Source organism: Athene noctua, chromosome 19 (assembly GCF_965140245.1).
Source record: "Athene noctua chromosome 19, bAthNoc1.hap1.1, whole genome shotgun sequence".
NCBI classification, from domain to species: domain Eukaryota; kingdom Metazoa; phylum Chordata; class Aves; order Strigiformes; family Strigidae; genus Athene; species Athene noctua.
In genome coordinates, this window is record NC_134055.1 from 12,920,262 (window position 1) to 13,197,332 (window position 277,071).

The window sequence follows — 277,071 nt, forward strand, 5'->3', positions numbered from 1 at the left end:
ATTGCCCTCTCCAGCAGGGTCCTCTTTCCGGGCAGGCAGGCTAGCACCACTCACCATCAGGAAATGCACTTAAAATGCAAAGGCAATGTGAAAAGCAGTGATTTGAGAAATGCTCAAATTGCTCCTGGTCCCCAGAGGGTGCTCTCGCCCCAGGGTTTGCCAGGCAGCCTCCAGCATGAAGGAAGCATTGCAGGCAAGGAGAGCCCAGAAATACTGTCTAAGGAGTCCAGCTGCAGGCTGCAATTTTCTCTTGCATGTTGGTTGCTCTGTCCTACTGCTGCAAGGAGTGCTGAGAGCTGTCAGCAGAGGCTGGACACACAGGAGAGTGGGAGCAAGGCCATCTGAGGAAGAAAGCACCAAGAATCTCATTGCATGGATATACAGCAGAAAATGTCTTTCCAGGCAGGGGGAATACAATCAGATCTCTTTGAACTAGGGTTTCCCAACTTTTTCCAAAGGATTTAATTTTTTGGGATGCCACCATCTCTTTTGGAGAAGGAACTGGTATTCTACCTTCCCTGAAAAACTTTTGCCACTTTCCCTTAGGGTTGCCTTGTGATCTGACCCTCTTGCACTTGGCACGTCCCCTCCCTTCAAGCGCACCCCTGGCCCTGGTTCCTCCCAAGGCTGCATCAGGTGATGTCTGTACAAAAACCAGCTCTTGGCACCTTGCTGAGCAGACGGAAGCACAGCACGGTGAGATTCAGATGTCTCCGGCTGTGCACCCGCCTGCATCTGCCACAAGAGCTCTTACACACAGGGACTCCATCCCCAGGGTCTCCTCATCATGGGCTGGTGGGAATACTCGGCCTCCTGCCATGGTTAAACAGGTTGCTTTGTTTTCTTTGTGCCTGTCTGCCTGCTGGGGAACAGAGGTTGTTTCCAGTTCCTAAATTTGCCTTTGGGGGTTGTCTCTCTCCTTCATTTTGCAGCAACCTGGTCAAATCCTGCCCAGATCAATACCTCCAGCTCCATGGGCACCCACACATTCCAGGCAAGCGAAGTCTGGCCCCATCTTACAGGCAGAGAAAGCAGAGAAGAGACACACTGTAGGCATGATATGGCAGCACCACCACAATTGGGACTGTCACAGGCTGTGACATCCTCCCCAGCTGGCCTTGCTTGCAGAGGAGAGAGCGCTTCCAGCAGCAGTTGGAGACAGAAACAGGGCCAGATCCCTGTGGTGAGTCACACATCTTCCCATTTTAAGAGCAAAAGCCACCAGTAATCCTGACAAAGCTGTTCTCCTTTGCCTGTTAGTTCTCATTAAGGCTGTATTTCACTTTCACTGCTTGTAATTACAAGCTCCATGTTTCTAGCAGGAATGCTGTGCTTTATTTGACCCTATAGCCACGTGTTTCCCAAGCTGTCCCTGAAGCCCTTTCTGGTGATGTGCAAAGATCATGTGAGGTGACCTTCTCACGTACCTGGCACTTGGCCACACCAAAGGAGAGCTTGCCTTGGCACCTAGACTCTTCAGTGACTTTGGAGTGTCTTACAAGATTAAAGCCTTAAATCCTACCCCTGTAACAGCACTGAGCCAACAGGTTGCAAAACTGCACCAGTACCTTCCACTTCAACCTCTTCCAACATCTATTAATGGATCTCTGGGACAATAATGGCTTCTGGGACAGCTGTTGACATTTTCTTGATTGCAGAAAATCCTAAGAAACAGGCAGCAACAAGCATGCTGTATCTGGTTCTGAGCCATTTGGAGAGTGTGTAGTTTCCCATGAGTGAGCTTTCTTTGTACACAGAGAGTACGTGAACTGTCACTTTTAATAGTTCCAGTCCTCCATCAGTTTATCTAACTCCTTGTTGTGTCCAGACTTCTGGTTTCACAACATCCTGAGATGCCAGGTGCCCGCAGCTCTTGTGTTGTGAAAAGTGCTGAATAACCATTCCTCATTCAGCTCTTTCCTGACACGGGCAGTCCTGATCTATTCAGCCTGTTGTTGCAGGGATGACATTCCCTCTTCCGATCACCCAGTTTCCTCATCTCTGTGACCTTTTCCAGGTCTTCTACATCTTTTCTGATCCAGGCACCAAAACTGCCCATGGCTGTGAGCACCCTCTGGTTTATACAGTAGCAAGTGATGTTTTCTGTTGAAAGCTCTTTCCTTGCCTTGCCATTTCTAAAGCCTTTTTATTTTTTAATTTCTCCTGAACCTTTAGCTGATATTTTCAGGGAACTGCCTACAATGGCCCTCAGATTGGCCACTTGAACAGTAATGGCTCATTTAGAGCCCACCACTGTTAGGATGTACTTCACCTTAGCCTTATCAACAGTGAACTTCATTTGCCATTTTATCACCCACTCACTCTGTAGCCTGAAATCCTCCTGCAGCTTTCTCCAGTCACGTTTATATATGACTGTTCTGAAATGTTTTCTCCACCAGCAAATGTTGTCACCATGCTATTTACTGCCTTTTCAACATCACTTATGAATATGATGACAAATCCAGCCCCAGTACAGATACGTGTAACATCCAACAGGCAATCTCTCTGCACTGAGAAAATTTACCAATTAGCCTTATCTTTGCTTCCCAGCTTTGCAGGCTATTGATCTGTTGTAGCTCAGTGTCTCGAAAACTCTGTGATAAATCTTTTTAAAAGCTTTTGGATTACACTCTATTGATCTGATCACTGTTGTCCATATACACCACCTCTCCTTCCAACAACTGTAACAGATTTCTGAGCCACAACTTTCCTCTGAAAACCCATATTGACTCTTCCACAAGTTATTGTATTTATCCGTGAGTTCCCATTAATTCCATGTTTACTACAATTTCTACCGCTTCACTAGGTGCAGAAATAAGACTTCTTTCTCTGGAGACCCTTAGATGAGCAACCCAGCCTTTCAAAAACAGACACTATCTGTGCCACCTCCATTCCCTTGGTAGGCCAGTAACAGGTCACAGCCCACTATCGGCAGATCAGAAGTGTCCTGGTGGAGTTTGGCGAGGGCTCCCAGGCAACAGTCTCTGCTCCTGGAGGTCTGGAACTATTCATCTGATAGATGAGTTTTGCAATTTCTTTGCGCTTTCTCAATTTTAATTCCTGCCACCAACCGCACCAGGGCCGGGAGGTGTAAAGCCTCTGCACAGTTGCCCCGTGGCACGGCAGCCTGGGCCCGCAGGCTCCCCACCACCAGCACAGTGGGGCAGTCATGAGGTGCTCCCCCACCCGCCCTCCCAGCCCTTGGCATCCCTGGTGCATCTTCTGCAGAGACTGCAGATGCTCTGGCAGACTTTCCACTTCTGATAGCTGTGAACCAGGTTTTAATATTAGTTTTTGTCTTTCTCAGATTGCTCAGTAAAATTATTTTTGTCCTGCCTTTTGTGGTTTTATATTCCACTTGCTGAAATTCATAATGCTTTCTATTTTTCTTGTTCTTTGAAGGTGATTTCTACCTTCTGAATAGCATCCGGTAGTCTCCTCTCCTCTGTTTACCCCTGCTGGCTCTTTTGAACTTCTCGGTATCTGGCTGTGGTTAAGTTGATCATATTTATTCCAAACCTTCACCACAGTGTCTGTAAATGCCCTCTCTACATTTTACCCTTTCTCATGCTCATTTTAACCTCTTTGTAACAAGGTCTCTGTGGATGTTTCCCACTGTTTCTACCCATACGGTTTGTCTGGTCTCCCTGAATGTGACATATTCAGGCCACAGCTTTGCTGTTTTCACAATACGTTTCTTCTCTCTACCTTATTCCTGGTAGCAATGCTAGCAATTTCAGTCATGGTCCTTTTTTTCTAGGATTTTGAATTTTTGTGACTTCAAAGGATCCCCATCTTGAGGGACTAATCTGGGAGCTGTGTGCTCCTCTGCATCTGTTGAATACCCCTCAGGTTTGAGCCCAACCCATCCCCATCCATCACGGTTGTGACTGCACACACCAGCGTGCCGCTCTGGCTGGGTCAAATGGAGATCTCTGAGCTTGTGCAGGTCCCATCAACTCTCAGTTTCTTCATCTACTAATAAATCTGATGTCTGTGTCCCAACACTGTTCTCCTCCCAGACACAGAGGCTGTTTCTCCCTGTCTCTGTGCATGGTGTTGAGGTAATTTTGGAGAATTGCTCTGGACCGTGTGACATGTTTTAGGACACCTTTAGGACATCCATCCTGTGTTGTACTCAAGACCACAACTCCCTTGCCAACACTCTCTCCAAGACCAAGCATCCATATGGCTGTGCCTGACATCACACATTTTAGGATCCAAACAGCCAGTTATAAAAGCCCTCAGCACCGCAGCCTGCCTGTTCCTGTGCAGGACCTCTGCTCTGGTCCACTGTCTTCTGGGGAAGGTTCCTCTGCAGGATCCGTCACCCCCTTCCCCTGTCTGGGTGCTCTTTTCCCATGAGATTTCCCTCCTCTGGACCACAAGAGCTGCTGGACCAGGGATGAGGGAGTTATAATGTCCCTAAAAGCCTCACTGATGTATTTCGCTGCTTCCCTCAGACTACGTCATCCCAGAGGACCAAAGTCTCCTTGCAGCTGGTAAACAGATGACAAATGATCCTGGGGAAAAACCTGGAAAGTCCCTTTTGCACAGCAGGGCCCTGAACAGAGGAGTGCTCCCAGAAAGCCTGTGTGTCTCTGATATCTTTGTTTCTCTTGTAGCCTACCTAATTCTTAGTTTCCCAGGACACTCCCATGTCCATTATTGATATAAAACATCTGCAGACACTACTTTTAAAATTACTTCTCTCTTCAGCATCTTGACAGGCAGCTTGGGACAGGATGACATTTGTCATTCCCCCGTACTCTGCACTGGTGAGGCCACACCTTGAGTATTGTGTCCAGCTTTGGGCACCTCAATACGAGAGAGATCTCGAGGGGCTGGAGCGAGGGCAGAGGAGGGCAACGAGGCTGGGGAAGGGCTGGAGAATAAATCCTGTGAGGAGCCAGTGAAGGAGCTGGGAGTGTTCAGTGTGAGGAGGAGGAGGCTGAGGGGAGACCTCGTCACTCTCTACAGCTCCTGACAGGACATTGCAGAGAGGCTGGGGCTGGGCTCTGCTCACAGGGAACTGGTGATGAACAAGAGGGAACGGCTTGAAACTGCAACAGGGGAGGGTCAGACTGGACATCAGGAAAAAACTTTTCCCAGAAGGAGTGGTCAGAGAGTGGAATAGACTGCCCAGGGAGGGGGGAGTCCCCATCCCTGGGGGTGTTTAAGGGCCGTTTGGATGAGCTGTGGGGGATGTGGGGTAGGGGAGAACTTTGTAGAGTCGGGCTGAGGGTTGGACTTGGTGATCCCGAGGGGCTTTTCCAACCTGAGTGATTCTGTGATTCTATCTGTGGCATGGTTGTAATGAATCACAGAGGGGGAAAAGAGAGCTACAGAGCAACGCAAAGCTGGCTGAAAAACAAAGAAATGGTTCCTAAGTGAGGTTTGCACCAACCAGTGTGAAAACTGTCTAAAACAGCTGTTTGTGTTTATTCTGCCAGCCCAGAAAATACCCTGGACAGCTACTCACTCCTCCAGAGAACCAGCAGGACCCACCCGTGTGGTACAGAGGGTGCTCTGCTCCACCTGCAAGCTGGATTAAAGTTCAGATGCCTGCGGCCATCTACGTTCACTTTGTGCCATCATTTATCCCATGTTTTCATCATAGGTGGCTAAAAGCTGCGCTCGGGTGCTCTGCAGGCATGTATGCTTGTGCCAGGTTGTGGAGCTTGGGAAGAAGTTGCCAGAAACTAGAGTGAAAAAAAGTTATTTAAGTCTCAAATTATATCCCGTTTGTCCCGCTGCAGGTCTGGTCAGTGAGGAGATTGCTCATAACACGGGTCTGGCTGTCATGGCACATGCTAAACCCTGGCAAGACCTCTCATTATTTATCAACGATCAGCTGGCACGGAGCAGGGGAGGGGGCTGGCACATCAAACCCTGACTATTGCATCTCTCAGGACACCTCGGAGGTGAAGGTAATCCGCTTTAAAGACTGCTTGACTACAGGGTTTGTAAATCCCACCATACCTGAGCTCATCATTGTCCTCTATTGCATTCAGCATTTGCAGCCCCTCTCCTGCTGGGTCACACCTCGGAGCAGGCTTTTGCCTGGACTGTTTCTCAGCTTGGCACACGGCTCAGTGACTCAGCGTGCTCTGTGCTGAGCTGGGTGCCCGTTGCTATAATTTTACCTGTTTGTGTCCCTTAATCTGTATTTGTTCCCTTGGAAGTGCAGGGAGATACATTAGGGCAGAGGCACTAAGTAAATAGTGCCCGCTCCTCTCCCCACCAGCACGCTGGGAGCAGCGATTAACCCTGGGTAAACAGAGCTGACTGCCAGCGAACCCGTGGCCGCTGGTGAGGGGGGGACAGGGTTTGCAGGGGAAATAAAAGCCAGGGCTGTCAGGCAAGTTGCAAGAGCAGGACAGCGGCAGGGATCTGAAGCTCTCATGGCCGGTGGCAGGGTGCTGCGGCCTGGCTGACAGTGTGCCATGGGCGGGATCAGCCGACGCGACTATAAATAGGGCTAACGGCGAGCTGCCCCTGCAAACCGAAAGCTGAACCTGGGAGTGCGGAGAGACAGCGTGGTTTGGGGTGGGGCGAGCGGCGCCGAGGAAGAGGTGTGGTGTGGGTGTCCTGGGCTGGGGAGCCCAAGAGCATGTGCTCAGTGCCGACACAGCACCCATAGGGCACAACCGGGACGCGGATCAACAGCGCTGGGGCAGGCTGACAAGGGGCCCTGCAGGCGTCGAGCGATGGCAAGAGCTCAAGTGGGACTCCTGGGACCCTTCCCGGAGCCTCCGGTTGGGCCATGCCCCGTCTCTGACTCGGACTCGGACTCTGAGGACGCTGCTGTGGGTGGCACAGGACCTGGTACCGGGGCACAGAGCCCCTCCCAGGTCATCCACAGCGGCCACTTCATGGTGTCATCCCCGCACAGCGACTCGTTACCCCGTCGTCGCCACCACCGCACCGAGCCCGAACCAGCTGATCCCCGGAGCATCGACCCAACCCTCACCCGGCTCTTCGAGTGCATGAGCCTGGAGTACAGGTGAGTCCAGAGCCCTCTGGCTGGCTTCTCACACCCCCCCAGCTCTTTGAAGGCCTGAGGCTGTCTAAGCCCTACAGCTCTTTCAGGAACTTGTTGCCAGCTGACATCCTCCTCTTCTCCATTGGGCTGTGTTGCACAATACGCTCAAAAACTGCCATCCTGGGAGGTTTCAGAAAGAAAGAGCTGATGCTGGGTTGTTGGCCACGGAGCCAGATGAGAAATTCCTCCTCTTTTCATGTGCAGCTTAACTCTCCTCCACCTTCCCATGACATCTGGAGTCACTGCACCCAGCTGTGCACCCTCCTGACCAGACCCTGCACACTGCAGAGCAGCAATAACCCTGCGGGCAGCCAGCACTCCGTTGGAAATCTGGCCCAGAGCAGGAGTCCTGCCTTCCCGTCCTTGACTCTCCCCGCATGTCCCAAGGTTATTCCAGGACATGCAGCAGCACCCGGGGCTGGATGGCTGCACAGGGCTTTGTCCAGGGCCTCCTGAAAACTTCCCTTCTCTCTGCAAAATCAGATGGGTGACTGCATCGTTCCCCCAACCACACAAATCACCCAAGCCCAGGATGCTAGGGACCTCCTCATCCCAATTCAGACTTTCTTGGAGGCGGTGTTAAAGTCAACGGTACCTTCTCTGTTCTTGTGACACAACGGGTTTCTGTGATGTCTGGTTCTTCATGCCAGAGTCATCATATTTTTTAACTTGTTCTTCGGTGACAACAGGAGAGCCTGCACCAAGTCTCTTAGTGCCCTGGTCCACATTCTTGGAGGCAGCTCCTGTCTTTTGCCAAGGTCCCAAGGTTTTGAGTTCTCTCAAGCATAACATCAGGGTGACTTGCTCTACAGGCATCAATGCAAAGCTGCTTGCATAGCTTTCCCAAGGTGAAAACCTGGAATGACAATGTTCGACTGATGCCACATGAAAACAAAACCTCAGTAAAACAGCCTTGAAGAGTTGCTCATTGCCTTGTTCCATGCAGGGTCTCATTCAGGTGCTGATCTCTCCGGTATGCCTTCAAGTCCTTGAGTGCGCAACACGATGGAATGTGTGGTCACTGCCAGAGCAGCTTTGCTGATGCCAGGTACTGGGACCGCGCTCCAAGGGTACCAGTTGCCACACAGCTGTGTACATTTGGCCCATCACCACGTCCCAGGCTGCGTGGTCTGCTCACAGCTCGTTTGGCACAGCTCTCTTCTGAGGTGCTGGCGAAGCGGGCGCTCTGCAGGAGCACACTGATCTTCAGCATGCAGTGACCCAGCTGAGGGTCATGCTTCCTGCTCAGGAAAGTCAACACTTGCCACACACAAGGGACACTGAGGCACTGGTGGCCTCACTCTTCTCTGCTCTCCCAGCCCCATACTTGCTGTATCCTGATCCTTGCAGATTGGGGCTGGATGAGCAGACACTGCTCCACCCCAGGGTGCCCAGGCTCTTGACTCCTGAGATGCACCACAGCCTCCATGTGCCCCTGAGCTCTAGTGCACCCCAGGCAGAGGGGAAAGGGGCAGGGTGCAAGTATCTGGGCAGGTGGAGTGGACCACCACAGCTCTATGCCAGCCAGGGCTGGCCATTACGCTGCAGACAGGGCTCCGTCACTCCAGATCTCTATCCCTTGGACTCTGAGCATGACAATGCATGCACCAGCCCCAAGCCCAGCACCATGGCAACCCATAACTGTAGTTGGAGAGTAGCCCTCAGTGAGGAGGATCCACAAAGCATTAGTTCCACTACTGATGGCCACCCCGGATGTCTCCTGGTTGCCTTGATGCAAGACTAGGTCTTGCTGAGCACCCGTGGGAGTAGTTTTTGGTCTGCTGTGGGAGCAGTTCTTGGTCTGCTGTGGAACCAGGGTAGCTGCAGGCCATGGGACCCAACCAGGGAAATGGTGACATTGGATGGTGTCCAAACTTCATGCTTGGTTCTTTTCTCTTGGAGTTCCTTCCATCCTTAGATGCTCTCCCCCTCTACCTCTCAGCTGTCATGCTCTGCAGCTTGTAACCTAAAAACAGGATGACAGGCACTGACCAGAGATGAGGCTCAGGTGAACCTGGACCTGGATGGCGCAGTGTCAGTTGGAGTGGGCAGCCAAATATCCTTCAGTCTTTGGGAGTGCATCCAGTTATGTTGTAGACTAACTCCCTAACAAAGCAGAAACCACAGAAAGGTATCAGTTGGGAGGCACCTCTGGAGATCATAGTCCAACCCCTGAGCAGGGCAGGGTTGACTCCAAAGCCAGGTCAGGTTGATCAGGGCTGTCGCTCTGATGGATGAAGACCAAGGATGGTGAGCCCACCACCTGTCCACCCTGTCCCAGGGCTGCACCACTCTCACAGGGGAGAGTGCTGTCCATGCTCCAACTCGAGTTTCCCTTGTTCCAACTTGTGTCTGTTTCCTCTTGTCCTTTCTCAGTGCATGTCTGAGAAGTGTCTGGCCCCATCTCCATAGCATCCTTTGAGTAGTTGAAGGCACCTTCTCTTCTTCAGGCTGAACAAACCCATCACTCACACCTCCTCTTTCTGTCGTGTACATTAGTCCCCAACCATCTTAACATCCTCCTCCAAGATCACTCCAGTTTGTAAACCTCCCTCTTTTATTGGAACAACCAATCTGGACACAATATCCAGACCTGGCCTTAGCAGTGCTGAGGGGAACTATCACTTCTCCTGACCTGCTGCCTGAGCTGTGACTGTTGCAGCCACCCATCCCTTGCTGTCTGGGCTCACACCGTTACACTAAGCTCTCTCCAAACAGTATCATTTTTCAATGCCTGTAGCAGAACAGCCATTTGGGTAGCTGCAATTCCTTCCCTCTCCAGCACCCCTCCATGGCACTTCACAGACATTTATGGCAGTCCTGTCTCAGCCTGAGCAATTGTCCCAAGGATCTGATGTATTATCCCACCGTGGGCTGGATCGTGCATCAACCCCTCACTGGGAGAGAAACACTCCACATCAAGGCTTACTTCTAGCAGTAACTTGTTTCCTCAGATCCCTCAGAGAAATCCAACTCCCCCTGGCCAGGGTCTTCATCCTGGTGCTGGGGGCTGGGATGAAGCAGTTCCCAGGCCCTTTGTACCCATTTTTTAGGACACTTTCAGCAGCTCTCCTGCGAAAAACTTAAAGATTGTCTTCTACTCCTTCTTCTCCTGCAACATGCTGCATTTCTTTAATCCCTTCCTTAGACTGTTGTTTCTCCTGTGGGTGGACCTCCCTGCAGAACACTTGGCCCCACCACGTTCCCCTCAGAAGCTGAGTGTGTGGAGCTGAGCTTCTTCAGGAATTGTTCATTCTTTGGCCTTATCAGGATCTCCCCACCTGCACAAGCTCTTTCTCCCCATCACTGCAGTGCGACTCCCCAGTGTCCTGCCTCGCAGAGCGGATCTCCGGGGCTCACACACCTTCCTGTGACCCACAGCAGGGAATTGCTGGGTGACTGGCCTGGGGAACTGTCCTTCTGAAGGAGGAAAAAAATGGGTGTAGATGGGAACTGAAGCCACTTGTGGTCTTATCTTGCACACATCTATCTTGGGCTTCAGAAGAAGCCTCCTGTAGTCGTTCCCAGCGTGTGATGTAGATTAATCTCCTCTTCTCCCCTGCAAATACTGAGAGGGAAGATTTAGTAGGTAGAGACATCAAACTGGTAAGTGACGTGGAGTATTAACTCTGCCCCTCTTCTAACTGAAAGCAAAGCAGGCTTCAATTACACCCTTGCATGCCTATTCCCTACTAATTCATCCTCCTGGCAATATGATAGCATGCCCTGAGGCTTTCCTAGAAGAAATGGAATTGCTGATATAGCTTTGCCATACTCTCTAATTGATTCTATAATTCACAGTGCCTTATGTTTAAGGCAGAATGAACCCCCATTATGCACACACTGAGCTGACCTCTGCCCCTTTCCTTCTCTTAGGATTAGCCCGCACTTCCTTTGCTCTCCTGGCAAATCTCTCACCTCAGCTCACTACAGTTCATCCGCATTCACCCACAGACCTGTGCACTAGCTCAGACTGGCTGTTAGTGGCTCACACCGATGTGGCCACATCCTGCCATTGCTGGGTCCATCATTTGACAAGGGCTCGGTCTTATCCAGACCTAAGACCATCTGGGCACTACCTGTGCCCTGGCTGGAAGGGAGTGGGAGGTGAGGGAAGCAGAGCTCGGTGCAGATGGCAGCCCCGGCTTCTCAGATCCCTTCGGGGCTTTGCGGTGGGTCGGGCAGCTTCTGCTATGAATTAACTGCATGATGGGCAATAGCAGGTCTGGCAAGGGGGAAAGGCTTGTGATCCATGCTGCAGTGTGGTTGTGCTGCCATTAGTGGCAGGGGCTTACGACCCTTTTCTCTGTCATTTTCTGAGAATTTGGGCCTGATCCTATCCAAGCAGTGTGCAGAGCAGCTGGGCTGGTGTGCAAGCCTGTTCCCACACTGATGCATGGTGAGGTCATACCTCCAGAGATCACCAAAATATCTAGTTGGGGAGATGTACCTTGTCTGGCTATCCAGCTTCCCAGACAACTACTTGCAGGAGGATTTAGATCACCTCCCTTCTCATCTGGGGCACTTCATGCTTACTTTGCACAGAGAAAAATGAGTGCCCGAGAGACGGAGCTGTAAGGGCAGAGGCACTCCTATCTCGGGGTAAACACACAGAGTAGGTCCCTATCTGATCCCCAGCACAAGTATATTAACATCTTTGTGACAACACTGCCCTTGAATTACCCTGGAGGCATCCGCACCTGCTGGGACAGAGCTCGCTCCCTCCAGAGGCAGCAGGACAAGCAGCCGAGCTGGCACGGCAACCTTTTTGTCAGCCCAATGCGGTAAAGAAAAAAAACTCATTTAGACAGTAAAGATTTGAAGTCAGATTTGAACACAGTCATTTTTTGCTTGGAGGCACTTTTCAGGAAACTTGTGGTTAGATTTTTATCTTTCTTTGACAGACTTTGCATCTTAAAACATAAAAATTCAGGAAAAAACCATGACTTTGGTAGCAAAATTTGTGAGAAATCGAACATGAGCTTTTAGGACTTCCAGGAAAGGCTGTCCTCTTCCAGGCAGCCTGGGGCCAAGATGTGTCCTGGCAGCTCAGGGAGCAAGGGGGCTTGGGCAGCCCCGGGGGGTATCCTGCTCCTGCTGTGCTTGGGAAGGCCAAGCTGGCTTGTACCCATCAGGGGACCCTCAGCTCAGCTGCTCCACTTCTGCTGCCACCAACTTCTCTTCATGCAGCCCTGCATCTTGCCAGATCCTTCCTCCCCCTCCTCTTGCTGTTGATGGAGAGAAAAAGGCTCATTTAGCCATGAAAACAGGTGTTACAACACTTTAAACTTCTGGACGGGCTAAATGAATCATGGAGCAAACAAGCATGCAAATCGTGGACAAAACAGAGTCTGTGCTGACACAAGCTGGGTTTGGTCCCAGTCTGAGCCCTGTTTCCATCTCACCCTATCCCACAAAGCCAGTGGTGGGATCTGTGTCCCCATTCCTCTGGCAGTGTGGGGCAGCAGGACCCCCAGCCTGTCTGGAGCATCCCAAACCTTTCTTGTGGCTCAGCATGGGTTTTCAATCCATCTCCTTGGGGAGATAACTTCAGGGAGGGGTGGGGACATTTTCAAGGCAAACTCGGTGGTAAAAATCAGCCTGACAAACCCCAAAACTGAGAGGATCATTAATGGGGAAATAAGGCAGTTAGTGGCAAAGCCCAAAGGCATCTCTCCTCTGCCTCCAGGTCCCACGGCAGCTCTGTGGCCACAGCCCCACCATCTTCATGCGTGGCCCAGGTGCCATCTGCAGCTCTGGGGCTGCAGGCTGCAGGCTCGGGCTGCTCCCTGGGGCTGGCTGTCAGGGGGGTGGCGGTGGTGACAAGTGTGGCCAGGTAGCCTTGACCGGCAGGATCTGGCTACACTCCCAGGAAACCCATCCCTTCCATTGGCTCCTCTGCTTGTCACCCCCACGCTGTTTGCCTTGTGCCGCTGGAGAAGGTTCAAAATCCTGGTGATAGCAGGGTGGCCAGTGCGTAGTCAAGTCCTTAACTCTCTGCAGGCTGGAGCCACGGGGACATGGGTCAGGCTAGATCTCCCTGGGGAGACGGTCCCCATCCACCCCTGCAGGTGGGAGCATCCGCTCCCGGGCAGGTCCCTGCAGAGGCTCTGGAGCCGGAGGGGTCCCCGATCCTTCACGGCGAGATGGGACAGCAGCTCTCTCCTCTCCCCTCTGCCCCAGCACGCTCCCCCTGGCCACAGAGGGGTGCAGGGCCAGCACAGGGCTCTCCCTGCCTGCACTGCTGCCTGTTCATGCTGCCTGGCTCTAACATCGAGGACAGCACCCTGTCTGCACCCAGCCACCTGCCCCTGGGCTGCACAGAGCGGCCAGCCCAGCCCGTACAGCCACGGAGGGGGGAGCCCCTCGTGCCGTGCTGTGCCGTGCAGCGGGAGGCAGGTGAATGCAGAATCAGTCAGACTTTGTTCAAGGGTGCTCGAGGGTTTCACAAGCTTGAATGAACAAGCACTTCTTAGTGCACTTGGCTTCTTAGAGCATTACCGGGTGCTGCTCTCATCCCCAGCAGCTCCCCGGGGACATGGCCCCATGGCACCCTGGGGTGAGCCCAAAGAGATGCTGGCAATGGAGGGATACAGCACCCCTACACCCAGCCCAGACTCTACCTTTCCTCTTCCCTGCATGTGCTGAGGATAAGTGGGACCCAAAGCAGCACTGAGATCTTCAAGGGACAAAATCTTGCCTGGGGAGGGATGTGGGCTTCCCAGGGAGGATGTCATGCAGCCTCCAGCCCATTCTCAAAGGGCCCCTCTGTGCCCTGAGGCCATGACCTGGTGGGAGGGAGAGCTGGGGCAGCTACTGAGCTCACAGGGAGAGGTGAGAAGGACCACAAGGTAAGGCAGAGGGACATCAGCCTCCCCCACAGAGCTCCTGGGGCGGTGGGACCCTCAGCTGGAAGGAAACAAGGCAACTAGTGAGATGAGGCTGCCTGCACTGCAGGCCCCGTTAGGGACATCACCACCACCGCTATGAGCATGGCTGCCTCTGGGAGCTGGGAAATGGGAAGGGGGGAGCCCAGCTTGGGCTGGGGACTGGGGTGAGTGGTGGGGGTTTTCAGGGATGGGTGTGGAGAAGAGCCCAGGCCAGAGCTGGTCCTCCCCTCTGCCCATCTTGGGGCACAGGCAAGTGTCCCTTAATGTCCTTAACATCTGCAGCTTGCTGCCTGCTCTTCCCAGACCCACACAGATGGCTGCCCCTGCCTGCCCCGCTGCCTGTGCCTGCCCCCAGCTGAAGGTAGCGTTGCCAAGCCTTGTCTGGCATTAAAAGGAGGGTCAGAAATAGCTGCCCAAGTGCTGTGATGAGGCAAGAACCACAACAACACATGTCCCTGGGCGTCTTGCCTGGGCGGGAGACTTCCCGTCCCCTGGGGCCAGGATGCAGCTGTCCCACTCGGGGCCAGCGCAGTCCGTGTGCTGTGCTTTAAGCTCAGGGGCTCAAGAAGCCTCAAGTGGGTCTGTGAGGCTCACAGTTTCGGTCTGTGTTGCTCTCAGGGTGAACAGGAGCTCAGTGTGCTCCTGTGGGTGATCCTGTAGGTGCCTGGCAAGTAGCCTGCTGAGGAGCCAAATGGCTCTGCCTGCTCCAGACTTGCCACCACCAGGCTGATGGCCCCGGGCATCTCTCAAGGCATGGCCCCCTTGGGAGACCCCAGATAGAGAGGGCTCTGGGATGGTTCTCTTCAGTCTCTCCTTTGCTTGGTGTTTTAGTGGGAAGCTGGTGTCTCCAAAGTGGAAGAATTTCAAGGGGCTGCGGCTGCTTTGTCGGGATAAAATTCGTCTCAACAACGCTATATGGAGAGCGTGGTACATCCAGTGTAAGTATGGGGCCAGACCCTGCTCCATCTGCTGAGTGCCGGGCAATGCCAGGTGGGATGGGGCTGGCACTGGGGCAGTGATGTACAGATGCATGAGCACCCTCCCTTGCCCAGGGATGGAGCCATGGGTAAAGCCAGCTGTGTTTTCCCCTGTGCAGCTGTGGAGCGGAGGAAGAACCCTGTGTGTGGCTTCATCACCCCGCTGGAGGGGTCAGAGGCTGATGAGCACCGAAAACCAGAGGTAGGGCATGATCCCTCACAAGTCTCTGGGCCAGAAGGAGGTCTGGGTGGCACAAGTGGGAGCTGGGGAGATGCAGGGGGCAGAGCTCGTTGTATTTCATAGATTTGCTGGGAAAGGTGTTTCTGACATGGCACAAGAAAACCAGCCCTGGCTGCAGAGGGCTGGGGCTGGGGGCCTCAGCCGTGACCCTCTGTCCTGCTCCCCCAGGCTGTTGTGCTGGAGGGAAACTACTGGAAACGCCGTATCGAGGTGGTGATGAGGGAGTACCACAAGTGGAGGATCTACTACAAGAAGCGGGTGAGTGGTTCTGCCCATGATGTTCCCCATCCTGTGATGGTGCCAGCGGTGGGACAAAACATCATCATGCCAACGTGGAGCCATGGATGACCAGGACCAGGCAGGCTCTTGACAGCATGGGAGGGATACTGGCTGCCCCCATGGTGCCAGTGGGGGGGAGCTCAGCGGGGACCCCATCCCCAGCTGCCCGCAGTGCTGCAGTGTGCTCCAGCAGCTCGACCTGGGCTGACTGTGGCCTTGCCTGGTGCCTGATCTGGGGCTGAGTTTGCAGCACACCCACAGCACATATACTGGGGTGGGTCAAGGAGGGCCCCAGCTCACCCACAGCTCTGGCTGGGCTGAGATCTTCTGTCCACGTCTCAGCCCAGCACCACGTGCTGTCAGGCAGGCCGGGTGGCTCCGCATCACTCTGGGTGCCTGGTCTTGGGCTTGTTGGCACCACAACCTTGGCCGCTTGCTGCACGGGGTGGAGCATGGTCCAGCCGTCTAGTCAGCCACTTGTTTGGGACCAGCAAAGGCTGGGGGTGCCACAGACAGGCAGGGTGCTGGCAGCCTCACACCACCACACAGTGCCAGTCCCACCACAGCGGTGGCTCATCAGCCCAGACACTGTAGAGTAAAGGCAGGTGTGAACTTGTGGTGGTCACACTGAGCCCCACAGGAATGCCCCTGCCCTCCTCTGCCCTGCCCCTGGCTCTGCCCCACACTGTGCCCACCCTGGCTCGGGGGTGACATAGCCTGTCTTCTCCTTCCAGCTCCGAAAGTCCACCCGGGAGGGAGAGCTCTCCAGTCCAAAGCGGGTGAGTCTGCTGGGGAAGGGTGGGGAGGGTGGAAAAGGGTGATACAATGCAGACCCCTGCACTGGGCAGCTTGGGAGAAGGGCAGATGAAAGCCCCAGGGAGTGACGAGCCCAATGGGATGAGATGCCAAGTGCTTGGGATGCCAGATTCACCCTCTGAAAACACCAACGTGCCAGGTGTGAAGCTTTGATGTGTTAAATGCTGCAGGGAGAGCGGCTAGGGAGCCAAGCATGGACCCTACCCATCAGAGGTGCCCGTGTGGCTCCTTTGCTCCATCTCATGCAGGATGAGGATGTCTGGAGGCCAACGGAGAAATGGTGCAACCAGCTGTTCTGCAACGTGGTGCCCATGCTGCTTGGGGATGAGGAAGAGGAGCCAGGGGGTAGGCAGCACTTCGACTTGGATACCTTCCTCTCAGACATCTCTGACACCCTCTTCACCATGACACAGATGCCCAGCACCCACCAGGCACTTCCTGAAGATGGTAGGTGCCCCAGACCATGCTCTAGCAGGATGTGGAAGAGGAGGTCCAGGTGGGCAGCACACATCATAGCACCTTTCTGCCTCTTGGCTTAGCCCCTGGGAGCTGCCACCTGTGTCCCTTGGGCAGACAGGATCCCCTGCATCCCTCCTGCTGGGACAGGAGGAGGAGATGCTCCCACCCTTCTCAACAGTCTTCATTTGGGCAGGCTGGGAGCATCCCCTCCTCTGCTGGCTCCCTGTGGCCCAGCCTGGGCTGTCCCAGTTGGGATGGGTTGAGCTGCCCAGGGAGCACTAGACCCGTGAGGGACCTTGTACCAGAGCCCAGCACAGGGCTGCCATCCCTGGGTAACCAGTGGGTCGGTCCTGCCTTCCATGGCCACTGCTTGCTGTCCCTGACTGGCCAGGTCCCTGAAGCTCCTGCAGCACTAGGCAGGTCCTCTGCCTAGGATCAGCCTTTCCCTGGGGTTCTTGGGCACTGGATGAGGTCCCAGTGGTGCTGGTGGGTAGGAGGATGGGGACGGGACCGCCCTGGGTCTCCACAGGGTGGGCACCCACCTCCCTGCCCATGCACAGCTGGAAGGCAAGGTGCAGTGACACAGGGTGGCTGAAGAGCCATGGAGGGGTGGCAGCTGGGCAGGTGTGAGGGCAGTGGTGGGAGGAGCCCCAAAGTGGAGTCTTGGGGGTGCAGTGGCTGGGCCCCGATGTCACAGCTCTGCCCTCTTCCAGCGTATGTTGGGAATGCTGACATGATACAGCCGGACTTGGCATCCCTGCAGCCCAGCCTGGACGATATGGAGATCTCGGGTAAGAGCCAGCCTGGATGCAGTACCACATCCCACACAGCCCAGCGTGCTCTGTGCCCCATGGCAGCCCAAAATCGGGGGATCAGAGGGTTGGCCAGGCAGCAGCAGGAGCTGCTGGCGCAGCCAGAAAGCACCGGACACCCACTGGCACAGAAAAGACAGCATGAATGGGCCGGGGGCTGCAGTAGGCTGCGGGGCAGGGGCTTGGCATGCCTGCCTGCACCTGGGTCAGAGCCACGGCAGGTCAGGAGGGGCCTGGCCAGGAGGGGTTTTCTAGAAACAGAGGGTTTTTCCAGAAGTGCCAAACCACCTGATTTTACCTGCACACAGAGGAAGGAAAATTATCCCCCACAAGAAAGAGGAAACCTCTAGAGGTTCTGTGCTGCTGTATCCCCCTTCTCACCCCGCTCTCCAGACATCCCCAGGCTGAGCAGCTGGGGGGGCTGGTTCAGAGCTGGGAGCCTGTGTCGGGCTGTGCTACGTCCCCTGGGACAAGTCACTGTCCCTGCCAGGCTGGCCCAGAGATAAACCTGGCACTGGTGTCCAGATGGGTCAAGGGGGCTGCCAAGGGGGACGCAGGCAATGGCCGCCTCCTCCCCTGGGGCTGCCACCAGCACTGCCATGCAGGCTCCGAGCCAGGAGTGTCCGTGAGCCCCGTGGAGTCAGCCAGGACATGTCCTGGTCCCAGCTGTGCAGTGCGGGGTCCCCATATGCCAGGGCAAGGCACCGCTGGTGCACGCTGCTCTGGGGACCCGCTCTGCCCTCGAACGTGCCGGAGCTGGTGGCCTGGGCACACTTGGAAGGGTGTGGGCTGGTGGCTGCAGCCCTCCCAGGTAGCTGGTGGCTTTGGGCAGCGTCAGCATCTCTAGACCCCTTTGTGCCTCTGTGGGCACCCAGCAAGCTCCAGGACTGGTCTCCATTTCCTTCAGCGGGAGGAAATGAGGGTGCTTGCACCATACGGCTGCGGGATGATGCAAGAGCAGATGCTGGCAGGGAGGATGCTGGGGCACTGTGATGTGCCAGGGCAGGCGGTGGGATGCCCCGGGTAGGGATGGGGTGGGAATGCTTTTGCCAGCGCTCCTCAGCTCTTTCCTTCCAGTGTTCCCATTAGGATGAGTCATGCTGGGGAAGAGGGTCTGTCCTGTCCCCAGGTGCCCCATCGGTTGCTGGGACAGCTCCAAATGGGCCAAACTGACACTTGACCCTGAGAGGTCCTGCATGGTGCTGGAAAGCTGACCGACCCCTTTCAAGCAGCCTCTCGCTGCACCCCTGTCACAGCAGCAACCCCAGCACCAAGCTCTGTGGGCCCAGTGGCTGTTCGTGCTGCCGGGGTGGCATGGCCGCGTGCTCAGCAGGAGATAGCGAGGGGCACATCGGTGCCCATCTGAACCAATATATCTCTATGAGCAGCCAAGTTGCCTTTATTTTCCTGGGGAAAAGGCATTTTGCTCCGGGTTGCTGCCTGGGAATGGAATGGGCCTTACTGCAAGCCACTCCATTGCAGAAAATTATCCCCTCCTGTTCTGCACATGCCCAGCGGGAAGTGCTGAGGCTGGGGAGGGTCCCGAGCGCAGCTGGGGTGAGGGACAGCACCCCGGGTGGGGCTTGTCTGCCCAGGCACAGGCTGGAGAGAGGCTTCTATGCCCCGGGCAGGGCAGCACCCCTCGGGGAGCTCGGAGACTCATGGGTGGGAGTTTTGTCCCTGGCATTTCCAGGGATGTTGGGCAGAGCAGCTCGCCTCCATGACGAGAGGTTACAGTCCTGTAACAGCCGAGCGCTGCGTGTGAGCGATGTGCGCGCTGGCAGGACACGGGCGTGCGCTGGGCGGCAAGGGTGTGCGGGGCAGAGGTGTAGGAGCGGGGAGGTGTGCGCACGCTGTGCGGTGGACAGTACCGGGGTGTGTGACCATGGAGAGGGCTGGGGAGAGGAGGGGGGGGGTGAATGTTGGGTGCAGGGTGCCAACCAATCCAATTGTCCCCAAGGCCACTTTTCCAGCAGGGCAATCGACGGCTCTTTGTGGCTTGGGAGTGGGGATCCCCCAGCAGCCTTGTGCAGAGCATGGCAGTGCAAGCGTGCAGGGTGGCACCACGACGGTGGGTGCAGGGCTCCCGCAGGGTCACAGGGCTGTCAGCGTGTCTGGTGGCTGTGGCAGAGCTCAGAGCCTGTCAGTCAGCGCATGCAAACCAGTCTGGAAATGAGGAAGCACCTCGTCTCCGCAGTGGGTGCTGGAGCACGGTGTGGGGTGGATGGAGAAGTCCCGATGGCAGAGTCGAGGGAGCAGCCCAGCCCCGTGCCCTGCTGGCACCACACTCCAGGTAGGACCCGTGCTGGGCAGCGGGGCAGCGGGGGCTGGGCTGGCCATCCCATGGCGTGGCATTGCCCCGCCATGCTGCAGGGCTCTCCCAGAGCCTGGGGCCAGTGCTGGAGGGTCCTTGGTTTGGAAACAGGCTCTGTAGCCCCAGTCCTGCTGGAGAGCAGCCCCAGGTTTGGACAGGATGCCGGAGGTGTGGTGTGCTGACCGCATGGGCTCTTCTCCCACGAGCAGCGACGTGCCCTGGTCATGCTGCACTGCCTGGGAGCAGGTCAGGGTGATGAGACAGTGGAGAGGAGTGTGGGCAAGAGCTGGGGGTGGGGAAGGGGCCTGAGAAGGGGAGAACAGGGCTCTCAGGGGCTGCCAGCCACTGTCCATCCCTGCATCACAGCGAGAGGCACAAGAGGAATCGAATCTGCAGAGCTGGGCACCAGAAATGCCTATAAATACCCACAGAGCTTCAGCGCTGGTCACAGGGGCCAGCCTGGTGTGGGCACAGTGGGGACCTGGGGGCAGCGTGGAGCTGGGTTCTGCACCCTGGGGAGCTGAGACCCTGCCTGGCAGCACCGTGGCCCGCACTGAGTGCCGGCCTGTGGAGGGGCAGGGGTGGCTCCGCTGCACTCCCGGGCATTCACTGTGTCCTTCGCAGGGGGAAGGGGCAGTCCAAGGGCTCAGAGGGGCAGCGCAGTGCTGGCACTGCTCCATCTCACACCAGTGTTCCCGTCGCTGGCAGCACATGGCACTGCCAGAATTGTCACCATGCTCAGCCCCATGGCATCCTGCTCTGCCAGCGCGTTTGCTCCTCTGGTGCAGACTCAAGGGGTCTCAGGCCATTGCAGGTCCCAGACAGGGCACCCCAGGTGCTGGAGCCCGTGCCACAGCCTGGAGGGAAAGCAGAGTCCTCGCAGCCCTGCTAGTGCGGGGGCATGGCTGCCCACACTGGGTAGGCAGAGCCAGTACATGGGCTTGGCTGGGCTCTGCCAGTGGCAGCACGGGGCTGGAGGCAGCGACACTCATGCTAGCCAAGGGGTTGGGAGTGTGGCTGCTTGGGCACAGAGCCTGTGCTGGGGGCTGCAGGGCAGCTGTCTGCAAACCCAGTCAGCGCTCCTGCTCCATCCTACAGAACGTCATCCAGCAGCCCCGTCCCCACCCCACAGTCATCCTCTTGAGGGAAAACCCTCCCAGTGGTGATGTCCAAGCCAGCGCTGGCACAGGCAGCAGCAGCGGCAGCACCGAGCTGACACATGCATGGGGCTGATGTGCCCGGGGAGCTCATTTCAGCACAGAGGCAGCTGCCCAAGTGTCAGGCCAGCTCTTCACGCCGCGGCGTCTGGGCCTGCGGAAGGAGCTGGGTTGTGGGAAGGGGAGAGGAAGGGAGAGAGAGTCGTGGCAAGGTCACAGGGCTTGGCTTCGGGAAGGCCATGGGATGTGGTTAGCCGCAGGCTGCACGCACGGCTGCACCAGGGTGAGGAGGCGAGCACCCTCCACAACTCCAGGGAACCATCCCCCACAGCTTGGGGATGCTGTGACTCGCTCCTCCAAGCCCCCCTGCGCTGTGACTGCCCCACAGCCTGGGGCTGGCTCAGGAGCCACACACCTGCCTGGAAGCTGCCCTGGCATGGGAGCATGCAGCACCCAGCTGGGTTTCGTGGACAGAGACAGGGTCCCCACCCTTGGGTGGCATCCCGGGCGGGTTTTCCTGTCCCCATGCATGTGGCAAGGCTGGCCCCAGGCGCGTGGGCTGCGTCTTCCCTCCATACTCCAGCGTTTCACAACCCAAGTGCCAAATTTGCTGGCGCAGCTGAGCACTGCCCCGGTCCTGCAAGGTGAAGGTGGGACTGGCAAGTCCCCAGCAGTGCTGGTAACAGGGTACAGCTCCACCCAGCATGCCCCGGGGACTGTCACCCCTCTCTTGGAAGGTCCTCTCATGCCCATCACTCTGTCTCCACTTGACCCTGCAGATATCTTCACCAGCCACCGACCACCATCATCGCAGACACAACTGGGCTACCAGGAGCCACCCTGCTTTGTGCCCATGGCTGAGCCCCTGTTCGGTGGCGAGGGGTCCCTGATGGGTGCTCGGGGGCTGCCTGTAAGCCCCGAGCCCCCACTTGCACCCAGCACCCTCCTCCAGGTGAGCAGGATCCCGGTCTGTGGCCCACGGCTGCCGGTACTCGAGTGACCCCCCATGACCCTCCCGTGTCTCCCACAGCCCGGCGGTGCCTCCCAGCTTGGCCTCCATGGTGCCTTCCTGGGCCCTGAGCTTCCCCCGGCCCCCATGCCCCCCGAGGTCCCTGCCGCAGCACCCGGTGGCCTCAGCCCCCAGCTTCGACACAAGCCCCTGCTGCAGTATGGCCTCCCTGGCAAGTGCCTCAGCCTGGAGCCACCAGGACCCCACTTTTCCCCCGCCAGCCCATCCCCTGGGGCACCACTGCTAGGCCAGGACCCCCCATTCTCCCTCACCTTGGCCCCCCACTCCAAGTTCCCCTACGCCAGCTCGTCCGGCCCCCCACTTCTCACCCACTCCACCTCCCCGCTCCTGGCACCCTGCTTCGCCCCCCATGCCCCAGGGCCGGGCTATGCCCCAGACATGGTGCCCCCGGGGTACCCCGGCCCGGCTGCCCCCCAGCTCCTGCCGCCCGCCCTGCTGGGCAACCCCAGGTTTGCCCCCCGCAAGGGGCTGCCCCAGGGTGGGGGCGGGCGGCCGAAAGCGAAGTCTGGCAGCACCAAGGCGAAGAGGCTGCCGGGACCCCCCGCGCCACCCCACCTGGCTGTGCCCAGCCCCTGCCTGAGCCAGTTGCTGACCACAGGTAATGGGGCCTGGGGGCTGCAGGGGGACACAGGGGCGAGCTGGTGGGGGGGGATGCTATGGGGGAGGTCGGAGGGGGCACCTTGCTTTCTCCCCGGGTTTGGAATGCTGGGGGTGCTGGGCAGGGTGTGTGGCTGTCCCCACCATGGGGCACCCAGGGATGAAGCCATGCCCAGGGGAGCCCTCCCTGGTTCCAGCAGCCCTGGGAGGGAGACGGGACCCAGCTGGCCCCAGGGATTGGTCTCTGTGTCCCCAGTCTGGTGTCCGTGGCCTTGTTGGTGCGGTGAGCTGAGGGGTCACTGGTGTTCTGCCTGACCCACTGCCCGTGCATGCGATGGGACAGACCCCACAGAGCCTGAGCCCTGTGCTTTCCTGGGGAGGCACTGGGGGTCCCTGCCTGCACCAAGGCTCCCAAGAACATCATCGCTGTGGAGAGCAAAGGCACCTCTCTCCAGGGGCTGCTTCACCCTTCCCTGGGGCAGACAGGCAGGGAAGGGGATGCAGCCACAGCGGTGCTGGGGGCTGGTTGTCCTGTGGGGCAGGAAAGGTCACCCGAGCCCCAGCACCCTCACACAGCAGTGCCCTTCTGCTGCCCGCCCTCTTGCAGCCAAGCAGGAGCCGGCCTTGGATGTCCCACACCTGATGGATGCAGGACTCATGCCCGCATCCCCTGTCTCCCCGGTAAGCACTCGCGTACCCCCCAGGCTGGGAATTGCTCCCCCAGATCAGAAATTGCCCTCTCCTCATTGCTGGGGCAGGTGGGGGAGGGCAGGGGAGATGAGGCTCTATGGGGTCGCCCTTTGCAACATGGGGCTGGGCAGGCACAGGGCGAAGGAGGGGGCATGTGGCCAGGTTGCCGGGGAGCCAGGAGTCACCTGTGTGTTTTCTCCCAAGAGAACTTGCCGGGCCCCCACTTGCAGGGCCCCTTTCCTGGCGATACTGCCCTGGGGTGATGGGGCTGAGGCTCCCCCTGCCCATGGTGGGACAGGGCTGCACGTTCCCCTTCCCAGTCCCCTCATGGGTGTTTGGCTGTCAGCGTCCAGGTACCAGCCAACTAAGGGGGAAGGTCTGGTCCCCGATGTGCATGGGGTGCTGGCCCCCAACCTCTCGCTTCCCTCTGCCTTCTCCCAGCAGCAGAGTTCTGTCCCCAAAGTCCCTGCCACGTTCCTCTCCAGAATGGCCCAGCTGAGCTCAGCACTGTCTCCTGGCTCCAGCCCTTCCCAAGCAGTGCCGGTGCCACTGTCAGGCACCCAGCCAGGCTCACTGCTCGTCCCCAAGGCGGAGCGGCTGTCCCCCACGTCAGCTTGTGGTAAGTCTAGGGCATCCCAAGAAGCTCCACAGGACACCGCGTTTCCTTCAGGGAGCTGGGACCAAACACTGTGGGGTGTTTCATTCCAGCTTCAATCCCAGCTATTCACATTTACCAGAAGCATGGGTGATTTCTTTCTGTGGGGGAGGGCACAGCCCCTTCACCTGCCTCCTTCTATGGGGGCAAAAGCAGAAACAGGAAAAGACAAAAAGGAGCAAAATGTCGGACTGTGGTTTTGAAAACCCAGAGCTTGGTTTTTGAGCAGGAAGCACCCTGCTTTCACCCACAGAAACCAGAGCGGTGGCTGGAAGCCAGGCTCTGATGTTCCCAGTTTCAGTTTGGTGCTGAACACTGCAGCCTTGCTGCCTTCAGGATTCTCTCCTGGCAATTCACACCTCAAGATATGCTGGGAATTTAGAATGTCATGTCCCAGATGTTCCCATTGCTGAACAGTTGTAAAATGAGTGGGATCTGGGATAAGACCAAGCAATAAGATGTGGGCAGAGTCTGGAGCAGAACATCGCACAGAGCATCCCTGTCAGCTGAGCGGGGTGGCTGCCCTGGGGCCGAGGTAGTGCTGCGGGCTGCTCCTCTCTGCCCATCCCAGCATGGGACCCTGGTGTCAGCCCATCGTGAGGGGCTGCTGCTGCCCCTCTCCCCAGAACATCACCTTTCCTTTTTCAGGCAGCGAGTGGCCCAAGCCTGGCCAGGCTTCCCCAGGACCCACTGTAAGGCTGGGTGCTGGCATCTCTCTGCACCACCCCATGTCCCATCGGGGCAGGCCTGAGTCCAGCAAGGTACAGCAGGAGAAGTGCTGCTTTTACTATGGGGGCACCATCTCCATATGCATCCCCCTTCCCTGCTGCCCCCCAAACTTACCCCTCCCTGTCACTGCGAGCTTTGGGCAAGCCTGTTCCCGATGGGGCTGGTGGCCCAGGGCTGTCTCCGCTGCCAGGAGGTGCCTGATGGCACTTACCCGCAGATGGAGAGCCGCCGCATCACGCACATCTCCGCTGAGCAGAAGAGACGCTTCAACATCAAGCTGGGCTTCGACACGCTGCACAGCCTGGTGAGCACGCTGAGCGCCCAGCCCAGCATCAAGGTGAGCGCCCAGGGCTGTGAGGACAGGCCAGCCCTGGGCACGCAGGGACACAGCGTGTCACCTGGGGACACTGCGCCCCTGGTCTACCCCAGCCCGGGGGGCAGGAGGCTGCGGGTCCACGCCGGCACGTGGAGACCCACGCGGTGCCAGGGCAGTCTGGGCTCTGGAGCCTGTGGCAGAAGCTGCCAAGGCTCGGCAGCAGGGAACAGGGCACCTGGCACTGCTGCACAAAGCGCTGGGTGCCCTGTGCCCTGCCCACCCCAGGGGCTCCCTTCGCTGTCTCACCCTGTGGCCCTGCAGGTCAGCAAGGCCACCACCTTGCAAAAGACAGCCGAGTACATCTGCAAGCTGCAGCAGGAGCGGGCAGCCCTGCAGGATGAGGCGCAGAGGCTGCGGGAGCAGATCGAGGAGCTCAATGGCTCCATCAAGTAAGGGGGGGACATGGCTGGGGAAGGTGGGAGGGAGCCGCTGCCTGCGGCTGGGTAGCCCCACAGGGCAAGCAGCAGCGGCAGGACACAGCAGGTCCCTGAGCACCTCCCAGGACCTGCGTTTGACTCTGTCCCTCCTCCAACCCTGTTTGGGGGAGGGATGATGCTCCAAAGGCAGAGCTGTGTGGGACCAGAGCGCTGGGGCCATGCGCCACAGCTGCCAGGGAGGGGGACATTGCCTGCCCACCCTCGCTGAGAGCTGAGGTCCTGCCAGAGCCTCTGCCACAGGGCAGCCCCCATGTCTCCCAGTGTCCCGATCCCACAGCACTGCTTGTGCCCCACAGCCTGTGCCAGGAGCAGCTGCCAGCCACAGGGGTGCCCATCACGCGCCAGCGCTTTGACCAGATGCGTAGCATGTTTGACGAGTATGTCCGCTCCTCCACGCTGCAGAACTGGAAGTTCTGGATCGTATCCTTTGGGGCCGGTGCCTGCTGCTTGCTCTGACCTCTCCACCAAACTTCAGGTCCTCTGGTTCACCTCCTGGATCTGTGGGACCTCTGGGGACTACGGTGAGATGTTTCCCAGCCAAAGGCACATGGTGGGAACATGCCGAGAGACGGTGGTTAGGAGGAAGGTTCTGTTACAAGAGAGCAAATGGAGTAGGAGTAAATGATCGGTCCTTGGGGAGAAGGAAAGTCACTACGAAATTAAGCTTATGCATGGTGACATGGGCTCTCAGAGGCAGCAGCCATCAACTAGGGATTAGGAAAGGTCCAGACACAAAGCTGGGGACATGATGGTTTGGTCTCGGTGGCCCTGTGGCACATCCTGGAAACCCAGGTGTGCCCATGTCTGGGACACAAGTCTGGGGTCCACACAGTGGAGAGGATGGAGGGCACCAAGGGCCAGGGAACAGATGGCCAAAGAGCTGGACCTGCTTCTCTGTGAGCAGGGATTAGACACACTGGGGCCATTAAGCCTGCAGATACTGTGAAGTCTACAAAATCCCAAGTGGCAGCGGGATAGACAGGCATTGCTGCCCACAGTTTGCTCCAGTGCGGGCAGTCCGGGCAAGGCAGAAGTGGCTCCTGATGCAGAGCTGGTGAGCACTGGTGAGCTCCCTCCACAGGACACTGAGTATACTAAAGGTGACGCAGGCTGCAGGACTTGCTTGTGGTGGAGATATCTGCTGTGGATTCCTACACACACAGAATCACCAGTCCCCAGCAGTCCCTCTGCAGGCTGGGAGCACCAGGGGAGCGCACTGGACACACACTGGTGGTGCCTTGTTCCTGAGCACTTCAGAGGTGCTAGCTGGCTCCTTGATCTGCTCTGGAAGAGTTGTCTTGTGTCTAATTAACCATTTCTGGCAGCCCCAGTTTTGACAGGGGTTACACAGCTCTCCCACTGCCTGCCCTGGCTGACACTCAGGTATCCATTGCCCCAGCAGTGTGGGCTGGTGCCCAGCATGGTGCTGCGCTGAGGAAGGCACCCAGCAGACCTGCTCCACAGCCGGGCAGGGAGGTTTGTCCTGCTGCATGTAGAAGGGTGCTGCCCACACCTAGCGGGTGGGAGACCATGGTCTTGGCAAGGCTGGTCCTTAACTCCCCTGCTCCCATCAGTTCAGTATCATCATCCGGCCCCTCTTTGAGTCTTTCAACGGCATGGTCTCCACGGCCAGCATGGAAAGCCTCACCCAGACATCTCTTGCCTGGCTGGACCAGCACTGCTCCCTCCCAGCACTTCGGCCAAGTAGGTGGCCCTGCGCCCACACACAGCACCCTGGAGAAGCTGGGCCTGCTGGAAAAGCAGAGGGGAGAAGGACGGGGACATGCTGGAGGGTGGTGGGGCTGGTGCTGCACCACTTCTACCGCATGGGAGGGAAGCACCCGCAGGATGTCCTGGGCTGTGTGCTTGGTGCTTTTCCGAGTTCCTTTGACACCCGCGCTCCAGCTGAGCTGGCTGCTGCTGCCCTGTCCTGAGTCCCGTGTCCTGCCTGGGCAGGGCTCAGCCCTCCCAAGCCCCACAGGGTGGGTTTCCCTTCATCCTTTTTACTGAAGGCTGTGGCCAGGAGGTGTCACACTGTTCCAGGGGCTGGAGCCGGGATGGAAAGCACTGTGTCTCCCAGGAGGGGTAACCCCAAGGCATTGGGGTCACCTGACATGTCCCCCATCTCCCTGCAGCCGTCCTGAGCTCTCTCCGGCAGCTGAGCATTTCCACATCCATCTTGAGCGACCCAGCCTGCGTCCCTGAGCAGGCCACTCAGGCGGTGGCAGGGATGGGCCACGGTGGCAGCTCCTCTTAGCTGCCCCCCCAAGGGCTCTCCCAGCCTTGCCGAGACTCTGGGTGCTGCCAGAAGAGCGTCCGCCAAGGCCAGCGAGGAGCTGGCGGTGGGGCCGCCGCAGTCAGGCCAGCCGAGTGAGGGGCAGTGCTGCCGGGCCGTGGGGATCCCTCTCCCACAGGCACTGCCTCAGGGTGGGGGCCACTGCCTGCCCCTAGCCCTGCACCCCGGGGCCTGCCAGACCCCAGAGTGGCTGGCACAGCCCAGGGCCCTGTCGGCCCTCGACCAGGAGGCCTCGGCGTGGGGAGCTGCTGGACGATGAAGCCAGGCCCTGCCGCCTGATAAAGGACTCGCTCTGCCCACAGGCCCCTGTGTGGTTCTTCCTGCCTCGGGTCTGCTCCCAGACAGCGCCGAGGGAAGGTGCAGGGGCAGGGCTGGGCAGGAGCCATGCGGGTGAAGGCAGCGGCGGGCAGGGTGGGGGCACGGTGGGGACAGGAGAGGGAGGGCAGGGTGAGGGTGTGGGCAGGGGAGTGCGGGCAGGGGCGGGCAGAGGCGGGCAGGGTGCGGGCAGGGCCGGGCAGGGGAGTGAGGGCAGGGCCGGGCAGGGGCGGGCAGGGGAGTGAGGGCAGGGGCGGGCAGGGACGGGCAGGGGAGTGAGGGCAGGGGCGGGCAGGGACGGGTAGGGACGGGCAGAGGAGTGAGGGCAGGGGCGGGCAGGGTGCGGGCAGGGACGGGCAGGGGAGTGAGGGCAGGGGGCGGGCAGGGACGGGCAGAGTGCGGGCAGGCCCGGAGCGGGGCAGTACCACCCCCCGCCGCCAGGGGCCGCAGCGCTGAGGCCGTGTCGCGCATGCGCACATCGGGGGCGGGCCCCCCGCGCTCCCTGCACACGCCGCCGCGCCTCGGCGCATGCGCGCTGGGTCCGGCCGCGCGGCGCGGGGCGGGGGGGACGGGGCGGCCGGTGCCGCCCCGCTGAGGTGGCGGCGGCGGGAAGATGGAGGCGGCGGCGCTCGGCGGGTCGGTGCTGCCGGTTGCTCTCGCCTTCCTCCTCATCTTGCTGCTGCTGGCGGCCGTGCTGCGCCGCCCCGCCCCGCGGGGGCTGCCCGACGCCCCGCCGGCCGGTGAGTACCGCGGGGACGGCGGCGGGATCGGGGCTGGCCGGTCCGGGCGGCGCTGAGCTGACCCGACCCTCCGCTCCCCGCAGGCCCCGGGGCGAGCGGCGACGCCGCCGCCAAGCCGGAGGAGCACAGGAAGGCGAAGCAGCCGGCGCGGGCCCGGAGGGACAAACCGCAGCAACACAGCTTCGCCCACCGGCTGCTGGTCGCCGCCCTCAAGGTACCGTGTGCCCCCTGGTGCCTTCCCGGGCTCGGCGCCTCCCGCCTCGCCAGGCCCCCCCCGCTGTGAGTGCGCTCTCTCCGTAGGGCCACAGCGGCTCCGTCTCCTGCCTGGACTTCAGCAGCAGCGGGAAGTACCTGGCGTCCTGCGGCGATGACCGCACGGTCCGGCTGTGGAGCACCCGGGACTTCACGGCTCGCGAGCACCGCTGCCTGCGTGCCAACGTGGGGCTGGACCACGCCGAGCTTGTCCGCCTCAGCCCCGACTCGCGGTAGGGCCGGGCCTCGCCGCGCTCCATCCGTCCCCAGCCCGGGGATAACTCGGGGCGTGTCGGCAGCCGGACGACCTGTGGACAGAGCGGCTGGTCACCCAGCCCAGGCCTTGGTTGGGACCAGGGGTGTGTCCCCGGGCTGTGTGGGGGTGACATCCCTTATAGGGTCTTAGCGGTGCCACTGATTCGTGGCCTCTCATGAAAGTAGCTGGCATTTTAATGTGGTTCTCAGGGCAAATATCCCAGCACCCAGCTTGCTGCACCCATGGAAGGAGCTTGTTAAGGCCTTTTTCAGCCAGGCCCTGCAGTTGGGTTGAGCTGCTGAGCCTCTCCGGGGGGCTGGGGGGGACCTCTTGCTGGCTGGGAAGGTTGGTGGAAAAGCATGCCTTAGCACTTTGTGAACTGGCCTCTTTTAGAGAGAGGAGGGGATCTCATGTCCAGATGTGGAGTAATAAATTCTTTTCCATTCCGTGTTGCAGCTGAGCTAAGACAGGGAACTTGCTGTCCTTGTAAAGATGCAGCTTTTTATCTGCCAGTGTATCCCCTTCCCCAAGTGCTGCTGAGTGACCTGTTAGTGTACCTGTTGCAGCTAGGCTGGGCTGCAGTAGCCCGTTCCTTAACAGTTCAGACTGTCTGTCCTTCTGCAGGGCATTCATTGTTTGGCTGGCGAATGGTGAGACTATTCGTGTCTATAAAATGACTAAGAAGGATGATGGCAGCTTCACCTTCACTGCAACTTCTGGGGACTTCCCGAAGAAGCACAAGGCTCCTGTCATTAACATAGGAATTGCAGAGACAGGTATGGAAATCAGCTGCTCACTTGTTGAGACTCGAGATCAGTTTTGATTTTCTTGTAAAGCAAGAACTGCTGGGTTGAGAAGTGTTGGGAGGCTTTGGCATTCTCAAGGCCCATTTCTGCACCAGTACTTGATTCTCTGTAGTCTCTTAGGTGTTACTTTTTAGCCTTTGTTTACTACTGAGTGAACTGAAAGATGTCGGTTTCAGACAGGTTATATTCCTATAAGCACAGAACTGGCTCCCCAGTATGCACAGTCTCTTAATTTACATTTGCAGGGATGCTGTTGCAAAGAGGTCTGGTCTCGATATTGAGAGGATTGCTGTTCTCTGGCCCACCAGTCTCTCTTTAACCAGTCAAAAATCTCTCTAGTGAGTTCATTTGGTCTATCTTGAACTTCTGGGATCTTCTAGAACTGAGGCTGGGGCAGGGGGGTATGTGTTAGTGGTGAGGGCTTGATTGATTAATGCTCCAGGTGTGTGACAGCAGGCAGCTGGAAGTGGGTGGATGTGAATTCACCTCTGTAATAGGAGAGCAGAGAGAATGTTAACTGAGACCTTTGTTCAGCTGTGATAGTGAAAACTTAAACCTGCAACAAGTAGCTGAAAGGTAGACAGACAATTCCCTGTCCAGGCTGAGATGGAAAAGCAGAAAGCATTGCAAGTGGAAACAAGCAGGAGTCCAAAATGCTGACCCAGCTAGTCATGGATGACAGTAGTGTGACTTGTAGTCGGGTACCTGACCACAATCCATGACTTGAAAGCTACCTCAAGTTGTGTTTTAACCATCTGGGGAAGATAGTCTGCTGCTTTACTCTTGTGGCACCAGCTTAGGGCTGGGCTGACAGTGGGAGCTGGGGGGGTGCTGGGGTGAGAAGCATGTGTGGTTTCTGAGTGCCCACTGCCAGTTGATGGTTCCTGAGGGCAAGGGTGTACTAAAGCAGAATAGGAGCTGAGTTTTCTGATACTGCTCTTTGCCCTGTCTTGGGAAATTGACACCCCTTGAACTTTGATGCTGCTTTTGGTTTTCCTGCCTGTCCAGGTGCCAGGGGAGGTTGTCCTGCTCAGGGACTGTCCTAGGCCTTTGATAAGTCTGTGGCAGTGTTAGGCTTGGGTGCTCTTCTGATCTTTGCCTTTTTTCCCCAGGAAAGTTTATCATGACAGCTTCCAGTGACACTACTATCCTGATATGGAGCCCAAAGGGTGAGGTCCTGGCCAGCATTAACACTAACCAGATGAACAATGCCTATGCCACGGTGTCGCCGTGCGGGAGGTGAGGGACTGCTCCTGCTGCAGGGTGGGGGGCTGCGGGAGTGAACAGGAACTGCTTTTACTTTGGCTAAAGTGTTTCTCATTCCTAAGTTGTTCTGGTCTCTGGTGGCCTTCCGTAGTGCTCCCTTCAGCAGCCTGGTGTCAGTGAAAAGTGAGAACTTTTTCAGCTGACCAAAGATATGAATGTAGGAGTCTGGATAGGTTTGCCTTCACAGAGCCCGTGCAGGAGGAGGAGAGCTCTGCAGGGCTGGCCCTGCAGCCTGGCTGAAGCAGGTGCTCTGTAACAGATAGCCTGTGTCTCTGCTTGTCGTTCACCCAGGTTTGTGGCATCCTGTGGCTTTACCCCTGATGTGAAGGTGTGGGAGGTGTGTTTTGGCAAGAACGGAGACTTCCGGGAGGTGACCAGGGCTTTTGAGTTGAAAGGCCACACTGCTGGCATATATTCCTTCTCCTTCTCTAATGATTCAAGGAGGTAAGTGTGTGTTCTCTGCTGCCTGGAGCAGTACGCTCTGGCTCACCCTCGGGCACGTGAGCTCGCCCTTGCCAGCGCACGCCAGCAGCCTGCAAGGGGGCTGCCTCCCTATGCAGTGTCAGGGAACCTTCCCTGTGCTTTTCCACGGGAGCCCAAGGCAGCAAAACCCTGACTGGTTCATGCCACCTGCATATTCCCCATGGGTTTTCCTCCGGGGAGTGACTGTCTGTGTGCTGGAAAGAGGACAAGGGCTGTCTCTGTGTACAGATTCACACTTCCCAAAGGATTCCTGGTTTGCAGCCATGGCAGGGGAAGAGGTGCTGCCCGATTTCCTTACGCTCTCCTGTGCTGTGTCTCCTGGCTGCAGGATGGCGACTGTTTCAAAGGACGGGACGTGGAAATTCTGGGACACAGATGTAGAATATAAGAAACAACAGGATCCATACCTTCTTCTGACGGGGAAGTGTGAGGTGACGGAGCCTTGTCGCATCGCTCTGTCCCCCGATGCTCGTGTTGTGGCTATCTCTAGCGGCACAGACATTGTTGTGTACAACACGAGGAGAGGAGAGGAGGAGGAGCGCTTTCTCGCTGTGCACGGACAGTGCATAACAGACTTGGCTTTTGACACCAACAGCCGCTACCTGGTGTCGTGTGGGGACCGGGCCATCCGCGTCTTCCACAACACTGCTGGTCACCGGGCAGTAGTGGAGGAGATGGAGACCATGCTGAAAAAAACTGGGAACAAAGCCACCCGGGAGAGGCTGGAGCAGCAGATCTCCACTGCCCGCAAGGCGCTGGCTGCAATCTATGGCAAGAAGCACTAATCCTCCCCCCACAGTGGCACAGCACACCTACCTATTTGCAATCAGAGGAGGACGTGTTCTGCCTTTGGGGATTTTTGGTTTTTAATAACGCAACAATTTGTAATAAAAGAATGCACAGACTGTGTGTCCAGGGCCTTCCTGATGTGCTTTGTGACCGTAGGGCTGGGGGGCTGGATTGCGCATCTGCCAGGGCAGGGTGGGGGTAATCGAGGGGCCCTGGGTGACACGCGCAGGGTTTGTCCCCACCTGCTGTCTCCTCGCTATCCCCTGGTAGTGGTTGCTCGGACAGGGCTGGTGAGGTTTTCTGGGCTTAGAAAAGGGGGTTTTTGTGTTGGTGGTTTTTTAGGGTTTTTTCAGAGGAACTGCCCAACCTCAATCTCTATCCTAAGCAGTGCGCTAATGCTGCCCGCGCACAAGCAGGGCTCCTTCCCCGGGGCGCGGGGAGCTGAGGCGCTGCACCGCGGCCCCGAGCACAACCCGGCGGCAGCCGCCGCCTCCCCAAGCGCTGTGCGGGGACTAAGCGCCGCCGGGTCCTGCCCAGCGCTGGGCGGGACTTGCCCCGACGCAAGATGGCGGCGCGTCGCCGCCCTGCCCGAGGGAGGGGGAGGCGAGCGGCGCAGGCGCACTACGCACCGCCGCTCTTCCCCACCCCCCGCTCCCTATTTCCGGGCGTGGCGAGCGCGGTGACGCAACACGCGCTGGGCGGGGGTGGGGCGGGGCGCGCGCATGCGCGGAGAGAGGCGGCGGGTGCTGCGGAGCCGGGGCTGCCGGGGCTGCGGGCGCCATGTCGGGCCGCTCGGTGCGCGCCGAGACCCGCAGCCGCGCCAAGGATGACATCAAAAAAGTGATGGCGGCCATCGAGCGCGTCCGCAGATGGTGAGAGGCGGGGCCGCGGGGGGGTGGGGCCTGCCCGGCGTGCAGCCAATCACCGCACCACACGGGTGCCGGTGGAGGTGCTCCGGCGGCGACTATCCAATCAGCGTGCTGCGTGGGGTAGCGGGCGGGGATAGCGAGGCAGCAGCCAATTAACTCGCACCGTCTGCTCGGGGGTCTGGGGGGGACCGGAAGGGCCGGTGATCGGCGGTCGGCACGACCAATCACAACGAGGTGTGGGGGGGGGGTGAGAGGGCGGGGTGCGGCAGTGCGCTGGATTGGCGTTCCCCTGGGCCAATCGGAGCCTGGCGGGCGGGCGGGGCTTGTTGCCGGGGTACCCCGGGGGTCGGGGCCGTTAACGGCTGTATCCGCGCAGGGAGAAGAAGTGGGTGACGGTGGGGGACACCTCCCTGCGGATATTCAAGTGGGTGCCGGTGGCGGACAGCAAGGAGGTGGGTACCGCGCGGGCCGGGCCCTTCCCGCTCCGCGCAGGGGGCCGGGGCCGAGCCGCTGATGTCAGCCCGGGGCTCCCCGGCGCAGGCTCGGGCGGCTCTGGGCTGCCGCTTCCCCAGGCCTTTCCAGCGGGGCCGGGGCCTCAGTGCCGGCCCGCACGCCGCTGAGCCCGGGCTGCAGCGTCTGCCGATCGCCATCCGCCATCGCCCCGCGGCGCTGCGGCCGTGCCGAGGGATCTCTGCTGGTTTCCTCCCTTGCACCAGAGCTCACACGCTCCTGGTGATCCCACCGCGCTGCCGGTGATCTGTTTTGCCTTAATCCCCAGAGGACTTGTTTTTATTTGGTGGTACTCCTAGATAGGTGTCAGCTCCTTTTACTCTGATTCTGAGCCCTTTACAGCTGAAGTCTTTGCCTCTCAGTTAGGAAAGTGCCCGAAAAGGAAAGGGAAGAGGCCTACATGAGCCCTCTGGGCTGCTGGGAGAGAGAAGGGGGAGTAGCTTCTCGAAGTAGTTTGTGCACCTCTGCGTCCTCTTGCCGGTGGTGGGCTCCTCTGACCTTATGTTTCTGCTTTTCTTTCTCTCCTCAAGAAAGAGAAATCCAAATCAAGTAGCAGCACTGCCCGAGAACCTAATGGCTTCCCAGCTGACACCTCTGCCAACTCCTCTCTCCTCCTGGAGTTCCAAGGTGAGTCTGGCTGAGCCACTTTCAAGCTGGGGAAAGACTCTAAGGCTTTACAGAAGCTGGGATTTTGCTCTCTTGTGTATGCTACATGTGTTGGGAAGAGCAGCATGTCTTCAGTGCAGGGTAGTGCTGATCCACTTTTGGACTGTCCCTTCTGAAACTTCATTTTTGTTGTCAGAAAGAATCTTAATCGACTGTTTCTAGAATCTTCGGGTAGGAAGCTTCAGGGGGAGCTGGAGGAGTGGGGGTTCCTGTTCCCACTTTGCAGTCCCTGATGGGGAGAGGCCAGTAGCTGCCCTCAGCTACTGCTTCCAGCAGTGACTTGCCTGGACCTTAGGATGAAAGGGCAGAGCTTCTCCTTGACCTTGCTTGTGATCCTGGCACACAGCAGCCAGACAGGAGCAGGCCAGGCTCTGTGGCAGAGCCGGGCAAGGCTCAGGCAGCACATGGACTCACTGTAGAGCAGAGCATGTGCCTGTCCCCAGCCTCTCCACTTGGCTGTCAGTGTGGCCAAGGAAAATGAGGGAATGTGTTGGTGCTTCCAGTAGATTCAGTGAGGTTAGCGTTGCAGGTCTGCAGTTTAGGACTGCCTTACCTGGAAGAGATATGTGCCAGGATTGCCTGCCCCTCCGGAGGCAGGTGCTGAGTGTTGTTGCTGGCGTTAGATTGCTGCCTCGCAAGTAGAAGAGTTACAGAACCCTGCTACACAGGCAGGACACCTGCCTTCGAGCGCCTGGGGCTCTTGCAAGCTGCAGACAGGAGATTTGGCAGCACAGCGCTTTGTGTCGCCCCTGTGCCTTCCTTCTGACTAGCCCAGGGTTGCTTTCTGTCTGCCCAAGTCAGTCCCCGGACAGGAGGAGCCCCTCTCCTGCAGGCCAGCTGTGCCCCAGCAGGGAGCCCTGTGCTGAGCAGCCTGTGTGCTGATGGTGACAGCGAGTCCCTGTGCTCTCCCTACCTCTTACTCTGCTCTTCCTTCTCCCTAAGGCCCTGGCTCTTGGTGCTGCCCTCGGCTGCCTGTGCCCCTGGGTCAAAGTCCTCTTCTTCACTAGGTGCTGTTTCTGCAGATGAGAACAGCAACCAGAGCTCCCTGTCGGACGTCTACCAGCTCAAGGTGGACAGCAGCCCCAACTCCAGCCCCAGTCCCCAGCAGAGCGAGTCCATGAGTCCTGCCCACACATCCGACTTCCGCACGGACGACTCGCAGCCACCCACGCTGGGGCAGGAGACACTGGAAGGTGGGTGCTGGGCTGGGAAGGGAGGAGGGGGATGGTTGGGCCCAGGGAAGGCCCTGCTGGAGGTGCTGCTTGTCCAGGGGGTGACTGAGGCACTGCTGGAAGTGGACACGGCAGCAGAGACTTGTGTGTTCTGCTGGAGGCCTCTGGCTCAGCACTGAGCTGGGTCCTGCAGTACTCCTGGGTCAGCAGTTTCGTTAACCCTTCTGTTCTCCCCAGAGCCCTCCCTGCCTTCCTCGGAAGTTGCAGACGAGCCTCCCACTCTCACAAAGGAAGAGCCAGTCCCCCTTGAGACTCAGGTAAGGGAAGGGGGATTGAAACCATGTCTAAATGTGCACAGACCTGGCTTGGCTCTTTCACGCTTGTTGCTGCCCCGTGTAGCAGAAACATCTCACTGGATGGACTTGCTCTGCAGTCCCACAGTGCTCCCCAGGAGCTCCTCAAACCTCCTGGCTTTCCCGAGCTGTCCCCTGGTTCAGTTTGGGTGTTAAAGTGTGAAGAAAGGATGTGGAGGTGGGGTAAATCGGTGATTCCAGCTGACTCGGGCCAAAGCGGTTCCTGGAGCCCTGGGGCTTCCTCAGAGGTGACGGGGGCTGTCCCCGCAGCCTGGCCATGCTCTGCGTGGCTCCGTGGCCATCCTGTGCTCCCGTGACCTCGGCCTCTGGCTCTTGCAGGTAACTGAAGAGGAGGAGGACTCCAGCGCGCCGCCTCTGAAGAGATTTTGTGCCGATCAGAACTCAGTGTGCCACACGGCCTCGGAGAGCTAGCCTGCGCATCCCCGGGGAGAGCGCCTTCGCCAGCCCCTCGCAGAGCCGCCCGCCCTCCCCGGGGGGGGACGGGGTGCTTCCCTCCGGCCTGCCCCCTCCCCCGGGCCGCTCGCCATCCAGCCTGCCCTGCCCTGCCCCGCGCTGCCCTGCTCCGGCGGGCAGGAGCCTCCCGCCAGCCCTGGTGTGGGCAGCCTGCGCTCCCCCGGGCCGGGGGGCTGCCACCAGTACCCGCAAATTTGCCTCTATTTATTGGCTCCCCCTCTCCCTGCTGACCTGTCCTGTAGCGGGGGGGGTCTCCGGCGGGTGGTCTGCGTGCACAGCAGCGATGGCCTGCGGGGCTCCCGGGGCGCTGGCAGATGCTGTTTGCCCGCTCCTGGCTCCCCTGCCCGCCCTCCCCGGGGCGCCGGGAGGGCGAGAGCCGCCTCCCGCCCGCACGGAGCAATGTCCCTGCTCTCGGCGGGAGTGGGGGGCGCGGGGCCGGGTCCCGCCGTGCCGCAGTGGGGGCCGCTGGGACGCCGTGCAATAAGCTGCTCGTTGAAGCCATTAGTGTTGGGAGAGGCTGGGGCGCTCCCGGGGAGGGCGGCGGCCGGCGGCGGAGCCCCGGTCCCGGCAGGGTCTGCAGCCGCGCTCCCCTCGGGGCTGCCCCGCGCCCTCCTCCTCCCCGGGCCGCCGGAGCCCTGCCCGGCCTCGGTACCCCCCGTCGCGGAGACGGGGAAGGATGCGGCAGGGCGCCGGCCCCCCGCCCCGTCCCGCCCCAGGACCCCCCCCCCCTGCCCCGGGGCTCTGCCCCCAGCCCCCGCCGCCCCCCCGCCCGCCCCTTTCCCCCCGCCGCCACTGCATGTCCCGCCGAGTCTGTGATCGAGCCTGGCGAAGCCGAAGGCGCGGCCGCGCGTGGAAGTGGAAAGTTATTTTAGCACTGAATAGAATATTTTTAAAATTAAAGTATTTGACATACAGCGCCCGGTGTCTGCGGGGCGGGGCCGCCGGTGGGAAGTTCGTAGCGGGGGGGGGGGGGGGGGGGCGGGAATCGCCGGGTCTGGCCGCCGCGACAGCTCCCCGCGCCGGTCCCGAGCCCGCCGCCAGCCCGTCCACGCCCTCGGCCCCGTGCCCTCGGGCGGTGCCCAGCGCTGTCGGGGGGGCCGGGCCCGGCCCCGGACCGAGCCGGCGGCGAGCCTGGGGGAGCCCGGGACAGCCGCGCCGCCACCCGCAGCGGCCCCGCCGCCGGCTGCCCGCCAGGGCCCTGCCCGGGGAGGGCCGGGCCGGCGCTCCCCGCCCAGTACTGCGAGCCCGGTTATGCAAAAGGGCCCAAATAAATCAGGTTCATTCACGTGACGGCCGCCGGTGTCTTGGCAATAGCCGGCCTTTGATTTGCTTCTGTATTGCAGGTAACGATTTTTATTTCCCAGTTTATTAAATCTAGTGTGTAAGCCTGGGCCAAAGGCGTATGGTTTCCTTTGTCACGCTGCCATACCTAATCGTGAAGTGCTTCTAATCACTTATCATTTCAGGATCAGGATGGCCAGACAAGAAGGGCAGCTCCTGATTAATTTGAAAATGGTAGATATTGAGAAAAAAGTTTTAGGAGGAGAGATCCAGAAAGACCTGCAATCAGAAAAGGCAATGAAAGGACCTTTCCATAGCAGTGTGTGTGTTGCTGAATTCAGGAGGAGGAGGAGTGAGGATGGAGAGCGAAGACGAGGATTAGTGCTTTCAGGAGCATGACGTTGGTCTGGACGTAGAGCAGAGCCTCGGGGGTACACGGGCTGCACTGGGGCTGGTGAACACTTCCCATGGATGCCTTGCTGCTTTGGGTTAAAACATGGAGCTGTGGAGATCCAGAGTGGCAGAGTGCAGCCACAAAGCCGCGCATCCGTCGCTCAAGTGCTGGTTTGTCCTGTAGCCCCTTCGCTTCAGTCTTCCCTGTGACTTCGTGTGATGCTGCTGGATTTCCAAGGAGCGAGCGCAGCTGTGCCAAGCTCTGTGGTGGGAGTGGGCCAAGCGCTAAGAAAGCTCCACTGAATTTTGATGGGAGAGCAAAGGAGGCCCCTCTGAACACCGAGGAGCACAATGTCTAAGATGCCACTGCCAGGTTTGTCAAAGACAGACAAACTGGTGGGTGGGGAGGTCCTGGATTCCACAGAGACAACACATACTGAATTTAAGAACTTCTTTACAGAGGATATCTTGGAGTACATTAGAAAAACCCTCCCAAATTATGTCTCTGCCTTTGCAAACATTCAGGATGGTTATTTTTTGGAGTGGATCACAGCAGTAAAGTCATTGGAAGTCATAAGCTTTAGAAAAAACAGTAGCTGATACCATGGGCTCAGTGCTTGTCCATCACTTCTGTGGCTCTCAGGCTGGTGTGCAGTGTAAGTCTTAAATCCTGAGCATTTATAATGAAACAGAACGCTCGCAGGGCTACGGACGGACGGTGCGAGTCGAACCGCCTTGCTGCGCTGTTCTCCATGATAACACTGAATCCTGGTGGTGATGAGTGACAGGATCAAAAGATGGGAGATGGACAGAGCTCATGACAGCTGCAGGCCCAGGTGTAATCTGCGTTTACAGTAGTGCCAACTTCATTTCTGCCATGCTTATAAACTTCCAGGAGGAAAGACCAACAGCTTTGTTCCGTGTTCTCACCAAACCTCAAAGGGCCTTTGGCCCGTGGCACAGTCACAGGCACTGGGAGTTACAGTACAGTAACTGGCCTCTGACAGCAAACCATTCTGAGAAGCATTACTGGTTCAGCAGGACTTTTTGAAGCACTCCCAACTGGAATAAGCCTTCCTAGGGATCCCATATGCCCCTAAATGAAGTGGAAAGATTCAAAATTGCCCAGGAGCTTCTATTACTATTAATGAGACTTGCATCAAACTTTTGAAGCAGACTTTGTTAAGATGCTTAGGAGGGAGTGATGTCCTGGTGGAAATCTGGCCCCTTTAGGTGCCTAAAAGGGGTTTATTTTGACAAACAAAAACATCCTTACTGGTGCTGATCACCATGGAGTGAAATCCCCAGTGCTTGATGCAGGATTAATATCCTTGTCCTGGTTTGATCTGTGTAGATCCAGCATCTTGTCACAAATTGTGTGCCAGCACTAAAGTAAAGTAATCATTTTAGCTGTAATGGTGGTGTCACACTGACCTGCGACTTTTCTTCTCCTTCCCCTTATCAGGTACTAATAACATCTGTAATGAGGTCAGCAACACTGGGATAGCTGCTAAAACCTGGACAATCATCTCTTCAGAGATTAGCTGGAGGTTGAGAAAAGTCAAGTCTGCAGCTCAGCAAGCAATGCAGCAGGTTGCAAACCTCTCCCCCTTTCCGAGGCGCACACACATTTCACATGTCCACGTGGTTGTTAAAGGCTGTTTTGAAGAAGCAGGGTCGCAAAGCTTTGCCTGTTTTATGGCATGTTGTCCTGCTTTATTGTGAAATCCTTCCCCTTCAATAGCTATGTCCTGTGTTTTGTTCTGTTGTGCCGCTACAAGACCTGTATGGCAGATCCTAGAGAGTTTATTCCAACCATGGATTTGAATAGGAGTTTTTCAGTCTCAAGGTGAAACTAACCCTCCTTTCCTACAGGTTCACTGTGACACAAACTTCCCTGGGGCGTGTGCCCACGGCAGTGACCACAGGAGCCAGGAGTGTCCTAACCAAAGGGTCCTCCTGTCCCAGCAGAGCCCCGGCGTGCCGGGTGGCCGCGGCCTTTGTGAACCTTTCCTGTGGCTCTGCTCTGCACCCGGAGCTGGGATGTCTGGTTTCTTCAAAGCACACAGCTGCAGAACAGACAGAGAGGGTGATGTCAATGGGAGCAAGGGCTCTGGAGATGTGCCCCAGCCCCCTGGGACACACAGGTGGTTCCTGCAGGGTGCTGGGGTGCTGAACTGGTGGGTCAGGCATCTCTTACCTGGGCACTGGGGGCTCCACAGACTCGTCTCACACGGGGTCTGGATCTTGCCTTCAAACTGTGAAGCCATCCATGCTGTGAGTCGTCTCTTCTACAGCAAATCAAAATCCTGTTGGTTTGACAAAACACTGTCATTCTTAACTATGTAGGCAGCGTTTTCTTGAGCAGGATTGCAAAGGGAGGATTAAAAGTAGTCATTTTAGTTACTCTTTAGTGCTGGGTTTTGAAAGTTCATATGGAAGGATTTTGATGGGTATAACATACTTTTTTCTTCCCCAAGATCTTTCAGATGTGGCTGATGAATTTGAGAATGAGCTCAGCCTGGCAAATGGTCCTTCTCTTACCAAGCCAATTTATTCAAAAGCAGGTCTCCAGTGTGCGTCTGAGCTCCAAAAAGGCCTCTACCCAGGTAAGCCATTTATATTACTATTACTACTAATAATAGTTACCTGAACATTTTCTAGTATCCACCCCTGTTCCTGGCATTACACTCAGCCCTCCACTGCCACTCAGGGTCCTGCTGGTGATGGCTCCAATCTGCCAGGGGTTGTTAGGGCAAGTCGTCAGCATCCCCCGTTCTTTCATCGGGAGTATGTAGTTGCTGCTGCTGGTTTCTCTTTCCTGCTCCAGGATCTGCTGGGGGTCACTTGCTGTAGGTTTGTTAACACACTTTTACACCTTGTTCTTTCTTCCATGGTCTGCAGGTTCACTGCTCCACTGGAGTTCAGCAAACACGGCACGTTTCACACAGGTTAGATACTTGTCCTCTGTTACCTTAAAACCAGTTTTGTTCAGCTCTGGGGCTGCATTTCTTTATCAGACTGTCTGAGAGCTGTTTCTGCCCTGGGCATCTCCTGTGCTCTCTCACCATGACACACCTGAGCTCAGCCCCCTGTCCTGTATCCCACATCTCAGGACTCTGCTGTCCTACCAGACCTGTATTTCTGCACTCTGCATCACCATGTTATAGGCAGGAAGATCTTATTCTCTGCAGAAAAACTGCTTGTTGCTACTGTCTGTATAAATTGATGGTTGTTACCCACAGCCACCTGGTTATTAGATAAAATGCTATTAGAGGCAAACCAAGTAAAAACAAAGCTCCAAACAGGTCAACAAAAATTCAAACAAAGCCACCAGACAGGCATCTGAACAGAGGCCTTGGAAACTCAGTGCACTCCCCCTGGCTTGGTGCTGGCAGTGCTGGTCTGCGGGGCTAAGCACCAAGTGTTTGGGTGTCGGATGTCTGATCGTCAGAGACATTAACCTCACCCAGCAAGTTAATTCTGCCACCCTGCTCCCTGCCGCGGTGGAACTTCAGGCTGGGGCAGACAAGGGAATGAAAAGCTCAGCCCTCACCGTGCAGGGGTGGAGAACCTTGCCTTGTTTTTATTTTTTAGGTGACTTTGATTATTTCAGAAACACTTCAGCTATAAAAGCAGCGGTGGTTGCTGAGCAACAGAGATTCCCACATACCAAGCCCTGAAAGAGAAGGGAATAGAAGTAGCCAAGGGCAATGTAAATCCTGTAATGTTCCTGCAGAGCAGGGCTGTGGCTTTAGGTCAAGCTCAGGCATGTGGGAGAGACATGGTATTTCAGGTCCTGTGCAGTATCAGGACCACATCAATCAGTAGAAAAGAGATATTTTCTCATTAAACATAGTCCATGGATTATTTTTTTCCACATTTTGACCTACAGAGCTACGTATTAAATGCTATTTTTTTCTGATTATTTTTGTAATTTTGCTATCTTTTCACATGTTTTCAGGATCACTCTCAGGTGATCGATTTACTGATCAGTTAATAGTGTTTTGGTACAGGGTACACAATTGCTGTTTCTTGGTGAGAATGTATTTTTTAAATGGAAGGCTGTGCTGCAGCCAGTGAAAATGTGTGCTTGCATTTGAGGGTTCTTTGGGTGTTATGAATGTGGATAGCTGTAATTTTAACCTGTAAATTTAAGAGATGATTCCTGTTAATATTTTTTAAAATTACTGTTACTTTTTATTTTGGAGGAGCACCAAGTTTAGTGTTGGGCCGAGAGGTATCTTTATGCCTTCCCCTGTATTTAGTAGGAATGTGTATACATCGAGGGACTGGTGATGCTCTCAGGTGCCTTTTCCCTTGCTATACACATGGTGTTTTGCCAGTCAGGAGTGTAGGAGCCGCTGCAAGGAACTCCATCTGGTTCAGCCACCAGTCTCTCACTGTGCCAGCAACACACCTGTCAGAGGAATACCTAAATAATGAGAAGGCAGATGGAAAGGAGGCAGATCCTTCCAAAGAGACTTCTTATTCCGTTTAGAAGTCAGGCATGGCTAAAGCATGGAGTTTTTATCTCTTTTATTCATATGAAAAATCCTTACAGACTTACCACCGGGTATCATGAGAATGCTGAATTTTTTACTCACACTAAATCATTTACTTCGATGACCTCATGGTATAATATATTCTTCCAGTAAATGGTGTGCTGAGTAAATTATTTACTGTATTTTGTTTTTCTAATTTTGTATTTCTTTTTTCTAGTGGGTTCTAATGAAATCAAATGGAAGCCAGAAACCATCTGCACCGACCTGTTCTCAGAGTATCCTGGATTAGAGGATTTAACGAAAAAACAAATCCATCCACTTAACAAGGGGATACCAGTATTTTCAAGGAGTTGGGTTGTTGACACTGGATTGCCAAAAACCCAGGATGTTATGTGTGATGTTCTCTTAGTAACTGAAAATGTGTATCCAGTATTGTACACTGTAGTCAAGGACGCCTCTTCTGCTGAGTCTGAAAACTCGAGAGAAACTGCTTATGCATTAAAGCAGAAACTAGTCAGTGACAGGGGATATGCTTCAAAAATGTCTGTGATTCCCCAAATACTGCACCTGAATGACACAAAGAACCAGATGGAAGTTGCAGAGAACGATGTTCCCCAAGAAGAAAACCTGTGTGATTACACCAGCTTGTACCCAGAGAAATTACATCCTCACCTCCAGGGTCATCCCCATGTTCCTGCGTGCCCTTGTGCTGCACTTTAGGTCCTCCTTAAGTGACCATTTGGCTGTGAGATTTTCAGCCTTCTCACTCTCAAACAGCTGCTCTCCTAGAATCTGCACAAAGTCAAGGAGCAGTTTGTCCTTGGTCTTCCTGGAACAGGGAAAACAATTGTGGCTTTGAAGATCACTGAGAAAATAAGAAATGTTTTTCACTGTTCTGCAGGAGGAATACTCTACACTGGTGAAAATCAACCCTTGCAGAAATTTGTGGGGTAAGCAGTAATGTGTATTTCCTCTTTTTTCTTTCATTCCATCCTTTGTACATAGAGCACAAGCCCCGCTGATTTTATATCTGTTTGCCAAATACATAGCTTTGGCTGACACAAACACACAATAATCATCTCAAGAAAGGTGAGCTGAACTCTGGCCCAGATCCAGCGTTCACTGGCTGTAGTGAGAATCCCACCTTCAGGGATTGCGGATTGTGTTAGACCTTCAGCAGATGATGGCCTTCGTTTAGCAGTCGATTACGGCTGGTGTTGACACCAAAACTATCCACCTGCCTTTCTCTGTTGCTGCCTCAACACTGCCTGTGCTGAGCCTGCCTCTCATGCAGCTGTGCTGGAAATGGGACCTTGCACCTGGGCCATCTAGACAAGGAGAAAAAAACCCGATGCCGTTTTGGTAGAGGATTTCAGGCAGAGCAGTTCCCCAGTCCTGTTCTCGCTGCGTTTCCATTTGTGTCAGCGCTGAAGCAGGTGGGCAGCAGGGCCACCATGCGGGACGAGGCACCGGGGAACCGCAGCCTGGCTCGGGCGCAGCAGTGCCCAAGCAGCGGGTCCTGGCCGCAGCAGGCAGATGGCCTGGCAGAAGTGCTGCCCGTCCCCGCTCATCCCGGGGACAAAAGAGAACGTGTCCTTCCCGCGGGAGCTCAAGCACCGCACTGCTTCCGTGGGCCAGGGAAAGCAGGGCAGGGGGACCCCCTGGGGAGCTCTGCCACAGCATCCCCACGCAGGAAGGGTGGGCAGGAGCCTCCTCCTAGGAGAGACACAAGGCCTGTTGGTAGGGGCCGTGCAGCCTGTGCAGCTGTGCCTGTGCAGAGCCAATCCGTTGGAATAAATATTTTCATCAGGAAAATGACACAGCAAGCTGCAGCTGAGATAGGAAGTTCTGCATGTTTAGACAGTAAGCAGCAATAGCTCTCCAAGCAAGAACACACTGAGAAATGGAGGCAGTCAGTATGGATGTGTCTGGTGACATCTTTTTATTTACATACATTTTGGGGAGGGGGTGGTGGTGGTTTGGCTTTTTTTAGAAATAAGATCTGCCTGTCTGTGACATGTGTTGCCTCCTTAAATGGGAACTTCCCAGAAGTGAAACACATTGTGGTTGATGAAGCTCAGTATTTTCGTTAGGTGTTTACATGCCCAGGAGCTAGTCAAGGCAGAAAGTGGCATTTTCTGGGTCTTCCTGGATATCTTCCAATGCACTCGCCCACATGGTTGTGGTCTTTTCTGAACTGTATCCTCAGGAACAGCTGACCAAAGTGGTCTGTAATGCCAAGCAAATACACAATGTCATGTTTCATCTAATGAGGTTATCCTCCAAGTACTGAACACAGATACGCCCTATGGGGTGGTGGAAGAGTTGTTTAAACAGGCTGAATGTGCCCATTCTTTATCAGGCGACTACATAATAAAATAAAATAAAATATGGGAACACTGGAAATGGCCGATTATGTGATCAGTCAGTGCAACAGTGGCATCCAGCAAGGCTTTCTCATCAAAGATGTTGCAATCCTGTGCAGGACATGGTGTGCAGCCCCTGTGTTCAGATATTGAAGTATGAGCTAAAAACACAAATAAGGAAAGGTAGGGTGACGTTCTTGGGGCTAGCAGAGAGTGTTTTAGACAACATCATTGTTCTTGACAGCATCCAATGCTTCTCAGGCCTAGACAGGAGGACTGTGTTTGGCATCCACCTTGTCCCTGCAGAAAAGGAGGTATTTCTCAGTCTTTTACTCTGTGTGGCATCCAGAGCCAACACCAAACTCCATTTGCTCTTCCACAAAGAAAAGGTGTTCTAAAGAGGCGAGGCTTTAAAGGACAGTTTACTCTTACCTAGGGCTAGGGATACTAGAATGCCTCACTCATTTTTTGTTCTGTGATATTATAGGGCAGCTGTAAGATTTTTTTTTTACACCCTTTCTGTCGTCTATGCAAACAAAAAAAAAAAGCAGTTTCATATATATATTTCATTATGTGTAGGCCTGTAGGATGTCATAAAATTATTTTAATTAAAGGACATCACCACCTGGAGAGAACAGATTGCTGAAAATGGCAATTGCAGAAGGAAGTCAACAATTACAAACTACTTAGATAAATCACAGAACAGTTTGGAGACTTGTACTTTCAGTTCCCCTGCTCTTTCAGCTGATTGCATGTTCTGAGTTGTTTCAGCACGACCTGAGTGGAACCACTGGTTGGAAATGCAACAGAGACCATCCTTGTTTATGTCCCTGCTGGTGCAAATGGTCAAAACTCTGCTTTTTTGAGGGGTGGGGAGATTTTTGTGAATTTTCAGCCAAATCGTCTCTTTTCTCATCCAAAAAGATAGAGCCACATCTTGCTTTTGGGAGTGGTAGTGACTGTCTTCACCTCTGCTGGGACTGGGGCTGTGGTTTTGTGGTCACATTGAATCTTCTTAAATGCAGGTTTCTGCCCACGGAGGCAGTTCTGTCCTCAGCAGTACAGTCCCAAACTTCTCATAAGCACCCTCAGGTGTGCGACAGTGTAGTGAGTTGGGGACTTGGGGGGGAGGGGTTGGCAAATAAGTCTTTAGCTTAGGTAAGCTCCAGCTTGTCATGCAGCTGCTCAGGTGCTAGTGCTGGCACAAGGGGTAGCAGGAATGTGCTTCCTGGAGAAGGAGGCAGCGCAGGATCACAGAACGGTTGAGGTTGGAGGGACCTTTGGAGGTCATCTCATCCAACCCCGTGCTCAAGCAGGCACACTCAGGCTGCCCAGGGCCATGGCCAGATGGCTTTTGAATGTCTCTACAACCTCCCTGGGCAACCCGTGCCAGCACTCTGTCATCCGTACAACAAAAAAACACTTCCTGGTGCTCAGAGTGAACCTCCCATGTTTTGGTTTGTGCCCACGGCCTCTGGTCCTGTCATTGGGGACCACCGGGAAGCGCCTGGCTCCGTCCTCTCAACGCCTTCCCTGCAGGTATTGATACACACTGATGAGATCCCCCTGAGCCTTCTCTTCTCCCAGCAATCTCAGCCTTTCCTCCTAGGACAGAGGCTCCAGCCCCCTCATCATCTTCATGCCCCTCTGTTGGGCTCTCTCTAGTACATCCGTGTCTCACTTGTACTGCGGAGCCCAGAACTAGACACAGCGCTCTGGGTGTGACCTCAGCAGTGCTGAGGAGAGTGATCACTTCCCTCGACCTGCTGTCAGCACTCCAGGCTGCTGTCACAGCCCAGGACATCTCTAGTCTTGTTTGCTTCAAGGGCACTTTGCTAGCTTAGGTGCAACTTGGTGTCCACCAGGATCCTCAGCAGCCTTCTCTGCAGAGCTGCTTCCCAGTCTGTCAGACCCCTGCATATACTGGTGCCTGGGGTTGTTCTTCCCCAGTGGCAGGGCTTTGCAATTTTCCTTGTTGAACTTCATGATGTTCCTGGCAGGCCATTTCTCCAGCCCGTCAAGGTCCCTCACTTGATGCTTCTCCCTTTTGCTCCTTTCTTCTGGTAGCTGCTCACATTTGTACCCACTCCAGCTATTTGGAAACTGCAGTGGGTCACCAAGATTCCCTCATTGTGACTGGGACTATTGCAGTATTGAAGTCAACAAGCTGTTGCAGTATAGTGTGTATGTTGATGGCCTGATTCTTACTGTCATGTCAAATTTGACATAAGCAGTATGGCGCTTCAAACTCTGATTGTGCAAAAACCTGTTGAGAATCTACCACATAATTACATCTTTTCTTTCTGTCTCAGATGCCAACTGTTGCCAGGGCTTTGCCAATGTTTGTCTAGTAACATAGTTCGTATTCTTCCTTACTCTGGTATTAGATTTTAAAAAGCTGAATGAATAGTGACATGATAACATCATATTTTCCCAGAAAAAAATATGTATTTCACTGTGACTTCTACAACTGTCCTGTCTTTCTGCTTTTCTGTAATAAATGGCTTTCTCTGATTTTGGGATCTCTAGTATTTGTGGCAGCCAGTGTTCCAGACCTGAAAATGCAAGGGCCTTGCAATACCTGCAGGGACCACCAAGGAATTTACAGCACAGCTAATGGTCAGAGAAGGAGAAAGATATAAATCCTACCAGGTATTATACTTGAGGCCGTTAGTGCGGCGGTTTAACGTGGCACGTACCGTGTTAGCACTGCAGCGAATGTGGTAAAGTGAACGTGCCCTCCCGCAGTGTTTAAACTTGTCTTGACCAAAACATCCCCAGAGTAGCAGTGGGGAAGGAATTCCCAGCCCAGCATCCCCGGAGTGGTGCAGGAGGGGAGCACCCTGTGCAGGGGGACCCTTCAGAGGGGTGTCCCAGGTGGCAGGGCTGGGTTGCAGAGTCATCAGGTTCACCCACCTCGTGGGCAGTGACTCCAGAGAGTGGCACGGGGTGACCAGGTTGGTGGGAAGGATGGAGCCACCTCGGGGCTGGCTCCAGGGAAGGGCCCGGGGAAGCCAAGGTGCTGGCTGAGGAGATGGTGAACAGATTCCCAGGGACACCTCTTCGAGCAAAGAGGTTGCATCATACCGTGTATGTGGATCTTCAAAATGTTTTCATGACTCCTCTCCGAGGAGGCACAGCGGGGAAGGGCTGGGGAATGCAGCAGGACCAGTGGCACCAGGCAACTGGCAGCGAAATGGCCATTGAGGTTCGGTGTTGGGGACAGGGGCGGCCCCCCCGGCTGCCCGCGAAGGGACAGGCTCATCACCGCCCCTGGCGTGAGGGTGTCCGTGAAGGTGTCCGGTCCCTGGCAGCCCAACAGCCAGATGTCGGGACAGGTTCGGGGAGGGGGAGGCAGTGACCCAGGGAAAGGGCCGGCTTCGCAGTCGGCTCCTCACAGGTTTTGGCCCGGATCCCCGTGTGTGGGGTGTTGGGGGCACCGCAGCGCGTCCCCTCCCCACAGCATCGCGCTGGGCTGCGGGGATGGGGGGGCTCTGCTCTGGGGTGCCTCCCGCGGCGGGGGAAAGGACATTGCAGAGAGGCTGGGGCTGGGCTCTGCTCACAGGGAACTGGTGACAGAACAAGAGGGAACGGCTTGAAACTGCAACAGGGGAGGGTCAGACTGGACAGGAGGAAAAAACTTTTCCCAGAAGGAGTGGTCAGAGAGTGGAACAGGCTGCTCAGGGAGGGGGGAGTCCCCATCCCTGGGGGTGTTTAAGGGCCGTTTGGATGAGCTGTGGGGGATGTGGGGTAGGGGAGAACTTTGTAGAGTCGGGCTGAGGGTTGGACTCCGTGATCCCGAGGGGCTTTTCCAACCTGAGTGATTCTGTGACCCCCCCTCACACAGAGGCCGTGGGGACCTTCCCCCACCGGGGGACCCTCATATAGAGGGACGGGGGAGAACACCCCCCCCCCATCCCCGGAGGCCGTAGGCACCCTCACACGGAGGGATGGGAGAGGCATCCCCCTGGCGTGGAGGCTGCGGGACCCTGCGCTGCGCCCCCCGGTGCCGCTGCCGCGGGGGCCGGAGGCAAAGGGCCCCCCCGAGGGCCCGTCGTGACCCGCGGCCGCCGCCGCGGCCGGGAGGAGTTCGCGGCCACCCTCCGGCCGCCAGGGCGCGCCGTGCCCGCCGCGCCGCCCCGTCTCCACGGTGAGGCGGCGGCCATGGCGGAGCCGCTGTGCAGCGCGGGCGGCGCCGTTTACCGCTCCCGCGACCCCGTGCGCAACCTGCGCCTCCGGTGAGCGGCCGCCGCCGGGCCCGCGCCGCGGCCCGCCCGGCTTCCCGGCTCGCCCTGACGCTGCCTCCCTCTTTCCCCGCAGCGTTCGCATCCGGCGGGTCACGTCGGCCGGGCCCCTCCTGCCGCAGGTCCCGCTGCCGCTCGCCGGCCCCGAGCTCCCGGGCCTGGCCGGCCGGGCGGCGACACCGGAGGGGGCCGGGCCGTCTGCCGCAGGGGCCCGGAGGCCTCCGGAGGAGGAGGAGGAGGAGGAGGAGGAGGAGGAGGCGGCCGAGGTGGGGTGGCAGGAGAAGCTCTTCAGCCAGGTGGGCGCGCGGCGGCGGCGGGCCTGGGCGGGCCGGGAGGGGGCTGGGGGAGCTTCTCCGCGTTGTGCCGGCCCCGGCCGCGCTCCCCTGCGGGGTCTCCTGCTTCGGGGTGGGCCGCTGTGCCCGGGCCCCTCCAGGAGGGCGTCCGTCGGCGGGTGCCGGCGCCGCACACCTGAGCCGTGGCAGAGCCGCTCTGGAGCTGGGGCTGTTTGCGGGCATTCCCAGAGGCTCTTGTGACTCTGGTGGCTTTGGAAATCTCAGCCGAAAAGTGTTTGTGGCTCCGACAGTGCTGGTGAGAGGCAGCTTTTGTGCTTCACCTGTGGTGCTCTCAGTTTGAGGTGGATCTGTACCAAAATGAGTCAGCCTGCCAGACTCCCCTGGACCGGCAGTACCGTGAGGAGATCCTGAAACTGGAGAAGACCGGAGGTCGGAAGAACAATCGCATCTTCACCTACACTGATCATGACCGATTCACCAACCTAGAGGAGGTACCAGCTCGTAGTTACACATAATCTGTACAGCAGTGCTTGTCAGCACCCCCAGGCCGATCGCAGAGGGAACGTGTGTGGGTTCCGGGTCTCCTGTGTGCAGGCAATGTACTGTGTCTGCAGAGCAGCTGCACCTGGTGCCCCACACCAGAGATGAGATTTCCCTGTTTCAGAACGATGGTCGGGGGCAGCTTGGAGGTACTTGGCCTTGTAGCATTGCTCTGTAGGTAGCTCCTGGGTGGAGTTTAGCTGTGCTTTGCCACAAGAACAGCAAATGAAACCTACAGCCTTTTAGCAGTTTGTCCTTGCATGTGGGTACGTACATATCTGTTCTCTCCTCCAAGAGTGGAGCTGTGTTTGGGAAAGATGTCTGGCTAGAATTAAGCTGGTTCCGATCTGTTTCTCTCTTCCAGCACTGCCAGAAAGTAACTGACTCAGACCATGAGGTGCCATCGTATCTGGCAGAGAGGATGGCCAATGTGAGGAGGAGGAGACAAGACCGTAGGCCAGTGTGAGTGAAAACTGGGGCTCAGAGCTTGCTCATGCAGGTTTCCTGGGGCTGGTGCCCCAACTGCAGAGCAGCCTGGTCTGTGGAAGTTGGTGGCTTGAGCTGTGTCACACTTGGAATCCGGCAGTTTGACTTCTCATTGTGGGGTGTTCAGTGCTGCCTGTGCCAGGCTGCTGATGTGAGCTGTGGCTTGTGCTGTTCTGTTGTTGACAGAGAAGCAAGCTCTCTGAAGTCGAAAATCATCACCTGGGAACCCTCAGAAGAATTTAAAAAGAACAGTCATGTGATTAACACTCCTGTCCAGACCATGTACATCATGGCGGACTTGGGACCGTATGGGAAGTAAGTAAAATCCTGAAGTGATTTTTAATTTCCCTGAAGGAAACCCATCTTCCCTCCTTAGTCAAATCTTCTGTTTCTTTCATTAGTTAAGGGGAGAGAATTCCAAGAGCTCAGTAACTTGGGCTGCTAATTTTTTCTGCCTCTTCTCAATTGGGAGGTAACTAAGTGTATCCCTCCAAAAGGCTTCTCAAACTAATTTAGGAAAGTATGGGTGTGTTTGTTCCCTCTGTACCCCATGTGCCTTTACCAGCTCTGCTGTTCCAGAGCAAGAGAGTGTCCATGTTCTTAGTTAAACTGTGTTTCTTGACGTCTTCCATTAGGCTGGGTCACAGGGAGTATGAGCACGTTCTTTGCACAGTCAAGGTGGACAGCAATGGGGTGATCACAGTGAAGCCTGATTTCACGGGTGCCAGAGGAGCCTACCGGTGAGTGGGACAGGGCTGGCACCTCTCGTGGGACCGATACAGGGCTGGAATGGCTGTTTCCTGGTCCCTTCAGGACCCCTGATCCCTTCAGGCCGTGGATCAGCACTTAAACTGAGGGATATTTTTTAGCTTTATTCCAGAGATTTCTAAGACAAGATTATTGTGTACTGGTGCTTGGCGTCGCTGTGTGTGTGATGTGTGAAGCTTTGGTGCCAGTCTCCCTTTTTGAGGGGCTGGTGCTGGCAGACGCTTGGGAGTGAGGAGGGGCCGTAGTGCCCTCGTGTCGCTGCGCAGGCCTGGCGGGGGGGCCTCCTCTGTCAGGGTGGCACAGCTGATGCTGCCTGTGCCTCTTCTCCACATAATGGAGGAGTTTTGCCCGTGTGTTCTGGGGCTCTGCAGGATCGAGCAGGATGGAGAGAAGCGAGAGGTGTGGAAATACACCATTGAGAATGCGTCTGTCCGGGTGCAGCCAGAGGAGGAGGAACGCGAGCAGCGTGTGTTCACAGACGTAAGGACTGGCCTCACTGGTTGTATTGACTAGGTCTCATCTGACAGAGGGAGCTCAGACCCTCGTGTAGATGTAACTGTTAGTGCTGTAGACCCGTAAAGCTGACAAAATGAGTGTCACTGGCAGTGTCTTGTCATGCCCAGCAATTTGAGAACACCAAAAAATACGCCCTGACAGCTTCATTCCTCACTCTCGGCAGAGGCCCTGTCCAGTATTAGCTGTGCTGGCCTCCCACTGCAGCGGTCCACATAGTGAGAACTGATACAAGAAAACACCTAAATTTGTGCCTTTCTAGTATCACCTGCCAATGTCACCAAAACTTCCCTCCTGAGCAGCAGGCAAACCTTTCCCTTGGTCTTCCTCTTGCTGCCTGTATACTCACAGAATGATTTCTTGCTACCCTTAATGGCCCAGGGTATTTGGATCTCATTTTATGTCTCGATCTTTCTGAATTGCCTTTTTAGCTGTGGCAGTTTATAAAGGTACTTAATGTTTTAGTTTTTCATTTGTACGTTTCCTTACTGTTTTTGTGGTCAGTAAGGAAATGATTTCTCTACTCTGATCTCCGCTCTGTTGATTGCATTGGAATAGTTTATGTCTGTGTTTTTAACATGTGATTTAAGATATGCTGATTCTTGGGAGCTTCTTTTTCCCTTTGAGGTCTTCTCTGAAGCAGAAGTTCTATGCAGTGTTAGCAGTTACGCACCTTTGTTGTATTGGATTCTTATATTCCCTATAGCTGCTATAACAATTAAAACCCCCCTGTGTGCTAAGCCTGACAACAATTTAAATTGGTTTTCACTTATATCCATTACAATTTTTGCAGTAAGTAAAATCATATATAATCATAAAGACTCATCCACATGTTCTGTGTTCTCAGCTGTATGCTCGGCACAAGGAATACCTCAGTGGTCTTGTAGGCTCAGAATTTGAAATGGTGAGTACTGTGGCACTTGGCAGGGACCTGGAGCCCCACGGCCTGTGGAGGCTGTTGGCCTGATGAGTGTGGCTGCTGTTTGCACCACAGTTTCCAAAATGTTTCATTCTGGGGATGTGTTGGCAGCTTTTACCTTGTGGCTTCCAACAGAAAATTGGGTCAAAAGGGACCAGTTGCAGTGGGTATGGGGCCTGCAGAGATCCATCCTGCATCTGTGGGACCATCTGCAGAGTGTGCTGAACGCTGCAGTCTCACATGCATTGTCTGAGGCCTTTGGCTGTGATACTTTAAGAAGAAAGGAGGTTTTTATATCTTTTGGGGTAGTGGTTGCTGTTAACAGCTTGAATGTCAAACACATCTATGTGTCAATCATTCAAGTAAACAACCCCTCCCAACCCCAAACTCATGCACAGTTTCCCTTCTCACTGAATTACCCAGACTGCAATCTTTTTTTCTCAAATCTCCTTTGCCAAAGTGTGAAAGTTGTATTTTCTGTATTTCGACAGAGTGTCTCAGCTCATCCTATGCTTGCCCCCGTCCCCCCCTGCCTTGGACAAGGGCAGGAACACTACAGGAGAAGCAGGACTATGATTTCTGCAAGTGACTTCTTGCTACATTTTATAGCCGTCTTGAAGTCTGTAAGAGACTGATTTACAGAATAGTAAACTCCTGCAGTCTAGGAATTCGGTCTCTCTTGAGAGCCTCTCTCCAGAGGGACTGTTCACTTCTGGAAAGTGATAAGAGAAGTTGGGAGTTCTACCTGGCCAGCAGAGTGAATCGTTCATGTACGAGTGTCTGTGAAGTACTTGTGTGAGACCCTGTTGGGAGGGGATTGTATGAGGTTCCACCAGTGGTCATTGAGCTCCTTATCTTGTTTATCTGCTTGTTCCTACAGACTCTCCCTGGAACACTGCGGCTTTTTGTGAACGGAGAAATAGGTGAGTCCTTATTATAAAGAGTAACTGCAGGGACAAATTTAGGGTAGCTGAGGCTAAGAGGGGTCCAAGGATTCCTGGATCACAGGTCAGTTCAGAGGAGGTAGTTCTCTCCCTCAAATGGAATTTACATTGACCACTTGAGTGGAATTTACGGATTGGGGGTTACAAATACTGCAGCTGTTCTATGAAGACATACAGATCTGAAAAAAGAAGAGCAGATTGGGAAGTTAATAGAGATTATAGCAAAGAAAGCGATTAAATGTGTGACTTCCCCAATCTGGTTAGTGCTATGGGGACAGGGCCAGTCTAAAGGAATCTTCTCTGAGGGTGATACCCTGTTCCTTTGGAGACCCTGGCTTTTCCCGGCTTCCAGCAGGAACTGGTTGTCCCTGAGGTTATTGGTGCTGGCTCTCCCAAAAGTCTGCAGTGAGTACTGGAAGAGCTTGTGTGGAAGCGAGCAGCTGGAGTTCATTCTCTCTTCTCAGTTTCAGCTCAAGGCTATGAGTATGACAACCTCTACGTTCATTTCTTCGTGGAGCTGCCCAGCCGTAAGTATTCATGTTTCCAGCCATATCACAGCACTTTAAGGAGTGAAGCACGCTTTGGCTGCTCTGCCAGATCAGCTCTGCTGAAAGTCAGTAAATGTCAGGGCTGGGATCTAGTCAGGGGTCTTCAGGGCTGAAATTGCAGAACTCAGTTGTTTGAACTCATGTCTGGGAGAAAGTAGCATCTTCCCCTCTCAAATCTGACAAATCAGCCTGGGACACAGATATCCAATGGCTTCTCAGCCAGCGGCGTGGTGTCCAGCAGCCTACCCAAAGTTCATCCCCTGCACTGCAGAGAACAGCCTTCCTGTCTCCTCCCTCCCAGCAGTGACCTTGTTTGTTTTCAGTGCTTACCATCATGTTCTCCTGTTTTGTGCTGGCAGTAACGTGTTACATTTGGACTGATAAACAAGGTTCCCAGCACTAACATGCACATTGTCCTGCATGTTTAATTCCCCTGAAGCGATGGCTTTGCCTCCTCTCTCTGCTCATACCCTGATGTCTGGCTGAAGAGGTATCGCTTTTGCTACTCAGTACATTTAGATAAGGCTCTGCTTTTCTCTTAAGATGGAGTTGGTGCTTTTCATCGACAGTTCAGGGCATTCTGGGGAGCAGCTATTGCCTGGAACAAGATGGGGTGGGACACACAGAGGGGATTTCATTGTGGGTGATGCCACCTGTTATTCCAGTCACCCAGGACTGCTGTTCTCCTCGAAGCTGCTCTAGTTTGTGAGTCGTCCCTCTCATCAGCATGCTCACATTCTCCTCTTCTCCCAGAGTGGTCGAGCCCCGCGTTCCAGCAGCTATCGGGAGTGACACAGACCTGTGCCACCAAGACCATGGGCTGGGTGAGGACACTTCCAGACCTGCAGAGCAGTTTGAACGGGCATTCTCTGAAGTGGAATGTGTGTGACAAGCTACAGATGCATTCAGCAAAGCTCCTGGCTTGAGAGCTCCTCTCAAGGGCAGAGCATGTTTGGGATTCTCCTCATGCTAGTTTGCCATTTTTCAGGGTGACACTGTGTCCCAGATAAAACTGCTTCAAAGCAGTTTCTGGAACCTCACTTTTTTCTTCCTTCTGGCTGATTGATAGCCTTTGAAACTTTGATTTTTGTGTTCTCAAATGCTCAGAGTTAATGAAGCATTCTTCTGGCTTGCCCGGGGCAGGAATGCACAGTCTCTAAATGGGTTTCTCAAAATGAACCCCTCCTCCTATCTGGGAAGTTGGTTTCATTGCTGTCTCCAGCTCCTCTCTTACAAAAACTGAATTTTATCAACTTTTTAATGTCTTTTATTTGAGTTAGTTTACATATTACAAAAATCATTATACAACATTTCAGTAATACTACTGTTTGAGGTATTTTGCTTGGCCCCTGTAAAGGTTGCAGTGCTGTATTAGTTATGCATCTGGCTGAATTGACACTTGAGGTGTGTTACTCTTTCCCATTTCTCATTATTTTTAACAGCCTGTTCCATCAGCGTGGCACTTGGGAGTGTATGGCAGTCCATCATGCAGTTGGATGTTTGTTGGTGTGATGTGATTGATCTTCTTTGGGCATCATTACTTCTTTTCCACCATTAGTTCTTCTCTCCCTTCTCTCTGTGCCCCCTGCAATGCTAGTGATGAATTCTTTTGTCTGGGAATTTGATCTCTACCCTTTTCTTTTCTAGGATAAGGTGGCACACTTCTGCTACCCCTTCACTTTGGATATGTTTTTCACCCAAGGAGATGAATCAGAAGGTGTGTTTCCTTGTTGCTCTGAAATGTGAAGCTGAAATCCTCTGATTGCAGTGTAGGCATTGTGCTGTCTGGCATGCTGTTGGCCCCTCAACAAGGTGAAAGGACAGATTTAAACCGAGGGAAGTGTTGCTCATTCAGCAAATGTTCACGCTGTCACCACACAGCCTCTGGACACACACTGTGCTCACCCTGCCCAGCAGGACATTAGCGCTTGTATGGATGCGTTGGTGTTGCCCTGCTGCTGGGCTGTGGTCAGCCTCATCCAGTTGCAAAACTACTTGGATCTTAGCTTGTCTGTCTCCAAATGCCTGGCATGTTGGTCTGTGTGCCCATGCCTAGGACTCTGCAGCAGAGGAAACGGGCAGCTTTTCTGTGCGCACAGCTAAAACTGTGCTGAGTCTTACGTCTGTAGACACACTCAGTGACCTGTATAATCTTTGTATAGTTTATGTCACTCTAAAACTTTCTGCTCTATTTTAAACTGGGCTTCTCTGCTGCTTCCCTATGCTACTGCTGCTTCCTCACCAACCCCGTTGCTCTTTGGATTGCAGTTGCTAGGGACAGCTTTGTGGCATGCCTTGCCACTTGAATCCAGCGTAAACTTTGGATTTCAGTATTCAACCAACACTAATGAATTTTCAGCCTAGAATAAACATGATGAGTTTGTTTCAGTGTGGAAAAAATAAATCCTTGGAGACCTGTAGGAGAATCCAAGTTAATAATCCCCTAATAATGGTGGGAAAGGTCAGAGATAGAAAGGTTCCTCTGTTTGGCATCAGATCATTCACAAAAGATTGTCTTGTCTGTTCAGAGATGCTTGAGGAACCAGTTTGAACTTGCCCTCAAAACAAAGAATTTTCCCAGATTTTTGACGTCTTATCAGTAATTTTGTTATCATTCTCAAATCTGAAGTTTCAGCTTTTACAGGGGAAAATAGTCACCCATACATCTAGATTAGTCACTGTAGAAGATACAGAAAGGGCTTCCTACTGGTGGAGTTGGGCATTTAGCTTTTTTTTTTTCCTCTGTGATAGTCTCCTTCCCAAAGCTGTGATCTGCTCCCCTTCCTTGCAGACAGTCTCCCTCAGTGGCCTGTTCTCTACTTTGAGGTCCTATCCCTGGATTTCTGGCAGAGGTATCGCGTTGAAGGGTATGGTTCTTTGGTGCTGCCAGCATCTCCAGGTAAAACATACTTGGGGCACTGTGTTAACTGTCTGGGAGAATAATTTGAGTGATTCTATTGGGAATGGGTCCAGCTGGTCCTGGGGAGGCTTTGCTTTTGGGTTCTGAAGGGGATTGTCCGCTGTCTGGGGCAGCAAAGGAGGATTTGATGCATCCTGCAAGATCCTGCCTTGCTGCAGAGACACATCATGTGTTGCTGTCCTTGCTCCTTTGGTGGTTCTCTCAACAAAATCTTGTGTGATGAAGCTGTGGGGTCATGCTGCACATCCAACTTTGCTATGGCAGCGGCCCTCTCTGTCCCATCTGGCATCGGAGGGTCCCAACGGTTCTGAGAACCAGGTGTAGTGAGGAGGTGCTCCTCGTGGGCTCTGGGGTGTTTGGACACTGGCTCTGTGCCCGTATGGGGCCAACTCCTTGGGAAGGTGTTACAGAGAGAGCGTGCAGCGTTCCCGTTTCCAGCCTCCTGTGGTTTGGGTCAGCAGGGATCCATCTGCCACGCTGCCCTCTGTGACCCTGAGTAGATTGTTGGTTGTAGGTGCTAAGCTGTCCTGTTGTCCCGGGTCAGGTATCCACATGCTCACCACCCCTACCTGGCGTCCCGTGGAGCTGGGGACAGTCGCTGAGCTGAGGAGATTTTTCATTGGTGGATCTCCTGAGCTGGAGGACATAACCTATGCCAGGATACCGTCGACCTTCAAGGTGGGCTCAGCTGCAGGGCATTGCTCTTGCTGGGAGATTATGCTCCTAGCTTCAGGTGTCTGTGGACAGCCTGGACCAGATTTGAACAAAGACGAGCTGCTGGTCCTGTCCCTCTAACTAAAGACATGTCTCCTCTGTGAGACTTGTGGTCATGAACAGAGGAATGGGTGAGTGCTGAGGCAGATCTCTGTGCCTTCTAAGGTGCATGCAGCTTGGAGAAGTGGGGAGCATCAACCAAAGCCTTGACTTACCCCTGCCTGTGCTGGCCTGGTCCAGAAAGTGTCTGTCAGATCAGCATTTGTTATTGGCTGTAGACTTCTCCCTGTGTTTTCGTAAGGAATCTGGGCTGTACTGCACCTGGAACACTTTCCCAAAGCAGGAAGCCGATGGGTGTGAGGCAGGCAGAAATTTCCTGTTCTTACGAAAGCTACAGAGGTGCTTCTGGTGTAGTGAGCCCGTTGATCTTAGCAGCAGCCCTGATGCAGTTTTTGAAGCCTTCCTCCAGCGCTGCACTACCAGCTTGCCAGTGTTCAGGTCCTGCCCTCAGCGCAGTTCTGACCTCGCTGTCAGGGTGCAGCAGGGCAGGCAGAGCCTGAGCCCACAGGAGCACAGTGCCTGTTTTCACCGGGGTCAGTCTGCTGCAGCAGGTTGCAGCCTGCAGTTGCTCTGACTTGTGCCACCTTTTCAGGGAGAGCGTCTGAGCCGCTTCGGTTTCCGCACAGAGACGACCGGGAGCGTCACGTTCCGGCTTTACTGCCTGCAGCAGTCTAAGTGCGTGCAGCAGCGTGAGTACCAGCTCCGTCTCATGGGCTGAGTTTTGGCAGCCCTGACCTCCTGTACTTCTGTGCAGAGCCTTCCTGGAGACCAGCGCGCTGCGGCAGCGCATGCAGAGTGTGCTGGACCGGCTTGGAGGCTTCAGCCAGCAGAGCTCTGTCTACAGTGTCCTGGGTAGGGCTTTCAGTGTCATTCTCCCTGGCGAGTCTTTGGCTCACTTTGGCCCCCTTTTTTACAGAATGGGCAGGGTATTTCAGAAGAAATTCATTACTGTGGGGATAATTGCCACCTCCATGAGCTCTGAGTCCATTGCAGAGGTTAAATGTTGTGTTCTGAGCTGGAAACTTCATCAGCTTTGAGCAGGCAGGAGGGGTAACTGCCCTGTGAGGGCAAAGCCTAGGCTGGGCTGCCCAGTCTGGCCTGGCACTGAACACAGCTTGTGGTGCTGATGCACAAGCTGTGTTGCTGGTCCCGTTACCCGCAGAGCAAAGACAGTGTTGGAAAGGAGAGAAGAGAGAGCAGCACAGCCCAGGTGCTTTGTTGGTGGAACTTAGTAGTAGGAAGTGAGACTCCTGCTCTGGGAGAGACGATATTCTCTGGGCAGACTTGGGCAACGGAGCTGGGGCAGGGTCTGGAGCACAGGTCTGCTGGGGGAACTGGGGGGGTTCAGTCTGGAGAAGAGGAGGCTGAGGGGAGACCTCCTGGCCCTCTGCAACTCCCTGCCAGGAGGGGGCAGAGAGGGGGGATGAGTCTCTGGAGCCAAGGCCCCAGCGCCAGGCCCCGAGGGAATGGCCTCAAGCTGCCCAGGGCAGGGTCAGGCTGGCTCTGAGGAAGGATTTCTGTGCAGAAGGGGCTGTTGGGCGTTGGAATGGGCTGCCCAGGGCAGGGGGGAGTCCCCGGGATCCCTGGAGGGGTTGAAGAGTCGGGCTGACCCAGCGCTGAGGGATCTGGTGGAGTTGGGAACGGTCAGGGTGAGGTTCATGGTTGGGCTGGAGGAGCTTCAAGGGCTTTTCCAACCCAGATGATTCTGTGACTTTGTGATTCCGTGACTCGTCCCTCCCCTTGCTGGAGGCTGGCTGATGTGTTCTGACTTGCTGTCACCTGCTGTGTTGCAGAGGCTTTCCAGAGGGCACGGCGTCGGATGCAGGAAGCACGTCAGAGCCTTCCTCAAGACCTGATCAGCACTTCTGCCTCCTCCGTGCACCCGCCGCAGGAACCGTGACCTCTGCTGCTGGGGAGCAGTCAACATCTTCTCTCCACACAGTGTCCCTTGGTTCAGCAGGACGTGGAGCTGGTGCCTGGGAGACTTTGAAGCCCTTTCTTTGTTTTCCTGGGATGGGGGAAGGAGTCTGTAACACATCCAGACCCAGAATCTCTGCGTTTCCACAGGTGCCTGTGGAAGGAGCCCCATTTTTTCAAGGCATTTTGTTTCCAGGCCCTAACAATACAGCCAATTGTTCACATTTCTGCTGAGCAGCCTGAAATACTGACATGGACCTTGTAAACCCTTTAACACCTCTTCAGGAATTGAATAGTAAAAGATTAGAAAAATTTCAAGTCTATGTGACTTGGTAAATTTAGTTTTCTTTTTAAAGAAGAGGGTGGTATTGAAGGTCGAGGTATGAATGCTGATTGAGATTTAAGGAAAAGCATAGATAACTTCTTGAGAAGTTCTGGTAATTGTTAGCGTTTGTAGCTAAAGGTCAGTCAATAGTTAAAAGAATCTGTTCACCTGTGTCTTAAGATTGATTCATTCCTAGAGAGAGCTTTGCCACGTGTAATACATGAAATCAAAGCAAAGGAATGATGTTTGCCAGAATGAGAACTCAAAAAAAGGGTTACATTCTGTATTTTGTTGTGTGTGCCCCTAACATTCCGGGCTCTGCAGTGATGAGCAGGAGGATTCTTTGTTCAAGAACCCAACAGAAAACTCCGGTTTGTTCCCCATAGTTCATAGCAGAGCTCTGGCTGGGGCTGGATGGTTTGCAGACAGCAAGAGCAGATTATAACATTTGCACAGCAGCTGAACTTTGAGCTGTTCAAGATGTTTGTTTGAGATACTTGTTTGTTCATTGTTTCATCTCTGATTGCAGTAGATGAGAGCAAAATTTAAGAATAAGTTATTATAAGCAAAGAAACAATTCTTCCAAAGTAAAACACTGTTAGTTTTTCACCTTTGTACTTGCAGCCTTCTTGGCCTGACAGAGCAAAATGATGTTCGTAAAACATGTTTTGGAGAAAGCCTTCAGCAAATGTTCTTTGAATATGCCCTTTTATAAATTAAACTAGAAAATTTCCATATACATGTACATGTATGAAAATGTCACTGATCTTTTAATCAGAACTGGCACTGGGTGCAGGGCTTGTGCCCTGAGCTTGCCAAGGAGCCCGGCCAGCCGTGGTGGGGGTCCTGCCTTCCCCAGCTCCACGCAGGGGAAAGGGGGGATTGCCCGTGGGGATAGGCAGAAGGGGAGGGCAGGGCCCCCCCTGGAGCTGTGAGCGTTTCCCCTCTGCAGGAGCTTGTCTCGGAGGGGAAGTGTGGCAGGAGAAGGGAGAGGAAGGGGCAGTTGTGGGTGCACAAGAACTTGGGCCAGGAGGATGCTGGTTAATCAGATGGGGGACCTGGCAGACTGGGGGGTCTGAAGGGAAGATGGGGGGGGGCTGGAGGGCAGAAGAAGCCCGCAGCGGGCTCAGTGCTGCAGACTTGGGGGGCCCAGAGTGGTCTCTCAGTGAGACTGGGGGGTCTGTGCTGTCCTTGGTGCATGGCCAGCAGCCCCCCAGCTCTGGCTACGTCAGCTGCAGCAACATAGCTGGTTTCTCTTGAGCTTTCTCTGCTTCTTCCTTCAGGGCAGACGGGAGCTGCGGTTGTTTTTGGAGTGCCAGCTGAACTTCCAGCTGAACCCGCATCTGTCTGAGGCTGGATCCCGAGACCCTCCCGGGGATGTGATCTGCGTGGGGGCAGGAGCCCGCTGAAAGTCCCCAGGGGCCTCCTGGGCATCTCATTAAATAAACTATGCAAACAAAGGGTAATTGCAGAAATGTTGGCTTGGTGGACAAGAGGCTGTGGGCAGTTGGCAGGGCTTGTGTGATGCAAATCAGCAGCTCTTAGAAATTCCAGTGTGAATGTAACAGGAAACGAAAACCTAGAAATGAGTCACTGAGGGGGTTGAGGGGAACAGCTAAGAAGTCAGACCCCAGGAATGGGTTTCGCTGTCAACCGAGGAAGATTTGGGCTGTGATAACTTAGAACTAGAGCCTTGCCAGCAAACCTGAAATGCCTCTTTGGCTTGGTCCTGTCCTAGTGCATGCGCTGGGCTGCCGGGGCCCTGCTGCCTATCTTCGTGCCACTGAGCTGGCAGCCAGAGCCCCAGGAGCTGCGTTTGGGCAGGATTGGGGCTGCGGGTGCTGGGGGAGCAGGAGCTGCAGCAGGCCCGTGCCCTGCGGAGATTTAGCCACTGCCATGGTGTGTGTGGAGGGAGAGGTGTATTCTATGTGCACTTCAGGGCTCAAGTGGTCATTTTAATAATGTTTAATACAACTACCAGAGGCTCCTTGTTGGCTCAGTCTATTTTAATTTTGGCCACTGGGTTGGAGTATCAGAGGAAAGCTCCCTGCAGACCCTCTCCTGGCAGTGAAGTGAAGGAGTGAGCTGCTTTGCCTTTCACCCTCAGCTGCCTTTTTATTTTGCTTATTGTCTTCTCAAGGGGCAGCCTGCATTCTCTAAAGCTAATGTCAGTATTTGAATGCAAAGCAGAGTACAGCTGACCGGAGCAAAATCACACTTCATTGGATCAGTCAAAAAATAAGTGACCGTGTGCCCCTTTTCCTGCATTGAAATGATTGCTTTGGTTTGCTTGAATTACTCTCATTGCTTTGGTTCAAGCAGGTTTTTAAAGTGAATCCTAGTGCTGCATAGACTGGAGATACTTCCATTTCTCATCTGTCAAGATACTTTTCTAGAGTAACACCAAAAATCAGAAAGGACTGATAGAATCAGACCTCTATATTCACAAATTCTTACATTTAAAAAAAAAAAAATCTGACTTTCAAAACAGTTGGGAGGGTTTCTACAATTCGTGAAAGAGAAACTTGTCTTGGAGGTGTGTGATGAGAGAATTGGCCCCTTGGGCAGGTGGAAAAGGTGGATTTCCTGTGACTTAATCTGGCTTTAGGAAGCCAGAAAGTTCAAGCTGGATGTCAAGATCTAGTCCACTGCTTCATTCAGTCAACATCTCCTTGACTTTATCAAAGCCCGAGAGATGTTTCTTCAACCTATTCTTGACAGAAAGATCAGACTACAGATCATCCCTTCGAGGTGTTTGGGGTTTTTCTGCTGTAGCAAATTTTCTTGTACAGAGCAACTGATGGTGGCAGCTTGTGCATGAGCTGAGCAAAGTCTGTTGTCAGGCTGCTGGTGGAGGCATGAGGAGGAGGGAGCGTGTGATTCCTCCCAGGCGGTTATTGTTTCTCTGGGGGGTTCCCGTCTGTCGTGGTTGAAACCCAGCCAGCAGCACATCACAGCCGCTTGCTCACCCTCCCCCTCACAGTGGGTGGGGGATAGGTTTGGAGGGGTAGAGGTAGGGAGGCTTGTAAATTGAGATAAAAACTGTACAAGGAGCAGCTGGGGGAACTGGGGGGGTTCAGTCTGGAGAAGAGGAGGCTGAGGGGAGACCTCCTGGCCCTCTGCAACTCCCTGCCAGGAGGGGGCAGAGAGGGGGGATGAGTCTCTGGAGCCAAGGCCCCAGCGCCAGGCCCCGAGGGAATGGCCTCAAGCTGCCCAGGGCAGGGTCAGGCTGGCTCTGAGGAAGGATTTCTGTGCAGAAGGGGCTGTTGGGCGTTGGAATGGGCTGCCCAGGGCAGGGGGGGAGTCCCCGGGATCCCTGGGGGGGTTGAAGAGTCGGGCTGAGCCAGCGCTGAGGGATCTGGTGGAGTTGGGAACGGTCAGGGTGAGGTTCGTGGTTGGGCTGGAGGAGCTTCAAGGGCTTTTCCAACCCAGATGATTCTGTGAATAATGCTAATAATAATAGTAATAATAAAATACACGAGTGATGCGCAGTGTGGTTGCTCACCACCCACTGACCGTTCCTGGCTAGTGATTCCAGAGGACGGAAAATCCTGAAACCACAATACTGGAAGAGCTGGAACTTCCCAGCCAACCCTCCACTGAGCATGATGCTGTATGATATATGTATGGAATATTCCTTTGGCCAGTTTGGGTCTGGTGCTCTGTCTGTGCTCCCTCCCAGCTTTGTTGTGCACCTGCACACTGGCAGGATGTGGGAAGTTCGAAAGGCCTCAGTTTCTTAGTGACAATTAAAAACATCACTGTATTATCAACATTCTTCTTGTAGCAAATCCCATACACAGCATTACTCTAGCTACCAAGAAGGAAAACTAGCTCTATCCCAGCTGAAAGCAGGACATCATCCTGCACTAGCAGTGCCTGTGATACCTCGTCCTCTGCTGACGGTCTCCTTGTGAGCGCTCTGATGCTCTGGAGCTGGCAGTGGGAGTCAGAGATCAGACAAGCTGTAGACCCTAGTGAATGGCTTTTCCAGCTGCTGCTGGAAACACCCGTTTTGCTTCTCAACGCTTTGCTTGCAGTGCCCAACGTTTTCCACCGCAGCTGTGCTTGCCAGGTCTGGATCCCCTCCCTCTCCTCCTCGGTCACCTCTCCTTCTCCATTCCTTTCCCCTCTCCTGTCCCATTCTGACTTTTTCTTCTTCGTGTGCCTGTTACACACACAGACCTCTGTACGCATCTAGATCTGTGTGTTTATTCCCTCCTGTGGTTTGATCCTGAGGGTGGTTTGGGCCTCACTTCCTTTCTGCACCCATCCATGCCCCTTGCCCCTCACTAGCACACCAGCCGCTCTGCTCCCCTGCAGCCCCTCACCCCGCCAGAACAGATCTGAGCAGTGCCACCGCACCAGCCTGGGCCATCCCTACCTTTCTGGGGCTCCTGCCCCTCCCCAGGCACCCCAGGCTGAGCAGACGTCTGGAGACAGTGCGGGGTGAACAGAGAGCAGGGTGCTGTGGGTGCAGTGTGCTCTACCAGCCCGGGCTGGCCAAAACCGCTGCCTGGGAGAGGCCCCTCGTGCAGAGGGCACAGCTCTTCCCTTGCTCCCGAACAGCCGGATGCCTTCCTGGGTGCCCTACCTCAATTTCTGCCAAGTCGTGGCAGTTTCCCTTCCCTCCTGACATCATCTGTTCGCTGATGTCACCTGCTCCTCCTGCAGGGCTCAGCTGGACTCTTGCCCCCCAGGCAGTGTGGAGTCGTGTCCTCGGGAGAGCCACGGCAAGGCATCCTCCTGTCGCTTGGGCTCGGGAGATTGCAGACGATATTAGCTTTTCAGAAGCAACTTTCTAATGACTGTTGGCATGGAGACAAGCATTTGGAATGAACGCCGTTGGCATCATCTCTGCTCCCCTAGCACGGGGAGAGGGAACCTCTGGCTTGTCAGCTGGATCCGCTTGTGACTCTGGTGACACGTGCCTTTCCCCTCCCTGGCATCTCCCTGTTGGCAGTGGGGTGCTGGGGGGAGCTCCCCATGAAGAGAGATGGCGTGGAGCAGCCCATCTTAATTAGCTCATCCCTGCCTTGCCTCAGAGATCCCGTCTCTCCCATGCCACAAGACTTGGCCTGCGTTCTTGGCACTGAGCAAGACTCCCTGGCTCCCTGGGTACTGCTGTGCTCAGCAGCTCCAGTCTCGGCCCTCCCCAAACAGCTTTCCAGTCTGTTCCTCGACGTATTACTTCTGGCAGCTGCTCCAGGAGCTCTGTCCTGCTCTCCAAATGGAAAATAGCGTCCCTGAAGTGGCAGGAGTGGCTGCGAAATGAGTGAGCAGCCTCAGGTGGTTTCTGAGCCACAGCCAAGCTGCAGGTGTTGCAGCCCCCACTCCTGTGTCACGTGGAGCCCAGCTGATCTCGGGATTTTGGTCATGTCCACACTGTCAGCCTCACGCAGGGACAGGGGCTGCCTTTTCTCTGTGTTTCTGGTGAGGATTAATTCTGCACCCCCTTGCACACGTCTGAGCTCTTCCTTCCATCATTGGCAGTCATGGTCCAGCCTCCCCCAATGGAGGCAGCTCCACAGAAACAGCAGGATTGATCTTAGATCAGCCACAGGCTTCACCAGCCATCCGTCTGCAACCTCAGCTCAAAATACCTTTGTAATTTTTCATGTGTAAGTGGAGCGTGTGACTCTCGGGTCTCTGTGCTGCATTTTCAGTTGCTGTCAGCTGCCTGACTCACCTGAAAGCTCGTAAATACATCCAGCTCTGCAGACACAGGCGCTGTTAAAGTGAAGTGTGTCTCTGACTTCTTTTTTTTTGCAGTCCCTGTTGCTTGCAGCATGAATGAAGAGCTACCTGAGCCTCCTCCACCTAGTCCCAGCACCTCCAGGGCTCTCGGGGGGCCGGTTCCCCACAGCCACATCTCAATTTTGGGGGGTCGAAGCTGCTCTGTCCATTGTCTCAGCTCTCACCACGCAGCGAAGCTCCTGCAGCCTCCCTGGTGCCTTGTACGAGGCGGGTGGTGGCACCCAGAGCTGGAGGGAGGGCACGTGGACAGGGGCTGGCTGCAAGGGAGAGGGCACCTGCAGCCCTCACGGGAGGTGAGAGGCTGTTGGGGTTGGAAATGAGAAAGGCTGTTGTGTAGGCAAGGCAGGAATGTTTGCCAAGTGGGAATGCTGGCTTCCGTGGTACTCTGTGGAGCTTAGGAGAGGGGGAAAATGTTAATTTGGGAGCGTCTTGATGGAACCTAGCTAAGAAGGGCACTGCAGATGGGGCCGGGGTGGTCCGGTCAGTGTCTGGCTGGAGGAAGGTCCTGGCCTGTCCTGCTGGCGGGGTCCCAAGCGCTGGAGATCTGCCTGGCGTGTGCTGAGCAGCGGCAGCGGGAGGGCACCGAGCCACAGGGCCATGGCGGGGCCGTGAGGGCACAGGCGGGATGAGCTGGGCAGCTCTAGAGGGGAAAGGGCCCTCCAGTGCCACCGCAGCATGGTCAGACCCACCCCCAGTCTTGGCTGGGACAGCCGGAGCAGGGTGTCCTGGCCCTGTCGAGAGTCAAGGGGGGGAGCTGGGGGCTGGAAGGCTTCATCCTCCTCACCTGCCCTGAGGAGGGTGGGCACCAGAGCGCAGGGCACGTGCAGCTGTGCAAGGAGCAGCCTCTTCCCTTGGCAGGAGACAGAGGCGAAGCCTCGCGGTGGGCCCTGGAGAGCTGGGCTGCCGCGACAGGGACGACACCAGGCACGGGCTCTTCCTTGGGGCAGCTTTGTCAGTCCCTCTGTGGGTAAAACCATCCTTGGCGTTAGAGTGATTTGCAGCACAAGGTCTTCTGTGTCCCCACGTGGGGGTGGGGTGGAGTGAGCCCTGCCCTAACACCTGCACCCAGTAAGCGCAGCAGAAGCATGAGAAGCGCTGCCGCAGCGGCAGGGTGCGGGTGACCCCTACAGCTGCGCCCAGCACCTCACTCCACCAGCCAGACCCCGCTCCCGCGCTCCCAGCCGAGGTGCCCACAGCCACCCCTTCATGTCAGAGCTCTTGGAAGAAACCTGGATGGTGGCGGCCCACAGACAGACCCAGACGCCTGTTCTGCTTCTCCATGTGCAAGGAGCTGGTTTTTCAGCTAATGTGTATGTGATGGGAGCTTCAAATCCCCGGGGAAGAAGGCTGGTCCCTTCCCCTGCAGTAAGCCTGGACCCGGATGATCCCAGCTCTGCGCAGAAGGCCCTGAAGGTCCCGTCTCTGGGTGCCCTGGGCCATGTCTGCGTGAGGCCGATGAGCAGAGCTGCCAGGGGAGGGGAGGGGGTTGCTCCTGGAGGCGTCGGGCTTGGGGCGATGTGAGAAGCCGCCAGCAGCCTGTGGCAGGGGCCTGGCAGCGTGCGCTGTGCCCAGCGCTGTCCGTGGGGATCCTGGGGTGGCTGGAGAAGGTGCTGGGGCTTGAGCGCTGAGGTGCTGGCTCTAGGCCTGGGTTCAGCTGGTCTGCGCCCACTGCAGCTGATCCTTCTGGGCAGGAGGGTGCTTGTGTGTGCGAGTGTGGGCTTGGGTTAGGGTTGGGGTTAGGATTGAGGTTGGGGTTGTTTTTAGGGTTGAGGTTAGGGTTGGGGTTAGGGACACCTCCTCCATGTGCCTGCCCAGACTCCCCAGGAGGAGGAGACGGGGGAGAAGATGAGAGAGAACAGGGAGAAGGTGGGTACCAGCCTCCGGGCGGAGGGCTCGTGGAGGTGCCAGCAGAGGGGCCCCATCCCTCTGCCGTCGTCACTTCAGCAAATGAAGCCCCGTTCCCAGTGCCAGGGACTCTCCCCGCCGGTGGGATGTGCCGTGCAGCTCCTCTGCCCACTGTAAAGGAGCACGGGGGGTGGTGGGAGGGGGAGCCCCAGTAACGCCCCTGCGAGTCCCTCGAAGGAGCCAGCAGCCCCTGTGCGTCCCCCAGGGCAGGACGGTGGGTGGGGGCCCGGTCAAGGCTCAGAGGAGGGGACCCCACCCCCGGTCCGGCCCCACGGCCCTGCAGTGCAGGTACCCGCGGCGGGGAGGGGAGGGCAGGGGGTTGTTTCTGTCCGGGGGCGCGTTGGGATGCAGGGGCTTGCACAGCACTTATTATGGGATGTTTACGGAAGGAACTGCAGGTGGGGAAAGGGACGGATCTGGGGGGTTGGGGGAAGAACAAGCACGGGAACACACGGGGCTCCCCGGAGCCACAGGGTGACCCTGGCGGTAACGGGGGGGGGGCTGTCCCCGGGGGGTCTCCCGGAGGAGCGGGAGAGGTGTCCCCCTCCCCTCCCCCGCTCCGGCTGGTGCCGGGGTGTCCCCCGGGGGGGCCGGTCCCCGCCGCAGCCGCCAAGGGGCGCCGCGCCCCTGCGCGGGGGGGGGACGCGGGAGGGGGGGCGCGGGCTTCGCGCGGGGCCAGTCCCGCCGCTTTGAGCCTCGCTGGCCCCTCGCTGCCCGCTGCCAGCCCGAGGTCGGTGGACAACCCCCCCCCCTCCGCCCCGGGCTGGGGGTCAGTACGAGCCCCCCCGCCGGTACCCCCCCCCCCGCCGTGTCCGCCGGATCCCCGCGGTGCTGCCGCCGGGACCCCCGGGTGTGACCCCGCAGCCGGAGCTGCCCCCTGCCGTGTGCCCCCCCCGCGATGTCCCGCAGGTGTGACCCCCCCGGGGAGAGCGTGGGCTCGGGCGGGGTCTCCCCCGACGTTATTCCCAGGACTGTGCCCCCCCGGGGCTGCCCCCACTCTGACACGCCCGCAGCCGCGACCCCCCTCGGGTGTTCTCGCCCGCCGGCCCGCCCAGCGCGACCCCGCGGGGTGGCGTCCCCCGGCAGTGCCCTCCCCGCCGCGCCCCGCCCCGGGGCCGGGCCCCCCCCGCCGCCGCTCCCGCCCCGCCCGGCTCCGCCCCGCGCGCATGTGCCGCGCCCGCCCCTCCCCCGCGCGGCGGCCGGACCCATCGGCGGCGGCCGGGCAGGATGAAGGACCGGACCGGGGAGCTGCGCGCCGTGAGTGGGGGGCGCCGGCCGCGGGGGGGGGGCGGGCGGCGCCTCTGCCCGTCACCGGGGACCGCCCGGTGCCGCCTCGGCCACCCTGCTCCCGCCGTGCCCGGGCCGGGGGCCGCCGTGCCCCGAGCGGCGGCGCCCGGGGAGGCTGGTCGGGGGGAGGGGGGACGGGGCCGAGCTCCGCGGCCCCCGCGGGGTGTTCGGGGCGGGAGCGGGGTCCTCCGGGTCGCGCCTCCCCTCCCCGCGGGCCGCTCCGGCTCCCCCCGGCTCCGGGCGGGCGGTGCCCCGGGGGACCCCACCTCCGCCAGCACCGAGTTACCGGCTGCCGGGGGGGGGCCGAGCCGGCTGAAAGCGATCGCAGCCGAAAAAAAAAAAAAAAAAAAAAAAAAGAAAAATGTTTGTTTTGATCCGGCGGAGGGAGGGCAGCGCCCGCGGGGGATGCGCTGCGGGCCGCAGGGCCCGGGCCGGGGCACACCGGGGCCGCCCCGCGCTGCGCCCATTTTGCTTTTTCATCCTCCGGGCTCCGCTGATGTCATCTGGCCGGGAAGGGCCCGGGGCCGCGCCGCCCCCCGGTGCTGCCCCGCCGCCCCGGGCCCGGCCGCTCCGCCGCCGCTGCAAAGGGCCACTTGGCGCCCGGTGCCGTGACCGGGGGGTCCCGCCGCGGTGGGCGGTGAGCGGGGCGGAGGGCACCGGCTGCGGCCGGTTCCAGGACGGCGCCCGGGCCCCGTGGCACCGGCACCTTGTCCCGCCGGTGGGGCCCTGGGAGCCCCCCGCGGGTCACGGGGGTGTGTGTGGGGGCGACAGGCTGCCCTCGCTGCCCGCGCCCCTGCCCGCGCTCCCGCCTGCCGGGGCTGCGGCGGCAGCGCCCACCGTGCCCCGGGCCCCCCCGCTGCCGTGGGGCGGGGGGTGCAGCCGCCCACGGCGCGAGGCCGAGCGCTGCGGCGTGCGGGAGCCGCGGGGGGTCCCGGGGGGCGACAGCCTGAAATCCGCGGCCGCTGCTCCAGCATCCCCCCTCCTGCCGTCACCCCAGCGCTTGCTTTGCTGCTTTTTCTTGGGGTTTGGGGTTTTTTTTTGTCAATCATTTCACGATGGGGTCTGCCGAGCTGCCCGGGAGGCGGGGGGGGTGTGCGTGGAGCCGGGGGGTCCGTGGAGCGGGGGTCTGGCCGCGCCATCTGTGCTGCGCCCCGGGTGGGTGACCCACGGGAGAGGAGGGGTAACGGGGGCGCCTATCGATGTGGGGGTGCCCGGGCCCCACAGACACCCCACCGGGACCGCCCGGGGCCTGGCTCTGCCTGGACGGAGCTGGGGGGACGCCAGCGAGGGGCTGCGGGGGTGTCTGTGGGTGCTGGGGGAGGTGGGGGCTCTATCAAGATCAACCGCCCCCCCCCCCCCCAGCCGGAGTGCCTGGAAAGCACCCAAACAGGGGGCTCTTTTCTCCACCAACAGCGCAGGCTGTGAAATAGGGTTGGAAAATAGGCTTTTCAATAATAATAGTAAAAACCAGCCCTGTGAATGTCCTCTTGGCAGCCTGTGCTGGCTGAGAAGTGATGCCGTAGAGTATTTTAAAATCTCTCTGTTCTTTTCAATATGTCTTGAGAAAAATAAAACGCGTTTTCGCCGTGCGCCTGGTTCATCAGGCTAAGGCTGAAGCGTGCTGCCCTCCCCGGGGCTCCCTGGTGCCCGCGGGGGCTCCCGGGGCCTTGGGGCAGCCCGGAGCTGAGCAGGTGCCCGCGCTGGGCAGAGGCTGGCAGGGCTGCGGGAGCGGGGCAGCGCGCCGGGGAGACCGGGAGTTACGGGATTTACAGCCTTGGTGGTGGCAGTCAGCTGGGAGGGGCGAGCTGCTGCAGTGGATGAGGATGGGGAATGGTTGGGCTCGTTTTTTTCCGTGCTGAGAGTAGCCAGCCTCGTTTATAGCCTGGGCTAGTTTTTTTCCCATTTTAATACAATGTCTAAATTCTGCCAGGGATGATAAAAAAGAAGAATTGAAAAACCAAAAAGAGCTGGTGTTATTGGAGCTGAGGAGGGGATGCAGGGCTTACGCTGCTGTGCAGAACAAGAGCTTCACGCCTCAATGGGGTCTTTAAAACGGTACTTGAAACTCAAAATCTAATCCTGTGTCTTTTCTGAACCTTGGTGCTCCAGTTGTGTTCAAACTCACTTGAGCTTATTGAGTGCCTTGGGGGTGGTGGTGCCCCCAGGCCTCCTCTGAACCAAGGGCAGGAATTTAGCTCAGAGCTGAAAAATGTCCTCTTGTTGTGGAGGAAGAGCAGGAGGACTGGCCGTGAAGGATGTCTGGAACGAGACCAGCAGAGCTTTGCTCTCAGCTGCTCGTGGGTAGGTGCTGCAGCTCTGGCCGTGGATGGTGTTTCCTGCACATCTGGAGCTGGGCTGGAGCTGGTCCCCTTCCCCGACACCCCCAAAAGCTGCCCTTCCCACTGCGGTTCTCCCTCTGCAGCGTTGGTGACAGAGCAGGGATGAGACAAAAATGATCAGAAAAATAATTTATTTTGCTTTTGGGACAGTCTCTGAGCTGCTTCTCCCTGTGCTCCAGGCGCTTACTAAAATGTCTTTATTTAGGCTCTGCTTGTGTTGTGTCCTCCAAAGCTTGAGGAGAGCTGGTGCGGAGGGTGCTGCGTTATAAAAAGCCATCAGCTGCTGCAGGTGGAGGAAGAGCCGGAGGCTCTGCTTGACACGTTGGGGCTGAGCTGTCCTGTCTCAGGGCAAGGTGGTGTGTGTGCAGGACTGTGAGGGTCCCGTGCTGCTCCATCCTGTCTGGAAGGGGACAGCTCAGATTAGGTGAGGTGTCAGGATTTCCAGAGTGTGAGACAGGTCCAAATGGTAAAATAATTATGACTGATATTTTGAGAGAGCAGGAAGAGGTGAGGGACTTGTGCAAGGGTTGTAGGATCACAAAGTGGTTTGCGTTGGAAGGGACATTCAAGGTCCATCTAGTTCCAACCCCCCTGCCCCGGGCAGGGCCACCTTCCACTAGCCCAGGTTGCCCAAAGCCCCGTCCAACCTGGCCTTGAGCCTTTGCAGGGAGGGGGCAGCCACAGCTTCTCTGGGCAGCCTGTGCCAGGGCCTCCCCACCCTCAGGGTACAACATTTCTTCTGTATGTCCAGCCTAACCCCACCCTCGGTCAGTTTAGAACCGCTGCCCTGTGCTGGGGACCCCGAGCTGGCCGCAGTGCTCCAGGGGTCTGAGGAGAGCGGGGCAGAGGGGAGCATCCCCTCCCTCGGCCTGCTGGCCCCGCTGCTGGGGACGCAGCCCAGGAGACACTTGCCTTGTTGCCGAGGGTGCGCTTGATCCCACTCTGTGTCAATGCAGATGTTGAGCAGGCTGTGGAAGTGGGATTTGGCAGTTCCTGGTCCTGGGGTGCCCAGTTTCCAGCACAGCTCAATTCCCTGCACTTTCTCCCTGTTGCTGAAGCAGTGGGACGATGCCAGGGTGCTCAGGGCTGCTGTGAGATGCCTTCCCTGGGCTGGGAGAAGGGGTTTTGAGGGGACATGGCAGCTGGAGGGGTGCCGAGGGTTGGTGGCTGGCTGGACCCAGGTGGTTCGGGTCAGGATTGCTGTCACTCCGTGTGCTTGCTGTTACCATGCGTTATAGAAACATGTGGCTGGATGATTTCAGGAGGGTGAGACTCTACTGTCAAAATTTCATACAGCCAATTAGCAGAATTTTCAATAGTAATCGATTTTTGGTGACTGTAGCAGTTGCTGGGTTCTAATTGGGCTGGGAAAGACCTTTTGTTAGTTGACAGATCCTCTCCCCATTCCCTACAGACAGTGCTTGCCTGATGCTTTATCTTGCAGTTACGTGATGGAAGTGTTCCTTGAGATGCTGGGGTGGACACTGCCCAAGTCGTGGGTTCAGGCACTGTGGGGAGAGGTTTGGCAAGGCCTCCGTGCCTGCAGGATGGCATCCAGGCCTGGCAGGCTGCAGTGCTGCCAGAAGCTCCCCCAGCATGAGAAGGATCTTCTCCAGAGTGGTGACGGGAGGAGAAGGACAGTTTGGAGCTGGAGGTCCCCCTTTGCCCCCAGCACAGACCTTGTGTGGTGGGACTAGTTTATCTAAGGCTGGGTGGCCACAGAGGTGTTTGTAGGGCTGAAGCCTCAGTGGTTGCTGGCAACAAAGCGACTGTACAGGGTGATGGTCACATTCCTGGTGACCTTCCCCTTGGGTCTGAAGGCTTGCCTTGCTCCAATGAGTGTTAATTGAGAATAATGCTTCTGGGGTTTGAAGAGTTGCTCTTTATTTCATGTCTAGCCTTTCTTTCTCATCATACCTTGTTTTCTGAGTACGGAGCTGTTTCCCAACCCACGGCAATGGGAGAGGCACAGGTGCCGAACCAGACCCGCTTTTGCATGTCTCCAGCTTGCAGAAATGGTCAGAATGGTTTTGCAGGGCCCTTTCCTCCTGCGCCCGGCACTCCTCCAGCAGCTGTTTTCAAGTGCCTTTTTCTGGCAATGTCTGAGTTTGTGCTGTGCCGCTGTCCTCCCCAGCCGACTGAAAGCCCCTGCTCCTGCTTGCCTGCCAGCCACGTCCCTGTTTCGAGTGCTGCCTCCTGCCTGTGGGAGTTGCGGGGAGGTGCGCGTTAAAAATAAAAGGAGAGAGAAAGCGAGGTCGACTCCAGGTCCGGCTCCCCGGATCCACCCTCTTCCCTCCTGTGGCAGCTGAAATCTGCAGTGTGGCCCCCCAGGACTTGCAGCCAGACCTTGCTCCATCCCTTCTCATTAATAATTCTGTGCTGCTCCCACTGATGATTTGTCTCTTGGGGGCACCAGTGTGAAGTCGACCAGAGTTGCCGTTTGCAGCAGGACTCGGGTCTCCTCGATCTCCATCTGGGCAGTGGGGCTTTTCCGGAGCCATCCCCCAATGCAAAAGTCCCTGTGGACCCCGGAAATATATATATCTGCTTATTTAAATGCCACCTTCCTTTCCTTTTTTAACCCTCTTGGTTGCCTGGTGTGCTTTTGAGCTCTTCTATTCAACCAAAAGGGTCATATAAATAATTCAGCTTCGCTTCTTCCCTTGTGGGTCGGGGACTGGGGACTGTCACATGGCGCGTGGCAGCTGGTGGCTCTCCAGCCCACACAGCCGCCCGCTCTGGCTGCGGTCAGTGGGGTGGGCAGCGATGCCGAAAAGCTAATTTTTCTGCGTGCTGGAAGGAGCAGAGCTGCTGGGGAAGGCTGTGCACCACGGATGCCATCGGACCATGCCTGGCCCCACCGTCTCCCCACCTCAAGAATGTGTCTCTGGGGCGGGGAAGCTGCTTCGCCTGTGCCCTTGGTGACCTGGGCAGTGGGAGGGGGTGAGACATGGGCCAGTCCTTGCTCCCCGGGATCTGTGGGGCCGCTCAGCTGGGCAGAGGTGATGTAGCGTGAGCCCGCGGTGCTGGCCTTGCACGCTCTGTCTGAGATAGTTGTGGGGGCCCGGGCAGCCCTGTGCTGCGGGGGCGCTGTTGGCAGCGGCAGGCACGCACCCACACAGGGCGAGCTGAAGAAAACTTAAAATTGGGAAGAGGCTTTGATGTGCTTTAAACACAGCAGCGTGCAAAGCCCAGCCTCCAGGCCAGCTCTGGATCGTGTTCCCTGTCCCCACCCCACGAGGAGACCAGGGTCCGCGGCGGGGGTCTGCACCCCGCGGGGGGATGGATGGGGGTTTGGGGGGCAGGTGGGCCCAGCCACCACCAGCACTGGCCTCAGAGGGGGACGCTGAGCCCCAGGGTCCCTTGATGTCTGCTGGGGCACTCAGGGTGTGGTGGGGGCTTGGCCCCATCAGCCTGGATGCAGGAATATTCTCTGCCTCCCGAAACTGGTGCTGCACTGTGGCTGCTGAACGGCCATGAGATGTTGTGTTCACAAGCCACGTATGTTGGCTGCCCGCTGGATGTCTAAAAGGGCTCGAGCCAAAGGGGTTTAGACTAGTTCCTGTTGTTTTAATTGCAAGTGTCTTTGTGTGAGCTGCTCGGAAGCTATACAAATGTTTGTTTTGCTATGTATCTCCCCGTTAACAAGATTTCTCAGGAAATATGCAAAATTATCACTACAGGCAGAACATGTACAGTAAGGCTCATTAAGCTAAGTACTGTGATAAATTGCTACTTCCAGAAAATTACGTATATTAGCAAAAAGGAGGAGAGTGAGCCCAAGTGGAAGACCCAGGAAGACGGAGTGTGCAGAAATATCCTGGCTCCAGGCGGCTGGAGGGTGACCTGAGCAAACCCGAGGCAGAGGACGGCTGGATGTCCTTGGACCGCAGCGTCTGCGGGATTATCCTTAGAGGAGATGCATGGGGAGGGGAAGGCAAGCAGAGAAAAATGGTGTGGGAAACAGAAACAGAGTCATGCTGTGTCAGGGCCAGACCAGGCATAAAGCCAGTGGGACCATCTTGGAAAAAATATAAAATGAGGCAACTCTGGAAGCACAAGGAGTAGAAAGTTTTGCTAAGATGGAAGGCAGTGGGAGAGGGCAGGGGTGATGTGCCACGGGCTGCCTGTATCTCTGCCTTTGGCAGCCAGAAGCAGGGCTGGTGTCTGACATGTGGGCACTGCCTCACCCCCAGACAGGCAAACTGATGGCTGTGAGCAGAGGACGGCTGTGGCATGTGGTGTGTCATGGGCTCACAGAATGGTGTGGGTTGGAAGGGACCTTAAAGATTGTCTAGTCCCACCCCATGCCACGGGTAGGGCCACCTTCCACTGGCCCAGGTTGCCCAAAGCCCTGTCCAACCTGGCCTTGAACCCTTCCAGGGAGGGGGCAGCCACAGCTTCTCTGGGCAGCCTGTGCCAGGGCCTCCCCACCCTCAGGGTACAACATTTCTTCTGTATGTCCAGCCTAACCCCACCCTCGGTCAATTTAGAACCGCTGCCCTGTGCTGGGGACCCCGAGCTGGCCACAGTGCTCCAGGGGTCTGAGGAGAGCGGGGTAGAGGGGAGCATCCCCTCCATCGGCCTGCTGGCCACGGTGCTGGGGACGCAGCTTGTGTGTCTTTGTGTGATGCTGGGGTGGGGTGCGACGGTGTTAGGGAGGTGACGTGTGAACCCAGAGGCACCCTGCTGCCATTCCTGCAGGAGGCCATAGACACGGCCCTTCTCTACTGCACTTCTCCGTGACCTGCTCCACAGTACCGTGTCTGAAAGCTGACAGGTCACATTGGGAAGAATGTTTCTTCAGTACGTCAAATCTGCCAGACTGATACTGGTCCTGTGCAGGCAGCTCCGGGTGACTGGCTCAACTAGGCGTCCTTGAATGTCGGCTGGGATAAGGGACCTGCTGTGGATCCACTTTAATTTTGGTGCTCACCTTTTCTTGAGCTACATATCTGTGTTGTCTAGTTTGAGTTTTGTAAATGGATGTTTTATTTGCTTTTCTTTAACCTGCCTTGAACGCAGGCATATCTTAACTGCTCAGGTCCCACATGAGAGATGTCCTGAAGCCTTCTTCAGTGTGGTACTCTGAGTATTTCCAGGGGAGGTGCAGGAGATACCCCTGTACAGCCACTCTTCTCTGGCAGGAGGGTCTCTTCCTCCATCACCTTTTGCAGGAGCACTGGAAGTAGTAAGCGGAGCCCAAGGACGTCTGCTGACTGCTGGCCAAAACCTGTCTTTGGGGACATCCAGAGGAGAATGGGGAGTCCTTGCGCTGTAGCAGGTGCGGAGAGGTCAGGCTGAGGGAAAGCTTCCCCAAGGGTGCCAGTGGGGAGAGGTTTTCCAGGTCCTTTTGAGCCAGTGCTGTGTTGGACACCTTGCTGTGGGACACAGCCGCCTCGGCCCGTTTCACAACCATGTCGAGACCTGTTGTAAGAGAATTTTTTTATTTTTTTGTCCCTGCTGCCATTGGACAGCCATTGCAGGACCACAGTCATCGAATAGGTGAATGGTTTGCACTGGAAACGACCTTCAGAGGTCATTTAGTCCAACCCCATTGCCATGGGCAGAGTCATCTTCACTAGATGGTCCTGACTGGATTGAAAAATTCCAAATCTCCTGCCCAAAATTATTTGCATTCATTTGGTCTTAGGCCAGTGTTGTCCTTCCTCTGGAGAAGGTCCCTCCTCCCTGCTGCCTGCTTCTCTAGCTTTCACCGCCAGGTGCAGGGGACAAACCTGGGCTGTGTAGTGTTAAAATCTGCTGCAAGATGGGACTGAGCTTTCTGTTAGCAGTGCAGTATTTCAGTTTCTAGTGGATACTTACAGACCTGGGTTTCTTTTCATGGGAGCTCACTGAAAAATAATTAAAAATGTAATCTGCTCACGATGTCTTGTGAGTTTTTAGAAGCTCAGTGCCAGCCACGGCCGCTTGCTGTCACGTAGTGCTTCTGCTGTGATGTCTGCTGGGGATTTTCTAGTATTAAGTCTTCCATTTTATATGCCATTGCTTTCAGATCTTCCATCAAGTCGTGTCAGACTTAGGGTTTGTGGTGTATGAAATGACTGTTTGTTTTGGTTTTCTAAAGGACATTTGCTTTCTGGGAGGGTTGGTGTCTCACCTGGATGCTGAGATTCCTTTATATGGTTTAGGCGAGAGCACCAAAGAAATGTCATTCCCATGTTTGAGCATTCTTGACCACTTGAGCAACCTGGTCTAGTGCAAGATTGCCTGCCCGTGATGGGGGGAGTTGGACTGGAGGATCTTTGAAGGTCCCTTCCAAACCAACATGTTCCATGAGTGTCTGTAGGCAGTGCAGTCTGATTTGAAGAATAACCATTTTATGGACTGCCTTGATTTTCACATGTTGATCCTCTCATGGTGTCACGGGCCGTGGGAGCTGTGGTGCCACTGCCGTCGCCTCCTCTCCCTGAGGCTTTCCTTCTCTTTTATCTGGCAGCTTTCCAGTACAGACTTCGTGCTCACTGGTGGGTATCTCCAGGCCTTGGTGTCCATTGTGGAGCACTTGGTAGATACCAAAGCACGGTGGTGATCCTGGCAGAAACCTCTCGCAGTGCTGACCCTGGTGAATAGCTACGAGGTGGAGAGGAGAGACGAGTGCTGTGGCTGCACGTGCTTCTACTGCCAGTGTGAAGCTCTGGTCTACACAGAAGCCATAACAAGGATGGTGCCACCATTAGAAGGATGTTAAGAAATTAATTTCAGATTAATTAAGTCTGTCTGCTGGGTTTTGCCCAAATTTTTCTTTAGCCATGATTGCAAATTTGTAATAATCACTAAAATATCGATGCCTTTCCAGTAGATCACAATGCTGTCCATGTTCTAGAGCTAGAGGAGAGCTTGGTGAGCTCAGTGCCTTGCCCCCTGCAGCACTGTTGGCACCTCTGTCACCTCTGATGCTTGTTCTTAATAGTTAAGTGGAATTTTAAATGCCCGCTTCTAAAACTGAGTTTAGGAGTTAACCACGTCTCTCATAAAACGGTTGGGCTTCATGCCAAAGGCCAGTAATGTAATTCTGCAGCCATGAAAGCCAACACCTAAGGACAAAACTCTTGGAAATCTTGTTCTCCCTTGCACTGCTAGTGTTGGAAATTGGAAACTCCTACTGACTCATGCAGATGTTGCTGAATGCTGAAGTCATTTTGCCTTGAACTTTTATTCATCCAGAAATTGTTCATGAGAAATATGGGCTCGTTTTGGTGAATACTGGAATTAGACAGAGCTGAGCTGAGGCCTGTGTGCTATAAAACACCCAGTTATGCTGCATAGCTGTACTATGTGTGTAGTCTGCAAAAAATGCTAATGCTGAGGCTGTAGGTAAATTAAGCCATACTCTCAGGTGGTTCAACTCTTCAGGGTGCGTTCTTGGGAGCAGACCCTCCGGCTGTCCTTGTCCTTGATACCACCTCCCTGAAAACCCTCTGGAGCAGGACTTCTGCCTCTGGACTCCTGAGGGGAGAGTTGGTTTGGCCATGGCAAAATGCTAAAGTGAACCCTGAGGTGTGAAGGGTCAGCGCAGCCCCCAGGGTACGAGGGTGCGGTGGTTTGACGTGTGGGGGACCCATGGGTGCTGTGGGTCTTGTTCATGTGAAGCTTCAGCAGCAGAGATACAGTGAGCTGCTCTTCTGCTGAGCATTGCAGAACTGGGCTGGGATGTTTCCAGGGATCTGGGCATCCGTATGCTTTAATATGTGTCCTGTAGGTTTTTTAAGATGGCTGAGAAGAGCTCTTGGTGCAGCTTGCTGCTGAGTTATTCTGACCTCGTGCTTCTCCTCAGCAACATGCGCAGCTGCGCGCCGGGGCTGTGGGGAGCGAGGGGCCGTGGGCTGACAGCGATGCCCTGGGCTTGTGGGCGTGGGACACGGGAAACAAGGTGATGGTGTTGGACTCCCGTGTGCCGCCCTGTGCGGGGACACAGCCCCAGCCATGGCCCTCTGCTGCTCAGAGAGCATCCCCCCACTGAGCAGCCTTCTGTTGTGCATCCTCCAGGGTGCTTTGGTTTTATACAGAAAGGGCGGTTGTTTTGCAAAGAAGGTCAAACCCAAGTGGCTGATATTTCTCAGGCTGGGCAGATCAGTGTGGAAGTGTCCAGTAAATAAAAATACCCCAGATTCAGCCTGAAAGCAAAGCCGGCGAGCAGCATCCTGCATCTCTTAGGGATGAGGCCATTTTTTTGCTTGACTTACTGGTCCCTGAAAGGAGAGTAGCAGCTGTTGCGGCTTTTTCCTTTTGTTGTGCTTTTGTGAAGCTTGCCCTATGCCTGGTGGGGATGGGAGGCAGCGTGTGGCGTTGGACCCTGCAGCCCCGCGCCACAGCTGGAGGCAGAGCAGGGGCTGCCTGCCTGCTGCCTGTTTGTGTGCACGGGTGTCCCCTAGGAAGGGCTGGGCTCATGTGGTTGTGAGTGCTGCTGGCACAGCTTGGCAGAGGGATGGAGCTGGGGGGCAGCACGATCTCCTGGGGTGCAGAGGTGCCCAGTGCTGGCCAAGCCCATTGCTTCTCTGCCCTGGTGCAGCTCTGCTGCTTGTACCGGCTCCATAGACGCATCTGAACATGGTCACATTAATCTGCAGCACTAACAGAAGGGGGCAGGAGCTAAAGCCTGCGCATAGCCACTGCTGAGATAGATAATAGAGACCTCATTATGCCCTGCCACAGCTCGCTCTGCCTGCCACCTCTTGCTTTTCGGAGGAGAGCAGGCTTCAAGTCAAGGTTGGTTTGTGCTCCTCTGCCATCTTCCAGAAAGCGCCTGTGGAGGGAATGGGGCTTTTCTGAACCAGGGGCATGTCATCTGCTCGATAATGAATTTATTAGCTGTGTGCTTGTTGCAAAACCACAGCGCTGGGATGCTCTCGGGCTCTGCACCATCTTTCCAAGTACCGTTCTGCTTTGCCAGGGAGGGTATCGGGTATCGCAGCTCAGCTCTGCCTCCTCTTGGGGTTTTGGCCCTTGTGGAGGGGCATGTTTAACCCTGCAAGGCCTGAAAGACCCTGGAGGAGCTCTGGCTGCGCTGCCCTCCTATCCCTCTCCTCATGCTCAGCAGCACCAGAGGCACGGGGGAGGCAGCGGTGCCACCCCTGCTGCCGGCACGCTGCCTGCTACGCTGCCCGTTGCTGGGCCCCCAGCGGGCTGCAGAAATAAAAGATCCTGTGAAGGAGACTCCGGGTCCCCAGCGCTGCCTGAAAGTGCCCGAAGCAGGGCTGGGTGTTGAGGGAGGTTGATGAGGGCCTTCCTGCTCTTCTGCTCCAGCCGTGCCGGTGGCAGAGCCCCTGCTCCCCAGGCTGCTGAGGCAGGCAGATCCGTGAAGTAGGCAACACCAGTAACCCACCAAGGCTGTGGGGTGGTGGAGCTGCTTGCTGCCTGGTTGTGTTAATTAACTTGGACCTGTCTCCTGTTGTAGGCAGTTTTCAGAGCTAGACTCACCTAAGGCACTTAGACTGCCAGCAGTTTGCTGGGGCTCTTTTCCTCTGTCCCCATAAGGAGTCTTGGGGCACTTTTGCTGCCTGAGGTTACAACATGTCAGGCGCACCTGAGGGATGCAGGGATGGGTGGTGGCTGTTTCGGCAGCTGGGAAGCACTGGGAGAACGGTGTGCCCAGTGTGCTTGTGTGCATTGGGAGTGGATGCTCCTCGCTTGTCGCTGGCAAGCAAGCCTGAGATTTTGAAGTCTGTGAATTGTTTGCTGCTTGTGTTGAACAGCAACAGCAGGTAGCTTTGACCTAGGTCGGAGCTTTCTGTGTGCCTTTGAAAATCTGGGATGCTCACAGCTGGGATGCATGAAGCCAAAACCCTGTCAGCTGGGTGGAGACTTCAGGTTTCCTTAGGAAAGGTGTTTTGGTTTTGTTTCTACTTTGGCAGCAGTGTATGAAAAGACACTTCACGCCTGGGGTGAGTGCCGGTGAGGGTCAGCAATGTGCCCGGGCCGAGCCCCAAGTACTGAGGGAGAAGCTGGCAGTAGATGATCCTTCAGTGCCCTGCATGCCCGGGAGCTGCGCCTGCCTGGTGGCTTTGAGGCCCGGTTAGCCCCGCAGCTCCCACCGCTGCTGCCTGCCCGTGCGGGGTGTGGGGCTGGGGGCAGCGGGACCAGGCCATCAACCCAGCACCGTGTGTTGAGGTGGCACGGCACTGAGGGTATCTCCAGTGACGTGGGTTTGACAGATGGTGCCCTCCTCCAGCCCAGAGTGGCATGTGCCCTCCCGATCAGCGGGCTCCATTCTTGTAATTTCCTCTTCGCAGGGCTCCCGGCTGGGCTTTTGTGCCGCTCTCCCCACGCACAGCCGGGCAGCGCTGTGTTCAGTGCTGCCCTAAATAACCATGGCCCTGCCTGTGCATCAGCGCTCTGCTGTGCCCGGGGGGCGAGCTGCCTCGAAAATAGAAGTGCCTCCAACAAGGCTGCGTGTGGCTTTGGCAGAAACCCTCTCCCTGGGCGGTGGGTTGCCTTCCTCTGGGATTTCTGGCTCTAGTAAATAGCAGGATCCAGTGGGCAGCAGGGGTGGGACTAAGCAGTGATGTGGCATCTTGCATGCAAGGAATCATGACCATTTCAGAGGTTAAAGGGAGGGGAAGGAGGTGACAAGGAGATGGGCATCTTCGCTGGCAGCATGCCTTTCCTCTGCTGCCAGTACTTTCTGGCCCACGTGGTCATGGTAAAAGCCTGTGTTTAATAATGGGGAATGCTTTCCTCGCCAGCTTCAAGAAGGGGGCTAAAATTCCTGCAAATTAAGATTCTGTCAGAATGAAGGCAAGAAAAGCTGAGTGGGCTTGGGGGAATTTGTGAAGGAGGTACATTTTCCTGTGTAGGGCTGCAGAGGCTCTCTGGTGCTTCCCATCCTGCTTGCCCTAGAACAGGGTTTTCATAGGATCAGAGCTGGAAGGGACCTTCAAAGATGATCCATTCCCGCCCCTTGCCACGGGTGGAGACACTTTCCACTAGCCCAGGTTGCCCAAAGCCCCGTCCAACCTGGCCTCGAACCCTTCCAGGGAGGGGGCAGCCACAGCTTCTCTGGGCAGCCTGTGCCAGGGCCTCCCCACCCTCAGGGTACAACATTTCTTCTGTATGTCCAGCCTAACCCCACCCTCGGTCAGTTTAGAACCGCTGCCCTGTGCTGGGGACCCCGAGCTGGCCGCAGTGCTCCAGGGGTCTGAGGAGAGTGGGGCAGAGGGGAGCATCCCCTCCCTCGGCCTGCTGGCCCCGCTGCTGGGGACGCAGCCCAGGAGACACTTGGCTTTCTGGGCTGGGAGCGCACATTGCCGGCTCATGTCCCATTTGTCACCCACCAGCATCCCCCAGTCCTTCTCCACTGGGCTGCCCTCAGCACCCTTTTTTCTGACCCCTTCCTGTAGCTGGCTGTCCTGTTGGGTGTGTGGCGGGGTGGCACAGGGCTGCAGGCAGGACACGTGTCCTCAGGCAGAGCTGCTGTGCAGGCAGCGTCCCGCGGGCTGTCTGCCCTCAGCCCCGCACAGCCCCTGTGCTGTGGGGTGAACCCCCTGGCAGGATGATGTGCTGGGCTGGGGGCCCCGAGGGGCAGGGATGAGCCAGGCTGTCTGTGGCGGGTGCTGGGATGGGTCGGTGGTGGGCTGCTGCCCAGGGACAGACTTCGAGGCATGGGGCTGGGAGGGCACAGCAGAGGACTGGTACAGCAGGTGCAGGAGGTCAATTGGAATAACAGCGTCATTCCCTTTGAGCAGTCTCCGGGACGAGCAGCCCACCATGCTACAGCCGAATGGTTGTGCTGAGCTCCTGCAGAGCACATGCCAGGGCTGAAATCCCACACGGCTGTGGGGATGGCGGGGCCGCCAACGTGGAGAGGCTGGCAGGGTGGTGGGGAGGAGGGTGCCGTGACCCGGGGGTGCCTGTGTCTGGGGCAGCGTTTGCGTTGGCGGGTGCATCTTCTGTCACTCACAGCGTGTGTCCCCAGGATCTGTTGGCATGATGTATTTGTGAGATCCTTGGGGGGTGGGTGTAGGTGGGAGTTTGTGACCGCTCGTGCTGTTTGGGATAACGCTGGCACAAGGCAGGCAGAAACCTGCCTGTTTGTGTGTGCTGGCAGAAGTCCCTCAGTCCGTGCAGGAGTTAGAGCTGTTGTAACTGCCCATCTGATGGACTCTGGGTACTACCTGTCTTAATCAAAGGCAGCTGGTGCTTAAAATCAAGCATGGCACAAACCACGTGGGATTTCTGGTGGCGTGTAAACTGAAATGCAAACGTGGATCCCTGTAGCAAGCATTCATCCATCCAGACATCCTTCCTAGCTTTAGGAGATGACACTTTTTAACCTCCTCGATGGTGAGCCTTCCTGCTCACGTGCTGTGGGTTGCTGGGGAAGTGCCTGTGCTGCGCTGGCAGTGGTGGAGCAGGTGTCTGCATTGGTCTGGGTCTGTTTGTAGACCCCAAATGGACCTTTGCTGATGGCCAGTGGTGGCTGTGCCAGTGCAGCGGGGCTTGCTCACGGGCTGAACGAACGATGCGGTCGGCAGTGTAGCTGGGACTTGATAGTTTGCTAAGATGGGTTTGAGCGAGGCTGGAGCAGTGTGGCAGGGACTGGGGGGGAGGAGAGGGTGCGGGTCCCTCCAGCCTGGCTGCCTGGTGGCATTGGGGTTCAGGAGGGGTGTGACAGAGCCCATGGCCAAATCCTGCCCCTGGCCCCGGGGCTGTGTGGATGCTGTTGGATGTGGTGTTGGACGTGCCAGCACATCTAGCTCTGTGCTAAGCCTGAGTTGTGCTCTGGATCTCAGTGCTGGGCTGTGATCACTGGCAGGGAGCGGGAGAGGCTGGTGTGGACCTGGTGCAAGAGCAAACTGCCAAATTTTGAAAGCAGAAAGCTTCAGGGAAGAGCTGGGTCCTGCCTGACGCAAAGGGCATTCATTGTCTTCTGCAGGGGATGTGCAGAGCTCTCTGCAAGTCCAGACAGGTACAGGCATGCCTGTGCAGGCAGGGGCCATCGGCCCGGCTCCCCGTCTGTACTCCCAGCATGATGGTGTATTTTGAGCAACTCTGGTGAGAGATTGAAGTCAAAGCAGGAGAAGGCTCTAGGTGCTCATCCTCAGGTTGATCTTGCCCAGCTCCATCAAAATCCAGATGCACTGACCAGTTTTGGAACTGGAGGCTTCTGCCGTGTCCCAGCCTGCTCAGCCCTGGCGTGGGGGCCTGGTTGTGGCCAAGATGGACAAATTCTGAATTCCTGGCTTCAGGGCATGTTTCTTTTCTGTGCGCACGGAGTGGTGGGGAAAGGGCAGCCACGCATCTGCTTCTCCTTGTCAGTGCGAGATTTTTACCTGAATCGCAGTAGCTCTCCAGTCTCGAGGTCTTTGGATAAGCATGCCATGAAACGGGTGGTGGCAAGGCTGAAAGCTGAGGCCTCCTCTGGGTGACTCTACCCAAATCAGTCACCCTAGGTTGAAAAGGCAATTTTAGGGGGAAGGATAGGTATTTAATCTGATTTATTTCAAGGAAAGAGGTGTCTCTCTGAAGACCATATTGACTAGCTCTCTGCAAAGTACGAAGAGGCCACGAGGTGACATGTAACCGACTGCAAAATGGGAGCAATCATAAGATGAGCAAAGGCAGTTGTCTCTCTTAAATCTTCTCCATTCCACTGGCTCCTCTCTAGTGAGGATGGAGTAAGAAGAAACTTTTCTACTCCATTAATTTTTAATTTCCCTCCATCATGTATCTGCTTTGGATAATAATCTTTTACATGTCTCCTTATACAGAGGACTGTAATTTTTCTTTCCTCTGCAAGCTTGCATCCTCTGCCTCACTGGGACAGGAGGTGTTTTCATCTCTGGTGACAATGACACACACACTTTTGCAGTCACGGACAGCCCCTCGTTTGCCTGCTGTGGTTTCTGTTGTATTTTCTGTTCTCTCCCACCTTTTCTGCACTCCGCAGCACCCCTCGTGCTTTCCCATCACAGTGCCGCTTGTGTTCCCCATTGCTGCTGTTTGCGGGGCCATTGTGCTCACACGTATCTGAGGATAGCTCATAAAGCCCCTCTGCCCCTGCTCTCTGTAAATGCACAGGTGTCGTGGGTCCTGTTCTGCCTTGCCATGGGAGGCCAGGCGGTGTGGCAGCTGCCTGCAGTGGTGTTTTGCATCGTGTCGTTGTTGCTGGAGCTGGCTGTTCTCTGCTCTCTTGATGCCTGTAGTGTGGCAGTGTCCAGGGCATCCCATGCTCTGGCTGGCATTTGCCCCAGCTCCTGGGAGCAAGTGAGCAAAAAAGAAGGGAAAGATGCCCCTGAGAAGCTCTTGAGTAGAACCGCAGACTTTGCAGGAAGCACTTGTAGATGCCTTTCTCCATGTCATTGCAGGCGAAGGACAGCGATGACGATGATGAAGTCACCGTCAGTGTAGACCGGGACCGCTTCATGGACGAGTTTTTTGAGCAGGTGAGAGGTTTGTTTCTCCAGTGCAGTTTTAAAGCTAGTTCAGACCTTTCTGTTAGTGCTGGGGGCAGGCTGCAGGGTTGGGGTGGGTATGGGGGTCCTGCCCTGGCTGATGGTCGAGGTCCGTGGGGATTGTGCTCAGAGCACTGATCAGCAGGAACCAGGCTTCCACACAGACCTGGGGCTGTTGTCAGCTTACCTGGCCTTATGGATGCTTTGCTGTGCCACCTCCTCCAGAAACCAGTGGGGCAGCTGGGCCAGGTGAGCCTCGCAGCCTGCCTGCCTGCTGCTGAAGCGTGCCGGCTCTCAGACCTCTCCCAGAAGCACCTCTGTGGAGCAGCAGTCTCTGCATGTCTTTGATTTAATTCTGTGCCTCTCGTTACCAAACAAGAGGTTGTCTTCTGGCATGTGGGTGGCTGTAAGATCTGCACGCGGATTTTTAGCACACCCTTAGCATGGCATGTGTGTAGGGGGTGTCAAAATGTATCTGTGCAGGCAATGGAGCGGGGAATGAAAATAATCTGATGTGCAGATGGAGGGAGATGATCAAAGTGGTGGTGTGAGTCAAATGAGAAGATAGAACTAGAGGGTGGCAGCCCTGCAGGCAGAGGGCACAAGCAGAGGTTCCCCCTCTGGGCGATGCCGACCTGTCTCCTTGTAGTACAGAAGAGTGGGGAAGAGGCCAGCATGGATTTGCTGGCAAGTGTGGCCTCCCTGGTCTGTGGAGTGAGGGTCACACTGGGCTTCTCGGCCCCTGGAGTGAAGAGCCGTGGGGGACTGAGCTGGGACCAAGCCTGGCTTGTGCAGCCTCAGCAGTGTTCTCCCTGCTGGAGGTGCAGAGCCTGGGAATCGTAGATCTGATGCTAATTTAAATAAACCCCAAATGTTTCTCAGTGCATCATGAAGGATACAGGATGTAGATTCTGTATTACATTGCTGTGACTGCAAAGATGGCTGCTGTGATGTGGAAGGTCTGATTTCGCAGTGGTCCTACAGTTTGAGGACCACTCAGATGGAAAATCTGGTCCAGCAGGAGGTTTGCTGTGGTTCAGATGTGTCATGGTTGCTTTGGGATAGGGTTTAATAATCCCTCCCCTTTCCAAAAGTCCAGATATCTCACAAGAGACTGTCTTGTTGTCCATCTTCACAGGTGGAAGAAATTCGAGGATTCATCGATAAAATTTCAGAGAATGTGGAGGAAGTGAAGAGGAAGCATAGCGCCATTCTTGCTTCACCCAACCCTGACGAGAGTGAGTGAGCCCTGATCAGTTTGCATCCCTGTGAGCGCGTGGCTGGGTTGGGCTGGGCCACTTGTGGGGTGGACGGAGTCAGGCAGAAGTCCTCTTGTCTTCAGGTGGCCATGGCTGGAAAGTCATGAGCTGTCGGGGTGAGGGAGGGCAGGGACCTGTGTAGGAGGGAGGTGGAGGGATGACTGATGGTGTTCTGACCTGGAGAGGTGGTGAGGGTCCAGTGAGGCTGCTGGAGGGGAATTCCTGAATGGTGGGGCAGCATCGAGGCTGGAAAGAGCAAATGGCTGGTTTTGAGCTGCTTGGCCATTGTCTTGCCCCAGGCTGCCTGGGGAGGGTATGTGGATGAGGCAGCGCTTGCAGAACTGGCTGAGCATTGCCTGCTTGGCCCAGAAATAGTGCAGCTCTTCTTTGAGCCAATGGTGTGCACTTGTGCCCCTGCCCTCTCTGTCCTGAAGGACATTTTGTTGCTGTGTGGCCAAAGTCTGTCCCTTCCAGACCTTGCTGATGCATCGCTGTTTCTTCCCTGGTCTTGTGTTCTTGAGAAGAGGTTTGTTGCCAAGAACAGAAGTTAAGGATTGCAGCACCTGCAGGGTGGCAACTCTTGGGAGTCTGTGGGGCCTGTCAGAGTTGGAGCTGTGGGTGATGAGTTCCCCTGTCCTCAGGTGCGAGGAGCACATCTCCCGGGGGAGCCAGGGGAGCTGGTGCTGGCAGAGCACCTGGGACTGCTGGGGTCAGCTGGGCTCTGGTGTCTGCACACCCGTGGTTGTGGAGCAGGTGGGACGGAGGTGTGCAAGGGAGAGCAGGGGTGAGCACAGCTGAGCGGGGCTTTTTACCAGTGGGGCTGACCCTGGACAGGCTTACCTGCTGGGGGACATGGTTTGAATGTCATCGCTGCCCCAAGCCTGTCCTTCAGCCTTGCTGTGAGCCCCTCTGGGCTCTCCTTCACCCACCTCCCTCATGGTGCTAGTGGTTGCAGGGTGGATGGTTGCTGCAGGGCCAACTGTGCGGGATGGTTCTGTAACAGCCCTTGTTGTCAGCAAAGCTGTTGCTTTCATGGGCCAGTGGGCAACTGCTGAACGCAGCTCGTGCCCTCCAGGCTGCAGTGGCCTTGGTGCAGAGGTGTGATTAGGGAGCTGGAAGGCTGAGACCAGGTCTCTGTCTTGCCATCTACCCTTCTCCCATCCATTTCTCTTCATTTGCCCAGTGCAATTCTGTGAATTGTTTCTAGAGGTCCCAGGAGATTGTACACACATCTTGTGTCCAGCCTGATGTCAAATCAGTAGATGTTGCCAATTGTTTGGAAGAACCTGGCCCTTCCTAAATTGTCTCATGCTCCCCTCTTCTGGCAGCTGCTTATCAGCTAAAATTGACTTGGCCAAGCCTGGAAGCAAGGGGTTTTCTCAAGAGAATTTACGTGTCTCAGACCGTTGCTCAATCATTCTCCAGGTTCTTTTGGTCTGCACTTGCACTGTAAGATTTTGCAATGTTTCTGTTTGGGTGTTGTCAGGGAAGAGCTGTCATTGCTTTGCTTCTGGCTGCTGGGCTCATACAGCTCATCTGCACGGTGTCCGCTCGGGGCTGAGCCAAAGCGAGGGTTGCAAAGGGCACCTGTGCCCTAAAAGCATAATAATCTATTTAAAAATCTGAGATCTGCAGTGGAAAAGATACGGTGACATTGGTGTGACTTCCAGAAGCATCCAGGATGTTGAGAGTGCTTCTGGTTTCATTTTACAGTGTTACCTACCCTTGGTATTGTAGGAAATTCAGATTATAATGTCCAAAACTGCTTGGGCAGTGAAAGAAGAGCCCACAGCTTTAGAAACAGTTTAGAAATTAGCGGTTTGTACTATTGAGGTGTGTCCAGGAAGTGCAGTGGGGCTGATCAGGTGCTCAGTGGTACATAGACTCACAGAGTGGTTTGGGTTGGAGGGACCTTCAAAGATCACCCAGTCCAGCCCCCCTGCCCTGGGCAGGGCCACCTTCCACTAGCCCAGGTTGCCCAAAGCCCCGTCCAACCTGGCCTTGAACCCTTCCAGGGAGGGGGCAGCCACAGCTTCTCTGGGCAACCTGTGCCAGGGCCTCCCCACCCTCAGGGTACAACATTTCTTCCCTGTGTCCAGACAGGGCTGTGGTGTCAGCTGAGCCATGTTCCCAGGGCAGCCCCCGTGTGCCAGCATCTCTCTGTGTTGCTGGGGGTGAGATGTGGGAAATGGTCCTTGGTGTCCTCAGGACAGGAGACAACCTTGGACATAGCTGCAGGGGTCTGAGTAGATGATCTAGAGAGGCATTAAACTCATGTGGCCTTGTAAGCTCAGGCCATATGCTGCCTGACAGCACTGTGGGTCAGCTGTTGGGATAACTCAGGGTTGGACTAGATGGTCTTTAAAGGTCCCTTCCACCCCAAACCATTCTGTGATAACTGCTGATGTACCGCTCATAGCTTTTGCATTTCCCACAGACTCAGCCAGACCGAGCAGCATTGCTCCGTATCTGTCTGCTCCTTCAGCCTCAGTGAGGCTGTGAAAAGTTCAGCCAAAGACAGGGTTAACCTCCGTGTTAACCTCAGCTGGAGCTCAGTCCTGGGCCTCGGTGGGGTGGAGGCAGAGCAGGGGCAGGCAGGTGCAGTCAGTGTGGTAGGGAATGGTGGGTGCTGGCAGCGCCTTCCCACCTCCCCATGCTCCTGAGCCCGTGGAGAACCTGGTAATTAATGCTTGTTGTGATCCAATGAGGTGAACTTACTGAGATTAATTTGGAAATTAAAAAGCATGGCTTCCGTGAGGTACAGGAGAGGGCTGCAGCCAAAGGACACTAAAATGTAGGTGGTGAAAAGCTGGTCTTGGTGTGTGCTTGCTGACATTTGCCTTTTAACAAAGGAACAGTAAGTGACACCGCCGGTTGTGACAAGCGAGTCAGGATGTTGCTCTATGCAGGGGCCAAACTTGGGCATTTGGGTGCTGCTTGTCCTCTCTGGAACAGCACCGCAGTTATTTCTTAGTTATCTCTAAGCACTTCAGCACCATGGGAAACCTCCACGGCAAGGTGATGGGAAGTCATCTGCTGGGATATCAGAGGAAAGACACAGGCTCCTCATTTTGTCTGGAGGCAAATGTGCTGTGCATGGCATGGCTCGGTTGGGAGCGTGGTGCAGCTTCTCTGTCAAGAGATACAAACTCCTTAAAATACCACCTGAAGGCTGGACTTTAGAGTGGGGCTTCAGAAGATAAGGGCAGAGCTTGGCTGGTAATTTGGGAAACATAGGAATAGTGGTTGGGGCTGCCGTTGGAGCATGGGGTGGAGGGATTTACCGTGTCTGCTGGCTGAATTGCTTGCTGCTTTTTCAGGATCTCTAATAGAGGAGAGAGACTTCACAGGTACAGCCCTGCTGGAACCTGTTTCTGCAGTGGTGATGTGCTTAGGTGAACACGAGCCCTTCATGCTCTCCTGCGTGTGCTCTGCTGTTGCAGAAGAAGTTGAGGTCCAGGTGTCTGAGAGACCTGGATTCACCCACCCACTCGGTGTGGGGCTGGGTCTCTGTCGTGCAGAAGGGCTCATCCCTCCCCTCCCTTCCCACTGATTCTTCTGGCTGCACAGACTGTTCTCAGATCGTGTTGCTGCTGCTGCCTGGGCTTATTTTGGTGCCCGGTGGGTGGGCAGCTGGCTGGCTTTGCCATCGTGCCAGTGAGGTGGCAGCACCTCGTCTGCCTGCCTGCCTGCACCTTGCAGCCTTGCACTTGGTCGTGGGGGGACGGGGAGGATCTCCCCACTGAGTGGCTCTGTGCTGCGGGGTGGGCAGCATCATGTTGGGGCTCGGGTGGGCTCAGAGCAGCCAAGGGGCTGTATTTCTCCTCAGGTCAGAGCCATTGCTGCTGCTGCTCCTGATTTCAGTCACAGCTCCTGGTAAACCTGTTCCTAAAATCCTTCCCGGTGAGCTGCTGCATCTGTTGCTCCCGGCGCTTGAAGCAGGCTGTTCGTCCTTGGGCCAGGCTGCTTCTTGGAGCAGTGGCTTTGAGTGTCGAGTTGCCAGCCTGAGAGGGATGAAATGATGGCTTGTTTTTTTTCTGGAGCGGTTGGGAAGGACTTTCTGCCATTAGTCTTCTCCACGCACTGCATCCCTCCCCACGGCTGCGCTCTGTGGCTCCTTGTCGCTGCGTTACGTAATGGATGCTGTTCACTGAATGAATTGCCTCAGGGAACGTAAATCTTCAAATCTGAAATCATGTCTTTCAGCCTGTCACCTCAGTCCATCTCCACAGGCTTTGGAAGACCCAATAAATATTTCAGAGCTGGAAGCAGGACCATGACAGCTCTGTACCAGGGTGGAATGCGAGGTTCAGTTGCATGTACACTTGACCTCCAGTTCCATAATTCAAGCTGTACAGGATCAAGGTGGTGGCTTTGGACACCGGGGTGCAGGTTCTGGATGACTTTGTTCAGGCTCTCTGTCTGCCGGAGAAGATTTGAGTTATTTGGAGAGCGGCCTTCTTCCTTCCTAGCAGCCCATCTCCTGGCAGAGAGATGTGCTAGGTGGTCAAGGAGACAAATTGTAGCTGCTCACCTCTGTCTAATGCATTGAGGCAATGCTGGCTGGTGCCCAAAAGTCAGTTTGGAGTTGTCTTGGTGCCTAGGCTCTGGCCAGATGCCTCTGAGCAGGCTCTGTGCTCCCGTGTAAGCATAACCTTGCTACTCAGCAGGTCCTCTTGGTAGGTGTCACAGCTGGAAGCCTGCTTTGCTGCTCAGACACTGCTGAGAGGAAGAGAGTCTGCAAGCTGGTTCTTACTGGAGCTGCCCTCCTTGGGCACTGCTTTCTGTGCCCTGTGAGCTGTTTCCCACTGTGTGGTGGTTTTTCTGGGGTTACATGCCCCCTGGTGCCTGGTCCCACTAGGGCAGAGAGGAGGTTTCCTTGAAGACCAAGAGTTGCAGTCATGCTGTGTTGGAGGCTTCAGGCATGTGTGGTGCTTCTTGGGGAGAAGCTCTGTGAGCAGATAAATGGGGCTTTCGATGAAAAGCTTGGCTTAGTTCTCCTGGCCTCTGCTCCTCTGCCCTCTGTGCTGCTTCTCCTGGCTTTCTTGGGATGGGAAATCAGAGCCAACCTAGACTTCAGCAGACCTTGAAGACAGAGGTGGCGAGAGGAGATGGAGCTGTGGTGAAGCAAGCATGGCCCCAGCAGAGCAAGGGACCTGGTGAAGGGTGGCCAGGCATGTCCTGGGCACAGAAAGCAAAGCAGCAGTTCCCCCATTCACCGTGCTGCTCTCAACCCCATCTGCAGCCTTATCAGTGCCGCCGCTGCCCGGCTGAGGTCTGGCCAGGTGAGGTGTTCGGCGCAGGCAGGGCTGCAGGGCTTGTCCTCGGTGCTGTACAGGGGCACAGCAAAGGCAGCTCCAGCTCCTCAGTCTCCAGCAGAGATAGACTCAGAGAGTGGTTTGGGTTGGAAGGGACTTTAAAGATGATCTATTCCCACCCCTGCCCCAGGCAGGGACACCTTCCACTAGCCCAGGTTGCCCAAAGCCCCGTCCAACCTGGCCTTGAACCCTTGCAGGGAGGGGGCAGCCACAGCTTCTCTGGGCAGCCTGTGCCAGGGCCTCACCCCCCTCAGGGTACAACATTTCTTCCCTGTGTCCAGCCTAACCCCACCCTCGGTCAGTTTAGAACCGTTGCCCTGTGCTGGGGACCCCGAGCTGGCCGCAGTGTTCCAGGGGTCTGAGGAGAGCGGGGCAGAGGGGAGCATCCCCTCCCTCGGCCTGCTGGCCACGCTGCTGGGGACGCAGCCCAGGAGACACTTGGCTTTCTGGGCTGGGAGCGCACATTGCCGGCTCATGTCCCATTTGTCACCCACCAGTATCCCCCAGTCCTCCCCCCAGGGGCTGCCCGCCCTCCCTCCCTCCCTCCCTCCCTCCCTCCCTCCCTCCCTCCCTCCCTCCCTCCCGTGCTGCTACTGGAGCTGCCCTGACCCATGTGCAGGTCCTTGCACTTGGCCTGGTTGGATGTCAAGGTGTGGAGTGGATTTGATGGACATAACCTCATGGGTGGCCCAGGGAGGTTGGATGGCATCTGGTTGCTCCCTACACCTCCCAGAGTGGAGAGGGGATGGAGAGGACACCAATGCAGTTGTGGGAGGGCAGGGTCCCCACCAGCAGAGGCGGTTCTTCAGCCTTGGTGGGGTTGGAAGGGCACAGCATGGCAGGGAGCACACGCTTCGCTGGGTTCTGCTTGTCTTGGGAGGGGGCGTGGGGAGCCCCATCTTCCTGCCTCTGCTGCCTCCAGCACTGGGAGCACTGGGCTGCTGCCTGTCTGCCTCCTCCTGCCTCACCTCGGAGGCGGGTGCGCTGGCACCGAAGCGGGAAGCTGCGCTGCGGGAGGGTTTGCTTTGTTGTGCTGGCAATGAGTAAGGGAGGGGTGCAGTGCTCCCTGGGGCGGTGGGAGGAGGTGCTGTCTGCTGCCCTGGCCCTCAGCATCCTGCTACCCTGTGTCCTGCTCCTCTTCCTCCTCTGGGCAGGTCCCTCAGGGGAAGGTGTTCTCGGGCTCTTTGCATCCCATGCTAGCTGCAGCTGTAGCAGGGGACGGCCCCATGGCTCTGCCAGCGTTGCCTCGCGTAGCAAAGCTTGTGTGAGATGGGGAAACTGGAGGGATGCTTGGTGTGGGGACAGGCATTCCTCTGCCCACCGAGGAGGTCCAGGAGCTCCTGCAGAGCAGCTCCAACAACTCTCTTGGCTTGGACATCCCAAGCAGAGCTGCGCTAACGATGCCTGTGGTCATTATGAAGGTGCTATAGTGTGCTCAGGATATCTCTGTGGCACACAGAGATGCTTTTCATCACCCTTTAAGGCATTTCTTCAACCCCTTCCTAAATGAGTTTTGTTTCTTCTCCTGGTAATTCTTGTTGAAGGGCCACTCTAGGACTTCCAGTGGTCAAGAGCCATCTTCTCATTTCCTGCCTTAGTCTGTTTATGATCGATTTACATACCAATGTCATCCCAAGAACAAATATATTTAGCTTAAATAGCTGTTTGGCTTTCAGGTTTCATCCTATTGGGTCTACTCAGCAGCTCAGTCATTTTGCCAGGGCTTTGTGCTGTCCCTGCCTTCCCTGTGCCCGTCACCTGCCCCAGCTCTGGTTTTGAAGGGTTGGGGTACCCCAAGGTGTGAAGTCTCCAGGATTTTTGGGGACCCTGGCTGCTGGTCAGCATTTCTTGTGCTTTTCACAGTGGGTTGGCTTTATGTTGCTACCCTTGTGGAAGTTGGGGTCTGTCTGTGTGGGATGGGCCAGAGCTTCTCATTCTTGGGTGGTTGGTGCTGGGCCCGGGCACCCACAGGCGATGAGCGTTTGAGGATGGACAGAGTGAGGGGTGGCTCCTCTCCGTGTGAGCTGGAGTCTTGGCTGTACCTCGGGTTGTGGAGATGGCTGTCTAGGGAGTGGACAGTCCAGCCCTCTCTGGTGTCTCTGGGGGATCCCCACTGGAGCTGGGGAACAAGCTGGCAAAACACCTCCCGTCAGTGCTAAACCAGCCCAGCACCTCCCAGCACTGATTCGGTGGGTGTTGCAGGGAGCAGGCGCAGCAGGGGTGAACCTGGCTGCAGGGATGTCCATGCTGTAGGGATGTCCTCACTTTCCCTTGCCACTGCTGCTGCTCAGCAGGGACCTGTGTGAGGGACCCGTGTGAGGCTCCCGTGCCATGTCACGGCACGGTGGCACCCGCTGCCAGCCCTTGGGTGCTGCACACGGCAGCAGGACACGTGGAGCTCCTGTGCATCACCCCAAAGCCGTGGCGAGGGTGCCGTGGACATCTCTGTCCTCTCTCCCTTGTGCTCATGTGGCTTTTTCTCCTGTGTCCCCTTGACGTGCCATGTGTTAGTCCAGGTGAGACGCCCTTCTCATGTGTAGCAGCTGTGCACCCCCTAGCACGCCCAGGCTCCATGATCACCAGCACCCGTTGTCTGCTCTGTCATCCTGAACAGCGCTGGGTGATTGTGACGCCGACAAATGCAGAGTAAATATCAATTAACTGTAGTCTGATTCATGGCAATAAAAAAAAAATAAAAATCAGCTGCTCTGTAATTATTTTGGGCTTAATTTAGACCAGATGCTTAGTTGCACTCCTGGAAGATGTGTTACCGTTGCCACAAGGTGCAGCTTTTGCTGAAAAGCTTTATCTCCTTTGGGCTGTGCACCCCAGACCCCGTCATGCAATGGGCAACGAGGAGGTGACTTCTGGAGCAGAAGCCCATCCTGGCTGCCAGAATTATTGCTGCTCCTGTCATGGTGCAGGAGAGCCCCTGCGGTTCCCTGGCTTTGTGTGTCTTGCAGCAGTGTAGCCTGGGACGTGCCACAGCCCCTGTTCTTGGTGTGTCCTGGCAGGAGGTGAACAGCCCTGGGGCTGAGAGGAGCGGGTTTGCACCCTCATGTGTTTCTCCACCGACTCCTCCTGTCTGTGTGCAAATTTGGCCCCGCTCCCTGCCCTGTGCCTGCTCCTCTTGTGCTTACCAGCCGTGGCTGGTCCTGGGGCCGTGGCTGGGGTCTGGGCGGGTGGTTGAGCTGAGCCCTGCTAGGGCCATGGTAGGGGCCACGCTGGTGGTCCCAGCTGCATGGGGAGGTTGCCTGCCCTCTCCCACAGCCTGAGTTGTTTGGCCCAGGGAGGTTGGAAAGTGCGAAGAAGAAGGAAAAGGAGCAAACATGAATGGGGATGTGGCAGCTATGGGGCTAGAAGAGTTTAGCCCATCTTGCCCAGCAGGCTGGCCAGGCTGGGGCTCTTCTAGCATGTGATGGGGTCGGCAGGCTGGGTTGCTGCCTGAGGCACGCGGGCTGTCCTTGGCTCTCCTTGCCTCTCCCTGCTGGATTCATAGCGGTTGGTGCTGGCTGGGCCCTGGATGCCAGGGCAGAAGAGGAGCCAGAGGCCCCTCTGCAGCAGCCAGGCGCCCTGCGCGGGGGGGCAGTGAGCCGGGGTGTGGTGCTGGCCCCAGCAGGTGGGATGCTGGGTGGCATGGGGACACGTGTTGCAGTGGTTTCGCTCCTGTGCTCCTGGGTGTTGCTTGCTTTTGACTTCAGTCTGTGTGTGGTTGAGCTTCTCTCATCTTACAGCAGCCAGGATCCCCTCCCCATCCCCTTCTGTGCTCCACGTGGCATGAAAATTACTGTGATTTCTGATGCTTTCAGCTCTCAGGCTTGGCGTTGGCGGGGCAGGCCAAAGGGTGAAAGAGCAGAAACATGGGGCTCATTCAGGAAGTGCTGGGAAAAAAGAAATGGCAAGACCAGGGGGTTGCAGCCTGGCATCTCTGCGGCAAGCCCTGCCCTGCATGTCTGCGTACACATGGCTTTTGCAGCACTGCCAGTCCCTGGGGCCACGTCCCCGCTGTCTGAGCGGCCGTGCCGCAGGCCGTGCAGCTGGGTGCACAGTAGTGGGCCCTCTCCTCAGGGCGGGTGCACCACGGGGTGCTGGGTGCTGCTGCATGGGCCAGAGAGGGGCAGGGACCCTGGCGTGGAGTAGGATGCTCTCCAGCAGACCTCATCCAAACCCAGCCATGTACACATTGCAGCTGGATTTCAGCTCTCTCTCGTTAAATCCCCATTGTCTCAGTGTTGACACTGGGGGATAATCTGTTATTTGCAGAAAATGAGTTTAGGAGGGCTGAGATGAGCAAGCTGTAAATCCTGTTACTGTGCTTTCCCAGGATTACTTGTGTGCTGCTGCCTGCTGCGGTGCAGGGAAGGCTTTGTGCTTTCTAGGCAGCCTGGATCTGGCCAGCGGAGAAGGGCAGGGGTGCAGGCAGGAGGAGCAGGAGGGTGTCCAGAGCTCCTGTGATCTCCTGGGTCCCCAGCATCATCCACACCTGGGGATTATGCTGCAAGCACTGTTGCAGCAAGGGGTTCCTGCTGCAGGGGGGGAGGTGTTCCAAGAACTGGCTTTACAAAGCTATTGCTAATTTATTGAAAGGCAGAGAAGGCAGGGGTGGTGAATTGGAAACTGCTGGAAACAGCTTGAGGAGGAATTACTGGTAAAAGCCCATGGGGTTTTGGGCAGCTGGGGAAATAGCAGTTGTGCGTGTGTCTGGGTAACCTTTACCCACGTGCAGCGGGGTGGTGTGTGGTTGTATTTCATGTGGAAGGAGGGGGAGGAGAAAGAGTCGACTGGAATGGAGATTTTTGGCAAGTGGTGGGAGGAAGCAGGCAGATGGAGCAGGAAATGCGAGTGCTGAAGGACCCTGAGAGGTTTTACAGCATGGAGAGACAGGAGCACTGCGAGGAGTGCACGTGGGCTGGGGCTGGAGGAGAAGGTGGGACAGGTCCCTGGCATGGGCGTGCGGGTGCCATTTGGTAGGTGCTCATGTGCCGAGGAACTGAGACCATGGCTGCAACGTGGGAGACTGTGCTAGACAGGGCTGCGTCTGCTAGGAGTGGCTCCTTTTACCTGGTGGGTCATGTCGTGTCCAGATTGGAAATGGGGAATCCCTGGGTCTGCTGTGTTGTCCTCCGGAGAGAATGGGCACAAGTGCTGCAGTCAGTCTGGCTGTCCATGGTTTGAGAGCAACGTACATCAGCTGATAAAGGTGTTGGGGAGAAACTGGGAGAGCTGCCAGAGGTGGCAGCTGAGGTGCGGGGTGGGCGAGTGGGCAGCCTGCAGGGAGAGCAGGTTGGACAGTCATTGAACCAGCTGAGACTCTCCTGCCCCGCTGGGGAGTGGGTTTGGTGTCAGGGGGGGTGGCTCACCACTGGGAAGGGCGCCTGTCCCGTCCCTGACCATTACCAGCAGGGAGCAGGGGTCCTCATAAAACCAGTCCAGGAAGCAGCAACCCGTGTCCGAGGGGGTCAGGCCGGGAAATGGCAGGGACCAGCCGAGCTGCCCAGCGCCCTGCCTGGCCCCTCTCCCATGGGCGCTTGCTGCTGAGCTTGCTGCTCTCCTTCAGGAACGAGACTGGAGCTGCTCGGAGTTCAGGCAACGCTGACAGCGCTGCTGGAAGCGTTCAGGGAGAGGCCTATGACCTTTTTACTTCTGAGTAAAGACACCGAGAACAGGATCGTAGGATAGTCAGGCCCAGCTGTGCCAGCCCCTTGCATGGCAGCAGAGCTGCACAGCGCAGGGATCCGCACCCAGAGGGGCAGAAACCACCGTGCTTCAAAAACAGGAGAGGAAGGAGAATACTGAAAATAGAGAGGAATTCCACTCTTGGCTTAGAGACCCAAACCAATATTTTACCCAGTGCTCAAAAATAGCATACAGAAGCATGGCCTAATATTGCAGTGTCGTAAGGAAAAAAAAAAATATTCTTAGGGAAAGGTTTGGCGTATAATCCTGTTCCTTTTTTAAAAGGTAGTTAACACAGTGCTGCTGTATTTTTGATTGAATTGCTGCAGTAATCAAGTGTTTAAATGTCATTCCAAATCTTTTCAGCGCTTATTTTAGGAGAAAATATTCACACAGAAAATATCTCCTATAGAAAATATCTCCTATTTCCCCCTGAGCTCCCCCCTCCACATCCCCGTATTTTATTGCCTGGCGACACCACCCACCCTCAGCATGGAGCTGCTGCCCACTCTGCCGACACGTCGCGCCAGCCCCCTCCCTCTCGGGTCCCTGCCCGCCACCCTCCTGCTGCACCCGCATCGCTGATCCCGGGGGTGCTGCCTGCCCGCCCGCTCCTCGGCGCTGGCGTGTGGGTGCCTCAGCAGCTGCAGGGGGGAGTTGGGAATAGCGGTTTCCCTGCAGCCGAGGAGGAGGGTTGATTGCCTCAGGGGGCATTGCTGCCTGTGTGCCGGTAAAGGGGAGCGCTGCAGAGAGCTGGGTGGCCAGGGTCTGCCTCCTGGCAAGTGCCACTTCGGGGCAGTCACGGCTCCGCAGCTGCCTGCTCCAGCCTGTGCAGGCAGAGCCCCGCTGCCTGCCCAGCACTGCCTCTGGTGCAGAGGTGACCCGTTGTTTGACCAGGGTGTCCGAGGTGCTGGCAAGAGCACCCGCAGGCGGATCCGGGCTGTTTCTTGTGCCCCAGGGAGCCGCTGCTCTCCAGCCCTGCTCCTGCCTGGGCCGAGCTGGGCGGGGTGCTGTCAGCTCTCCCATGGGGTGTGCCTGGGCACCCGCGCTGGTGCTCACCAGCCCTGCCACCCGCACGCAGCCCGGGCATCCGTGGGACGTTTCTGGGTCTGACGGTGACCTCTGATTTCCCAGGCCTGGGCATGGTTTGTGGCCAGGAACTGTGAAAAGCTTGATTAGGACTTGGGCTTTAGTTTTCTTTCCCCTTGTCAGGCTCCTTTGCCATCTCCCTGGGTTGCCCATACCAGGTATCTGGTGTCCACCTCCCTCTGCCCAGCTTTAGGAATTGAGCAGGAGGGGCAGGCGTGGGAGGAAGCCTTACGGGCCTGGTATGGAGGGGTTGGCTTCATTTATGTTCCAAAGCCTGGACCAGTACATGCCCTGGAGTCTTCCCCTTTGCCCACGGTGGAGGTGAATTCTCCAGCTCATCCCAGGTCTAGCTGAGGCTGTTTTTCAGGAATTTAGGGTGAACAGGAGAGGTTATGGTTGGTTTGCAAATCTGGGGATGGCAAGGTGCTGGCTAGCTTGTGGATGGGTGATGGCTGTTGGTGTCAGTGCCACAGTTACGGCTTCAGTCTGCAGATGGGACAAAACCTGCTCCCGCACAGGCTCTCCGCGGGGTCACAGCTTCCTTCGGGGCACATCCACCTGCTACATCGCAGGGACAACCTGCATCACCACGGTCTTCTCCAGGGGCTGCAGAGGAATGTCTGCTCCAGTGCCTGGAGCACCTCCTCCCCCTCCTTCTTCACTGACCTTGGTGTCTGCAGAGTTGTTTCTCTCACATTTTCTCACTCCTCTCTCAGCTGATGTTGCACAGTGGTTTTTACCCTTTCTTAAATACTTTATCACAGAGGCACCATCACTGACGGGCTCAGCTTTGGCCAGCAGTAGGTCTGTCTCAGAGCCGGCTAGCACTGCCTGTGCCCAGCAAGGGGGCAACTCCTGGTGCCTTCTCACAGAGGCCACCCCTGCAGCCTGTCCGCTGCCAAGACTGGCACCCCTGTACTCCTGGGTGTGAAAATTCATAGGATCATGGACTCACAGGATGGTTTGGGTTGGAAGAGACTTTAAAGATGATCCATTCCCACCCACTGCCCCGGGCAGGGCCACCTTCCACTAGCCCAGGTTGCCCAAAGCCCCGTCCAACCTGGCCTTGAGCCCTTGCAGGGAGGGGGCAGCCACAGCTTCTCTGGGCAGCCTGTGCCAGGGCCTCCCCACCCTCAGGGTACAACATTTCTTCTGTATGTCCAGCCTAACCCCACCCTCGGTCAGTTTAGAACCGTTGCCCTGTGCTGGGGACCCCGAGCTGGCCGCAGTGCTCCAGGGGTCTGAGGAGAGTGGGGCAGAGGGGAGCATCCCCTCCCTCGGCCTGCTGGCCCCGCTGCTGGGGACGCAGCCCAGGAGACACTTGGCTTTCTGGGCTGGGAGCGCACATTGCCGGCTCATGTCCCATTTGTCACCCACCAGTATCCCCCAGTCCTTCTCTGCAGGGCTGCTCTCCCTCCCTCCCTCTGGTTGCCATCCCTTCCCTTCAGTGTATCAACTGCACCGCTCAGCTCAGTGTCACCTGCAAACTTGCTGAGGGCATGCTCAGTCCCACTCCCTGTGTTGTTGATGCAGGTATGAAATAGTATTTATCGCAGCACGGACACCATTCATTACAGGTTTCCACTTGGACATTGAGCCGTTGACTGCAACTCTTTGGATGTGGCTATTCAGCCAATTCCTTATCCATCATTCTCCATTCATCAAACCCATATCTTTCTATTTTCTGCAAGTTCCTCTGGCTTTCCCTCTGGCGAGAGCTCTGCTTCAGTGCCAGCTCACTTCAGCTGTGATTCACCAGTTGTGCTGGAAACCATCTTGTTTACTCCAGTGTCTCTCTTGGAACTTGCAAGGTCATGGCTGAGCCCCTCTTTGCTAGCAGTGGTGGCTGCGAGGGCTTGTATGCTTTCTGGAGCAGCATGACCAAGCACCGGCTTGCCTGCCATGCCAGGAGGAGAGGGATGGTGCTGGGACCACACAGCTGCTCACAGTCCAGTGGGGTGCACGCAGCCAGCTTCCAGGAAGCTGAGAGGTGAAACATCTGCAGTGAAGCTGCACAGGAGAGGAGCCATTCCCCCCATCCATGGGACAGTGGAGCGCCTCCCAGTTGTCCAGCCGCAGATTTAACCAAAAATCATCCTCTGCAGATAAAGTCTGTGTGGCTGGGTCCTGCATCCCTGTGCGCTCTGGGCTCTGCAGGGCCTGTGCACATATCAGGTCTTCTGCATGGCTGCTGCCCCACTACCAAAATCCTCCCTGAAAACACCAACCCCCCCGTGGTGTTTCTCCTGATCCAGCCTTGCAGGCTGTGCAATTTGCTGCTTAATTGTCAGGGCTTGGATCTGCTGCCTGTAATAGGGGGGTGCTCGCTGGTGCACACTGGAGCCACCCTGCAGCTTTGTGTACCCAGGGTGGGATGAGGACAGGAGCAGGCACCCGTCCGCGCCCCGGGCCCCTGCTGCTCCTTTGGTGATCACTGAGGGCTGACGTCCTGCCCTGTGGCTGGGGATGGTTTCATGGCATGTGGTGCTCCTGAATAATTTTTTTCGCACCTGAGACTTTCTGTGTAATGTGGCTGGCTTGTCGATGCAGTTAATGCAATCAGTAGGTTGCTGGACTGTTCTGTCAGGCACTTATGTCGTTACGACGCTCCAGTTCCTTTCCTGTTGGCAGTGGTGTGCCGTGTTTGGACCAGTCTCCTCTGGAGATGGTGGCATGAGGACACGTGGGCTGGGGAGGTGCAACCATAAATCCTGGCTTGTGACTGAGAGATTAGAAATGGAGTTTGGGTTGATATTCCAGACTCAGCAGCCTGAGTGACACTTGCAGATCTAGCTGATCAGCAAAAACATTAGTTGTTAATCTGTCACCCCATTAGCATTGCCTGCACAGTGATGGTCCGTGGCTGGCTGGTCATCCCTGGCAAGCCAGAGATGAGAGAAGCCTTGCATGGCCCTTTCCTCTGGGAGGGTTTTCTTTTTTTAGGGGCCTTCATTCTCTATTTTTCCCTTGCTGGTGAGGGCTTTGGTCCAGGTCTCATCTGGCAGGTCCTCCCCTCGTGGCTCTTCTGTGCCAACAGGCACCAGAACTCGGTGTCCAGCATTGCTTCTGGTGGTCATGGGGATGAGTAACTCTCTCCTGGAACAGGTTTCATTTCCCAGTGAGTTGTTATTGATGAGTTCCGGAAGGCCAGGCTTTCCCCTCTCTGCCCTGTGGTCTCCCCACCTCTGGGAGCCACCCATGCCGCGGAGCATCGGGGGTTATTGCCAGAGCCATGAGGAGAGTCTGGAGCTGCATGAGCTGAGGTTCTCTCCAGGAGTTCACTGCTGCCCTTGTGCTGCCTCCACGTATTCCCTTGCTGACATCTGGTCTTAGAAGTGGTTTTCAGGCGAAGGCTGTATTTGAGTTTGTGATGTCTTGGACCGTGGGCTGCCGCATCTTGTGGTGACATGGGAGGTGTCGATGTCCTGCGCGGGTGGGTGTTAGGACAGTGCCAGCCCCTTGGCAAAAGGGTGACTGCTGCCTGGACCGTGGGTGGTGTGTGAGCTGTATTTTGGAAAGTTGCCTCTCTTCCTTCCTCCTTTTTAAATTTTTTGGGCAAAAACCTTATACTAATGTAGTGGACCTCACAATATATGTTCTTGTCCCCTGAGGGGGGGATGCTCTGATAGAGCTGGGGGCAAGTATCTGCCAGTGGTCGCTGACACAGGGGACTTGTATTTATTGTTTGCCAAGTGAAAATATTTCTGAAAACAAGTCACGTACTCTGGATAGGTGCCTGCACCAGGGCAGTGACAAGCCGCCAAGTGCCTTCCCAGCAGCTGGACGGTAATGATTCTGTCTGGCTCTGGTGATGGAGAGAGCAGTGGAAGAGGCACTGGGTATGGTAAAGGCATTAGCTCATGTTTAAAAAAGATTTTGATGAGAAATACTTGCTCATTTGGGAAGGTTGGCAGTGCAGGAACTCAGACCTGTTGGCGGGCTTTAAACAAAACTGCAGGAGGTCAGGAAGGGCTCCTGAGACCACTTTGAAAGTCTGGAATAGCGAGGGCTGACCCTCAGTAGGAGATGATCAGGTTTGGGAACATTTCATCACGTGTACACAGATCTGGGGTGCCTGTGGGGCTGGGGGAGCAGGCTGGTGTCGTTGCAAGGCCACTCATAATTATTGAAAGCTGGTGGTGATCAGGGAGTTGTCTGAGGACTGAAGGAAAGCAAGTGTCGTCCTGTCTTTAGGAGGGGCCAGGAGAGGATTAGGGAAGCTCTGTGCCAGTCAACCTCCCTGTGGCACCTGGGAAGGAGCAGCTAGTCCTGGAAACTATTTCCAGGCACATGAAGGACAAGGTGATCTGGAGCACAGGTTTATGAAGGGAAGATAGTGCTTGACCAGCCTGATAGTTGCTGCGATGTCTGGCTCAGCAGGTGCGAGGAGAGCAGTGGGTGTTGTTTGTTTTGGCTTTAGCAAGACTTTTGACACTGTCTCCCATGAGATCCCCACTGGCAAAATGGACAGTGAGGTGGATCACAAACCAGGTCTTTTCCGACCTAGACGATTCTGTGATTCTGTGTGACACGGAATGCAGGCTGAGAGCCGTTGGCCCTGAGCTGCCCTGGGCACAGCTCAGCTGAGCCACCTGTGGGGAGGAGGGAGCTGGTGCCTGTGGAGCAGGGGGTGGGGGGGTGAGCTGGATCCTCCCTGCGGAAGGGGAGAAGAGCAGTTCCTGGCTGTGGAACGCAGGGGAGGGAGTGGGGAGGGGAGGTGGTACCATGCTGTGAGCTCTGTGTCATAGCCAGGATGCTAGCTCGAGGGGGAGATGGGAGCTGTCTTTTTGCTTTGGGCGAAGCATCCTCTGCCCCTCATGCGGACTGGGTGCTTTTGCCCTTGGCTCTGCCCAGGGTGTGGTGGAGCTCAATGGTCACCTCCGTGGTGGGTGCAGATCCTCCCTTGGCCTGCACAGCTGCCATCTGATGAGGCTGTAATGGCTTGGCTTTCCCCACAGATTCGTGGACTCACAGCATGGTTTGGGTTGGAAAGGACCTTCAGAGATCACACAGTCCAGTCCCCTGGCCATGGGGTGAGGGTGCTCAAAGCCCTGCCCAGCCTGGCCTTGAACGCTTCCAATGATGGGATCCAGTGCATGGCAAACAGACATGAGTGACCAAAGGAAGCTTCAGTTTGGTGTTGAAATCATCCCGTGTGCTCCTGCCTGTTGAAATCGTGGTTCTCACAGGGGTACCCATCGGAGTCTGGGGGGTGCTGGAGGTCTTGGCTTCATACCATGCTTCCTGAGCAGGCTCGTGGTGCTCATTATTTGATGAGGACTCTGGGTACACTGTGAGATCTCGTTGCCGATGCCGGTTGTGCCCCTACAAGAAGGGTGCCGGGTGGAAGCGCTCCATAGAGCAGGGGTGACAGCAGCCGTGTTTGGGATGGAAACTGTTGGGGTGATCCATGGCTGTGCCCATGCAGGGAAGGCTGTTGTGTATCCTGGTGTTGCCCTGCGTAGGGCTTGGCTGGGGGCTTGCTGGGAGGCTTCTCTTTGAGCAGCTGCAGAACCGCCAAGCATGTGGTGGGATTGCTGTGGTGGAGGGGTGACGGCCAGGTGACATTTCTGCCTCTTTTGGGTCTATTTCTTACGATCCCAGTGTTAGGACATTGGATGCCTAGCACTGAGCCTGCAGAGCTGGAGATGAACAGATGACCAGCTCCCACCTCTCGCTGCTCAGAGGACCCTGAAATGAGTGGTTTGGGCTCTGGACAGGCAGGTGACGTTACTGGGGGGACTGGGACTGAGCTTCATGTGGCTACACCACAGTGCAAGCAGGCAAGGACCTCAAATCAGGGACTTGTCAGCCACATGCAGGACACCAAATACCCTTGAAAATCCCAGTCTGAGGGCCCAGTTTAATGAGTGGATTGAGGTAAATGGTGGGGGGGAAAGACCCTGGGCATGGGAGTGGGGTACAAGGGTGTCTGGAGTCTTGTGCAGAAGAGGTGGCAGAACGAGAGCATCAGAGGGGTGAGAGGATGAAGGATCTTGGTGCAGGGTTACTGGTGACTGGAAACTTTTCATCTTTATGGCATTTCTACCATCCGGGAAATCTGTTGAGTTATAGCCTCAAATTAAGAAAAAAGAAAACTCCTCTGACTAAAGAAACCGCAAGTATCAATGGAGTCAAATAGCAGTGGGGAGCCTGTGCATTACTGGCAGATGCTGATGCAGATACTTCACATGGGAATCAAAGCTGTGATGAGCTACAGCATCACAGCAGCAACACCCTAGACCTGAGACCTTTGGGGTTTGGGAGGCCTTTAGTTTGCATTTGGTTGTGGAAATGTGAATAACTATAGCTGTTTCAGGCAGGATGGTGATGGAGGCTCCAGCCAGGCAGCACTAGGTTTGAAGGCTCTCAGAGAAGAGCACAGCTTGCACGTGGCCCTTGTGCTTCCCTTACAGTGGTGTTTCTCCTGCCGTGGCCCTGGAGACCTGCCTGATGATCCTGCCTCAGTTTCTGGGGGTCTGCTGGAAAGAAATGCTTTCTGAGGACAGGCAGCATAAATCTTGAGTTTGCTTTTAATGTCAGCAGAGCCTGCTTAATAGGTTTAAGCTTCTTTCAGTCTCCTAGCACTGTTAATGAGTTTCCAGACCCCACAGAGGTGGAGCAGAACTGTATTTTCCTAATCAAGTTATCAGATTATTAGCAAAAATGCAAATAAAGAGCTGCTTTGGTTGAAAGTAAGAAGTGTGCTGTCTGGAGAAGCATTCTGTTGTGAGTGCCACGTGATGGATAATGGAAGAGCAGGCAAGGCCAGATAATTGTCAGGGAAAGAAGATAAAATGCAGCTGGGATGTGGTCTCCTCTGATTTCTGCCCTGAGGCTCTCCCATGAAAGATTTTTCTTCTTAATCATATGAAGCTGTAGATGTTAGAAGCATTTATTGAGTCACTTCATGTGCACTAGTGGTAGAAGAGATCACAAAGAGTTAATGGATGATTAATCAGCTTTAAGGTAAATAATTAATCAACTGGTGTAGAATCCAGCAGGCCAGAACTTGGCTTCTGATCTGTAAATACTGATGTGCACACAGCTGAAGACTGTCTTGTGCAGATATTATTTATTACTAGCCTCCAGCCCCTTGCGAACTGCGTCTCTGTGCACTTTTAATAAGAAGAGCAAGCCATCATTCGTTGCTCAGATTAACTGCCAGAGGTTGTCACGGCTGGTAGTGGCACTTAGGTAGTAGCATTTTGATCTGTAAACCTAAAATAACTCTGCGTGGGAAAAGAAATACAGCTCCTGTCCCTTTTACAAGTTGTGGTGCTGAGGAACAGAGGAGACAAAACCTGGGCGGTGTTGAGTGCTGGTGGCAGTGCCCGGAGGCAGGCTGTGGACATGGGAGTGAGAGGTCTGTGGTGCTGATGGTTGTACGACTTGGTCATCAGCAAGAGAAGTTGTGCAGCACAGAAGTGAAATACAAAACAGCACTGAGACATTGCACCTTGTGTTGGAAAGGGCTTTCATCCAGGGAAGCATCTCTGCTCTTGTGTTTGGAGCTCCTGTTAGTGCTGGCTGAGAGGGGTTGCTCGGTGCCCTGGGTACTGAGTGCAGCCGTGTTGTGTCAGTAAGGAGAAGACTCATCAAGGGTGAGGTGAAACCTTTATCCAGGACAAAGTGAAACCTTTTATCCTGGTTAAGGTTGAAAGCTGCAAGGAGGAGCGCAGGGTGAGCGAGAATTCCAGTTATTCCACTTTATAGCAAGGTATCTCTGTACCCGATTCAGTCTCTGCCTGAGAGAAAAGCACCATACCTCCCTGTGGTAAAATATGGGTGTTCCCTATTTTGGGCAGGTGCACATGTAGCCGGCTTGTGGAGGGCTTTGTATGTGCCCAGTCATCCTTAGAGCCTTCCTGTTTTCTCCGTGAGCCCCGCAGTCAGAGCTGGAGGCCATCAGGAGATGCACCAACCTGATAATTTCCTATAGCAGCTGCTGCCCAGACCTAGCTGTTGTCCTGTCCCTCCTGCTCAGCACCCAGTGCTAGAAGGTTGTCCTGGGGTGGATTCCACACAGCAGAGTTTTGGGGGGTTATTGGCATGCTTGGCAAAATGTGCCACCATCCCCACACAGAGCATCCACCCTGTGGGCACCCTGCCTGTTTACTGACCCCGTCTGGGACAGGTCAGGTCAGAGAGCTTCGTTTAAACATCCTTAGTGTTCTTTTAGTCTGGTTTGATGGAAACTGCCTCCAAAGCAGAGTGTGCATGTGTGCGTGAGAGGGCATGTGTGCCATTTCCTACAGCCCAAAGGCTTCTTTGTTGGTGTTCTCATAGCTGTCACCTCCTTGGCCCCAGTCTGAGCCTGCTGGAAGCCTTTCCTTCCTGGATCTGCTCAAAAGCAGTGGGTACAAGTGTTGAAACTTCTTCCTCTCTCTGTCTAACCACAGCCACGAAGGGAACAGCTCCTGGGGAAAGATTCAGCAGAAAATAATCAAATCCTGACATGCCCATGTGCAGATGTGAGCCTGTGTCAGTTCCAGCCTTTCTCTAATCCCATGCCTGTGGCTGATGCTTTAGATATTGCTTGGCTTTTTACTGCCACGTGAAAAGCTTTAGAGTTGCATTAATATTTCAAAAATTATAATAAACAGTTGGGCTATTACAACTGGACAGGTTGTGTTTAAGGATTTCAAGTTCACTGTTTTTATCTTCAGATCTTAATTTCCACTTCAAACAATTATTGGTCCTTAATCTCTTAAGTGCTGCCTTAAAAGATGTAATAATGAAAAGGCTCAGCAGAAAGAGGACCTCAACTTCAGATAAAAGAGCACCTGGGTTCGAGAAGGAGCTGACCTCTCGAGGAGTCTCTGGAGCCGTGAGAGCAGTTGGGGCAGCACCATGTGCACTAGTGTTTGTCTAGAGCAAAGAAGCAAAGATGAGAAGACAGCACAGTTTCTTTCTGTGGTTACTTCAATTAATTAGTGTATAGAAAACCACAAGTTTCTTCTAAAAAGTTTCTGGGTCAAAAACAGAGCAGGGGCAAACTCTCTGGAAGGTTTTTTCTATGGTAGCTTTGCCTTTGGCTTGCTGGAACAACCTGTGATCTGCCTTGCCCTTCCCACCTGCAGGGGGCTGCTGTTCCCAGATAGGCAGATCTTCTCTTTGAAGCTTTTTCATTGAAAAAACAAAGCTGAAGTGACGAAGTTCTGTTAGTTGGCCAACGCTGCTGGTGAGAAACCGTAGCTGGCGCGACCTCCACTGGTCTTTTCCTTTCTTGTTTTTTTGGTTGTTTTTTTTTTTTTAGCATAGTGAAAAGGCTTTGAGAAAAGGTGACAATGTTGAGACTTGAAAAGCAGCTTCATTCTATAGGAGAAATGGTGGAGAGAGCCAGACGCTAAATCTGCTCTCCGCATGCAGGCTGTAAAGCCCTGGCACATCTTGGAAGGAGAACTGGAGTCTCTACATCGCTTCTTGTCACCCCACCTACTGTGTTTTGATGAAAGACGATTCAAACCTCATGCTGATTCTGAGGTTTTTGGGGCCAAGGTCCTCCTGAGCACAAGGTCACCTGTAAAAGCATCCGCCTGTGGTGATGGTGGAAGATGACACGATGTGTGCGGCGTCCTGAGCTGAGGAGTGCTCTCTGCACTCCTTTGCACATTTGGAAATGATGTCTACAGTAACATTTTTTCCACTGAAAGCTTATAGGTTTTGAATCATGAAGAAAAAACTAGCATGTCCATATGCCTTTATAATGCCCCTTTTGCTAAACAGGTTGGGTATGTGAGAGAGAATTTGGGATTTTTCTGTACAGGTGTAGGCTTCTAGAAGAATGCAGCTGAATGACTCATGCATGTTCAACCCAAGTCAGAAATTAGGACAGTTTTATGCAAGGCATGTTAATGTCTCTAAAAAATGCTACTGCTATAAGAAGTGCCTTATTCTTGGCATCCATCTGGGTTCTTGCAGAGACGGTGCTTAGTGTGGGTAATGGCACCATGACCAAAAGGAATCTGGAGCTCCCAATCTGGAAGATAATTCTGTGCCTTTAGAGTACTTCAAGGGCTTTTAATAGCTTATGGTGCTACAGGAAAGAAGCCTCGTGGGAAAGCAGTTTGAAGAATGTAAGCAGAACATCACCCACCTTATTTTCCTCTGAGTTTTAAGAAGATCCTGCTTAGCAGTTCCACTTCTGTGGTAGTGGAGCCATGTCAACTGAAGCTGCTTTAAAGATTTAGCTGTGGAAGGATGTGTAATTTTTGCTCTTAATTGCAAATTAAATGAAGCAGCATCTAAACCCTCAATCATATTCTTTTTTATTTGTCCTGTTGTTTAGTTTTATGTGAAAAAAATGCTATCTGAAAGGAGTCATTAGTGTATGCTGTCATAGCTCCATTTCTGCCGTGGGCCCATCTCTGTACCAGCTCTGAGCAGGGTGTTGCTCACAGCATCTGAACCCTGGTGAGCTCCTGCTCTCTCACTAGAGAATCTCTGAGCTGCTTTTTTTCAGCAGCCTGAAGTGGAGAAACTAGTAAACTTTACTGCTGAAAGGCTTCCCATTGGGACTAGCCTCTGCCCTTGTCTGAGCACACTGCTGGTGGGAAGGTTGTGACTGATACGGGTAGAGTAGCTGGGAATGGCATCCCATCAGCTTACTGCTTGTGACCCACGGAAGGAAACCCATATTTTTGTGATTGAAGTAATTTGTGATGTGAAAAATCCAAATTCTTGTGATGGAAACAGTCTTTTGTGAGCCTCTCTTGCAAATGGCTGCTTTGGTGCCCCTGGCGGTGGGGAGCGCTGGTGCTGAGGCATGAGGCCGTCTTGCTCCATTCTAGCATGAGGATCGTGGTGCTTGGCTGTCGGGGTTGGTATTCAGGCAGTAACCTCTTCCTGTTTCCAAACTTTGAATTCGGTAAGAGACCAAATGAATTTGCATGAAGGCACTAACTTCTGAACTGTCCAAGTTTGTCTGAAGCGTGACCTGGGGTTTTAGGCAGCAGTTCTGGCTTGGTGGGACCTGGGGCTTGGAAACATCTTCATTACATGTACCTGGAGGTCATAATTAACATCAATGAATGAGTGCAAACACAAAGTCCATTCCGCTTTGCATACAGGCAAAACCACGCCCAGAAGGGGTAGAGCGTGCCAGCCGGGTGCTGGGTGCTGGCTGCCCACCCTGAGCTGTTGCCTCGGGCTCGATTCCTGGTGGTGCAGCACCGATCTGCTCCTAACCTGGTGCTCCAGAGGTACGAGCCGTGGTACGTGCGGTGCAGGCTCCGTGGCTCTGTGGGGTTGGTTTCCATGTCCTCCTTCAGTACAGCCCTGTGGCAGTTCCCAAACCCCTGGCCTGGGGCAGTCTGGGGGAGAATCTGCCCTGATCTGGAGCGGCTGGTGCGGCCGTGGGATGGGCACCGGTGCTCACCTGCATCCTCTGCTGCTGCCCTCAGTACCCGCCTTCGCCTACCCCTTCCTCTTGATGCCCTTGGCAGAGACTGCATGGCAGGTGGACAAAAATAGCTCCTGTGGAAGCTACTGAAATGTCAAGAGTGAGCAGGCAAAGCCCAGTCCCAGAGCTGACAAACCTCCGCTGCGTGCTCGGACAGGATGATTGCCCTCCGCCACCGGGGGCATGAACACGGCCTCGAGCAAGCTCCAGGAGAGCGCTGGGTCAGAGCTGCTGCAGAGCTGCCCACCCTTGGTGGCGGAGGCAGGGCTGCCGCTGCAAGCCGTGTTCTCCACCCAGCCTCACGCTTGTGTCTGTTCTGGGAAAGTGTTGGTGGTGGGGAGGGGTCCTGGCCCCCGTCTCTCCGTGGCATGGGGGTGCTGGAGCACCCATCTTGGGGGCTGGGGCCTTCATCTGCTGCACAGCATCTTCCACACTGGAGGGATGGAAGGTCCTACCTTGCCTTGGTAGGAGGGAGATGGTGGAACAACTAGAAAGAGCTTTAGAATGAGGCCTTAAAATTTTTCAAGCTCCTACTATGTAAAAATTAATGATAAGAGGAAATGGGCTTGTCCCAGATGAGATACTGGCTGTGCCAGAAGGGGAACTGCTAGTTGCCAGCGTTTGCATGTGTAATTGATACCGAAAGGCAGTGCCAACCTTAACTGCTACTGTTCTGGATGGTGTTTTGAGTGTGAAACTGCTGGAAATTTTGCCAAAAAACATTATAGAGGTTCACACTTTTGGAGCTGTCTGGGCACAGAGCACTGTGGGATCAGCAGCGCTGCTCCAGCCCTTGGATGTCGTCTCCTCACAGAGGTGCTGTATATTCCAAGTTATCCCTCACTCCTGTGGTGCGTGGGCTGTCCAGGGAAGGAGATGAGAGCATTGTGTGTTGCAGGACACAGCCAGAGACAGCCTGCAGAGAGGGCAGCCGGTTGGTTTGGTCAGCCTTGGATGGGGCCTTGATGGGGCTTTCTAACCAAACACTGCGGGGTCGGGCAGGACTGCAGTGTGCCTGGGCACCCACATGCCGTGACTCATGGTGTTTGTTCTGTTTCTCCCTCCAATGAACTCGTAACGAGTTTGGCAAAGGAGGTGGTCCAGAAGATCAAGGTCATGGTGAAGATGAACCAGCTCTTCAGTTTTCAGCATGTCCTCCTTGTAAGGTGATAGCAGATTGTAACAAAGACTTCTCTTGGACTCTGGAATCTCCTTCTGTAAGGCATTTTCTCTCATTCTTGAACAATTTCTACTGTTAATATCATCTCCTTCCTTTACTGGGTCTCCTTCCATCTGCTTCAGCTAGTCTCTGGATGAGGAAGTTCCCCTTCCATGTGTCCAGCAAAGTGCAGGCTGTTCCCCTTACGCCCCAGCCCAGCAGTGGTGCTGTGTGGGAGCAGGTGATATTCTGCAGCTGTGTAATGTCCTGGGACATGGCTGCTTTTCACAGATTCTGTGAAACACACAGCACGGCAGCTTCTCTTTTCTGGTCTGATCCATCACAGGGCACTGCAGCTCCTTATTTTCAAGGAATCACAGATGTTTGAGGTGGGAAGGGACCTCTGGAGGTCACCTGGTCCGACAACCACGTCAAGGTCACCTAGAGCAGGTTGCCCATGATCATCTCCAGATGGTATTTGAGTATCTCCAAGGATGGAGACTCCACAGTGTCTCTGGGTGACCTGTGGTCAGTCACCATCACAGTAAAAGCCCTTTCCTTACAGAGCAACAGAGGGTTGATATTGTCATGGACCTCTGCTCCACCTCTGGAGACTGTAGTAGGTCAAAAGCAGGAAGGACTGAAACCTTCCCATGCCAAAGGAGTTGGTTGGGTGATGTGTCCTCCACGAAGGAGATGGGGGCTCAGTCAGTGGAGGTACCTGACAACCCAAGTGCAGATTTGGTGCTTGGCTGCATCCAGAGCATGTGAGCTTTAGATCAGAGGAGACTTTGTGAGGACACAGGTCTTCATTATCAAGTGGACCATGTCCAATGGTGGCTAGTGTCTGGGCTTCAGGAGATGTTTGGAGACCATTTTTAGTTACTGAGATGGAAAAAAGAATCTGTCCCTCCCTGACCACTGCACACAGATGCTGCATCTTCTGCAATAGAGCATTTGAGTGCAGTCCCTGTCCTAGCACCAGGCTGGCCATCCTGTGGCCTGGCTGAGGCTGCTGTCAGAAATCCTGATCATCCCTTCACCCCAGAAGGAGAGGATGCAACAGGGGATTAACTATCCACAGACTGGAAGACGAGCATTAGTGGACACCAACTACTTCTAGAAAATTGGATTAACTAGGTCTTTTGCTGAGATTAGGTAGCGTTCAGACTGCTCTGTGGGGGGGAAGCTTTTCCATGGGCACGCACGCAGCAATCAGACGGCATCTCCCAACCTCCCTTGGTTGAAATCCTACTTTCTAGCCTGTGTTGCACTTGATTTTCTCCTGGTACATCCTCATTCAGGAAATGTGGAAGCACTGTTGGGACACAAGGTCAATGTTGTGTTTAGAGGTGGGATCACAGCCCCCTTCGCTCTGCACTGCCCATCCTCAGCACAGTGCCCCGCTGAGCTTGGGGAGGCAGTTGCCTACCTGAATCCTGCTCAGATTTGTTGTTTCCTAAGAAAAAAATTACTCCGATCCCCTCATGTATCATCCTGCCATTGGCTGCTGACTTCCTTGCTGGCTCTCATGTAATCTTCTTCCACTGTACGAGTGGATATGAGGTCCTGGAGTTGTATTTGGCCATTAGATTATTGCTCTCCATGGGAACCAGCTGAGATTTGTCCTTTTTCAGTATCCTTGTAATTGATTTTTAGCCTGTTTTTTTCATTAATCGAGTGTGTCTTTGAATCACATAGTTGAAGCAAGCACAGCTCTTCTGTGCCTCCTCTGCGAGCTGGTGAGTGGATTTTCCTCCAGCCTGCAAGCTCCTAATGAACGTACTGAATTGAACTTGGCCCACAAGTGACCCGCCTCATTCATCATTTTTCCCCAATCTGATTCTGAATCTTTAATCATCTGGTCCCTGTGTCCAGCCTACACGTCTCTGCCTAGCCCCTGGCTGCTACACACTGCAGGAAAACCAAAGTTGCGCTCACCTTGCTGCTTTTCCTTCCTTGCACATTTTGCTTTGATTAAAACCTTCACCTACCTTGAACCAAATGTTGCTCTGAGCTGTGTCAGATCCACCTCAACTGAAGTGTGCTTGGCAGCAGTGCCTTTTTCACATCTGCAACAGCCGGAGGTTTCTGCTGTCTTTGCTGAGTGTCACCTGGGTGTGTTACACTGTTGTTTGCTGAGAGGTAGAGTTGGGCTTTGCGGTCTTGAAGGAAATCGTTGCTGTCTCTCCAAGAGCTGTTGCAGAGCTGCACGCACATCTCGTGAAGTGTGGGCAGTGGCTGTGTGTTTTGTGTGTGGAGCAGCCCCATGCCTGCCTGTGAGTGCTGTGGGTTTGGGTTGAGGGGCTAGAAATGTGGGGAAGGATAACTTGAAAGAAGGCAGCTGATGGGGAAGAGCCTCTGTCTGTGAGGGTTTGTTGAGGACCAGGATGCACCATGACTGAGTGTACAGGTGGGGGACACAGCCATGTCTCATGACCCAGAAAGCCCTGGGCATGGCCACAGATGTTTAGAAGACACCCCAGTATGAGATGTCCCCAAGGATTCCCCCCGGGGAATACAAAATCTGCTCCTTAAAGATAGGGGAGGAGAAGTGCTGAGGTCCCGCGGAAGGAGGGTGAGCTTTGGGCAGTGCTCTTGAACGAGGATCCTCTTCTGCCCACCGTGTGGGGTTGCCCAGTCGTGTGGCAGCAGGGAGGTGCAGTGGGGGCTGTGGTGCCTGCAGATGGCTTTGCTCGCGCAGTAGTTAAATTTAAAAGAGATTTTTAAAGTATGCAAATGTTTAGGCAGGTAGCAGTGATTGGCCAGCCAGCTGCCAACAGCATATGCTTGGGGCAGCATGTGAGATCTGGCAGGGCAGAGCCCGCTGGTGTGCAAGGTGATGAGCTACGAGTGAGCGGCACTGCGAATGGGGCAGGCAAACCCTGGCACAGGAAGGAATCTGGAGAGTGAAGTGGCAGGGGAGGGTGAATTCCAGCGTGTGGAGAGGGAACAGGCTGGGGAAGCTGTAATTAAGGGAGATGGATGGCAGGAGCAAGATGAGTCCAATGTAGCAGTGGGGAGGAGGACTTTGGAGTCTGCTGAGATGTGGGGCCGGGAGGGAACGGGTGAGTCGGTGCCGAGGAGGAAGCGTGGGGGCCACCATGAGGCAGTACACAAAAATATTTCCTATGCAAGAGCTGAGGAGGGTGAGTGGCTACTTGGCAGTTAGTCTGTTCAATCCCAGACCTGCATCCATTCTATTTTCCCTTTCCTTTCTGTACAGCCCAAAGGCATCCTTGCATTGTTTTCCAGTAATTGTTAGGGTCTCCATTATTTTCTGTTTGTTCAAGCTGTGTTGTTCCATCTTTCTTGTTAACAACAGGTTGTTTTTCTCCTTTCCTACCACCATTCCCAGTTTCTGTTTTTATTTAGAGCAGTCAGAGGGAATCTGCCCTTTTCTGAATGGCCCTGAGCAAGGACGGTGCTGGAAGTTCGGAGCGGTGAAGGAGGGAGCAAGCGAGCTGGTCTTGGTGATCCCCTTGCTTTTGGGATTCCCTGATCCCTCCTCCATCGTAGGGGAGGTTTCCCCCCTCCCCGGATGGATTAATGGGCGCTGTGGAAGGGGCGGCTGGTGACACTTGGTGACGCAGGCGGCTGATGCCATGCTGGGGAGGAGTTGGAGGCTGAAGCGAGCGTGCCGGGGAGCACGTCGGCGCTGGCTGCTGCCGCGCCTGCTGCCAGCACTGCCTGCGGGTTACCCGGGTCCTGCCCGGCTCAGGCAGCGGGGCTGTGGGGGGCCCAGGAGGAGCTCAGCAGTGGCAGCACCTGGAGGGGCACAGGGGCCAGCGGTGGGGACATGCTGGGGCGAGTGGGGGACACGGCCGGGAGGGCGGCCGGAGCCTGCTGACGTGCTCGCTGTGTGGGGAGGGAGGTCTCCAGCCGCAGCGGGTGCATTCCCGTGAGCCTGAGCTGGATCAGGGGGGAAGCTCCTGATCAGGAACAATTTGTTTCTGATTTCTGTAAATTAACAAACGGAAGAGCAAGGCAGCAAGGCAGCCTTGTAATGGTGACCGTGGAAGAGGGCTCAGCCCCAGCACATGCGTCTCCCGTGAAGGCACAGCGTTGGCTTGCTTTTGTGTTTGGAGACGTGGGTGCAGAAGATGAATGCACCAAACCTTGCCTTGCCGCTGCGGTCACCTGCGTGCCCTGGCATGGCCCTGGGGGCTCTGGGTGACCCCAGCCCTAGTGAATGAGGGCAATTTCCCAAGTCAGGGAAAGCTGCCTCTGCCCTGGAGAGTCTTCAGTGGGGGCTTGGCAGAGCAGGCAGCTGTGGGGGCTCTGCAGCCCGCGCCAGCACTGTCCCTGCCAGTTGGCCCAGCACAAAAATCAGGCTGGACATAAGGAAGAAATGTTGTACCCTGAGGGTGGGGAGGCCCTGGCACAGGCTGCCCAGAGAAGCTGTGGCTGCCCCCTCACTGGAAGGGTTCAGGGCCAGGTTGGACGGGGCTTTGGGCAACCTGGGCTAGCAGAAGATGTCCCTGCCTGGGGCAGGGAGGTGAGAACTAGATGGTCCGTAAGGTCTCTTCCAACCCAAACCACTCCATGAGTCCATGATCCTATGAAGAAGATACTTGAGCAAGTGCCCAGCTCTGTGAGGTAGATTTTTTCCGATGTTTGACATTTCCCATCCCTTTCCTAATGCCTCTTTAGCGACACCCTATGACCTGGGCTGCTGCAAAAGCTTCCTGATGACCAAAGCCCATTTCTCTTTTTTGATTAAATGCATTAAAATAGTTGCTCGTGGGTTGCTATTTACAGAGATGCTGCAGGCTGCCGTGCAGTGGGTGGCTCTTAGGGACCTTTCTGGCCTCCCTGTGCCCAAAGCCATCTGCTCTGGCACCTGTCGGAGCTGCAGGTTGCTGTGGCTGGTTGATCTGGACGGGGTGTTGCCCTGACATACCTTCTTGTGGAGCCCCCACTGAGGCTGGGAGCTGTCAGGTGGCCGCTGCCCTGCTCAGGGCCAAGGGTGGGGGGAGTGAGGAGAGTCACAGATGAGGGGCCCTGGGACCCACAACTGCAGAACAGCCAGCCAGCCTGCCCGGGAATGGGCCACAAGCAGTGCAGATTGTCATGGTCCATTTGGACCTCTCAGATTTACAGGAGAGCATACTCTGTAAATTAAACTTTATTTTATGAGCCCATTAGAAAAGAAAACAAACAACACAAACGAAGGCTCGGTACCCTTTGCACAGACTAGTGTGAGATGTGAATTCACTAACCCGTCATTTCATTCATGAGGTTTCTAACTCAAAATCCCAAATTCATAATTCGCAGCTCATAACTTGCAACTTGTAACCCATGCATCTATGAGCAGAACAGTTACCTAGCAGAGGGTGAGCATCCTCACCCTTCCTCCCCCGTCATCCTGTGGGTGTCCCCTCTATCACAGCAGGAAGCAGGAAAGCCTTAGCAGTCTGTCTAATGTTGGAGACACTTAAAACACTTTTTTGGGTAAGCTGACGTGGTTAAATCTTCCAGCTTGGAAGTTTGGTCTGCGCCATTTCCATCTTCTTCCGAACCCACCAGACAACCAATGTGCAAGGGCGATGGCTGCAGGAGACAGCGGCGGCTACAGAAGGACCTTCAGCCCTTTCTGGCCACCGTGTCCTGCCTATGTGTTGGCCTCACTTGGACCTAATGGTGCTCTACTGGTGTCTTAGCCAACACCCAAGCAGGAGTTTAGTGAACAGAGAGTCCCCTGCACTTCAGGCCATGTTTAAAAATATAAATCAGGCCATTTTTTTTAACAAGAAAATGCTGGATGGGCATCAGAGGGGTCTGAACACTTCAGTGGGTGCTTTCTGGGGCTTTATTTCATACATGTACTGAATAACAGCATCTTGAAGAGTCTCTCTCGCAGCTGAAGCTCCAGGTGGTAGGACCTCAGGTCATTTTTTTCCACCAGTGCTGGAAAAAGTATTCTTTATCATGAAAATGTGCAACTCTAAAAATAGCCCTTCCTCAATTCCCTGGCTGCCTGCCTCTCTGCATGAAACCCTGTTTCTCTTTGTCCACATGGGGTCATGCATCTCCTTGTGTGTGAGGTGAAGGACTTCCCTCCTCCTGTGGACCCAGTCCCTCCATCAGGCCCTGCTTCTCCACTGCCCTTCAGCCCAGGGCCCCTCACTGGTGCACTCTCTAGCTTGGACTTGCTCTCTCATCCTGAATGATTTCATTATGGCTTTTGGGAAGAGCTGTGGTACGTCCTGGGTCAAATAACTGCTGAGCCCATGGTGGGTCAGGCCAACGTGGGCTGCACTGGTGGACCTGTGAGACTTTCCCCATGGGAGCCCTCTGCTCCCAGCAGGGGTGTGCCTGCCCCTGCCCAAGGGGACTGGTGCACCAGACAGGCCAGGGCACATGTCCAGGGTAGGTCCTGATGTAGGCTTGTGGCCCATGTGGTGATGCCATCCTGCAGAGTGGTGTCTGATGTGGTCTGGGGTGACTGGTGGCCCTCCAGAGCTCTGCCTCCTGCTCTAGGCTCTGGGATTTGGAGAGGTCTAAAACATTTTTTTAATTCAGCCTGATTCAGCTGGCATTGCATTTAGCCTTCTAGAAAAGGATCAGATGAACGAGTGCTGCTCCTGGCCAGGGGAGAAAGCAACGTGGGCTGGGGTGCCGGGGTGGTGGTGGGGCATGGCTGGGTCACTGCTTATTGCAGGAGGCAGTGTGCCTGAGGGTGGCTCAGAGCCCACCTCCTGAAGGAGGTGAGAAAAAACGGAAGGATGGGTGAAAGTGCTTTAGTATACAGCCAGAGTGCTATGAATAAAGTTATGAAGGCATGTGAACCTCATGAAGTTCAACCAGGCCAAGTGCAAGGACCTGCACATGGGTCAGGGCAACCCCCAGTACCAGCACAAACTGGGGAAGGGATGGATGGAGGCAGGGACAGAGGGAGGGAGGGAGGGAGGGAGGGAGGGAGGGAGGGAGGGAGGGAGGGAGGGGAGGAGGGAGAGCAGCCCTGTGGAGAAGGACTGGGGGATGCTGGTGGGTGACAAATGGGACATGAGCCGGCAATGTGCGCTCCCAGCCCAGAAAGCCAAGTGTCTCCTGGGCTGCGTCCCCAGCAGCGTGGCCAGCAGGCCGAGGGAGGGGATGCTCCCCTCTGCCCCGCTCTCCTCAGACCCCTGGAGCACTGCGGCCAGCTCGGGGTCCCCAGCACAGGGCAGCGGTTCTAAACTGACCGAGGGTGGGGTTAGGCTGGACACAGGGAAGAAATGTTGTACCCTGAGGGTGGGGAGGCCCTGGCACAGGCTGCCCAGAGAAGCTGTGGCTGCCCCCTCCCTGGAAGGGTTCAAGGCCGGGTTGGACGGGGCTTTGGGCAACCTGGGCTAGTGGAAGGTGTCCCTGCCTGTGGCAGGGGGGTTGAAACTAGATGATCTTTAAAGTCCCTTCCAACCCAAACCACTCTGTCAGTCTGTGATCCTATGATTAAAGCATGGGACAAAAAGAATTATTTAATTGCCCCAGACATCTCTGTTACAAGACCAAGTAATAAACCAGAGAATTACAATTGTTCATTTGTGACCCCAAATTCAGCCTGGTTTGTGTTACTCTGACCTAGAAGAAAGATTTGTGGTTCTGGAGTGTGAAATATCCCTGTCGCAGGGCAGGACCCCTTGTGCAGCAGCACTGCTTGCGTTCAGGTCTTGGTGCCGGGCTGGGCTGGGCGTCAGCACCACGACCTTGAGGTTGGTAAAAATGAGAAGCAAATCCTCCCATCAGGCAAACGTGGCATACGTGTGCCCAAGAGCCTCGATCTTTATTTTGTCTCAGGAGATAAAGGGGAACCGAAGGCAAGAAGAAAAGTGAGATGCTTTGGTACAGATGATGATGGGTTGCTCCTTTATATCATGTACACACAGAATAAATTTAAAGCACTATATTCTCACTGCATCCTTTTGTGTTTCTTACCACTTTTCTGTAACCCCTACTTACAGAGTTTTACTTGCCATTGATTTACATTCCGTTTTCCCATGTGTGGTGGGGAGGAAGAGAATATTTTCCCACCCTCTCCCAGTGGCACAGAAACTGGAGCTGGGAGTTTCAGGAAGCCGGAAAACCCAGCAAGCAGCAGCCTGAAGGATAGTGTGAAATTTTTGTGATGTGCTTAAAGAAGAGCAGAAACCTCTCAACCGTTTTGGTGCATTAACAAAGGAAAATGGGAGAATAATGCAGAAGGGACAGAAGCATAGGGAAAACATTTTTTTTGAGTGTTTGAGAAAACACATGATGTATCTTATGATGATTAAAGTCTTATGTTCCAACAGTTGTTCAGGTTGTTGCTAAACAGTCAGTACCAAAAATAGACACAGCTGGATCCAGTCTACCTGAAATTTTTGATCTGGAGGTTTTCCAAGAGCTGAGTAAGATGATGCCTCTGCCATTAGTGTTGATTTCCAATAAGTTTCTGCAGATCTGACGGGCATCAGGAGCTTAGGAGTAGCACAGTTTTGATTTTTTAAAGAAAGAGAGAGGGAATGAGCTTGTAATTATTGACTGATTAACCTGACCTTGCTTCTGGGCAAAATAATGGAGTATTTGAAGTGGAATTCAACTGAGAGAATTCAAGGAGGGTAAGACATATAATGTGCTTCAGTATTGTAAAAATAGATCTAAGCATCTTTGCTTGGTAGCTCTGCCCCTGGGTGACCCCAGCAGGGCTGGGTTAGCTTTGCTCCCCTGGGCCCCAGCACTGTGCCCCGCAGCCGCCCTGGAGCCCCCCGGGGTTCGCGTGTGGCCCCGAGCGGGACGGGAGCGCGAGCCAAGGGACAGGGCACTGCGTGGGGAAGGGACAGGGCGCTCCTGGTGGTGGTTAATGCCACCAGGGAGCTGATGGGGGATGGACTGAGAAGCTTGGAGGAGAGCCACAGGGAGGACGGGGTGCTGGCAAGAAAATGGGGGAGGCTGTGGAAAGGGAAGGCGCGGTTTAATTGCTTCCAGAGAGCTGGGCACCCCGAAACCTCGCACGTGATGCTGTGAAACAGCCAGGGCTGGAGATCTTGACAAATGGGCACATTTGCAGCCGGTGGGTGTGGCCATCCAAAGCTGTTCATTCACATAATTTTTGCTGTCTCAGTTGGGTGTCCCTCATGGTGGCAGCTCTGTCACGGGCCAGGGTGAGTCCCCAGGGCCACTGGGGGCAGCCGCCTGCCCTGGGCCAGGCAGTGCCTGCCTGATCCGTCCTGTGCAAAACCGGTGTGCTTGCCTTGGGCCCGTTGCCTGCTTTGAGCTGCATGGTATCAGGACCTCACTGGTGTGCAAACAGAGCTATGCTCTTCCGCTGGCATTGTAGCTCAGGATATATTGCTGAAAAATTGTTCAAAAGTTCTCCAAAATTCACAGAATCACTCAGGTTGGAAAAGCCCCTCGGGATCACTGAGTCCAACCCTCAGCCCGACTCTACAAGGTTCTCCCCTACCCCACATCCCCCACAGCTCATCCAAACGGCCCTTAAACACCCCCAGGGGTGGGGACTCCCCCCCTCCCTGGGCAGCCTGTTCCACTCTCTGACCACTCCTTCTGGGGAAAATATTTTCCTAATGTCTAAACCTCCCCTGTTGCAGTTTCAAGCCGTTCCCTCTTGTTCTGTCACCAGTTGCTTGTGAGCAGAGCCCAGCCCCAGCCTCTCTGCAATGTCCTGTCAGGAGCTGTAGAGAGTGACGAGGTCTCCCCTCAGCCTCCTCCTCCTCACACTGAACTGAGCCTGCTGCAGGCAGGGTGGGCAGCAGATCTTGGGAGCCATGTCACTGCACGATTTGAATCCGAGTTCATGCAATGTCCAGGCAGGGTTGATCACCATCTGCAAACTGTTGTTTTAGTGTGACTAATTGGAAAAAAAATGAAATCCCAACACTTTCTTTGGAAAAAAGAGAAATGGGAAGGAGGCACTGCGCTGCACCATCTCTGTCTCCTCCACATTTTTGCACATGGTCATCACCAAACCAAATGCTTTGCTGTGAGCTTTGAACCCATTGTTTGCACTGCTGGATTATAGCAACCAACAAGCATGGCTGGAGGAGAAGCAGCTAATGCACAGCACAGCTCTCCCTTTATCCTGAGATTTGCCTCGCAGGGGGGCTTTCCAGCTCTGACAGCAGCCCAGAGTGGCAGGAGCAGTCAGAGGAGGACGGCTGTGGGATGAGAACAACCCAGTGGGTGGCTCAGCCATTGACTGGCTCAGTGACGGGATGTGAAGGGCTCTGCCTGCTGGGCCCGTGGCTGCCCTTTCCCTGCAGGCCCAGCTGCTGGTGCCAAACTCCCAGTGTCTGCCCAGTGCACTCGGACTCTGTGCTCTCAGCGCCTTTGCCTGGACTGGCAGCCTACGAGGAGTGTGCTGGGTTTCCAGGATGTGTGAAACATGTTCCATCCCCGCTAACAGTATTTCATAAGTTCAGTCCCACTGATGCTACTGGTAACGCGCTTTTAATTATCTAAAAATATGTAATAGAAGCATCAGTTAAACATCTTACCTGCTTCCTTTTTCAGTGACTTAAAAAGTCAAAAGCTACAATTTTAATCTGTTGCAGATCACCTCCAAACACAGCTGGAGGGTACAGACGAGGCATTTTGGGGAGCATCTTTAGTCCCAGGGGATCCATAAGAGGTTTTGAGACTCTTCTGTCCATCATCTCTGTTCTGCTCCTGTGTAAAAGTCTCGTGACATTTTGCACTGATGTTGAATCCCAGCAGTGTCTCTCCTTGCTGCATCTCAAGCAGGATTTGTCCCTCCTGGTGCACTGGAAGTTAAAAATCCCAGGGCTGCCCACCCCTCATGATGTTAGCGGATGTCTCCCGTGCCCTCACTCCACTGGGTCCTGTTCTGCCACTCGGCATCACCTAGAGCTCCTTGTGTTGCTTCTGTGTGGAAGAGATAATCCCAGCTCTGCTCAGGGCAGTGGTCACACCGCTCTCCCCTGCCCACCCCTCTGCATACCCCCCCCCATTCTGTCATACCTGCTGCAAATGGTTGTATTGGTCAGAGTTGAAAAAACGCTAAAAAATTAGGAAAGGGTTGAGTCAGCGTCTTGAAAACAAAGTGTCTTTTTTTAATCTTCTTGTTTTACTTAGCTTGAATAAGTAAGTTGCAGTGTAAGACTCAGCTCCATTTCCAAGAAGGAACATCAGCCTTTGGGAACTGAAGGACTGCATGGAGATCACGGATGCCCCAATCTCTTTTGGCAAATGGGGCTTCAGCTGGAAAGTCCTTCTTTGCAGAGCTGCTCTCCCTCCCTCCCTCCCTCCCTCCCTCCCTCCCTCCCTCCCTCCCTCCCTCCCTCCCTCCCTCCAGTGTATCACTGCACCACTCAGCTCAGTGTCATCTGCAAACTTGGTGAGGATGTGTCTTGATTTAAGCCCAGAGGGCGCAACTGATCACCATGCAGCCACTCACTCACCCCTTTCCCTGCAAGAATGGGAAGGAGAAAATAAAGCAAAAGGCTCAGGGATCGGGACAAGGACAGGGAGGGGTGTCTCACCCATTATGGTCACAGGCAAAAGACAGGCTCGACTGAGGAAGAAAAAAACCCATCAATTTAATTTGACCACCACCACTAATTTACCAATCAAACAGAGTAGGACAGTGAGAAATAAAACCACATCATAAAGACTCCTTCTCCCCACCCCTCCCTTCTTCCCAGGCTCAGTTTTGCTCCTTATTTCTCTCCTTCCTCCCCCCGAGCAGCATGGGAGGACAGGGAATGGGGGTTGTGGTCACCCGTTGTTTCTGCTGCTCCTTCCTCCTTGGGGAGGACTCCTCACACTCTTACTCTGCTCCAGCCTGGGCTCCCTCCCACAGGGGACAGTCCTCCATGAACTTTTCCCACGTGGGTCCTTCCCAGGGGCTGCAGCTCTTCCTGAACTGCTACAGCGTGGGTCCCCGCCTTCAGGTGCAGGCCCCCAGCAACAGACTGCTCCAGCACAGGCCGCCCTCAGAGTCCCGGCCTTCTCCAGGCACAGCCCCTGCTCCGCTGTGGGGTCCTCCACGGGCTGCAGGTGGCATCTGCTCCCCCCGTGCCCTCCGTGGGCGCAGGGCACAGCCTGCCCTCTCCCCACGGGCTGCAGGGGGGTCTCTGCACTGGTGCATCTCCTCCTCCTTTCTCCCTCTGACCTCAAATCATCTTTTCACACAGGTGTCCTTCTCATACATCCTCCTCATCAGTCCCAGCTCTCTCCCAGGTTCCCTTTTTTAAATACATTATCACAGAGGTGCAGCCACCGTCACTAATTGGCCTGGCCTTGGCCAGAGGGTCCGACTTGGAGCCAGGGGAGCTTGGAGAAGCTTCTCACAGGGGCCACCACTGCAGCCCTCTCCCCCGGTACCAAAAACCCCGCCACTCGAACCCAGACCCAACACAGGGTGCTCTCCATCCCATTGTCTGTGTTGTTGATGAAGATAGGAAATAGTGTTGGGCCCAGTATGGACCCTTGGGAGACACCACTTGTTACTGGTTTCCACTTGCACTTTGGGCCATTGACTGCAGCAGTTTGGATGTGGTCATCCAGCCAATTCCTTACCCATCTACAGTCTGTCCATCAAGTGTGTGTCTCTACAAATAAGAGGCAGTAAGTTGTGGGGGACCATATGAAAGCCCTGACAGATGACAGCTCTTCCCTCCTCCACTGATGCAGTCACTCCAGTGTTCAAGACCACCATCTTAGTGAGGCATGATTTGCCCTTGGTAAAGCCGTGTTGGCTGTCCCTCATCACCCCCCTGTCATCCGTGTCTTGACATGTCTTCCAGGAGGATCTGCTCCATGATCTTACTGGTTGTGGAGGTGGGGGCTGACTGGCCAGTAGTGCCCAGCTTGTGGCTGGAACAGCCTTTCCAGCTAACCTCCTCCCTCTTTTTTTTAAAAACAAGTTTCATTTTTATTACTATAAGGCCATGAAACACTATGGAAAGTGTTTCCACGAACTCCATAGATCCCTAGGAGGGATTTATTATGGCTTGCTTGCAGAGACCAGATGCAGCATGGGGCTGCCAGGTCTGTGCTTCCTCTTGGCATTTGCCTTTAAAAAATACCCTACATTTTGTAAATGTAAGTGCCAAAATAAACAGGCACATGGGTAATCTGTGGTAATCTGACAGGTAATCTGTGAGAGACAGAAGAAAAGTTTTAAGGCAAGAAAGGTTTATTATTTTAAATTTCCTTGGAGGAGTTGTGGTCAGGATCTTCTTTAATTTTTTTAGTGAAAGAGGTAACTCTTTGCTAAAAAGATCCTTCTTCCCAGCTCTATCAGGTAACTCAGTTATTACTTAGTTTGAAATTGTACTCTTCTTGATTACGTTGTTTGGTTGTTGTCAGTAAAGAATTGCAGGGCACAAAGAGGTGAAGGCTTATTAATCCAAATAATGAGTGAGAGAGCTTTGACAGCTGAGAATCGACCTGTCTGTGCAGTCGGCGTCCCAGTGATGCTGGTCGTGCTGTGGCAGGCGCGTGTCAGTCACCTGCAGTTGCCTGTGAAGGGTGGGGGTCTGGTGCCTGCTGCTGCCGCCACCCTCCTGCTCACCCTGGGCCCTCTGGAGGCTTTTTCCCTCCTTTCCTGGTACTGGGGAACAGGAATGCTGAGCGTTGGGCTGCCAGTGAGCCCCCCAGCCCTGAGGAGCACCCCACGTGGCAGCTCTGGGCGCCAGTTCCTCATGTGGGTCCCCTTCCCTGTTGCGTGGGGGATGCTTTTGGGATCTTGGAGAGCTGTGGGGAAGGGCAGCACAGGGGAGTTGTTTTTAGCTCTTTCCCAAGCAGCTGAGGCTGTGCTGGAGCTGAGTGGTATTACCAGCCTGGGCTGGGCATTGGCCCTCTGTGAGGCAAGTGCCCCATTTGCTGTTGGCAGAGGGAGCTCCTGCTGCTGCTTGCACCTCTGCCTGCACCCCTGCCTGCATCCCTACCTGCATCCCTGCCTCCCCAGTGCTGCCTGGGGTCCCCTCCAGGGGCAGGTACGAGCAGGCCCTGGGGCTCAGGGGCACAAGGCTCGACCTCGAGTCAAAGCCTCCTCTCCCCTCCCAGTGGGGACTGGGGACAGAGCCCCACGGTGCTGGTGGCCGTGGGGACATCCCTGCTCCCCTGCTGCCCTTGGGGCCAGCTGCAGGATGCGGGGAGCCTGGCCTGGCCTCTCAAACACCGTGCCTTGCCCTCAGCACTGCTCTGCTCGCCGGGGTGACGCTGGCCGTAGCGGCAGCAGTGTTGTGGTACTTTGGCTTCCTGTTGCTGAATGTTACTCACCGTGAACGGATAAATAGATTTGAGTGAGTCACTTAAATAGACACCATGGATGTGAAAATAATTGTCTGGGAAGCCTGTGCCTGCCAGGTCGCCAAGTAATCCTCACACGTCCTGTGACTCAAAGCCAGCCAGAAGGAGTGTTTTCTCCCTGCTGCTCAGTTGGAAATACTTGAAGGGAAGGCAGCCCGGCTGCCTGTGTGCCATGCCCCTCCATCCATCCATGTAGTCCTGTCCCCTTCCTGAGCAGTCAGCTCGGGGGGATGCTCACCCGTGCTCTGCACTTGCCGTGTGTGCCTCAGCGATAGCATCACGGCAGCATATCCCTCAGCCCAGATTCGCAGGGAGAAGGAGAAGTATGTAGCAGCAAGTTACGTGAAATTGTTCTGTCGAATCGAAGGTGGAGATGAGTGGGAAGGGGCCTTCGAGGTCCCTGATCCAAGTACCCTCCAGCATTAGCTCAGGTTGCTCAAGTGTTCACCCAGTCACATGCTGACTATCCTTAAGGATGGATGTCTCACAGCGTTCCCAAGTCCAGTGTTTGACTGCCTTCATGATGACATTTTGTTTTCTAATTTGAATTTTGCTTGTCCCAGCTTGGTCCATCACTGCTTGTCCTGTCCTTGTGCACTCCAAGCTGCAACAGGAAGCTGAAGGTCCCCTCCAAGGACCAGCAGGTCTGGCTCCAGCTCCTCTTCACCCTCCTGCTAGGTAGCCATAGGCAGCAGTAGGAACCTCCTTTGCTTTCCACATCTCAGTCAAAGAAGCCCAGCTCCCAGCCTGTCCCCGCGCTCGTGGCAGCCTGCTGTCCCCTGGCACTCCTGCTTCTTTGCTTCTCCATCCGCTGGCCACAGCCCACCTGGGTGCAGGGAGTTACTCGCCCAGACTGGTTTGTTTCTTCATTAAATACAAGTTCTTTCAAGAATGGGGAAAAAATAAATAATTAGTCACTTGAATGAGAACTCAGTCTTAAAATGTCCTCTTCCTTTTCCAGCATTTGTGCTTGTTCTCTAGCAAAGGTATAACTGTACCCCTTCTCCTCGTGAGGCTGCCGTGTTGGCTTGCTCAGAACTACCTGGAGCCTGGGGTGAAGGTATTCTCAGATGTGTTCATTTTCCCTTTTTCCCAATAGTGCTGAAGTTCTTAACTCTGAGACAAACGTGTACAATTGTCGATAGGATGTGACCTTCCCCCAGCACATTCCCATCATCATGATTTCCTAATTATGCCCATGACTGGCAGCTGGGAGCATACAGCATCACAGCTACTGCAGCCATTGAAATGACTCAGTTAATGTGCCTAGAGTCTATTAAATTTTTATTTAATTAAGTAAGTCTTGATCTCATCAAAATCAAGAGGGATCATTAGGGTGGCAACATTTCCAAGAAATCATATTTGAATGGCAGGTGGTTCGTACTGTCTTTAGTATCTGGATCTTGAGATATTGCAGTGTGCTGGACTCACTGCTGAGTTTTGGGGTTGGCTGATCCCACAGTCAGGGCACGTTTAAGTCCGTGACCAGCCAGCTGGGCTGCCACAAGCCCACTGGTGAGCACAAGGCGTTTCATACCACCCAGCCTTTTTGCAGGTATGCAGCATGAAGGGCTGTGCAGGCAGAGTACAGCTGGGTACCTCTGTGCTGGGCACAGGTGCTCTGCCCCCCACTCTACCCCTCCTGCTGGGCTCTGTGGGGTTCAGCAGTTTCTGAAGCTCAAGGTGGCAAGGGGCATAACTGCATTGTCAGCTCCTTCAAGGACACTGGTTTCTGGGAGAGGAACCTGGTTATGATCACAGACTGACAGAATGGTTTGGGTTGGAAGGGACTTTAAAGATGATCCAGTCCCACCCCCCTGTCCCAGGCAGGGACACCTTCCACTAGCCCAGTTTGCCCAAAGCCCCGTCCAACCTGGCCTTGAACCCTTCCAGGGAGGGGGCAGCCACAGCTTCTCTGGGCAGCCTGTGCCAGGGCCTCACCACCCTCACAGGGAAGAAATTCTTCCTCAGATCTCATCTAAATCTGCCCTTGTTCAGTTTAGAACTGTGCTGGGGACCCCCGAGCTGGCTGCAGTGCTCCAGGGGTCTGAGGAGAGTGGGGCAGAGGGGAGCATCCCCTCCCTCGGCCTGCTGGCCCCGCTGCTGGGGACGCAGCCCAGGAGACACTTGGCTTTCTGGGCTGGGAGCGCACATTGCCGGCTCATGTCCCATTTGTCACCCACCAGCATTCCCCAGTCCTTCTCCACAGGGCTGCTCTCCATCCATCCACCCCTCCCTCCATCAAGGAGCTCTGCTCCAATACAGGTTTGCCGAGCACGGCTTGTGGCTTGGAGATGCTGGTGCAGTGCAGAGATGAGTCCTACAAGACCCGAGTGCCTGGTGATGGTGCAGTGGTTGTGCTGTCAGTGGTGGTGAACTCAGAGCCAGGTCCTGGTGCTTGCGCTGGGATCAAGGGCAGATTGCCCTGGGCCAGAGCCCATCTGTCAGGCAGGGCCTGGACTTCCCCAGCTGATTCACTTCTTTCGAGTGTGGAATGTGCTGTAGTCTCCTCCTCTCTCGAGTCGAGTCAATAGTCTTGGCCAAGAGGCTCCTGTGAAAGCCCTCGCAGTCTTGGAGAGGCGGCCCTGGGGAGATGCTGAGCTTCACCGATGGGAGCTGCGTGTCAGCCAGGCTCTTCTCCCAGTGGGAGCCGTGTGCAGGTCGCACAGGCACACGTGGGGTGCCTGTGGGGACAGGGAGGAAGGGACTTGCTTGTACTTGCTTTTATTTGGAATTCCCGTGCCCCTGCCTGTTGGAACACGAGGGCTGCTCTACACCCTCCCACCACTGCTGGGCTGCGCAGTCACTCCTGAGCTGTGGGCTGTGGGACTGGGGGCGGGTTTCTGATCACTTCAGCCCCTACTTTTCTACCAAAAGCAACAAATTCAGGGTGGGGAGTGAACACACACACTGGCTGTTAGTGAGGGGGTGCCAGTGAAAGAAATGACCTTTTGTAATGCCCTGGGGAGGGCTGGCCAGCGTGGCAGGGGCTTGGGGAGATCAGCCCTTAGAGACCAGGAGGGCTTTGGTGTCCAGCAGTGGTTCTCTCAGCCACAAGATCCAGTACTGTGGACTGTGTGTCCTTTCCCTCCTGCTTTCTGCAGAGTGCTGGGTACGGGCAGGTTCGGGCTGTGCAGGCAGAGGGTCCCTCAGAAAAGCTCCCCAGCTCCCTGCTTGCCCGACCAGCAGCAGGGCTACTTGCAGGCTCAGGACTCTGAGGAGAGTCCAGCGGGGTGCGGGGGGTGCAGGTGCTCCCCCCTGGAGCGGGGAGTGCTCACAGCTCTGCTCTCCACATGCTCTGGGGCTGGGCAGCAGACATTAGCAGTGTCTCCAATGCATCCATGTTTGCTCTTTTTTTTTTTTCTACCCAGAAACGAAGGAGGAGCTGGAAGAGCTGATGGCTGACATAAAGAAGACGGCGAACAAAGTGCGCTCCAAGCTAAAGAGTGAGTATTTGCCTGTGAGGCTGCTGTGGAGCTCTGCCCGCTGTGCGTCTGCCCTGAATCCCCTGACAGTGGGTACCGTGGCTCCCATCCTGGGCTGGGGGTGCAGCCGGGCCCTGCCCCATGCCCCCACACTCAGGACTTCCCGCTTGTCCCCAGTGACCAGAAATGCTGTGGGGCCCTGGCCAGCATCTCAACCCTGTGCTGTCAGCAGCTGGTGTTTGACTCAGGTCCGGACAGTTCTGGGGTGGTTTGCTGTGGGTGGGAAAGGGCAGGTCACAGGTACCTAGCCTGGCCCCATCTGTGTCCTCTGGCAACCTGAGGTGGCATGGGGAGGGGAGCAGAGCTGAGGGAGGGGACAGCCGGAAGTGGCATCTGCTGTTGCTTTGCAGGGATCACCTGAGAATGGGCATCATCGTCCCTCCCCGGAGCATCCTCTAGCTGCTTTTATTTGCCTTTTGTGAATTTGCCCCCTTGTGCCCCCTTGTTCCCAGGACGGAGGTGAGGGAGCGGGGCCGTGGGCACAGTGTGGGCCGTGAGCAAGTCCTATGCCACCAGCCCTCACAGGCTTTGGGCTCTCCCGGTGAGCCCCGGCTCTGAGCAAACCCGTGACATGGCCAAAGGTTGGTGTGCCAGGGCTGAGTAGTTAAAGAGGTGCTGTGGTGGGACTTGCGAGCCTTTTCTTGGGCAAGCCTGGGCACAAGGAGCCTAGGCAGGTGCAGCACCAAGGGGTCCCCCCTGGAGAGCCCCGGTCTCTCTTGCCCGTGTGGCTCTGGCCAGGCTGGGTGGTGCTGCCTGCTCTCGGCGGTGTCCTGGCACCAGGCTGCTGCCCACTGCCCCCGCCCTGCGGGTGGGGGGGAAGAAAGGGGCCACTGGGGAAGGTCATCCTGTCTCGTAGCACGGCCCGTTGTCGTGGCATGCCTCTGTCTTGGGCAGCGCAGGGATAGCGTGGCCAGCGCGACCACCAAGTCCACCACTGGAAGAGTCAATTCCACCACTGGAGAGTGAGAACAGACTGTCAGTCTGCTGGTGGCTGGGGTTGTGCTGGAGTGCTTGGATAAGCCCAAAAGCCCAAGATGGGACCCCAGGTGATTCAGGGGGTCAGTGAGGACAGCAGCATTTTGAGGCAGGAGGCAGGTCACCTCAGAGTTGCCTGCTGTGGTCTTGGACATCAGCCTGGGATTTGGTTGAGGTTGTTGCAGAAGGCCTGGCTGTGCCTGAAAGGGTGGGAGAGGAGCTGGTGTTTCCCCCACGACAGCAGTGTTCTCCCTAATCCCAGGGTTTTGTGGGAGCCCGGCAATCCTGGGGTACTTGGGTATGGCTGGAGCTGTTTGTCACCACTGGCATGGCCATGTCCCACTTGTATGTCAGAAGGGGACATGTGCCCCCCCATCCCCTTGCTGCCCTCTGTCCCCTGGCACATGATCTCAGCTGGATGCAGGGAGGAGATCTGGGGCCAACCTATCTGTTCCACAGACCAGGGGATCCCTCCCCGCGGGCCAGAGCCCCCCCAGCCATACTGGGATCCCTGGTGTCCAGGTGGGTTTAGCCTGTGCAAAACAAAAATCCTCTTCCATAGGTGTTTTATTCTGTGTTTTTTAAGGGGCTTTGAGAGCCCAAAGGCTTGCAGAACATGTTCCAATTGCTGTTTTCTTCTTCCAGAAAAGACTCACTGATACTGCATTTACCTGGAGCAACAGATGATTAGTCCTTGTGCTTAGTCCCAGATCGCCTCATGGCCAGCACGATCCATGAAAGAAAACAGTTAGCACTGATCAAAAACACCATCTGCTGACAACGAATTGACTTCTTTAGGACAGACATTGCTCATGCAGTGGCTAATTCTAATTACCAGCTTCTTGGGAAAATGTGATTTTATTAATTATGGTAAATGCACAATGTTTGCCAATACTGTTCCTTGGGAACAGTTTATGACAAGTGTGCAGGACGACCAATGGCTGATGAAACGTGTCGGGCAGGCAGCAGGCAGAGCGTTGGCAGGCAGGGTGGTGCACAGGAGAGGTGCTGTGGCCGTCTGACTGAGTGGGACGGGACCTGTCAGATCGGCTCTAGATAGCAGGGGGGAATAGGCGGGGGTGCAGAACTTGTGCTGGTGCCCCCCAGCACTCCCTCGGAGCAGGCCGTGCTGTGGGACCCCCCATGAGCACTGCACAGGGCTCCCAGCCCTGCAGCCCCCCTTGCAGCACTGCTGCTCTCTGCGGGCTGGGACGGGGGGGCCGCGCGGGCTGAACAGCGCGCAGCAGAAGCGGGGCTGCCTGCCACGGTGGTGCTGGGGCCTGTGCTCTGCCCCGCCACGCTGGGGCGATGGGGAGCCACCGGGCAGCTCCAGGGATGGGGAGCCCCTGCTGCAGGAGGAGCCTGCCTGTGCTGGGCTCGTGGGCCTGCTCCAGCGCGGAGGGTGTGGGATGGGGTCCTCAGCCAGGCTGGAGGCGTGCCACTGGCTCACACCTGGTCCATGTGGGGATGGGTGTCTCTGCACACCGAGCCAGCCTGCCGGCTGATGGGAGCTTTCTTCCAGGCTTTGTAAGTCCCTGAATTTAAGTTTTTAAACTAGCATGTCCTGAGCTGGCTTTGAGGAGCAGATTTGCACTGCCATGCTCTGTGCCAGACCTGCCCTGTCAACCCCACGCCCTCTCCCTGCCCACACCACAGTGGGATGCTGAGCAGGGCAGCCCTCCCCCCTGCTGTGGTTTATGGTCTCTGGGCAAGTGAGGAGTTTATCTCACTTAGTCACACTGCTGGGCATAATTAAAAGAGCAAATCTCTGCTTTGCTGTGGATCAGCAAGATGAAGCGCACTCTCACCAGCCTGGTGGGTCCTCCCTGTGCAAGGCCAGACAGCTGGCAGACCTACTATTTTTAGGGTCCCCGGAGGAGTCTTGAGCTTTGGTATTTTGCAGAGACATTTTAACTCTGGGTTTCCTCCTCCTGCCAAGCAGGGGGAGAACAGCACTCCATTTTGTTTGAATACCAGAAAGCGCAGAGATCAGACCTGAACATCGCATCAATTTTGTATTGAAATCCTCGCTTACCAGCTTGGGGGTGACGGGTGCTGCCCTCGACAGCATCACGTCTTGGCCGGTGGCCAGGCACTGAGTGCTCTGCAGTAATAAAACAGGGCTTTGCTGCCAGCCCAGGCTAAATTGCTGGCTAGTCAGGAGCCAGGGACTGCTCAGTGCCAGATGCTCTTCGATTCACAGGCTTCAGTCTTTTCCCATCTCTTTGCCAAACAATCCTTTTTTCTTCTCTAAACAGTGCGAAATAATCTGTGTCCTTCTACCCCAACCAGGTATTGAGCAGAGTATTGAACAAGAGGAAGGACTGAACAGGTCATCTGCTGACCTGCGGATAAGGAAAACTCAGGTGAGTCTCTGCCTGTGGCACTGGGGAGGGAAGGACTGGAGGCGGCTGGAGGGGTCTCGGGGGGGATGGGAGGAGAGGGCTGTGCTTGGCTTAGAGCAGTCAAGTTCTGGTGTGCAAATACCGGGCAGAGGAATGCACCACATTTCTGAAGAGATCAGCAAAAGGGCCAGTGTGAAGGACCCGTGACCTCAGTAGAAGCTGAGGGAGCTGCGGAGGGGAGGGCAGCGCGTGTCGGCCTCATCCTCGTGGGCCAGTCGGGGCGAACAGAGGGGTGGGTTTCTGTACATCCATGTTAAGCATCACTAAAGGTGATCCTGACTGGAGCAAAAATACCCTCTGAAGCGCCAGCTTTGGGCGGAGAATGTTTGCCTGCAGTGTCTTCAGAAACCTGAAGTCTCTGTGTGTTTCTGCAGTGCCTGGAAGGATGCTTTAGCAGCTCATAAATGAGAACAAGGCTTAACTGATGCAGCTGCGTAACTCACCTCACATTTCACTTAATCGAAGAAGGCAGGTGTTTTTTCAGAGAGCACTGTGCAGGCCTGCAGCCTTCTGGAAATGTTTCTCCCTGTTGGGGCTGTGGTTGCCCCTCCACCAGACATTGATACGGCATCCAGGAAACGTTAAACTTGTGAAGGGCTGACATAACTCTTCCTCTTGTTCCCATGAAACCACCAATAACTAGCACCTTCTTTTGATGGGCTTCGTAGCAGGGTTATCCAGGAGTAGAGGCAGAGATGGGGTGTGTCTCCCTCTCCTCCACCTGGGTGGTCCCAAGGTTGTGTTGTGCTCAGCTGTGATAAGGGTCGTGCTGCTCCTGCTTCTGTCTGCAGCTGAGATGGGGTGTTGGCTCTGCAAGAGGTGAAGGTTGGGGGACATGGGGCTTGTCCATGGATCCAACAGCATGTGCTATAAACTGGAGGTCACCGACCCTGCCTTGAGCCAGAAGTTGGGCTGCATGACCTCCTGGAGTCCTTTCCATCCTGATTTACCCAACAGTTCTGAGTAACTCCCCTCCCATCCCTCTGAAATCAAGAAGTAGCTTAGAAATATTTGATGAGAAAAGTGTTGGGAGTGTCTTGTAGAGAGGCTTTTCTCTCTGAGGGACAGCTGATTGCAGCAGGAAGGTCTGATTGCTGCAGACATCCCTGCTGGGCACTGCTCGGGTCCTGGCCTGAGGCAGCTGGAAGACGAGGACAGGTCACAGACATCTCTCTGACGTCTGTGGTGCGTGCTAGTGGGAAGACTTTGAGAACACCAACAGAGAGAACACAGTCAATGAGGTTGTGAAAAGGCCAACGACTTGGCAGAAAGTGCCAAAAGAAAATTTCCTTGGGGAAGCAGGCAGGCACGACCCAGGAAGGCAGCACAGAGCGTCAGGAGAAAGGATATGGAGGGGAGCTGAGGGCAGGGGAGACGACTGAGCCTCGTACACCCCTCATTCAGCCTGGGAATCTTCACAGGTTTTAGGTTAACCCAGAAGCATTTGACTGCTGATGATCTGAGGTCTTGTGGGACAAGGTTATCCATGGTCTCCAGCTGCTTTTGAGACCAGGGCTTGAATTCCTAAGTAAGAGGCACTTTGTGAAAACAGGACATGCTTTTACTGATCTTCCAAAGTCAGAGCTATGCAGTTGTCTGGGACATGTGCAAGACTTGGTGCTGGCTGGAGCTGCCATACTCTTCCCACACCGTGCACGGAGGGTGGGCAACACCTGATACTGCACCCACAAATGTGTCCTTAACTCCAAGTTTTAGAGGAAAGTGGATCCAAAAAGGTCAATTTGTGCTGGGTTGGTATCTTGTGTTGTGTGACCGTGGCATTTTTTTACTCAGTCTGTCCATTGTCAGCTATGGCCTGAGCTCCCAAAGCTGAACTAGTTTAGCTTGATGAAATGGCTCTAGACCGGGAAGATCACTCATCCCAGAGAAAGTGTTACACAGCAAACGAGTATTTCATTTAGAGGGGGTAAATTTGGCCATAGTACTCAGTAAGGGGCTGAAAATGTGGGTTAATTCTCATGGGGAAGTGATGGAGAAATAACATGTTTTATGGCTTCAGATCCTCCACTTGCCAGAAGGAGAGTCAGAGGCTTGATTGCATGAACTGTTTGATGAGAGCTTCCTCGTCATTTGTGTGTCACCCTCGATGGAGCAGCTCCCTCCAAGGCCTTTCTAAAGAGGCGTTGTGTCTGCTGTGCGTTGCGGCTTTGTGGTGTGGCCCTGGGCCGTGGTGGTGGTGGGGAGTGGCCCATGGTGGGGGGGGGTTGCTGCTGCATTGGGGGCACCAGGTGATGCTCCAGCAGACCCACCCAGACTGAGGGTGCGTGAGCCTGTCCCTGGTGGACAAGGGCCCACGGACAGTTGTGTGCCCAAGCCATGGTCAACTCGTGGGTGCTGCTGCACCCTGCCCCGGGATCTGGCTTTAGCCCCCTCCACAACTGCCTGGACTCTAAAGCTCATGTACTGGCTGAAAGAGTCACTTCTCTCCTGCAAACCACCGTGTGTCAGGCTGTGGTGGGGGTCTTGCTGGGAGGGGGGATCACTCCCGGGTGACCCCAGGTGCCTGCTCAGCTCGCAGGTCGCCTTGTCTCCAAATTCCCACACATGGTTTGTGGTTTTCTGGACTCTGTACTCTGCAGTGTTCATTTGCTTGGTCCTTGCTGCAGAGGTCTTGTTGAAATGTGTATGCCTTGGGAAATGTCACAAGCATTTCTTTGTCCTCTCACTTGGTCCTGCAGAAGCGGTGAGTGTGGGGAGCACTGCTCATGAGCAGGCAGCGTTCCGTCCCGTTTGTCTCCTGTAGGGAGAGATAAGAAAGAGTTAGATAAATCTAAGGGAAGTGTATGCATGGAAGCAGCAGAGGGAATGGCAGAAGAAGGGATACAAGACTGGTGTGGGTTGACGGCATCAAGATGCCAGCATGGATAAATGCAACTTCTGAGGGGCTTAGGGTGGAAAAGCACTGGGCAGCTTACTCCAGGGCAGGAGGCAAGAGGACCTCTGAAGGTCCCATGCAATTTAAATCATTCCATAATTGTGTCAGCTGTGCTGCCTAATGACGCTGTGGCAGGACAGGTCAGTGGGCTAGGGTGAGTGTTGCTGGCAGCTCCTGGTGAGCATAGAAGGAGCATCCCAAACCACTCTGTGGCCACCAGTAACAAAGGGCCCAGGAGATGAGGGGGACCTGTAGGATGTGTCACACACAAGCGCTGCTGACCCTACGTCTGGTGGCACATGTGAGTCTGGGGCACAAGAAAATGAATCCAGGAGGGAGTGAAACCAGCTTTATTTAAAATTGATTTTTATTGAATAGATCACCTTCCTGTTCAGTGCAGCCTGGTGCTGAGCATTGCCAGCTCAGGTGCAGCACTCTGGTGCTGAGCTTCTTTGGTTCATGTCTATTCTGTGAGTAGCGTTGAGTGTCCCAGCTCGGCCGTGGCCTTGTGTGGTGATTGCTCAGCCAGGCTGGAGACGCTCCCTGGCGGGGGTCACACTGTGGTGTGAGGGGCTGTGCCGAGGTCATGCCTGCTGGGTCCTGCGGGATGGCCGCAGGGCTGGTGCAGGGTGTGAGCCTGTCACGGGTGTCTCATCATGGCAGCCTCTTAACATCAGCCTTCTCTGGGCGAAGCTTTGCCTTCTGCTCCACCATGCAGGGTTGCTGTGTAGTTTTAGCTGTGGGTTGGCCAATCTTGTGGTGATCCTTTGGTGAGAGAGCGCCCAGCGAGATGTGGTCATTGCTCCAGCAGTGGGATCTGTCTCTGCGCTGCCGCAGGGTGAGCTGCAGTGCCCTGTCCTTGTTGGTCACACTGGAGGGTGTGGACGAAATGAGGTGTCTCAGAGCAGAGAAGCAAGGCCTTGTTCAGCAGTGAAGATTGTGTTTTAGCAAACTATTACACTGATAAAGGCAACGGGAGCTGCTCTCGCAGGGGGTTTATGCATAAATAGAGCTCAGTTAAAATCCTACTTTCTCTAAGTGCTCTGCAGTGAAGCCAGAGGAGTTCTGGCATTTATAGTTTATTTCCTTTTCAGTCTGGGAAACCACTGGCATAGTCTGCTCTCCCGTGCTGCAGTCATTGCCAGATCGATACAGCGGTGACGTTAACTGATCACCTCCGCAGAGGCAGCTTCCAGCCCGGAGCCCAGCACCCTGCGGCCCTGCAGAGCGGCCGGGGGCTCTAGTGGCTGAGCCTGAGCCAGCAGGAACAGTCCTCTGCAGAACTGAAGCAAGAGAAAGTCTTGTCTCTAGAGCAGGTGGGAAGGAGAGTTGCTGGGGCATAGTGAAGCCAAAGCAGAGGATGGTGCAACAGCACACAGCTGGTTCTGCCATCCCTGCTGGAGGGACCCTGGCATGGGCAGAGCTCTGCTCCAGCTGGGCAGTCTCGGGGAGTGAGCAGATCTCTTCCCAGAAAAAACCTTGTCCTTTGCCACTCTGGAAGCCATGCTGCATGCTGACAGCAGTGCTGTGGAACCCCGGCAGGCTCCCTGCTCTGCACTGCTCTGCACTGTGCCCTCGGGAGCCATCCGCCATCCCCAAGGCAGGTGCTGGGCGGCCATGGAAGGGAAGGGGAGAGCAGGGATCTGGCAGTCGAGGGAGGCTGTATCGGCTCTGCTGTGCTCGTGTTCCCCAGGCAAAGGCATAACTTCTGCAGTGTCCAGGGAAACTAGAGGTGGCCACAGATTTTGTGTAGCCCAGGGCTGTGAATTTGAGTGGGGTTTAGATTTGCTCCGTGTTGATGCGCTGGGGTTCAGACATCATCCTGGCACATGGGAGAGCAGGATTCAGGGCTCTGATCCACCATAGAGCAGTGGAATGGTTTGGGTTGGAAGAGACTTTAAAGATCATCTAGTTCCAACCCCCCTGCCCCAGGCAGGGACACCTTCCACTAGCCCAGGTTGCCCAAAGCCCCGTCCAACCTGGCCTTGAGCCCTTCCAGGGAGGGGGCAGCCACAGCTGCTCTGGGCAACCTGTGCCACCCTCATCATAAAGTATTTCTTCCCTGTGATGTTCAACCTGAACCTACTGTCTTTCAGATTAAAACTGTCACCTGTTTTTCCTGTCACTGTAGGTCTTGGTCAAGTCATATTCTTCTTCTAAGCCGCTTTTATATGTTGAGCACCCGCTGTCATGTCTTCCCAGAGCTGTCTCTTCTCCAGGTTGCACAACTCCAACTCTCTCAGCCATGGACGACTCAGTCAAGGAAGTGGGAGATTTTCTGTAATTTGAACATTTCTTAGCATTTCTCCAGGCTCTGCAGGTAACTGGGGAGCGGAGCTCCCTGGGGCAGCAGCTTGGAGCCCCTGCACTGGGAGGCTGAGGTGGGTGATGTACCACGCTGCTCTGCTTTGGGGCTTTGGCTTCCGACCGGGATGGTCTCCAGCTCTGGGCTCCCGCAGCTGTTCCTCTTCTGCAGGATGCTGACCCCATGCTGGACCCTGCGCCCAGCTCGCGTGCGCAGGGTGGCGGTGAGCTGGGTGCAGGGCGCTGCTGTCCCCGGGTTGTGCTGCCGGCATTGCCTGTCACCGTGTGCAGCAGGTAAGAGGAGCTGACAGCTCTGGCAGGGCTGCCAGGCAGTGCTGCTGGGCTGCATGTGGCTGACGGGTGAGCTGTACTGATGAGACTGTTGTATCTGTCACCTGGGGAACAGGGTGGGTGAGTTTAAGGTAGTTTTTTGTCTGGCACCTACCATTAGTGTGAAAAAGTCTGTGGCCCTGGCTTGCGTTGGTTTTGCCCCGGTACCCACCAGCAGTGGCTGGTGTGGTTTTGAATGTTTGGTGCTGTGGAACAGATCCTTGGCAGGGGCACCACATTGAAATAGAGCAACTGCAGCTGGCATGGGCTGTGTTTGTGGCACGGGTGTCCTCCTTGGACTCTCAGCCATCCAGGGATGAGCAGTGGCCCAACTATAAATTTGGCATCCAGGTTTGTTCCCTGTCATGGGATCACAGCAGACGGGTGAGAGGGGAGGACAGGAGATGCCAGCCCCTGCCGCAGAGCAGCGCTAGCTGCAGCAGGGTGCTCGTGGCCTTGGGTGTTGTCAGTATCAAGAAGGATGGAGATGCCGTGGGCATCAGTCTGTGGGTCCTCTGGGCTCCAGTCCTGTGTTTGACCACCCTTATGATGACTTTTTCCCACTTAATATTTAACTGGAATTCCCTGTGTCCAAGCTTGGTGCATCACCTCTTGTCCTGCCCCGTGCACCCAGGAGGTCTGGCCTCAGCTTCTCTCCATTCCTCCACTGGGTTGTTGCAGGCAGCAGTAGGGTCCCCTAAGCTTTGTCACCTTCAGCTGGCCAAACCCTGCCCATCCTCATCTGTCCTGTGCTCCAGCCCAGACCCCCTTGGTGGCCTCATCTAGCTTCACTCCCACACATGGTGTTTTCAGGAGCCCCAGGCAGAACGCAGTGCTCTAAGGACTAGGTGGAAGTGAATAATGCCTGTCCTTGCCCCAGTGGTCGTCCTCCTGCTCACTCGGCCCACAGTTGAGTTTTGCTTTTGCTGCTGACTCCTGGGCAGCCTGGTGCCTGTGAGGATGCTGGGAGGTGGCCCCCAGCCCATCCTGCAACACACTCCCAACACTGGACTCTGCATTTGCCTCTGAGCTTCATGGGGTTCCTGTCAGCCCCTTTCTCAGGCTGTTGAGGTCCCTCTGAACACCAGCCTGTCTTCGAGTGCTCCCTAGTTTGGTGTCTTCTGCAAACCCACGGCAAGAACATTCCACTCCGCCATCCCAGGTTACTGGTGAAGATGTTTGATGGTATTTTGAGACTCAGCATCACTCACTGAGGAGTTACCATTAGGAACTGGCCACCAGTTGTATCGCTGATCCCAACCTGACAGTCCAGACAATTCTCCACCAACCTTATCCAACCTGTGTCTAATCAAAATAGCTGTAAGAATACTGTGGGAGTCTATGTCAAAGGCCTTAAACACAGGATATGCACCATTCCCTGCTCTCCTTACCTTTGCAGCTGAAATCACATCAGACAAGTCTGTCAGGATGGCACAGCACGATTTGGCACCAGTAGATCCACGCTGGCTGTTTCCAGTTGCCTTCTTGTCCTTCTGGAATGATTTACTCAGTGACCTTCCCAGTGGCTGAGGGGAGGCTGAGGGGTTCCTCAGATCCTCCTCCCAGAAGATGTCTGGTGTTTGTCATTTTTTGCCTGTCCTCTGGAACCACCCACCATCACCGCTGTCTTTGGAAGCTGATGGAGAAGCCCTTTGCATTGGCCAGCTCCAGCAGCAGGCTTGGATGCATCCTGCCTGGTCCCATGGACTTGGGTATTTCTAGTTGACTTCAGCATGCCCAAAGCCCACATCCCTCTCCATGGAGTGTTTTGTGCCACTGGCCTCTGCTCTGAGGACACCAGGTGGCCAAGGACAGACCTTACCAGTGGTCACCAAGACAAGAGGAGAAATGGAAACCTTAGCCTTTGCCGTGTCCTTGGTCACTAGAGCTCCTGCCCACTGAGCAGTGGCACCACAGCTTCCTCAGCCTTCCTTAAGCTCTCTGGTAGTTGGGGCAACCCGTCCTGCTGTCCTGCACACCCTGCACACCGCTCGGGCTGAGCTCTGCCTCTCCCAGCTCTTCCCTGGGTGCCTGGGCAATGTGTCTGTGCTCCCCCTGAGCCCATCCCCCCTCCCCCCTCCCTTCCCAAATTTGCGTGTGGGATTTGGGATGGCTTGAACTGGAGAGCTGATTTAGAGATGCCTGGTACTTTAAGTGTGGTCCTTGCGCAGGTATTTCTGCAACAGGGGCTTCATTGGTTTGCATGGACTTTGCTTTGAGCAAATCACCGAGTAGAAGGAGGAATGAGGAGCCGATTGCCTGGCCTGTTAACATGTTGTAAATTAGGAGTAACTGTGCATTAAGATTATGCACTTTTATTCTGGCTTTGCTGTTGTCATCTCCAGCCAGAAGAGCCTCATCAGATCTGGAGCTTTCATAGGAATGGCTTTGTCTTATGTGGGCAGCTGGCTGGGCTGTGTTGAAGCCAACAAGGCAGGGGGGCTCGTGTGAGCAGGTGTCCCAGGGCATTGGGCAGGGCTGCTCCTCCAGCCGCGGTCCTGGGGCTGCTGATGGCGCTGGCCTCTTCCATAGGAGCACGAGTCTGTCCCTCCGTGGCTGTCCCAGGCTCCACGAGCCCATGGCAAACTGGTCCCAGGGGCAGCCTCGCTCTTCATCTGCTTATGCACTGAGGAAAAGCTGTTTTCATGTTCTGAATCCATTACATTAAAACCACTCTGTTCCCGTTTCCCAGCAGCAGATAGAATAAATCACTCTGCCTCAGCCAGCTCACCAGCAGCAGAAGGGTACAGGGGCTTTGGAGCTGAAGCTCCCAAGGGCATCCCCAGCCCAAAATCATTACCAGTGATTCAGGTTCCCAGATGTCTCAGCAGTATTTTCTATGTTTCTTTAAGTATCACATTTAGAGTTCATAATAGAGCAAAAGCTGCTATTTACATTCTTTCAAATGTCAGTACTTTCTGTCCTGTTACTCAGAACAGCTTTCGCTCTGGTTGCCTTTGGGCTTGGTTCCTCTGCCAGTGCAGTGGAAATGTTCACCTCACTTGGACTGGTCCAAACCCTGAAACAAACCTAGCAGTGGGAGCTCAGGGGTGGGATCTCAGCTCCCCCCCCCACGACCCAGATGGGCTCAAGAGGAAGGCTGGCACCCCCCGGGCTCCCCCATGGGATGAGCACTTTCCCTTCATTGGAAATGCTGCAGGCCAAGGTCCCAGGTTTCAGTGTGTGCTTCCCGGGGTTTCAGAGTTCCCTGTGCACACCCAGAGGGGTATCAGCTCCTTGGAAATCCAGCTTGGTGTTCAGCAAACGGGGCTGCTTTCCCCACATCTGGGGAGAAGAGTTGCTGGCCCCAGGTTAAGCAATTTCCTGACTTTAGTTAATACTTTCTGTTTAATAATTTTATTTCAAATGCAAAGTACATTTTGATATGCTTTTTATTTACTCTGGATATTCAGGTAGTTTTATTTTAATGACTGAAAGCCATTAAAAATGCTTTTTCCAGATCATTTTGCATGAAACTCTTTGTTTCTTCAAAAATCAAATGCATTTTGTAGACATGTGGGATGCCTGTGGGAACATAAAATAACAATCTGACAAAATAAACACTAAGTTAAGTAACTTCTTAAGTAAAAGAGGTATGGAGTGGTATACTGATTATCAGAAAGGGGTTGTCGTTCAACACCCGGGCTATATTTGGCTGCAGACCAACATATGTTGATACTTTTCAGCTGAATGAGAATGAACTGGATTTTAGGAAAACAAAGTTGAAGAGGCAGGAGAAGAGTTGCTTGGATGGCACATTGTGTCTTTGCCAGGTTTCAAGCCTTGATGCTCAGGAGCTGCTCTGCCCTTGCTCTGAGCCAGGCACCTCTTGAGCAGTGGCTGCCCCTGTGGCAGGTGAAGCTGCCCGTGGGTTTTCATGTGAGGTTTGCCAGCAGAGGTGGAACAAGATGAGCAGAGTCTGAGGCTCTGCCATAAATACTGAGCTGCTGCTTGCTGAGAATAGCAAACACAAGTGTATCTTCAAGATGTCTCCAGTGCCATCTCCTGGAGGCGGGGGTGTGTTGGCTGGGGCTGCTCTGGCTGTACCAACACCCCGTAGGACTGTCTGAGCACCAGTGTGCACCTGGGAGATGCTGTGTTGCACCGGTCCCCCCCTGTGTAGAGGCGTTGAGAGCTGGTTTGGCTCATGGGTGCTGGGTACAGCCCTTTGGTTCAGCTCCTTGTGAGCCATAACTCTCTTGAGGGTGAGCTCATGCCCTGCTGGTAGCCCTCAAAGTCCCAGAGGGAACACTCATTGGGAGTTTCTTCATTGTGTCAATCTCTCAGTATCTTCTTTTCGGTTTGTTCTGAGTATTCTCTTTTACAGAATCACAGAATCATCTGGGTTGGAAAACACCTTGTAGCTCCTCCAGCCCAGCCATGACCCTCACCCTGACCGTTCCCAACTCCACCAGATCCCTCAGCGCTGGCTCAGCCCGACTCTTCAACCCCTCCAGGGATCCCGGGGACTCCCCCCTGCCCTGGGCAGCCCATTCCAACGCCCAACAGCCCCTTCTGCACAGAAATCCTTCCTCAGAGCCAGCCTGACCCTGCCCTGGGCAGCTTGAGGCCATTCCCTCGGGGCCTGGCGCTGGGGCCTTGGCTCCAGAGACTCATCCCCCCTCTCTGCCCCCTCCTGGCAGGGAGTTGCAGAGGGCCAGGAGGTCTCCCCTCAGCCTCCTCTGCTCCAGACTGAACCCCCCCAGTTCCCCCAGCCGCTCCCCAGCAGACCTGTGCTCCAGACCCTGCCCCAGCTCCGTTGCCCTTCTCTGGCCACGCTCGAGTGTCCCTTTTCCTATCCCTTTTCCATCACCTCCTCTCCTTTCACCTTTCACCATTTCTCCATCTCTCCCTTATCCCTGGACTGGGCTGTCAGAGCAGTCCATGGGCTGAGGTTGGGGTGATACAACCTTCTTCCCCCGCAGCAATACCATCAGCTGGGCCCAGCTTGTGGGTGGGTGCATGGTGCGTGGAAGAGTGATGCTGGGTGCCCTGCCAGGGTGTGTGAGAAGTGGCTGAAGTCCCGTCAGTCATGTGCTGTTGGTTTGGGAAGAAGTCTGCAAGTGTTTCTTGCTTGACACGGTATTGGATTTGGTTTTGCTTGAGACATGTGCACTAGATTTTTCTTCTCTGGGAGGGAAAGGGAGGCCTTCAGCCCTATGGAGAAGGACTGGGGGATGCTGGTGGGTGACAAATGGGACATGAGCCGGCAACGTGCGGTCGCAGCCCAGAAAGCCGAGTGTCTCCTGGGCTGCGTCCCCAGCAGCGGGGCCAGCAGGCCGAGGGAGGGGATGCTCCCCTCTGCCCCGCTCTCCTCAGACCCCTGGAGCACTGCGGCCAGCTCGGGGTCCCCAGCACAGGGCAGCGGTTCTAAACTGACCGAGGGTGGGGTTAGGCTGGACACAGGGAAGAAATGTTGTACCCTGAGGGTGGGGAGGCCCTGGCACAGGCTGCCCAGAGAAGCTGTGGCTGCCCCCTCCCTGGAAGGGTTCGAGGCCAGGTTGGACGGGGCTTTGGGCAACCTGGGCTAGTGGAAGGTGTCCCTGCCCGGGGCAGGGGCGTGGGAACACATCATCTTTGAAGGCCCCTTCTAACCTAAACTGTTCTGTGAGTCCATGATTCTGTGAAACTCAGTTTCTGGCCTGCTGGGGAAAGGGCTCATTGGAGAGAGATAAGTGTTTGGATGAAGGATACACACGATGCTCTGTCCTGACCTTCCTGAACATCATCAGGGCTGTTTGCTGTGCTCAGCCTGGCAGCTGGGTCAGGCAGCAAGTCAGGGCCCAGGGTGGGTGCTCATGCAGGCGTGGGCTTCTGCCCCAGAGGCAGAGCCAGCACTGTGAGGGTCAGTGTGTTCAGCAAGACCCTGGTCAGGTGGAATTCCAAGTTTTTCTGGCTCATTTCCTGGAGGATGGAAAGCAGCCTGGTGAGGTGAGCATGCTCTGCATGCGGAGACTGACAGCCCTACCGCACCACAGCCCTGGGCTGGCAGCTCTGCAGGCAGCCGCTCAGTTTGGGGCAGGCAGTTGTCCCCCACATCCCTGTGGGGCTGGTGCTCTGGGGAGCCCTCCACCATGGGCAGGAAAAGTGGGACCATGCTTCCAGAGCGAGGGCAATTCCCCTGTATGTGCCCTGTCCCCCTGGCCCAGCCTGCGTGCCCCAGCCCCTGGGGTCCCCCTGCCCAGCGCCAGGACCATGGAGTGACCGCTGCGGGTCCATCCTGTGCCCGTGCTGGGTCTGGCACATCCCAGCAGTGTTAAGGAGGCAGGGAGGGCTCGACCCGGGGCACCGTTTTGGCCTCAGCTCTGGGCTGCTTGGGCACAAGCTGTGGTGTGGTGCAAGGAGGGTGCTGCCAGCCATGGTGAGGGGGTCTGCCACCATCCTGGGCTGTCCTCTGGGGCTGAAGGCTGTGCTTGCGTTGGGCTTGAGTGAGAGGTGTGTCTGGTCCACCTGGTTGCTGCCACCTGCAAACTCTTGTGCTTCATCTCACTCCTCAGAGCAGCTTTTGGGCTAGAAATGATTTTTTGGGCTGCTAGAGTGTTGTGGTTTGAGCTCCACGCAGCTGTTCACTCATCCCTTCCCCCCAAGTCTGGGAGGGAGGAAAAGGCTCAGAAATTGGGATAAGGGCAGGGAGGGATGACTCACCCGTTATGGTCATGGGCTCCTTAGGGGAAGGAAAAGGACATCACTTTACTTCAAAACAGTAACAATAACAGCACTTAACAGACAGAGTGGGGCAGTGAGAAGCGTTACCATATTTTAAAACCACCTTCCCCCTACCCCTCCCTTCTTCCCGGGGCCCAGCTTTGTTCCCATATCTCCACCTCTTCTCCCACTGGGGGAGGGGATGGGGGTGCAGTCAGTCTGCAGCTTCTCCTGCAGAGGGGGGAGCACTCTGCTGCATTCTTCCCTCTCACTGGAGACAGTCCTCCGCGAACTCTCTCACTGTGACTCCTCCCCATGGGATACATTATTCTGAGATGCTCCAGCGTGGGTCATCCCTGCGTGTTGCAGCCCTCCCAGGGCCAAACCACAACAGCGGGGGCTTCTCCTTCCCAGAGAGACCCGGGGGTCCTCCCCAGGCTGCAGGTGGATCTCTGCTCCTCTGGTGACCCCCATGGGTGGCAGTGGGGGCTCTGCACTGGCACCTCTCCCCCTTCCTCCCACCGACCTCACTGTTCACAGAGGTGCCCTTCGTGTAACTCCTCCTCACCAGTCCCAACTCCCTCTCAGCTTCCCCTTCTTAACTACGTTCTCAGAGAGGCACAGACACTGTTGCCGGTTGTCTCGGCCTTGGCCAGAGGCGGGTCTGACTTGGAGCTGGGGGAGCTTCAAGAGGCTTCTCACAGGGGCCACCACCGTAGCCGTCTCCCCCACTACCAAACCCCGCCACTCTCAGACCCAGCACACAGAGGTGTCGGGGTGCTCGGGGCTGAGCCCTCCTCCAGCTCAGGGCAGCAGGTCTCTCCCTCCTGCAGGACCCTTACTCTGGCTCTCTCTTCCCCTTCCCTCCGCAGCACTCAACGCTGTCCCGCAAGTTCGTGGAGGTGATGTCTGAGTACAACGCCACGCAGACCGACTACCGGGAGCGCTGCAAGGGCAGGATCCAGAGGCAGCTGGAGATCAGTGAGTAAACCCGGGGGGACGCAGCCGGGCTGTGCGCGCCGTGGGGCCACATCCTGCACCAGTCCTCGCCAGATCAGCAGTTCCTGCACCGGCGCTGAGCTCTCCCTGCCAGCCCAGGGGTGCGTGGGGGCTGCTGGGACACTGCTCCTGCCGGGGGGTGGGCACGTGGTGGTGCTTTGCATTTCAGAGCCAAACTCTGTCTGTCAAAGCACAAAACCTCCCCTCAGATTTTATTAAATGCTGCGTAGAGAGTGTGGAGAGCACTGAGAGAGAAATTTCTTCCTTGTTTGAAATCTGAATTCAAAGGAGCGAGTGGGAATTCTTGACTCACCTGTGTTGCTTTGCCTTTCGTCTGGGTGCTTTTCGCCACAGGTGAACTGCACTAAATATAAGACCATAGAAATCAACTCTTGAGGTGGGGGCACTCAGTTCCCCTTGCTGCGGGACGAGCATGAGCCTCTGTCCCTGCCCCCAGCCTCTCCCAGGACCCCAGTGGCTCTTCTGACCGAAGGCAGTTCCCGGGTGACACCTCTGAGGCCATCATTGCCATGGCACTAAGATCTCTCTGCATCATTCAGAGCCCGTTGCTTGGGAGAAGTCTGGTCCTGCCTGTCCAAAAACCCGCCCTCCTGTTGGTTCTTCTGAGCAGCTGGTGATATCGGGTTAGTTTTAGAGAAATGTGGTCTTCTCCCAGCAGAGAAGAACCATGCCACTGCCGTAATTAGGGGAATAAGGAAGCAAGGGAGAAGCCAGAGCATGTGAAGATTAAAAGAGATTTTTGCAAATAATCTCATTGTTAAAGAGGCGTCATGGGGTTTTGTGCTCAAATTGAAAGAGTAGTAAGCCTAGTCCAGGGTTTTTTTCCACAAACAAATGTGTGTTTTTCTTCCCTTTCACCCTTCCCTGAGTGTGAATAGTAAGGTAGGAGATCTGAGGCAGGCTGGTGTCCTTGTGGTCACCTGGGGGAATGTTCTTCGAGCTGCAGATGCCTGGGAATCTGGGTGCTACTGGGGTGGTGGTTTCTGTGGAGGGTTAGAAGGAGACTTGTGTGTGCAAGCCTTTTCTCTGTTAAGATTAGTCTTTATGAGGTATAATAATAACAGAAATGTTTCACACCGGCTGAATGGAAAGGTTGACTGACATGAGGCTCAACAAGAACTTGACGTTTAATGTAAAGCAGGACCAGTGTGTCCCTGCTTCAGCTGACTGACTCATTCGTCAGCTGGCGTCATTCTGTGGGTGATGCCCAGACACAAGGGTGGCTTGTAAGGTAAAGAGGAATTTAAAGTATCCCTGTGCTCCCCTTCCAAGAGAGGAGAAGATTTGAAGGGACTTAGCCAGGTCCTTAATTGTCCTCAGATCCCACAGAAACCTTTCTCGTGTTTTTCTACTCCCGGATTTTGGCAGGGCTCTGCCGCTCTGCTTAAATTGTGGACATACATTAAATTGAGCTTGTCTTTGCTCTGTCCATCCTGTGGGCTGTCAGGGTGTGACAGCGCATTGATGGAGCGCAAGGAGAAGGCTGCCCAGGGCTCACTGTGGTGGCTGAGGCAGCGGAGCAGTCCTGGCTGGTGGTGGTGAGGGACCCGCCTTCCCCTCGGCTGGAGGTGTGAAGAGGCTGCAGAGGCAGGACGGGGTCTGTGCTGGGAAGGTACACAGTCCTGTGCATAATCCTGTGCAAAACCAGGGTTTCTCTGTCAGGAGAGTGGAAGATCTCTTCTGGCAAAAAGGCTCACCAAAATCCACAAGCTTACTGAGGTTTTACCAGGAGTGCTTCCTGGGCAGAGGGCTCTCTGTGTCGTGAGGTACCCCAGACAGCACCCCCAGGCCCTGCTGCTCCAGCAGGCTCTTCTGAATGGAGCTCAGCTGGGAGGTGGTGACTGCACAAAGCTCCACAGAATCCCCCACTCTTCGTTTTCAGCTGATGAATCCAAAGATAGAAAATCTTCCCTCTCCCTCTGCCCCTGATTCTGCCCCAGTCTCAGTCAGTGCCCTCTGCCCTCCCCCACTCACTCGCTCTTTCCCCACACGCAGCCCCAGATCGCAGATGCTGTGGAGGGGTGGCAGGATGTGCTGTGTCCCGGGGTTGGTGGCAGCAGGGCAGATTCTGGGTGTCTCTCCTCTGGCTGGACCCTGATTCCCCCAGCCGTGTCCCCTCCCTGCTGCTGGGAGCTGTGCTCCCCTGGCACGGGGCTCTGCCCTGCTTGTGCTAGGAGGCATTGCTCCTCCTCCTCCTCTCCATTTTGCCCATTAGGAGAAATGATACCTTAAATCTAATTAGGCTTTGCTCCCAAAAAATTGGATTTGAAGCTTGGAGGAGCTTTCTGTGGTGGGTGTGCAGCTTTGAAGCCGTGGAGGTGCTGCACAGATGCTGCTTGTTTTTAAGAACAGTTTTGTTATGTGTGAGACCGAGGAGCCAAAAATAAAGCATCTGCCATCTCCAGAGACACCGCGAGAATTAATCAGCCCCTGCCCCACTGCGTGAGACTGGGTTAATTGATTTGCAGAAAGGAAGCTGTGGATGTATCCCAAGCTGCCCTTGAGCCAGGGACAGTCTGGGGGCTGCTCCGTCTCCAGCGGCTCCTCTGGACAGCCCCAGGTGGTCCCAGAGGCCCCTGGTGCTGAGATGGGCTTATTGAGGATTCCTGTGACACTTTCATCTCAGGAGTAACCACAGGATTTATCTGAGCTAAAAATGTCTCACTGGGTGAAAATGCCTGCCCAGTGCTGGGAGGTGGCCCCTGCAGCCACCCCCCGCTGAGCAGGAGGGTCCTGAGGAATGGGGAGGTGAGTGGCAGTTCGTGGCATGCTGGGCAGGCTTTGCGAGTGAAGTCTGCTCATCCCAACAGCACCGCAGGCAGTGCCGGACCCGCCTGAGCTGGAGGATGGCCAGGGGTGTGGGGTCACTCGGACCCGGTACCCCTGCGCACACAGGTGGACGCGTTGGCATCACCAGTCTCTCTGTGAGTTGTGTGGATTTGTGTCTAGTGGGAGCTGGAAAGGCAGAGACAGGGTCCCAGCCTTGGGAAGGTGCCTTGTCCTCGGTGTCTCCAGCCTGAGCCGTAGCTGGTGCTGTGGGGGCTCGTGTGGCCATGCCATGGGAAGGGGGATGCTGCAAGCTGGAGGAGCACGGCTCAGACGTTGCAGTTAACTCAGCCATGGCACATTTGGCTTCTACAGCCCCGAGGTGCCTGAAGTCCTCGCTATCTACAGAGCATCTGGCACACAGAATTGGGTGAACTGGTGTTCGCTGTCAGCTGGGCAATGGGTGTGAGCTGTAGCACCAGGGGTCTCCCTGGGAGTTTCCCCAGGGTCCTGCCTGTCCCGACAGAGCTGCTTCCCAGCCCTGGGGCTGCTCCGTGGGGACTGTTGCTCCATCCAGCTGGGCTGTGCAGTGGTCTTCAGGTAGAAAGTCTCCTCAGTGGCTTTGTGGCTCTGCCTGTCCCAGAGCTTCTGATGGTTGTGCTGCACCATGACCTCTGCATCATCCCCCACTATTCTCTCCCTCTGCTGCAGCTCCCAGCAGTGCTCAGTGGCGATAAGCATTCTTCACTGGCAGAGCTTCTGCTCCCCAGGAAACTTTAATTTCCGGCGATGCCAAGTAAGAGACAGATGTACTCTGGAGCTTGATGGGGAGGCAGAGGTCCAATTCTCATGATTTTCCAGTGTTTTTCCAATTTTCAGAGTGGGGGTTTTCCCCCAGGCTCTTCTTCCTTCGTGGGCACCTTGTATTGACTCAGCCCTTTCATTCCCATTTGCGGCTCTGCAGTAGCTCCGTGGTGCTGTGGGCAGCAGATCACCCAAAGATCTAGCACACTTTCATCTGATTTTATTGCTGTTGAGGAGCTAACAACAGCCTTTCCAACCCAGGAAACCTAGCCAGAAGGTGGTAGACTCCCTGGGAAGTCCTCTGGGGTCCTGCAGGTTAGTTATATGACTTTGGCAAGTGTTGTGCCGGGTGCTGTGGGCGAGATGAAGCCTCAGGGCCTCGTGCTTTGGCACAGCATTAAGGCAAGCTCTTCCTGACCAGCTGTGGCGTTTGGCCAAGCCTGCGCTGGCTGCTGGTTCTTCATCCATATGATGTCTTTGTTCTTGTCCTTCACCTCTCCACAGCTTTTACCAGCCCCATGCTCTGTAACAGGGGAATGGGGCAGCAAGGAGGTGGTGAGAGCCGGGACGAGGACATGCAGCCTGAATCCTATCCCACCTTTGCCTGCAAGAGACGTGGCATCTCCTGGAGCTGACCTTGGGGCTGTCTCTAGGGCTTGAACTGGGCAGAGCAGGCAGCCCTTGCTGCACCACACCTGGCACGCTCCTCCGTGTCACTGTGCTGGGGAGGGCTCAGCATTGAGCATGGAGGGTTTGTAAACTTTGCTGTCTGAGCCCCTGTTCTCTCTCCCTGGAACCAGGGCAGCTTCAGCTGAGAGCGAGGAGCCAGCAGGCAGGGAGAGCTGGCAAGTGGGTGTTGTGGGTTGCCCTTGGTGGGAGTGATGCTGCCACCCTAAAACATGTAATGGTGGCTGGAAGCAGGCTCTGGACCTGCCTGGAGCCGAGGAAGGTGGGCAGAGGGATCAGCCCAAGGGGATATTGGCATTACGCAGCTCCTTAGACCCGTGCATGCACAGACGGCAGAGCTCGTCCCCTGCCTGCAGCTGTGAGCTCATGCCCGGCACAGATGGGTCAGATTGTTCTCTGGCTGCAAAGCAGCAGCTTCTCAGGGCATCTCAACCAGCCTCACATGGGACCTCTGTCTCTGCCTGTGGGTCCAGGAGCTGCGTACGATCAGGCCTGGGCCCCAGCCTGTATCTGAGCTGTGCTACAGAGGTACCTGCCTTCAGCCCTGACTCTGGCCTCACTCCCAGCGTGGGCTCAGCTCTGTGTTCTGGATAGCTTCTGTCCAGCTCTGCTCCTGGGATTTGGGATCGTTGCTGTAGTCATGTTACGACCACTCAATCTCACCCCCCTGCTATGGCCAGGGCCACCTTCCACTAGCCCAGGTTGCCCAAAGCCCCGTCCAACCTGGCCTTGAGCCCTTGCAGGGAGGGGGCAGCCACAGCTTCTCTGGGCAGCCTGTGCCAGGGCCTCCCCACCCTCAGGGTACAACATTTCTTCCCTGTGTCCAGCCTAACCCCACCCTCGGTCAGTTTAGAACCGCTGCCCTGTGCTGGGGACCCCGAGCTGGCCGCAGTGCTCCAGGGGTCTGAGGAGAGCGGGGCAGAGGGGAGCATCCCCTCCCTCGGCCTGCTGGCCCCGCTGCTGGGGACGCAGCCCAGGAGACACTTGGCTTTCTGGGCTGGGAGCGCACATTGCCGGCTCATGTCCCATTTGTCACCCACCAGCATCCCCCAGTCCTTCTCCGCAGGGCTGCTCTCCCTCCCTCCCCCCCTCCCCCAGTCTGGTTCTGGGGGTTGCCCGGACCCAGGAGCAGGACCTGGCACAGAAGGAGATGTGTAACACAGCGTGGAGGTGCCTGTGTGGGAGGTATTGTGCCTGTGGGGTGGTGGCCGGGCATGGCTGGGTGGGCACAGCCCCCTGTGGTGACTGACTCATTTGTGGTGAGGGTCTGGACCAGGTTCAAGGTTTTGGGCATCTTCCTTGTGTAAGCCCCTGGTGTGGCACTGCTGGGAGCAGGGAGCTCTGACCTGTGGGCTGCCCCCTTCATTCCCCCATTTTGTAGTGCCATGGACTCATCCTGTAGGATGTTACTGTCCCTTTCTGTGCCCCTAACAGAGCCTGCAGGCAGTGTGTCACAGGGGGCACTGCACCAGAGCCCGGCCCTGTCCTGCCTGCCCTTCTGTTGGGTTTGACTTTGTTGGGTTTGGTGAAGTTGCTTCTTTAGCTGCTCCCACCCGTCTGCCCGCATTTGCTCCTGCTCACCCCACTGGGTTTCCTTCCGTCTTTGCAGCAGTGACCTGCACCCCTTCCCCTCTCCGCTCCCCCTGCACCCTTGTGTCTGCCCAGCACTGGAATTTGAGTCCTGGCTGGCTGTTGGCTGCAGAAGAGGCTGCAGTGAGTGGAGGAGAATAAGTGCACCCCCCAGAGTGGAGAATAAGTGCACCCCCCCCAGTAGCAGTATGGGCTGTGTCTGTGGGGAGGGCAGAGCGGCCGTGCGTGATGGGTGAGTGGCTCCCAGAGGAGCTGTGGGGCCAGAGACGCCACCCTGGCCCCCAGGAGGGCTGTGTCGGGGGGAAGGACAGAGCCTGGGTTCTGTTAGGCAGCTGCAGGGCTAGAACGCAGGCAGAGCAGTGGCTGCAGCAGTGGCGGCCAGGCCCGCGAGCCCCGCTGAGCCAGTGTCCTCATGGCCTTGAACTGGCCCAGCATGGGGTTTGCCAAGAGCATCCCTGCTCTTGGCTTGCTGCTCTCCATCCCTCCTCCCTCACAGTCTGCCAACGGGCTACTGGTGGCTGCTCGTTCTTTGGCCCTACTCCCTGCCCTGCAGGAATGGGCATCTTGACCAAAAGGGACAGACGAGCTCTTCTGGGTGAGCTGGGCCAAGCTGGCAGCTTGATGCCCTCAAAAAGAGGGGTCACAGGACTGGCACAGAGCCAGGCTGCGGTGTGGCAGCCCCTCGAACCACCCGGTGCGCTCTCAGGGCTGGAAGCTCTGCCTTGCTCCCCTCTCAGGAGGTGCCGTGGAGCCAGCAGAACCCTGCAGCCCTGCTGCGGGACCGGGGCTGGGACGGGGCTCATGGCTGACCCATCCTGTGTCTCTTGCAGCTGGCAGGACCACCACCAGCGAGGAGCTGGAGGACATGCTGGAGAGCGGCAACCCAGCCATCTTCTCCTCTGGGGTAAGCACTGGCACAGGCGAGAGGCGAGCCAGCCCCCTCACCCTGGGGTGGGTTAGTGGGTGGACGTGCTGCCGCAGCGGCCCTGGCCCTGTGGTGATGAGCATGGCCCATGCAGGACGCAGGATCTGGGTGCTCAGGTCTGGCCTGATCGGGGGCCATGTCCTGGGGGGGTTTGCTCCAAACGGCCTTTCCAGGGCAGCTGGAGGGGCTCAGGGGCCCCTGTGCTTCCTTCTCTTGGTGCCCCTAATCCCAGCATCTGTGGGGCTGAGCGCGGTGCTCACTGGCCCTGTCTCCTTGCAGATCATTATGGATTCAAACATCACCAAGCAGGCACTGAATGAGATCGAGACACGGCACAGCGAGATCATCAAACTGGAGAACAGCATCCGGGAGCTGCACGACATGTTCATGGACATGGCCATGCTGGTGGAGAGCCAGGTAGGGCAGCCCTGGGGCCTGCTGGCCGGCTTGCCTGGGCAGGCTGGGGGTGATGGGTCTGCCAGCAGTCCCTGCTTTGGGGGGTGCTGAGGAGAGAAACTGCATCTGGGACCAACACCACTGCCACTGGGCTGAGCTGGGCTCCCCGGGGCCGGAGCCACCTGGCCTGTACCCCAGAGCCGGGGGCTGCTGTGTTCCAGGAGTGGGAGATGCATCAACGGGCTCTGGGAGGGCAGCGGGTGGCTGCTCTGCTGACGGAGAATCCTCCGTCTCCCATGGAGCAGCTGGCCCTGCCGGGTGAGCTCAGGGTGCCACCAGCCTCGGTGGTCCTGCCAGGCTGGCCCTGGACATGCCGCCAGCCCGTGGCGCCAGGCCCTTAAGCCAGGCCTGTGCTGCGGTGCCTCTGCTCACCCCCCTTCTTGCCCGCCATGCTGCCGCGGCCTGAGGAGACATCGGTGGCAGGTAAAGCCCCGCTGGTGCTGCATGCTCTGCCCTGCATGGCCCTGCCCTGCATGGCCCTGCCCTGCATGTCTGAGGCTCTTGCATGGCGCTGGGGCAGGTGGGCGAGGGTGGCCGTGGCGTGGTGGCGTGGGTGCCCCGTCCCGTCTGCCTCGGGGGACAGACGTCATGGGTCCATGGTACCCTGCCCCGCTCTGAGGGCTGGACAGTGCCAGCGCCCTGCGTCACGGGAGGTTCTGCGGAGCAGAGGGCTGCGGGGCTGGCGGCTGCGCTGGCAGCTGCCTGCTCTGCCCCAGGCGTGGCATAGGTGGGAAGGAGGGGCCACAGCTTTGGGCCAGGCAGCCAGGCCAGCTGGCATGGGACAGGGGCAGGGGGGTGCCTGGAGGTGTCAGTGCTCGGGGTGGGGGGTGTGTGTAATGCCAGAGCACCCCTGGGATTGCCAGGCTGCTCCTCCCTGTGCTCTCCTGCGTTAAGCTGAGAAACGAGCGTTGCAGAGCTGCTGGCTCTGGCCCCTGGCTGTGCAGCCCCACTTCCCTCCAAGCCACGCAGGAGCGCACTGGCCTTGAAGCTGCTCTCCCCTGCCAACCCTCTCAGCCACACGAACTCTCAGACTGTGTTTGCGGCTGCTGCAGGGTCCAGCTGTGTCCCACTGCAGCCAGGCCAGGGACAAAGGAGGCGGATGGGCTGGGGGAGCTCTCCCGGGGCTATGTCCCTCCGTCCGCAGGAGCCCACCCTGCCAACCCAGACCAGCAGCCAGCGGGGAGGATGGGGCCCTGCAGCCAGGCCTTGCCAGCCCTGCCCCAGGGGTCTTGGCCCTCGCAGGGTGTTTGAGCAGATCAGAGCGATCATCCCTGCATGTGTGTGGTCTGTGAGCATCCCCCTTGTGGCGCTGCTGGTGCGCTCCTTGCTCCCTCGCCATGCTCCTGGTTTCAGCAGCGTGATGCTGGTGTCAATCTTGTTGTGTCTTAGATGTCACCTCAGATACCAGATGGGGTGGATTCCAGGCCGAAGCTGGGCTGGGAAACCTCCCTGACCCTCACACTTGCTTCTCTCCCTGATGGGGTGTGCAGGGAGGTCCCAGCCCCCCAGGACAGAGCTGGTGCTCCCAAGTCCCCCCGGAGCCCCCCCCTGCCCCCAGGCAGCTGACAGCACCTCTCTCCGTGCAGGGCTGCTGGCGGGCAGCGGCAGGGCAGGAAGGAGCTCACGCCTGCGCGGGCGCGTGGGCTCTGCCCCCACTCTGCAGGGCGAGATGATCGACCGCATTGAGTACAACGTGGAGCACTCCGTGGACTATGTGGAACGGGCCGTGTCTGACACCAAAAAAGCAGTGAAGTACCAGAGCAAAGCCAGACGGGTGAGTCACAGCACGGGCTGGCGACCATCCTCCCCTGCTTACAGTGCTGGCTCCTCTGTCCGCTGCCTGGCACCCCTGCCTGCCCTGCTGTCTGCACAGAGGAGCGGGCAGCATGGCGCAGCCTTATGGGTGCCCAGGCACGGTTTCATCCCCAGCACCGGGCACAGCATGGGTCTTACTGGTAGCACCATCTGAGGCAGAGCCCTAGGAACAGGCTGCGTCAGGGCTGATGACAAGTCGTGCGGCGGGGGTGCTGCTTGGAGGGAGGAAAAGGGATGGGGGGGCTCCTGTGGGCAGGCCTGATGCAAGAGCCGTGTCCCGTGACGGAAAGCAGTAGAGGGAAGGCACAGACCTGCTCTGACCCTGAGTGCCGTGCCAACTGCCTGGCCCAGTCCCTTGCCTGGCCCCGTATTGGTGCAGCGGCTCAGGGCCACTGGGGGCTACCGGCTCTGCTCTGCCAGCCAAGGGCTGAGGGAGGAGCTGGGGTGCCCATCCCTGCCCCAGGGCTGACGGCCGTGAGCAAACAGGAAGGGGGGGAGCCTGCAGCCCCCATCCCTGGGGGCCCACCTGCCCAGCACTGACACTACCCTCTCCCCTCTCTCCCTGCCGGCTCCGGGACACCCGAGCAGAAGAAGATCATGATCATAATCTGCTGCGTGATCCTGGGTATCGTCATTGCCTCCACCTTCGGCGGCATTTTCGGCTAGACTCACCCCACGGGACTGTTTGTGTGTGATGGACGGAGCCACGTGTGCCGTGGGGCCGCAGCCGTGCCGGAGCGAACCGCGCAGCCCTGGAGCCTCCCAGCAGCATTTCAGTTTCTAATGCATGGTTGTTTGTGACGCTGTGTGTGCGGTGCGTCTGTGCGGAGGGAGCACCAGCCCCGGGGCGCAGGCGGGGTGCAGGGGACAGTGATGGGTGCAGGGGGACCCTGGGGGAGGGGAACCCAAGGTCTCATCACTGCCCCAGCCTGGGTGTCTGCCTGGGATGAGGCAGGGACACAGGTGCCCTTGGGCGCTGCTGCTCCGCCTGTGCTGGGCAGTCTGCATCAGGGACAGCCAAGGATGAGGGGGGACTGATGAAGGGTGTTGGGGGCCCTCAGGAGCACGGTGCCCAGTCAACTTCCCCCAGCCTCTCCATCACCTCAAGCCAGAGCTCTCGTGTCTTGTCAGCTGCGTCTGCACTTGTGAACACCTTTCCTTGGGCTGCTCCTCTCATGGGTCTTTCCCCTGGTGTGCTCTGCTGGGCCCTGCCTGTCCCTGCCCATCCCTGCCTGTCCTCTGGCTGGGTCTGGCCGCAGGGCTCCATCCAGCCATGCTGCCAGTGTTGGGGAGCCCCTCCCGGGCAGGGCACCCCGGCTGCAGGTGTGGGGCTGGATGTGCTTCTGCTGCCACTGGCGGGAGATGGGGAGCTGCTGCTTGGGGCTGCCACAGCTGCTTGGGGACAGGGACAGGCGTGTGGAGACCTGTGCTGCGTCCCGGTGCTGGCCCAGCAGGGCAGGAGGGTGCAGGGACAGGCAGGCCAGCACCTTTCCCTGGCCGCTTGCCCTGCACCAAAGCCTCATTGCTCCATTCTCAGCCCTGGTGCGTCGTGGTTCCGGCTCACACTGCCCCCAGGCCCAGGCTGTCAGGGTTTGGGGTGGCTCTGATGCCCGCAGCCTCCTGTCACGGTCCTGAGAGCAGCCCTTATGTCCATCCTCTGACAAGCAAGGAGCAGCAGCCTTCCTCCTCCTCCTCGATCCCTCTGGCTCCTGAGCAGGGTGATGCCCGATGGCCCCTTCCATCTCTCTGCCACCTCTGGGCATCTGCCTGCCCCTGCCACTTCTTCCAGCCCTGCCCTCCTGCCTGCCCAGGCCATGGCTGCAGCACCCATGCTGGGTGGGGAGCTGCGGCACCCCTGGGTGCCCTCCACCGTGCCCACCACAGGGATGCAGCCGCTGCAGAGTGGCCTGAGCCTGCTGGTGGCAAAGAGGGACCCGGGGTTGTCACAGTTCCTTCTCCTGAGGCCGGGGCAGGGCTCTGCGCTCGCGTTCCTCCAGAGTCCAGGGCTCCAGCCAAAGCCCCTCGCGGGGTCCCGGCACAGGGCAGGCGCCTGGGGCCTTGCTCTCAGCCAGGACAGGGGCTGGGTCCGGGCCCAGAGGCTGGGGGCAGAAGAGGGGCCCTTGGTGGCTGGTGGCCCAGTGGCCCTGCTCTGGCTGGGCAGTGGGCAGGGCTGCTCCCCCCGCGGTAGGATGCTGGACCCGGCCCAGCGCTGCCTTCCCCGGCACAGCCCTGCCCACCACCCCCAGTCCCTGGTACCACAGCACGACCCCCCAAGAAGCATGTCCAGCCCAGCCCCTGCCTGGCCCAAGCCCCCAGTGGGACTGTCCCAGAGCAGAGCCCCCTCCTCTCACAGCCCCCAACAACTGATGTGAGCTGCAGCACCGTGCACAGAGGGGTGGGGGGCACCGGGGACCCCCTTCCAGGGCAGGGGCCTTGTCTGCCTACAGGGGCCAGAGGCGCAGCCGCTCCTGCCCCAGTGCCAGCAGGGTCTGGGCGCTGGGGCCCCTCCTCTGGGAAGCAATAACGCTGTCGCAGGGCTGCTTCCTGGCAGGCAAAGCACCCCTGGGGCCTTGCCCCCCACCATGCCCCCCGTGAGCACAAGGTCACTTTTCTCCCCCAGCAGCGGCTCTTGTGGCCCAAGCTCCCAGCGCAGCAGGGCTGGGCCCCCCCTGCCAAGGCAGGAGCCAGGAACAGCCTGGGGGGGCTCTGGCACTTGCCACCCTGCCAGCAGCCCCCCAGCAGCAGGGGCCAAGGCCAGTGCTGGGCTGCGGGGCCAGAGGGGCAGGAGTGGGCTGCCTACAGGCAGGATCCTGCCATCCTTGCCTGAGGGGGGGGGGGGTTCTGGTGCAATAACTGCCCTGTGCAATGGGAAGCCCCGGTCTGATTCTCTTCACCCACCCGCCGTCGCATGCACAGACCCGATCATTGACACTGAAGTTGTGCTCGGGGAGACGTTTCACATTTTCTTTCCAGTCCCCAGCCCCAGGCCACTCATCCCCCAGGCCTCAGCCCCTCTGCCCTCCCCACAGCGGGAGTGTGGCCATGCAGTATTCAATGAGCAGCGTGGGGCATGCACAGCTTGCACTCGAACTGGGGATTGGTTTTTTTCGTAATTAATGTACTTGAAGGCTTCCCGAGCCCCCCGTGGAGTTGTACCGTTGCTGTACTGTGAGCTAAGTGTCCTTGTTTTCTATGTGATCTCGACCCTGGCTTGCTCTGTCTCACCGCCTGGATGACACTGTACGTCGCCTCCCCTCCTTCACCCATCCCTCCCCGCTCGCCTCCCTTCCTTCTCCCAGAGCTTTGGGTGCAACACAGCTTCCCATTTTGTGGAATTTTTATGTAGAATAAACATTTGTAACTGTAAAGCTCTGGCTGGCGCCTCTGTTTTGGGGGGAAGGTGGTGATGGGGGCCGAGGCGAAGCACCCGGAGGAGCGATCGCCACAGGGGTGATGCTCCTGCTGGAGGAAGAGCTCTCGCGGGGGCCAGGCGGCCTCATGATGCCCAGCAGCTGCGGGAGCGTGGCACTGCGTTCCCACACAGCAGATGGGCGATGCTTCTGCCTCGGTGAGTGTTTGGTGAGGCTGGACAGAGCCCTAGAGTGGAGCTTGAGGGCTCCAGGTACGCTCAGGTAGAGAAGGGAGGGTACAGCAGGCACCGGGCAGCCCCAGCACTGCCTGCCACCCTCTCTGCCCCAGGAGAGCAGGGCTGAAGCTTTGCCATTGGCTGCTGGGTGTCCCCTGAGCCAGTTCACACCTCGGGGAGTCGCAGTGACTCAGCAGGTCCCAGGTCTGGCGCACCCCTGGGTGCCCCCAGAGGAGGCTGCCCAGTGGGACCCACACGCCGCCTCCAGTGCCAGCAGCGTCCAGAGCAATTCAGAAGCGAGGGCGACGCTTCCGACCTGTGTATTTCGTATCTGCCCGCACCTCCCTGGGGAGAAAAGCAGAGAGCAGCTGAGCACACCCCGCAGCCGCGCTGGGGCGGGAGGGGAGGCGGGCTGGGGGTTGGCAGGGGTGGCAGCGGGCCAGAGCAGCAGTTGGCTTCGCTGGGGCGGGACCTGGCTGCACTCACTTGCCCTGCCGTCGCCTACGCTCCTTCTTCTCAAGGATCCAGTCCCGGCTCTTCTTCACAGACTTGCCCTTGACATTCCTGAACCGTGTCCTACAGAGAAAGGGGACAGCAGCTGGAGGGGAACTGAGGCGCAGGGCAGATTACCCCCCAGACCTGGGCATGCCTTTAGCCCCTCCCAACCAGTGGTTACCCCACACCGCCCGGGGATGATGAGGGCCCAGGCAGTGGCGAGGCAGGTGGCCCCACAGCCCAACTCCCTCCAAGCTGAGGGACACCCCCGCTCCATGGGTCAGTGCCCCGCTGTGCCACCTCCAACACAACTGTAGCTGGGCCCTGAGATCCTGGGGGAACACAGACTCAAGCAGAACCATTGTGCCCCCCCATCTGTTCTGCTCCAAACAATGCAGACGAAGCCTCTGGCTCCTGAACAAGCTGCCAGTTCTGCTACTGCCCTCCCAGACCAGAGCTGCGTAAACAGAGAGCAGCAGTGTAAGAGGCAGGAAAACATGGCAGCCACAAGCTCCTGGCAGCCACGACAAGTATCCTCTGTTTTTTGTTGTCTGTCTCTCCCACTGGCTGCAGGAGGGACTCCTCCCTGCACCACCACTGCAGGAGGAGACCTGGCCAGCAGAGAAGCCCCACCAGGCCCCAGCTAAGCAAAGAATCCAACAGCAGGAGAAAGGGAACACCAGGCCTCTGGCACGGCAGCCTGCCTCCCCAACAAAAACAGTGATGCTCGATGCCACCACTGTAACACCCCCTCCCATCACCACTGGCCTGTGCCACAGTGCTGAGCTGGAACGCAGACAGACAGCACTCCTCCAGCCCAATGCCCAGCAGCAGCGGCCCCACACAAAGCTCTCCAAACCCCGCCCTTCTGTTCTGTTCCTTCTGTTAAGGGCTGTTTGGTGGGATAAAGCGGCACCCACCTGGGCAGCCAAGGATCACCCCGTCCCTTCCCCTCAGTTGCTTCTCACATGGCAGCGCTGTGGCCCTCAGCCAGCAAATCACAGCCCCTGTCCCCTGTGCTCCTTGCCTGGGAAGAACCTGCAGCTTCACCCCTACACAGTACCTCTCATTGGTGAACTTCGCCTGGCGCATGTCTTCTCCCTCAGCACACTCAGTACCAAGGCCCTGAAAAGCAAAATTGGGAAGTTTCACTCTCCTCTGGCACAGACAGAGCTAACAGCCATGCCGTCTAAACAAATGGGATCCCAGAGCTCTGTGAGGGGAAGGGCTGGAGCAGGATCAAACTCATTTTCCAGAAGTTGTGGCAAAGAAAACGATCTCAGGGAGTCGGGGTCAGTGAAGCCGACAGTGAACGTTCAACTGAACTGTCCGCAGGTGCGTGGCTGCCTGGCTCCTGCTCTCGCCCCCCACAGCTCCCCTCCAGCTCCCCCCCAGCTCCCAGCAGTGGGGAGGCATCTCTGCTGCCCCGCAGAGCCCCTCTCACCTTTGGTAATGTGCCAGATGTCCCCACAAAGAGACAAAGGAAGAACCTGAAAGAACAATAACAAAGAACATGAAAGTGATTCATCATGCAATTCCCAGTCCCCAAGCAAGGCTGAGACTCTGCACAACACAGTCAGGTCTAAGCTGTAACCTCTGTCCAGGGCTGTACCAAAGGAGAAAGAAACAGCTTGGGAAAAACAAACCACTGCTAAGCTCAGGCCCCAGCCCAAACACACAGAGGCACAGGACTCACTTCTTGGCTTTGGCGCTGTTGGGGTAGTCTACCACCATTCCCCCGGTGAAGCCAGCTCTCATGGCTTGGGTGGTGATGAGCTCCAGCTGGAAAAAGCAGCATGTGCCCAAGTTATTTAGCAGTCACCCCCCCAGCAGTGCCCGGGAGACCTCTGGGCTCGACCACAGCTACGAGTGTGTGCCCAAGATGGGTTGTGCCTCCTCCTGTTAAAGCCCGCACCAAGCTCCCGGTTCTGTGGCACCACCCCAACACCAGTCTGTTGCTTTACTGGGTCCTCCCCAGTCCTCAGTCTCACACGGGTTAACTGACACAGCAGTCTCTCATTGCGAGGGGTACTGGGCTAGGCGTTCCAGCCCCAGGGAGTTACAGTCCCCCCATGCTGGTGTCTGCAGGCCAAGCCCAGTCACACAGCAGAAAATCCAGGAGAGCAGATTCACATCCGTCCCACCCATTTCTTTGATCCTAAGGTTCAGCCCAAGACAACTGTGAAGCAACATGGGCTGCTCTCCCTACAGATTTTTTTGGGCAAGCTTTACAGGTGGCAGGAAAGACAGACCACAGATCCAACATGTAGGAACATGAGGCGTTCAGGGCCCCAAACAGCACATGGCGTCCCTGCCTGGCTCTGCCCCGTGTCCTGTACCTGTTCTGAGTTCTCGGGGTACAGTTGCAGAACGGCTCGGGACCCTCGGGCCTATAAGAAACAAAGTCACAAATGTGTCTCAGGTCAGGGAACCCCTCCAGACTCCCAACTCCCAGCCCGGAGAGCAGCGCCCACCTCCCCAGAGATTCCCGGGGCCCCCTCTCGGGGAGCAGCCAGCAGCAGAGCCCCCCCCCAGCTCTGTGCACGCAGGTACAGCAGCAGGTACAGAGCCACGGGGCACCGTGCAGGCAGGCACACAGATGGGAAATGGGCACCCCTGCCAGTCCTCTGTTTCACAGAATCACAGAATCATCTCGGTTGAAAAAGAGCTTGAAGATCATCTCGTCCAACCATGAACCTCATGCTGACTACAGAGAGTTTCAGAGCGTTTGCGTAAGATACCCGACTGAAAATGTCTCGCTGACATGCACTGGTGAGGATGTACAGAGGCAGGAGCCTGCCTGGGAAAGCATGACACTTACCAAGGCGGTATAAAGCGTTGAGAAGAATCGATAAAGGCGTTTTGGAGGGCTGTGTGATTTCTTATCAGCGTTACAAAGCCACTGCACTGCAGAAATACTGAGAAAGAAAACAAGACCCCCGGGACACTGAGCCATTGACTCTTTCGAGACCCTGTCACCTCCCCTTGAGCTGTCTTCCAGCTTCAGGAAGACAATTCCACTTTCTCTGTGTAGCTTTGCATTCTGTCCTGCAGTCACACCAACCCCCGTGGAGACTCACTGTGTGAAACCCAACAAGGCACAGCAGTTGTTCAAGCACAAGAGAAACACCAAGCTCCCCTCTGAGCCAAGTGCTCCAGTAATTCAAGTGATTGGCTGTGGCCCTTGCAGGGCAACACAGGTTTTGCCCACGAGCATGCAACAGACAATCCTTGCTTATTCCCAGCACCTTCCTGAGATGCCTCTAAGTAGAGAGTGTTTCTGCCCTTCATCCCCACACTAACCATCCAACCTTTGATCCAGGGACTGACCCTGCAGCTCAGCAATGGTACAGACTTTCTGTTTTCCTCCTCAGAGCTGGTCTCAACCCTCCTGACAATATCCTGACTTTTATCTTATTTAATTCAATAAACTTCCTAGCTTGCCAACACAAAAAAAGACAAGTGTCCCTTGGGCAACAGCTGTTGGAAGCTGGTTCCAGCACTCGGGATCTCAGCAGGGTCAGGCTGCGTGGAGCCAAGAGAGCAGCTGTCAGGGACGGCTGCGCTTGGCTGTGATGCATGGAGGCAGAGCAGGGGTGGTGCGCGGGCAGCGCAGGAGTGTGGAGCAGCAAGGGAGCTCACTTGGGCACACACACCCACCTGATACAGCCGTCAAACATGCCGGGCCTGAAGGGAACACCGTGACCCATGTCTGCGAGGAGAAGGTCTCCCTCCACCTCCCTCTCCAGCGCCACATCTGCAGGGGGTGGGGCAGAGCTGAAGCACCAGCTCCCTGTGCCAGGGCCCAGCGCTGGGGCGCGGGGAGGGTGGTGGGGCAGGGCCAGCTCACCCAGCATGGCAGGGCTGATGTCCACGCCGATCCAGCAGTGGCCCTCGCCCGAGATGTGATCCCCGCTCAGCCCGGAGCCGCAGCTGCAGGGAGGAAGCGGGAGTGCGGGGATCGGGGGCTGGCTCCGGGGTGACGCCGCCGGCACATAGCCACAGCGGCCGGCGCTGGACGCCCCTGGCCCACGGGCACAGCCGGCTGGAGCCCGGACACCCCGCGGGCCCCACTCAGGGCTGGGCCCCCACTCACCCCACGTCCAGGAGGAGGCACGGCTGGTCCCCGGGCAGCCCCAGCAGCTCCACGGCCCGCTCCGACATCTGCGACTGGACCCCCACCACGCGGGAGCTGCGAGGCACGGCCCGGCCCGGGCTACAGCAAACAGCTCCTCCGCGGGACACCCCACCGCGGGATCACCCCCCCCCTCCCCGCCACACGGAGGGACCTAAGTGTCGTCCCCTCCCCTTCAAGTGTGGGGCTACCACCCGCCACGGGACCCATCGCCACCACCCCACGGCGGGATCGACACCCCCCTCCGATAGGGCACCCCGCGCTGCCCCACGACGCGATATAACCCCCCTCCCCCACGGCAACCCCCCCCACCGCCCCACGGCGGGATATAACCCCCCCACCATGGGACCACCGCCCCACGGCAGCAGCCAACCTCCCCCCCGGGCCCTCCCGCCACCGCCCCACGGCGGGATCTAACCTCCCCCCGCCGCCAAATGCGGGGTGACCCCCGCCCCCCCCCCCCCCCCCGGCAAGATCTAACCCCTCCCGCCGCCACATGCCGGGGTTACCCCACCCCCCGATGGGACCCCCCCGGCATCCGCTCCGTGACGGGGCCCCCCTCGCCGCCGCCACCGCCTCCCCGCCCGCGCGTCCCGCAGTCCCGGCGCGATCGCCCCTCCGCACTTCTGCGTGTACTTCCGCGCCTCGGCCTCATCGTAGAACTGCAACGAGAGAGGCGGGGCGGTGAGGGGGAAGGCCGGGACCCCCGGCAGGGCCCCGCTCCCCCCGTGCCCCGCCGCTCACCAGCTCGGGCGGCCCCCGGTGCTCGGGCCGGCGCCCGCTGCCCGCCATGCCGCCGCGTGACGTCACTGCCCCGCGCCGCCGGGCCCCGTCGCGCCCAAGATGGCGGCGGGCGGCGGCCGTGCCGCAGCGTGATGGAGCGGGCGGCGCTGGGCCGCCTGCGGCGCCTCCTGCTGCGGCTCCCCCGGGCCCCGCGGCGGCGGGCGGGCGGCGGCGGCGGGGCTGCGAGGGCTCGCCACGACCTGTACGAGGTGCTGGGAGTGCCGGCCACGGCCACGGCGGCGCAGATCAAGACGGCGTACTACGAGCAGTCCTTCCGCTACCACCCCGACCGCAACGCCGGCAGCGCCACCGCCGCCGCCCGCTTTGCCGCCGTCAGCGAGGCCTACCGGGTGCTGGGCAGCGCCGCCCTCCGCCGCCAGTACGACCGCGGCCTCCTCGGCGCCCCCCGGCCCCCAGGCCGCCCCCCCGCCGCCGCTGCCACCGCCGCCCCGGCGCGGCCCCCGGCCCGCCCTGCCGCCCGCGCGGGGCCTGGCTCCGGCCCGCCGCTCTTCGACTTCGACGCCTTCTACCGGGCGCACTACGGGGAACAGCTGGAGCGGGAGCGACTGCTGCGGGCACGGCGAGAGCAGATGCGCCTCCGCCGGGAGGAGGCGGCCGCCCACGGGTTCTCCCGGACCCTCTCCAACCTCTCGATTGGGCTCTTCTTACTCCTCGGTTTTGTGCTCCTCCACGGCCTCAAGTGACATGGGACCGGGCAGCCCCGGGGCTCCCACCTGACTCCACCACCACGGTGGGACAGACCCTCACCGCTGGGACTGGTGACTGCCGGGGCATCCCTTCAGAGGGCCCAGCACAGTGTGTGACCCCTCAGGCATGACGTGTGACCTTCAGACACAGCGTGTGGGGCTGGCTCCTAGGACTGAGACCTGGGCCCTCTGTGGCTGTGACCCTCAGTCATGGTGCGTGACCCTCAGACACGATGTGTGACCTTCAGACGTGGCACATGGCCTGCAGGCACTGTGCGTGGGGCCTGTGCCTTGGGCTGAGGCCTGGGCCCTCCGCAGCTGTGACCTTCAGCCCTGGAGTGCGGTTGTCGGGCACAGCACACCGCTGCGATGTGACCAGCAGACAGACAGACAGCGTGTGACCAGCCAGCAGACAGACAGTGTGTGACCGCTGGATGCCACGCTGCGCTCAGCTCTGCAGGCAGCAATGTGCCCCTGCTGTCCACGGGACCCTGCAGATGGGGTGTGGGGGTCCCCCTGGCCGCGGTGTCCCCTCGGTGATGTGACCTGTGGACATGGTGCCAGACAGCCGGACGGGGCTCACAGGCTGCGCAGGCTGTATGCTGGCACCACTGTGTGACCTCGGTGGATCCATGTGCCCGCTCTGAGCCGTAGCGCAGGTTAAACAGCTGCTGGTGGTGTCTGTGCCACGTGTTCATGGGGCTGCTCTCGCCAGGGCTGAGTTTCTGTTCATCCAAGCTCTGCCACCCCTGTGCTGTCACACCCGTTGTCATTGCAGCTTTGGGGAGTTTTAGGAGTGTTGGTCCCCAAGCTGTGTCACTGCCCTGGTCTGCCCTGGTTCCAGGCTCAGCTCGCTGTGTGCCGGGTGTGGAAGGCTTGGCTTCAGCAGCCTGGAAGGATGAAGCCCGAGCCTGTGGCAGCCCACATCCTGGTCAGCATGTACATCTCTGGGAGGTGCTGCTGGAGACGTGTCTGTGTTGGGAACAGCCTGTCCAGCCTGGGGCTGCCCGGAGCATCGCACAGCCCCTTCTGCACAGCCCGTGTGGGTCAGCAGCAACATGCTGCTGGGTGCTCAGGGGCATCCCTGGTGTTTTACAGCAGCATTACTGGATGATCAAATTGATCATTTGATCATCTGAGCATCATTTGCACATCATTTATCCACTGAAGTACTGAAGTGTTCTAAGAGCCAAAGATTGTGTCCCTTGGAGCTCCTCTCTTGCCCTAGGTGAAGGATTCACCGGTATCATGAGGGGTGAGCAAAGTTTTGTGAACTCGGGCTGTGCCAGGGACCTCGCCTGTGTCACTTCGTGCTGCGTCAGTGGGGCCTGATGCAGTGGTCTGTGCAGGAGCTGAGCCTTCACCTCTTGCTGCAGTGACCCTGTGTTCTGTTGCCTCTCACCACAAAAATGTTAGAAGCCAATACCTGGAGCTTTCCCACTGTGAGGTTCTGTGATCCTGACCTGAGCCTGAGGTAGCAGCGTGGCAGGGGTGTTAACACCCACCGGCACGGGACGTCTGCTCTATGGGAGGGCTGCCCGCCTTCTCTGGAAAGCATCACACTGTCTGGAGAAAATTCAGCCTGCAGATCTTTCTGGGACCCCGCTGGTTGTCAGTCTGTCTGCCCCTCCGAGCGGGATTATTGTGCTGAAGTGTCGATTTATGCTGAGCAGGAGCCTGGTGTCCCAGGGCACTGGTTACCAAATGCAGATCTCTGGAGCTGTGTCTCTGTGTCACGTCCCGGTGCATTTTCATGCTACAAACCAACACACTTGAAGGCCAGAGGCAGGTTCAGTGGCAGCGCCTGGCAGGAAACATCTGCAATCTGGGAGAGCGGGGGCTGTCCATGGGGAGTGGGGGGTACTGGTGGGCACCCCTTGAGTCCTTGATGTGGCACCTCTCAGTGTTTTAAGTCAATGCTGCCAAACACCAGGTTTGATCTTAAATCTGTGTGGTGCTGGGGCCTGGGGCCGTGGGCTGTCCTGCAGGCAGGCTGAACCCAGCCTTGGGCCTGCTTACTGGCAGAGGGGCTCTGGTGCAGCGGAACAGGAGGAACAGATAACTGCATCACTTTGCCCCCATGCTGGAATGGGGGAGCTGCCCCAGCAGGCTGCAGCGCTGCCTCCTGCTCGCTTCTGTCTGAAGCCGGGGGGGGTGCAGGACCCAGGCGCCAAAACCCCACTAATCTGTGTGCCTTTGTGTGGGTGGTTCGAACGATTCATGTTACTGGTTCCTCCTCAGATCTCCACAGTGAATCTCAACCATTAAAGATACCCAGCCACAGATGGGTGAAAGAAAGGCACTTCTTTCTTTTGGGGGCTTGGGTGGTAAATATTCCTGGTCCTGGCTGAAAAGTGGGGGGCAGGGGACGGACTTTTGCCTGGTGACTGCATCAGGCTGAGAAAGGGACGAGGAGGGGGGTGCTGTTCCCTGAGGCCATGCTGGGAAGGGTGGGGGTGCTGCCTGCTGTTGGTGAGGAGTGGGCAGGGCGGGTCCCTGGGCCTCTCTCCTGCCTGCTGGGGACCTGCTGGCACGGGGGGATTGCAGCTCGTTTCTGACGAGCTCTCTGCTCTCAGCTGAGCTGCTGGGTTTGGTCAAAGGAGGGGAAGTGTGACACGCAGGGTGTGGGGGGATGCTTTGGGGCATTTGGGCTGTCCCTTTTGCGGTGGTATGTTGTGTGCTTCTCCTCACTGTCCCCTTTGCCCTGGTCGGGCCTGAAAGCTCCTCTGCTCCAGGGGGGGGTCTCAGAAGATGGGGTGTGGGTGGCCAGAGCTCCTATGGATACACGGACCTGCCCACCAGCTCCCCGTGCACCAGACTTCACCCCTCGTCTTCCTGCAGCAATACCACTGTTGCATTCTTGTCTTGCCCTCTCTGTTTCCCCTAAGGAGAGGTGCCAGGAGCGCTGGAATTTCCTACGATTTCCCTTCAGTGGGTGTGCGCAGTCATGGGATGCTTGTGGTACCGACTGCTTGGAGGAGCCCCACAGGGCCTGGTTGTGGCAGCGGAGGTGTGAGGGCAGGGCTCGGCTGAGTGGTGTGAGCCTGCCAGGATCGGGAGGTCAAGCGGAAAAGGAGAGGAAAGGGCACAAGTGGGGCCGAGGGGGTGCGCAAGGCTTGCTGCACAGGGCCTGCTCTGGGTGTGAACGCTGTGTTCCGCCTCTGCCACACCCCTGTGAGGGGGGGAGACATCCAGTGCTCCGGAGCTGTCCTAGTGGGGGGGCAGAGCTGTGAGAGCTGTGGGGGGTTCGCTGTCCCCTCACTTGCTGAGGGGGAGCCCAGGATTGTGTGCGGCTCCAGCCCCTTCCCCAGCAGCTGGCCCCAAGCCCTGCGCCAAGGGTGAGGTGCCGCAACGGCCAGGGCCTTGGCTGCCTTCACCCATGGGGACCCGAGGGAGGGGTTCCTGGGGTCACTGAGCCACAGGGGGTGGTTTCTGTGGGGTGGGGGCTGCAACAGGGGTCTGCTGAGGCATCGCCTCCTTCCACAGGTGCGTGCGGTTCCTGCAGAGCAGATTTCAGCTGGATGCACACTCAGAGCTGGGATGTGGCTGCCCTGGCTGAGCGCACAGCATGGGGGGGGGAGCAGTTCCAGCTGGGGAGGGGGCACTGGGAGCTGTCGGCATCCTGAGGCTTTGCCATGTGGTGTTCATGCTGGGGATTTCATCCTCTCACTCTCAAGTGTGCTGGGACCAGTGGGACGCAGCCCCGTTTCATGGCTCTGCGCTGTGGCTGCCCTCACTGTGAGGGACGTGCCACCCGCGTGCTGGCTGCTGCGGCTCTCCAGCCCCAGACACCACTTCTGGGCACCTCTTTGGTGACTCGTATCACCAAAAGGAGCTGCCCAGGGTTGTGCTGCTGGTGGGGGCCCAGCTATTGGCCACCCCTCCAGGCTGGCGCTGCTCCACCCTGCGCCTTCACCCCAGGTTCACCCTCTGAAACTCCCTGTTATGTCCCACTCTTGGATTATCAACATCAGACATCACTTCCCCTGTGCCGCTGTGAAAGGGCAGCGAAACTACAGCAACGCGCTGATGGCTGCTTGGCAGCTGAGACAAGCCTGGGTGAAGCCAACAGCCCCGGTCCCGAGGCCGGCAGGCTCAGTGCAGACCCCATTCCCCTGCCACACCCCAGCCAGGGGACCAGTGTCCCTGTAGGCACAGGCTGGTGTCACGACCTGGACTAGTCTGGGGAGTCAAATGGTTCTGTGATCCCCTTGGGTTAAATTAAAGTGAAATGACACCAAATGACCTGTTAAAATGTTTTACTTGGGGTAGAAAACAACTTAAATTTGGAAAAGAATAATAAGCAATGTGGTCTCTATAAGAAAGAAAAAGAAAAGAAAAAGAAAGAAAAGAGAGTAAAAAGTTCTAGTTATCACCCCTGGATCCAGCGTTGTCTCAGGTCCAGTCATCTTGGGTGGTGGGTGCACACACAGCAATGTTTTCTGTTGCCTTTTAAGTTCATTTTATCAGCTGATTTGCATATTAGACAAAGAAAGGCAGGTATTCCACGAGCTCATTTCCATGAGAGGTGTGGAAAAGGTGGAGCTGGGGTTCTGTGTGCGTTGGGGGGGATGGGGTGCATTAACCCTTTTGTCCAGTTGAGTTGGTGGTTACCATCTCCCCCCCCAAGTCCTTTACCTTTTCCTTAGTTTATGTTCCTTTGGCAATTATAGCTCCATCTGGTGTCGGTTGTTTATCTCTCTTATCAATCTTTTAGGTCTCTACAAGACTAGAGCCGTAAATTAAGGTGTAGTCCTTAACCTGAACATGTGGTTTTACTCAGTCTGTGTCTCCCCGCTTCGAGGCTTATCTGGGGAATGGAGCTATACAGCTGTGAGGGAGCAGAGCCTTGCACCCTTCTGTACACCCTGTGCTTCCCTGGCAGATAATTCATTCCTTAGACCAATCACAAAGGCCACAATTTGTCCTTGAGGCTTTACTTGTCACCACTGTTTGAGGCATTAACCCCTTCAGTTCCTCACAGCTGGCTGTGCTGCGCTGCTCCCCTTGGCCGCTGGCGGGGCAGGTGCAGGGGCTCCGTTCCCCCCTCCACCCGGCGGAGCCAGGCTGCTCTCTGGCAATGAGCCTGGGTCCTGGCAGGCCTTTGGGGTGCTGCCTGGGCTGGGGTCTTACCTGAAGTAAAGGCTTCTGAAACCAAGATCAGTTTAGAGAGGAGATGGTGCTTTGTGCTGCACAGGGTGCTGGTGGAAAGCTTCCAAAGTATCGATACCCTCCAAACTACCTGATTACGTAATTCCTACGATGGCCCTTGGTTAGTTACTTATCACCCCTATCCCACACTGGTTAGTAATACACTCGCTTCTATTTACAGTCCCAGTGGGGTTTTAATTTTCTGCGCACACTCCAAGGGTCTTTATTCAGACAAGGGATCTTCAAAGCAGTGGGCATGATTTTTAGTATTATAATGAGGATGGTTCTTTCAAAGGACACTCTAATTAAACTGATTTGTGTTTTTAACAAGCTTCCATGTTCCAGGATGTTTCTCTTCCTCAAGGATGGTAGCCCCTGATTAGAGTTCCTTACTAATTATTGCTCAGGGTGTGCAGAACAGACCTAGCTGTGTGTCCAATCTGTCCTTGTGTTTGCTGAGAAACGCTTGTATGGATGGTGATAGGTGCTGTGTGCCCATGGGTGCAACGAGAAGCGACTATGGGTAAGCAATCCATTCTTTCCTATGGATGCAAGCATGTAAAATTTAAGTACCACCAGCTCTGGATGGGAAGAGCCACCAGCTCCCCAGCAGCTCCCCAGTGACTGAAGGCTCTTGGTGGAAGTGAGGTGGTGGCAGCCCCAGAGGCTGCAGCTGGGGGAGTCGGGGCTCCCTCCACCCCAGCCCTGTCCCACCCTCCATTGCATGAAACCAAGGAAAGCAGCGGGGGCCTGGGATGAACCAGGGTGAGCTCAGGCCTCCTGTTGCCTCTCCAGTGGTGGCTGGCGCGAGCGGGTTGGGGGGGAATGGGTGTGAAGAATGCAGCAGGGCTGCACCCAGGCTCTGGGAACAGCTCAAGCCCAGCCAGCTGCGGGGTTCACCCCTCCGTGAGGGGCTGCCTGCCCATGTGAGGTGTCTCAGCAGGGCCCAGCTGCTGAGCTGGTCCCAGGCCCGCCTCGGGGGAAGCGCAGCCTCACCAGGCTCTGGTGGGGGCTCTTGCCTTTCCTGGTGTGCTGATGGGCTCGGCTACGTGCCAGTGTGGTGCCCGGGTGCTCCCCAGGCTGGAGGACTCCCCTTGACTGCCAGTGACCCCCAAGCCTGGCCAGTGCTGCCCCACAACCACCCTGCCTGCCCCACCCCTCTGTTAATGCCCAGAGCCAAGGAGCCACACAAAAGCCTTTATTTATGAAGCCCATGGCACCTAGTACTGCTGGGCCCTCCCCCCGCCACCGCCCACCTGCTGAACCCCCACATCACTCCAAACCACCTGCCCCTGCCCCCTGCTATGTTCCTCTTGCTGTGGGTACAAAGACCCCCCTGGCAGCTCTCCAAGTGCAGGACCCACTCCCTGGGCACAGTACCTGCCCACCCCACCCCCAGCCAGCACTCCCAGCCCCTGCGCACACTCGCCAGACACCGCAGCCCCACAGGGCTGTGACCATGCACCACTCCCCCCCGCTCCCTGGCTGGGGTGCTCCAGCAGGAGCAGGGATACCCCCGCCCTGCTACCGCTGGGTCTCCCAGTGAAATAATTCTGGATGACTAAGGAAGAGCCACCAGCCAGGGCCCCATGGGAGGTGGGGGGTCACTCCTGGGGAGCATTAGTGGAAAACCTTCATGGAAAACTGCAGCTGGAGGGTGAGCCACGCACTGCTGCCGGAGTGGGGATGGCCCTGTCCTGGCCAGGACATTTTCATGGTGTGAGATGGTGTTTAACATCCACTGCGTGACCCCAGCTCAGCGTGGGCTGCCAGAGCTGGGTGCAGGGAACCTGCTGGAGCTGCCGGGGGCTGGTGGTCACTGCTGTTGAGTGGCCAAGAGCCCAGCAGGTCTTGGAAGTGTTTGGATGGGTCACTGGGAGCATGGGGCTGCGGTGGGCTGGTGCTGTGGTGGGGGAGGTGAGGACATCTCCGTACACTGGGACATCCCATGGTGTAGAGACCAGACAGCAGCACAGGGACCCCCCGCGCTGGGCTGGCCCCGGTGTGCCCTGAGGATATTTTGGGGTGCTCTCTGGCTGCCCCTACTTCTGAGTTCTGCAAGTCGCTTGGGGATCCCACAGGCCCTGGGGCAGCAATGATGCCCCCTTACAGCCTGCCCAGTGCCGCCTGATGTCACTGACCTGCGGATTTGTGAAGCCAAACCCACTCTGGGGGCACCAGGGCGGGGGGAGGCACCTTCCTGACAGCGACCCTCACCTGCTGGTACCGTCCCCTGCCCCTGGGCCGGGAGAGCCTCTGCCAGCCCACGCCATGCCCACCTTGGCACTGCCTGGTGTCCCCTCCCCATGCTGCAGGGCAGGGATGGGCTGCACTCGGGGTCCCCCCGTGCTCAGTGCTCTGCTCTGGGGGGACTCATGCCTGATGCTGGAGGCTCCCAGGATGCTGCAGCTGAGAGCTGCCTCCGGGAGTAACAGCCCTGAGCCCCCTGACCCCCACGCTCTGCAGTGCTGAGGGCAGGTTTCTGGAGTGGTGCGAGGCACTTTCTAGCTCGGGGATCCTCCGTGGCTCATTTCTTTTCATGTTTAATGTTTTGTAATTTCTTGAACCTTTCTGAGTGGCTGCCGATGGGCACCAGACTCTGTACTGGGCTCTGCAGTGGAGTTGTGGGCTGGGCTGTCCCTCAGCCATCAGTCCTGGAGCTGGAACTTTCTGCTGGAGCTGTGCTGCCCCGGAGAAGGGCAGGCATGGGCTGTGGCAGTGGGAGCGCTCTCACACAGCCTGTCCTGGCAGTGCCCGGGTGCCGTGGGGTGGAGGAGCTGCAGGGCCTCGTCCTACAGCCACTGAGTGTTGGTCCTGCCTGTGCTTTTCCTGGCAAAGGCCCATCTCAGCTGGGCTCAGAAATGGGCACGGTGAGCCCATGCCTGTAACGAGCTCTTCCCCATCAGTGTTTCCTAACTCAGGAGCTTCCTAAGACCTGACCTATTTCTCTTCTGCTTCCATGTAAGCTCAGTGCCTCTCGCTTACAGCAGACAGAGCTGCCAATGACCTTGAAATCAGGTTTCTGTGGGATCAAAGCATGACTTCGCAGACAGGCAGGGCACAAAGTGCAATGCCAGCAGGACCGTGATGCCAGGATGCTGCCAGCCTGGACCGTGAACGGAGTGAGGATGTGAGAAGAGTTCTCCCACTCCTTCTGAACCCTCCCCGTGCAGGTCACAGGCCCTTTCTTTCAGTATAACTAGACTGGATTTTCGTGCATCCGTTCCTGCCAGAACCGCTCAAGGCTTTTCCCCCCATAAGCCCCAGGAGTCCAGTCCCACCACCCGCCATGGGATTTCCTGGGTCTCTGTGGGAGCACGTCAGAGATACAAAATAGATGGTCATTTATGGAAAATGAGCTCAGGGAAGCAAATTTATTGGGATGCTTTACCAGGCACTGCAGAGAGGCACAGAGAATATGGAAATTTGTGGCTTTTCTGCTTTCTGTGAGTGAGCTCTGGAGGCACCTGAGAAACCGATGAAAACTCCCCTCAGGGCTGAGTGTCTTCCTCCGGCAGGGAAGGTACATGTGTAACCCACAAATTTCACAAGCAATTTTAAAATTCTTGATTATGAACATGATAACAAGGAATCACTGGCAAGCACAAGGGAAAAGAGCTGAGCAGGGGGGAGTCTGCACTCAGAGAGTGGAATTGAAAAGTGGCATTTTACTGCAACCACTGGGCCCCTCTTTCTGCTCCAGAAAGGCTCGGGTTCTTTGGTCATGCAGAGCCTTCACAGAGCATCTGGTGTGGACAGGAGGGTGAAGGGGCACTAACAGTACGGGGCTGGTTTGATGAGGATAAGGGAGGATTTGCAGTTCCCTTTGCAGAGGCTGCCCCAGGTCATGCCACCCTTGAAATTCAGCCGTACAGAATAACATGCCGAGTACCACCACCCACCCTCGTAGCTGTAGGCACAGTTCTTACTGTAAGTATCCTGATCCCGATCCTTTGTGGAGAACTTCATGTTGTCGTGCATGGTGGTGGGGTTGTCCGAGGTCATGGCATCCCCCGCTGTCCCCGAGTATGCGCCCAGCCTCAGCCGGTAGCCGTGGGACTCATCTTCCACATTGAAGAGGTTGTAGTCTGAGAAATTGATGTTGCCTGTGGAGTCCTGGATGACAAACCTGACCTGATAGACCTTCTGCTGGGAGATCTGGTGGATGTACTCGGTGCCCAGCCAGTACTCGCTGTGCACACTCCCAAAGCCGTACTTGTAGGTGCTCCAGGACTCAGCCCAGGTGACTGCTGTGTCTCTCTGGTTCCTCTGGATGACTGTCCAGCCCCCGTTGGTCACGTTCATTTCACAGGACACCACGATGGGGTGGAGTCCTTTGGGCTGGATGATGTAGACGCCACTGCGGCTACTGGCAGGGATCTCGCTGCAGTCCTTGGGCCAGCCTGGGGCAGGAGACAGAGGTGGTTATTAAATAACAGGCAAGGAGATGCTGAAAGTACCTTATAATTCTTTTGAGCCTATATCCTTTGCCACACACATTCTTAGGCTGTATTCCTGTCATGTGCTCACAGGAAGAAATTAAAATCTGGAAATGCAGCATGAGAGTAGGGCCTCATATCTTTCCAAGACAGAATTCAAACTGATCAGGACACTCTGTCAAAGTGTCTTGGCCTGGTGAGACTGAGCCTGACATTGTCTTCAGCCAGCGCCTGACACACCCCAGCCCAGGCTGGGTTTGGTCTTGCTGTGCTGTGGTGGTTTGCCTGTAGTATGCAGGTCATGTACCACCACACAGACCAATGCAAATCTGGGTTACAGAGCCCTTTGCTGTCACAGCATGCGGGCTTTAGAACTTTATAGAGTAGTCCCAGGAACCCTGGAGAGACAGTGATCAAATCATCCATATTGCTAATAATTACATCAGCCCTCATGATCGCAATAGGACAAATCCATCGGCTTCCTCTGGGTTTATCCATGTAGTGCTTTAGAGACTTCCTGACTTGTTTGATTTGATTATGGCCCTTCCATGCTGCAGAGTGTCAGCACCTTACACGACAAACAGCTGGAGCTACATGGTCCTGGGAAGGGACTTGCTCCTTTCCTAGTACCTCTGTTACTGTTTATTCCCGCTGTGATGGGATCTGTCTTGTGGGCTGATGCTGACTCTGTCAGCATGGTAACACAGTCAGTCCCTCTCTTACCCACTCTTCTTGTCAACTGTGCTGTGACAGCAGGAAGATAACCAGTTGCCACTTCCCAGGGGCCAAGAATGAATCATCCCTTTCTAGCTTGGATCTTTGGGTGGAATTGCCCCATACTAGAGATCCTCATAAAGATCCTCCTCAGCTGCCAGGCCCAGGACATGGCTGGTAACAGGATTCCCCCAAGGTTACGGGCTGTGGCACCTCCACAGCCTGGTGATGTTTTTCCCAGGAGGAGGCAGACCATGTGCAGGACATGGGTTAAGGTGGCCGGGAGCTCTTCACAAGCCCAGCAAGGGTGAGACCCTGTGAGCAGAGGTGTTCCTCAAGAATGGACTTACCGTGGCCCACCAGTGGGTGGGGGGCAACGTCTCTGACCTGTCGAACATGTGTGCTGCCATTATCTGCATTAACAAGAAAAAAGGAGATGGGAGTGAGTGTTGAGGGTAGACACAGTAAATGCCCTCTGGGAGATCATCATCTTCTCCAGATTCCTGGTTTTTGGGTGTTGCTTCTAATTTCAGAGGGACTTTTCCATTGCAAGTGTCAGCCAGTTGGTGTTTGGGGGAATCTAGACAGTGTTAAGATGGGGCGGATTCTTCCCTGGTGAGGGTGATTTGGGCAGAGTGTTTGTGGGAAAGACTCTGAATGGTGGTGGCAACCCCAGAACAATGATTGTTAAAGGGCAGGAGAAGCAGTGAGGAAGGGTCTCAGGAAGAAGAGGCATTGGAGAAGGAAGAAACAGGAGCAGACACAGGAAGGCTGGTGTAGGCATCAGGAGCTGGGAGAGGGGCTCTGCCCAGCTGGGTCAGGTGGGAATTTGGGGGATGTTACTGGAAGAGAGGTTGGCTTAGAGTGAGTTAATGCAATTCTTTTGCAAGGGCATCTCCTGCGTATCCACTGGTGGCTGTAAAACAGAGAATGAGTCTCAGGCTTGTGGAATCACAAAAGCTATTCCTATCACTCCTCTGAAACAGAAGCTGCTGCTGTTCTCCAACACCCCTAAATATCTGCTTCCCACTTTCACTCTCAGCTGGTGCTTTCCTGTCCCCTCCCTTGTGAGATGTTTTCCTTAAGCCTCTTACACTGTGCAGAAGCCTACGCCTTCCCCTACTACACCCAGAGTACACTCCTTCCTGCAGACAGACTGTAATATTGCCATCCCTTCCTCCTCCGTGGTCTTCTGGTTTTGGGGCTAAACCGTTTGGTTTTTCAGCCTTCCCTGACACAGTCTGCCTCCCAGGTTCTTAACCCCTTTCCTTCTGACTCTCCTCAAATGTGTCTTAAAACGTAGCACTGAACATGGTGGTTGGCCTGAGCCTGTGTGGGGCACTCACATAACGTGGTCTGGAGGATTTTCCTACCATGGTATTTACTTTTACTACAGCCATATGAAGGTGTTCACTCATGTTAATTCTGTAAGCTGTGGTCTGCCCCTGATCCTTTTGCCTTCACTTTCCACCCCTTTGGAAGCACTCCTCTGCAAAGTCAAGACTTCCAAAGACTTTGGAGCCTGTCTTCTCTGGCATGCCTCCCCGCTTCCCCACCCTGCATCCATGCTGCTCTTGTTTTCAGAGCACCCAACCAAGCCGTTTGGGTGGGATGAGCATGAAGCCCAGAGCACAGCCCCTCTCTCTCTACTCGGAGCTGTGGTTCTTGGTGAGCCGAAGCTCTTGTCCCAGTTGTGGGTGCTCAGTTTCCACAGTTTCCACAGACCTCTGTGGTGAAGGCTGATGTAAAACCAGCACTAAACACTTGGACCTTGAGCTCTTCTGCCAAGAGCTCCTCCTCCTCGCTTAGAGGTGAAGCAGCCCTTTCTGTCATGCCATGTCCCACCTGCAGCCCCCAGTTTTGTTCCAGGAGTGTTTCCTGGAGGGTTCCTCAGTGCTCCAATACACCCTGGCATTTGTAGGTTACTCCATGCCAGCATCTGACTGACTGCTCTGTGCCAGTGCTACTGCGTAGACTCTTTGTATTGACTTCATGTACTTCCTCTGTACTCATTTCTCTCTTGAGTTCAGTTCCCCAATGACCTGGTGATTTCCATAGGTGTCTACTGTTCCCTGTCTCCTCAAAACACACCGTGATCTTTTGTCTCAACGTCTTCAACATCGCTTCTCTGAGGAGGAGCCCAGGGGCCCACAGCATCCCTGGCTTGGTATTGCTTCCAGTGAGACTGAGCCTGTCCCTCCTTCTGGGATCCTGTGGACTAGGCTTTGGACTATGGGACTTGCTTATGGACAGAAGAAATTAATGCCAGATGGGAAGAGAGACAGGCAGCAAGCAGAGGACTCTGAGGTGATTCAGTGAGAGAGCTGACCCTGCACCGGCATTGCCTGCTCGGAGAAGCATTTAGTCCTTCTGTGTGGGCTGTGGCTGGGATGGTGAGGGGCTCTGCACAGGGCCTGACTGAACCTGACCTTGTTTCCTCTCCCTGTTGTAGTGGTGAACTTACCGAGCTGGGAGGACTCGGGGGGAACATTCATGACTCCATCCAGTGTGCCATTGAGGAGATGCAAGTTTGTTATGTCCAAGGCAGGAAGAGATGCTGCCAGGGCCAGCAGGCAGGTGAAAAGCAGGAGGCCAAGGCACTGGGTAGCTGAAATGAGAAGAGATTGGATAAAGAAGAAAGATTATAACTCTTCCATTAGAGAGCCACAAATGCCGCTGGACTCCTTCACTTGCAGAGTGAAATAGGGAAATAAACCCCTTTACGTGTAGAGCTCCCTCTCAGAGCTATGAGCCCAATACACTCATTTGGACGAGCTGTCTCAGACTCACTGGTGGGTGTCATTAGTGGTGGCACCCCCTAGTCTTTGATACAGGAGAAGTTCAAAAACTTGTCCAAATGCAGAGTGACTGTAACCAGGAATCCTTGTAAAACCCAGCTCTGGGGAATGGAGATCATGAGCAGAGTGGGCCTGGAAGGAAGAACCCCCTCCCTCCCCGCTCCCATCACTCTCCTGTGCCGGAATGGGGTTTGTAGGCATTGAGAGCCCTGATGTCTGGGGGGGGCAAGTCCCGGGGCAGGTCTGTGCGCGTTCCTCTGCTCGGCCTGAAGGCAGCATCGCTGGGAGGGGCAGCATGAACTCCCAGGAATTACTGCCTGGCTGCTGCAAATTATATCCATTTTATGGTTATATGGCCACTTCAGAATTTCCATATGTAGTCAGCTTCTCCAGTTTGTTCTTGCTCAGAGCAGCCAGGGAAACCAGCACACTTTTTTATAATAAGAAATCTAAATAAAATAACAGAAAATTCATGATTCCTAGAGAGATTCCTAGAGAGCAGGACATTGCAGAGACACCTGCTCGTGGGGAGATCTGTTCATGTGATGACAAACGTAGCTCACCCTGGCAGATTGACTGGTGTGATCCCTCCCCTGTTTGAAAAAGGGCAGAGACAAACTTACAGCCCTGCCCCAGGACACCTGGGTTTGACCCATTTCCTGGGATGATGGAGAAGGAATATGATCAGGGGTACTGCCCAGCACTGCTGTGTGTGACTGCAGCCACTGCAGAGACAAACACCCTGTTCTGAGGGCTCAGAGCTGTCCTAGTCCCTTGTGTCAGCGACAGTTTTACAGCAAAGGGCTTTAAAACCCTTCAGTCCAACTGATTTGCTTCTCAGCTCCTACACATCATTGAGTGCCTCAGTGTGCTTCTGTTTCGAGGCATGTCTAAAGACGTCTCCTCTTTAGGTCACCAGAGCAGCAGTGCTCCCTCCACTGCTGGCCCATTCCCCGTGCACGTGGACGGTCGGGGAAGGTCTGGGAGGGAAGGAGGTGCAGGGAGAGGATCTGCCTCTCCCGGGTGTTCTTTGGGGGCAGAGTGTGCTTTTGAGCATCTAACTTCCAGACTTTGATACCTGTTCAATATTGCTCCTTAGGCAAGAATATCTTAAAAACACTTTTTCTGTTCTAGACTTCTACTCTCTGTTCTACTCTCTGCTTTCCATGTAGAACTGGAACACAAAGGACGTTTGGTAAATAGGTTTGTAAAACCGGCTGTCTGGCACTGCAGGGCTGCACCGACACAGCCTGGAAATGACAGAACATGCAGCCTCCTGCCCCAGGTGCCAGCCCAGGACAGAGCCCAGCTGAGGGAAGGGGCTCGGCACTGGGAGGACTGGGGGTGTGGGGAGAAGGGAGCCCTGCCCAAGACAAAGCACCAGGATTCCCCATGTTCTGCAGTCACCAGCAGTGCTGCTGTCCTGTCCCTCCCCCCACCCCACTCACCCATTGCCGTCTCTGCGGGGACCCTGCGCAGCGGGAAGCCGAGCGGCTGTGGCCTGACAGGGGGGGTCTGGCTGGAAACTTATAGGGCTCATCAGGTGGGGGGTGGAGGCATAAGACCCCGACTGCAGCACTCGTCCTCTGGTTGGCAGCAGGACCAGTGGTTTACAGCTTATTTGCTCTTCCTCATGAAGTGATATGCCCTTGGACAATGAAGGCTGTGTCTCACAAAGGTGAAGAGTCTCTTCAGAGGAAAAGCAAATAATTTGGTGCCCATAAGTGAATGCTTTAAACCAACCGCAATTTACAGTGTCTGCCCTCCTGCCCTGGCAGGGTTTCCCCAGGGAACAGCATCCTCTAGGCACTTCTTCACATTTAAACGTGTAAGTAAACACCCAACTGACATTCCCCTCTTGGATGGCGATCAAACGTCGGCTGTCAATCGCTCTCCAGAGTGGGCACCAAGCCCAGCAGCCACGGGGACCCCAGCAGACCCTTCAGGGAAGAGCTGCTCTAGTGTTCCTGGCGAACTGTGCCCTGAACTGCTGCCAGTGCCACTCCAGGGGCTGCCACCACGCTGCCTCTTGCACAACGTGTGCTGTGGTCGCCCCTGGCACTGCAGCCCTTTGCAGCACTCACAAGGGAGTTTTGGGAGTTCTGACGTGACACTGACGTCAAATGGTCTCACTTCAAGCTCCACTCTGCTACTAGGAGTGCTTACAATGTGGACTGCTTGCAGAAAATGACAGACCTGCCTTTCCCTGGGGGTTGATACCCACCCTACTCTTGGTTATGAGGACTCTGGTAGCCCAGCATTCACCTTATGCTGGCCAGAGCCTGGGCCTGGAGGAGCAGGCTGGGCTTTGCTTATGGGCTGTTTGATGGCAGCATGGCTGCCTGGCCCTGGGGCTCCTGTTCATGCCCTGCTGTGCTGACTCTTCTGCTCAGTGGCAGATGCAGGCAGTGGCAGGCAGCAACCCACAGCAGAGCTTGGCCAACAGCTTCCAGTCCTCGGCCAGGTTTTCCAGGGGGCTGTGGCCAGTGTTTAGGTCAAGATGCAAAAAGCAGGCAGGATAGGCCATAGAGGGGACTTGTCTGAAACCCCAGTGTGTCCTCCAACCCAGCACCTGCCCAGTACACGTTTGATATTGAAAGACCCGCAGTCATGGCACAGATCTGTTTATTGCTGCATCCTGGCCTTCATCTGCAAAAATGACACCAGAAGGGTGAGGGAAGGGATCATTCACATCCATGTGTGAGGTGAGAGCTGGAGTGCTGTGGCCTCTGGGAGCTTCCTCCATAACAATGGTGACTGGAACTCCAGGAGTCTAGTGGCCATGTGCAGGAGCACATGGCCTGTGTGGGCAGGACGAGAAGATGGGTCTGCTCAGCCCGCAGAAAGAAGGGCTGAGATGGGACCTGGTTTCTGCCTCCACCTACCTGGTGGGAGGGTGGAGAGCAGATGGAGTCAGACTCCTCATTTTTTGAGTGTTGGACCTCCCATTACAAGAAATGTATTGACAGACTGGAGTAAGTTCTGCAGAGACCACCAGACTGGCCGGGATCTGGAGCTCAGGATGTGTCAGTAGAGCATGAGACAATGGGGTTTGCTTCCCCTGGAAAAGAGCAGGCAATGGTGTGTGGGTGTGTGTGTGTGTGTGTGTGTGTGTGTGATTGCTGCCTACAGCTGCTCCATGGGAGGATATGGAGAACATGGAGCCAGACCGTCCAAGGAGCTGCATGGTGGTGGGATGAGAAGCAATGGACATTCCAGTTAGAAATACAGACATGGACATTCCAGTTAGAAATAGAGACTTTTTATAACATGAGGATGGTCAAATACTGGAATAGGTGCTGAGGGAAAGGCTGTGGGATTTCTGCCCTTGGAGGTGTTCAAGACTTGACTGGAAAAGGACCTGTTTTTTTCAGCTCTGCTTTGAGCAGGGATTGGACTAGATGGCCTCCAGGTGTCCCTCCCAACATAAATTGTTCTATCACCCCAATTCTATGACTCTCCTTGGAGGTGCACAGGGATAGGATGAGAGGCAATGGACATAAGAGAAGGGAGGGAAATGAGAATTAGATAAAAACAATTTCAGTCTGAGGGTGTTCAAAGACTGAAAAGAAAATAGAGAAGCTGTGTCACAACCATTCCTTGACATATTCTCATCTGACCCAGACATGACTCTTAGAAACTCACTCTGAGTTGTCCCTGCTTTGGCCTCAGGAGTAGCCCAGCGCCATTTGGAGGTCACCCCATGCTCCTCCGGTTCTTTGAAGAGCCCCCTCCCCTGCCCTTGTGCTGCAGCAGAACACACCTTGAGAAGTCCCTTTGTCAGCCTAAAGAGCCTTGACAAAATCCTGAGGGCCTGTGTGGCCAGAGAGACCTGCACAGCCAGCTGGGTCTCTCTGACTGGCTGTTTTAGGATTAACTGCTGCTGTTATGGCCCTGAGGGCACCAGCTGGCCTTCATGGCTGGTGCCTGGTCCTGCCTGAGCCCTCGCATGGGCCCAAGGTCTGTCTCAGCTCAGCCCTGGGCCCTCAGCCCAAACCTGAGCCACACGCTGTGAGCACTGGCTGCCAGTCCCCTCTCTGGCCTCTTTTTCTGGGTGACCCTAGACCCACATTGTATATAGGTTGTTTCCTGGAGGGACCACTCTGGTCCATGTGGAATCTGCTCATTTCCAGCTCTGCCATTTGCACTGTGCCCTTCTGTCCAGTATCTTGGACCCAGCTGATGGCTTGACTGGGCTGGAGCTGTGGCCAATGCTTCGCTCTGCCCACTGCACTCAGAGCCAGCCTGAGCACGGCTTCTGCAGGTCCCAATCCTGGCTTCCCCATGGGGAGCCTTTGCTGCTCCCAGAGTGTCGTATCATGCCTGTGCTCCCCCTCCTCAAGCTCTGCATGGTGTCCCTGTGCTGCCTCTGGAGTGCAGTGGCTGGTTGTTATCCTCAGCCCTGCTTCCCACTTGCATCTGCTCACAGCTTCTCTTGCAGCTGTCTTCTTAGGAAGAGGTCCCATGTCAGCGTGATTTAGAAAACCTTTGTTCCATAACTCTGAGTGCATCATCCAGTAGAATGCTTGAGCTGAAGTCAAACCTGGGGTCTCTGCTGGACTGTGGGTGGGCTGTCCCATGGACATGCCATTTCTGTGAAGGAAATGCTCTTTGCCTCTATTTGGAGCAGCCCGGTGGAGCCCCGTGCACACCGGGCCAGGGGAGGACTTCCTCTCCCTGACTGATGGAGCCCATGTTCCTGCTGCATCTGGTGGCCCGCCAGCAGCAGCTGGGCCTTCCTCAGGTGGCCCCACATACCACAGGTGCTTTGGCCCCTAAGTCACCCGCCCCTCTGCTCCTGCAGGAAGGGGCCACATGGCCTCTGTGCCGAGGGTCATTCTTCCCAGGTGGCTCAGGCCCTTCTCCTTCTGCAGACGTGGCAGTGCTGCTTCTGTGACTCTTCCACACTAAATGAGGCTGCAGACCAAGCTCCCAACCTCTCACCCAGGAGACAGGGCCGAGATTGAAGGCTTCAGACAGAAGCTGATCCAGTGATCCCTGACCTTGGAGGGGTCTGGATGCCACTGTCCACCCAGACCTGCATGCCGCACTGCTTGATGTGGGCTCCTGTGACTTGGAATTTTTGGTGGGAGCCTCAGCTGGATGCTGGCTTGCTGAGAGCCTGGGTTTGAAGCTGTGCCATGAAGGAGACATCTGGTCAGCAGGCCACTGAAACAAAAACAGGACAAGAAAGTAGAAGTGCCACATCTTTCTCCTCTTAAATTGGCTTGAGAAAGCAGTGGAGCCATCTGGTGTGAAGCAAAGCCCTCACAGACGTTCCTGAGACCATTCTGCTCCTGTGAGAGGGAGCAACCCCTGGTTGCTGTTTCTGGGGCTGGGGGATGTGCAGGGTGCTTGGCAGGTCAGAGACAGGGACTGGGGAGGAGAGTGGCAAAGGGGCCGACCCACAGGCACCTCCATGCTCCCCGCAGCCCTCTGTGAAGGGCCGGAGTGTGGGGTTCAGGGGACATGGTGCATACAGTCACTTCGGGTGCTGGACACTGGTTCCAAGCCGGTGACAGAAGTCCCTGACCCTGAAACCTGCCGGTGGAGAGCTAGGGAGCAGGCCTGGCTCTTGAGGACCTGTCCTCATATTTCCCAGGTCACCTTTGGGACTGGGCACAAAGGAGACCTAATCTCCCCTCATCTGCTAGTTTCTGTGTGTATGTCCTTAAGGAGCTGAGTGTCTCCACTTCAGTTCAATCACGGCTTTCCAGATTTGCCACAAGTGGGCAATCCACATTTAGTGTTTGTGTGGTTGGGAGAGTCAATAATTGAAATCCCTCGACGTGGAGGGGATTATTTGGTACTTCCCTGGCTGGAAGGGCACACCCCTCTCCCCTCAGGGGGTTTAGTCGTGCTCTCATGGGATCTGAGAACTGCCCCAGTCACAAACTGCAAGTGCCTCCTTGTGCCTCTCGAAAGAGTGAGCGTGAGCACAAGTGGGTGTGTGCAGTGCCTATAAAGCCACTGTGGAAAGCTCAGTGTGGGAGGGTGCACCAGTGGGTTCCTGCTCCCTGCGCAGCTGTGCTGTTGTGATGGGTGAGTTACTGTCCCATGGGTGGTGCTGAGCAAAAACAAGGCCTGACCGGGGGGTGTATCAGAGGCACGGGGTGAGTAACAGGACAGTGGCCGTGACCCTGCCTGTGTGATGGATGCTTCCAGGCCCTCTGGCAGCAGAGGGGTGCAAGACCCAGGCATCCAGTGACACACACACTGGGTGCCAGCCCAGGCTTTCCTGGGCTGCCTGTGTCCGTGTTCCCATATCCCAGAGGGATGTTAATGTGGAGAACTGGATTCCAGCTTGGTCCTTTCCCTTTCCAACCTGTGCATGTGGCACAGGGGTCCATCCTTGTCCAGGGGTGATGGCATCTCCCTCACAACAGAGGCAGTGCAGGGTGGGGGCCGTGCTGGTGGGCAGTACAGAGGGCTCAGGCTGGTGTCACGGTGCAGCCGTGGGAGGATTCCTCCTGCCTACTTGGGAGCCTGCACCCGTAGGGGTAGGGCCCACCCTTTGGGTCTGGTGTCCCACCTGCTCTTATTGGGTTGGCTCATTTAAAAGGCATAGGCATGATCACTTCAAAAAGAAATGTTTCTTGCGATCCCTCCTCCTGGCAAACTGCTCTCCCCAGATGTCACCGCATCTACTCTTAGCTACTCTTGGTTAGATTACTTACTACTACTCTTGGACTCTAGGTTCCAAAGGCAGATCTTCAGGCAGATTGCTGCCTGGTGCAGGGAAGGGGCTGGTCAGGAGGGTGACAAAAGCCATTTCTCACCCTGCTTCAGCCCTGCAGGGGCAGAGCCTGCAGTGAAGCTGCAGCTCCCACCGCCCCGGCAGCCTCCTGCACCCTGCGGCTCTGCCTTCCCTGGTCCAAGCTCACTGGGGGCCAGGGGGCTGCCCCTGGATCCTGATGGCAGTGGGTGCTTTTCTCCCCAGGGCTCCAGGCTGGGACACACCTTGTCCTCCTGCCCACCGTGGTGGCGACGCTTCTCCTCTGTGTGAGCGCTGGCCCAGCAGCACCCACCCCTGGGTCCCGGAGTGGTGAGTGTGGAGTACATGGGCACTGGCTGGGCACTGGGTGTGGGAGCAGGAACACATCTCCCCCACTCAGCACCAGATTCCAGGTGTGCACCTGGCTGGTGCATGGCACAGGAACCCCCCCCTAACCCTGGGCCATCACCTGTACAATAAGCAGCCTGACACCAGTCAAGCTACCCTCACCCCCTTGGAGGCTCCATGCTGAAACCGAGGGGTTTCTGCCCAAACACTGTCATTTAGCAGGATTGCCCTGCAGTACTTATGTCTTTTTACACCTCAGTTCTAGGAAAGGTCTTCCCAGCAATATTATTTCTTTTTTAGCTCTTGTTGGATTAGAAGTATTCTCTTCCTACCTGCAAGGGAGGTTACACTCCCTGCAAGACCTGTATGCCTGAGAAAAGCAGAATTTCGTGGGCTGAATTGGAATTACCTACAGGAAACTGTTCCTTATCAGGCACAAACCAAGAAAAACAATTTAGACAGCAAATTAGTTTGGCAAGTAAGTCATGACAGGTCAGTCCTGCTAACAGATAAACTGTGACAAACTGTGGGGAGAGACTCCTATGAGATCAAGGTAGAACTGAGCCTTCTCTTGCAATGCCATGACCCCCAGGGAAAGCCTGCATTTTCATTACACATCCTTATCCAGGACACTTCTGATCCTTGCAAGAGCTGCAGCTCAATATATCAAGGGCCTTGTGTGAGGACCAGACATACTTGGAGGGCATCACTGGCACCTGGGAGACTTTTTTCCCCTTTTCTTGGCTGGATGCATTAGAAGGCTCCGAAGAAAAATGCAAGTCATGAGAAATAGATTCTCGGGCCCTCTCCAGGGCCACTGTCTTAGAGACCTTTGGCTGCCCTGTGGATGAGCCACTGGAAAAGCCACTCTGCACTGTGGAGCCAACCACAGATAAAACCAGCCCTTTTTGTCCTTTTTGTCACAGGGTTCCCTGCAGACTGCAGCCACCTCCACAAGAACAGCCCCAGTGGGGTGTACGTCATCCAGCCAGCAGCGTCACCCCCACGTGTGGTGTGGTGCGACATGGACACCGAAGGCAAGGGCTGGACGGTTGTCCAGAGAAACTCTCACGACACTGAGCTCATGTGGAAGCAGTCCTGGACCACCTACAAGTACGGCTTCGGGAACGTGCAGGGTGATCACTGGCTGGGCACCGAGTACCTGCACCTGCTGACACAGCAGGGCACCTACAAGGTCCGCTTCGTTGTGCGGAATAAAGCCAACGTCACCCATTACGCCGAGTATGACATCTTCAGAGTGGAGAACGAGGCCAGCGGGTACCCGCTGAGGCTAGGCCGGTTTTCTGGTGATGGGGATGACTATCTGACCAGCTATCACCCCAAGAAGGGGGGCATTCATGACAACATGAAGTTCAGCACGACTGACAGGGACCAGGACCAGTACAGTGGGAACTGTGCCAACAGCTACGGGGGCTGGTGGTATGACAGGTGTCAGAATGTCCTGCTCAATGCCAAAAAACACATCCTCTGGCCGGGATTCTGTGATAACGGCGACTGCGCATCCTCCCTCATCCTGGTCAAACCCACAGATGTGTGCTGACCATGCCACAGCGCCCAGCCTCCTGGGGGTTTGGGGAGGTGCCACCCTCCCCAGCTCAGTGCCCCGTTCCCGTGCCTGCCAACAGCCCTGTGCCAACCCTGGGGCACATCCTGCGTTTCCTGCAGGTCCCGCACCATCACCAGCAGAAACACAGCAGCTCTGGGGCACAGGAGAAATTGCCCGGAGCCCCGGGCACGCAGGCAGCTTCACCCAGTGCCGCGGTACTGGCCAGCACTGGGACATGGGCACTAGTTTGGGGAGGGTGGACCCACTCCTGCCCTGGGGAGGGGGAGGCAGTGCAAGTTCCCTTCCCTGTGCAATCGGTGTATCCCTGCTTTGTTCAGGCCCTGCTCCCTCCCTGGGCCCCAAACACCCCACAGCTCTGCTACCCATGGTGGGAGAAATCAGCCTCAATAAACCCCGGAGCCAGACTTTGCTGCCTTGTGTCTACCTTCCGCCACAACACTGCACACACACGTGGGAGCAGTCGAGGTCCTGAGGCTGTGGAGGATGCTGGGCCAAGTCAGTGTAGAGGCAGGTCCTCTTCCAGGTGGGGAGACGCCCCTGCCCAAGGAACACAGGATCTCCTGGGACATGCAGAGCTCACTGCCCCAGATGCTGCTGATTTTGGGATGATTTGCTCAGGCAGTGCTGGGCCAGGTTGGCTGTGGAGCTGATTCTGCTCCTAGGCTGATCTGGTGCAGAACTGGTGTGGCCTGCAGGGGGTTCACGCTGATTTTTTTGTTTGCAATATTTCAGCGTTCCATAGTGACAGGCCTGACATCGACTGTCCCTGTTGCTGCCTGTTCCCAGCATCAGCTGGTAACATGAGCTCTTCTCCCAGTTGCTGTGCACAACCGAGTACAGTGGTCACTCCTAACTGTCTGTGGCTGGTTCTCAGGTCTCTGGATGCAGCATGGCTTCCAGTGACTTGTTCCAGCCGCTGAGCACTAGAAGGTGGCTGCAAGGCTGTGATTAGCCAACAGGGCCAGTATCTTGCACAGCCCTTTCTCCTGGTTTGCCCCTGCCCAGGGCTGTGTGATTGCTCTGTGCTGGGAGAAGGACAAAGCCACCACGGCCTGGAGCATGGGGGGGGCAGGGGGTCCCCAAAGGGCACGCGAGGCGTGGACACCTCTCTCCCACAGCACTCTGCTGTGGAGTGGGCGTGTGGCCTGGGATCTGCCTTGCAATGGGGGAGGAAGGCGGAACTGAGGGCTTGAAAGAAGCCACTGCTCCTCTATTCTGTCTTTGACAGAAACGCTGAGCTCAGGGAAGGCTTGTGGCTGTTGGTCCAAAACAGCCTGAGGCTGCTGGGCCAAGGGCCATGGCTGAGGCCCCAGGTGCCCTGCAGAGCCCTGGCAGTGCCCTGCTCCCCAGGAGGCCACACTGGCAGCCTCAGTGCCCAGGCACCTGCAGACCAGCAGCCCTGACCTGTGAGCAGAGGAAGGCAGCAGGGTGCTGCTGCTTGAGAATTGCTTCCCAGTCTGAGCTGGCCTGAGAGCAGCATCTCTGGATTGAGGTTTGTCTGCTGTCTTAAAAACTCCCTTGCAGCCCAGTCTGGGTGTGCAACCTAAGCGAGGGGAGTGGCAAGGCAGGAAAGGGCTTGGGGCTCACAGCAGACCACAACTCACCCAGGAGCTGGAAACAGACCCAGTGGCATGGGGGGAGAGCTGTGCCCTGGGCTGCACTAGCCAGACATCCCTGCCCAGTGCTGGGGAGCGCGTCACCGGCACTGTGTCCAGCACAGAGAGATGCCGTCACACTGGAGCAAGCCCATGTGGCCCCAGGCCAACCCAGGCCTCTGAAATTCTGGGATCCAGCCATGTCAGGCTGGCTCAGCTCCTGGGCCTGACCCAGATACCCTGATCAGCTGGTGCTGAGTGGCCCAGCTGTGCTGCTGTCCCCTTCTCCCCTGTCCGCGATCCCAAGGCCTGGGCCTGCATTCACAGTTTAACAAGGCAGGATGACGCTGGCCTGGCCTGCTGCCCTGGGTCAGCTCGGGTCATGGCTGGTTGGGCTGAAACTTCTATCTGACCTGCAGTGCTCACTCTTGGCGATGAGGTACACCATTCCCTTTTTTGCAAGGTCCCCACCTTGAAACTCAACTCTCTTCTCAAAGTGAAAGTTTTGTCTTTAATTCCTTGTTTGAGTCTTACGAAAAATTTTCCCTTTGAAAGTCTTTTCTTACTGCACCAGGAGCCTCAGGTCTGTTCCTGGCTAAAAACTGGCAGCAGCTGAGAGAAGTTCCTAAACAAATGAAGAACATCTGTGCATGTTCGTGCAGGTTCTGAAAGCAGTTTTATTCTGCACGACAAACATGGACTCCAGCAGGTATATGGTGCACACGTGGCCTGCCTGGGCCCAGAGCAGCTTGGATAAGCTTCACTAGTGATGACAGATATTTTTCTGCTGAAATCATCTATACCTGCAAAATAAAGAGAGAACAAGGCCTTGCTGGATCAGGAGGGTTTTGAGTTTTTGATCACAGTTTTCTCCCTAGAAAGAACGAGCTTGGAAACTGCAGTGTTTATGGAGACTTGTTCTAAGAATGATCCCTAAAAACCCACCAGAAGTGAAAGGCCTGAGGCAAAAGTAGCTTTGCTACTTTTCAAGAGAATAGGAAAAGAAAAGGGCTCTTGATATGCAGGACCAATGCGATTGACCCCCAGCTTCCTCCCAGCAAAACATCCCAGCAGGGCACTGGTCTGGGCAGGTGGCCAGCATGGGCAAGAGGGGGAAAGGGCCCTAATGGTACAGAGCTGGTTTGATGAGGATGGCAGAAGCTTTGCGGTTCCCATTGCAGAGGCTGCCCCATGCTATGGCCCCCTTGACATTCAGCCGTACAGAATAACATGCCGAGTACCACCGCACACCCTCGTAGCTGTAGGCACAGTTCCCGCTGCAACTGTCCTGATTCAGATCCTTTGTAGAGAACTTCATGTTGTTGTACACATTCCTGGGATTGTCTGAGGTCATGGCATCCCCTGCTGTCCCTGAGTATGTTCCCAGCCTCAGCCGGTAGCCCTGGGACTCATCTACCATATTGAAGAGGTTGTAGTCTGCGAACTTGACATTGTTTGTGGCATCCCAGATGACAAACCTGACCTGATAGACCTTCTGCTGGGAGATCTGGTGGATGTACTCGGTGTCCAGCCAGTAGTCGGAGTGCAAGTTCCCAAAGCCGTACTTGTAGGTGCTCCAGGACTCGGCCCAGGTGATCTCTGTGCTCTGCCGGTTCCTCTGGATGACTGTCCAGCCCCCGTTGGTCACGTTCATTTCACAGGACACCACGATGGGGTGCAGTCCTGTGGGCTGGATGTCATAGATGCCGCTGCGGCTACTGGTAGGAATCTCGCTGCAGTACTTGGGCCAGCCTGGAGCAGGAGACAGAGATGGTTATTAAATAACAGGAAAGCAGACCCTGAAAGTACCTGATATCTCTTTTGAGGCTATAACTTCCAGATTGCAAGGAGGCAGCTGGACAGGCCTGCCGAAAGATATCTTTGGGCAGTTGTGGGCTCTGGGGCATGCCCTTTGAGAGACTGGCCATACAGGGTGGATGTCACAGGGAAAAGTGAGAGTCTGCCCAGGAATGGACTGGAATCAGGCAGCAACAGGGATCTGAGCAGGCACAGAGGGGAACAGAGGGGTCTGAGCATGCGCCAAGGGGAGAGCAGAGGGCCTGGTCCTGTGCGCAGAGAGGGAACGGAGGGATCTGGTCATGTGCTGGGGGGAATGGAGGGGAACGGAGGATGCAGAGAGGGACTGGAGGCGATCTGACAGGGGAGCTCACAGGAACAGAGCAGCACCAGATGGGACGGGTGGAGTCTGGGTGTTGATGAAGGGTGACGGTGGGAATCCACAGGCACTTGTGGAAAAGAGGGATGTGAGCATGCACAGAGGGGAGGAGCTGGCACTAAGCAGACACTGAGAGGAACAGAGGAGATGTGAGTCTTGGAGGAGGGAGGGAGGGCAGAGGAGATGTGTATGCATGCAGAGGGAGAAGGAGGGAGGACGCCTGAGCGTATCAGGAGGGGAAGGCAGGGATCTGTTTGTGCAAGGACAGCAGAGGGGCCCCAAGAGAGCACAGTGAGGGGAACAGAGAGGACAGAGAAGCAGCTGGATGGGAACGGAGAACATCTGAGAGCACTTGGGAGTGAAGAGAATGAGTCCGGGGGGATCTAGAGGCACCCAGAAGGGAAGGGAACAGGAGGAGTTGGAAAGCGTGTGGAGGCGGCACGGCTTGGACGTAAGGTAGCCAGAAAGGCTGGTGGGGACTGAGGGCTGCACAGAGGGGAGTGGAGGAGATCTGAGCATGCTTGGGTGGGAATGCAGGGGTCTAGGGCACAGTCAGGGGAGCAGAGAGGAGCTACAAGAACCCAGAAGGGCACAGGGGGTGACTGAGGCTCCACAGAGGGGAATGAGGGGAGCCTGAACACACAGAGAGAGGAATGGAAGGGACCACAGAGGCATCAGGGGCAACAGAGAGCACGTGGAGGGTCGTGGAGGGTCATGGAGGGCATCTGAACGCACCCAGAACTGCATGGATGGCTCTGATGGGCCCCGCGCTGCTCCCCAGGGACCTTCGTTTGCCCTTGGGTGCAACGCAGAAGTTTCTATTTGGCCATCCCAGCCTCTAGAGTCACGCATTTACCTCGTGGTGCACCCAGAAGTGCGCGTTTGGATGCCTCTGGTTTCCCTGCCGTACACCTCAGCTCCTCCTTTTTCCTTCTGGTGCCACCCAGAGCCCTCCATTTTCACTGCAGCGCATTCCCGTGTCCTACATCTGCTGAGGACTCTCGGGCTACAGCCCCACCATGTGTTCCTCTCCCATCTGTGTCAGTGATGACGTTTGGGGAGGGCTGGGGAAGGGTCTGGGTGCTCTGGGCAATGTCAGAGGGCACAAACACACGGGAGGCCCTTGACTGAAGGAGACGATTGTTTTGGAGGGTGCACCCGGCCAGGAGGGTGAGGATGAGGGGGTATGATGTGGCGCCTTGGTAAGTGTGGTCTGGCCGGGCCCTTTGCTGCCACTGAGGGAAGAGGTTTTCTGTCTCTGGGGAAATGGATTTGCAGAGGCAGGTGACAATGTGACAGCTTGTCTCGCCACCCTACTGGGATGCGGTGGCAAGATGTGAAAGGACCTCTCAAGATCACCTGGCCCAATTCCCTCCTCAGGAAAGTGTCCCGTTGGGTTTGGAATATCCCCAAGGATGGAGACTCCCTCCCTGGGGAGCCTGTGCCAGTGTTTGGTCAGCCTCACGGTGAAAAAGTGTTTCCTTGTGTGTCAGTTTGTGCCCGTTGCCTCTTGTCCAGACATGGGGCACCACTGGGAAGAGCCCGGCTCCCACTTCTTCGTTGTGCCCCTTCAGGTATTGACACACATCGATGGGATCCCCCTGAGCCTTCCCTTCTCCAGGCTGAGCAGTCCCATCTCTCCCGGCCTCTCCTTGCATGAGAGATGCTCTAGTCCCTCCATCACCTTTGTGGCCCTTTGATGGACACTGTTGAGCACATCCCTATCTCTCTCACCCTGGAGAACCCAGAACTGGACGCCAGAAGTGGCCTCACCGGTGCTGAATAAAGGGAGAGGTTCACCTGCTCGACCTGCTGGCAACACCCCTTCGAGCACAGCCCAGGATGCTGTGGCCATTCCCCGCCATGACCAGGCACCGCTGGCTGATGGCCAGCGTGTTGCCCACCTTGGGCTGTCCTTGGCCACTTTCACAGGCCCACCTTGCAGCTGGGTGGCCCCAGGATCGACTCCAGCGGAGTGCACCACTGGTCACTGGTGTCCAGCTGGACTTTGTGTCACTGGTCAGCGCTCTCCGGACCCGTCCGTTCAGCCCGTTTCAGTCCACCTCCCCGTTCACCTATAGAAGCTCTATTTTGCCATTTTGTCTGTGAGGATGCTTTGGAAGAGTGTCAACAACTTAACAAAAGAGCAGTGGACAATATCCATGGCTCTCCCCCTGTCCCACACTGGAGAAGGTTATCGGGTTACTTAGACACTATTTCCCCTTTGTAAATGCGTGCTAGCTACTGCAGATCACCCGCCTGCTGTTCACGTGGCTGGAAATGGTTTCAAGGACCGGCTGCTCCATCACCGTCCCCGGGATCGAGGTGAGGCTGGCCAGTCTGTGGTTCCCCGGGTCCTCCTTCTGGCTCTTGAAGACAGGAGTGACAGTCACTTCCCTCCAGCCTTGAGGCACTTTTCCTCCAGCCTTGAGGTTGCCAGGATCAACCAGGGATTTTTGAGTGGCCTTGCGATGACGCTGGCCAGCTCCCCCAGCCCCTGCACGCCTGTTCCCTCAGGGCCCATGAACCTCTGCATGTCCAGTTTGCTTCCGTACCCCCTGACCTGACCCTCTCCCATCGGGATTTCCTCTGTCTTGCTTCAGACTTTCCCCCTGATCTCTTGGGCTGGGGGTTCCTGAAGGCTGGTCTTCCCAGTGAAGACAGATGCGAAGAGCTTGCTGAGCACTGTGACCTTTTCCGTGTCCTGTGTCACCAGGGCCCTGAAGGGGTGTTCAGCAGCAGACCCCCACTATCCCCGGTGTTCCTTTTGTTCACGTACTTGTAGAAATCCCCCTTGCTTCCCCTCCCATCCCTTGCCAGATTCGCCTCCAGACAGCCCTGGCTTTCCCAGTCCCATCCCTCAATGACTGGGCATCCCTTCATTCCAGCAGCCACCACACCTGGATTCCACCTGTAAATGTAGTAGATAGGCGGAAAGGTGGAGACTTCTCAGCAAATGTATGAATATTCATGTCTTTAAGGGATATAAAGGGTGAACTTTTGTCTTGGTGTGTGCACGTTCGGAGGAATGATCCCTCGTGCACCCAGAGCCAGATAAAGAAACGCCCACTCTTAATGCTACGTCGGGGTTAAGAGGTTCGTCGTCGCTTTTGGTGACAGTAACACCCCTCAGATTTACAGGCATTAATGAAAATCATCTCCTCCCATCTCTTCCTTTATGCTTTTCCAGAAGTTCTCCGTGCGTGACCATTTGTCAACACGAGCATCTGGGAGGAACTTCTGTGTCAGGAAAAGCCGGTGCCGAGCCCCTGCGCTGCAAAACGGTGACGTGGTTCACCCTTCAGTCTGGTCCTGTTTGCTGGCTTTGTCGTGGCAGGACAGTCTGTTTTTAAGACAGATTTGAAAATCATTTCTGTGAGTAAGGTGAAATGCAAGCAGATCTTGATAAAGAGGAAAGGAAACCGCTTTTATGGAGAATCTCAGAGGTGTTTTTGCCAAGATAAGCAGTGTGTGATTTGACTGTGAGAATTGCTGCTGTGTATTTCCTGACAGAGAGTCCCTTCCCTTGGCTCAGTTTCACAGACGTGTTGGTTTAATTCAGTTAAATATTGTGATCCGAGCCTGGTGTAATTTGCTGTAAATCCACTGATTTCAAAGGACAACTGAGTCCTATTAAGCATCTGCCCTGTATTTTTACTCTTCATTCAAAACAAATAGGCAGAACAGTTCAACAATTACAGCTAAGACTGAAAGATGGAGAAAAGCTTGTCCCGGTGTCTGAAAGGTGATGCTAAATGGGGATTTAATGTGAAAATGCAAATGAGAAATGTTATTATACCATAAAATAACTATCCTCAGACGTGTGATCCGGCACAGAAGCATGGGGAGGTCTGCCTGCGAGCTTTAAGAGGATGTTCGGGAGGGAAAAGCATGTCTCGTGGATGTGTGACCGCTGGCGCAAGCACAGCACCAAACTCTTCTCTGTGACTATGAACCCTCTCATTTGTACAAAAAGTGGAGATCACCAACACGAAGGACTAGAACATCTTTGAAAATTTATTTTTTTCCATTTCCCGAAAAGCCCCATCTAAAATTCGAACCTTTTTTTTTTTTTTTTTCCCCAGAACGACTGCTTTATTTTGCTACGGTAATAATTCCCCTCACAAACCTGGATCTGCCCAGGGACCGGCCGTATTACCATCAGCAGCGGCCCCACAGGTAATTCCTGCCTTTCTGTGGGACATCCCCCACACGGGTCACGGACCAGCAGCCGGGAAAACACAAAATACACTGTGCCTGCTGCTTCGCGTGTGGGTTTGACAAGGCTGCCCTCTGCTGAGAACAGCCCCGAGATGGGATCACAGCAACCAGATTACAAACCGGAGAAGCAAGAGCAAAACCTGTGTGTGTGACGTGTTGGCTACAGAATGCTGGGCAGAGCTGGGGATTCCAGGGTTTTATTCGGTCACTGCGTCGAGGCACCTCAGATCTTGGCCCAGCAGACGCTTGGGCGGCTGCTGTGGTTTGTTTTGTTTGGTTGTGGTTTCAGCAGGCTGGTCCCTCCCAACAAAAACGAAGAATGAACATTAACAGGAGAGAGTTCCTGAGCCAATTATGAAACGCCAAGTGTAATTTCCTGCATTTTGCGCTGTTTAATGTTTATTTCTGATATTTCCAGTAACGGAACAGAAAGCCCAGCCGCTACACTAAAGAGTCACCGTTAAAATATTTCACGAGACGTATGCACTGCTCAGCTAAATGAAAAGGCTCCAAACTTGTGTTGTATTATATTCAAACACCACCTCCAACTGAAACCACTCAAAAAACCAGAAACGCAAGCATGTGAGCACTGTCCCCTCCAGCCCTGCTGAGTCGGGAGTCCTCCTGCACAGCACGGCATTTTGCCTGGAAACCAGAGATCCTCACCCAAAGCCGCAGGGCAATTCCTAGAAGGTGCCAAACCTGGTGAGGCTGGGGATTCCACCCTGACACTTGATACTGACTGCTTCAGTCCACCTCCCCCAAAATGCCTGTGCAACGCGCTTGGGCTTTACGAGCTGGTGTGCGGGAAGGGCGACGCTGCTGGGCTCTGCTGGGCTGAGGTGGCTGCACACCCCTGCGTGCCTGCGCGGCTGGAACCAGGTGGGCTCTGCCGCGGCCAGACGTGTGCTGCTGCCTGTAGCCGTTCTGTTCTGCGGTGTACGAGTTTTGGGGAGGACCTGGTGGCAGAGGGCTGCGGAGAGCAGGGGGGCGGTGAACTCCCCCCAGAGGCTGTGGTGCCACGCTGGGTTTTTCCTGCTGGCCGCCGGCAGGCAGTGCTGGGGGCCGGGCGCTGCTGCCTGCCACGGGGCCTGCGCTCCCCCGCCCTGCAAGCAGGGCATTCAGTGGGGTCTGTCGGGGGTGTCCGATCCCAGATTCTGCCTCCCCTCCTGCTTGGAAACGGCCATGCTGTCCGCCCCGCCCCTAGAGACCACCGCACCCAGCCCCTGGAACCAGTGACACTGTGACGTCAGCCTCGTTGCCAAGGGCACCGCGGGCACCGCGGGCACCGCGAGCCCTGCAGGCACTCTGTCGGCTGCTGCGCTGGTGGTGACAAGCCCTCAGTTCTGGCAGCTGGCACATGCCACTGGCAGCGATGATTCTCCTCCGTCTCCTCGTCCTGCTGGCCCTGTGCTGGCCTGCGACCAGCGCCTGGGACAGCTGTGGGTAAGTGGCCGAGGCTCTGGGAGGGAGCTTGGGCACCCTGATGGGTTTCCCTGGAGGGTGTCCACTGGTCCCCTGTGGTCACGCCACGGCTTCCCCAGCCCCTCGCGGGAGCCTTGGCTCCTTGCAGCACCCGGGCTGCTGGCACAACTGGCCTGCGGGACTCCAGCAGAAAAGGGGGTGGCTGCCCGCCCTCCCCACGGGGCTCCCTGGCCTTGCTGTCCATGCAGCGCCCCGTGGGGAGGGCAGAGGGCTGACCTTCAGCCGGGAGAGCCGTGAGCCGTCGAGCAGGACGGTGACGAGTTTCTGGTTGCAGAGGGACCTGCGGGCTCCGGCCCACGGCTGCTGCTGACGACACCTCGCACGAGGTGGGGGGCAGAGACGCCCAGGCAGGGGGCTGGCCCTGGATCGTGAGCATCCAGGATACCGGGAGAGGAGGCACGGGCCACGTGTGTGGAGGGTCCCTCATCAGCACACAGTGGGTCCTGGCAGCAGCCCACTGCTTCACCGAGGCCAGGTAAGGAGGGCCAGGAACGGGGATATCCCCCGGCACTCGCGGGTGCCCCGTCCGCAGCACCACGGGCTACTCCCGTCCCCTTTCCTTGCGGTACGCCCAGTGCCTGGGCACTGCAGAGCCCGGCTGAGAGGCGGCTCAGGAGAGTGCTGGGCTCCTGCCACAGCCTCCCACAGCCTCCCCATGCCTGCAGCCCAAGACACGCAGCGGCAGTCTGAGCCTCCGTAGCGCTGCTTTCCTCTCGCGCACGTAAAGCAGAGGGCAGGGAACTGCTGGGCTGCTGCAGCACGTGGCTGGGCTCCCTCTGAGCCCTCTCCCCATCTGCCTTCCAGGCACATCACCAGGTGGCGCGTGGTGGTCGGGGCCACCAGCTTGACTCAGCCCGGCCCGGAGGCTCAGGTGCGCTCTGTTAAGCAGTTGCTGGTTCACGAAGAGTATAACAAGATCTCGCAGAGCAACGACATTGCTCTGCTGCAGTTGGACGAGCCCGTGCGGTGCAGCAACTCCATACAGCTCGCCTGCGTGCCTGACGCCTCGCTGAAAGTGTCGGAGCTGACGACCTGCTATGTCAGTGGCTGGGGGACCACGATGGCGAAAGGTGAGTTCCCAAAGAGCGCTCGCGTCCCGAGTGCGAGCTCGGCACACGGGGGAGGCGGGCTGGGCTTCCTGACAGCGGAGGCGAGAGCCAGAGCCCGCCTGCGGGGACGTGTGCCCGTAGGGAGATGGGCCTGGCCCAGGGCCCGCGGCGAGAGAGCAGGGCAACGCCGGGCCAAAGCCAAGCCCCAGGGAAGAAGCTCACCCGGACGGGGCGGGAGACCTGGCCACGAGCTGCCAGGCATTAATTCCTTTCTGTGCTCGCAGGCGCAGGACCGACGGATGTCCTGCAGGAGGCCAAGGTCCACCTCATCGACCTCAACTCCTGCAACAGCAGCCGGTGGTACGCAGGGGCCCTCCACCCCCACAACCTGTGCGCTGGCTACCCCCAGGGCGGCATCGACACCTGCCAGGTAGGAGCTTGAGAGAAGGCAGCGCCCAGCGGCAGCGGCAGCCCCGGCACAGCCGCCCAGACACCCCCCGGCGCGGGCTTTGCCGGGCCAGTCGCCCTCCCACCGCTGGGTCCCCGCCGCTGGCGGGGCTCACCTCCCCTTCCCCAGCTGCAGCTCCTTGCCCAGGGCCCCACTTGCCCCAGAGGCCCGGGACTCCGCCCAGAAAGCCCACCCAGCGCTCCTGGCAGACCCGAGGTCCAGCTCCCAGCCCTCGAACATCCCTCTTGCACCCGGCCAGCATCGCTGTGCAGAGAAGAGCGTGAGCCCTACCCCACGGGCCCACCACCCCCTCCCAGACAGCGTCCTGTCGGCCCCAGCACCTGAGCAGGGCCTCTGTGCCACGGATACAGCTCGGGGGGGGGGGGGGGGGGGGGGGAGTCGGGCAGAGAGGAGGAGGCAGCCCAGGGGCAGGGACAGCGGCCACCTGACACCACCGTGACCCTCATTCCTCCACTGCAGGGTGACAGCGGTGGTCCTCTCGTCTGCAAAGACAACAGTGCTGAGTATTTCTGGCTTGTTGGGGTGACCACCTGGGGGACAGGCTGTGGGAGAGCAAGACGGCCTGGAATCTACACCTCCATTCAGCACTTTTACAACTGGATCCTAGAACAGATGGGGCTGCCCCCAGAAGGACCAGCTGCTCCAACACCACGGCCGGCCTTCCCCTCAACCCCCTTGCAGACGCCAAGGCCAACACCAACAGAATCAGGCGGGTTCAGCTCCCGCCCCCTTCTACTGCAGAACTTGGTGGAGTTCTTGGCCTGGTTGCAGAAGGTCCTGCAGAACCTGAGGGAAGGCCTGAGCAGCAGGATGGACAGGATCCAGTGCAGGCTGCAGTGCACCATGGCCATCTCCTGCAGGGGCTCTGCCTGCTGAGCCAATGGCACCCTCAGGGTCAAAGGCCTGCTTGGTCCTGCCCACGCGCCTCCGACTGCAGAAGAAGTTTGTCTTAGTTCTCGAATAAAGTTCCCAAGTTTCACAGCTCACCATGCTTCTCTTCTATTCCGTCTCCTGGGCAAGGCAAGGATTCCATGCCCAGCACCTGCAAAATGAGGCTGCAGGCAGCCAAGCTGGGCACAGAAGGGAAGAGTCACTCTGAGGGGCGACCCTGGGCCTGGTTGGAGGGGAGGGGGAGGGTGCGGTGGGAGAGGGGACCCCTGATCACAGGGGGCCAGAGGTCTTGGGGACAGCAGCTGGAAACACAGAGTGTCACAGCTGCTGGTGGGAATCGGGCAGCAACAGGGATCTGAGCAGGCACAGAGGGGAACAGAGGGGTCTGAGCATGCGCCAAGGGGAGAGCAGAGGGCCTGGTCCTGTGCGCAGAGGGAACGGAGGGATCTGGTCATGTGCTGGGGGGAATGGAGGGGAACGGAGGATGCAGAGAGGGACTGGAGGCGATCTGACAGGGGAGCTCACAGGAACAGAGCAGCACCAGATGGGACGGGTGGAGTCTGGGTGTTGATGAAGGGTGACGGTGGGAATCCACAGGCACTTGTGGAAAAGAGGGATGTGAGCATGCACAGAGGGGAGGAGCTGGCACTAAGCAGACACTGAGAGGAACAGAGGAGATCTGAGTCCTGGAGGAGGGAGGGAGGGCAGAGGAGATGTGTGTGCATGCAGAGGGAGAAGGAGGGAGGACGCCTGAGCGTATCAGGAGGGGAAGGCAGGGATCTGTTTGTGCAAGGACAGCAGAGGGGCCCCAAGAGAGCACAGTGAGGGGAACAGAGAGGACAGAGAAGCAGCTGGATGGGAACGGAGAACATCTGAGAGCACTTGGGAGTGAAGAGAATGAGTCCGGGGGGATCTAGAGGCACCCAGAAGGGAAGGGAACAGGAGGAGTTTGAAAGCGTGTGGAGGCGGCACGGCTTGGATGTAAGGTAGCCAGAAAGGCTGGTGGGGACTGAGGGCTGCACAGAGGGGAGTGGAGGAGATCTGAGCATGCTTGGGTGGGAATGCAGGGGTCTAGGGCACAGTCAGGGGAGCAGAGAGGAGCTACAAGAACCCAGAAGGGCACAGGGGGTGACTGAGGCTCCACAGAGGGGAATGAGGGGAGCCTGAACACACAGAGAGAGGAATGGAAGGGACCACAGAGGCATCAGGGGCAACAGAGAGCACGTGGAGGGTCGTGGAGGGTCATGGAGGGCATCTGAACGCACCCAGAACTGCATGGATGGCTCTGATGGGCCCCGCGCTGCTCCCCAGGGACCTTCGTTTGCCCTCGGGTGCAAGGCAGAAGTTTCTATTTGGCCATCCCAGCCTCTAGAGTCACGCATTTACCTCGTGGTGCACCCAGAAGTGCGCGTTTGGATGCCTCTGGTTTCCCTGCCGTACACCTCAGCTCCTCCTTTTTCCTTCTGGTGCCACCCAGAGCCCTCCATTTTCACTGCAGCGCATTCCCGTGTCCTACATCTGCTGAGGTCTCTCGGGCTACAGCCCCACCATGTGTTCCTCTCCCATCTGTGTCAGTGATGACGTTTGGGGAGGGCTGGGGAAGGGTCTGGGTGCTCTGGGCAATGTCAGAGGGCACAAACACACGGGAGGCCCTTGACTGAAGGAGACGATTGTTTTGGAGGGTGCACCCGGCCAGGAGGGTGAGGATGAGGGGGTATGATGTGGCGCCTTGGTAAGTGTGGTCTGGCCGGGCCCTTTGCTGCCACTGAGGGAAGAGGTTTTCTGTCTCTGGGGAAATGGATTTGCAGAGGCAGGTGACAATGTGACAGCTTGTCTTGCCACCCTACTGGGATGCGGTGGCAAGATGTGAAAGGACCTCTCAAGATCACCTGGCCCAATTCCCTCCTCAGGAAAGTGTCCCGTTGGGTTTGGAATATCCCCAAGGATGGAGACTCCCTCCCTGGGGAGCCTGTGCCAGTGTTTGGTCAGCCTCACGGTGAAAAAGTGTTTCCTTGTGTGTCAGTTTGTGCCCGTTGCCTCTTGTCCAGGCATGGGGCACCACTGGGAAGAGCCTGGCTCCCACTTCTTCGTTGTGCCCTGCGGCGGGCGGAGGAAGCAAGCAGCCGATTCAATGTGAATGATAGAGCAAGCTTCAACTTTATTGACAGAAATCACACCTTATATAAGCACTCTACAATAATCATGCATACTACTCACAAATCTATTGGATACATGTAAAAGGCTACATTATAATATCCCAGCCCCCTGTGGCATCTCAGACATGTCACAACATCTTCCCTCTTCTGGCCTGCCTCCTTTCCCAAGGTTGTTTTTACCATCAAGGCCATTGTGTACCTCAGTTTCTCTCTTTGTTAACATAACAGTCTGTTGTTTGGCATAACTGTACCCTGGGTTTATTCCTTTGTTTACCTCAGATGGCTGCAATCAGCTTCTGCAGAGACCCATGGCCTTGCTCTCGGCAAGCCGTTCTCCAACAATTCCCCCTTTTTCTTTTTGTGCAGGCTGCACAAGCATAAATTTACTAATATTTGTCATTATACAACTATATGCTATTTTAATAATTACTACAATCAATAGTACTATTCCTAATCACCGCAATCCTTCTTGTAACAGACCTTGTAGCCATAGGGACAGACCAAAAACAGATTGTAACCATTTGTCTCAAGGATTGACAACCACTTGTAAACTTGTAAACGTTGCTTCATCCACTGTAATTGGTTTTGCATTAATTGACTGTGGTCGGATAGATTAAAACAACACATCCCATCAAAATCTTTACATCCATGCCCCTGGGCAGGTAAAATAAAGTGTATGGCAGCTCGACTCTGTAATACAGCACACCTTAAACTGTCGAAGGTACCTTATCAAGTACAAAGCATCCCACATACTATCGAAGAGCAATCACATAAAAGCAAACAAACTAGGATTGGTTCTATACCACTGTCCACAAGCCTCCACGCCCTCTGTGGTTGGTCCCGTTATGGTGTTCACACGTAGTTCTTCTGTTAGGCAAACATTTTATTTCCCACAGTCCAGCATCCTTATTTCTTTGCTACTCACGCAGTTTCTCATCCTCTTGGCCTTGCCGGTGTTCTTCCCAACAGCTACAGCCTGATTACAGTGATGCCACTCAGTCTGGATCACTCATAACATGTCCGTTGTTTCCCAGGCATTCCACAGATCCCCCTTTTTGTTTTTGAGTGATCCAGACCCCTTTATTGTTCAGTCCATCGTTCTCATAAAACACTTTCACACACAGGTTAATATCATTAAAAGGATTACAATGACAATTTAAACTGTTATTCCATGTAAAAACAAAACATTTTTTAACCATCTAATAATTGGTAACCTTTTAGTCAAATCATTATTGAACCCTCTTCTTTCTTCAAGATGTAAATTCATTGTATAAACATCACTACAAAACCTAGTGCTATTCACCGGTACTGCTGAAGGAGTCACATCTTGCCATCTCAGCCAGACTGTCTGATTATACCAACCATAATGACCAGTACAAATGGCATACCAAACAGGTCTGGGATGGGTCGGCAGCAGTTGCTAAGCCCAGGCAAAATGCCTACTGTTCTGATTGATCTTTCCCTGCCACCTTGGCACAACTCTGCAGTTTCTTATCTATCTTACGAGGCCTGTTCTTCGTCAAAGCTTCGCTGTTTGTCAGAAGCTGTGTGAAGCCGATGCCTCCCAGCCCTCCCTTTTCTTTGTTTTGCTGTGGCACCTGCAAGACTTGTTTGAGAGCTGTATCAATTAAGGGTTAGACAAACTTCAAAACACAGCATACTTAGAATAGTTCTAATTAAAAAGAGTAGACTAATTTCACTATCCATATTTAAGGGATATGACTAAATAGTACAAAAATAAACAGTAAGGAAAATACGGTACTAACATTCAGATCCGCAATTGCTGGGGAACCCTGGATGCAGCGAGAATTTAGAGTGCCCTTCCTCACAAACTGGAAACCCTATGTGATGCGTCCATCCGTAGGTGAGACATCCAAAGTCGCTGCAGGCAGGTCCAGCCTTTAAAGTAACAGGCCAAAATAACTGGCAACTTCCTTTGAGCGGAAACATCTGATTTCATCCTCCTGTTGGGTTCCACCTGGAGCCTGGCCAGTACTCCAGGGGGAAAACCAAGGGAGTTTCTAAATAAGGTTAAATACTTGAGCTCTTAATTCTTAATATTACTAAACAAAGAAAGTGGAATACATATATTCTTACAGTATCTTATCCTTATTAATAACTATATTTTATCTAAACTACATTTTGCACAAGTGACTAGTAAGCCTATATATTTCATTAAGGAGTTACAATTACTGTTAGCATTTTCTCTTAAAAGAATTGGCAACTGTAGTGTAGTTTGTTCTGTTGCAGTAGCAAACATTACTCAGACATTCTGCTTAAATGATCAGTCGAAGAGACCGCAAACTGTCGGCACAGGGGCACTCACAGCACCCACAGCTGGATCCTGAGTGCTGGCTGCCTCTCACCCTCAGCTGTGGTTGCACACACCTTGCTGGTGACCATTGGAGACTGAGACCTGTGGAGACACAAGCACAACCTCTTCCCCAGGTTATTAAAGAAAATGGTCCTTCCCAGTTACCCCTTTCTAGGTTTTTGTAAACACTTGAGCTTTGCTCTGGACTTCTTGTTGATCTGGTATCTATGATGAAAAATGACACAATACTGGTGACACCTGTAACACAGGGGAGATATTTAAAAGGTTTGAAGAGATGGAGTCTTTCTGGTATTCAGGGCAAGTTGCAGTGATGTTTTTAGCTGGATACCTTGATAAAGAAAACTGGTTTTGTGTTGCTCTGACATTCTGGTGGAAGAAATGCATGCGTTTTACAGCAGAGCAAATGGCTGACCTGGAGCCAAGATCTCTCCCCCCTTTTGTTTTTGCAAAAGCACTTTCAAGGTCTGGTGCGCTCTTTCTACGATGGTTTGTCCTGTGGGGGAATGCAGTGTACTTGCGATGCTTGTTAGCTATATGGTGAAGATCTTGTTTTGCTTTTTTTGTAAGTACTTTGGGTGATGTCAGTAAAGGATCTTTTCACCAAATATCAAATAAGCTATGCAGATCATAATGAGTTAGGCCCACGGCTGTATCTAATTTATGGTTCTTAACAGTGCCTGTAAATCTTTTAAAGTCTTAATAACAGTTTTAAGTTGTTGCAGGACAATACACACAGGTGATTGGGTTCACAAGGTGAGTGTCAGGGTGGGTTTCAGGGTGGGTTGTGCTACAGTGGTGATTAAGACAAATTTGATGCAATTTGAGTTCCTCATTGAGTCATACAGTTACGACCCCAAAATGCAATAGGAGTTTCCAATATAAATGGATGAATATTTGCTACCCAATTTTCTGGGCCTCTTACATGAATGAGATCCTTGCTTTAAATTGTTACAGCATGACAGCAACCCTGAAAAGCATTTGAGGTACCAGGGCTAACAGCCAATCTGCTCACAGATATTATGGTCACATTTGCAGCAGTATCTAAAATGCATGTCAGCTCGACAGATTTTTTAGCTTTAACGAGTACATTTTACCAGAAGTTAACCTTGTGTTAATGTTTTAGTCCAAAAATATTTAAGGGGTACCTGTTGATCCAAATCCTGAGTAACTGCAGCTTCTTTAACAAGCTGAACAATTTTTTACTTTTTTTTTTTTTGTTTTGTTTTGTTTTGTTACAGAACACAGGGGTACAGACCATAATTTTGATTTTTCTCTTCATAATCAGTATCTACAACCCTGGTAAAACAAACAACCCGTGTAAGGTTGCAGATGGCTTTTTAACAATATTTTCGTTAGGCAGATGGTACAAAGGTGCACTCTCCCCGCAGAGAATGCACCTAAATTCAAAACAACAATCAACACAGAATTACTGCCTCCTGCTAGAGGAGGTATTTTACCTTTAACACTGAGCCCAAACAAACCGCAGCACCGATGACCCAGCGGGCAGGCACTAGGACCCTGCAGTTCCTGGCCGGCCGCTTCCCTGGCCGGAGAACTCGGCAGCTGCAGTGGGCCGCGTCTCACACACACTCACACACTCACACACACACAAAAAGGAGCTCCTGACACTCATCACTCACAACATAAAATGACAAATATTACAAATACGAAGATTCCATTAAGAACATCTAAAGCCTGTGCTGCATAACCCTGCCGCTTTTGGCGGGGGGGGTGCCGAGAGCGCAGTGCCGGGCTCAGCCGCAGGCGGCCGCTCCGCGGGGGAGTCGGGGAGGCCCCGGGCCGCCGCCGCCAGCTCCGAACGCTGAGCACGGAGATCCACACGCTCGTTGTTTCAGATAGAATACTGTCCCGGCGTGAATGCCGGTTTTTCTTCTTAAAAGTGTTAGCCAATTTCTAGGGGGCCAATCGATATCCCTGAGCCATCGCCTCCAGTACAGCTGGTGTAGTCTTAGGTTTTGCAGCCCGTTCTTATTAATGCTTAAATCTTTAATAACAGAAAAATGCTGTTCTTCCCAACGTGGCTGATGACTCGGCTCATAGCTTACAGGAGTAAGAATTTTTCTTGCAATGTCCATATTCCCTTGCGCCAAAGTTTTTTTGCCTCACTTTTACGTTTTTTTCGCCTTACTTCTATCTACAGATCATCCCCAATTAAAGGAGGATACAGACCAGACAGTCCAGATTCTTTTTCAGGATTTACAGCATCAGGGTCTAAAAGATTATCTCACCATTCTGCTTCTTCAAACAATAAATTTGGCTCTTTAAAGTGTCCCTTAGCCTTGCCCAGACCAATCAGCGCGGCTAAGTCTTTTTTAACGGACCTACTCCCCGCTTTTCTAAAAAGCGCTGTAAAAGTTGAATGGCTACCTCTCGTTCCATGTGTCTGCCCGGGCAGCAATTCCACAAATTCCACAAATTCCACACCCCTGGCGCAGCTTGACGACCTTCCTAAAAGTCCGATCAAGTAGCCAGACACCAGGGAGGCTTTTCCTGGGTAACAAATCCCTATTCAGCCTTAAATTCCTCTGGCCTTTCCTGGGTCTCACCCCTATTCGGCCTGGCCTTTCCTGGGTCTCACCCCTATTCGGCCAATTCCGGGGTAGCCATCCACGGACACCAAAATCTCCTAAAGCCGGACCAGCTGCCCCGATGTCAGACTTACGAATCCCGACGCTTTAGGAGATGGCACACGTCTACTGCCGTCAGCAGCGACCTTATCGCCTTCCAGCTCCGAAAAATCCGTTCCGCCGCTTCCCGGGTTCCGTCTGGTGGAAAAGCAGGGTTCGGGTAACCCTGTTCGGTGCGCCACTTGCGGCGGGCGGAGGAAGCAAGCAGCCGATTCAATGTGAATGATAGAGCAAGCTTCAACTTTATTGACAGAAATCACACCTTATATAAGCACTCTACAATAATCATGCATACTACTCACAAATCTATTGGATACATGTAAAAAGCTACATTATAATATCCCAGCCCCCTGTGGCATCTCAGACATGTCACAACATCTTCCCTCTTCTGGCCTGCCTCCTTTCCCAAGGTTGTTTTTACCATCAAGGCCATTGTGTACCTCAGTTTCTCTCTTTGTTAACATAACAGTCTGTTGTTTGGCATAACTGTACCCTGGGTTTATTCCTTTGTTTACCTCAGATGGCTGCAATCAGCTTCTGCAGAGACCCATGGCCTTGCTCTCTGCAAGCCGTTCTCCAACAGGTATTGACACACATCGATGGGATCCCCCTGAGCCTTCCCTTCTCCAGGCTGAGCAGTCCCATCTCTCCCGGCCTCTCCTTGCAGGAGAGATGCTCTAGTCCCTCCATCACCTTTGTGGCCCTTTGATGGACACTGTTGAGCACATCCCTATCTCTCTCACCCTGGAGAACCCAGAACTGGACGCCAGAAGTGGCCTCACCGGTGCTGAATAAAGGGAGAGGTTCACCTGCTCGACCTGCTGGCAACACCCCTTCGAGCACAGCCCGGGATGCTGTGGCCATTCCCCGCCATGACCAGGCACCGCTGGCTGATGGCCAGCGTGTTGCCCACCTTGGGCTGTCCTTGGCCACTTTCACAGGCCCACCTTGCAGCTGGGTGGCCCCAGGATCGACTCCAGCGGAGTGCACCACTGGTCACTGGTGTCCAGCTGGACTTTGTGTCACTGGTCAGCGCTCTCCGGACCCGTCCGTTCAGCCCGTTTCAGTCCACCTCCCCGTTCACCTATAGAAGCTCTATTTTGCCATTTTGTCTGTGAGGATGCTTTGGAAGAGTGTCAACAACTTAACAAAAGAGCAGTGGACAATATCCATGGCTCTCCCCCTGTCCCACACTGGAGAAGGTTATCGGGTTACTTAGACGCTATTTCCCCTTTGTAAATGCGTGCTAGCTACTGCAGATCACCCGCCTGCTGTTCACGTGGCTGGAAATGGTTTCAAGGACCGGCTGCTCCATCACCGTCCCCGGGATCGAGGTGAGGCTGGCCAGTCTGTGGTTCCCTGGGTCCTCCTTCTGGCTCTTGAAGACAGGAGTGACAGTCACTTCCCTCCAGCCTTGAGGCACTTTTCCTCCAGCCTTGAGGTTGCCAGGATCAACCAGGGATTTTTGAGTGGCCTTGCGATGACGCTGGCCAGCTCCCCAGCCCCTGCACGCCTGTTCCCTCAGGGCCCATGAACCTCTGCATGTCCAGTTTGCTTCCGTACCCCCTGACCTGACCCTCTCCCATCGGGATTTCCTCTGTCTTGCTTCAGACTTTCCCCCTGATCTCTTGGGCTGGGGGTTCCTGAAGGCTGGTCTTCCCAGTGAAGACAGATGCGAAGAGCTTGCTGAGCACTGTGACCTTTTCCGTGTCCTGTGTCACCAGGGCCCTGAAGGGGTGTTCAGCAGCAGACCCCCACTATCCCCGGTGTTCCTTTTGTTCACGTACTTGTAGAAATCCCCCTTGCTTCCCCTCCCATCCCTTGCCAGATTCGCCTCCAGACAGCCCTGGCTTTCCCAGTCCCATCCCTCAATGACTGGGCATCCCTTCATTCCAGCAGCCACCACACCTGGATTCCACCTGTAAATGTAGTAGATAGGCGGAAAGGTGGAGACTTCTCAGCAAATGTATGAATATTCATGTCTTTAAGGGATATAAAGGGTGAACTTTTGTCTTGGTGTGTGCACGTTAGGAGGAATGATCCCTCGTGCACCCAGAGCCAGATAAAGAAACGCCCACTCTTAATGCTACGTCGGGGTTAAGAGGTTCGTCGTCGCTTTTGGTGACAGTAACACCCCTCAGATTTACAGGCATTAATGAAAATCATCTCCTCCCATCTCTTCCTTTATGCTTTTCCCGAAGTTCTCCGTGCGTGACCATTTGTCAACACGAGCATCTGGGAGGAACTTCTGTGTCAGGAAAAGCCGGTGCCGAGCCCCTGCGCTGCAAAACGGTGACGTGGTTCACCCTTCAGTCTGGTCCTGTTTGCTGGCTTTGTCGTGGCAGGACAGTCTGTTTTTAAGACAGATTTGAAAATCATTTCTGTGAGTAAGGTGAAATGCAAGCAGATCTTGATAAAGAGGAAAGGAAACCGCTTTTATGGAGAATCTCAGAGGTGTTTTTGCCAAGATAAGCAGTGTGTGATTTGACTATGAGAATTGCTGCTGTGTATTTCCTGACAGAGAGTCCCTTCCCTTGGCTCAGTTTCACAGACGTGTTGGTTTAATTCAGTTAAATATTGTGATCCGAGCCTGGTGTAATTTGCTGTAAATCCACTGATTTCAAAGGACAATTGAGTCCTATTAAGCATCTGCCCTGTATTTTTACTCTTCATTCAAAACAAATAGGCAGAACAGTTCAACAATTACAGCTAAGACTGAAAGATGGAGAAAAGCTTGTCCCGGTGTCTGAAAGGTGATGCTAAATGGGGATTTAATGTGAAAATGCAAATGAGAAATGTTATTATACCATAAAATAACTATCCTCAGACGTGTGATCCGGCACAGAAGCATGGGGAGGTCTGCCTGCGAGCTTTAAGAGGATGTTCGGGAGGGAAAAGCATGTCTCGTGGATGTGTGACCGCTGGCGCAAGCACAGCACCAAACTCTTCTCTGTGACTATGAACCCTCTCATTTGTACAAAAAGTGGAGATCACCAACACGAAGGACTAGAACATCTTTGAAAATTTATTTTTTTCCATTTCCCGAAAAGCCCCATCTAAAATTCGAACCTTTTTTTTTTTTTTTTTCCCCAGAACGACTGCTTTATTTTGCTACGGTAATAATTCCCCTCACAAACCTGGATCTGCCCAGGGACCGGCCGTATTACCATCAGCAGCGGCCCCACAGGTAATTCCTGCCTTTCTGTGGGACATCACCCACACGGGTCACGGACCAGCAGCCGGGAAAACACAAAATACACTGTGCCTGCTGCTTCGCGTGTGGGTTTGACAAGGCTGCCCTCTGCTGAGAACAGCCCCGAGATGGGATCACAGCAACCAGATTACAAACCGGAGAAGCAAGAGCAAAACCTGTGTGTGTGACGTGTTGGCTACAGAATGCTGGGCAGAGCTGGGGATTCCAGGGTTTTATTCGGTCACTGCGTCGAGGCACCTCAGATCTTGGCCCAGCAGACGCTTGGGCGGCTGCTGTGGTTTGTTTTGTTTGGTTGTGGTTTCAGCAGGCTGGTCCCTCCCAACAAAAACGAAGAATGAACATTAACAGGAGAGAGTTCCTGAGCCAATTATGAAACGCCAAGTGTAATTTCCTGCATTTTGCGCTGTTTAATGTTTATTTCTGATATTTCCAGTAACGGAACAGAAAGCCCAGCCGCTACACTAAAGAGTCACCGTTAAAATATTTCACGAGACGTATGCACTGCTCAGCTAAATGAAAAGGCTCCAAACTTGTGTTGTATTATATTCAAACACCACCTCCAACTGAAACCACTCAAAAAACCAGAAACGCAAGCATGTGAGCACTGTCCCCTCCAGCCCTGCTGAGTCGGGAGTCCTCCTGCACAGCACGGCATTTTGCCTGGAAACCAGAGATCCTCACCCAAAGCCGCAGGGCAATTCCTAGAAGGTGCCAAACCTGGTGAGGCTGGGGATTCCACCCTGACACTTGATACTGACTGCTTCAGTCCACCTCCCCCAAAATGCCTGTGCAACGCGCTTGGGCTTTACGAGCTGGTGTGCGGGAAGGGCGACGCTGCTGGGCTCTGCTGGGCTGAGGTGGCTGCACACCCCTGCGTGCCTGCGCGGCTGGAACCAGGTGGGCTCTGCCGCGGCCAGACGTGTGCTGCTGCCTGTAGCCGTTCTGTTCTGCGGTGTACGAGTTTTGGGGAGGACCTGGTGGCAGAGGGCTGCGGAGAGCAGGGGGGCGGTGAACTCCCCCCAGAGGCTGTGGTGCCACGCTGGGTTTTTCCTGCTGGCCGCCGGCAGGCAGTGCTGGGGGCCGGGCGCTGCTGCCTGCCACGGGGCCTGCGCTCCCCCGCCCTGCAAGCAGGGCATTCAGTGGGGTCTGTCGGGGGTGTCCGATCCCAGATTCTGCCTCCCCTCCTGCTTGGAAACGGCCATGCTGTCCGCCCCGCCCCTAGAGACCACCGCACCCAGCCCCTGGAACCAGTGACACTGTGACGTCAGCCTCGTTGCCAAGGGCACCGCGGGCACCGCGGGCACCGCGAGCCCTGCAGGCACTCTGTCGGCTGCTGCACTGGTGGTGACAAGCCCTCAGTTCTGGCAGCTGGCACATGCCACTGGCAGCGATGATTCTCCTCCGTCTCCTCGTCCTGCTGGCCCTGTGCTGGCCTGCGACCAGCGCCTGGGACAGCTGTGGGTAAGTGGCCGAGGCTCTGGGAGGGAACTTGGGCACCCTGATGGGTTTCCCTGGAGGGTGTCCACTGGTCCCCTGTGGTCACGCCACGGCTTCCCCAGCCCCTCGCGGGAGCCTTGGCTCCTTGCAGCACCCGGGCTGCTGGCACAACTGGCCTGCGGGACTCCAGCAGAAAAGGGGGTGGCTGCCCGCCCTCCCCACGGGGCTCCCTGGCCTTGCTGTCCATGCAGTGCCCCGTGGGGAGGGCAGAGGGCTGACCTTCAGCCGGGAGAGCCGTGAGCCGTCGAGCAGGACGGTGACGAGTTTCTGGTTGCAGAGGGACCTGCGGGCTCCGGCCCACGGCTGCTGCTGACGACACCTCGCACGAGGTGGGGGGCAGAGACGCCCAGGCAGGGGGCTGGCCCTGGATCGTGAGCATCCAGGATAGCCGGAGAGGAGGCACGGGCCACGTGTGTGGAGGGTCCCTCATCAGCACACAGTGGGTCCTGGCAGCAGCCCACTGCTTCACCGAGGCCAGGTAAGGAGGGCCAGGAACGGGGATATCCCCCGGCACTCGCGGGTGCCCCGTCCGCAGCACCACGGGCTACTCCCGTCCCCTTTCCTTGCGGTACGCCCAGTGCCTGGGCACTGCAGAGCCCGGCTGAGAGGCGGCTCAGGAGAGTGCTGGGCTCCTGCCACAGCCTCCCACAGCCTCCCCATGCCTGCAGCCCAAGACACGCAGCGGCAGTCTGAGCCTCCGTAGCGCTGCTTTCCTCTCGCGCACGTGAAGCAGAGGGCAGGGAACTGCTGGGCTGCTGCAGCACGTGGCTGGGCTCCCTCTGAGCCCTCTCCCCATCTGCCTTCCAGGCACATCACCAGGTGGCGCGTGGTGGTCGGGGCCACCAGCTTGACTCAGCCCGGCCCGGAGGCTCAGGTGCGCTCTGTTAAGCAGTTGCTGGTTCACGAAGAGTATAACAAGATCTCGCAGAGCAACGACATTGCTCTGCTGCAGTTGGACGAGCCCGTGCGGTGCAGCAACTCCATACAGCTCGCCTGCGTGCCTGACGCCTCGCTGAAAGTGTCGGAGCTGACGACCTGCTATGTCAGTGGCTGGGGGACCACGACGGCGAAAGGTGAGTTCCCAAAGAGCGCTCGCGTCCCGAGTGCGAGCTCGGCACATGGGGGAGGCGGGCTGGGCTTCCTGACAGCAGAGGCGAGAGCCAGAGCCCGCCTGCGGGGACGTGTGCCCGTAGGGAGATGGGCCTGGCCCAGGGCCCGCGGCGAGAGAGCAGGGCAACGCCGGGCCAAAGCCAAGCCCCAGGGAAGAAGCTCACCCGGACGGGGCGGGAGACCTGGCCACGAGCTGCCAGGCATTAATTCCTTTCTGCGCTCGCAGGCGCAGGACCGACGGATGTCCTGCAGGAGGCCAAGGTCCACCTCATCGACCTCAACTCCTGCAACAGCAGCCGGTGGTACGCAGGGGCCCTCCACCCCCACAACCTGTGCGCTGGCTACCCCCAGGGCGGCATCGACACTTGCCAGGTAGGAGCCTGAGAGAAGGCAGCGCCCAGCGGCAGCGGCAGCCCCGGCACAGCCGCCCAGACAGCCCCCGGCGCGGGCTTTGCCGGGCCAGTCGCCCTCCCACCGCTGGGTCCCCGCCGCTGGCGGGGCTCACCTCCCCTTCCCCAGCTGCAGCTCCTTGCCCAGGGCCCCACTTGCCCCAGAGGCCCGGGACTCCGCCCAGAAAGCCCACCCAGCCCTCCTGGCAGACCCGAGGTCCAGCTCCCAGCCCTCGAACATCCCTCTTGCACCCGGCCAGCATCGCTGTGCAGAGAAGAGCGTGAGCCCTACCCCACGGGCCCACCACCCCATCCCAGACAGCGTCCTGTCGGGCCCAGCACCTGAGCAGGGCCTCTGTGCCACGGATACAGCTCGGGGGGGGGGGGGGCGGGCAGAGAGGAGGAGGCAGCCCAGGGGCAGGGACAGCGGCCACCTGACACCACCGTGACCCTCATTCCTCCACTGCAGGGTGACAGCGGTGGTCCTCTTGTCTGCAAAGACAACAGTGCTGAGTATTTCTGGCTTGTTGGGGTGACCACCTGGGGGACAGGCTGTGGGAGAGCAAGACGGCCTGGAATCTACACCTCCATTCAGCACTTTTACAACTGGATCCTAGAACAGATGGGGCTGCCCCCAGAAGGACCAGCTGCTCCAACACCACGGCCGGCCTTCCCCTCAACCCCCTTGCAGACGCCAAGGCCAACACCAACAGAATCAGGCGGGTTCAGCTCCCGCCCCCTTCTACTGCAGAACTTGGTGGAGTTCTTGGCCTGGTTGCAGAAGGTCCTGCAGAACCTGAGGGAAGGCCTGAGCAGCAGGATGGACAGGATCCAGTGCAGGCTGCAGTGCACCATGGCCATCTCCTGCAGGGGCTCTGCCTGCTGAGCCAATGGCACCCTCAGGGTCAAAGGCCTGCTTGGTCCTGCCCACGCGCCTCCGACTGCAGAAGAAGTTTGTCTTAGTTCTCGAATAAAGTTCCCAAGTTTCACAGCTCACCATGCTTCTCTTCTATTCCGTCTCCTGGGCAAGGCAAGGATTCCATGCCCAGCACCTGCAAAATGAGGCTGCAGGCAGCCAAGCTGGGCACAGAAGGGAAGAGTCACTCTGAGGGGCGACCCTGGGCCTGGTTGGAGGGGAGGGGGAGGGTGCGGTGGGAGAGGGGACCCCTGATCACAGGGGGCCAGAGGTCTTGGGGACAGCAGCTGGAAACACAGAGTGTCACAGCTGCTGGTGGGAATCGGGCAGCAACAGGGATCTGAGCAGGCACAGAGGGGAACAGAGGGGTCTGAGCATGCGCCAAGGGGAGAGCAGAGGGCCTGGTCCTGTGCGCAGAGAGGGAACGGAGGGATCTGGTCATGTGCTGGGGGGAATGGAGGGGAACGGAGGATGCAGAGAGGGACTGGAGGCGATCTGACAGGGGAGCTCACAGGAACAGAGCAGCACCAGATGGGACGGGTGGAGTCTGGGTGTTGATGAAGGGTGACGGTGGGAATCCACAGGCACTTGTGGAAAAGAGGGATGTGAGCATGCACAGAGGGGAGGAGCTGGCACTAAGCAGACACTGAGAGGAACAGAGGAGATCTGAGTCTTGGAGGAGGGAGGGAGGGCAGAGGAGATGTGTGTGCATGCAGAGGGAGAAGGAGGGAGGACGCCTGAGCGTATCAGGAGGGGAAGGCAGGGATCTGTTTGTGCAAGGACAGCAGAGGGGCCCCAAGAGAGCACAGTGAGGGGAACAGAGAGGACAGAGAAGCAGCTGGATGGGAACGGAGAACATCTGAGAGCACTTGGGAGTGAAGAGAATGAGTCCGGGGGGATCTAGAGGCACCCAGAAGGGAAGGGAACAGGAGGAGTTGGAAAGCGTGTGGAGGCGGCACGGCTTGGATGTAAGGTAGCCAGAAAGGCTGGTGGGGACTGAGGGCTGCACAGAGGGGAGTGGAGGAGATCTGAGCATGCTTGGGTGGGAATGCAGGGGTCTAGGGCACAGTCAGGGGAGCAGAGAGGAGCTACAAGAACCCAGAAGGGCACAGGGGGTGACTGAGGCTCCACAGAGGGGAATGAGGGGAGCCTGAACACACAGAGAGAGGAATGGAAGGGACCACAGAGGCATCAGGGGCAACAGAGAGCACGTGGAGGGTCGTGGAGGGTCATGGAGGGCATCTGAACGCACCCAGAACTGCATGGATGGCTCTGATGGGCCCCGCGCTGCTCCCCAGGGACCTTCGTTTGCCCTCGGGTGCAAGGCAGAAGTTTCTATTTGGCCATCCCAGCCTCTAGAGTCACGCATTTACCTCGTGGTGCACCCAGAAGTGCGCGTTTGGATGCCTCTGGTTTCCCTGCCGTACACCTCAGCTCCTCCTTTTTCCTTCTGGTGCCACCCAGAGCCCTCCATTTTCACTGCAGCGCATTCCCGTGTCCTACATCTGCTGAGGTCTGTCGGGCTACAGCCCCACCATGTGTTCCTCTCCCATCTGTGTCAGTGATGACGTTTGGGGAGGGCTGGGGAAGGGTCTGGGTGCTCTGGGCAATGTCAGAGGGCACAAACACACGGGAGGCCCTTGACTGAAGGAGACGATTGTTTTGGAGGGTGCACCCGGCCAGGAGGGTGAGGATGAGGGGGTATGATGTGGCGCCTTGGTAAGTGTGGTCTGGCCGGGCCCTTTGCTGCCACTGAGGGAAGAGGTTTTCTGTCTCTGGGGAAATGGATTTGCAGAGGCAGGTGACAATGTGACAGCTTGTCTCGCCACCCTACTGGGATGCGGTGGCAAGATGTGAAAGGACCTCTCAAGATCACCTGGCCCAATTCCCTCCTCAGGAAAGTGTCCCGTTGGGTTTGGAATATCCCCAAGGATGGAGACTCCCTCCCTGGGGAGCCTGTGCCAGTGTTTGGTCAGCCTCACGGTGAAAAAGTGTTTCCTTGTGTGTCAGTTTGTGCCCGTTGCCTCTTGTCCAGGCATGGGGCACCACTGGGAAGAGCCCGGCTCCCAGTTCTTCGTTGTGCCCCTTCAGGTATTTGCGGCGGGCGGAGGAAGCAAGCAGCCGATTCAATGTGAATGATAGAGCAAGCTTCAACTTTATTGACAGAAATCACCCCTTATATAAGCACTCTACAATAATCATGCATACTACTCACAAATCTATTGGATACATGTAAAAAGCTACATTATAATATCCCAGCCCCCTGTGGCATCTCAGACATGTCACAACATCTTCCCTCTTCTGGCCTGCCTCCTTTCCCAAGGTTGTTTTTACCATCAAGGCCATTGTGTACCTCAGTTTCTCTCTTTGTTAACATAACAGTCTGTTGTTTGGCATAACTGTACCCTGGGTTTATTCCTTTGTTTACCTCAGATGGCTGCAATCAGCTTCTGCAGAGACCCATGGCCTTGCTCTCGGCAAGCCGTTCTCCAACAATTCCCCCTTTTTCTTTTTGTGCAGGCTGCACAAGCATAAATTTACTAATATTTGTCATTATACAACTATATGCTATTTTAATAATTACTACAATCAATAGTACTATTCCTAATCACCGCAATCCTTCTTGTAACAGACCTTGTAGCCATAGGGACAGACCAAACACAGATTGTAACCATTTGTCTCAAGGATTGACAACCACTTGTGTTTTTTGTAAACGTTGCTTCATCCATTGTAATTGGTTTTGCATTAATTGACTGTGGTCGGATAGATTAAAACAACACATCCCATCAAAATCTTTACATCCATGCCCCTGGGCAGGTAAATAAAGTGTATGGCAGCTCGACTCTGTAATACAGCACACCTTAAACTGTCGAAGGTACCTTATCAAGTACAAAGCATCCCACATACTATCGAAGAGCAATCACATGAAAGCAAACAAACTAGGATTGGTTCTATACCACTGTCCACAAGCCTTCACGCCCTCTATGGTTGGTCCCGTTATGGTGTTCACACGTAGTTCTTCTGTTAGGCAAACATTTTATTTCCCACAGTCCAGCATCCTTATTTCTTTGCTACTCACGCAGTTTCTCATCCTCTTGGCCTTGCCGGTGTTCTTCCCAACAGCTACAGCCTGATGACAGTGATGCCACTCAGTCTGGATCACTCATAACATGTCCGCTGTTTCCCAGGCATTCCACAGATCCCCCTTTTTGTTTTTGAGTGATCCAGACCCCTTTTATTGTTCAGTCCATCGTTCTCATAAAACACTTTCACACACAGGTTAATATCATTAAAAGGATTACAATGACAATTTAAACTGTTATTCCATGTAAAAACAAAACATTTTTTAACCATCTAATAATTGGTAACCTTTTAGTCAAATCATTATTAAACCCTCTTCTTTCTTCAAGATGTAAATTCATTGTATAAACATCACTACAAAACCTAGTGCTGTTCACCGGTACTTCTGAAGGAGTCACATCTTGCCATCTCAGCCAGACTGTCTGATTATACCAACCATAATGACCAGTACAAATGGCATACCAAACAGGTCTGGGATGGGTCGGCAGCAGTTGCTAAGCCCGGGCAAAATGCCTACTGTTCTGATTGATCTTTCCCTGCCACCTTGGCACAACTCTGCAGTTTCTTATCTATCTTACGAGGCCTGTTCTTCGTCAAAGCTTAGCTGTTTGTCAGGAGCTGTGTGAGGCCGATGCCTCCCAGCCCTCCCTTTTCTTTGTTTTGCTGTGGCACCTGCAAGACTTGTTTGAGAGCTGTATCAATTAAGGGTTAGACAAACTTCAAAACACAGCATACTTAGAATAGTTCTAATTAAAAAGAGTAGACTAATTTCACTATCCATATTTAAGGGATATGACTAAATAGTACAAAAATAAACAGTAAGGAAAATACGGTACTAACATTCAGATCCGCAATTGCTGGGGAACCCTGGATGCAGCGAGAATGCAGAGTGCCCTTCCTCACAAACTGGAAACCCTACGTGATGCGTCCATCCGTAGGTGAGACATCCAAAGTCGCTGCAGGCAGGTCCAGCCTTTAAAGTAACAGGCCAAAATAACTGGCAACTTCCTTTGAGCGGAAACATCTGATTTCATCCTCCTGTTGGGTTCCACCTGGAGCCTGGCCAGTACTCCAGGGGGAAAACCAAGGGAGTTTCTAAATAAGGTTAAATACTTGAGCTCTTAATTCTTAATATTACTAAACAAAGAAAGTGGAATACATATATTCTTACAGTATCTTATCCTTATTAATAACTATATTTTATCTAAACTACATTTTGCACAAGTGACTAGTAAGCCTATATATTTCATTAAGGAGTTACAATTACTGTTAGCATTTTCTCTTAAAAGAATTGGCAACTGTAGTGTAGTTTGTTCTGTTGCAGTAGCAAACATTACTCAGACATTCTGCTTAAAAGATCAGTCGAAGAGACCGTAAACTGTCGGCACAGGGGCACTCACAGCACCCACAGCTGGATCCTGAGTGCTGGCTGCCTCTCACCCTCAGCTGTGGTTGCACACACCTTGCTGGTGACCATTGGAGACTGAGACCTGTGGAGACACAAGCACAACCTCTTCCCCAGGTTATTAAAGAAAATGGTCCTTCCCAGTTACCCCTTTCTAGGTTTTTGTTAACACTTGAGCTTTGCTCTGGACTTCTTGTTGATCTGGTATCTGTGATGAAAAATGACACAATATTGGTGACACCTGTAACACAGGGGAGATATTTAAAAGGTTTGAAGAGATGGAGTCTGTCTGGTATTCAGGGCAAGTTGCAGGGATGTTTTTAGCTTGATACCTTGATAAAGAAAACTGGTTTTGTGTTGCTCTGACATTCTGGTGGAAGAAATGCATGCGTTTTACAGCAGAGCAAATGGTTGACCTGGAGCCAAGATCTCTCCCCCCTTTTGTTTTTGCAAAAGCACTTTCAAGGTCTGGTGCGCTCTTTCTACGATGGTTTGTCCTGTGGGGGAATGCAGTATACCTGCGATGCTTATTAGCTATATGGTGAAGATCTTGTCTTGCTTTTTCTGTAAGTACTTTGGGTGATGTCAGTGAAGGATCTTTTCACCAAATATCAAATAAGCTATGCAGATCATAATGAGTTAGGCCCACGGCTGTATCTAATTTATGGTTCTTAACAGTGCCTGTAAATCTTTTAAAGTCTTAATAACAGTTTTAAGTTGTTGCAGGACAATACACACAGGTGATTTGGTTCACAAGGTGAGTGTCAGGGTGGGTTTCAGGGTGGGTTGTGCTACAGTGGTGATTAAGAGAAATTTGATGCAATTTGAGTTCCTCATTGAGTCATACAGTTACGACCCCAAAATGCAATAGGGGTTTTCCAATATAAATGGATTAATATTTGCTACCCAATTTTCTGGGCCTCTTACATGAATGAGATCCTTGCTTTAAATTGTTACAGCATGACAGCAACCCTGAAAAGCATTTGAGGTACCAGGGCTAACAGCCAATCTGCTCACAGATATTATGGTCACATTTGCAGCAGTATCTAAAATGCCTGTCAGCTCGACAGATTTTTTAGCTTTAACGAGAGTACATTTTACCAGAAGTTAACCTTGTGTTACTGTTTTAGTCCAAAAATATTTAAGGGGTACCTGTTGATCCAAATCCTGAGTAATTGCAGCGTCTTTAACAAGCTGAACAATTTTTTACTTTTTTTTTTTTTTTAACTTTTTTTTTTTGTTTTGTTTTGTTTTGTTACAGAACACAGGGGTACAGACCATAATTTTGATTTTTCTCTTCATAATCAGCATCTACAACCCCTGGTAAAACAAACAACCCGTGTAAGGTTGCAGATGACTTTTTAACAATATTTTCGTTAGGCAGATGGTACAAAGGTGCACTCTCCCTGCAGAGTATGCACCTAAATTCAAAACAACAATCAACACAGAATTACTGCCTCCTGCTAGAGGTATTTTACCTTGTAACAGTTAGAACACTGAGCCCAAACAAACCGCAGCGCCGATGCCCCAGCGGGCGGGCACTAGGACCCTGCAGTTCCTGGCAGGCTGCTTTCCTGGCCGGAGAACTCCGCAGCTGCAGTGGGCCGCGTCTCACACACACACACACACACACAGAAAGGAGCTCCTGACACTCATCACTCACAACATAAAATGACAAATATTACAAATACGAAGATTCCATTAAGAACATCTAAAGCCTGTGCTGCATAACCCTGCCGCTTTTGGCGGGGGGGGGGGTGGGGGTGCCGAGAGCGCAGTGCGGGCTCAGCCGCAGGCGGCCGCTCCGCGGGGGGGTCGGGGAGGCCCCGGGCCGCCGCCGCCAGCTCCGAACGCTGAGCACGGAGATCCACACGCTCGTTGTTTCAGATAGAATACTGTCCCGGCGTGAATGCCGGTTTTTCTTCTTAAAAGTGTTAGCCAATTTCTAGGGGGCCAATCGATATCCCTGAGCCATCGCCTCCAGTACAGCTGGTGTAGTCTGAGGTTTTGCAGCCCGTTCTTATTAATGCTTACATCTTTAATAACAGAAAAATGCCGTTCTTCCCAACGTGGCTGATGACTCGGCTCATAGCTTACAGGAGTAAGAATTCTTCTTGCCGTGTCCATATTCCCTTGCACCAAAGTTATTTCGCCTCACTTTTACGATTTTTTCGCCTCAGTTTTATCTATGGATCATCCCCAATTAAAGGAGGATACAGACCAGACAGTCCAGATTCTTTTTCAGGATTTACAGCATCAGGGTCTAAAAGATTATCTCACCATTCTGCTTCTTCAAACAATAAATTTGGCTCTTTAAAGTGTCCCTTAGCCTTGCCCAGACCAATCAGCGCGGCTAAGTCTTTTTTAACGGACCTACTCCCCGCTTTTCTAAAAAGCGCTGTAAAAGTTGAATGGCTACCTCTCGTTCCATGTGGCTGCCCGGGCAGCAATTCCACAAATTCCACAAATTCCACACCCCTGGTGCAGCTTGACGACCTTCCTCAAAGTCCGATCAAGTAGCCGGACACCAGGGAGGCTTTTCCTGGGTAACAAATCCCTATTCAGCCTTAAATTCCTCTGGCCTTTCCTGGGTATTATCCCTATTCGGCCTGGTCTTTCCTGGGTCTCACCCCTATTCGGCCAATTCCGGGGTAGCCATCCACGGACACCAAAATCTCCTGAAGCCGGACCAGCTGCCTTGATGTCAGACTTACGAATCCTGACGCTTTAGGAGATGGCACACGTCTACTGCCGTCAGCAGCGACCTTATCGCCTTCCAGCTCCGAAAAATCCGTTCCGCCGCTTCCCGGGTTCCGTCTGGTGGAAAAGCAGGGTTCGGGTAACCCTGTTCGGTGCGCCACTTGCGGCGGGCGGAGGAAGCAAGCAGCCGATTCAATGTGAATGATAGAGCAAGCTTCAACTTTATTGACAGAAATCACCCCTTATATAAGCACTCTACAATAATCATGCATACTACTCACAAATCTATTGGATACATGTAAAAGGCTACATTATAATATCCCAGCCCCCTGTGGCATCTCAGACATGTCACAACATCTTCCCTCTTCTGGCCTGCCTCCTTTCCCAAGGTTGTTTTTACCATCAAGGCCATTGTGTACCTCAGTTTCTCTCTTTGTTAACATAACAGTCTGTTGTTTGGCATAACTGTACCCTGGGTTTATTCCTTTGTTTACCTCAGATGGCTGCAATCAGCTTCTGCAGAGACCCATGGCCTTGCTCTCGGCAAGCCGTTCTCCAACAGGTATTGACACACATCGATGGGATCCCCCTGAGCCTTCCCTTCTCCAGGCTGAGCAGTCCCATCTCTCCCAGCCTCTCCTTGCAGGAGAGATGCTCTAGTCCCTCCATCACCTTTGTGGCCCTTTGATGGACACTGTTGAGCACATCCCTATCTCTCTCACCCTGGAGAACCCAGAACTGGACGCCAGAAGTGGCCTCACCGGTGCTGAATAAAGGGAGAGGTTCACCTGCTCGACCTGCTGGCAACACCCCTTCGAGCACAGCCCGGGATGCTGTGGCCATTCCCCGCCATGACCAGGCACCGCTGGCTGATGGCCAGCGTGTTGCCCACCTTGGGCTGTCCTTGGCCACTTTCACAGGCCCACCTTGCAGCTGGGTGGCCCCAGGATCGACTCCAGCGGAGTGCACCACTGGTCACTGGTGTCCAGCTGGACTTTGTGTCACTGGTCAGCGCTCTCCAGACCCGTCCGTTCAGCCCGTTTCAGTCCACCTCCCCGTTCACCTATAGAAGCTCTATTTTGCCATTTTGTCTGTGAGGATGCTTTGGAAGAGTGTCAACAACTTAACAAAAGAGCAGTGGACAATATCCATGGCTCTCCCCCTGTCCCACACTGGAGAAGGTTATCGGGTTACTTAGACACTATTTCCCCTTTGTAAATGCGTGCTAGCTACTGCAGATCACCCGCCTGCTGTTCACGTGGCTGGAAATGGTTTCAAGGACCGGCTGCTCCATCACCGTCCCCGGGATCGAGGTGAGGCTGGCCAGTCTGTGGTTCCCTGCGTCCTCCTTCTGGCTCTTGAAGACAGGAGTGACAGTCACTTCCCTCCAGCCTTGAGGCACTTTTCCTCCAGCCTTGAGGTTGCCAAGATCAACCAGGGATTTTTGAGTGGCCTTGCGATGACGCTGGCCAGCTCCCCCAGCCCCTGCACGCCTGTTCCCTCAGGGCCCATGAACCTCTGCATGTCCAGTTTGCTTCCGTACCCCCTGACCTGACCCTCTCCCATCGGGATTTCCTCTGTCTTGCTTCAGACTTTCCCCCTGATCTCTTGGGCTGGGGGTTCCTGAAGGCTGGTCTTCCCAGTGAAGACAGATGCGAAGAGCTTGCTGAGCACTGTGACCTTTTCCGTGTCCTGTGTCACCAGGGCCCTGAAGGGGTGTTCAGCAGCAGACCCCCACTATCCCCGGTGTTCCTTTTGTTCACGTACTTGTAGAAATCCCCCTTGCTTCCCCTCCCATCCCTTGCCAGATTCGCCTCCAGACAGCCCTGGCTTTCCCAGTCCCATCCCTCAATGACTGGGCATCCCTTCATTCCAGCAGCCACCACACCTGGATTCCACCTGTAAATGTAGTAGATAGGCGGAAAGGTGGAGACTTCTCAGCAAATGTATGAATATTCATGTCTTTAAGGGATATAAAGGGTGAACTTTTGTCTTGGTGTGTGCACGTTTGGAGGAATGATCCCTCGTGCACCCAGAGCCAGATAAAGAAACGCCCACTCTTAATGCTACGTCGGGGTTAAGAGGTTCGTCGTCGCTTTTGGTGACAGTAACACCCCTCAGATTTACAGGCATTAATGAAAATCATCTCCTCCCATCTCTTCCTTTATGCTTTTCCAGAAGTTCTCCGTGCGTGACCATTTGTCAGCACGAGCATCTGGGAGGAACTTCTGTGTCAGGAAAAGCCGGTGCCGAGCCCCTGCGCTGCAAAACGGTGACGTGGTTCACCCTTCAGTCTGGTCCTGTTTGCTGGCTTTGTCGTGGCAGGACAGTCTGTTTTTAAGACAGATTTGAAAATCATTTCTGTGAGTAAGGTGAAATGCAAGCAGATCTTGATAAAGAGGAAAGGAAACCGCTTTTATGGAGAATCTCAGAGGTGTTTTTGCCAAGATAAGCAGTGTGTGATTTGACTATGAGAATTGCTGCTGTGTATTTCCTGACAGAGAGTCCCTTCCCTTGGCTCAGTTTCACAGACGTGTTGGTTTAATTCAGTTAAATATTGTGATCCGAGCCTGGTGTAATTTGCTGTAAATCCACTGATTTCAAAGGACAATTGAGTCCTATTAAGCATCTGCCCTGTATTTTTACTCTTCATTCAAAACAAATAGGCAGAACAGTTCAACAATTACAGCTAAGACTGAAAGATGGAGAAAAGCTTGTCCCGGTGTCTGAAAGGTGATGCTAAATGGGGATTTAATGTGAAAATGCAAATGAGAAATGTTATTATACCATAAAATAACTATCCTCAGACGTGTGATCCGGCACAGAAGCATGGGGAGGTCTGCCTGCGAGCTTTAAGAGGATGTTCGGGAGGGAAAAGCATGTCTCGTGGATGTGTGACCGCTGGTGCAAGCACAGCACCAAACTCTTCTCTGTGACTATGAACCCTCTCAGTAGTACAAAAAGTGGAGATCACCAACACGAAGGACTAGAACATCTTTGAAAATTTATTTTTTTCCATTTCCCGAAAAGCCCCATCTAAAATTCAACCCCTTTTTTTTTTTTTTTTTTCTTCCCCCAGAACGACTGCTTTATTTTGCTACGGTAATAATTCCCCTCACAAACCTGGATCTGCCCAGGGACCGGCCGTATTACCATCAGCAGCGGCCCCACAGGTAATTCCTGCCTTTCTGTGGGACATCCCCCACACGGGTCACGGACCAGCAGCCGGGAAAACACAAAATACACTGTGCCTGCTGCTTCGCGTGTGGGTTTGACAAGGCTGCCCTCTGCTGAGAACAGCCCCGAGATGGGATCACAGCAACCAGATTACAAACCGGAGAAGCAAGAGCAAAATCTGTGTGTGTGACGTGTTGGCTACAGAATGCTGGGCAGAGCTGGGGATTCCAGGGTTTTATTCGGTCACTGCGTCGAGGCACCTCAGATCTTGGCCCAGCAGACGCTTGGGCGGCTGCTGTGGTTTGTTTTGTTTGGTTGTGGTTTCAGCAGGCTGGTCCCTCCCAACAAAAATGAAGAATGAACATTAACAGGAGAGAGTTCCTGAGCCAATTATGAAACGCCAAGTGTAATTTCCTGCATTTTGCGCCGTTTAATGTTTATTTCTGATATTTCCCGTAACGGAACAGAAAGCCCAGCCGCTACACTAAAGAGTCACCGTTAAAATATTTCACGAGACGTATGCACTGCTCAGCTAAATGAAAAGGCTCCAAACTTGTGTTGTATTATATTCAAACACCACCTCCAACTGAAACCACTCAAAAAACCAGAAACCCAAGCATGTGAGCACTGTCCCCTCCAGCCCTGCTGAGTCGGGAGTCCTCCTGCACAGCACGGCATTTTGCCTGGAAACCAGAGATCCTCACCCAAAGCCGCAGGGCAATTCCTAGAAGGTGCCAAACCTGGTGAGGCTGGGGACTCCACCCTGACACTTGATACTGACTGCTTCAGTCCACCTCCCCCAAAATGCCTGTGCAACGCGCTTGGGCTTTACGAGCTGGTGTGCGGGAAGGGCGACGCTGCTGGGCTCTGCTGGGCTGAGGTGGCTGCACACCCCTGCGTGCCTGCGCGGCTGGAACCAGGTGGGCTCTGCCGCGGCCAGACGTGTGCTGCTGCCTGTAGCCGTTCTGTTCTGCGGTGTACGAGTTTTGGGGAGGACCTGGTGGCAGAGGGCTGCGGAGAGCAGGGGGGCGGTGAACTCCCCCCAGAGGCTGTGGTGCCACGCTGGGTTTTTCCTGCTGGCCGCCGGCAGGCAGTGCTGGGGGCCGGGCGCTGCTGCCTGCCACGGGGCCTGCGCTCCCCCGCCCTGCAAGCAGGGCATTCAGTGGGGTCTGTCGGGGGTGTCCGATCCCAGATTCTGCCTCCCCTCCTGCTTGGAAACGGCCATGCTGTCCGCCCCGCCCCTAGAGACCACCGCACCCAGCCCCTGGAACCAGTGACACTGTGACGTCAGCCTCGTTGCCAAGGGCACCGCGGGCACCGCGGGCACCGCGAGCCCTGCAGGCACTCTGTCGGCTGCTGCGCTGGTGGTGACAAGCCCTCAGTTCTGGCAGCTGGCACATGCCACTGGCAGCGATGATTCTCCTCCGTCTCCTCGTCCTGCTGGCCCTGTGCTGGCCTGCGACCAGCGCCTGGGACAGCTGTGGGTAAGTGGCCGAGGCTCTGGGAGGGAGCTTGGGCACCCTGATGGGTTTCCCTGGAGGGTGTCCACTGGTCCCCTGTGGTCACGCCACGGCTTCCCCAGCCCCTCGCGGGAGCCTTGGCTCCTTGCAGCACCCGGGCTGCTGGCACAACTGGCCTGCGGGACTCCAGCAGAAAAGGGGGTGGCTGCCCGCCCTCCCCACGGGGCTCCCTGGCCTTGCTGTCCATGCAGCGCCCCGTGGGGAGGGCAGAGGGCTGACCTTCAGCCGGGAGAGCCGTGAGCCGTCGAGCAGGACGGTGACGAGTTTCTGGTTGCAGAGGGACCTGCGGGCTCCGGCCCACGGCTGCTGCTGACGACACCTCGCACGAGTTGGGGGGCAAAGACGCCCAGGCAGGGGGCTGGCCCTGGATCGTGAGCATCCAGGATACCCGGAGAGGAGGCAGGGGCCACGTGTGTGGAGGGTCCCTCATCAGCACACAGTGGGTCCTGGCAGCAGCCCACTGCTTCACCGAGGCCAGGTAAGGAGGGCCAGGAACGGGGATATCCCCCGGCACTCGCGGGTGCCCCGTCCGCAGCACCACGGGCTACTCCCGTCCCCTTTCCTTGCGGTACGCCCAGTGCCTGGGCACTGCAGAGCCCGGCTGAGAGGCGGCTCAGGAGAGTGCTGGGCTCCTGCCACAGCCTCCCACAGCCTCCCCATGCCTGCAGCCCAAGACACGCAGCGGCAGTCTGAGCCTCCGTAGCGCTGCTTTCCTCTCGCGCACGTGAAGCAGAGGGCAGGGAACTGCTGGGCTGCTGCAGCACGTGGCTGGGCTCCCTCTGAGCCCTCTCCCCATCTGCCTTCCAGGCACATCACCAGGTGGCGCGTGGTGGTCGGGGCCACCAGCTTGACTCAGCCCGGCCCGGAGGCTCAGGTGCGCTCTGTTAAGCAGTTGCTGGTTCACGAAGAGTATAACAAGATCTCGCAGAGCAACGACATTGCTCTGCTGCAGTTGGACGAGCCCGTGCGGTGCAGCAACTCCATACAGCTCGCCTGCGTGCCTGACGCCTCGCTGAAAGTGTCGGAGCTGACGACCTGCTATGTCAGTGGCTGGGGGACCACGACGGCGAAAGGTGAGTTCCCAAAGAGCGCTCGCGTCCCGAGTGCGAGCTCGGCACACGGGGGAGGCGGGCTGGGCTTCCTGACAGCGGAGGCGAGAGCCAGAGCCCGCCTGCGGGGACGTGTGCCCGTAGGGAGATGGGCCTGGCCCAGGGCCCGCGGCGAGAGAGCAGGGCAACGCCGGGCCAAAGCCAAGCCCCAGGGAAGAAGCTCACCCGGATGGGGCGGGAGACCTGGCCACGAGCTGCCAGGCATTAATTCCTTTCTGTGCTCGCAGGCGCAGGACCGACGGATGTCCTGCAGGAGGCCAAGGTCCACCTCATCGACCTCAACTCCTGCAACAGCAGCCGGTGGTACGCAGGGGCCCTCCACCCCCACAACCTGTGCGCTGGCTACCCCCAGGGCGGCATCGACACCTGCCAGGTAGGAGCCTGAGAGAAGGCAGCGCCCAGCGGCAGCGGCAGCCCCGGCACAGCCGCCCAGACACCCCCCGGCGCGGGCTTTGCCGGGCCAGTCGTCCTCCCACCGCTGGGTCCCCGCCGCTGGCGGGGCTCACCTCCCCTTCCCCAGCTGCAGCTCCTTGCCCAGGGCCCCACTTGCCCCAGAGGCCCGGGACTCCGCCCAGAAAGCCCACCCAGCGCTCCTGGCAGACCCGAGGTCCAGCTCCCAGCCCTCGAACATCCCTCTTGCACCCGGCCAGCATCGCTGTGCAGAGAAGAGCGTGAGCCCTACCCCACGGGCCCACCACCCCCTCCCAGACAGCGTCCTGTCAGCCCCAGCACCTGAGCAGGGCCTCTGTGCCACGCATACAGCTCGGGGCGGGGGGGGGGGGGGGGCGGGCAGAGAGGAGGAGGCAGCCCAGGGGCAGGGACAGCGGCCACCTGACACCACCGTGACCCTCATTCCTCCACTGCAGGGTGACAGCGGTGGTCCTCTTGTCTGCAAAGACAACAGTGCTGAGTATTTCTGGCTTGTTGGGGTGACCACCTGGGGGACAGGCTGTGGGAGAGCAAGACGGCCTGGAATCTACACCTCCATTCAGCACTTTTACAACTGGATCCTAGAACAGATGGGGCTGCCCCCAGAAGGACCAGCTGCTCCAACACCACGGCCGGCCTTCCCCTCAACCCCCTTGCAGACGCCAAGGCCAACACCAACAGAATCAGGCGGGTTCAGCTCCCGCCCCCTTCTACTGCAGAACTTGGTGGAGTTCTTGGCCTGGTTGCAGAAGGTCCTGCAGAACCTGAGGGAAGGCCTGAGCAGCAGGATGGACAGGATCCAGTGCAGGCTGCAGTGCACCATGGCCATCTCCTGCAGGGGCTCTGCCTGCTGAGCCAATGGCACCCTCAGGGTCAAAGGCCTGCTTGGTCCTGCCCACGCGCCCCCGACTGCAGAAGAAGTTTGTCTTAGTTCTCGAATAAAGTTCCCAAGTTTCACAGCTCACCATGCTTCTCTTCTATTCCGTCTCCTGGGCAAGGCAAGGATTCCATGCCCAGCACCTGCAAAATGAGGCTGCAGGCAGCCAAGCTGGGCACAGAAGGGAAGAGTCACTCTGAGGGGCGACCCTGGGCCTGGTTGGAGGGGAGGGGGAGGGTGCGGTGGGAGAGGGGACCCCTGATCACAGGGGGCCAGAGGTCTTGGGGACAGCAGCTGGAAACACAGAGTGTCACAGCTGCTGGTGGGAATCGGGCAGCAACAGGGATCTGAGCAGGCACAGAGGGGAACAGAGGGGTCTGAGCATGCGCCAAGGGGAGAGCAGAGGGCCTGGTCCTGTGCGCAGAGAGGGAACGGAGGGATCTGGTCATGTGCTGGGGGGAATGGAGGGGAACGGAGGATGCAGAGAGGGACTGGAGGCGATCTGACAGGGGAGCTCACAAGAACAGAGCAGCACCAGATGGGACGGGTGGAGTCTGGGTGTTGATGAAGGGTGACGGTGGGAATCCACAGGCACTTGTGGAAAAGAGGGATGTGAGCATGCACAGAGGGGAGGAGCTGGCACTAAGCAGACACTGAGAGGAACAGAGGAGATCTGAGTCCTGGAGGAGGGAGGGAGGGCAGAGGAGATGTGTGTGCATGCAGAGGGAGAAGGAGGGAGGACGCCTGAGCGTATCAGGAGGGGAAGGCAGGGATCTGTTTGTGCAAGGACAGCAGAGGGGCCCCAAGAGAGCACAGTGAGGGGAACAGAGAGGACAGAGAAGCAGCTGGATGGGAACGGAGAACATCTGAGAGCACTTGGGAGTGAAGAGAATGAGTCCGGGGGGATCTAGAGGCACCCAGAAGGGAAGGGAACAGGAGGAGTTGGAAAGCGTGTGGAGGCGGCACGGCTTGGATGTAAGGTAGCCAGAAAGGCTGGTGGGGACTGAGGGCTGCACAGAGGGGAGTGGAGGAGATCTGAGCATGCTTGGGTGGGAATGCAGGGGTCTAGGGCACAGTCAGGGGAGCAGAGAGGAGCTACAAGAACCCAGAAGGGCACAGGGGGTGACTGAGGCTCCACAGAAGGGAATGAGGGGAGCCTGAACACACAGAGAGAGGAATGGAAGGGACCACAGAGGCATCAGGGGCAACAGAGAGCACGTGGAGGGTCGTGGAGGGTCATGGAGGGCATCTGAACGCACCCAGAACTGCATGGATGGCTCTGATGGGCCCCGCGATGCTCCCCAGGGACCTTCGTTTGCCCTCGGGTGCAACGCAGAAGTTTCTATTTGGCCATCCCAGCCTCTAGAGTCACGCATTTACCTCGTGGTGCACCCAGAAGTGCGCGTTTGGATGCCTCTGGTTTCCCTGCCGTACACCTCAGCTCCTCCTTTTTCCTTCTGGTGCCACCCAGAGCCCTCCATTTTCACTGCAGCACATTCCCGTGTCCTACATCTGCTGAGGACTCTCGGGCTACAGCCCCACCATGTGTTCCTCTCCCATCTGTGTCAGTGATGACGTTTGGGGAGGGCTGGGGAAGGGTCTGGGTGCTCTGGGCAATGTCAGAGGGCACAAACACACGGGAGGCCCTTGACTGAAGGAGACGATTGTTTTGGAGGGTGCACCCGGCCAGGAGGGTGAGGATGAGGGGGTATGATGTGGCGCCTTGGTAAGTGTGGTCTGGCCGGGCCCTTTGCTGCCACTGAGGGAAGAGGTTTTCTGTCTCTGGGGAAATGGATTTGCAGAGGCAGGTGACAATGTGACAGCTTGTCTCGCCACCCTACTGGGATGCGGTGGCAAGATGTGAAAGGACCTCTCAAGATCACCTGGCCCAATTCCCTCCTCAGGAAAGTGTCCCGTTGGGTTTGGAATATCCCCAAGGATGGAGACTCCCTCCCTGGGGAGCCTGTGCCAGTGTTTGGTCAGCCTCACGGTGAAAAAGTGTTTCCTTGTGTGTCAGTTTGTGCCCGTTGCCTCTTGTCCAGGCATGGGGCACCACTGGGAAGAGCCTGGCTCCCACTTCTTCGTTGTGCCCCTTCAGGTATTTGCGGCGGGCGGAGGAAGCAAGCAGCCGATTCAATGTGAATGATAGAGCAAGCTTCAACTTTATTGACAGAAATCACACCTTATATAAGCGCTCTACAATAATCATGCATACTACTCACAAATCTATTGGATACATGTAAAAAGCTACATTATAATATCCCAGCCCCCTGTGGCATCTCAGACATGTCACAACATCTTCCCTCTTCTGGCCTGCCTCCTTTCCCAAGGTTGTTTTTACCATCAAGGCCATTGTGTACCTCAGTTTCTCTCTTTGTTAACATAACAGTCTGTTGTTTGGCATAACTGTACCCTGGGTTTATTCCTTTGTTTACCTCAGATGGCTGCAATCAGCTTCTGCAGAGACCCATGGCCTTGCTCTCGGCAAGCCGTTCTCCAACAATTCCCCCTTTTTCTTTTTGTGCAGGCTGCACAAGCATAAATTTACTAATATTTGTCATTATACAACTATATGCTATTTTAATAATTACTACAATCAATAGTACTATTCCTAATCACCGCAATCCTTCTTGTAACAGACCTTGTAGCCATAGGGACAGACCAAAAACAGATTGTAACCATTTGTCTCAAGGATTGACAACCACTTGTGTTTTTTGTAAACGTTGCTTCATCCATTGTAATTGGTTTTGCATTAATTGACTGTGGTCGGATAGATTAAAACAACACATCCCATCAAAATCTTTACATCCATGCCCCTGGGCAGGTAAAATAAAGTGTATGGCAGCTCGACTCTGTAATACAGCACACCTTAAACTGTCGAAGGTACCTTATCAAGTACAAAGCATCCCACATACTATCGAAGAGCAATCACATGAAAGCAAACAAACTAGGATTGGTTCTATACCACTGTCCACAAGCCTTCACGCCCTCTATGGTTGGTCCCGTTATGGTGTTCACACGTAGTTCTTCTGTTAGGCAAACATTTTATTTCCCACAGTCCAGCATCCTTATTTCTTTGCTACTCACGCAGTTTCTCATCCTCTTGGCCTTGCCGGTGTTCTTCCCAACAGCTACAGCCTGATGACAGTGATGCCACTCAGTCTGGATCACTCATGACATGTCCGCTGTTTCCCAGGCATTCCACAGATCCCCCTTTTTGTTTTTGAGTGATCCAGACCCCTTTTATTGTTCAGTCCATCGTTCTCATAAAACACTTTCACACACAGGTTAATATCATTAAAAGGATTACAATGACAATTTAAACTGTTATTCCATGTAAAAACAAAACATTTTTTAACCATCTAATAATTGGTAACCTTTTAGTCAAATCATTATTAAACCCTCTTCTTTCTTCAAGATGTAAATTCATTGTATAAACATCACTACAAAACCTAGTGCTGTTCACCGGTACTTCTGAAGGAGTCACATCTTGCCATCTCAGCCAGACTGTCTGATTATACCAACCATAATGACCAGTACAAATGGCATACCAAACAGGTCTGAGATGGGTCGGCAGCAGTTGCTAAGCCCGGGCAAAATGCCTACTGTTCTGATTGATCTTTCCCTGCCACCTTGGCACAACTCTGCAGTTTCTTATCTATCTTACGAGGCCTGTTCTTCGTCAAAGCTTCGCTGTTTGTCAGAAGCTGTGTGAGGCCGATGCCTCCCAGCCCTCCCTCTTCTTTGTTTTGCTGTGGCACCTGCAAGACTTGTTTGAGAGCTGTATCTATTAAGGGTTAGACAAACTTCAAAACACAGCATACTTAGAATAGTTCTAATTAAAAAGAGTAGACTAATTTCACTATCCATATTTAAGGGATATGACTAAATAGTACAAAAATAAACAGTAAGGAAAATACGGTACTAACATTCAGATCCGCAATCGCTGGGTACCCTGGATGCAGCGAGAATTTAGAGTGCCCTTCCTCACAAACTGGAAACCCTACGTGATGCGTCCATCCGTAGGTGAGACATCCAAAGTCGCTGCAGGCAGGTCCAGCCTTTAAAGCAACAGGCCAAAATAACTGGCAACTTCCTTTGAGCGGAAACATCTGATTTCATCCTCCTGTTGGGTTCCACCTGGAGCCTGGCCAGTACTCCAGGGGGAAAACCAAGGGAGTTTCTAAATAAGGTTAAATACTTGAGCTCTTAATTCTTAATATTACTAAACAAAGAAAGTGGAATACATATATTCTTACAGTATCTTATCCTTATTAATAACTATATTTTATCTAAACTACATTTTGCACAAGTGACTAGTAAGCCTATATATTTCATTAAGGAGTTACAATTACTGTTAGCATTTTCTCTTAAAAGAATTGGCAACTGTAGTGTAGTTTGTCCTGTTGCAGTAGCAAACATTACTCAGACATTCTGCTTAAATGATCAGTCGAAGAGACCGCAAACTGTCGGCACAGGGGCACTCACAGCACCCACAGCTGGATCCTGAGTGCTGGCTGCCTCTCACCCTCAGCTGTGGTTGCACACACCTTGCTGGTGACCATTGGAGACTGAGACCTGTGGAGACACAAGCACAACCTCTTCCCCAGGTTATTAAAGAAAATGGTCCTTCCCAGTTACCCCTTTCTAGGTTTTTGTAAACACTTGAGCTTTGCTCTGGACTTCTTGTTGATCTGGTATCTATGATGAAAAATGACACAATACTGGTGACACCTGTAACACAGGGGAGATATTTAAAAGGTTTGAAGAGATGGAGTCTTTCTGGTATTCAGGGCAAGTTGCAGTGATGTTTTTAGCTGGATACCTTGATAAAGAAAACTGGTTTTGTGTTGCTCTGACATTCTGGTGGAAGAAATGCATGCGTTTTACAGCAGAGCAAATGGCTGACCTGGAGCCAAGATCTCTCCCCCCTTTTGTTTTTGCAAAAGCACTTTCAAGGTCTGGTGCGCTCTTTCTACGATGGTTTGTCCTGTGGGGGAATGCAGTGTACTTGCGATGCTTGTTAGCTATATGGTGAAGATCTTGTTTTGCTTTTTTTGTAAGTACTTTGGGTGATGTCAGTAAAGGATCTTTTCACCAAATATCAAATAAGCTATGCAGATCATAATGAGTTAGGCCCACGGCTGTATCTAATTTATGGTTCTTAACAGTGCCTGTAAATCTTTTAAAGTCTTAATAACAGTTTTAAGTTGTTGCAGGACAATACACACAGGTGATTGGGTTCACAAGGTGAGTGTCAGGGTGGGTTTCAGGGTGGGTTGTGCTACAGTGGTGATTAAGACAAATTTGATGCAATTTGAGTTCCTCATTGAGTCATACAGTTACGACCCCAAAATGCAATAGGAGTTTCCAATATAAATGGATGAATATTTGCTACCCAATTTTCTGGGCCTCTTACATGAATGAGATCCTTGCTTTAAATTGTTACAGCATGACAGCAACCCTGAAAAGCATTTGAGGTACCAGGGCTAACAGCCAATCTGCTCACAGATATTATGGTCACATTTGCAGCAGTATCTAAAATGCATGTCAGCTCGACAGATTTTTTAGCTTTAACAAGAGTACATTTTACCAGAAGTTAACCTTGTGTTACTGTTTTAGTCCAAAAATATTTAAGGGGTACCTGTTGATCCAAATCCTGAGTAATTGCAGTGTCTTTAACAAGCTGAACAATTTTTTACTTTTTTTTTTTTTACTTTTTTTTTTTTTTGTTTTGTTTTGTTTTGTTACAGAACACAGGGGTACAGACCATAATTTTGATTTTTCTCTTCATAATCAGCATCTACAACCCCTGGTAAAACAAACAACCCGTGTAAGGTTGCAGATGACTTTTTAACAATATTTTTGTTAGGCAGATGGTACAAAGGTGCACTCTCCCCGCAGAGTATGCACCTAAATTCAAAACAACAATCAACACAGAATTACTGCCTCCTGCTAGAGGTATTTTACCTTGTAACAGTTAGAACACTGAGCCCAAACAAACCGCAGCGCCGATGCCCCAGCGGGCGGGCACTAGGACCCTGCAGTTCCTGGCCGGCCGCTTTCCTGGCCGGAGAACTCCGCAGCTGCAGTGGGCCGCGTCTCACACACACTCACACACACACACAGAAAGGAGCTCCTGACACTCATCACTCACAACATAAAATGACAAATATTACCAATACGAAGATTCCATTAAGAACATCTAAAGCCTGTGCTGCATAACCCTGCCGCTTTTGGCGGGGGGGGGGGGTGGGGGGGGGGGGGGTGCCGAGAGCGCAGTGCCGGGCTCAGCCACAGGCGGCCGCTCCGCGGGGGGGTCGGGGAGGCCCCGGGCCGCCGCCGCCAGCTCCGAACGCTGAGCACGGAGATCCACACGCTCGTTGTTTCAGATAGAATACTGTCCCGGCGTGAATGCCGGTTTTTCTTCTTAAAAGTGTTAGCCAATTTCTAGGGGGCCAATCGATATCCCTGAGCCATCGCCTCCAGTACAGCTGGTGTAGTCTGAGGTTTTGCAGCCCGTTCTTATTAATGCTTACATCTTTAATAACAGAAAAATGCCGTTCTTCCCAACGTGGCTGATGACTCGGCTCATAGCTTACAGGAGTAAGAATTCTTCTTGCCGTGTCCATATTCCCTTGCACCAAAGTTATTTCGCCTCACTTTTACGATTTTTTCGCCTCAGTTTTATCTATGGATCATCCCCAATTAAAGGAGGATACAGACCAGACAGTCCAGATTCTTTTTCAGGATTTACAGCATCAGGGTCTAAAAGATTATCTCACCATTCTGCTTCTTCAAACAATAAATTTGGCTCTTTAAAGTGTCCCTTAGCCTTGCCCAGACCAATCAGCGCGGCTAAGTCTTTTTTAACGGACCTACTCCCCGCTTTTCTAAAAAGCGCTGTAAAAGTTGAATGGCTACCTCTCGTTCCATGTGGCTGCCCGGGCAGCAATTCCACAAATTCCACAAATTCCACACCCCTGGCGCAGCTTGACGACCTTCCTCAAAGTCCGATCAAGTAGCCAGACACCAGGGAGGCTTTTCCTGGGTAACAAATCCCTATTCAGCCTTAAATTCCTCTGGCCTTTCCTGGGTATTATCCCTATTCGGCCTGGCCTTTCCTGGGTCTCACCCCTATTCGGCCAATTCCGGGGTAGCCATCCACGGACACCAAAATCTCCTAAAGCCGGACCAGCTGCCCCGATGTCAGACTTACGAATCCCGACGCTTTAGGAGATGGCACACGTCTACTGCCGTCAGCAGCGACCTTATCGCCTTCCAGCTCCGAAAAATCCGTTCCGCCGCTTCCCGGGTTCCGTCTGGTGGAAAAGCAGGGTTCGGGTAACCCTGTTCGGTGCGCCACTTGCGGCGGGCGGAGGAAGCAAGCAGCCGATTCAATGTGAATGATAGAGCAAGCTTCAACTTTATTGACAGAAATCACACCTTATATAAGCACTCTACAATAATCATGCATACTACTCACAAATCTATTGGATACATGTAAAAAGCTACATTATAATATCCCAGCCCCCTGTGGCATCTCAGACATGTCACAACATCTTCCCTCTTCTGGCCTGCCTCCTTTCCCAAGGTTGTTTTTACCATCAAGGCCATTGTGTACCTCAGTTTCTCTCTTTGTTAACATAACAGTCTGTTGTTTGGCATAACTGTACCCTGGGTTTATTCCTTTGTTTACCTCAGATGGCTGCAATCAGCTTCTGCAGAGACCCATGGCCTTGCTCTCGGCAAGCCGTTCTCCAACAGGTATTGACACACATCGATGGGATCCCCCTGAGCCTTCCCTTCTCCAGGCTGAGCAGTCCCATCTCTCCCAGCCTCTCCTTGCAGGAGAGATGCTCTAGTCCCTCCATCACCTTTGTGGCCCTTTGATGGACACTGTTGAGCACATCCCTATCTCTCTCACCCTGGAGAACCCAGAACTGGACGCCAGAAGTGGCCTCACCGGTGCTGAATAAAGGGAGAGGTTCACCTGCTCGACCTGCTGGCAACACCCCTTCGAGCACAGCCCGGGATGCTGTGGCCATTCCCCGCCATGACCAGGCACCGCTGGCTGATGGCCAGCGTGTTGCCCACCTTGGGCTGTCCTTGGCCACTTTCACAGGCCCACCTTGCAGCTGGGTGGCCCCAGGATCGACTCCAGCGGAGTGCACCACTGGTCACTGGTGTCCAGCTGGACTTTGTGTCACTGGTCAGCGCTCTCCAGACCCGTCCGTTCAGCCCGTTTCAGTCCACCTCCCCGTTCACCTATAGAAGCTCTATTTTGCCATTTTGTCTGTGAGGATGCTTTGGAAGAGTGTCAACAACTTAACAAAAGAGCAGTGGACAATATCCATGGCTCTCCCCCTGTCCCACACTGGAGAAGGTTATCGGGTTACTTAGACACTATTTCCCCTTTGTAAATGCGTGCTAGCTACTGCAGATCACCCGCCTGCTGTTCACGTGGCTGGAAATGGTTTCAAGGACCGGCTGCTCCATCACCGTCCCCGGGATCGAGGTGAGGCTGGCCAGTCTGTGGTTCCCTGGGTCCTCCTTCTGGCTCTTGAAGACAGGAGTGACAGTCACTTCCCTCCAGCCTTGAGGCACTTTTCCTCCAGCCTTGAGGTTGCCAAGATCAACCAGGGATTTTTGAGTGGCCTTGCGATGACGCTGGCCAGCTCCCCCAGCCCCTGCACGCCTGTTCCCTCAGGGCCCATGAACCTCTGCATGTCCAGTTTGCTTCCGTACCCCCTGACCTGACCCTCTCCCATCGGGATTTCCTCTGTCTTGCTTCAGACTTTCCCCCTGATCTCTTGGGCTGGGGGTTCCTGAAGGCTGGTCTTCCCAGTGAAGACAGATGCGAAGAGCTTGCTGAGCACTGTGACCTTTTCCGTGTCCTGTGTCACCAGGGCCCTGAAGGGGTGTTCAGCAGCAGACCCCCACTATCCCCGGTGTTCCTTTTGTTCACGTACTTGTAGAAATCCCCCTTGCTTCCCCTCCCATCCCTTGCCAGATTCGCCTCCAGACAGCCCTGGCTTTCCCAGTCCCATCCCTCAATGACTGGGCATCCCTTCATTCCAGCAGCCACCACACCTGGATTCCACCTGTAAATGTAGTAGATAGGCGGAAAGGTGGAGACTTCTCAGCAAATGTATGAATATTCATGTCTTTAAGGGATATAAAGGGTGAACTTTTGTCTTGGTGTGTGCACGTTTGGAGGAATGATCCCTCGTGCACCCAGAGCCAGATAAAGAAACGCCCACTCTTAATGCTACGTCGGGGTTAAGAGGTTCGTCGTCGCTTTTGGTGACAGTAACACCCCTCAGATTTACAGGCATTAATGAAAATCATCTCCTCCCATCTCTTCCTTTATGCTTTTCCAGAAGTTCTCCGTGCGTGACCATTTGTCAGCACGAGCATCTGGGAGGAACTTCTGTGTCAGGAAAAGCCGGTGCCGAGCCCCTGCGCTGCAAAACGGTGACGTGGTTCACCCTTCAGTCTGGTCCTGTTTGCTGGCTTTGTCGTGGCAGGACAGTCTGTTTTTAAGACAGATTTGAAAATCATTTCTGTGAGTAAGGTGAAATGCAAGCAGATCTTGATAAAGAGGAAAGGAAACCGCTTTTATGGAGAATCTCAGAGGTGTTTTTGCCAAGATAAGCAGTGTGTGATTTGACTATGAGAATTGCTGCTGTGTATTTCCTGACAGAGAGTCCCTTCCCTTGGCTCAGTTTCACAGACGTGTTGGTTTAATTCAGTTAAATATTGTGATCCGAGCCTGGTGTAATTTGCTGTAAATCCACTGATTTCAAAGGACAATTGAGTCCTATTAAGCATCTGCCCTGTATTTTTACTCTTCATTCAAAACAAATAGGCAGAACAGTTCAACAATTACAGCTAAGACTGAAAGATGGAGAAAAGCTTGTCCCGGTGTCTGAAAGGTGATGCTAAATGGGGATTTAATGTGAAAATGCAAATGAGAAATGTTATTACACCATAAAATAACTATCCTCAGACGTGTGATCCGGCACAGAAGCATGGGGAGGTCTGCCTGCGAGCTTTAAGAGGATGTTCGGGAGGGAAAAGCATGTCTCGTGGATGTGTGACCGCTGGTGCAAGCACAGCACCAAACTCTTCTCTGTGACTATGAACCCTCTCATTTGTACAAAAAGTGGAGATCACCAACACGAAGGACTAGAACATCTTTGAAAATTTATTTTTTTCCATTTCCCGAAAAGCCCCATCTAAAATTCAACCCCTTTTTTTTTTTTTTTTTTCTTCCCCCAGAACGACTGCTTTATTTTGCTACGGTAATAATTCCCCTCACAAACCTGGATCTGCCCAGGGACCGGCCGTATTACCATCAGCAGCGGCCCCACAGGTAATTCCTGCCTTTCTGTGGGACATCCCCCACACGGGTCACGGACCAGCAGCCGGGAAAACACAAAATACACTGTGCCTGCTGCTTCGCGTGTGGGTTTGACAAGGCTGCCCTCTGCTGAGAACAGCCCCGAGATGGGATCACAGCAACCAGATTACAAACCGGAGAAGCAAGAGCAAAATCTGTGTGTGTGACGTGTTGGCTACAGAATGCTGGGCAGAGCTGGGGATTCCAGGGTTTTATTCGGTCACTGCGTCGAGGCACCTCAGATCTTGGCCCAGCAGACGCTTGGGCGGCTGCTGTGGTTTGTTTTGTTTGGTTGTGGTTTCAGCAGGCTGGTCCCTCCCAACAAAAATGAAGAATGAACATTAACAGGAGAGAGTTCCTGAGCCAATTATGAAACGCCAAGTGTAATTTCCTGCATTTTGCGCCGTTTAATGTTTATTTCTGATATTTCCCGTAACGGAACAGAAAGCCCAGCCGCTACACTAAAGAGTCACCGTTAAAATATTTCACGAGACGTATGCACTGCTCAGCTAAATGAAAAGGCTCCAAACTTGTGTTGTATTATATTCAAACACCACCTCCAACTGAAACCACTCAAAAAACCAGAAACCCAAGCATGTGAGCACTGTCCCCTCCAGCCCTGCTGAGTCGGGAGTCCTCCTGCACAGCACGGCATTTTGCCTGGAAACCAGAGATCCTCACCCAAAGCCGCAGGGCAATTCCTAGAAGGTGCCAAACCTGGTGAGGCTGGGGACTCCACCCTGACACTTGATACTGACTGCTTCAGTCCACCTCCCCCAAAATGCCTGTGCAACGCGCTTGGGCTTTACGAGCTGGTGTGCGGGAAGGGCGACGCTGCTGGGCTCTGCTGGGCTGAGGTGGCTGCACACCCCTGCGTGCCTGCGCGGCTGGAACCAGGTGGGCTCTGCCGCGGCCAGACGTGTGCTGCTGCCTGTAGCCGTTCTGTTCTGCGGTGTACGAGTTTTGGGGAGGACCTGGTGGCAGAGGGCTGCGGAGAGCAGGGGGGCGGTGAACTCCCCCCAGAGGCTGTGGTGCCACGCTGGGTTTTTCCTGCTGGCCGCCGGCAGGCAGTGCTGGGGGCCGGGCGCTGCTGCCTGCCACGGGGCCTGCGCTCCCCCGCCCTGCAAGCAGGGCATTCAGTGGGGTCTGTCGGGGGTGTCCGATCCCAGATTCTGCCTCCCCTCCTGCTTGGAAACGGCCATGCTGTCCGCCCCGCCCCTAGAGACCACCGCACCTAGCCCCTGGAACCAGTGACACTGTGACGTCAGCCTCGTTGCCAAGGGCACCGCGGGCACCGCGGGCACCGCGAGCCCTGCAGGCACTCTGTCGGCTGCTGCGCTGGTGGTGACAAGCCCTCAGTTCTGGCAGCTGGCACATGCCACTGGCAGCGATGATTCTCCTCCGTCTCCTCGTCCTGCTGGCCCTGTGCTGGCCTGCGACCAGCGCCTGGGACAGCTGTGGGTAAGTGGCCGAGGCTCTGGGAGGGAGCTTGGGCACCCTGATGGGTTTCCCTGGAGGGTGTCCACTGGTCCCCTGTGGTCACGCCACGGCTTCCCCAGCCCCTCGCGGGAGCCTTGGCTCCTTGCAGCACCCGGGCTGCTGGCACAACTGGCCTGCGGGACTCCAGCAGAAAAGGGGATGGCTGCCCGCCCTCCCCACGGGGCTCCCTGGCCTTGCTGTCCATGCAGCGCCCCGTGGGGAGGGCAGAGGGCTGACCTTCAGCCGGGAGAGCCGTGAGCCGTCGAGCAGGACGGTGACGAGTTTCTGGTTGCAGAGGGACCTGCGGGCTCCGGCCCACGGCTGCTGCTGACGACACCTCGCACGAGTTGGGGGGCAAAGACGCCCAGGCAGGGGGCTGGCCCTGGATCGTGAGCATCCAGGATACCCGGAGAGGAGGCAGGGGCCACGTGTGTGGAGGGTCCCTCATCAGCACACAGTGGGTCCTGGCAGCAGCCCACTGCTTCACCGAGGCCAGGTAAGGAGGGCCAGGAACGGGGATATCCCCCGGCACTCGCGGGTGCCCCGTCCGCAGCACCACGGGCTACTCCCGTCCCCTTTCCTTGCGGTACGCCCAGTGCCTGGGCACTGCAGAGCCCGGCTGAGAGGCGGCTCAGGAGAGTGCTGGGCTCCTGCCACAGCCTCCCACAGCCTCCCCATGCCTGCAGCCCAAGACACGCAGCGGCAGTCTGAGCCTCCGTAGCGCTGCTTTCCTCTCGCGCACGTGAAGCAGAGGGCAGGGAACTGCTGGGCTGCTGCAGCACGTGGCTGGGCTCCCTCTGAGCCCTCTCCCCATCTGCCTTCCAGGCACATCACCAGGTGGCGCGTGGTGGTCGGGGCCACCAGCTTGACTCAGCCCGGCCCGGAGGCTCAGGTGCGCTCTGTTAAGCAGTTGCTGGTTCACGAAGAGTATAACAAGATCTCGCAGAGCAACGACATTGCTCTGCTGCAGTTGGACGAGCCCGTGCGGTGCAGCAACTCCATACAGCTCGCCTGCGTGCCTGACGCCTCGCTGAAAGTGTCGGAGCTGACGACCTGCTATGTCAGTGGCTGGGGGACCACGACGGCGAAAGGTGAGTTCCCAAAGAGCGCTCGCGTCCCGAGTGCGAGCTCGGCACACGGGGGAGGCGGGCTGGGCTTCCTGACAGCGGAGGCGAGAGCCAGAGCCCGCCTGCGGGGACGTGTGCCCGTAGGGAGATGGGCCTGGCCCAGGGCCCGCGGCGAGAGAGCAGGGCAACGCCGGGCCAAAGCCAAGCCCCAGGGAAGAAGCTCACCCGGATGGGGCGGGAGACCTGGCCACGAGCTGCCAGGCATTAATTCCTTTCTGTGCTCGCAGGCGCAGGACCGACGGATGTCCTGCAGGAGGCCAAGGTCCACCTCATCGACCTCAACTCCTGCAACAGCAGCCGGTGGTACGCAGGGGCCCTCCACCCCCACAACCTGTGCGCTGGCTACCCCCAGGGCGGCATCGACACCTGCCAGGTAGGAGCCTGAGAGAAGGCAGCGCCCAGCGGCAGCGGCAGCCCCGGCACAGCCGCCCAGACACCCCCCGGCGCGGGCTTTGCCGGGCCAGTCGTCCTCCCACCGCTGGGTCCCCGCCGCTGGCGGGGCTCACCTCCCCTTCCCCAGCTGCAGCTCCTTGCCCAGGGCCCCACTTGCCCCAGAGGCCCGGGACTCCGCCCAGAAAGCCCACCCAGCGCTCCTGGCAGACCCGAGGTCCAGCTCCCAGCCCTCGAACATCCCTCTTGCACCCGGCCAGCATCGCTGTGCAGAGAAGAGCGTGAGCCCTACCCCACGGGCCCACCACCCCCTCCCAGACAGCGTCCTGTCAGCCCCAGCACCTGAGCAGGGCCTCTGTGCCACGCATACAGCTCGGGGCGGGGGGGGGGGGGGGGCGGGCAGAGAGGAGGAGGCAGCCCAGGGGCAGGGACAGCGGCCACCTGACACCACCGTGACCCTCATTCCTCCACTGCAGGGTGACAGCGGTGGTCCTCTTGTCTGCAAAGACAACAGTGCTGAGTATTTCTGGCTTGTTGGGGTGACCACCTGGGGGACAGGCTGTGGGAGAGCAAGACGGCCTGGAATCTACACCTCCATTCAGCACTTTTACAACTGGATCCTAGAACAGATGGGGCTGCCCCCAGAAGGACCAGCTGCTCCAACACCACGGCCGGCCTTCCCCTCAACCCCCTTGCAGACGCCAAGGCCAACACCAACAGAATCAGGCGGGTTCAGCTCCCGCCCCCTTCTACTGCAGAACTTGGTGGAGTTCTTGGCCTGGTTGCAGAAGGTCCTGCAGAACCTGAGGGAAGGCCTGAGCAGCAGGATGGACAGGATCCAGTGCAGGCTGCAGTGCACCATGGCCATCTCCTGCAGGGGCTCTGCCTGCTGAGCCAATGGCACCCTCAGGGTCAAAGGCCTGCTTGGTCCTGCCCACGCGCCCCCGACTGCAGAAGAAGTTTGTCTTAGTTCTCGAATAAAGTTCCCAAGTTTCACAGCTCACCATGCTTCTCTTCTATTCCGTCTCCTGGGCAAGGCAAGGATTCCATGCCCAGCACCTGCAAAATGAGGCTGCAGGCAGCCAAGCTGGGCACAGAAGGGAAGAGTCACTCTGAGGGGCGACCCTGGGCCTGGTTGGAGGGGAGGGGGAGGGTGCGGTGGGAGAGGGGACCCCTGATCACAGGGGGCCAGAGGTCTTGGGGACAGCAGCTGGAAACACAGAGTGTCACAGCTGCTGGTGGGAATCGGGCAGCAACAGGGATCTGAGCAGGCACAGAGGGGAACAGAGGGGTCTGAGCATGCGCCAAGGGGAGAGCAGAGGGCCTGGTCCTGTGCGCAGAGAGGGAACGGAGGGATCTGGTCATGTGCTGGGGGGAATGGAGGGGAACGGAGGATGCAGAGAGGGACTGGAGGCGATCTGACAGGGGAGCTCACAAGAACAGAGCAGCACCAGATGGGACGGGTGGAGTCTGGGTGTTGATGAAGGGTGACGGTGGGAATCCACAGGCACTTGTGGAAAAGAGGGATGTGAGCATGCACAGAGGGGAGGAGCTGGCACTAAGCAGACACTGAGAGGAACAGAGGAGATCTGAGTCCTGGAGGAGGGAGGGAGGGCAGAGGAGATGTGTGTGCATGCAGAGGGAGAAGGAGGGAGGACGCCTGAGCGTATCAGGAGGGGAAGGCAGGGATCTGTTTGTGCAAGGACAGCAGAGGGGCCCCAAGAGAGCACAGTGAGGGGAACAGAGAGGACAGAGAAGCAGCTGGATGGGAACGGAGAACATCTGAGAGCACTTGGGAGTGAAGAGAATGAGTCCGGGGGGATCTAGAGGCACCCAGAAGGGAAGGGAACAGGAGGAGTTGGAAAGCGTGTGGAGGCGGCACGGCTTGGATGTAAGGTAGCCAGAAAGGCTGGTGGGGACTGAGGGCTGCACAGAGGGGAGTGGAGGAGATCTGAGCATGCTTGGGTGGGAATGCAGGGGTCTAGGGCACAGTCAGGGGAGCAGAGAGGAGCTACAAGAACCCAGAAGGGCACAGGGGGTGACTGAGGCTCCACAGAAGGGAATGAGGGGAGCCTGAACACACAGAGAGAGGAATGGAAGGGACCACAGAGGCATCAGGGGCAACAGAGAGCACGTGGAGGGTCGTGGAGGGTCATGGAGGGCATCTGAACGCACCCAGAACTGCATGGATGGCTCTGATGGGCCCCGCGATGCTCCCCAGGGACCTTCGTTTGCCCTCGGGTGCAACGCAGAAGTTTCTATTTGGCCATCCCAGCCTCTAGAGTCACGCATTTACCTCGTGGTGCACCCAGAAGTGCGCGTTTGGATGCCTCTGGTTTCCCTGCCGTACACCTCAGCTCCTCCTTTTTCCTTCTGGTGCCACCCAGAGCCCTCCATTTTCACTGCAGCGCATTCCCGTGTCCTACATCTGCTGAGGACTCTCGGGCTACAGCCCCACCATGTGTTCCTCTCCCATCTGTGTCAGTGATGACGTTTGGGGAGGGCTGGGGAAGGGTCTGGGTGCTCTGGGCAATGTCAGAGGGCACAAACACACGGGAGGCCCTTGACTGAAGGAGACGATTGTTTTGGAGGGTGCACCCGGCCAGGAGGGTGAGGATGAGGGGGTATGATGTGGCGCCTTGGTAAGTGTGGTCTGGCCGGGCCCTTTGCTGCCACTGAGGGAAGAGGTTTTCTGTCTCTGGGGAAATGGATTTGCAGAGGCAGGTGACAATGTGACAGCTTGTCTCGCCACCCTACTGGGATGCGGTGGCAAGATGTGAAAGGACCTCTCAAGATCACCTGGCCCAATTCCCTCCTCAGGAAAGTGTCCCGTTGGGTTTGGAATATCCCCAAGGATGGAGACTCCCTCCCTGGGGAGCCTGTGCCAGTGTTTGGTCAGCCTCACGGTGAAAAAGTGTTTCCTTGTGTGTCAGTTTGTGCCCGTTGCCTCTTGTCCAGGCATGGGGCACCACTGGGAAGAGCCTGGCTCCCACTTCTTCGTTGTGCCCCTTCAGGTATTTGCGGCGGGCGGAGGAAGCAAGCAGCCGATTCAATGTGAATGATAGAGCAAGCTTCAACTTTATTGACAGAAATCACACCTTATATAAGCGCTCTACAATAATCATGCATACTACTCACAAATCTATTGGATACATGTAAAAAGCTACATTATAATATCCCAGCCCCCTGTGGCATCTCAGACATGTCACAACATCTTCCCTCTTCTGGCCTGCCTCCTTTCCCAAGGTTGTTTTTACCATCAAGGCCATTGTGTACCTCAGTTTCTCTCTTTGTTAACATAACAGTCTGTTGTTTGGCATAACTGTACCCTGGGTTTATTCCTTTGTTTACCTCAGATGGCTGCAATCAGCTTCTGCAGAGACCCATGGCCTTGCTCTCGGCAAGCCGTTCTCCAACAATTCCCCCTTTTTCTTTTTGTGCAGGCTGCACAAGCATAAATTTACTAATATTTGTCATTATACAACTATATGCTATTTTAATAATTACTACAATCAATAGTACTATTCCTAATCACCGCAATCCTTCTTGTAACAGACCTTGTAGCCATAGGGACAGACCAAAAACAGATTGTAACCATTTGTCTCAAGGATTGACAACCACTTGTGTTTTTTGTAAACGTTGCTTCATCCATTGTAATTGGTTTTGCATTAATTGACTGTGGTCGGATAGATTAAAACAACACATCCCATCAAAATCTTTACATCCATGCCCCTGGGCAGGTAAAATAAAGTGTATGGCAGCTCGACTCTGTAATACAGCACACCTTAAACTGTCGAAGGTACCTTATCAAGTACAAAGCATCCCACATACTATCGAAGAGCAATCACATGAAAGCAAACAAACTAGGATTGGTTCTATACCACTGTCCACAAGCCTTCACGCCCTCTATGGTTGGTCCCGTTATGGTGTTCACACGTAGTTCTTCTGTTAGGCAAACATTTTATTTCCCACAGTCCAGCATCCTTATTTCTTTGCTACTCACGCAGTTTCTCATCCTCTTGGCCTTGCCGGTGTTCTTCCCAACAGCTACAGCCTGATGACAGTGATGCCACTCAGTCTGGATCACTCATGACATGTCCGCTGTTTCCCAGGCATTCCACAGATCCCCCTTTTTGTTTTTGAGTGATCCAGACCCCTTTTATTGTTCAGTCCATCGTTCTCATAAAACACTTTCACACACAGGTTAATATCATTAAAAGGATTACAATGACAATTTAAACTGTTATTCCATGTAAAAACAAAACATTTTTTAACCATCTAATAATTGGTAACCTTTTAGTCAAATCATTATTAAACCCTCTTCTTTCTTCAAGATGTAAATTCATTGTATAAACATCACTACAAAACCTAGTGCTGTTCACCGGTACTTCTGAAGGAGTCACATCTTGCCATCTCAGCCAGACTGTCTGATTATACCAACCATAATGACCAGTACAACTGGCATACCAAACAGGTCTGAGATGGGTCGGCAGCAGTTGCTAAGCCCGGGCAAAATGCCTACTGTTCTGATTGATCTTTCCCTGCCACCTTGGCACAACTCTGCAGTTTCTTATCTATCTTACGAGGCCTGTTCTTCGTCAAAGCTTCGCTGTTTGTCAGAAGCTGTGTGAGGCCGATGCCTCCCAGCCCTCCCTCTTCTTTGTTTTGCTGTGGCACCTGCAAGACTTGTTTGAGAGCTGTATCTATTAAGGGTTAGACAAACTTCAAAACACAGCATACTTAGAATAGTTCTAATTAAAAAGAGTAGACTAATTTCACTATCCATATTTAAGGGATATGACTAAATAGTACAAAAATAAACAGTAAGGAAAATACGGTACTAACATTCAGATCCGCAATCGCTGGGTACCCTGGATGCAGCGAGAATTTAGAGTGCCCTTCCTCACAAACTGGAAACCCTACGTGATGCGTCCATCCGTAGGTGAGACATCCAAAGTCGCTGCAAGCAGGTCCAGCCTTTAAAGTAACAGGCCAAAATAACTGGCAACTTCCTTTGAGCGGAAACATCTGATTTCATCCTCCTGTTGGGTTCCACCTGGAGCCTGGCCAGTACTCCAGGGGGAAAACCAAGGGAGTTTCTAAATAAGGTTAAATACTTGAGCTCTTAATTCTTAATATTACTAAACAAAGAAAGTGGAATACATATATTCTTACAGTATCTTATCCTTATTAATAACTATATTTTATCTAAACTACATTTTGCACAAGTGACTAGTAAGCCTATATATTTCATTAAGGAGTTACAATTACTGTTAGCATTTTCTCTTAAAAGAATTGGCAACTGTAGTGTAGTTTGTCCTGTTGCAGTAGCAAACATTACTCAGACATTCTGCTTAAATGATCAGTCGAAGAGACCGCAAACTGTCGGCACAGGGGCACTCACAGCACCCACAGCTGGATCCTGAGTGCTGGCTGCCTCTCACCCTCAGCTGTGGTTGCACACACCTTGCTGGTGACCATTGGAGACTGAGACCTGTGGAGACACAAGCACAACCTCTTCCCCAGGTTATTAAAGAAAATGGTCCTTCCCAGTTACCCCTTTCTAGGTTTTTGTAAACACTTGAGCTTTGCTCTGGACTTCTTGTTGATCTGGTATCTATGATGAAAAATGACACAATACTGGTGACACCTGTAACACAGGGGAGATATTTAAAAGGTTTGAAGAGATGGAGTCTTTCTGGTATTCAGGGCAAGTTGCAGTGATGTTTTTAGCTGGATACCTTGATAAAGAAAACTGGTTTTGTGTTGCTCTGACATTCTGGTGGAAGAAATGCATGCGTTTTACAGCAGAGCAAATGGCTGACCTGGAGCCAAGATCTCTCCCCCCTTTTGTTTTTGCAAAAGCACTTTCAAGGTCTGGTGCGCTCTTTCTACGATGGTTTGTCCTGTGGGGGAATGCAGTGTACTTGCGATGCTTGTTAGCTATATGGTGAAGATCTTGTTTTGCTTTTTTTGTAAGTACTTTGGGTGATGTCAGTAAAGGATCTTTTCACCAAATATCAAATAAGCTATGCAGATCATAATGAGTTAGGCCCACGGCTGTATCTAATTTATGGTTCTTAACAGTGCCTGTAAATCTTTTAAAGTCTTAATAACAGTTTTAAGTTGTTGCAGGACAATACACACAGGTGATTGGGTTCACAAGGTGAGTGTCAGGGTGGGTTTCAGGGTGGGTTGTGCTACAGTGGTGATTAAGACAAATTTGATGCAATTTGAGTTCCTCATTGAGTCATACAGTTACGACCCCAAAATGCAATAGGAGTTTCCAATATAAATGGATGAATATTTGCTACCCAATTTTCTGGGCCTCTTACATGAATGAGATCCTTGCTTTAAATTGTTACAGCATGACAGCAACCCTGAAAAGCATTTGAGGTACCAGGGCTAACAGCCAATCTGCTCACAGATATTATGGTCACATTTGCAGCAGTATCTAAAATGCCTGTCAGCTCGACAGATTTTTTAGCTTTAACAAGAGTACATTTTACCAGAAGTTAACCTTGTGTTACTGTTTTAGTCCAAAAATATTTAAGGGGTACCTGTTGATCCAAATCCTGAGTAATTGCAGTGTCTTTAACAAGCTGAACAATTTTTTACTTTTTTTTTTTTTACTTTTTTTTTTTTTTGTTTTGTTTTGTTTTGTTACAGAACACAGGGGTACAGACCATAATTTTGATTTTTCTCTTCATAATCAGCATCTACAACCCCTGGTAAAACAAACAACCCGTGTAAGGTTGCAGATGACTTTTTAACAATATTTTTGTTAGGCAGATGGTACAAAGGTGCACTCTCCCCGCAGAGTATGCACCTAAATTCAAAACAACAATCAACACAGAATTACTGCCTCCTGCTAGAGGTATTTTACCTTGTAACAGTTAGAACACTGAGCCCAAACAAACCGCAGCGCCGATGCCCCAGCGGGCGGGCACTAGGACCCTGCAGTTCCTGGCCGGCCGCTTTCCTGGCCGGAGAACTCCGCAGCTGCAGTGGGCCGCGTCTCACACACACTCACACACACACAGAAAGGAGCTCCTGACACTCATCACTCACAACATAAAATGACAAATATTACCAATACGAAGATTCCATTAAGAACATCTAAAGCCTGTGCTGCATAACCCTGCCGCTTTTGGCGGGGGGGGGGGGGTGGGGGGGGGGGGGTGCCGAGAGCGCAGTGCCGGGCTCAGCCACAGGCGGCCGCTCCGCGGGGGGGTCGGGGAGGCCCCGGGCCGCCGCCGCCAGCTCCGAACGCTGAGCACGGAGATCCACACGCTCGTTGTTTCAGATAGAATACTGTCCCGGCGTGAATGCCGGTTTTTCTTCTTAAAAGTGTTAGCCAATTTCTAGGGGGCCAATCGATATCCCTGAGCCATCGCCTCCAGTACAGCTGGTGTAGTCTGAGGTTTTGCAGCCCGTTCTTATTAATGCTTACATCTTTAATAACAGAAAAATGCCGTTCTTCCCAACGTGGCTGATGACTCGGCTCATAGCTTACAGGAGTAAGAATTCTTCTTGCCGTGTCCATATTCCCTTGCACCAAAGTTATTTCGCCTCACTTTTACGATTTTTTCGCCTCAGTTTTATCTATGGATCATCCCCAATTAAAGGAGGATACAGACCAGACAGTCCAGATTCTTTTTCAGGATTTACAGCATCAGGGTCTAAAAGATTATCTCACCATTCTGCTTCTTCAAACAATAAATTTGGCTCTTTAAAGTGTCCCTTAGCCTTGCCCAGACCAATCAGCGCGGCTAAGTCTTTTTTAACGGACCTACTCCCCGCTTTTCTAAAAAGCGCTGTAAAAGTTGAATGGCTACCTCTCGTTCCATGTGGCTGCCCGGGCAGCAATTCCACAAATTCCACAAATTCCACACCCCTGGCGCAGCTTGACGACCTTCCTCAAAGTCCGATCAAGTAGCCAGACACCAGGGAGGCTTTTCCTGGGTAACAAATCCCTATTCAGCCTTAAATTCCTCTGGCCTTTCCTGGGTATTATCCCTATTCGGCCTGGCCTTTCCTGGGTCTCACCCCTATTCAGCCAATTCCGGGGTAGCCATCCACGGACACCAAAATCTCCTGAAGCCGGACCAGCTGCCTTGATGTCAGACTTAGGAATCCTGACGCTTTAGGAGATGGCACACGTCTACTGCCATCAGCAGCGACCTTATCGCCTTCCAGCTCCGAAAAATCCGTTCCGCCGCTTCCCGGGTTCCGTCTGGTGGAAAAGCAGGGTTCGGGTAACCCTGTTCGGTGCGCCACTTGCGGCGGGCGGAGGAAGCAAGCAGCCGATTCAATGTGAATGATAGAGCAAGCTTCAACTTTATTGACAGAAATCACACCTTATATAAGCACTCTACAATAATCATGCATACTACTCACAAATCTATTGGATACATGTAAAAAGCTACATTATAATATCCCAGCCCCCTGTGGCATCTCAGACATGTCACAACATCTTCCCTCTTCTGGCCTGCCTCCTTTCCCAAGGTTGTTTTTACCATCAAGGCCATTGTGTACCTCAGTTTCTCTCTTTGTTAACATAACAGTCTGTTGTTTGGCATAACTGTACCCTGGGTTTATTCCTTTGTTTACCTCAGATGGCTGCAATCAGCTTCTGCAGAGACCCATGGCCTTGCTCTCGGCAAGCCGTTCTCCAACAGGTATTGACACACATCGATGGGATCCCCCTGAGCCTTCCCTTCTCCAGGCTGAGCAGTCCCATCTCTCCCGGCCTCTCCTTGCAGGAGAGATGCTCTAGTCCCTCCATCACCTTTGTGGCCCTTTGATGGACACTGTTGAGCACATCCCTATCTCTCTCACCCTGGAGAACCCAGAACTGGACGCCAGAAGTGGCCTCACCGGTGCTGAATAAAGGGAGAGGTTCACCTGCTCGACCTGCTGGCAACACCCCTTCGAGCACAGCCCGGGATGCTGTGGCCATTCCCCGCCATGACCAGGCACCGCTGGCTGATGGCCAGCGTGTTGCCCACCTTGGGCTGTCCTTGGCCACTTTCACAGGCCCACCTTGCAGCTGGGTGGCCCCAGGATCGACTCCAGCGGAGTGCACCACTGGTCACTGGTGTCCAGCTGGACTTTGTGTCACTGGTCAGCGCTCTCCGGACCCGTCCGTTCAGCCCGTTTCAGTCCACCTCCCCGTTCACCTATAGAAGCTCTATTTTGCCATTTTGTCTGTGAGGATGCTTTGGAAGAGTGTCAACAACTTAACAAAAGAGCAGTGGACAATATCCATGGCTCTCCCCCTGTCCCACACTGGAGAAGGTTATCGGGTTACTTAGACGCTATTTCCCCTTTGTAAATGCGTGCTAGCTACTGCAGATCACCCGCCTGCTGTTCACGTGGCTGGAAATGGTTTCAAGGACCGGCTGCTCCATCACCGTCCCCGGGATCGAGGTGAGGCTGGCCAGTCTGTGGTTCCCTGGGTCCTCCTTCTGGCTCTTGAAGACAGGAGTGACAGTCACTTCCCTCCAGCCTTGAGGCACTTTTCCTCCAGCCTTGAGGTTGCCAGGATCATCCAGGGATTTTTGAGTGGCCTTGCGATGACGCTGGCCAGCTCCCCCAGCCCCTGCACGCCTGTTCCCTCAGGGCCCATGAACCTCTGCATGTCCAGTTTGCTTCCGTACCCCCTGACCTGACCCTCTCCCATCGGGATTTCCTCTGTCTTGCTTCAGACTTTCCCCCTGATCTCTTGGGCTGGGGGTTCCTGAAGGCTGGTCTTCCCAGTGAAGACAGATGCGAAGAGCTTGCTGAGCACTGTGACCTTTTCCGTGTCCTGTGTCACCAGGGCCCTGAAGGGGTGTTCAGCAGCAGACCCCCACTATCCCCGGTGTTCCTTTTGTTCACGTACTTGTAGAAATCCCCCTTGCTTCCCCTCCCATCCCTTGCCAGATTCGCCTCCAGACAGCCCTGGCTTTCCCAGTCCCATCCCTCAATGACTGGGCATCCCTTCATTCCAGCAGCCACCACACCTGGATTCCACCTGTAAATGTAGTAGATAGGCGGAAAGGTGGAGACTTCTCAGCAAATGTATGAATATTCATGTCTTTAAGGGATATAAAGGGTGAACTTTTGTCTTGGTGTGTGCACGTTCGGAGGAATGATCCCTCGTGCACCCAGAGCCAGATAAAGAAACGCCCACTCTTAATGCTACGTCGGGGTTAAGAGGTTCGTCGTCGCTTTTGGTGACAGTAACACCCCTCAGATTTACAGGCATTAATGAAAATCATCTCCTCCCATCTCTTCCTTTATGCTTTTCCAGAAGTTCTCCGTGCGTGACCATTTGTCAACACGAGCATCTGTGAGGAACTTCTGTGTCAGGAAAAGCCGGTGCCGAGCCCCTGCGCTGCAAAACGGTGACGTGGTTCACCCTTCAGTCTGGTCCTGTTTGCTGGCTTTGTCGTGGCAGGACAGTCTGTTTTTAAGACAGATTTCAAAATCATTTCTGTGAGTAAGGTGAAATGCAAGCAGATCTTGATAAAGAGGAAAGGAAACCGCTTTTATGGAGAATCTCAGAGGTGTTTTTGCCAAGATAAGCAGTGTGTGATTTGACTATGAGAATTGCTGCTGTGTATTTCCTGACAGAGAGTCCCTTCCCTTGGCTCAGTTTCACAGACGTGTTGGTTTAATTCAGTTAAATATTGTGATCCGAGCCTGGTGTAATTTGCTGTAAATCCACTGATTTCAAAGGACAATTGAGTCCTATTAAGCATCTGCCCTGTATTTTTACTCTTCATTCAAAACAAATAGGCAGAACAGTTCAACAATTACAGCTAAGACTGAAAGATGGAGAAAAGCTTGTCCCGGTGTCTGAAAGGTGATGCTAAATGGGGATTTAATGTGAAAATGCAAATGAGAAATGTTATTATACCATAAAATAACTATCCTCAGACGTGTGATCCGGCACAGAAGCATGGGGAGGTCTGCCTGCGAGCTTTAAGAGGATGTTCGGGAGGGAAAAGCATGTCTCGTGGATGTGTGACCGCTGGTGCAAGCACAGCACCAAACTCTTCTCTGTGACTATGAACCCTCTCATTTGTACAAAAAGTGGAGATCACCAACACGAAGGACTAGAACATCTTTGAAAATTTATTTTTTTCCATTTCCCGAAAAGCCCCATCTAAAATTCAAACCCTTTTTTTTTTTTTTTTTTCCCCAGAACGACTGCTTTATTTTGCTACGGTAATAATTCCCCTCACAAACCTGGATCTGCCCAGGGACCGGCCGTATTACCATCAGCAGCGGCCCCACAGGTAATTCCTGCCTTTCTGTGGGACATCACCCACACGGGTCACGGACCAGCAGCCGGGAAAACACAAAATACACTGTGCCTGCTGCTTCGCGTGTGGGTTTGACAAGGCTGCCCTCTGCTGAGAACAGCCCCGAGATGGGATCACAGCAACCAGATTACAAACCGGAGAAGCAAGAGCAAAACCTGTGTGTGTGACGTGTTGGCTACAGAATGCTGGGCAGAGCTGGGGATTCCAGGGTTTTATTCGGTCACTGCGTCGAGGCACCTCAGATCTTGGCCCAGCAGACGCTTGGGCGGCTGCTGTGGTTTGTTTTGTTTGGTTGTGGTTTCAGCAGGCTGGTCCCTCCCAACAAAAACGAAGAATGAACATTAACAGGAGAGAGTTCCTGAGCCAATTATGAAACGCCAAGTGTAATTTCCTGCATTTTGCGCTGTTTAATGTTTATTTCTGATATTTCCAGTAACGGAACAGAAAGCCCAGCCGCTACACTAAAGAGTCACCGTTAAAATATTTCACGAGACGTATGCACTGCTCAGCTAAATGAAAAGGCTCCAAACTTGTGTTGTATTATATTCAAACACCACCTCCAACTGAAACCACTCAAAAAACCAGAAACGCAAGCATGTGAGCACTGTCCCCTCCAGCCCTGCTGAGTCGGGAGTCCTCCTGCACAGCACGGCATTTTGCCTGGAAACCAGAGATCCTCACCCAAAGCCGCAGGGCAATTCCTAGAAGGTGCCAAAGCTGGTGAGGCTGGGGATTCCACCCTGACACTTGATACTGACTGCTTCAGTCCACCTCCCCCAAAATGCCTGTGCAACGCGCTTGGGCTTTACGAGCTGGTGTGCGGGAAGGGCGACGCTGCTGGGCTCTGCTGGGCTGAGGTGGCTGCACACCCCTGCGTGCCTGCGCGGCTGGAACCAGGTGGGCTCTGCCGCGGCCAGACGTGTGCTGCTGCCTGTAGCCGTTCTGTTCTGCGGTGTACGAGTTTTGGGGAGGACCTGGTGGCAGAGGGCTGCGGAGAGCAGGGGGGCGGTGAACTCCCCCCAGAGGCTGTGGTGCCACGCTGGGTTTTTCCTGCTGGCCGCCGGCAGGCAGTGCTGGGGGCCGGGCGCTGCTGCCTGCCACGGGGCCTGCGCTCCCCCGCCCTGCAAGCAGGGCATTCAGTGGGGTCTGTCGGGGGTGTCCGATCCCAGATTCTGCCTCCCCTCCTGCTTGGAAACGGCCATGCTGTCCGCCCCGCCCCTAGAGACCACCGCACCCAGCCCCTGGAACCAGTGACACTGTGACGTCAGCCTCGTTGCCAAGGGCACCGCGGGCACCGCGGGCACCGCGAGCCCTGCAGGCACTCTGTCGGCTGCTGCGCTGGTGGTGACAAGCCCTCAGTTCTGGCAGCTGGCACATGCCACTGGCAGCGATGATTCTCCTCCGTCTCCTCGTCCTGCTGGCCCTGTGCTGGCCTGCGACCAGCGCCTGGGACAGCTGTGGGTAAGTGGCGAGGGAGCTTGGGCACCCTGATGGGTTTCCCTGGAGGGTGTCCACTGGTCCCCTGTGGTCACGCCACGGCTTCCCCAGCCCCTCGCGGGAGCCTTGGCTCCTTGCAGCACCCGGGCTGCTGGCACAACTGGCCTGCGGGACTCCAGCAGAAAAGGGGGTGGCTGCCCGCCCTCCCCACGGGGCTCCCTGGCCTTGCTGTCCATGCAGCGCCCCGTGGGGAGGGCAGAGGGCTGACCTTCAGCCGGGAGAGCCGTGAGCCGTCGAGCAGGACGGTGACGAGTTTCTGGTTGCAGAGGGACCTGCGGGCTCCGGCCCACGGCTGCTGCTGACGACACCTCGCACGAGGTGGGGGGCAGAGACGCCCAGGCAGGGGGCTGGCCCTGGATCGTGAGCATCCAGGATACCCGGAGAGGAGGCACGGGCCACGTGTGTGGAGGGTCCCTCATCAGCACACAGTGGGTCCTGGCAGCAGCCCACTGCTTCACCGAGGCCAGGTAAGGAGGGCCAGGAACGGGGATATCCCCCGGCACTCGCGGGTGCCCCGTCCGCAGCACCACGGGCTACTCCCGTCCCCTTTCCTTGCGGTACGCCCAGTGCCTGGGCACTGCAGAGCCCGGCTGAGAGGCGGCTCAGGAGAGTGCTGGGCTCCTGCCACAGCCTCCCACAGCCTCCCCATGCCTGCAGCCCAAGACACGCAGCGGCAGTCTGAGCCTCCGTAGCGCTGCTTTCCTCTCGCGCACGTGAAGCAGAGGGCAGGGAACTGCTGGGCTGCTGCAGCACGTGGCTGGGCTCCCTCTGAGCCCTCTCCCCATCTGCCTTCCAGGCACATCACCAGGTGGCGCGTGGTGGTCGGGGCCACCAGCTTGACTCAGCCCGGCCCGGAGGCTCAGGTGCGCTCTGTTAAGCAGTTGCTGGTTCACGAAGAGTATAACAAGATCTCGCAGAGCAACGACATTGCTCTGCTGCAGTTGGACGAGCCCGTGCGGTGCAGCAACTCCATACAGCTCGCCTGCGTGCCTGACGCCTCGCTGAAAGTGTCGGAGCTGACGACCTGCTATGTCAGTGGCTGGGGGACCACGACGGCGAAAGGTGAGTTCCCAAAGAGCGCTCGCGTCCCGAGTGCGAGCTCGGCACACGGGGGAGGCGGGCTGGGCTTCCTGACAGCGGAGGCGAGAGCCAGAGCCCGCCTGCGGGGACGTGTGCCCGTAGGGAGATGGGCCTGTCCCAGGGCCCGCGGCGAGAGAGCAGGGCAACGCCGGGCCAAAGCCAAGCCCCAGGGAAGAAGCTCACCCGGACGGGGCGGGAGACCTGGCCACGAGCTGCCAGGCATTAATTCCTTTCTGTGCTCGCAGGCGCAGGACCGACGGATGTCCTGCAGGAGGCCAAGGTCCACCTCATCGACCTCAACTCCTGCAACAGCAGCCGGTGGTACGCAGGGGCCCTCCACCCCCACAACCTGTGCGCTGGCTACCCCCAGGGCGGCATCGACACCTGCCAGGTAGGAGCCTGAGAGAAGGCAGCGCCCAGCGGCAGCGGCAGCCCCGGCACAGCCGCCCAGACAGCCCCCGGCGCGGGCTTTGCCGGGCCAGTCGCCCTCCCACCGCTGGGTCCCCGCCGCTGGCGGGGCTCACCTCCCCTTCCCCAGCTGCAGCTCCTTGCCCAGGGCCCCACTTGCCCCAGAGGCCCGGGACTCCGCCCAGAAAGCCCACCCAGCCCTCCTGGCAGACCCGAGGTCCAGCTCCCAGCCCTCGAACATCCCTCTTGCACCCGGCCAGCATCGCTGTGCAGAGAAGAGCGTGAGCCCTACCCCACGGGCCCACCACCCCCTCCCAGACAGCGTCCTGTCGGCCCCAGCACCTGAGCAGGGCCTCTGTGCCACGGATACAGCTCGGGGGGGGGGGGGGCGGGCAGAGAGGAGGAGGCAGCCCAGGGGCAGGGACAGCGGCCACCTGACACCACCGTGACCCTCATTCCTCCACTGCAGGGTGACAGCGGTGGTCCTCTCGTCTGCAAAGACAACAGTGCTGAGTATTTCTGGCTTGTTGGGGTGACCACCTGGGGGACAGGATGTGGGAGAGCAAGACGGCCTGGAATCTACACCTCCATTCAGCACTTTTACAACTGGATCCTAGAACAGATGGGGCTGCCCCCAGAAGGACCAGCTGCTCCAACACCACGGCCGGCCTTCCCCTCAACCCCCTTGCAGACGCCAAGGCCAACACCAACAGAATCAGGCGGGTTCAGCTCCCGCCCCCTTCTACTGCAGAACTTGGTGGAGTTCTTGGCCTGGTTGCAGAAGGTCCTGCAGAACCTGAGGGAAGGCCTGAGCAGCAGGATGGACAGGATCCAGTGCAGGCTGCAGTGCACCATGGCCATCTCCTGCAGGGGCTCTGCCTGCTGAGCCAATGGCACCCTCAGGGTCAAAGGCCTGCTTGGTCCTGCCCACGCGCCCCCGACTGCAGAAGAAGTTTGTCTTAGTTCTCGAATAAAGTTCCCAAGTTTCACAGCTCACCATGCTTCTCTTCTATTCCGTCTCCTGGGCAAGGCAAGGATTCCATGCCCAGCACCTGCAAAATGAGGCTGCAGGCAGCCAAGCTGGGCACAGAAGGGAAGAGTCACTCTGAGGGGCGACCCTGGGCCTGGTTGGAGGGGAGGGGGAGGGTGCGGTGGGAGAGGGGACCCCTGATCACAGGGGGCCAGAGGTCTTGGGGACAGCAGCTGGAAACACAGAGTGTCACAGCTGCTGGTGGGAATCGGGCAGCAACAGGGATCTGAGCAGGCACAGAGGGGAACAGAGGGGTCTGAGCATGCGCCAAGGGGAGAGCAGAGGGCCTGGTCCTGTGCGCAGAGAGGGAACGGAGGGATCTGGTCATGTGCTGGGGGGAATGGAGGGGAACGGAGGATGCAGAGAGGGACTGGAGGCGATCTGACAGGGGAGCTCACAGGAACAGAGCAGCACCAGATGGGACGGGTGGAGTCTGGGTGTTGATGAAGGGTGACGGTGGGAATCCACAGGCACTTGTGGAAAAGAGGGATGTGAGCATGCACAGAGGGGAGGAGCTGGCACTAAGCAGACACTGAGAGGAACAGAGGAGATCTGAGTCTTGGAGGAGGGAGGGAGGGCAGAGGAGATGTGTGTGCATGCAGAGGGAGAAGGAGGGAGGACGCCTGAGCGTATCAGGAGGGGAAGGCAGGGATCTGTTTGTGCAAGGACAGCAGAGGGGCCCCAAGAGAGCACAGTGAGGGGAACAGAGAGGACAGAGAAGCAGCTGGATGGGAACGGAGAACATCTGAGAGCACTTGGGAGTGAAGAGAATGAGTCCGGGGGGATCTAGAGGCACCCAGAAGGGAAGGGAACAGGAGGAGTTGGAAAGCGTGTGGAGGCGGCACGGCTTGGATGTAAGGTAGCCAGAAAGGCTGGTGGGGACTGAGGGCTGCACAGAGGGGAGTGGAGGAGATCTGAGCATGCTTGGGTGGGAATGCAGGGGTCTAGGGCACAGTCAGGGGAGCAGAGAGGAGCTACAAGAACCCAGAAGGGCACAGGGGGTGACTGAGGCTCCACAGAGGGGAATGAGGGGAGCCTGAACACACAGAGAGAGGAATGGAAGGGACCACAGAGGCATCAGGGGCAACAGAGAGCACGTGGAGGGTCGTGGAGGGTCATGGAGGGCATCTGAACGCACCCAGAACTGCATGGATGGCTCTGATGGGCCCCGCGATGCTCCCCAGGGACCTTCGTTTGCCCTCGGGTGCAAGGCAGAAGTTTCTATTTGGCCATCCCAGCCTCTAGAGTCACGCATTTACCTCGTGGTGCACCCAGAAGTGCGCGTTTGGATGCCTCTGGTTTCCCTGCCGTACACCTCAGCTCCTCCTTTTTCCTTCTGGTGCCACCCAGAGCCCTCCATTTTCACTGCAGCGCATTCCCGTGTCCTACATCTGCTGAGGTCTCTCGGGCTACAGCCCCACCATGTGTTCCTCTCCCATCTGTGTCAGTGATGACGTTTGGGGAGGGCTGGGGAAGGGTCTGGGTGCTCTGGGCAATGTCAGAGGGCACAAACACACGGGAGGCCCTTGACTGAAGGAGACGATTGTTTTGGAGGGTGCACCCGGCCAGGAGGGTGAGGATGAGGGGGTATGATGTGGCGCCTTGGTAAGTGTGGTCTGGCCGGGCCCTTTGCTGCCACTGAGGGAAGAGGTTTTCTGTCTCTGGGGAAATGGATTTGCAGAGGCAGGTGACAATGTGACAGCTTGTCTCGCCACCCTACTGGGATGCGGTGGCAAGATGTGAAAGGACCTCTCAAGATCACCTGGCCCAATTCCCTCCTCAGGAAAGTGTCCCGTTGGGTTTGGAATATCCCCAAGGATGGAGACTCCCTCCCTGGGGAGCCTGTGCCAGTGTTTGGTCAGCCTCACGGTGAAAAAGTGTTTCCTTGTGTGTCAGTTTGTGCCCGTTGCCTCTTGTCCAGGCATGGGGCACCACTGGGAAGAGCCTGGCTCCCACTTCTTCGTTGTGCCCCTTCAGGTATTTGCGGCGGGCGGAGGAAGCAAGCAGCCGATTCAATGTGAATGATAGAGCAAGCTTCAACTTTATTGACAGAAATCACACCTTATATAAGCGCTCTACAATAATCATGCATACTACTCACAAATCTATTGGATACATGTAAAAAGCTACATTATAATATCCCAGCCCCCTGTGGCATCTCAGACATGTCACAACATCTTCCCTCTTCTGGCCTGCCTCCTTTCCCAAGGTTGTTTTTACCATCAAGGCCATTGTGTACCTCAGTTTCTCTCTTTGTTAACATAACAGTCTGTTGTTTGGCATAACTGTACCCTGGGTTTATTCCTTTGTTTACCTCAGATGGCTGCAATCAGCTTCTGCAGAGACCCATGGCCTTGCTCTCGGCAAGCCGTTCTCCAACAATTCCCCCTTTTTCTTTTTGTGCAGGCTGCACAAGCATAAATTTACTAATATTTGTCATTATACAACTATATGCTATTTTAATAATTACTACAATCAATAGTACTATTCCTAATCACCGCAATCCTTCTTGTAACAGACCTTGTAGCCATAGGGACAGACCAAAAACAGATTGTAACCATTTGTCTCAAGGATTGACAACCACTTGTGTTTTTTGTAAACGTTGCTTCATCCATTGTAATTGGTTTTGCATTAATTGACTGTGGTCGGATAGATTAAAACAACACATCCCATCAAAATCTTTACATCCATGCCCCTGGGCAGGTAAAATAAAGTGTATGGCAGCTCGACTCTGTAATACAGCACACCTTAAACTGTCGAAGGTACCTTATCAAGTACAAAGCATCCCACATACTATCGAAGAGCAATCACATGAAAGCAAACAAACTAGGATTGGTTCTATACCACTGTCCACAAGCCTTCACGCCCTCTATGGTTGGTCCCGTTATGGTGTTCACACGTAGTTCTTCTGTTAGGCAAACATTTTATTTCCCACAGTCCAGCATCCTTATTTCTTTGCTACTCACGCAGTTTCTCATCCTCTTGGCCTTGCCGGTGTTCTTCCCAACAGCTACAGCCTGATGACAGTGATGCCACTCAGTCTGGATCACTCATGACATGTCCGCTGTTTCCCAGGCATTCCACAGATCCCCCTTTTTGTTTTTGAGTGATCCAGACCCCTTTTATTGTTCAGTCCATCGTTCTCATAAAACACTTTCACACACAGGTTAATATCATTAAAAGGATTACAATGACAATTTAAACTGTTATTCCATGTAAAAACAAAACATTTTTTAACCATCTAATAATTGGTAACCTTTTAGTCAAATCATTATTAAACCCTCTTCTTTCTTCAAGATGTAAATTCATTGTATAAACATCACTACAAAACCTAGTGCTGTTCACCGGTACTTCTGAAGGAGTCACATCTTGCCATCTCAGCCAGACTGTCTGATTATACCAACCATAATGACCAGTACAAATGGCATACCAAACAGGTCTGAGATGGGTCGGCAGCAGTTGCTAAGCCCGGGCAAAATGCCTACTGTTCTGATTGATCTTTCCCTGCCACCTTGGCACAACTCTGCAGTTTCTTATCTATCTTACGAGGCCTGTTCTTCGTCAAAGCTTCGCTGTTTGTCAGAAGCTGTGTGAGGCCGATGCCTCCCAGCCCTCCCTCTTCTTTGTTTTGCTGTGGCACCTGCAAGACTTGTTTGAGAGCTGTATCTATTAAGGGTTAGACAAACTTCAAAACACAGCATACTTAGAATAGTTCTAATTAAAAAGAGTAGACTAATTTCACTATCCATATTTAAGGGATATGACTAAATAGTACAAAAATAAACAGTAAGGAAAATACGGTACTAACATTCAGATCCGCAATCGCTGGGTACCCTGGATGCAGCGAGAATTTAGAGTGCCCTTCCTCACAAACTGGAAACCCTACGTGATGCGTCCATCCGTAGGTGAGACATCCAAAGTCGCTGCAGGCAGGTCCAGCCTTTAAAGTAACAGGCCAAAATAACTGGCAACTTCCTTTGAGCGGAAACATCTGATTTCATCCTCCTGTTGGGTTCCACCTGGAGCCTGGCCAGTACTCCAGGGGGAAAACCAAGGGAGTTTCTAAATAAGGTTAAATACTTGAGCTCTTAATTCTTAATATTACTAAACAAAGAAAGTGGAATACATATATTCTTACAGTATCTTATCCTTATTAATAACTATATTTTATCTAAACTACATTTTGCACAAGTGACTAGTAAGCCTATATATTTCATTAAGGAGTTACAATTACTGTTAGCATTTTCTCTTAAAAGAATTGGCAACTGTAGTGTAGTTTGTCCTGTTGCAGTAGCAAACATTACTCAGACATTCTGCTTAAATGATCAGTCGAAGAGACCGCAAACTGTCGGCACAGGGGCACTCACAGCACCCACAGCTGGATCCTGAGTGCTGGCTGCCTCTCACCCTCAGCTGTGGTTGCACACACCTTGCTGGTGACCATTGGAGACTGAGACCTGTGGAGACACAAGCACAACCTCTTCCCCAGGTTATTAAAGAAAATGGTCCTTCCCAGTTACCCCTTTCTAGGTTTTTGTAAACACTTGAGCTTTGCTCTGGACTTCTTGTTGATCTGGTATCTATGATGAAAAATGACACAATACTGGTGACACCTGTAACACAGGGGAGATATTTAAAAGGTTTGAAGAGATGGAGTCTTTCTGGTATTCAGGGCAAGTTGCAGTGATGTTTTTAGCTGGATACCTTGATAAAGAAAACTGGTTTTGTGTTGCTCTGACATTCTGGTGGAAGAAATGCATGCGTTTTACAGCAGAGCAAATGGCTGACCTGGAGCCAAGATCTCTCCCCCCTTTTGTTTTTGCAAAAGCACTTTCAAGGTCTGGTGCGCTCTTTCTACGATGGTTTGTCCTGTGGGGGAATGCAGTGTACTTGCGATGCTTGTTAGCTATATGGTGAAGATCTTGTTTTGCTTTTTTTGTAAGTACTTTGGGTGATGTCAGTAAAGGATCTTTTCACCAAATATCAAATAAGCTATGCAGATCATAATGAGTTAGGCCCACGGCTGTATCTAATTTATGGTTCTTAACAGTGCCTGTAAATCTTTTAAAGTCTTAATAACAGTTTTAAGTTGTTGCAGGACAATACACACAGGTGATTGGGTTCACAAGGTGAGTGTCAGGGTGGGTTTCAGGGTGGGTTGTGCTACAGTGGTGATTAAGACAAATTTGATGCAATTTGAGTTCCTCATTGAGTCATACAGTTACGACCCCAAAATGCAATAGGAGTTTCCAATATAAATGGATGAATATTTGCTACCCAATTTTCTGGGCCTCTTACATGAATGAGATCCTTGCTTTAAATTGTTACAGCATGACAGCAACCCTGAAAAGCATTTGAGGTACCAGGGCTAACAGCCAATCTGCTCACAGATATTATGGTCACATTTGCAGCAGTATCTAAAATGCCTGTCAGCTCGACAGATTTTTTAGCTTTAACAAGAGTACATTTTACCAGAAGTTAACCTTGTGTTACTGTTTTAGTCCAAAAATATTTAAGGGGTACCTGTTGATCCAAATCCTGAGTAATTGCAGTGTCTTTAACAAGCTGAACAATTTTTTACTTTTTTTTTTTTTACTTTTTTTTTTTTTTTGTTTTGTTTTGTTTTGTTACAGAACACAGGGGTACAGACCATAATTTTGATTTTTCTCTTCATAATCAGCATCTACAACCCCTGGTAAAACAAACAACCCGTGTAAGGTTGCAGATGACTTTTTAACAATATTTTTGTTAGGCAGATGGTACAAAGGTGCACTCTCCCCGCAGAGTATGCACCTAAATTCAAAACAACAATCAACACAGAATTACTGCCTCCTGCTAGAGGTATTTTACCTTGTAACAGTTAGAACACTGAGCCCAAACAAACCGCAGCGCCGATGCCCCAGCGGGCGGGCACTAGGACCCTGCAGTTCCTGGCCGGCCGCTTTCCTGGCCGGAGAACTCCGCAGCTGCAGTGGGCCGCGTCTCACACACACACACACACACACACAGAAAGGAGCTCCTGACACTCATCACTCACAACATAAAATGACAAATATTACCAATACGAAGATTCCATTAAGAACATCTAAAGCCTGTGCTGCATAACCCTGCCGCTTTTGGCGGGGGGGGGGGGGGTGGGGGGGGGGGGGTGCCGAGAGCGCAGTGCCGGGCTCAGCCACAGGCGGCCGCTCCGCGGGGGGGTCGGGGAGGCCCCGGGCCGCCGCCGCCAGCTCCGAACGCTGAGCACGGAGATCCACACGCTCGTTGTTTCAGATAGAATACTGTCCCGGCGTGAATGCCGGTTTTTCTTCTTAAAAGTGTTAGCCAATTTCTAGGGGGCCAATCGATATCCCTGAGCCATCGCCTCCAGTACAGCTGGTGTAGTCTGAGGTTTTGCAGCCCGTTCTTATTAATGCTTACATCTTTAATAACAGAAAAATGCCGTTCTTCCCAACGTGGCTGATGACTCGGCTCATAGCTTACAGGAGTAAGAATTCTTCTTGCCGTGTCCATATTCCCTTGCACCAAAGTTATTTCGCCTCACTTTTACGATTTTTTCGCCTCAGTTTTATCTATGGATCATCCCCAATTAAAGGAGGATACAGACCAGACAGTCCAGATTCTTTTTCAGGATTTACAGCATCAGGGTCTAAAAGATTATCTCACCATTCTGCTTCTTCAAACAATAAATTTGGCTCTTTAAAGTGTCCCTTAGCCTTGCCCAGACCAATCAGCGCGGCTAAGTCTTTTTTAACGGACCTACTCCCCGCTTTTCTAAAAAGCGCTGTAAAAGTTGAATGGCTACCTCTCGTTCCATGTGGCTGCCCGGGCAGCAATTCCACAAATTCCACAAATTCCACACCCCTGGCGCAGCTTGACGACCTTCCTCAAAGTCCGATCAAGTAGCCAGACACCAGGGAGGCTTTTCCTGGGTAACAAATCCCTATTCAGCCTTAAATTCCTCTGGCCTTTCCTGGGTATTATCCCTATTCGGCCTGGCCTTTCCTGGGTCTCACCCCTATTCAGCCAATTCCGGGGTAGCCATCCACGGACACCAAAATCTCCTGAAGCCGGACCAGCTGCCTTGATGTCAGACTTAGGAATCCTGACGCTTTAGGAGATGGCACACGTCTACTGCCATCAGCAGCGACCTTATCGCCTTCCAGCTCCGAAAAATCCGTTCCGCCGCTTCCCGGGTTCCGTCTGGTGGAAAAGCAGGGTTCGGGTAACCCTGTTCGGTGCGCCACTTGCGGCGGGCGGAGGAAGCAAGCAGCCGATTCAATGTGAATGATAGAGCAAGCTTCAACTTTATTGACAGAAATCACACCTTATATAAGCACTCTACAATAATCATGCATACTACTCACAAATCTATTGGATACATGTAAAAAGCTACATTATAATATCCCAGCCCCCTGTGGCATCTCAGACATGTCACAACATCTTCCCTCTTCTGGCCTGCCTCCTTTCCCAAGGTTGTTTTTACCATCAAGGCCATTGTGTACCTCAGTTTCTCTCTTTGTTAACATAACAGTCTGTTGTTTGGCATAACTGTACCCTGGGTTTATTCCTTTGTTTACCTCAGATGGCTGCAATCAGCTTCTGCAGAGACCCATGGCCTTGCTCTCTGCAAGCCGTTCTCCAACAGGTATTGACACACATCGATGGGATCCCCCTGAGCCTTCCCTTCTCCAGGCTGAGCAGTCCCATCTCTCCCGGCCTCTCCTTGCAGGAGAGATGCTCTAGTCCCTCCATCACCTTTGTGGCCCTTTGATGGACACTGTTGAGCACATCCCTATCTCTCTCACCCTGGAGAACCCAGAACTGGACGCCAGAAGTGGCCTCACCGGTGCTGAATAAAGGGAGAGGTTCACCTGCTCGACCTGCTGGCAACACCCCTTCGAGCACAGCCCGGGATGCTGTGGCCATTCCCCGCCATGACCAGGCACCGCTGGCTGATGGCCAGCGTGTTGCCCACCTTGGGCTGTCCTTGGCCACTTTCACAGGCCCACCTTGCAGCTGGGTGGCCCCAGGATCGACTCCAGCGGAGTGCACCACTGGTCACTGGTGTCCAGCTGGACTTTGTGTCACTGGTCAGCGCTCTCCGGACCCGTCCGTTCAGCCCGTTTCAGTCCACCTCCCCGTTCACCTATAGAAGCTCTATTTTGCCATTTTGTCTGTGAGGATGCTTTGGAAGAGTGTCAACAACTTAACAAAAGAGCAGTGGACAATATCCATGGCTCTCCCCCTGTCCCACACTGGAGAAGGTTATCGGGTTACTTAGACGCTATTTCCCCTTTGTAAATGCGTGCTAGCTACTGCAGATCACCCGCCTGCTGTTCACGTGGCTGGAAATGGTTTCAAGGACCGGCTGCTCCATCACCGTCCCCGGGATCGAGGTGAGGCTGGCCAGTCTGTGGTTCCCTGGGTCCTCCTTCTGGCTCTTGAAGACAGGAGTGACAGTCACTTCCCTCCAGCCTTGAGGCACTTTTCCTCCAGCCTTGAGGTTGCCAGGATCATCCAGGGATTTTTGAGTGGCCTTGCGATGACGCTGGCCAGCTCCCCCAGCCCCTGCACGCCTGTTCCCTCAGGGCCCATGAACCTCTGCATGTCCAGTTTGCTTCCGTACCCCCTGACCTGACCCTCTCCCATCGGGATTTCCTCTGTCTTGCTTCAGACTTTCCCCCTGATCTCTTGGGCTGGGGGTTCCTGAAGGCTGGTCTTCCCAGTGAAGACAGATGCGAAGAGCTTGCTGAGCACTGTGACCTTTTCCGTGTCCTGTGTCACCAGGGCCCTGAAGGGGTGTTCAGCAGCAGACCCCCACTATCCCCGGTGTTCCTTTTGTTCACGTACTTGTAGAAATCCCCCTTGCTTCCCCTCCCATCCCTTGCCAGATTCGCCTCCAGACAGCCCTGGCTTTCCCAGTCCCATCCCTCAATGACTGGGCATCCCTTCATTCCAGCAGCCACCACACCTGGATTCCACCTGTAAATGTAGTAGATAGGCGGAAAGGTGGAGACTTCTCAGCAAATGTATGAATATTCATGTCTTTAAGGGATATAAAGGGTGAACTTTTGTCTTGGTGTGTGCACGTTCGGAGGAATGATCCCTCGTGCACCCAGAGCCAGATAAAGAAACGCCCACTCTTAATGCTACGTCGGGGTTAAGAGGTTCGTCGTCGCTTTTGGTGACAGTAACACCCCTCAGATTTACAGGCATTAATGAAAATCATCTCCTCCCATCTCTTCCTTTATGCTTTTCCAGAAGTTCTCCGTGCGTGACCATTTGTCAACACGAGCATCTGTGAGGAACTTCTGTGTCAGGAAAAGCCGGTGCCGAGCCCCTGCGCTGCAAAACGGTGACGTGGTTCACCCTTCAGTCTGGTCCTGTTTGCTGGCTTTGTCGTGGCAGGACAGTCTGTTTTTAAGACAGATTTCAAAATCATTTCTGTGAGTAAGGTGAAATGCAAGCAGATCTTGATAAAGAGGAAAGGAAACCGCTTTTATGGAGAATCTCAGAGGTGTTTTTGCCAAGATAAGCAGTGTGTGATTTGACTATGAGAATTGCTGCTGTGTATTTCCTGACAGAGAGTCCCTTCCCTTGGCTCAGTTTCACAGACGTGTTGGTTTAATTCAGTTAAATATTGTGATCCGAGCCTGGTGTAATTTGCTGTAAATCCACTGATTTCAAAGGACAATTGAGTCCTATTAAGCATCTGCCCTGTATTTTTACTCTTCATTCAAAACAAATAGGCAGAACAGTTCAACAATTACAGCTAAGACTGAAAGATGGAGAAAAGCTTGTCCCGGTGTCTGAAAGGTGATGCTAAATGGGGATTTAATGTGAAAATGCAAATGAGAAATGTTATTATACCATAAAATAACTATCCTCAGACGTGTGATCCGGCACAGAAGCATGGGGAGGTCTGCCTGCGAGCTTTAAGAGGATGTTCGGGAGGGAAAAGCATGTCTCGTGGATGTGTGACCGCTGGTGCAAGCACAGCACCAAACTCTTCTCTGTGACTATGAACCCTCTCATTTGTACAAAAAGTGGAGATCACCAACACGAAGGACTAGAACATCTTTGAAAATTTATTTTTTTCCATTTCCCGAAAAGCCCCATCTAAAATTCAAACCCTTTTTTTTTTTTTTTTTTCCCCAGAACGACTGCTTTATTTTGCTACGGTAATAATTCCCCTCACAAACCTGGATCTGCCCAGGGACCGGCCGTATTACCATCAGCAGCGGCCCCACAGGTAATTCCTGCCTTTCTGTGGGACATCACCCACACGGGTCACGGACCAGCAGCCGGGAAAACACAAAATACACTGTGCCTGCTGCTTCGCGTGTGGGTTTGACAAGGCTGCCCTCTGCTGAGAACAGCCCCGAGATGGGATCACAGCAACCAGATTACAAACCGGAGAAGCAAGAGCAAAACCTGTGTGTGTGACGTGTTGGCTACAGAATGCTGGGCAGAGCTGGGGATTCCAGGGTTTTATTCGGTCACTGCGTCGAGGCACCTCAGATCTTGGCCCAGCAGACGCTTGGGCGGCTGCTGTGGTTTGTTTTGTTTGGTTGTGGTTTCAGCAGGCTGGTCCCTCCCAACAAAAACGAAGAATGAACATTAACAGGAGAGAGTTCCTGAGCCAATTATGAAACGCCAAGTGTAATTTCCTGCATTTTGCGCTGTTTAATGTTTATTTCTGATATTTCCAGTAACGGAACAGAAAGCCCAGCCGCTACACTAAAGAGTCACCGTTAAAATATTTCACGAGACGTATGCACTGCTCAGCTAAATGAAAAGGCTCCAAACTTGTGTTGTATTATATTCAAACACCACCTCCAACTGAAACCACTCAAAAAACCAGAAACGCAAGCATGTGAGCACTGTCCCCTCCAGCCCTGCTGAGTCGGGAGTCCTCCTGCACAGCACGGCATTTTGCCTGGAAACCAGAGATCCTCACCCAAAGCCGCAGGGCAATTCCTAGAAGGTGCCAAAGCTGGTGAGGCTGGGGATTCCACCCTGACACTTGATACTGACTGCTTCAGTCCACCTCCCCCAAAATGCCTGTGCAACGCGCTTGGGCTTTACGAGCTGGTGTGCGGGAAGGGCGACGCTGCTGGGCTCTGCTGGGCTGAGGTGGCTGCACACCCCTGCGTGCCTGCGCGGCTGGAACCAGGTGGGCTCTGCCGCGGCCAGACGTGTGCTGCTGCCTGTAGCCGTTCTGTTCTGCGGTGTACGAGTTTTGGGGAGGACCTGGTGGCAGAGGGCTGCGGAGAGCAGGGGGGCGGTGAACTCCCCCCAGAGGCTGTGGTGCCACGCTGGGTTTTTCCTGCTGGCCGCCGGCAGGCAGTGCTGGGGGCCGGGCGCTGCTGCCTGCCACGGGGCCTGCGCTCCCCCGCCCTGCAAGCAGGGCATTCAGTGGGGTCTGTCGGGGGTGTCCGATCCCAGATTCTGCCTCCCCTCCTGCTTGGAAACGGCCATGCTGTCCGCCCCGCCCCTAGAGACCACCGCACCCAGCCCCTGGAACCAGTGACACTGTGACGTCAGCCTCGTTGCCAAGGGCACCGCGGGCACCGCGGGCACCGCGAGCCCTGCAGGCACTCTGTCGGCTGCTGCGCTGGTGGTGACAAGCCCTCAGTTCTGGCAGCTGGCACATGCCACTGGCAGCGATGATTCTCCTCCGTCTCCTCGTCCTGCTGGCCCTGTGCTGGCCTGCGACCAGCGCCTGGGACAGCTGTGGGTAAGTGGCGAGGGAGCTTGGGCACCCTGATGGGTTTCCCTGGAGGGTGTCCACTGGTCCCCTGTGGTCACGCCACGGCTTCCCCAGCCCCTCGCGGGAGCCTTGGCTCCTTGCAGCACCCGGGCTGCTGGCACAACTGGCCTGCGGGACTCCAGCAGAAAAGGGGGTGGCTGCCCGCCCTCCCCACGGGGCTCCCTGGCCTTGCTGTCCATGCAGCGCCCCGTGGGGAGGGCAGAGGGCTGACCTTCAGCCGGGAGAGCCGTGAGCCGTCGAGCAGGACGGTGACGAGTTTCTGGTTGCAGAGGGACCTGCGGGCTCCGGCCCACGGCTGCTGCTGACGACACCTCGCACGAGGTGGGGGGCAGAGACGCCCAGGCAGGGGGCTGGCCCTGGATCGTGAGCATCCAGGATACCCGGAGAGGAGGCACGGGCCACGTGTGTGGAGGGTCCCTCATCAGCACACAGTGGGTCCTGGCAGCAGCCCACTGCTTCACCGAGGCCAGGTAAGGAGGGCCAGGAACGGGGATATCCCCCGGCACTCGCGGGTGCCCCGTCCGCAGCACCACGGGCTACTCCCGTCCCCTTTCCTTGCGGTACGCCCAGTGCCTGGGCACTGCAGAGCCCGGCTGAGAGGCGGCTCAGGAGAGTGCTGGGCTCCTGCCACAGCCTCCCACAGCCTCCCCATGCCTGCAGCCCAAGACACGCAGCGGCAGTCTGAGCCTCCGTAGCGCTGCTTTCCTCTCGCGCACGTGAAGCAGAGGGCAGGGAACTGCTGGGCTGCTGCAGCACGTGGCTGGGCTCCCTCTGAGCCCTCTCCCCATCTGCCTTCCAGGCACATCACCAGGTGGCGCGTGGTGGTCGGGGCCACCAGCTTGACTCAGCCCGGCCCGGAGGCTCAGGTGCGCTCTGTTAAGCAGTTGCTGGTTCACGAAGAGTATAACAAGATCTCGCAGAGCAACGACATTGCTCTGCTGCAGTTGGACGAGCCCGTGCGGTGCAGCAACTCCATACAGCTCGCCTGCGTGCCTGACGCCTCGCTGAAAGTGTCGGAGCTGACGACCTGCTATGTCAGTGGCTGGGGGACCACGACGGCGAAAGGTGAGTTCCCAAAGAGCGCTCGCGTCCCGAGTGCGAGCTCGGCACACGGGGGAGGCGGGCTGGGCTTCCTGACAGCGGAGGCGAGAGCCAGAGCCCGCCTGCGGGGACGTGTGCCCGTAGGGAGATGGGCCTGTCCCAGGGCCCGCGGCGAGAGAGCAGGGCAACGCCGGGCCAAAGCCAAGCCCCAGGGAAGAAGCTCACCCGGACGGGGCGGGAGACCTGGCCACGAGCTGCCAGGCATTAATTCCTTTCTGTGCTCGCAGGCGCAGGACCGACGGATGTCCTGCAGGAGGCCAAGGTCCACCTCATCGACCTCAACTCCTGCAACAGCAGCCGGTGGTACGCAGGGGCCCTCCACCCCCACAACCTGTGCGCTGGCTACCCCCAGGGCGGCATCGACACCTGCCAGGTAGGAGCCTGAGAGAAGGCAGCGCCCAGCGGCAGCGGCAGCCCCGGCACAGCCGCCCAGACAGCCCCCGGCGCGGGCTTTGCCGGGCCAGTCGCCCTCCCACCGCTGGGTCCCCGCCGCTGGCGGGGCTCACCTCCCCTTCCCCAGCTGCAGCTCCTTGCCCAGGGCCCCACTTGCCCCAGAGGCCCGGGACTCCGCCCAGAAAGCCCACCCAGCCCTCCTGGCAGACCCGAGGTCCAGCTCCCAGCCCTCGAACATCCCTCTTGCACCCGGCCAGCATCGCTGTGCAGAGAAGAGCGTGAGCCCTACCCCACGGGCCCACCACCCCCTCCCAGACAGCGTCCTGTCGGCCCCAGCACCTGAGCAGGGCCTCTGTGCCACGGATACAGCTCGGGGGGGGGGGGGGGGCGGGCAGAGAGGAGGAGGCAGCCCAGGGGCAGGGACAGCGGCCACCTGACACCACCGTGACCCTCATTCCTCCACTGCAGGGTGACAGCGGTGGTCCTCTCGTCTGCAAAGACAACAGTGCTGAGTATTTCTGGCTTGTTGGGGTGACCACCTGGGGGACAGGATGTGGGAGAGCAAGACGGCCTGGAATCTACACCTCCATTCAGCACTTTTACAACTGGATCCTAGAACAGATGGGGCTGCCCCCAGAAGGACCAGCTGCTCCAACACCACGGCCGGCCTTCCCCTCAACCCCCTTGCAGACGCCAAGGCCAACACCAACAGAATCAGGCGGGTTCAGCTCCCGCCCCCTTCTACTGCAGAACTTGGTGGAGTTCTTGGCCTGGTTGCAGAAGGTCCTGCAGAACCTGAGGGAAGGCCTGAGCAGCAGGATGGACAGGATCCAGTGCAGGCTGCAGTGCACCATGGCCATCTCCTGCAGGGGCTCTGCCTGCTGAGCCAATGGCACCCTCAGGGTCAAAGGCCTGCTTGGTCCTGCCCACGCGCCCCCGACTGCAGAAGAAGTTTGTCTTAGTTCTCGAATAAAGTTCCCAAGTTTCACAGCTCACCATGCTTCTCTTCTATTCCGTCTCCTGGGCAAGGCAAGGATTCCATGCCCAGCACCTGCAAAATGAGGCTGCAGGCAGCCAAGCTGGGCACAGAAGGGAAGAGTCACTCTGAGGGGCGACCCTGGGCCTGGTTGGAGGGGAGGGGGAGGGTGCGGTGGGAGAGGGGACCCCTGATCACAGGGGGCCAGAGGTCTTGGGGACAGCAGCTGGAAACACAGAGTGTCACAGCTGCTGGTGGGAATCGGGCAGCAACAGGGATCTGAGCAGGCACAGAGGGGAACAGAGGGGTCTGAGCATGCGCCAAGGGGAGAGCAGAGGGCCTGGTCCTGTGCGCAGAGAGGGAACGGAGGGATCTGGTCATGTGCTGGGGGGAATGGAGGGGAACGGAGGATGCAGAGAGGGACTGGAGGCGATCTGACAGGGGAGCTCACAGGAACAGAGCAGCACCAGATGGGACGGGTGGAGTCTGGGTGTTGATGAAGGGTGACGGTGGGAATCCACAGGCACTTGTGGAAAAGAGGGATGTGAGCATGCACAGAGGGGAGGAGCTGGCACTAAGCAGACACTGAGAGGAACAGAGGAGATCTGAGTCTTGGAGGAGGGAGGGAGGGCAGAGGAGATGTGTGTGCATGCAGAGGGAGAAGGAGGGAGGACGCCTGAGCGTATCAGGAGGGGAAGGCAGGGATCTGTTTGTGCAAGGACAGCAGAGGGGCCCCAAGAGAGCACAGTGAGGGGAACAGAGAGGACAGAGAAGCAGCTGGATGGGAACGGAGAACATCTGAGAGCACTTGGGAGTGAAGAGAATGAGTCCGGGGGGATCTAGAGGCACCCAGAAGGGAAGGGAACAGGAGGAGTTGGAAAGCGTGTGGAGGCGGCACGGCTTGGATGTAAGGTAGCCAGAAAGGCTGGTGGGGACTGAGGGCTGCACAGAGGGGAGTGGAGGAGATCTGAGCATGCTTGGGTGGGAATGCAGGGGTCTAGGGCACAGTCAGGGGAGCAGAGAGGAGCTACAAGAACCCAGAAGGGCACAGGGGGTGACTGAGGCTCCACAGAGGGGAATGAGGGGAGCCTGAACACACAGAGAGAGGAATGGAAGGGACCACAGAGGCATCAGGGGCAACAGAGAGCACGTGGAGGGTCGTGGAGGGTCATGGAGGGCATCTGAACGCACCCAGAACTGCATGGATGGCTCTGATGGGCCCCGCGATGCTCCCCAGGGACCTTCGTTTGCCCTCGGGTGCAAGGCAGAAGTTTCTATTTGGCCATCCCAGCCTCTAGAGTCACGCATTTACCTCGTGGTGCACCCAGAAGTGCGCGTTTGGATGCCTCTGGTTTCCCTGCCGTACACCTCAGCTCCTCCTTTTTCCTTCTGGTGCCACCCAGAGCCCTCCATTTTCACTGCAGCGCATTCCCGTGTCCTACATCTGCTGAGGTCTGTCGGGCTACAGCCCCACCATGTGTTCCTCTCCCATCTGTGTCAGTGATGACGTTTGGGGAGGGCTGGGGAAGGGTCTGGGTGCTCTGGGCAATGTCAGAGGGCACAAACACACGGGAGGCCCTTGACTGAAGGAGACGATTGTTTTGGAGGGTGCACCCGGCCAGGAGGGTGAGGATGAGGGGGTATGATGTGGCGCCTTGGTAAGTGTGGTCTGGCCGGGCCCTTTGCTGCCACTGAGGGAAGAGGTTTTCTGTCTCTGGGGAAATGGATTTGCAGAGGCAGGTGACAATGTGACAGCTTGTCTCGCCACCCTACTGGGGTGCGGTGGCAAGATGTGAAAGGACCTCTCAAGATCACCTGGCCCAATTCCCTCCTCAGGAAAGTGTCCCGTTGGGTTTGGAATATCCCCAAGGATGGAGACTCCCTCCCTGGGGAGCCTGTGCCAGTGTTTGGTCAGCCTCACGGTGAAAAAGTGTTTCCTTGTGTGTCAGTTTGTGCCCGTTGCCTCTTGTCCAGGCATGGGGCACCACTGGGAAGAGCCTGGCTCCCACTTCTTCGTTGTGCCCTGCGGCGGGCAGAGGAAGCAAGCAGCCGATTCAATGTGAATGATAGAGCAAGCTTCAACTTTATTGACAGAAATCACACCTTATATAAGCACTCTACAATAATCATGCATACTACTCACAAATCTATTGGATACATGTAAAAGGCTACATTATAATATCCCAGCCCCCTGTGGCATCTCAGACATGTCACAACATCTTCCCTCTTCTGGCCTGCCTCCTTTCCCAAGGTTGTTTTTACCATCAAGGCCATTGTGTACCTCAGTTTCTCTCTTTGTTATCATAACAGTCTGTTGTTTGGCATAACTGTACCCTGGGTTTATTCCTTTGTTTACCTCAGATGGCTGCAATCAGCTTCTGCAGAGACCCATGGCCTTGCTCTCTGCAAGCCGTTCTCCAACAATTCCCCCTTTTTCTTTTTGTGCAGGCTGCACAAGCATAAATTTACTAATATTTGTCATTATACAACTATATGCTATTTTAATAATTACTACAATCAATAGTACTATTCCTAGTCACCGCAATCCTTCTTGTAACAGACCTTGTAGCCATAGGGACAGACCAAAAACAGATTGTAACCATTTGTCTCAAGGATTGACAACCACTTGTAAACTTGTAAACTTGTAAACGTTGCTTCATCCACTGTAATTGGTTTTGCATTAATTGACTGTGGTCGGATAGATTAAAACAACACATCCCATCAAAATCTTTACATCCATGCCCCTGGGCAGGTAAAATAAAGTGTATGGCAGCTCGACTCTGTAATACAGCACACCTTAAACTGTCGAAGGTACCTTATCAAGTACAAAGCATCCCACATACTATCGAAGAGCAATCACATAAAAGCAAACAAACTAGGATTGGTTCTATACTACTGTCCACAAGCCTTCACGCCCTCTGTGGTTGGTCCCGTTATGGTGTTCACACGTAGTTCTTCTGTTAGGCAAACATTTTATTTCCCACAGTCCAGCATCCTTATTTCTTTGCTACTCACGCAGTTTCTCATCCTCTTGGCCTTGCCGGTGTTCTTCCCAACAGCTACAGCCTGATTACAGTGATGCCACTCAGTCTGGATCACTCATAACATGTCCGTTGTTTCCCAGGCATTCCACAGATCCCCCTTTTTGTTTTTGAGTGATCCAGACCCCTTTATTGTTCAGTCCATCGTTCTCATAAAACACTTTCACACACAGGTTAATATCATTAAAAGGATTACAATGACAATTTAAACTGTTATTCCATGTAAAAACAAAACATTTTTTAACCATCTAATAATTGGTAACCTTTTAGTCAAATCATTATTGAACCCTCTTCTTTCTTCAAGATGTAAATTCATTGTATAAACATCACTACAAAACCTAGTGCTATTCACCGGTACTGCTGAAGGAGTCACATCTTGCCATCTCAGCCAGACTGTCTGATTATACCAACCATAATGACCAGTACAAATGGCATACCAAACAGGTCTGGGATGGGTCGGCAGCAGTTGCTAAGCCCAGGCAAAATGCCTACTGTTCTGATTGATCTTTCCCTGCCACCTTGGCACAACTCTGCAGTTTCTTATCTATCTTACGAGGCCTGTTCTTCGTCAAAGCTTCGCTGTTTGTCAGAAGCTGTGTGAAGCCGATGCCTCCCAGCCCTCCCTTTTCTTTGTTTTGCTGTGGCACCTGCAAGACTTGTTTGAGAGCTGTATCTATTAAGGGTTAGACAAACTTCAAAACACAGCATACTTAGAATAGTTCTAATTAAAAAGAGTAGACTAATTTCACTATCCATATTTAAGGGATATGACTAAATAGTACAAAAATAAACAGTAAGGAAAATACGGTACTAACATTCAGATCCGCAATTGCTGGGGAACCCTGGATGCAGCGAGAATTTAGAGTGCCCTTCCTCACAAACTGGAAACCCTATGTGATGCGTCCATCCGTAGGTGAGACATCCAAAGTCGCTGCAGGCAGGTCCAGCCTTTAAAGTAACAGGCCAAAATAACTGGCAACTTCCTTTGAGCGGAAACATCTGATTTCATCCTCCTGTTGGGTTCCACCTGGAGCCTGGCCAGTACTCCAGGGGGAAAACCAAGGGAGTTTCTAAATAAGGTTAAATACTTGAGCTCTTAATTCTTAATATTACTAAACAAAGAAAGTGGAATACATATATTCTTACAGTATCTTATCCTTATTAATAACTATATTTTATCTAAACTACATTTTGCACAAGTGACTAGTAAGCCTATATATTTCATTAAGGAGTTACAATTACTGTTAGCATTTTCTCTTAAAAGAATTGGCAACTGTAGTGTAGTTTGTTCTGTTGCAGTAGCAAACATTACTCAGACATTCTGCTTAAATGATCAGTCGAAGAGACCGCAAACTGTCGGCACAGGGGCACTCACAGCACCCACAGCTGGATCCTGAGTGCTGGCTGCCTCTCACCCTCAGCTGTGGTTGCACACACCTTGCTGGTGACCATTGGAGACTGAGACCTGTGGAGACACAAGCACAACCTCTTCCCCAGGTTATTAAAGAAAATGGTCCTTCCCAGTTACCCCTTTCTAGGTTTTTGTAAACACTTGAGCTTTGCTCTGGACTTCTTGTTGATCTGGTATCTATGATGAAAAATGACACAATACTGGTGACACCTGTAACACAGGGGAGATATTTAAAAGGTTTGAAGAGATGGAGTCTTTCTGGTATTCAGGGCAAGTTGCAGTGATGTTTTTAGCTGGATACCTTGATAAAGAAAACTGGTTTTGTGTTGCTCTGACATTCTGGTGGAAGAAATGCATGCGTTTTACAGCAGAGCAAATGGCTGACCTGGAGCCAAGATCTCTCCCCCCTTTTGTTTTTGCAAAAGCACTTTCAAGGTCTGGTGCGCTCTTTCTACGATGGTTTGTCCTGTGGGGGAATGCAGTGTACTTGCGATGCTTGTTAGCTATATGGTGAAGATCTTGTTTTGCTTTTTTTGTAAGTACTTTGGGTGATGTCAGTAAAGGATCTTTTCACCAAATATCAAATAAGCTATGCAGATCATCATGAGTTAGGCCCACGGCTGTATCTAATTTATGGTTCTTAACAGTGTCTGTAAATCTTTTAAAGTCTTAATAACAGTTTTAAGTTGTTGCAGGACAATACACACAGGTGATTGGGTTCACAAGGTGAGTGTCAGGGTGGGTTTCAGGGTGGGTTGTGCTACAGTGGTGATTAAGACAAATTTGATGCAATTTGAGTTCCTCATTGAGTCATACAGTTACGACCCCAAAATGCAATAGGAGTTTCCAATATAAATGGATGAATATTTGCTACCCAATTTTCTGGGCCTCTTACATGAATGAGATCATTGCTTTAAATTGTTACAGCATGACAGCAACCCTGAAAAGCATTTGAGGTACCAGGGCTAACAGCCAATCTGCTCACAGATATTATGGTCACATTTGCAGCAGTATCTAAAATGCATGTCAGCTCGACAGATTTTTTAGCTTTAACGAGTACATTTTACCAGAAGTTAACCTTGTGTTAATGTTTTAGTCCAAAAATATTTAAGGGGTACCTGTTGATCCAAATCCTGAGTAACTGCAGCTTCTTTAACAAGCTGAACAATTTTTTACTTTTTTTTTGTTTTGTTTTGTTTTGTTTTGTTACAGAACACAGGGGTACAGACCATAATTTTGATTTTTCTCTTCATAATCAGTATCTACAACCCTGGTAAAACAAACAACCCGTGTAAGGTTGCAGATGGCTTTTTAACAATATTTTCATTAGGTAGATGGTACAAAGGTGCACTCTCCCCGCAGAGAATGCACCTAAATTCAAAACAACAATCAACACAGAATTACTGCCTCCTGCTAGAGGAGGTATTTTACCTTTAACACTGAGCCCAAACAAACCGCAGCACCGATGACCCAGCGGGCAGGCACTAGGACCCTGCAGTTCCTGGCCGGCCGCTTCCCTGGCCGGAGAACTCGGCAGCTGCAGTGGGCCGCGTCTCACACACACTCACACACTCACACACACACAAAAAGGAGCTCCTGACACTCATCACTCACAACATAAAATGACAAATATTACAAATACGAAGATTCCATTAAGAACATCTAAAGCCTGTGCTGCATAACCCTGCCGCTTTTGGCGGGGGGGGGGGGGGGGGGGGTGCCGAGAGCGCAGTGCCGGGCTCAGCCACAGGCGGCCGCTCCGCGGGGGGGTCGGGGAGGCCCCGGGCCGCCGCCGCCAGCTCCGAACGCTGAGCACGGAGATCCACACGCTCGTTGTTTCAGATAGAATACTGTCCCGGCGTGAATGCCGGTTTTTCTTCTTAAAAGTGTTAGCCAATTTCTAGGGGGCCAATCGATATCCCTGAGCCATCGCCTCCAGTACAGCTGGTGTAGTCTTAGGTTTTGCAGCCCGTTCTTATTAATGCTTAAATCTTTAATAACAGAAAAATGCTGTTCTTCCCAACGTGGCTGATGACTCGGCTCATAGCTTACAGGAGTAAGAATTTTTCTTGCAATGTCCATATTCCCTTGCGCCAAAGTTTTTTTGCCTCACTTTTACGTTTTTTTCGCCTTACTTCTATCTACAGATCATCCCCAATTAAAGGAGGATACAGACCAGACAGTCCAGATTCTTTTTCAGGATTTACAGCATCAGGGTCTAAAAGATTATCTCACCATTCTGCTTCTTCAAACAATAAATTTGGCTCTTTAAAGTGTCCCT

General features: G+C 55.1%; 11 protein-coding genes across 18 annotated transcripts; 8 read left to right on the plus strand and 3 right to left on the minus strand.

The window, feature by feature from the left end:
- Positions 1-6,688: 6,688 nt before the first annotated feature.
- On the plus strand, positions 6,689-28,044 carry MLXIPL (MLX interacting protein like). Its single transcript, XM_074922856.1, is given in 16 exon segments — positions 6,689-7,006; positions 14,767-14,873; positions 15,032-15,114; positions 15,322-15,411; positions 16,167-16,211; positions 16,497-16,695; positions 17,421-17,498; positions 21,770-22,618; positions 23,225-23,298; positions 23,752-23,926; positions 24,611-24,723; positions 24,909-25,028; positions 25,329-25,456; positions 25,801-25,924; positions 27,079-27,208; positions 27,640-28,044. Coding segments are annotated over 16 exon segments (2,733 nt in total). The 5' UTR covers positions 6,689-6,710; the 3' UTR covers positions 27,762-28,044.
- A 619-nt stretch (positions 28,045-28,663) lies between these two features.
- TBL2 (transducin beta like 2) lies at positions 28,664-32,829 on the plus strand. 2 transcript variants are annotated; one of them, XM_074922640.1, is made up of 7 exons: positions 28,664-28,873; positions 28,939-29,069; positions 29,156-29,340; positions 29,988-30,139; positions 31,282-31,408; positions 31,727-31,879; positions 32,247-32,829. In XM_074922640.1, the coding sequence occupies exons 1-7, from the start codon at positions 28,729-28,731 to the stop codon at positions 32,701-32,703; spliced, it is 1,350 nt and encodes a 449-aa protein (XP_074778741.1). In that variant the 5' UTR covers positions 28,664-28,728; the 3' UTR covers positions 32,704-32,829. The 2 variants fall into 2 exon arrangements, with proteins under 2 accessions (XP_074778741.1, XP_074778740.1); XM_074922639.1 differs by having other exon boundaries at positions 28,664-28,855.
- A 597-nt stretch (positions 32,830-33,426) lies between these two features.
- BCL7B (BAF chromatin remodeling complex subunit BCL7B) lies at positions 33,427-37,665 on the plus strand. 3 transcript variants are annotated; one of them, XM_074922735.1, is made up of 6 exons: positions 33,427-33,579; positions 33,953-34,028; positions 34,617-34,713; positions 35,760-35,945; positions 36,162-36,241; positions 36,617-37,665. In XM_074922735.1, the coding sequence occupies exons 1-6, from the start codon at positions 33,488-33,490 to the stop codon at positions 36,707-36,709; spliced, it is 624 nt and encodes a 207-aa protein (XP_074778836.1). In that variant the 5' UTR covers positions 33,427-33,487; the 3' UTR covers positions 36,710-37,665. The 3 variants fall into 3 exon arrangements, with proteins under 3 accessions (XP_074778836.1, XP_074778837.1, XP_074778838.1); XM_074922736.1 differs by having other exon boundaries at positions 35,775-35,945; XM_074922737.1 differs by lacking the exon at positions 35,760-35,945.
- Positions 37,548-45,391, plus strand: LOC141968498 (uncharacterized). Its single transcript, XM_074923250.1, has 3 exons — positions 37,548-38,094; positions 40,906-41,034; positions 43,148-45,391. The coding sequence occupies exons 1-3, from the start codon at positions 37,548-37,550 to the stop codon at positions 43,648-43,650; spliced, it is 1,179 nt and encodes a 392-aa protein (XP_074779351.1). The 3' UTR covers positions 43,651-45,391.
- A 4,051-nt stretch (positions 45,392-49,442) lies between these two features.
- Positions 49,443-62,061, plus strand: MKS1 (MKS transition zone complex subunit 1). 4 transcript variants are annotated; one of them, XR_012634832.1, is made up of 18 exons: positions 49,443-49,534; positions 49,617-49,836; positions 50,169-50,324; positions 50,738-50,835; positions 51,046-51,174; positions 51,495-51,599; positions 51,999-52,107; positions 52,988-53,044; positions 53,940-53,982; positions 54,468-54,530; positions 55,305-55,375; positions 56,199-56,268; positions 57,343-57,450; positions 58,016-58,149; positions 58,838-58,920; positions 59,000-59,097; positions 60,039-60,312; positions 61,771-62,061. XR_012634832.1 is itself a non-coding variant. In XM_074922803.1 (17 exons), the coding sequence occupies exons 1-17, from the start codon at positions 49,461-49,463 to the stop codon at positions 60,143-60,145; spliced, it is 1,725 nt and encodes a 574-aa protein (XP_074778904.1). In that variant the 5' UTR covers positions 49,443-49,460; the 3' UTR covers positions 60,146-61,100. The 4 variants fall into 4 exon arrangements, 2 of the variants coding, with proteins under 2 accessions (XP_074778904.1, XP_074778905.1); XR_012634833.1 differs by having other exon boundaries at positions 61,776-62,061; XM_074922803.1 differs by lacking the exon at positions 61,771-62,061 and having other exon boundaries at positions 60,039-61,100.
- A 7,248-nt stretch (positions 62,062-69,309) lies between these two features.
- On the plus strand, positions 69,310-157,475 carry STX1A (syntaxin 1A). 2 transcript variants are annotated; one of them, XM_074923107.1, is made up of 10 exons: positions 69,310-69,406; positions 86,103-86,180; positions 87,328-87,427; positions 129,722-129,796; positions 133,103-133,176; positions 146,263-146,371; positions 153,088-153,161; positions 153,462-153,599; positions 155,302-155,412; positions 156,042-157,475. In XM_074923107.1, exons 1-10 carry the CDS (start codon positions 69,377-69,379, stop codon positions 156,117-156,119), a joined length of 867 nt encoding a protein of 288 aa, XP_074779208.1. In that variant the 5' UTR covers positions 69,310-69,376; the 3' UTR covers positions 156,120-157,475. The 2 variants fall into 2 exon arrangements, with proteins under 2 accessions (XP_074779208.1, XP_074779209.1); XM_074923108.1 differs by having other exon boundaries at positions 156,045-157,475.
- A 1,301-nt stretch (positions 157,476-158,776) lies between these two features.
- On the minus strand, positions 158,777-164,531 carry BUD23 (BUD23 rRNA methyltransferase and ribosome maturation factor). The gene is made up of 12 exons (XM_074923109.1): positions 164,414-164,531; positions 164,294-164,331; positions 163,631-163,726; positions 163,385-163,467; positions 163,195-163,291; positions 162,356-162,452; positions 161,874-161,924; positions 161,231-161,316; positions 160,979-161,024; positions 160,598-160,659; positions 159,526-159,615; positions 158,777-159,384 (listed from the first exon to the last, which is right to left on the minus strand). The coding sequence occupies exons 1-12, from the start codon at positions 164,459-164,461 to the stop codon at positions 159,330-159,332; spliced, it is 849 nt and encodes a 282-aa protein (XP_074779210.1). The 5' UTR covers positions 164,462-164,531; the 3' UTR covers positions 158,777-159,329.
- On the plus strand, positions 164,461-167,444 carry DNAJC30 (DnaJ heat shock protein family (Hsp40) member C30). Its single transcript, XM_074923110.1, has one exon. It carries the CDS (start codon positions 164,545-164,547, stop codon positions 165,154-165,156), a length of 612 nt encoding a protein of 203 aa, XP_074779211.1. The 5' UTR covers positions 164,461-164,544; the 3' UTR covers positions 165,157-167,444.
- A 6,360-nt stretch (positions 167,445-173,804) lies between these two features.
- LOC141968499 (fibrinogen-like protein 1-like protein) lies at positions 173,805-179,713 on the minus strand. Its single transcript, XM_074923251.1, has 4 exons — positions 179,710-179,713; positions 177,928-178,071; positions 175,814-175,876; positions 173,805-174,713 (listed from the first exon to the last, which is right to left on the minus strand). The coding sequence occupies exons 1-4, from the start codon at positions 179,711-179,713 to the stop codon at positions 174,085-174,087; spliced, it is 840 nt and encodes a 279-aa protein (XP_074779352.1). The 3' UTR covers positions 173,805-174,084.
- Positions 179,714-184,299: 4,586 nt separating this feature from the next.
- Positions 184,300-187,009, plus strand: LOC141968500 (fibrinogen-like protein 1-like protein). Its single transcript, XM_074923253.1, has 3 exons — positions 184,300-184,303; positions 185,202-185,306; positions 186,251-187,009. The coding sequence occupies exons 1-3, from the start codon at positions 184,300-184,302 to the stop codon at positions 186,883-186,885; spliced, it is 744 nt and encodes a 247-aa protein (XP_074779354.1). The 3' UTR covers positions 186,886-187,009.
- Positions 187,010-189,630: 2,621 nt separating this feature from the next.
- Positions 189,631-190,281, minus strand: LOC141968501 (fibrinogen-like protein 1-like protein; the record flags this gene model as incomplete). The annotated part of the gene is made up of 1 exon (XM_074923254.1): positions 189,631-190,281. A coding segment is annotated over one exon (651 nt), but the record flags the coding sequence as incomplete, so codon positions are not given.
- Positions 190,282-277,071: the final 86,790 nt, after the last annotated feature.

Bases quoted from the DNA above. Each gene is read 5' to 3' on its own strand.
- TBL2 (XM_074922640.1), top strand. From the start codon at position 28,729: ATGGAGGCGGCGGCGCTCGGCGGGTCGGTGCTGCCGGTTGCTCTCGCC. The intron at 28,874-28,938 runs GCGGCGGGATCG...CGCTCCCCGCAG, and splicing joins CGGTGAGTACCGCGGGGACG to GCCCCGGGGCGAGCGGCGAC. The intron at 30,140-31,281 runs GTATGGAAATCA...TTTTTTCCCCAG, and splicing joins CATAGGAATTGCAGAGACAG to GAAAGTTTATCATGACAGCT.
- DNAJC30 (XM_074923110.1), top strand. From the start codon at position 164,545: ATGGAGCGGGCGGCGCTGGGCCGCCTGCGGCGCCTCCTGCTGCGGCTC.
- BUD23 (XM_074923109.1), bottom strand. From the start codon at position 164,461: ATGGCGGGCAGCGGGCGCCGGCCCGAGCACCGGGGGCCGCCCGAGCTG. The intron at 160,660-160,978 runs GTGAGAGGGGCT...TTTGCTTTTCAG, and splicing joins CATCTGGCACATTACCAAAG to GGCCTTGGTACTGAGTGTGC. The intron at 159,616-160,597 runs GTACTGTGTAGG...CTTTCTCTGTAG, and splicing joins GCGAAGTTCACCAATGAGAG to GACACGGTTCAGGAATGTCA.
- LOC141968498 (XM_074923250.1), top strand. From the start codon at position 37,548: ATGTCCCGCCGAGTCTGTGATCGAGCCTGGCGAAGCCGAAGGCGCGGC. The intron at 38,095-40,905 runs GTAACGATTTTT...TTCTTCCCCAAG, and splicing joins GATTTGCTTCTGTATTGCAG to ATCTTTCAGATGTGGCTGAT. The intron at 41,035-43,147 runs GTAAGCCATTTA...TCTTTTTTCTAG, and splicing joins CCAAAAAGGCCTCTACCCAG to TGGGTTCTAATGAAATCAAA.
- BCL7B (XM_074922735.1), top strand. From the start codon at position 33,488: ATGTCGGGCCGCTCGGTGCGCGCCGAGACCCGCAGCCGCGCCAAGGAT. The intron at 34,714-35,759 runs GTGAGTCTGGCT...CTTCTTCACTAG, and splicing joins TCTCCTCCTGGAGTTCCAAG to GTGCTGTTTCTGCAGATGAG. The intron at 35,946-36,161 runs GTGGGTGCTGGG...TGTTCTCCCCAG, and splicing joins GGGGCAGGAGACACTGGAAG to AGCCCTCCCTGCCTTCCTCG.
- LOC141968500 (XM_074923253.1), top strand. The intron at 185,307-186,250 runs GTGAGTGTGGAG...TTTTTGTCACAG, and splicing joins CACCCCTGGGTCCCGGAGTG to GGTTCCCTGCAGACTGCAGC.
- MKS1 (XM_074922803.1), top strand. From the start codon at position 49,461: ATGGCGGAGCCGCTGTGCAGCGCGGGCGGCGCCGTTTACCGCTCCCGC. The intron at 57,451-58,015 runs GTAAAACATACT...GTCCCGGGTCAG, and splicing joins GGTGCTGCCAGCATCTCCAG to GTATCCACATGCTCACCACC. The intron at 58,150-58,837 runs GTGGGCTCAGCT...CCACCTTTTCAG, and splicing joins GGATACCGTCGACCTTCAAG to GGAGAGCGTCTGAGCCGCTT.
- LOC141968499 (XM_074923251.1), bottom strand. The intron at 175,877-177,927 runs GTAAGTTCACCA...TTGTTAATGCAG, and splicing joins CCCCGAGTCCTCCCAGCTCG to ATAATGGCAGCACACATGTT. The intron at 174,714-175,813 runs GTAAGTCCATTC...CTCCTGCCCCAG, and splicing joins CCACCCACTGGTGGGCCACG to GCTGGCCCAAGGACTGCAGC.
- STX1A (XM_074923107.1), top strand. From the start codon at position 69,377: ATGAAGGACCGGACCGGGGAGCTGCGCGCC. The intron at 86,181-87,327 runs GTGAGAGGTTTG...CCATCTTCACAG, and splicing joins TGGACGAGTTTTTTGAGCAG to GTGGAAGAAATTCGAGGATT. The intron at 155,413-156,041 runs GTGAGTCACAGC...ACACCCGAGCAG, and splicing joins ACCAGAGCAAAGCCAGACGG to AAGAAGATCATGATCATAAT.